Source organism: Papio anubis, chromosome 8 (genome assembly GCF_008728515.1).
Source record: "Papio anubis isolate 15944 chromosome 8, Panubis1.0, whole genome shotgun sequence".
NCBI classification, from domain to species: Eukaryota; Metazoa; Chordata; class Mammalia; order Primates; family Cercopithecidae; genus Papio; species Papio anubis.
Window position 1 is genome coordinate 137,328,086 of NC_044983.1, and position 266,366 is coordinate 137,594,451.

Genomic DNA, 266,366 nt, shown 5'->3' on the forward strand with positions numbered 1-266,366 from the left:
CAGCTCTCAGAGCAGACACCAGCTCTCAGCCCACTGCACAGATGAGAACACCAGGGCTCAGCAAGGGCCAGTGATTAGAGATCTGTGTTTGCAGTAGTGATAGAGCCAAGATCTGAACCTGCTGCAGCTGGCGTTTGGCATCCACATTCACTTGGAACCATGGCTCCACCCTGCCCTGGGCACAGAGCGCCTGGGTCCTGAGCACTCCTCACTCACCCTGCACTGCCGAGAGCCTGGCAGTGCCCCCACCCCAGTGCTGTCCTCAGCTGTGCACTGGACAGGGGCATACGGATCCCGGGGAGACTTGGTTCATCTTCCTGGGGCTATCTGAATATACGAGACTGGGAAAGGAGGTAATTTACATGGTAAGTGATTGAGAACATTATGTTTAGATTGGAACAAACATAGCTATATTAAGAATGCAGAATGAATTTTTAAGATGTAACAAAAGATGGCTAAGAAACAGCAAGCCACAATGTTGCACCTCTTCTGACTCTCCTGGGGAAGAAGTGACCTTCTAGGGGCCCCATGATGCAGTCCTAACTATACCTAATTAATAAGAGAAACAATGGAGAATCAGAGAGGTTGAGCTACCAGCCCACGGCCACCCAGCAGTGCCTCTGGACCAGAGGCACCCTGACAATGGCTTGGGCCCAGGCACTGACCCAGAGTCAGGTGGATGAATTAATGCCACAGTTACAGACTGACACACCCCACTCCAGTTGGCTGCTGGCACCCAGCAGTTTTGCTTCCTGCCTTATGCTCCCTGCTCTCTCCTCCAACCCCAAGTGCAAGTACAGAGAAGGTGAAAGCTATGGGGCCAACCTTGGCCAAAGGGACGAATTATTCTCCTTCCCCCTTCCTCTCACCTTGATAGCTGTGCAGTGCTGTCTACACAGTTGCTCTCTTGGTCACACGTGAAGGGTAGTGAATGGACTCTCTGTGTGAGGTGTGGAAAATGGGTAAATGGACAGAGGATGGATGGATGGATAAATGGATCAATGGATAATAGATGAATGTTGGATGAGTGAGTGGGTGGATGGATAGATGGATGGATGGACGATGGAGCAATGAAAGAGAGATGGAGATGGAGGATGGAGGATGGATGGACAGAGGATAGACGGGTGGATGGATAGATGAACAGAGGATCGATGGGTGAAAGAGATGAAGATGGGGGATGGAGGATGGACGGACAGAGGATGGATGGGTGGATGGATGGATGGGTAGATGGATGGATGGATGGAGGATGAGTGAATGAAAGATAAAATAATTAAAAGATAGATAAAATCAGCGATTAAGTAATCGTCGATGTAAATCGCGTCGATCAATCGTCGAAATCGAAAGATCGATCGGCGTCATCAATCCGATCGACTCGATCGCGTCGATCGATCATCATCGCGGAATCGCGTCGATCGTCGCGTCGGTCGATCGTCTTTTCATCGTCAGCGTCGAAATCGCGTCGAATCCGATCGATCGGCTCATCACGACCATCGATGTCGTCGAAAAATCGATCGCCGATCCGTCGGCTCGGTCGACAAATGAAATCGATGCTCGTCGATCGCGATCGATAAAACAAAATCGAAAATCGGCGCGAATCGATCAGTCGATAAGTATTGATAAACAAATGGAATAAACAAATTGATCGGTCGCTCCGTCGATCGCGTCGTCGTCGAAATCATCGAAGTCGAATCGATCGGCTCGAATCTCTCAATGCGTCGATCGTCGTCGCGTCGAAATAAAAATCGAAAATCGTTTACGATATCCGAATCGATCATTTCAAAGCTTCGATGCTTTCGTCGATCGAAAAGATCATCCGTCTGCGTAAAATAAAGAGATAAATTCGTCAAATCAGATGTCGCCGTCGTCCGTCCGTCGAAAGATAAAGAATATCGAAGAATAGAATCCGTCGCTCGTCGATCGATGTCGATAGATCGACCAGTAGATACGTTATGAATAAATGCGTCTGATCGGTAAAAATCATCGCGTCGAAGAATCGTCGATAAATGAATAAACAACTCGTCGATAGAAGAATCTAGATCGTCGATTAATGGAAGAAAGAATCGTCCAAAATCGAAATCGAAGATAGTCGGCTCATCGTCGATAATCGATATAGATCCGAAGAAAAGATCGATAAAGAATAAAGCAGAAGATAAGATAGATCATCGAATACGTCGATACAAATGCATTCCGATGCGATCGTCGATAAGATAGATAGATAAAGAGAATGAAGATAAAAGAGATAAAAGAATAGAGATAGAATAGAGGTCGATGAATAAAACAAATGCGATAAATTAACAAATCATTAGAAGAATAAATCGTCGCGTCGAGAATAAGATAAATCGATAGACTAGATAGAACCGTCGTCCGAAGTAAAGATAAAATCGTTAGAAGATATATAAGATAAATGCGGTAATATCCTCCCGCAAAGAGATAATAAAGAGAGAAGAAATTTCATACCTGCATGAAAAACAATTCAAAACCCTATAAGTATTCATCAAACCCTTGCCCTAAAGCCACCTCTGTGGTGTTCCAGAGTCTCTCAGGTCGTGGAAGGGGAGCGCACCCCACAAGGTGAACACAGGGTAGCTGCTGAACTCCCGCTGCAGCTGTGTCGCCACAGAGAATCTCCAGTTTCCAACTAGGGTGACCCAAAGGAGCTCCCACCAGCCCTAGCACTCAGCCAGAACTTGCACCCAGTAGGTGTCACTGGGGGCAAATTGCCTTATGGACAGAGGCATCCTCCTGGGTGCCCAGAGGAGCCGATGGGAAAACCCTTTGGGAGCAGCCAGGCCTGTGATCCATGAATTCGACTTTTCCCCAGAACTGTTTTTGCAGAGGCCGCCTCGGATGGACAGAGCAGGGCAGAGCACTGGGGAGGGTGCAGGGGCTGCAAATGAGGGAAAACAGTCCTTGCCACTGCCTGTCCCCTCCCTAATCAGGAAGAGGCATGCAGGGGCAGCCAGGACCTGTGGACACAGATGCAGGCCCGTCCTGGCCCTACCAGCTGGACGAGCCACAGCCACACCTGGCGCTCAGCTCCACCCACTCCTGGCTGTGAGAGCTGGGGGTGCCCAGTCCCCCACGTAGGAGCTAACAGCGCCCACCGGTTGAGAGCCATGAATGTAGCCACCCCAGCCAGGCTCCACACACGGCCCTGGCTCCATCAGTGCCCACACTGTCAGCAGCTGTCATTAGCATGAAGAAAAGCCAGGTCCCCTCAGACACAGGTGCCCATGCCCCTAGCCCCTGCTGACCCACCCCTATCCAGGACTCCCTAACCTAAGCAGGGCGACTCCCAGCAGGATGTGGCCAAGCTGCGATAAAGGCACCTGTGCCAGCTCAGCCCAGGGCCTTGGAGGCAGATACTCTGGGGTGCGGCTTTCTCACTGGCTGATCTTGGGCAAATCCCTTAAGCTTCCGGAGCACCACGGGAGGGTTGAGGATTGAGTGGGATAAAGTCTGCAGGACGCTAGGCCAGTACATCCTTACTACATGGTCAGAGAGTGAGGAACTGGGAAAAGCAGCCTCGGATTCCAGCCCAGCCCCAGGCTGGCCCCGCCGGATTCGCCCTGCACCCCACACACCACCCACAGGCCTAGTCATAGTAAGCACTCAGTGCAAGTGCGTGGAACTCAACTGAGGGGAAAAATTGACTTTCTTCTGCCGAGTGCAGCCCAGAGCCCTCGGAGCCCTCTGATCGATAGCAGCCATTGCTCCCTCATGCTTCATTAAGTGGCCACACTGCTTGTGTTGGTAGCTGCGGCAGAAATGAAGAGGGCGCCTTCGATTCTGGCAGAATTGTGATGTCACGCCGTGGCGGCAATGGAGCCCCCAGATGGAGCCCAACTCGCAGCAGGGTGTGGAGCAGACAGGGCCCCCACTGTGTGACGGAGGGATGGCCAGAGCCCCGGCCACAGGCTCTGCTGGATCCAATCACTCCACAGCTGGAGGGAGCTGACCTTCTCCTCAGGGCTTGACTTACATCTGAGGAAGAAGATACAAACAGGACACACCTCTGGCCCCGCTTGCCGGAAGCCCACAACTGGAGAGGCGGACACACATTTTCTGAAGTTGTAAATGCATGTGGTGGGGGCTGGGGATGCAAGATCTGCCCATCGATGGGGACCAGGAGGGCTCTGCTGGCCCCTGCCCTCTCCAGTGCCCTGGCAGGTGGCGGGGACCTGCACAGCTTCTCTCTGGTGGCTTCCCCTGTACCCCATCTGCAGGAATGGCCACAGCTTCCCCATGCCATTGCCCCAGGACCCTACCTGGACATCCTGACTGCCAAGACCTGTGGGTTCTTGGCCAGGTGTGGGGAATCCCGCCTGTAATCCCAATCCTTTGGGAGGCTGAGATGGGAGAATCGCTTGAGCTCAAGAGTTCAAGACCAGCCTGGGCAACATAGTGAGACTCCTTCTCTACATAAAATAAAAAATAAAAATTAGCTGGATATGGTGGCATGCACCTGTAGTCCCAGCTGCTCAGGAGGCTGAGGTCGGGGGATTGCTTGAGCCCAAGAGTTTGAGGCTGTAGTGATTCATGAATGCAGCACTGCGCTCCAGCCTGAGAGACAGAGTGAGGCCCTATCTCCAAAACCAAAAAAGACCTGGGGGTCCTCACAGACTCAGCGGACTGCAGGGGACCTCTGGGCTCCCCCGACCTTGCATTCTCCATCATCCCAAGGGGTGCTCTTCATCTCTGAGCTCTGCCTGTCTCCCCAAGATGTGCATTTGTAACAGCCATGTGCCAGGAGCTGGGGCAGAGTGAGGAGCAGACTGGGCACCTACCCTCACTTACTAGGGGCCACAGATGCCAATGGGTTGCTTACATTAAGGAATGGATGGGGTCGAATGAAGAGATCCTGCCCAGGAAAGGAGACAGTGTGGGGTGGGGTGAGGGCTTCACCAAGGCAGGCCATAGGGAAGCAGGTGGTGGGAGCCGAGATGCCAGGCAGGCGGTGGGAGCGGGCAGGAGGCAAGAGAGAGGCTGGCGGCGAGCAGTGCCCACCACTCGCCCCAGGCGCCCCTGCTCTGCCTTGTGCCCAGAGCCCCACGGTGGCCCAGCCCTGTGCTGCGGTCGGTGTGGGGGCATCCCCATTTTCAAGCGCACCTACAGGACACAGGTCTGCCTTCCCCATCAGACTGTGGGTTCTGAGGGCGGAGGCACCTTCCTGGCCTCCATGCCCAGGGGGGCCTGTCAAACTGTTGGGCCCCAAGGCAAACAGAGACAGACAGGGTCCCAGCCCTGGCTTCCACCCCGTGGGCGACTCCTTTCCCCAGCGGAGACCCTGCCCGGAACCAACTGTGCTATTTCTAGATGGCCTGGCCTCAGGCCAGCAGCAGCCTCTCCACCTTGGCCACCACCGGTGAGAAGGGTGAGTGAGTGGGACCAGGGCCTCAGAGGCTGGGCTCCTGCCCGGGAGCAGCTGTCCCCTCTCCCAGAGTTCCCTTCTGATGTTTAAGTCCCAGCCCCCAGCCCCTCAGAGATTTATGCAAATCCCAGCAGCCAGATGGTTTCTTAATGTCAAACACAGGTGGGAAGGATGTCAGCCTTGGTCTCAGCCTCAGTCAGTAGTCACACTTGATGGATAGTCTATAATTTCCTCTGAAGCTAGAGGAGTCAGCTTGTCCAGCCTATTGCTCAATAAATCCATCCTCCCTCTGCCCTGCCCAGCTTGTCCCCGTCCCCCTGACTAGATCACAGCTGCAGGGCCCTTAATCCTCCCACAACACATGCAAAGCTTCCATGGGGCCAGGGAACAGGTGGACACACTTGGATCAATGGCAGACCCCTCGCTGTCACCTCGTCACCTCATCACCGTCCCCACCATCCTCATTATCAGTGCCGCCACCTGAGTCGCCCCTCCCCCCACTCTTACCACGGCCACAGTGTCATCCTCCCCACCATCACCCCGGCCTACCACAACCACTGCCACCACGTGGGCAGGGCCCCTGGGCCCACCCCTGCACCCCAGCTCACCTTAAAGAGAAAGACCAAAGGGAACCTGGCAGACAGCCCAACAGGGAAACGACAGACACAGTTTAGAAAGAGACAAAGGACTTGACTAGACCTTTCTCCAGAGAGATGCACACGTGGCCAGTGTGCAGGTGGGAAGACACCCGACATCACTAAGCACAGGGAAATGCAGATCGAACCACAGTGAGACGCCACTCACACCCACGGGGACGGCTACCAACAAAAAACAGACAGTAGCAAGTGTCGGCGAGGATGTGGAGAAATCAGAAGGCTTGTGCACTGCCGGTTGGAATGAAAAATGGTGCAGCCACTGTAGAAAACAGCATGGCAGCTCCTCAAAAACATTCAACACAGAACTGCCACAGGCCCCAGCAGTCCCACTTCTGGATAAACGCCCAAAAGCATGGGAAGCAGAGACTCAGACAACGTTCACGGCACACGATTTGCAACCGCCAAAGCGGGAAGCAACCCGGGTCTCCATCCACACACAAAGGGATCAGCAAAATGTGGAAACGCGGACGGCGAGCGTCGCTCGGCCTTCGGAAAGGGGAAGTCTGACCCTGTGCTGACTTGCACGAACCAGGAGGACACTGTGCTGAGTGACATAAGCCAGACACACAGACAAATGCAGTGTGATTACCGTCAACGAGGCCTCCTAGAGTTGTCAAAGTCAATAGAGACAGAGGAGCACGGGGGGACCCGGGCTGGCGGTGGGGGAACAGGGAGTTGGTGTTGAGCGGGACAAAGTCTCAGTTTTACAAGATGAGAAGCGTCTGGACGGTGGAGGCGGTGGCGCAGTGATGATGGTGTGCTGGGCACTACCTACCACTCTGTACACGTAAAAAGGCTTAAGGTGGTAACTTAAGATACGTACTTCGCACAATTTAAAGAGAGAATCCGCCCACTGTGACTTTAGCACGCGAATGTACTCATGCAAATTACAAGTAAAACCTAAATGAACTTCCAGGGTCAGCGGCGAAGGGAAGCACCGGGGGTCCGTGGGAAAGAGGCTTGGGTGCCTGCTCCTTAGCCAGCCCAAGGCCCCCCAGAGCAGGCAGGTGGGAAGGGAGACACAGCCCCACTGCCCCCCGCTGCTGGCGGATTTGCTGAGCCTTAGAAAGTCCATTGCGGGGAAGCTGGGGGCCCATGGGGAGCCCACAGCGCCTGCCCACATGTGAGCTGGCAGGTAGCCAGAGGCCTCTGGGGTTCTTAGCGGCCCTGCGTGGTACCTTCCAGCCGCAGGGCTGAATCAGGTCAGATAGTGGTGGCACGGACAGGCCCCAGGAGAGAACACACCCAGACAGACACAGTGATCCCGACGGATGGTGCTTTGCCCACGTAGCCCAAGGCCCCTGTCCTCGGCGGGCCCTTCCTCAAGGTCCCCACCCTCCCTGGAGAGGAGACCGGCACTGCTGCCCCGTTCTGCCAGTGAGATGCCCTCTCCAGACACCCTCAACATAGAGGGAGAGGGGAGCCAATTCATCCCCGGGGGCCTGAGCAGCTGCTGGGTTCCTGCTGCCGCAGTTCAGGGGCGCTCTGCCCTTTCTAGGGTCTCTCCTTCAGGCTCCCCTCAATTCCTCAAGCTAATCAGAGCTGCCATCTCCTTCCCTTTCTACACAGAGAAGGGTTTTCTGTTGTTTGCACTCAAGAGCCCAGACCCATGAAGCATCTGGAGGACATGAATGGAGAGGGTGTGGCCAGTCTCACTAGGTGTCCACATGCCAATGCCCTGTAACCAGCACCCAGGCCAGGCCTGAGAGCTATGGGAGATCCAGGAGAAAGGGATGTGTGCCAGCATGGCCGGGATGGCTTCCTGGAGGAGGAGAGCCCTCTGCTATGCCCTGCTGGCCACGCAGCAGGCTCCCTGGTGACAAGCCACACCTTGTTTAGCTCAGTGCCCCTGGCATGTGATCAGCACCTGGCAACCCTTCTCCAGTGGACAGGGCTCCCTTGGGGGGAAAGGGCTCTGAGGGCCACCCGTGTCTCCCCACAGAAGTCTCCATCGAGCCCCTTGGCAGCCCCCCGAGAGAGGGGGACATCAAAAACTGTTGTAGGTCCTCAATGGAGGGCTGTCCCCTCCCTCCAGGACCACCATGGCTGGCTACAGGTAAGCCCACAAGTGACTCGCTTGGGCCGTGCACCCCAGGAAAGACAGTGCCATATGCGGGCCCAGGTGTCCCCTCTCCATCCTGCAGGCCCTCTGTCCAGGGAGGGCAGGGACCCTGATGAAGGGCCGCAGATGAGAGGGGCCTGGGCCTGGGCAGGCAAAGCACCATCGTCCACTGGGAGCCCCGCATCAGTCTGGATGTGGTCTCTCCCTGGACATGTCCACACCTCCGCTGTCTGCCAACCCCTCATGTCCAACCCTGCGGCCTGGGTCCAGACACAGCTCTCCAATCCCAACAAAGGATGCCTCTTCCAGGAAGCCCTCACCGGTGCTGTGTCCCTGCATCTGCGAGGACGAGGCTGTCTGGCACTGTCCACTCTCCAGAGCTGCCACTGGCCCTAGTCCCATGCCAGCTGGGAGGTCCACCTGAGACCTCCCCTATAAAATGGGGGTAGTAGCATCTGTGCCTGAGGGTCCGGGGGGATGGGTTCAGCAGACATGAATCCCATTCAGCATCTGAGGTAGAGGTGCCATGGGGCAGAGGAGCCTGGGCGACAGGCCCTGGGGTGCTGACCAGGGAGTGCAAATGGCCTGGTGGCAATGGAGAGTCATGGAGGGCACTGGAGCTGGGGAGAGACACAGCGGCCTCTTCTCCAAACCCTCCTGTGGCTGCAGCCCCCGTACCCTTTCTCACCTGACAGCGCCAGGCCTGAGCCGCATGCAGTCCCTTTCTGGGGTAGGGATGAGCACCCCTGATTTAGCCCTCTCTGGAGCACACAGTGAGGGTTATGGGCACAATCCCCATGGCCAGAGCCTGGGGTAAGCTGGTTGCCGGGCTTCCCTAAGCCTGGGTTTTCTCGCCAGTGTCTCGGGAAGCACTAGCCACCCTCCCCACTGTCCTGGCCACTCTTCTTCACAGCCTTCCTCCCCATCTGGAGCCGGGGAAGCTTCCAGAACAGGCATATGGCCTGCTGGGGTAGCAGATGCCCACCATCAGGGGGACGCCCGGGTGTCGCCCTCTGCAATCGAATCCCTCCACGTTTCCAGGGCCATCAAAGGCTGGCAAGCTCCCAGCACCCACAGAGGGCACCCACAGAGGGCACACCAGAGGGCACACCACTCAGCGAGGGAGGAGGAGCAGAGATAGAAGCAGAGAGAGAGATATCAGGGCCACTTGATAACGAGGAATTAGAGGAGGCGGAGGGGCTGGACGCTCGCTGGGGACGCCAGGGGGGACCTTGGCGGGGATTCTTCAGTTAGAGGCTGAGCTGGGTGCATATCATTGTGATTCAAAACGTGGCTCCGGAACAATCAAGGTTCATCAGGAACAATACATGCAAATTCATCAGGTGACTCAGGAGGGCGAGGGTGGAGGCTCTGTGGGGGAGGAGAGGCCTGCCCAGATCCTCCCCGGGAAGGCCAGCTGACCTGCGGCCACCGCACAGCGTACCCAGCTGGGGCACCCACAGGCTGGACGGGCCACGCTTTTCACAGGACGCCCCTGCATTCCCGGGGTGAGTCCTCGCCTTGGGCCCAGAGCAGCCGGCAGCACTCCACCTTCCTCCCACAAAGAAAGGCCTGAGTTCCAGACACTCTGCTCTGGTCCCCACAGAGGACGCCTCCTCCAGGAAGCCATCTCCCATGCTGTGTCCCTGTGTCTGTGAGGACAAGGCTGTCTGGCACTGTCCACTCTCCTGAGCCGCTGTTGACCCATTTGCCGCATCTGCTGGTCAGTAAACCCAAAAGGGCTGGAGCCCTCCCTGCCCACCCCAGGGGTCCCTGGGCCCAGGGCAATGCCTGCACATCAGTGGAGGGCTCCACACACACTAAGGGAGTGAGCGAGGGAGCGGAGGAGAATACCTTTGAGAAACTGAGTGAATCACTCATCGAATCCCAAAGCTGGCAGGGGAAAGAGGGAATAATGTGCCCTTGTTGTAGGTGACGAAACTGAGGCCTAGAGCATGGGGTCTGGGTTCACTGGAAACTGCACCTGCATCCAGTTACTGCCTCCTAACTCACCAGCCCTGGTCACTTCTCTTCCTGAGACCACCCTCCACCCGTAACGGGCAGCATGACTGCTGGGGGCAGCTGCGCCCACAATGCTCAACAAACTCTGAGGCTGCAGCCTCCTCCCCAGTCCCTCAGGATGGGACCACATTTGGAGCTGGGGTCTTCGCAGAGGTGCTTAGGTTAAAATGAGGTCATACAGGGGTTAGGGGGGCCTAACCCAATCCGACCAAGGTCCTCACAAGGACAGGAGACGAGGACACACACGCACACAGAGACGACCGTGTGAGGACTCATGGAGAAGACACAGTCCACACGCCAAGGAGAGAGGCCCCAGGAGGAACCAGCCCTGCCAGTGCCGTGATCCTGGACTTGCCGGCTCCAGGGCCCTGAGAAGCATGTTGCTGCCGCGTAAGCCGTCCGGGCGGCGTTACTCTGTACACAGCCCAATAGCGGCGACTCACACAAGGCCTCACCTCACGGGGCCGCAGCTGGTATTGAAGAAAATGACAAAAGACAAGCCCCCGGGCCGGACCAGGCTCTCGAGGAGAAAGATGGCACCGGGTACAAACCCAGCTTCCCAGCCGTCTCCTCTGTTAGTGAATTTAAAATGGATTAGTTTCCATTTCAGCTGACGTGTTCACATGTGCTAGTGGCCAGCTCCCTGGACCGGTTTCCTGGTAGCTCTTTGGAGGATGGCTCGGGGGAAGGAGGTGGTGCTAGGCGACCAGCTGCGACCCACTCACGATGGTGATGGGCGAGGCTCCCCCCAACAGGGCTGTAAAGGAGACTCACACACCAACCTGGAGGCTGGGCCTCCACGGACACAGACAGCTGTCCTCACAGCAAGAGCTCAGTCCAGCTTCACCCACCTGCGTCTGCTATCTTGCATGGCAGGAATTTCAGGGTTGTGAGCCCCGGGCCAGCCCTGGACAGCAGAGAGAGACCCTCATGACACCGTCAGTTAGGAGACCCTCTATTTGCTGCACAAGGTTAGCTGGCTGGCTGCTGCTTGGGAACCCCCAAAACCGGGCAAGGAACTATGGGAAGGACAGAGGAGAAAGGACTTCAGGGCTGGAATCACCTTGATCCCAGACAGAAGAGACCACCTCTGACTGCAGCCGACAGCCCTGCCAGCAGCTGTAATTAACATGGAGCCGACGACATCTAAATAATATAACAGTTATCATAAATAATACGCGGCCATGATGAAGATCGAGTTATTTATAAAAGAATTAATAATCGTGACGCTGGTGAGTATTCAGCGTTGGGACACTGTCCAAATCCCTGCTCTGAATTTCGATGGGGAATAACGAGTGTCCTTAAGAAGACAAAGACCTTGAAGTTTCCTCCGCTGTTTACAAACTAATTCCTGGTAATGAGGAAATTAACGTGGAAAGTCAGACTTGGAGCTCTGGCAAGGAAGGCAGGAGAAGCGTCCGGCCCTGGCGTCCCGGCTAGCGCCACAGAGAACTTGTCAGGCCTTCTGCAGCGGTGATTGATTAAATGAGCTGTTAAACTGAAAGGTCGAACTCCATCTTGAGAATACAAATGCACAAATAACTCGGAGACAAGGGATCGATGGGCCCTTTGCTGCGGGGGCCTGGGCACTCCCAAAATAGAGAGACAGAGCTGACCAGGCTGAGAAGCACGCCGCTGCTATAAAAGCCCTGGCCCGTGTTACTCTGCAGGCAGCCCAGGCTGCAACTCACACCGGGACTCACCAGGATCCTTTGTCGGGGGTCACGTGTGCCCTAAGGGAGGAGCCCGAGTGCTCGGAAGTCTGGACTCTGTGGGTGCTGCCCCCTCCCTCGCCCCAGAGGCCAACAGTGCAGCCTGGGTTGGCCCCTCTGCTGCCTGCTTCTCAGCGCTGGCCCCAAGCCAGGGGTACCCAGACCAAAACCCTTCCTGCAGGAAGTGCCTGCTTCCCCACGCCCCTGCTGGGAAACTGTCTCTCAGTCCCTGCTTCCCCACGCCCCTGCTGGGAAGCTGTCCCTCGGTCCCTGCTTTCCCACGCCCCTGCTGGGAAACTGTCCCTCGGTCCCTGCTTCCCCACCCCCCTGCTGGGAAGCTGTCCCTCGGTGTCTGCCCACTGGGACCCCGGGGCCTGCACACCTAGCTGCCTTCGTCTCCTGGGGCCGCTGTAACAAAGTGGCCCACAATGGGAGGCTCAGGCAAGAAAGCTGATTAAAGCCCTGGGGCTGGAAGTCCGAGAACGAGGCTTAAGCAGGGGTTAGCCGCTTCCTTTGGGGCCGTGAGGGACACTGTCCCAGGCCCCCGCTCTGGCTTCTGGGCCTTGCAGGCCATCTTTGTCACTCGGTAGCTTGTGGAAGCCTCACCCCTACCTCTGCCTCCATCTCCCCTTGGCATCTCTCTATGGACATGCCTGTCCCCAGATTGCCCTTTTTTATACGAACACAGTCACACTAGGTTAGAGCCCGCCCTAGTGACCTCATCCGAACTCATTACATCTGCAATGACCCTATTTCCAAATAACATCACATTCTGAGTTAGGGGGAGCTGGGATTTCAACATGTGAACTTGGGGAACACAATTTAGTCCATGACATCCCCCACGGCCATCATCCCCTGAGCTCACAGGCCCAGCTGGAAAAGAACAGAAATAGCCCCAGCCTGGTGCCGGGGCCCTGGGGTGTCAGAGAGACCTCCGTGGCTGGGGGGAGCTGGGGTGGCTGCAGGTGGAGAAGCCATCGGCAGCGGTCAGGGTGGAGGGTGCATCTTGTTTGTTTGTATTTTTGCATCTTGCCTGGAGAAGCCGAGTCTCAGAAGAGAGAGGGATTCTTGACACGACCTGGCCCAGAGTGCCACCCGGGCAGTGCTTCTGTCCCCTCCAACAGCAGAGTGTCACCTAGCACCTGCAGGGACTCCTGGACACAGGGAGCTCACTCTGCAGGGCAAAGCTATGGGCACATTCCCGCACCTGCTCTGGCTCTGGTGCTACCAGGGACCCCGAGCTACTCCCATGTTACAGGCCCAGGCCCAGAGAGGCCAGGGGAGGTCCCCAGGATCTCACAGCCAGCTGGATAGAGTGGAATATGTGTGGCCCCCGATTCCCGGCAGGCACTCGTCCTCCAGCCAGACCCACTGTCCGGCACTCACAGGATGCTCTTTCTCACCGAGGACCAACTCTCCCTCCCTGAAGGGTGCCCTGAGCCTGCCATCTGTGAAATGGGAGAGCAGGACCTGCGTCTCTGGTACTCACGGGACCTTCCGTCCTTCGAGATTTAAGAGATGTGGTCACTGTCACCCCACACAGTTCCTGGAACGTGGTTGAGAGCCAGGGACTACCTGCTCCCGCACCCTTAGAACAGCCTTTCCGAAATCCCAAACCTTCCCTGAGAGCCGCCAAGAATACCCTACCCACGTCCCTGCGGGGAGCATTCAGCACTCCAGGAGCGTTTATGCAGCACCGACTGAATCCCGGAGTCTTCGCAGGCTGCAGGCCCAGCCCTTCCTGCACTGCGGCTCAGGAATTTGCAGAGTGTCAGGCAAGACGCCCCCGTTCCCAATCACTTCTCTTATTGTGGGGCTTCGTCTCTGTTCCCTTTGGTTGGGGCTGCCTGCTCAGCTCTGAGCGTTCTATTTCGGCTCACAACATTTATAAAAATGCATCCGAAAACCCTGGCGCTGCAATCTGGAACTAACCTGCTTCAAGTCCTCAGACAAAAGCTCCTGAATACTAATTGAAAAGTGATTAATTACATTCACGGAGCCCCATCTCCTCGCTGGCGGACCCCTGCTCTCTCACTCTCCCTAACGGGGCTGGAGACCGCTCAGGGGCAGGGTGGGGGTGGGGTGTTGTTTTTGCTTTTTTAAGGCTGAGTTGGTTTAAATCTCATTTAATTTTCACAAGGGAGAGCCTTGAGCCTCAACTCAGATCGTAACTCAGGTCAGATCTGTCCCTAATTGGACAAATCCCGGCCCTTCTCGAACTCTGCGTTTCCTCTTTTGGAAGGTGGGGCCGCTGCACCTGGGGGATTTTGGAATGCGACCATCCAGAATTCCAATCCCGGCTGCTCGTAATTGCTGCGGTGGAGCCCCGGTCAGGTCCCAACATGGGCTCTCTGCCGCCTTCCTTTTCCCCACTCCCTGCGACACCCATAAACATTCCACCCACAGTCCCCGTGGCCTTCCAGGACTGCTCAGAGCTCACCTCCTCCAGGCAGCCTGCCGGGCCCTCTTTTTCACTCCACGAACACCCTAGAACCCTGGGCTCCTCCCTGACAGCGAGGCCCACAGGGTGTTGTGGCAGCCAGTCATCCACTCTAGACCATGAGCCCCTTGAGACTGAGGCTAGCATCCAGCCCCCTCAAAACCACAAAACTCACCGCAGCCCCTGCAAGCACTGGAGGAAGATAGCAAGCTCCATGCCCGAGCTCCGGGACAGAGCCAGACTCCAACGAGGAACCAGAGCAGAAGAACCTCGCACACAGAGGCACTTAATCAGTGACCTTCCACCCTGCCCAGCCTCCCGAGTGTCCTTGGACCAGTACCGGAAGCCTCTCTGGGTCTCCGTTTTCTCCCCTGTAAGATGGGTGACTGGGACCAGTACCGGAAGCCTCTCTGGGTCTCCGTTTTCTCCTCTGTAACGTGGGTGACTGGGACCAGTACCGGAAGCCTCTCTGGGCCCCCGTTTTCTCCCCTGTAAGATGGGTGACTGGGACCAGTACCGCAAGCCTCTCCGGGTCTCCATTTTCTCCCCTGTAAGATGGGTGACTGGGACCAGTACTGGAAGACTCTCTGGGCCCCCGTTGTCTCCCCTGTAAGATAGGTGACTAGGAGCCATGCCCAGGACTGGAGGTTAATGAAACCATGCACACCAAGCACAGGGCAGCATGCAGTAAGCGCCAAACAGATGTCCACATCCCCTTTCCTGCCTGCCCCTTCCCATTCCTGGCCCCCGGGGTTTCCGGAGCTGGGTCTCCATGCCCCTCTGAGGCAGCCCCTGGGCCTGGGGGGAACAGGCCGCTGCAGGTAAGGGGCCTGACCCTCCGACCCCGAAGAGACAGCCACTGTCACTGGAGGGCCAGGGGCCCGGGCGCGGATGATGGCTCCAGAGCAGGTGGGAGGGGCTCCAGAGTTCAGGTCGGCCAAGCAAAGGCCGTGGCCAATGCTGCGCACAGGCGGCCCCCACTAGCAGGGCTGCCTAAAGAGACCTCGACGGGGGTCTGGAGGGGTCAGGGAGGGGCGAGCGATGGGCAGGGTCTGAGTGGACTGCGTGTCCAGCCCCCTCCATCAGACCCCCACTTCCGCTCCAGAGCTCAGAGGGGCAGCTTGGCCACAGACCGGAGGCTGGGGTCCCGGTGGCACTGGGAGGAAGCAGAGGCAGCGGAGGGCAGCCCGGGCCCGCACCCCAGCACCGCCCTGCCCGCCGGCGCCAGCCCTGCCTTCGCTGTGAGGATGGTCCTTGCTCGCTGCACCCCTAATTACAAGTGTCCTGAAATCCTGCCAGAACACGCTGTCTGAGGCGGTTTCCCTCATTTAAATTCTTCCTAGCGTTTGTACGGTAGACAAGAAAGAAACTCCTGGGAGGAGGCACAGCCTGCGCTGCAGAGTCTTCCTGTGGGAGGAGGAGGAGGAGGAAGGCAGGACCCAGGGCCCGGCCTCCAGAGAGGAGGTGCATGCAGAGAAGGCAGTGCAGGCAGCCACCACTGCTCCGGGTCAGGTGCCTGCGTCCTTCCCAGCAGCCCGTTTTGGGGAGGGAAACTGGGGCTGAGAAAGGGGGAAGTGAGCGTGTTGGGGAATTACTCTGCGATTTGTTCGGATAAGCGTTCCCTACGCCCAGGGTCCAAGATGCTACAGGAGCACTGCGGCTGGATTCCACACCGGGGAATTCCCCACCCGCGGTCAGGGAACAGCCCGCTCCCCAGAGTGCCGGAAGGCCTGGGCGGCTGGCCCATCCAGAGCCCTGAGCTGGTTGGGCCAGTGCATCCCATCACCTGAGTCCCCCCATCAGTGCATCCCCTCACCTGAGTCCCCCCATGGTGGCCCTCACCTGAGTACCCCCCAGGCCCGACCAGTGCATCCCCTCACCTGGGCACCCCCACCAGCCAGCGCATCCCCTCACCTGAGTCCCCCCATCCAGTGCATCCCTCATCTAGGTACCCCCAGGCGCCCGGCCAGTGCCCGCTCACCCTAGGCATCCCCTCACCTGAGTCCTTAATCCCCTGGTCAGTGCCTCCCCTCACCTGAGTGCCCCCCCACCAGCCAGTGCCTCCCCTCACCTGGGCCCTCCCACCTGCCAGTGCAGCCCCTTATCTGTGTCCCCGCCGGCCCCGTGGCCAGTGCATCCAGCCTCCACTTCTGTGCAGACAGCAGTTGACACCACGCCCCTTTGCAGAGGAAGGAACCAGACTTCATGTCCGAGGGTGGGGTCCCACCCCAGCTCTGTCACCTTCCAGCCATGAGGCCTTAGGGCAATTCTCACTCCCAAGCCTCAGTTTCCCCACTTGTTAAAGGAGGATGAGCAGCTCTGAGGTGCTGAGGTGCTATGGAAGCAACTCCACTGGGCCTGCACAGGCCTCCTGCAGGAGGGAGGCCGCCCTGGTCTGTTTGGGACCCACATCCCATGGGGCCTTCAGGAACTGTCTTACTGTCTTCTCACCAAGAGGTGTGTCTGAGGGTGAAGCTTCGGGCGCTGAAGCAGACCCCTGTGAGGCCTTGGCCAGCAGCACACAGCTGGTGCCAGCCATGCCTCCTGCCTCAACCCACCACAACCCACCGTGGCAATGAGCTTGTGTCTCTCATGAGCATCTCTGGATTTGGGGTTCTGTGTAAGACAAGGCAACAAGTGTCCCCAGAAGCAGGAGCATTCCCCGGGATCAGCAACCCAGGGAAGGAACGAGACCTGGCCAGACACCAGGGGAGGGGAGGGAGGGGTCTCTGCCTTTGCGTCCTGCTAGGGGGCCAGGCCTGGGTCTTGAGGAGGAGACAGAAGCCTGGGGAGGCTCCTCTGTGGGTCCACACTCCACTTGGGGCAGTCCTGAGGGTTGGCCACATCTCACCAGCCAGGACACAGTCCCACAGCCCCCAGCCTGAGCTGCACTGGAAAAACACAAGGTGACCCCTGAGCCTCTGGCATCCGACTCACTCCCAGAGGGGCTGCCTCTGTGGCTCAGGGGTGACGCTGGGCCCTGGGTCTCATCAAAGCTGCGGGAACCAGAACCCACCGCTGGAATCAGGAGCACTCACCTCAGCTCCCAAGAATCCCAGGGTCCCGCATTGTGAGCCGGGTCCCCGCGCTTTGTCCTGGGCACGGAAGTTTTGGAGTGGGCCCGGAGGACGGGCATTCAACACATGCCCCTAGGTCCCTGGGAACGCTGGCACTGGCAACCCAAGGGCCTCGCTGGGAGACACAGACCCAGCCCTGGTCCTTGTTCAGTGTGGACATTTCCCTGCTGTTGCCCCTGAGACCCCCACACTCAGCCTGGATTGACTGGTGCTTTGAGTAGTAACAGAAGGTTCCAGACCCTCTCTGAAGCCAGCAGGCACCTGGTGACACATCCTCAGAGCCCAGTCAGGGACTGCTGAATGACTGAGTGCCAGGGCCATGGCGCTCAGGTGAGAGGCTGGGAAAGGGGCATCTCAGTGCCAAATGTGGGCAGTCTTTCACCAAGAAAGGAGGCAGTGCCTCCGCCCCAGCGTGCCCTCGGCCCTGCTCCTGTGAAAAGGTATGGGCCTCCCCAGAGCAGGCCCCCCACTCAGAGACCAGGACTTCCTGGACCTCAACCTCCCAGAGTGCACCTGACTCCAAGAGCAAATCTCTCCCAGCCTGGGCCAGGTGGCCCCAGGGGCAGCTTGTAGGACTTCAGTGGGAAGGCGGACGGAAGGTCTGAGATGTGCACATGGCAGACCTGGGGCTGCTCTGGGCCACAAGGAGCTGGGGAGCTGGGGGAGATGAGAGCCTGGAACGGGCCTGGGGCTCGCGCAGCAGGTCAGCAGTGGTCTTAGGACATCCCCATGGATGAAACACCTGGCCAGGTGGGTTCAGGGGTGAGAGGGAGGAGGGGTAGGACAGACGGGAGGGGACAGCTTGGTGGGGAACAGGACCCGTGCAGTGACAGAGGAGCCCAGGCCTCCTGTCACGGGTGGTCCAGAGCAGGCCAAGTGGTAACCACCCTGCTGGGGCTGGGGACTGCAGAGCCTCCGGAGCTCAGAGCTGACTCCAAGCCTCGTGCTCCCTGGGGCCCTGGGCAGGCGGTGGGCAGGGCGAGGGCCAGCAAGTCCGAGGGACCAGTGGTTGCGGCTCTCCCTAAAACTTCCTCTGCAAAGCTTATTCCCGGACCCGTATAGCGCCCTGAGCGTCTACTTGTTTTTCTCCCCTTCCTTCAATACAATTATAGATTAATTAATTCTCACTGAGCAATATCTGACCTACATCAGCGCCTCTGTAAGACGGCAGAGCCAGAAGAAAGAATCATTGGGCTATATAAAGACAAGCAATCTATTTTAAAAGAAGGGCTGTGTGCGGGCGCCAGCTGCTCCAGCATCCCTGTTACATAAGGCTCATTTAGAGGCAGCACACACCCGCTCACCGAGATTCACGGCTCGGTAGCGCTGAACACGGGTTAATCGTCCCATTGCAGCTGGGCTCACTGGAGGGGTCTGATGGGAGGATGCCCACCCGGGGGCCCCCGGGCACATGCGATGCTGCTCACAGCTGCGGGACACCTCCCCTTTGCCTCCCCCACATCAAAGCACCTGCCACGCCCCATTTTAAATGCGGGATTCTCCAGGTCAGGGGCCACATCTCATTCATCTGGGTGTCCCTCGACACCAGAGAGAGCCTGGGATACGGGAGGCATCGACATTGAGGAATTAAGCCGTGATGTAGCAGGAGGAGGAGCACGCTTCCTCGGAGATGGCTCTCACACTCGCTGAGCCGCGAGCGCTGGGAGGCTGGGTACCGAGCTGCAGATTCTCAGTTCTCAAGGCCGCTCTGCCCAGTAGGTGCTGCTGCCACCACAGTGGGTACCTCAGGGGTGGCCCCCCATGCTCATACCCAGCACAGTCCCCTGTCCCTGATGTGGACTGGACTGCGTGACTCGGGACTGGATTCTAGGGATGGAGGGAGCAGAGAAGATGTGATGTGGCTCCTGAGATCCAGTTGCAAAGCCTGTGGTTCTGTCGTGGCCATGATCTCTGGCTGTCTCTTGAATCCTGGGTGGTGCCAGCTGCTGCACTGGGGGGTAGCCCTGTGGACAAGCCCAGGTGGCAAGGGGCTAAGTCGACAGCCATGCGAGTGAGTTTGGGAGCAAATCCCCTGAGCTGAGTCTTCAGATAAGCCCGAGGTCCCAGTCCCACGGCTCTGCATAGCCCACGAGAGACAGTGATCCAGAGCCGCCTCAGAGCTGGACTCCCGGCCCACGCTTGCTGGCGGTTTCAAACCATGAGCTTTGGGATAACCGGCAACACAGTGATAGAGAACGGATGTTCTGCCTCATTTTAGAGTTGGGAAAACTGAGGCTCTGAGGAGCTGAGTGACTCGGCTCCGGTCACCCAGCACCGATGGAAGCCCAGGCCCACCTGACTGCACACAGCACACAGATCTACAGGGGGCAGGCCAAGCCCTGGCCGAACTGGCTGCAGCCTCCACAGACCATAGCAGATGAGAGGCCCATCCCTCCCATCCCAGCGCTCTCGGAGAGCCCGTGGCCGCCCCTCCACCGTGGTCCCCACGCTCCTCTCCCTGGCTGTGCCATCCTGCCTCTATCCAGGACCGCCCAGCTCTCAGGGGCAGCATCTGCCACCAGGAGCCCTCACACACTTCGTCGAGGAGGCGGGCCCGGAATACAGGGCACCCAGGGTGAGGGGCCTGCCACGACCCCAGAGACCTGGAATCCTCCTGCGGAAAGCCATGTCTGACCTTGACATTGAGAGCTGTGGCCAGGCGGTTGGGTACCACCGTCAGCCCTCATCTCTGCTTCCCATCTTCTATGGACCCCTGCTCTCAGGACCCCAGCCATGCCCTCAGCCCACCCCGCTCCAGTGTGGAACATGAGATGAGCCATTTCTTCACCTCCCTTGGCCTCAGTCTCCACCTCTGGAAAGTGGGAAGACAATGCAGCTGGGCCTGGCGTTTGCTTCAGCGAACTCATGAGATCCCAAACCACAGCCTGAAAGGGCAGGGCCTGGGCCTGGGGGTGGCAAGGGTGTGGATGCCCTGCAGAGAGAAAGCAGGGGAATGCACACCAGCTGGGCGCAGCAGCTGCCACCTGGAGCCCGGTGGCCACGCTGTGGCTGTGGACGGTGAGAGGGAGGAACCTGAGAGCAACATGCCTCCCCCTCTCCACCGCTGGCCATGGCTAAGGGCTGGCCCTGGGTCCCCTGCAGGGCAGGCAGGGGCAGGTGCCTTCCTGTTTCTCCCCCACCTGCCCTGCAGTCTGGGCCTGAACTCACCTCTGGGGCCCCAGAGTTCACCACGGGCCCCTGTCTTCTGCTTTAGAGGCTGCCGTGGGGAGGGCACCAGGAAAGGCCTGGTGGGAGTCACAGCAGGGGAGTGTGGGGCAGGGGCGGGGGGTACCGAGGCACCCTCAGCTGGCAGGGCCAGGCCTTCCTTTTCTGAACCTGGCAAGAGTGGACGAAGGCTTTCCACCAGGTGGGTGGGACCCCGCCGGGTCCTGGAGTAACCTTAATGACAGCTCAGCCTCATCCAAGAGGGGGTTCCCTTTCTGGGCTTCTCCCCTCCAGCTGGGAGGCTTCAAAGGCCAAAGTCCCAGGCCAGAATGAAATAAGCTGGTTTGTTTTCACAGGGTTTCGTTTTACTGTTTCCTTGTATTTTTGGAAAAAGTAAATAAATAAGAAATAGGAGGCTTTTCATTTGCAGTCAGGATGCAGGCACTCAAAGGGGAATCAAACCCTGTTAGGGACAATGTGACATTGTCATGTCTGCAATGACAGTGGGGCACTGGCGAGGGCAAAGGGCCTGGGGGAGGGCAGAGGGGGTTTTCCTTCGAGCTGATGGAACCCTAGAGTGAACTGCAGATGGGCCCCCTTCTCCAGGCTCCCTCCTGAGCCCACCTCAGGCAGCTCCTGGCTGGAAGCTCCCCAGGGACCCCTGATTGCCATGCCACGGGGGGCCAGTGACTGAGGGGGTGGCCTGCCACCCTCCCAGACCTGTCCAGGCACCGAGGCAGACCCTGCCAGACCCTCAGGACAGAGGCCCACTCCCCTGGGAGCCCTCCTAAGGCAGCCCTTAAGAACCAGCTCTCATCTCCCTGCCTCGAGGTTACATCCCCAAGGACTTTCTGTCATGCATTTCGTTATTCTCCTCCCACCCCCTGTGGCTTAGGCATCACTGTGACTCTGCTTAGGTATTACTATACTATAGAATTAGGTAATATTATACGTCAGTATTACATACGCCATGCAGATGAGAAAAAGATGGTTCAGGCAGGTTCATTAACTTGCCCTGGGACACACAGCAAGAAAAAGATAGCCAAGCCTGGGCGCGGTGGCTCAAGCCCATAATCCCAGCACTTTAGGAAGCCAAGATGGGTGGATCACGAGGTCAGGAGATCGAGACCATCCTGGCTAACATGGTGAAACCCCGTCTCTACTAAAAAAAAAAAAAAAAAATACAAAAAAACTACCTGGGCGAGGTGGCGGGCACCTGTAGTCCCAACTACTCGAGAGGCTGAGGCAGGAGAATGGCATAAACCCGGGAGGCGGAGCTTGCAGTGAGCTGAGATCCGGCCACTGCACTCCAGCCTGGGCAACAGAGCGAGACTCCATCTCAAAAAAAAAAAAAAAGAAAAAAAAAAAAGGAAAAGATAGCCAAATTCTGAACCCAGAGCTCTACTGCCCCAGACCCCACTCTCCTTCCATGCCACCTCCAAGACAAATCCAGCCTCAGGTTCCCAGAACCTCCAGATTGCACATCTTAGCAGCTTGACACCAATGGCTTTAGAAACGACAAGCTCTCCTGTATAAAGTGGCAAAGAATCCAGAAAAAATGTGTTAGTCGGTGGGTCCCTCATCTGACTCCACTCAGAGTGTAGGCTGAGGACCAGCAGAGACAGCATCACCTGGGCGGCCATTAGATTGCAGCGTCCTAGGCCTGCCTGCACTGCTGAGTGAGAAGCTGCCCATTTACAAGACCCTCAAATGCTTCTGAACGCCGAGGTTAGGAGGCAGCTGTGCAGGGCCATGCTGAATACCCTGCCGTCCACAGCCCTGCCCCCAAATCTAGGAATGGTGAAGTGTCGGGCCCTGGCAAGAAAGAGGTTTGAGCATTCAGTGGGGGCTGCCAGTGTCAGCTGGTGTCACGCCCCACCGCTGGCTGCCTGCCTCTACTCACCTGTAATGCTGGCCTCTGGGAGGCCAGAGCCTCAGGCCAGATGTGCTCTGCCCAGACCTGGATTCTCTGGAAACCTGGCCCCAAGACCAAGCCAAGCTGTTTATAGATTCTGGGCTTCTGGCCAGATATCATTTCTGGCTTTGATGCCATTTAATGTTCCTTCAATGTATTATTCATTCCCGTGAATTGCAGCGCTAACTCCTCAAAGCTCCTGAGCACACGTGCCCTCCTCCTCATCCTGCACTCAGCCCAGGCTGCTCTCCAGCCTCTCCCACTCCCCACCACGCCTGACCCCCGCCCACCTGCCACACTTCTCCCCAGCTCCTCTTCCCTGTACTCAGCCAGAATGAGCCAGGACGGACTTTATGAGCCTGGACCCCATGGCGTTGCTGTGGCCAGAGTCTTTCTTCTCTGGACCAGACCCTAAAACTCCAGAACCCTAAAAGCTCAAAGCTAGATAGCACCTCGGGCATCTCTCAGGTCACCAACCATAGCACCTCGTCCAGGAGACCACCGTGGGACGCCGGAATACCTCCAGGGAGGGCCTACTCCCTGCACAAAACCAGAGCCCAGGCTCCAGTAGCCAGGCTCCAGTAACCAGGCTGCAATAACCAAGCACCAATAACCAGGCTCTAGCAACCAGGCTCCCAGCTACAGCACTTGTGCTTCTGTGGTTCTCTCCCTCCTCCCCTAGGTCTCGTCCTACAGCAATATTCCAGCCTTGGTGCAGTGCCAAAATACCAAATAAAATCAGTGTGATAGGTAAGGGATAAGAGAATTGTTGATTGGATTTCTTATCCTTTTTTTTCTGACACTTCAATTATTTCAGTTATGACTTTTTCATATAACAGTTCATAGATTGCAGGGGAACAAGTAACCTTTAAATCTCCCATTTAGCACATTACAATAATTTCCTTGGAAATCACAGGTGCTCATGCTATATGACCTACTGCGGGCGCTTCATCAGCAAATTAATGTCGAGGTTAATTCAAACTTTGGGGAAAGTGCAAACTTGACAAAGATGAATCCAGCCATTTGCAGTAATGATCAGGGCAGCACAGGCAGGATAGCAGAAGGGGCGTCTCAGGAGGGCACCCTAAAGGCCCTAGCGTGATGCGGCCTCCCCTCGGCTTCAAGTTATTCTGACTCCAACATTAATAGCCACATGGACTTGGGCAAGTGACTGCCCCCCCTTCCCCCGTCCTCCGTCTCCACCTTCTGTCATTGTGTTATTCCACCCATTTAACTTCCTGCCATTTATTCCTTCCTTCACCATCCTTCACTGCATTTGCCATTATCCCCACTATCACCACGACCATTATCATCATCATCACCATAATCTTTACCATCATCACCATCACCATCATCACACCATCACCATCAACGTCAACATCATGCCTATCATTACCATCATCACCATCAACATCACTACCATTGGCATCATCACTGCCATCACCAACACCATCAACACCATCATCACCGCCATCACCAACACCATCAACACCATCATCACCTTCACTACCATCACCATCATCATCTTTCACCATCACCACTATTATCAACACCACCATCACCACCATCAACATCACCATCACTATCACCATCATCACCATCGCTACCACCATCATCACCACCATCTTATCCTGATCATCCACCACCACTCCATCCATATCCACCATCCATCCACCACCATTACTATCCACCATCCATATCCACCATCCACTATCCACCATCCATCCACCATCCACCATCCACCATCCATCCACTATCCACCACTATCCACCATCCACCACTCACCATCCACCATCCACTATCCACCATCATCATCCATCCGTCACCATCCACCATCACCATCCATATCCTGTCCATATCACATCACCATCACTATCCACCATCCATCCACCATCGCTATCACCATCATATCACCATCATACCACCATCATCACCACCGCCATCATCACCATCACCATCACTATCACCATCATCACCCATGCCATCATCCACCACCGCACTATCACCATCCATATCACCATCATCACCACCATCATATCACCATCATCACCATTACTATCACCATCACCATTGCTATCACCATCATATCACCATCACTATCACCATCACATCATCATCATCACCATCACTATCACCATCATCACTATCACTATCACCATATCACCATCCATCACCACCACCATCATCCTGTCCACTATCCACCATCCATCCATCCATCCACCATCACCACCATCCACTATCCACCATCCACCATCCTTCCTTCCACCATCCTTATCCATCCACCACCATCATCACCACCACTATCATTATTCACCATCATCACCATCACTATCCACCACATCACATCACCATCATCACCACCACTATCACCATCATATCACCATCATCACCACCATCCTTATTCACCATCATCACCATCACTATCACCATCACCACCATTGCTATCACCATCATATCACCATCACTATCACCATCACATCATCATCATCTGCATCACTATCACCATCATCCCTATCACTATCACCATATCACCATCATCACCACCACTCTCACCATCATCACCATCCATATCACCATCCGCGTCATCGTAATCCGTCACCGTCATCACGCCATCGCCATCCTTATCACCGTCACTGTCATCTGCATCACTATCCGCCATCCATCCACCATCCATATCCTGTCCACCATCCTTCATCCACCACTATCATTATTCCATCCACCATCCACCATCCACCATCCACCATCCATCCACCACTATCCATCATCCACCATCCATCCACCATCCACTATCCACCATCCACTATCCATCCATCCACTATCCATTATCCACCATTCCTTCCATCCACCATCCACTATACCATCACTATCCCCATCATCACTATCACCATCATCCACCATCCGTCACATCCACCATCCACTATCCTTTGTCATCCATCATTACTCTCACCATCACTATCCACAACACCATCACATCACCATCACTATCACATCACATCACCATCATCACCATCACATCACCATCACTATCACCATCATCACTATCACTATCACCATCATCACCACCCTCACCACCATCATCACTATCAACACCACCATTCCCACCAGCACTATCATCACTATTATCATCACCATTAACGTCATCACCACCACCATAATATCACCACCATCAATACCACCTCATCACCATCATTACCATGACCATCACACTATCATCATCTTCGCCATTATTACCACCACTATCATTACCATCAACACCTCCACTATCACCAGCACCATCATCATGACCCCCACAGTGTTCCCAGAGCCCCCGCCTCATTGCAGCTTTCTGGCCCACCAGATCCTCATGTGCCTGGACTCAGGACTCAACCTAAATGTCTCCTCCTCCGAGAGGCTTCCTCTGACCTCCAATGACACCAGCCAACCTCTAACCTTTCCAGCATATTCAGAGGACTCTGATGGCCTATGCGTTGCCCATCTTCTTTCTTTTCTCTCCCAGTTGAGGGAGAATTCTCAAGATCTAGAACACTGTGCCACATATAGAAAATTCTCAATAAACCTTAATGAATGATTGAAAGATCAAATGAGGATACAAACAAGAAATCCCATTGCCACTACCAGGCTGAAGTTCTGTTCTTTCCTACCTGAATGGGGGACTAACCATGCCCCTAGCAGGAGCATGGGGGCCCCAGACACAGGCACCTTCTGCTGCCCATGCAGGCCCTCCCTGCTTTGCTCTGGCTGCACAGCAGTCCGGGGAGCTGTTGTCAACATTAGCCCACGTTAGAGATGAGGAGAGTGGGGCTTCCGAGGGTGCCAGGGCTCAGGTCCCGTCAGGGCCAGGCCTCTGCTCTTGTCCACCCATCCCAGACCTTGCCTGGCGTCTCTGAATGTTCCCCCGGGCTTTCACGAGCCCACCCCCTCCTCCATGACCTCTGCCAAAAGAAAGGGCTCCTCTGTGACCCCACTTCCTCCCTGGGCCTGCCCCACTTCGGCTGTTCCCAGGAGGGAGTGGGAAGGGGTAAGAGTGTGATTCTGCCCACCTGGGGTTAGGCATTGGTCCACCTCCTGCCATCTGGCTCCCTACCCACCTCCTGCGCCTCCAGCCCTGCGACCTTCCACCTGTGTAGGCTCTGGGAGGAAGAGCTGCACTGTGGGTTGTCACCCAGCATAGGGTTTGCACCCAGTAGGTACACACAATTGAAGCTCGGAGGGGCTCTCTGAATTCCCCTCAGGGCAGGCGAGGTGGAGGATGGACATCAGGGGGAATCCCAGGGCGAGGGCCGCGCGGAGGCACAGGTGGAGGCACAGGTCATGGTCTGTTTCTGTTCTTGTACTTGCCCTGGGCCAGGGTGTGGCCGGGCTGTCAGGGAGTGGGCCCGGGTGCTGACACCCAGGATCCTGGCAGTGGGAGGGAACCTGATCCAGGAGAAGTATCAGGAAGACCTGGGAGAGACCCGCAGGAAGGGAGCCCACTCCAGCCAGGCCTACAGAGTTCAAGAGCCCACCTGGGCTCCCCACTGACAAGGGACTCAGCCCAAGCAGCGTTTGCCTCCCATCAGGCCATGCGGAGCCCATTGCCACGACATTCCCCAGAGGCAAGAGTGGGAAGTCTCCACTGGGGACACAGGGCAAGGGGCTTCTGGGGCTCCCTGCACCCTGAGATTATGACCATCTGTTTCCCTGACAGTTGCCAACCAGGCTGTAAGGGGCAAGGGCCCCCCCCAGACATTAAGGTGCCCTTGGGTCCTGGATACCCCGTCACAGACAGTGCGGGCTGGGATGCAGTGGGTCTGGGCAGGCCCAGGTTCCCAAGGGTGCTACTGCTGCTGGGCCCTGGACTGCACAGGGTGGCACAGCCTGCTTCTCTGGGGGCCGGGGCACCTGGGCCGTAGCACACTGCGGCACTCGGCAGAGCAAACTGCATAGGATTGGGATTCAGCTTAGGGGCCACCTGGAGAACAGAGCTGGGCTCCCCTTAGGGACTGCTTGTCTGGAGGGGCTCCTGGGACTCTGCAGTCCCCGCGAGGGCATCATCCTTATGGGCCAGGATTAGCAGCACAGGCTGCCTGCCTGGGTGGTTCTGAGAGTTAGTCCCCATCATGAGGAGGTTTCAACAACATCCTGCTGTGATTTGGGGGGATTGGAACGTGGATAGGAGGTTGGGCTGGCACACGTGCACCACTGGCGCTCTGACCACAACTGGCTGTGGAGGCCAGGTGAGCCTGCCTAAGTCCCAGAGTGTTGGGGCCTCCTCACAGCCCTGACTGCCTGACCTCCCAGCTGTGCTTTCCACCAAGGCCACAGCATCTCCCCAGGGTGGCTGTGGGTTTGAGCTCTGCTGGGAGGTGGGGGCAGCTTGTTCACCAGAGCATCCTCAGGGGCCTGCAGGAGGAAGAGCTCTTAGCAGGCAAACCATATAATTTATGGGAAACAATATGAAGCTTGTGATGGAGATCCAGGAACCAGAAGTATCCAGACTTAGTGCCCAGAAAGGCAGCCAGACCCCCAGAGCAGCTGCGTCCAGCTTCTCCAAGGAAGCATCTTCAGACAGGTGGTGAGGCCTGGAGCTCAGCTACAGGCCCAGGACAGGGCCTGGCTGGGTGGGAACAAGGCAGGCAGGAGCATCCTGTACATGGCACACACCTGCACAACACACACCTGCACATGGCACACACCTGCACAACACACACCTGTACATGGCACACACCTGAACATGGCACACACCTGTACATGGCACACACCTGTACATGGCACACACCTGCACATGACACACACCTGCACATGGCACACACCTGCACATGACACACACCTGCACATGGCACACACCTGCACATACACACGTCTGCAGGGCACACGCCTACCTGATGCACGCCTGCACATGGCTTCCCATAGTCACCTGCTCATTCTTTCACCAAAGTCATCCTGCAGTGGATTAATTCAGTGAAACAATCATTTCCTCAGTCATTCATTCAACAACTATTTGATGACTATTTACTGTTGGGAAACTTGGTAGGACAGGCCGCTCTTAGCCAGTGGACAGCAAAGGACCCAGGAATGCTCAGACCCCAGACCTCCCCCATGAAGGCCCATGAGGGAGACACACACCATGAGAGGAAGGACCATGCATCCTCGGCTGGGCTTGGGCCTGGGCCTCCAGCTCAGGCCGTGCAGCTGCTCACTGGGTCCCAGCTGGAGATCTAGAGGCCGTCCCTAAATCCCAACCAAAAATATGGAGTCTTGACAAATGCCATCTGCCTCAAGAGAGGTCAGGCACCTGACGGACTCCGAGAAGAGCAGCCCCTCCCACGCAGCAACTCTGTCCACCAGCAACTGAGGCTCCTCGTGGTCCTGGAACCAGAACAAGTCAAGCTCGAATTCCTCTTTGGATTGGAGGCTGGAGGAGGGGTGAGATGGGGACACCTGAGAACTTGCCCCTCCACCCAGAGACCTGCAGTGACCGTGAGTTCTAAGCCCGGTGAGAAGCCGCAGCACCCACCTGCAGGATCCAGCCCCTCCGTTTGAAAGGGACGCTCAAAGTTCTTGCGAAGTTCAGGTGTGCGAGAGCAGAGGAAGGAAGAGTTTCGTCAGGAGCCATGAGCAGAGAGTGGCCATCTCAAATGAGGGCGTTAGGGCCGGCTGCCTGGAACAGGAGGGCTTCAGCTGGGCTTTAAGGATGACCAGGGTCTGTGCAGATCTGTGGGAGCCGAAACCTGCTCCAGGAAGAGGGCCTGCCGCACGTGGAAGACCGGCCCGGGAGGCGCCCGGCAGACCAGCCGCTGGGACACACAGGCTCCGCAGGGAGGCAGCAGCGCCAGCAGGAGCTAGGTTGTCAAGTCCTGCGTGGGAGGCGGCAGAATGGCTACTTGTCCCCTTGATTTCTGTTCTCTCCTCTTTCTACAGAAGCACAGTTTCCTCTGAGCAATGTCTGTCCAACCAAAGACCACATTTCCCAGCCTCCTTTACAGCCACATGTGACCATGGGGGATGTCCAGGCAGGGCAAAAACAGCCTCGTCCTAGACAGGGCTCCTGGGTGCAAGGGATGGAAACTCGAACCAACCTATGCGAGGCCCAAAGGGGAACTGATGGGCTCATCAGGCAACCAGAGCAGGACGAGGCAGCTTCAGGCACCGGCTGGGCCCTGCAGGCCCCGCGGTCGTCTCTCTCCATCCTGTCTCCTCACCTGAGGCTGCTGAGTGCTGACTTCCTGCTCCTGATGGAGTCTGTCCACCAGGTGGGTGCACACACATTCACACCGTGCAGGTGCCCCACATGCACACACATGCACACACAAGCACCTGAATGGTCCCATGCTCCCCCACACATATGTGCACATGCATGCACACCCACACTCTCATTCATGCCCACACGTATGTATATGCTCACTCACACATGTGCACAAAGGTGTGACAAACATGCACACACACATCAATGAACCTAGGTAGACATATGCAGGCCCACATATGTGTACACCTGTGCACACAGGCAGTACGTGCATGCATAGATATGTGTGCACACACATGCATTATCAAAGGGGGCAGTAAAGAGTTCAAAGCACAGACTCTGAGGCCATGCAGACCCCATGCATGCTCTTCCTGAGCTAGGGCCAGTCGCCACACCTCCATCCTCACACCTAGAGAATGGTGACTACAGCACCCACCTCCTGGGGTTCCAATAACAGTCGAAGAAACAATGCATGGAAACCACTCCCAAAACCTGGTGCCTAAATGGTTAACAAGACCACCCTGCTCTCTCCCCACACTCTCTGCTCTGGTCTCCCCTGCTCTGGCTCTCTCTGTGTTTGTTACTCTGTCTCTGTCTCTCCCTGTCTCTATCTCTCCCTGTCTCTGACTCTCCCTGGCCCTGTCTCTCCCTGTCTCTGGCTCTCTGTGGCTCTCCCTGTCTCTGTCTCTCCCTAGCTCTGTCTCTCTCTGTCTCTGGCTCTCCCTGCTCTCTCTGTCTCTGGCTCTCTCTGTCTCTGTCTCTGTTGATCTCTCTGTCACTGTTTCTCCCTGTCTCTGTCTCTCTCTGCTCTCTCTGTCTCTGTCTCTCCCTGTCTCTGTCTCTCCCTGTCTCTGGCTCTCTCTGTCTCTGGCTCTCCCTATCTCTGTCTCTGGCTCTCCCTGTATCTATCTCTCTCTGGTTATGTCTCTCCCTCTCTCTGGCTCTTTCTGTCTCTCTCTGGCTCTGGCTCTTTCTGAATCTGTCTCTCCCTATCTCTGGCTCTCCCTGCCTCTGTCTCTCTCTGGCTCTGGCTCTCCCTGTCTCATGTCTCTCTCTGGCTCTGGCTCTCCCTGCCTCTGTCTCTCTCTATCTCTGGCTCTCCCTGTCTCTGTCTCTCTCTGGCTCTGGCTCTCCCTGCCTCTGTCTCTCCCTATCTCTGGCTCTCCCTGCCTCTGTCTCTCTGGCTCTGACTCTCTCTGACTCTCCCTATCTCTGTCTGTCTGGCTCTGTGTCTCCCTCTCTCTGGCTCTCTCTGGCTCCATCTCTTCCTGTCTCTGTCTCTAGCTGTCCCTGTCTCTCCCTGTCTCTCCCTCTCACATCCCTGGACTGTCCAGGGCCCTGTGATGACAGCCATTGGGACAAACACTCAGCCTCATTCATCTCAGGCCTTTGTTGGTCCAGCCTCCTGCTTTCTTCCCTTTTGCATCTTTCAGGAGTCACACCTGTCAGGAGACGCCCAACAAAGCCTCAGAGATTAAGTGGAAGATCAGCTAGGGATGGGATTTAAAGAGAATGCCTTTCTTGAGCAGCTACTGAGTGCCCAGGCCTGCGATGGACTCTGTCATGCTAGAGACAGGGAAGGGGGACCCTGGAGGGCCTGGGTGTCTCCTGGAGAGGGCAGTGCACAGTGCTGGCCGGTCGGGGGTGATCCACACACGGGATGATCCGGTGACGCCTGTGGCTCTGCCGCACACAGCACGTATGTTAAACGTGAACTCTGGGCCCAGGTCTGCACTGGAGGTGGTGAACGTAGAGATGAGTAAGTCACAGCCCCTCACTTCAGGATGAAGCTGGCTGGGAGAGAAAGAAGGCCAAAGAATGAAACAGCAGCCATGTGCAAGGTAGCAAGCGGCAGAGGCGGGGAGCCAAGTCCTCTAACCAGGTTCCTGAACGAGGTGGCATTGCAGCAGGGTTTTGAAGGGTGAATAGGAGTCCTTCGAAAGAGTGTCTTGTGGGATGAAGCCTCTGTGTACACAGAGGGTGAAGATTCAGTTCTCATGGAGGCTGAGTAGTTGCCCAGGCTTACACAGCTCTTCGATGGCAGAGCCAGCACTCCAACCCAGGTCTTTCTGGTTGAGACATCCACACTCTGAACGTGCCTCTAGCTAGGACATCCCTTTGCAACTTCCACAAACCTGTCCTTGTATAAGGGATCCCAGCGACACCCCTCCCCCTCTAGAGCCACTTTCCTTGGGGGAAGGGGGCTGCCGTCTGTGGAGAACCTCCAGGTTTACAGTCAGGGGTTGTGGCCGCTGCTGTCTCTTCCCACCAGCCCTCTTCCCTGGGTGGACCTAGCTCCCAACCTGGCTCCCAGCAGCCCCCTGCTCTCCAGTTCCCAGGTCTGGAGAGAACCCTTCCCCACACCTGGCTCGTGCTGGGCCCTCTCCCTGAGCGAGGTCTGCAAGGGACATACTCGGGGCAAACCACGGGGGTCCCCATGAAGGCAGCCTCAGCACGGGCACCATCTGTTTCACAGTGAGGACTCGGCCCAGGGATGGAACTGGCAGCCAAAGCCATGAAAGGAAGATGACGAGCAGGAGGGAGGGAAGGAGGAGGGAGAGGGAGGAGTGAGAGGGAGAGAGGAGCAGGGAGGAGGGAGGAGCAGAGAACTGTGAGGAGTAGGAGGGAAGGAGGAGCAGGGAGGAGAAATGAGCAGGAGGGAGGGAAGGAGGAGGAGAGGGAGGAGTGAGAGGGAGGGAGGAGCAGAGAGGAGGGAGGACCAGAGAACTGGGAGGAGCAGGAGGGAAGGAGGAGCAGGGAGGAGAAACGAGCAGGAGGGAGGGGAGAGCGGAGATGAAGGGGGAGTGGGAGGGAGGAGCAGGGAGTGGGGAGGAGCAGAAGGGAGGAGAGAGCAGGGAGGAAAAAGGAGCATGAGGGAGGGGAGAACAGGGAGGAGGAAAGAACAGGAGAGCGGAGAGAGCAGGGAGGGGGGAGGAGCGGGAGGGAAGAGAGAGCAGAGAGGGAGGAGTGGGGGACTGGGCTCACTGGTGCAAAACTGAGCCACTCTGTCAGAGCTGGTAAAGTAAGCACAAGCAGAGAGCTGGGCACCCCACCTTTCCCTCCTGCCCTGAGCCACCCCCCACTGCCATGCACCCTGCCCCAGTCAGGAGCCTGCTGGGGAGGTACCTTTGTCATCAGGAGCCCAGCCCAGTCCACAGCAGCAGACAACAGAGGCCTCCTGACCCACAGTTAACCCCACCTGGGCCTCGGGGGTCCAATCTGACTCCGTGCCAGCTTCAGGCCCACCTGGCCTCCAGCTCCAGACACTGCCTCTGTCAAAATGCCCACCATTAGCAAAAGTGTCTCCCCCACTCAGAGGTCAAAGAGACAACGGACGCCCCAGACTCATGCATCGCACGGGCCGCACCGGCTCACGCCTTCGTTTTACAGAAACCAAGAAACACACGTCCAGATGGCGGCCCGCCTCCCGCCAGCCTGGATCCTGGATCACCGCCTACACACGGGACCAGCTGCCCCACTACTCCGCAACGCAACACCACAGTCCCGGCCACTCCATGACCTCAGGCTCTACGAGGCCCGTCTCCTGCTCTAGGTCACACAGCCGGCCAGGGCAGCCAGGATCTGAACAGGAACCACACACTCTCCCCAAAGGGCAGCCGGATAAGGAGGGTGTTGGCCACGGTCACGCCCCAGCCTCCTGGTATTGGTCCCGGTCCCTTCCTCACCAATGTCCTGAGCCCGGGACCCAAGGAGGGCCTTTAGGGGGAGGTAGGCAGGTCCGCATCAGGGCCTGCGAGGGTCTCCAGGCCACAGTCACTTTGGGACCATGGACAGGACCTGCTAAGTGTAACGGGATGCCCTCTGTGGTCTGGATTTTGCTGACTGTGCCAGGCTCCAGCCCTGCCAGGACACTCCAGCCCCAAAGCAGGGCACCTCCCAAAAGCAGGTGCGGCCCCTCCCTCTGTGTCCGCTCACCCTGACCCACCGGCGGAATCCCACGTTCCTCCCCACTCCCTTGGCCCCTCCTCCCAGCTCTGAGCTCCTGCCCGTCTGGCAGTACAAGGTGCCCTTTGGCTTTGAGGAAGGACACACATAAAGTGTGCTCAGTAATAGCACTTTGTCAACTCACTGATGGGAGATTTCACAGAGGAGGGGGCCTTCAAGTTGGGTTTTGAAGAATGTGTAGGAGTTCACCAGGGGGTCCAGAGGGCAGGTGAGGGGCATTTTGAGTAGAAACAAAGAGGCATGAAATATTCAAGGAAGGGAAAGGAATCAGCCAGGCTTGTGCAGAGGGCCTGGCATGGGGGTGTGGAAGGTGACAGCCTCTTCGGCCTCCGAGTGCCAGACCAAGGACTCACCAGTGTGCACGTCAGAGGGGCCTTGGAAGGTCAGAGGAGGTCGGTGGTGGAGGGTCAGGCTCGCCATTCCAAGGGTGACCGGGCCACTGCTGTGTGACGGGGCTTGGGCTGGGTCCATCTGGAGTTGCAGCCAGGGCCATGAAGGGGAGGATGATGGACAGGAGGGCTGTTCAGGGGGCAAAAAATAAGTGGAATGCTTTTTTCTGTGCCTTTGATAGATCCAAAGTCACTTTGTTAGCATAAGAACATAAAAATGTATAATGCATGGCTTGATTTGTACATAAAATTACCATGTTTGGTCTATTTGGAGGAAGAAGGCCTGCTCGGGGCAGGAGCTGCGTGGGAGGGGCACTGCTTTTCTCAAAGGTTTCTTTAGCTTTTTTCAGGTTTCTGCCGCACAGGCGTCTTGTTCATGTGGGTGCCCCAGCCCATCAAGGGTCAGAGGTTGGTCAGCCCAGCCGCCAGGCGAGAGGCCCCCTTCCCTGCGGGGTGCCCTTCCTTGCTCATGGCCTGGCCAGTGTGGGGAAGGAGAGGGGGCCCCTCAGAAGCAGGGCTGGGGTAGATGGATGACGGCTTTATCCGCACTCGATGCTGGGGTCGCTCCACCCTCTCCCCTGCTGTCCCCAGGGGCAGGGGCCTTAGCGCCTGGTCAGGTATTCCCTTGGCCTCCCCACTCTCCAGGGCTCCCTGACCCCCACCCCACCCCCTGTTTTGGGTCCATCCCGGCACCAGCCCCCTAAGGTTTTCGTCTGATCCCAATTCAGAAGCACGGGGTCACTGCATTCCCGGTGCCCTGTGCCCTGCCTGGAGCGAAGGTGCCAGCTGCACACACCGGGCCCTGCCAGCGCCCGCACGAAACAGCTCGGCTCCTCCTCGGCAGAGCTTGAGAGACAGAGGCGACTCTTAGGCCCCCTCAAAAGACAAGGCACCCAGAGGCGAGGCCGCTCCCATGAGGGCACCCTGCTAACGAGGGTAGGGCTGGGGCTCCGTCCCAGGCTGCCCGCCCCACAGAGCTACGCTGACCCGGTCCCACCTGCCAGGGCGTCTGGGGTTCAGGGTTGGGCTCTGTCCCTGCTCCTCTAGTTCGTCCTCACCCTGCCCCGCTGGCACAGCACCTGCGGGGTGGAAACTCATGCTCCTGGGCGCCACAGGATGCAGCCCAAGCCCAGCCTGGCCAGGACACCTTTGAGGTGTTTGGGGTCGGCCATGTGAAATTGCTGGCTCTGTAGGTCAAAATTGTGAAATGCTGGTGAGTTCATGTGATTCATCCTGAAGCCCGTTGGGGGACCCGAGAGCCTCTGCCTCTCCCTGCACTGTCCCCACTAGCTCCTGACCCCCCGCAGGGCTGGCCACTCTCCGGGAGTTACATCTCTGTGCTCTGGAGCCAGCAGTGACCCTCCGGGAGTGCCATCCCTCAGTGCAAAGACATCACCCCGACATCCAGAGCTCCCCCAGGTCCCCTCCCACGGCCGTGCTGCCCTCAGCTCCCAGACCTGGGTCCACCCCCCACTGCATGCCCTCTGCTCCCCAGCGCCCTCTGAGAGCCCCAGCACATGGTGGGAGCTCCAGGAGCCCCTGAGGGGCAATGGAAGGCCTCCTAACCCAGGCTGCTGACCCAGTGAGGGTCCAAGGCCAACCCCAAGGATGAAGGCCTCAGAGAGCTGGCAGCCAGGAGCAGGTGGAAAGGCCAGGGTGGCAGAGTCCGAGAGACAGAGGGAGATGGGGCTGCTGGGCTCATGGAACAGGCTCAGCCCCTGAGTAGCAAGTGAACCCAGAGAAAGATGTTGAAAGTCAGCCTGTACCAGGCAGGGCCAGGGGCTGGGAGGACGGGGGCCGGACCCCTGCCTAGGTGGGACCTCTTCCCAGAGCCAACGGCACTGCTGCCCCTTGGTGTGGCCTCTGAGCCCCACTGTAAAGCAAGTGGCACCCACCTGGTAAGGACTGGTCAGCGCTGAGCAGCGTGACTCGGAAGCTCATGGTGCACATCCACGCAGCCATCACATCCCACCCTGTCCCGGGAAGTCACAGTTATTTCCCATTCTGTGGACGGGAGCCGAGGCTGGAGGAGACACCCAGCAGGTTCCAGGCCCTGCCTGCCAAGCGCCATGTGAGCCTGGGGCCAGTGTCCCTGTGTGCAGCAGCTGCAGGAGACCTGTGGAAGCCCCAGGAAGAGGCTTCAGGGTGTGCCTGGCTGGGACTTATCAATCTGTCCAAGGCCATTGCATCTTGCATGAAGGTTCCTTGGGAACCCCGGGGAGACCTGGGAAGTTCACTGGGAGCTCTGGATGCTGAAGGCCAGGAGCTTGGACCTGGTGGGGAGGGCGGTACAGGGTCTCCTAGCACAAGCCACCCAGCTCCTAGCAGGTGGAGTCAAATAAATGTGGTTCCTCCACCGCCTCCACCCTCCTAGCCGAGGGCCCGGACCCCACATCGGCTCTGCCAGGGCCTCGGCCTTCTCTTGCTCTCCCAGGAAAGGCCCTGAAGAGGGAATTCTCATGGCTCCCTGGCTCTCCTCAGCGACATCCCCCAACCCCCGCCCGCTAGCAAGCGGGCCTGGAGCACCAGCACCTGACCCTCGGGGAAGCAAGCAGGTGGGAGCAGGGCGGGCGAGGCTGGGGCTGAGCAATTGCTCCCAGCCACCCTGCTGCTGGTGGAAAGCCTGGGTCTGAACCCACACCTTCCACAGCATGAGGGAGGCTCAGTGACCAATTCCGGAAGCGGCCAGACTTCTTCCAGAAATTCCAGCCCCAGATCCTGCCTCTTGCCTCCTCCCCAGAGCCTTGTTTCACAACATGATTGAACCACCCCATTATTTAATAAAACTGTCAGAACAACTGATTTGTGCGATGTACATGATTCCCTTTTGTTGCTCTTCTTTCTTTCCAGATTCAATAAACCCTGAAGTTGTTCCAAGAAGACGGGAGAGTGATGGGAAGCATCAATTTCATGAGGAGACAATGGGGCTCATCCAGCCACGCTACACAGGACAAGCCGCACTGAACCCAGTGGGGAGCCACCCCTAGAAAGGCCAGGGCAGATGCTTATAGGGAGGCAACAACCATCCCTGCATGTGGAGGGTGGGAGAGGAAGTGGCAGAGAGTGAGTGCAACCAGGGAAAGCTTCCTGGAGGAGGAGTCATCAGGATTCTGTCCTGATGCACTAACAGGAGTTTGCCGATGGAATAGAGGTGCAAGCGAATTGCATACGGAAGGAAAATTGAGTTTGCAAGGACATCTGCAGGACAGCAGGGGCTGTGGGAGGATTCTTACGGGTGACAGTGCGTGGCCTCTCGTGGGAAGAGTGGTCAGACTTTGAAGCCAGAGCTCGTACCAGGCCTGGGTGCCAAGGTAAGGTCCTTGATCTCCAGGCTGGGGTCACTCAAGGGCTGCAGGATTCTCAGGGGGAACTCTAGGTCCCACAGGCACTGGGCTCGGGAAGGGGCAGTGCCCCCAACCCCACAACAGAGCCGGTGTAGCCGGGAGCCCCGCCCCTTCCCAGTGCGGGGAGAAGGCAGCCCACAGCCTCCATCACCCAAAGGAGCTGACTTTCGCCCCTGCAGGGCTGTCAGGGTGACTGTGCACCCCAGACCAACGCGGCCTCATTACTGCCGGGTCCTGTTGATGGTCAGGCTCCGGGACTCAGCTGCTTCAGCTCCTAAACCCGGCACCTCTGTCTCACGCTCACTCCCTTGTTGGGAGAAAGGCTCCGCCCCTCTCCAGACCCCGCCCCCAGGGAGGAGGGGCAAGACCTCTGATTGGAGGGCTCTGTGGGAAGGCGGGCTCTGAGCACCAGCTCTGCCCCCAGCAGCTGCTGGGCTGGGGCAGGAATGGGGAGAGTCCCCGTGGCCCCCGCAGCAAGCCCTTGCCTCTCTCTGTCCCGCTGCCCCCTTGAGGCCCAGGTTTTCTCCCAAGAGCGAGTGCACTGGGGAAGTCAGCACCAGGGACCAGCCCTCAGGTTCCCCAGCTCCCAGGTGAGTGCAGAGAGTGGGGCGGCAGCTGCAGTCCACTTAGCTCAGGCCACCTGGTCCCAGCGCCACGAGGCCGGAAGCTGCCTTCTCCCGAGGGCCCTCAGCCCCCTCCACCCCCTGCCCAGCCCATCCCCCAGCTGCCCACTGCCCTCAACCCTCACACTCTCCCTCACTTCACAGGCAGCAGCCGTGGGCTGGAGTTCCAGCCATGTGGCTGGGGTGAGCAGAGGGAGGGTTTTCTCTGAAACGTGGGTGAGGCTGCTCCCTCCATAGACTGTGAGAATCGGAGGACGTCCCTCCGGTACCTGGAAACTCCCAGATACCCTAGGACGCTCTCTGAAGTGTCCTTGGAAGGGCTTGACAAGGAGAGGGGGTGCACTCTGCCAGACACTCTGTCAGAGAACATTCTAGCCCCACCTCCCAGCTGCCCCCTCACTAACAGCATGCCCTCTTGACCCATCCTGGGCGCCTCCTTCACTAACAACAGCTGAATGTAGCAGAGCCTGCGATTTGTTCCCCAGTTTTGGAGGGCTTCTGGCTGTCTGGCCAAAGACTGTTTTCCAGCCACTCTTCAGCAGTGGTAGTCCTGGGACCGAGTTATGGCCAGTGGGATGGAGGGATGGGATGCGGGAAGCCTCTGGGCTAAGTTGCTAACAGGAAGGAGCAAGCCACCCTGGTCCATTCTCCCCTTCCTGCTGGCTGGAGGATAGATGTGATGGCCGGAGCAAGAGCAGCCACCTTGGCCACAGATGGAAACTGTGTGTTGAGGATGGCAAAGGAGCAGGAGGGAAGGAATCTGGGCTTCATGTGTGGTGTTGCCACGACCCCCCTGGGCTGCCATGACCCCCCTGGGCTGCCCACACTCCCATGGGGTCCCCCGCCCTGTGTTCATTGCTCTTATTTCTGGCAGTGGCCTGAGCCCACAGCCCAACTCACCCCCACGGTGTTTCTCATCCTGCTGGGCCTGTGGCTCTGGGCAGGTCCCTGCCTGGGGATCCCTGGCATCTGCCCTCTCATGGGTCTTTCAGTCTAACTGGCAAAGCATTTGAAGAGCTTCTGTGCTCACAGGGTGAAACCCCAGGAAACGGAGCCCACAAGGGATGCCAAGCTCTCCTAATAACACCACCTTTGTTTATTGTGGGATGTAGGCTGCTGTCGTGATGCAGGATCCAGACCTCAAGTAACCCTGTACAATGGCAAGCCTTCACCCTGGGACTGGCCAAGGTCCTTAGCCCCTTCATCAAAGGTCAAGAGGGCATCCCCAGTCCCACCTGCCTCCCACAGGGCTCCAGCCTGAGCCCACTCAAGACATCTCGTCAGGCCTATTTTCTTGACTCCAAGTCACCCATGACTCCCCGATCCTCATCCATTTCTGCACATTACCCGCCATGTCCATCTCCCTCCTGCCCATCCCGGAGCCTCTGGATTACACAGCCAGCATCAGCACAGCCTGTCCTACTGAGTGGGACTGCCTCCAGTCTACGGCACGAGATAGAGGCAGGACCTGGAGGCAGGCCGAGGTCGCTGCTACACCTGGCCACTTCCAGACCACCCTGCCACCATCCTCCCTTCAGTCCACGGTCCCGACTTCCTGGACGGCACCTTGCAGCCCTCGTTTGTTGAATTGTGAGATGTGTTTGCCCGCTGGCCTCCTCCCGCTGAGCGTTCCTGGTGTCTGACCCACCTCTGTTTCCTTCTGTCTGCACAGGTGTTTGTTGCATGACTGAACGACCTTGAGGAGGGGACACGGCTTAGTAGAAACTTCCCTTAAGATGCACATGAGCTGCAGCAAAGCAAAGCGTGTTTACAAGGAGCTCTCCCACCGGCCGGGCAGGGGCACCGGCTGCTCTTACTGGGGGAAGACGGTAGCAATGAAAACACGAGAGGCAGGGTTGGCAGCCGCACCCCTTGCAGCTACGAGGGCAGCCTTGGGGCTTTCACAGGCATGGTGAGGATGTGCTCTGGCATGTTTCCATTTCACCATGTTACCATGGAAACACACCATGCATGGACCTTACCCTGTGCTTATGCCCCACACGTGGCAAAAGGGATGTGCAGATGCGAGGGACCAGGAGATGTGTGACAATCCTGGGTGACCCAGGTGGGTCCTAAATGTCACCTCAAGGGTCCTTTTAAGAGGAAGGCAGGTTGCCAGGTTTATGCCTATAATCGCAGCACTTTGGGAGACCAAGGTGACAGGGTCACTTGAGGCCAAGACCAGCCTGGGCAAAATAACAAGACTTCGTCTCTACAAAAAATATTTAAAAATTAGCCGGGCATAGTGGCGTGCCCCTCTAGTCTCAGTTACCTGGGAGGCTGAGGCAGGAGGATCACCTGAGCCCAGGAGAGGGGGGCTGCAGTGAAGCATGAGGGCACCACTGCACTCCAGCCCTGCATTCCACACGGGTGACAAAGCGAGACCCAATCTCAAAAAAGAAAAAGAGAGGGAGGCAGGAGACAGGTGTGAGGAGGGGAAGGGCCTCAAGACAGAGGCTTCAAGGAGAGCAGGTCTCCAGAAGCCTGCAGAGGCCAGGAGGGAGCCTCCCACAGGACCTCTGGGCAGGGCCAGCTCTGCCGACGCCTAGATGGAGTCCATAACTCTCCTCCTGGATTTCTGACTATGGAGCTGTAAGAAACGAATTTCTGTTGGTTGAAGTCACGGGTTGTGGTTAGTTGTTACAACAGAAACAGGAAACTGGTGAGTCGGATCACTCCCAGCCTCAAGCCCCAGCTCTATTTTCCCATAAAACCTAAGTTCTCACCATGAGGTGCTCCAGCCACCAGGGTGGAGGAGCGGCTGTCACCCCCACTGATTTGTGGGCCCAGGGGTGAGGACGCCTCACCTGCCACCCAGAACCAGGCCCGCGGCTCCCGGCGAGGTCTCCGTGGCTGCATTGCCGGCAATGACTAGCTATTTTATGCTGAACATTAAAGATATTTTACACTGGAGATTTAATACAGAACATTAAGAACCATTGAAATCACTCATATCAATTGGAGATACAATAATTGAACCCCATAAAGATTACTGAGAAGCTGGTGGAGCTATAAGGAGAGGCATAAATAGAGATAAATTGGGCCCCCTCCAGCCCCCAGCCTCGCCCTGGAAGGAGCTCATTAGAGATGCTCACGGGGCCTCTCAGTGACGTAGACCCACAGCAGGGAGAGGGGCCAGGAAGGTTTCCACAGCAGAGGGGCCTGAGCAGATCCAGAAGCTTCTGTGCATCCACCGATGGTCTTGGTCGGGTCCTTGGAGAGAGGGTGGAGCGAAGGGATCCAGGGGATGAGAGCTCTGTCCTCCGGTGGCCCAGGCAGCTCCTTTCCTCTAAGGGCTGCACCCTGAGCCCTCATCTGGGCCGCACACGGAGCCCCAATCATAGCCATACACTGAGTCCTAACCCAGGTCATACTCCAAGCCTTATCCTAGGCAAAGTCTAAGCCATGATTCTGGCCCCAAACTGAGCCCTGCTCTGGTCACAGTCTGAGCTCTGACCAAGGTCACGTACTGAACCCACTGTGACTGGAGGCTGAGTCCTGAGCCCTGGTGTCTCATCTTAGGCGGGTCCAAGCCCCAGGACTGTGGGTGCTCCTGGATGTCCACCACATCCGCTCACACTGCCCTCTCTCTGAGCTTCTCACAGGCTGGGCCCTGGCTGGGCTCTGTATATGAAAAGAAAGGCCCCCTCTGCTCAGGGCATTTGACTCCGCGTGGGGAGGCAACACCTGAACAGTGATATCAGCCAAGTACAGTGGGTGACGGGAGTGCCCGGCCAGGCTCTCCCTGCCGGCCCACGCCCAGGCCGCCTGCTCTGACCCTGAGAGCCCTCCAGCCTCCGCCTCCGCCCTCTGCCAGGCAGACCACAGCACTGCTCCCACCTCTGAGCAGGGCCCCTGTCCTGGTCTGCTGTGTGTAGAGGCTGAGGTCACACAGGTTGAGCGCCAGAGTCCTGGGGTGCACTGCCTGAGTGTGGCAGGGTAGGGCCCCCTCCATGGGGCCTCACTCCTGCTTGTCCTGGTTCAGAAGAGCTGAGCAGGGAAGCGAAAGGCACAAAGTCAGTCTGGCTTTGCAATCTTGGCCTCCCCTCAGCTGCGTGGCACAGAGAGATTTCTTGCCATCTCTGAGCTTAGCCTGCCTAGCTGCAAGGGGATGATGATAGCATCTGACTCCTGGGCTGTGAGTGTCGTCGGAGGGGACCTAGATAATCGCTGACAGGTTCCCGGGACAGGAAGCCCTCATGAAAGGGACCACAGGCATGATCAGGTCCTAGGAGCGCCACGCTGCCCTGGACTCCAGACCTGTGATCCTCCCGCGCTACTCCCGGGACGCCACCCTGGACAGACCCGTGATCCTCCCACGCTGCTCCCGGGACGCCGCCCTGGACTCCAGACCCGTGATCCTCCCGCGCTGCTCCCGGGGTCTCTTGAGGACCCACAGCCTCCCTGCCCTGCTCTGTGCCCCATTCCTGGGCCCTCCCACGGGTGGACCCTTCTCTGTGCTGTTCCCTCCTCCTCTCCCAGATCACCTCTCTATTTCCCGGCTCCCCGGACACAGGTATGAGGCTAGCAGCTGTGACTGTGCAGGGTGAACGGCTGATGCCCCGGCCACCCTCCCAGGCTCGTAAATCTGCCCTATTCCCCTCAAGCCGATACTCGAGCAGGCCGCCTGCACAATCCAATATATTTCACTTACAAGCTGGTCTATTACCTGATTCATAACCGATCTGTCACCCTGAGAGATCAATGCATCCGTGGGATGCCACATACATAACACCTGGTCTGTAATTGAATTCAGGCTCCCTGGCATCTCAATGCATGGCAGGCACCGCTGGGAACCTCAGCTCCCTCCCCTGGGACAGGGGCAGGGGCAGGGAGAATGTGCCTCCTGGCTGCAGCATGGGGGGCACAGCTCCAGAAGGACGTCTGCACTTCTAGGCAGGACTGGATGATTTGGATCCTGGATGTCCTTGCCATTCTGTCTCAACTCCATTTGAGGAGACCTCAGAGCCTTTTCACCCAGTCTCCCACACCTGAGCAGTGGGCCCCCTCTCTGCCTGCACACTCACTGCCTCTGAGCGGCCCAGCCCATTGCAGACAGTACAGACCCAAAGAGCCAAAAGTGCTGCATTTACCAGGTGCCTAACATATCAAAATGCCAGCTACTCAGAACCTTCAGGGGAAGGTATTATTGGCTCATTGTACAAATAAGGAGTCTGAAGTCAAGGAAACGACCTTCCTAAGTTTGAACCACCAAGCTTGATTTGAAACCAGAGTCAGAACCCAGACCCAGGACCGCTCGTGCATCTGAGCTGAAGCTGAAGGGGCTGCCCCAGGGTGGTCAGCAGGGGTGGGGCCAAGGGCAGGGACGCCACAAACAGGAGTGTTTGGGGTCTATCAGGGTCTGCATGCACAGGGGCGCCGTCTCCCTCTGGCTGGTGTATTTGTGGGCAGAAACTCAAGTGATTGGGCAAGACCCTGCCCATGTTCAGCTGCTGTGTGGCCTTGGGAGGTCTCCTGTCCCCTCCAGTTCACAGAGTCATCTGAGCTCCTGGTTCCTGTGGCTCACACCCTCGCTGACCTCACCTCTGGCGGCTTCAGAGAGGCCAGGAGGCACAGGCTGGGTGCCTTCGGCAGCTGAACCTTTCTGAAAGCCTGGGGGCTGACTCTGGCGCCAGACACAGCCAGGGCTCCCCTCACCCATCCCGCCTTGCACTCTGTCATTGATTCTCCTTTTCTTGATGGTGGCACCCATGATGGAAACAGCATCTCAGCTCCTGTGAGGATATATACCCCAAAATAGCAAAATAATTCCCATCGTGCGAGAATTTTTCAGGCAGAGGCATGCAGGCTGGAGTTATTGGGGCCGTGTTTCCACACGCACCTAATGTATGGACACATCTATTCCTGGGGCCGCCAAATCAATCCATGTGGAAGCCTGGGGAGCTCTGCGTCTCCCACGTGTCAAGGCATGGAGGGAGCGCTGGAGGTGGGGGCAGGGGCAGAGGCCTAGTTGCTTGCTCCACCATGGAGGCTGCCAGGCGCTGAGGAGGGTAATTAAATACACCCCCCACACCCCTCACTTGTGTGAAGGTCAGAGGACAAAGGACGGATGAAGACATCTGGTCACCTCTAAAGGGCCACAGAGACGCCTCTCACCCTCACCCCACATCACAAATGAGAAACTGAGGCCCAGTCAGGAAGGCATTGGGTGGGCAGGAACCAGGATCCCATTGCTTCAGTCTCTGTGAGTGGCTCCCTTGTGCCCACACATGCACACATATGCACAGAGACACACACGGACACACACATGAGCACACACATATGCACACACATACAAACACGCACATACACAGACACACACGGAGACACACATGGGCACAACAGAGGCACACACAGATACCACAATGCAGATATATGCACATGTGCCAGGAACACATGCATGCACACACACATGCTCACACGCATGCATACACACATATGCACACACAAACATGCACACACACATGCTCACACATGCACACACAAACATGCACACCTGCTCACATATATGCACACACATGTAGACGCATGCTCACACATATGCACACACATGTAGAACACATGCTCACACACATGCACATACATGCTCACACACATGCACACACATGCTCACACATGCACACACAAACATACACACACACACGTTCATACACATGCTCACACACATGTGCACACACAGAAGCAAGACACACACAAACACGGACACAAACACAGATACACAGGCACGACAAATCCGGGCTGCTATGAGGGGTCGTGGCATCTCTGGTGGCCTCTCCTGCAGGGGTCTCCACCTGGAGGTGTTGGGGGCCCCACCTGAGCCCTCGCCTGAGACCTCGCCTCCCCTCTCCCCACTACAGGATATGCCAGGGCAGGGTGTGGCTTGTTCACGGAAGTGAGCCCCAGGGTGGATGCAGGGCTCCTAGAAGTCTCTCCCAAGGGAGCGCAGGCAAGCGCCCTCGGCCGGGCACAGCTGGAGCAGCACCTCCATGGCCACATGGCTCTGGGGTGAAGCCTGGCTCTTGGGTTGAAGGCCCCTGGTGCCTGAGGGCCTCCCGTGTTCCCATCTGGAAAGCAGGGTTGGCAATGATGCCCACCTGCACAGCCAAGCCGGTCCAACACCTAGTGCCAAGCTGGCCCCAGGCACACGGACACACAGACCCCAGAGTGGACGATGGGATGTGAGGGGAAGGGGGAAGGACAAGTGACAGCAGAGGTGGGGTCTGAGCCAGAGTCATGCAGGATGCACTGCCCAGCCCTCCTTTCCCTGAGCCCTAAACAGATTCACAGAAGGTCTCAGCCAAAGGGGCTCTAGAGACTGGGAGGTCCATCTCACAGATGGGGAAACCGAGGCCCAGAGAGAAGGGTTCATTCAGGATACACAGCAGATCACAGATCCTCAGAGCTCAACGGGCCTCCAGCCTGCTTCCCTGCCATATGGGAACTTGCAGAGCAGTCACCAGGCAGGAGAAGGGGCAGGGGCAGGGTCTGCCCTCTTCTCTGGGACTCGCCCCATCTTGAGCCCAACAGATGAAACCATTGACAGTGGAACCTCCCCTGGGAGGACTTCAGCTCACAGCGCAAGGGCTGGCCTGAAAGGGATGACCCAGGGAAGGGGTGCTGGGAGGGCTGGGGACCCGGCAGCTCCTGGCCGTCGTCCTCTGTGAACTACAGCAATTCATTATCCTTCCTCCAGCTGATGAGGGTGATCGGGAGGACAATTAGTCTTGGAATTACCGCTGAGGAGACCGTTAAGAGAAAAATAAATTAAAAAGAAATCCATTCGAGCTGTAATTGTAATACAGTGTATCATAGTCAATTGAATCGCAAATACAAGCTGGTCCCTTGTCGATTGATTTCAGCGAGTAAACAATTTGGGTATTTAAATTGGAAACTCGCTGGGAAAAGGAGCAATGATTTGGTTAAAGGGAGAACTGAAAACTTCAGTCCAAAAATTGGTTCTAGGAGTCTGGCTGCTACAGGACTGTGCGGGTGACCCTCGATGGGAGGGAGGTCACCAGCTCCTCCCTGCCTGCAGGTCAAGGTCACCCTGTCTGGAAGCTACCTAGACCCCAGCAGCGTTACCTGACCCGTGACACCTTTGTTCCTGTGTTCTTCCTCCTCTGTGCCACCCACGGTGAATGTGGCTTCTCTGTCTACATGGATGCACTTCCACCACACTGGGAGCTTCTGGGGCACAGGAGTCCTGCTTTACTTCCTGTGTTGAAGGCAGGTAGGTGGGGATGGGGTGTAGAGGCGAAGCTCAGAGAACCGTGAGATGAAGATGGGTGAATGTGTGGGGGACAGATGGGGAATGAATGAATGCATAGATGGATGGATGAGTGGGTTGGCGGATGGGTGGATAGATGGGTGGGTAGATGGGTGGGAGCTGGATAGGAAATGGATGGGTGGATGGTAGATGAATGGGAGATTGGATGAATAAATGGATGGGTGAATGGAGGAAAGATGGGCAAATGGCTGGGGAATGGATGGGTGAATGGATGGATGGGTGAGTAGGGGATGGATAGATGGATGCATAGATGGGGGATGGATGGGGATGGATGAGAGTGGATAGATAGATGGGGGTTGGAGAGATAAATGGATAGGCAGATGGGTGGGTGGGTGGATGGTCGTCGTCGGTCGTCGTCAGAAACCGACAGATCATCGAAGATAAACCGATAGATCGATCATCAAAACGTCGATCAATGGAATAATCGAAGTGCGGCGAATCATCAATAAATCGGCTGTCGTCGATAATCGATCGGCATCGTAAAATCAGCGTCGATCGGCTCAGGCTCGAAAATGCGTCGATCGAATTAAAGATCCTCCGATACATCGTCGATAAATGCGATCGTCATCGTCGATGAAACAGCAAATCATCGAATCAGCGTCAGTAATATCGATCGATCGAAATCGATCACGTCAATCGTCGATCGTAAATGAATCGTCGAAATTAAAGATCATCGATACAAACCCGTGGTCGGCGTAAATCGTCAAAATCGACCATCAATAAAGATCAGCGTCAATCGTGAATGGATGGGAGGAATAGATGGATAGGTGGATGGATGGATGGGGGTTGAAGAGGGATAAATGGCTGCGTGGATGGATGGGAAATGGGAGGATGGATGGGGGATAGAGAGATGCTTAAACAGATTTAAAAGACTAAGCTATTGACAACAGGTAGCCATTTCTCCCCTCTGCAAGAACTTTGGGCCTGAGACTCTAGAGCCTTTTCTTAATCTTCCAACAAGGAAATCATTCATGTAAAAAAACAGAGTCACCTGATGCCTCCAGGATTCCCTGGCTTCCTCATCACCCTGAAGCAACTGGCCTACTGTGCAATGAAGAGGGTGCCTGAAGACCTGCATTTAAGAAACAATGCCCCATGCGGAGGGATACTGTCCTACAGGATGGGGTGTGTGCTGAGAACAAGGGACTTATATCTGGAGCTCCTTCTCCCCCAGGCAGAACCTATGGGGTGGTCTCTCATGGTCACATTCTCCACCAGTTCACATTCCCCTCCTAGGGACTGCTCAAGATAATGCCCAATGCCAGAATGTTTCCACCAGGGGTCACAGGAATGGCTCTGCTGCCCTGGGGGCTGAGTTGGCCACCTGTCTGGTGGCACCAAACTAACAAACAAAGCAGCATGAAGGCAGTGGCTGGGGAATCAACCCTGATTATCAAGGACAAGAGGCCTGAAGAACCACATGAAGAGAGTGCCCACAACCCAGAGGATCTCCTGGATACAGCTGTGTTACCATGATGTCCAGTGGAAGACACCACGACCCCATTCAGGAGGGACCTCCAAGCCTGACAGCCTCAGAGTGACGGTTTGACTCACACCACCAGTACAATAACTTCCAACAAGCTGAGCATGAAAAAAAGGGGAACTGTGGCAAACTGCATTTTCCGAAAACGGTCACCTTACCACTCTCCCATCAGGAGGTGGTGCTGTGGTTTGAATGTGTCCCCCAAGGTTCATGTGCTGAAAACATAAACGCTAATGCAGTAGTGTTGAGTGGTGGGGCCTTTCAACACTATTGCAAGGGTGATTAGGTGATGATGGCCCCACCCTCACGATGGATTAACGTCATTGTTGAGGGAGTGGGTTCCTGATGAGAAAATGGGTACAACCCTTTCCCTCTGTCTCACATGTGCTCTTGTCCTTCTGCCATGAGATCATGGAGCAAGAAGGCTCTTGAAAGATGCTGGCCCCTGGACCTTGGACTTCCCAGCCTCCAGAACTGTAAGAAATAAATCTCTGTTCGATACGAAGTATTCAGTCTTGGGTATTTGGTTATCGTAGCACAAACAGACTAAGACAGGTGGAGTCTTCTTCCCCTTCTCTGGAACCTAGGGGGCTTGTGACAGCTCCAACCAAAAGAATGTGATGGAGGTGATGCCACGTGACTTCTGAGAAGTCATAAAAAGGATGCAGTTTCTGCCTTGCTCACTCTCTTGAAATACTCCCCCAGGAGCCAGCTGCCATCCTGTAAGGAAGCCCAATCCACATGGAGAGGACACACGTGGGTGTTGGAACCCTCAGCCCCAGCTTAGGTCCCAGCAGACAGCCAGCATCAACCAGGAAGCATGTGACTGAGGCTTCAGGTGATTCCAGCCCCAAGCCTTTGAGCCAAACCTGGGGGGCAGAAGGCTGGTGGGGTGAATAAGACTAGGGATATGTAGGGCCCAAGGGAAGGGACCCATGGGAAGGGACCCATGTTCCTGCCCTCGTCCAGGCCCTGCATTTTCATTTTGCACTGGGACACCCGAATCCTGTGGCTGCTGCCGAGCTGAAGGGACCTCTCCAGGGAGCTCCCTCGGCAGATCCATGGCTCGGAGCTCTCTCCAGGGAGCTCCCTCGGCAGATCCATGGCTCGGAGCTCAAGGGGCCCAGCAGTGTTCTGGGGTCCTAAGGCCAGCAGCAGAGAAGTTCCTGGGCAGTGGGTTCCCCCAAGGCAGGGTCCCCACAGCTCCTGCATGAGGAGGGTGCCAGGCCCAACCCTCCCACAGCAGCCTGAGCCTCCACGCCCCGAAAGCTTGTCCATATCACCCTCCCAGGCAGGATTTGAGGCAGGGCTGTGTGATCCACACTGTCTCCATCGTACCAGAGTGCCAGCAAGGAGGGCAAGAGAGAGAGGGCCACAGACTCCTGACCCTGCCCCGGTACATGATGCCCACTGGACAGACACCTCTGGTCCACCTACTGTGCACCAACGTCGTGTTCTCTCCATCACCTGTCAGCGGGAACTTTCCCTGGAAGTTCAACAGTTCTGACCTTTGGGTTCCCATAAATTGTGTCCAGCCTGAGAACCAGAAGACTGATTTTCATTCGAGCTCTGCCATGGAGGTGCTGTACAACTTGGGGGAAGCCCAGTCTCTCTCTAGGCCTTCGCCTCTCAAGAAGGAGAGGGCTGGTGAGGGTGCCGAGACGCCCTCCCTCACTGGCCTGCTGCCTCCGGAGGTGCTACTGTGGCTACTGCCTTCCCGTCCACCCCTTCTCCTATCCTGTCCTGTCCTGGCACCAGATGGACACCCGCCAGGTGGGCCTCTCTGGCTGGGGCCGCTCAGCTGGGACAGCGGGCAGGGCTCTCAGCCTCCTGCTGCTCCAGACAGGGGGACCTGAAGGTGACTCTGACACTTCAGTCCTGAGTGGGGAGGCCACGTCTGGCTGGGTGGTAGCAGCTGCTGCCAAGGCAGCACTGTCCTGGCATCCCCTCCTGCTGGCTCGGCCTGAACTCCTCACCCCAGAACACCTGCTCCCACCCAGGGCCCACCCCGGGGAAGTGCTGATGGGGCAGGGGCTCGGGGCAGCCAGTCACAGCAGTGCATTCCACAATGGGCTGACCTCCCCCATGGCCTCCAAGGTCACGCAGCTCACAGAGAACGAAGGCAGAGCCCACAGCCTGGTCCCCGCTCCCTGGCAGCCTGGCTCAGGCCCCTCCCTGTAGACAAGCCCCTCCTCTCCAGGCTCCATTTCCTCATCTGTAAACTGTGCACGTGACCCCAGCCCAGGGGCTGTCTGCACCCCCAAGCTGGGTTCCCAGCTGCGTAGGAGAGAATTGGGCGGTGAGCACCTGGCCCTTCCACCATCCATTCTCAGCCTGCCCTGCCCCCAGAGCCTCCTCCCTCGGCCTCATCATGGGCCTCCCAGCAGCTGCGGCCCTGCCTGGACTGAGTCTGGCCTCCTCAGCCTCTGGAGCCCTCACACCTGCAGCCAGGAGGTGCCAAATCCAATTTGCTCCCTGACACCTCCTCGGACATCCCGGAGCCAGCCTGTGCAGTGGCAAATCTGAGAAGATGACAGCAGCTCTGGGGGGGCCGTCTGCCCAGCTCCCCGCCTGTCACTGAGCCCAGCAGTGCTGCCTCAGTGTTGTGTTCCTCAGGCCCCTGGGAAGAAAATTGCTGAGAAATCGCTTCATGGAATCTCTAAAACCCTGAAGCACTGTGTGGTGCTGGCTTTGTGGCGGTTTCAGGCCTTGGCGGAGGGCATGGGGCGGGGAGAGGCTGGGGCCATCTCCTCCCTCTGCCTGAGCAGGAACCAGCGTCTGCAGACCTGGCTAGAATGCGCATGGAGGGGGGCGCACTCTCTCCTGGGGAGTCACAGACTCCGCCTGCCCTGCAGGGTCTGCTGTGCGCCCCCCACCCCCAGTCCTTGGCTGAGGAGGGTGCTGGGGACCCCTCAGTGCTGGCCGCTGTGCTGACGCAGCCTGGGGCGGCTGGGGAGACGCTTTGCCCTCAGTGCACTGCCTTCCTGGTGCCCTCTGGGCCACGGTGGGCGGAGCGGCCACTCTGCATGGACCCTTCTGTTCTTGGGGGTCCTACCCCCTACTCCTGGGGGAACAGGTGCAGAGAAGAGGAGCCTGGGATTGCCACAGAGCAGGCTCTACCCTGCCAGGGACCCCCTTCACGCCCCCAACGTGGAGCTGGGCAGCAGGCAGCAGAGAGGCCACAGCCTGGGAGCAGCCAGGGCCAAAGCCAACCCTTAGCTTTCAGAGTGGGAAACTGAGGTCCCAGGAGGGGCAAGGGCTTGTCCTAGGCCCTCAGGGAGGAACGCAAGGACCTCCACCCATCAAGGGCTCGGTGTGGCATTCCAGGCCGCTCAGGCAGCCTCCTCCTCGATGAAGCCCCTCTTGGTGGGGGCTGAGACAGCCCCAGGCAGGGAACAGTGCCCTGGCTCCACACAGAACCAAGGCAGCTTCCCACCCACCACCACAGCAAGGCTCACAGCACGCCCCTCCCCAGCTGTGAGCACAGGTTCATGTTCATACACAAGCTCACACACAGCCACACTCACTCCCCGGCAAGCCCCAGCCTGCCTCCCGCAGTCCCGTTGGCCTCCATTCCCACCCAGATCCCACCCAGGCTTCATCTCAGGGGTCCCTGACAGATGAAGACAGGTGCGTGGCTGGATAAGTTGCAGTGGTTTATTCGGGGGCTCCGCTGGGGCCGACACAGGGGTGAGTGGGGTCCACGCAGGGGGGGACAGCAGGCAGCTGTGAAGCTCTCGCTCCGCTGGGGCCGACACAGGGGTGAGTGGGGTCCGCGCAGGGGAGGACAGCAGGCAGCTGTGAAGCTCTCAGGACCAGTGCAGGCCAGGTGATGGCATCAGCTGGCAATGCAGTGGACTCCATCAGCTCCCAGCTCCGGACCAGGATGGGTGCTCGGGGCTGGAGAGCCCACATCACAGCCAGCTGAGGGTTCAGCGGCCCATGCTGCAGATGAGAAAGTAGAGGCTCAGATGGGGCCCTGACCAGGTGACAGGGAGAGCCCAAGGTGCCAGAGGGTGGGTGAGAAGTACCTGGGCCTGGTCTGGGGCTGACAGTGGAGGTAGGGCCCTGAGAGGGGAGTGGCCACCTGCAGCTGCAGGGGCCAGCCCAGACTCTCCCGGCCCTGGTCAGGCTCCACGCAGGCCTCGGTCACCTGTCCCCATGCTCAGCACCATCCCCTGCCCTGCACTCCATCCCTGCCCAATCCATCCTTCCCGGCCGCATCCATGTGCCCAGGCTGGGGACGCCTGTGGCTAGAGCCTTCCCGAGTCCACTGGAGCTCCCCAGGCCCAATTCAGCAGGCTCTGCCTGGCGCACCCACCAGCTCTCCCTCTCCTGGGCACGCCCTCCATCTGACTTCAAAGCCAGAGGCCCACGAGACGACCCTCGCTCTTCCCCGGCCCCTTCCTCTCCCCTCCTCCTCCCTCTCTCCAATCCTTCCCCCTCTCCCTCCCTCTCCTGTCCCCTCTCCTTCTCTTCCCTCCCTCCCTGCCTTTCTCCAATCCTTCTTCCTCCCCTTCCCTCTCTCCCTCCCTCTCTAATCCTTCCCTGCCAGGGAAATCCTGGGTGGACTCCGGGGCTGGGGAGAACGTCCCTCCTCCAGCTCCTCTCCTGGGGAGCAGGCCACTTGCTTCTGAGGCCCCATCACGTGCCCCTCTAGCCTTGGGCAGACAGCAAGGGGGCAGCTGCTACTTCTCCGTACTTTTCCATGATGACTTTTTTTGCAGTGAGCATGTATCATTTTTGCACGACCAATAAATCTATTTTCAAAAGAAAAACTGAAAACCCCTATAAAAGTCCAATAAGGACAAAATGCCATTTGCCTGGCCGTGGGCAGAGGCAGCTGGAGACAGGGCTGTGGGCAAAGTCCCTGGGGCCAGGAGCTGGGCCTTCTGGAGGAGCAGAGGGAGAAGGCAGCCAGGGAGGGGGCCCCTCAGGACTTGGTGGCAAACTCACTGCTGGCTCCCCGAAATCCGATTACCACAGGAAGCAGGGAGGCGAGGGGAGGGCGAGGCCGTGGGCCTAGGCCAGTGAGGGGCCTCTTGGGTGCTGAGCCAGGTGCCCAGCAGGTGGCCCAGTGATGTGCAGGCAGCTCCTGCAGGGCCGAGCTGGGCCAAGGCACCTGGTGCTGTGGGGCTCCCCATCAGAGCCCAGCCCCCCGGGAAGCCCTGGCCTTTCCAGGATTCTCCCCAAAGTGCCAGTCCCTGGAGACACTTGTCCTGCCCTCAAAGCTCTCCATAGTGAGTATGGAGAGGGGGTCCTCAGGGCTGGCAAGAGGCATGGCCAGGGTCTGAGGGCATCAGGGCTCAGGGACCGGCCATCTCAGACATAGCCAAGGTCCAGGGAGCAGGTGATGACACTGGGTGTGGCCTGCCTGGCCCTGGGAACCCAGAAGGGAGGACTGGCGGCCACTGCAGGGCTGCAGCTGGAGTCAGAGCAGACCCCGCTCCCCGCCCACAGCCCAAGCCTGGCCCCATCCACACCGCAGTGTCTCCCTGGACCCTTCACTCCAGCCTGGGGCTCGGCCTTGGCACATCCAGAATCCCCTTGAGGCTGCCCCACCCCCTACCACCTCCTCTCCCCGCCACCCCGGATTCGGGATGGTCCCTGTCTGTGCCCCACTGCACCCAGTCCCTGGATGCCTCAGGGTATTTCTCCATCATCCTTAAAACATGGCCCCTCACTTCCTGCCCAGAACCCTCTGGGCTCTGCCAGGCCCAAGGTCTACCTCGCGCTGGGCCCGGGCTGTTCCCTCTGCTGGAATGATTTTCCCTGCACCTCGCTCTCGGTGAGGCCCGTTTAAAATCACAACCAGCCTCACTCCAGCCCCTGCTACGGTCTGAGTGTTTGTGTTCCTCCAAAACTCAAATGTGAAAATAACCCCCAGGGTGATGGTGTGAGAGGTAGGGCCTCTGGGAGGTGCTGTGGTCCTGAGGGTACAGCCTCCTCGTGGGATCCAGGCCCCAAGAGCTCCTGCCCTCCCTCTGCCACGTGAGGATGTAGGAGAGGTCGCCCTCAGCAGCCCGGAAGGGCCCCATCAGAACCCAACCCTGACAGCACCCTGATCTGGGACTTCCAGCCTCCAGGGCAAAGGGCAGTTTCTTCTGTGGTTGAAGCCACCTGTGGTGCTTGGTTACGGCAGCTGAGCTGATGAGGACCTCCCATTGATAAGGGCTCCCTCCCCCAGCACTTCCCACCTCAGGGGCTTCACCTGTGGCCTCATCACACTCTCTGTCCATGCTCCTAGCCAGATGGTTGCGCCTGCAGGCAGAGACCTGTCCTGTCCACGGAGGTGTCCACGGAGGTGTCCCTGGGCCCAGGCCAGGGCCTGCACAGACACCATGAATGTGTATCTATCGAGTGAACAAATCTGTAATGTGCACGGCTGTTTCCAACTCCCAGGCACTGCACTGCTCTGGCAGAGTGACTGCCGCACCAGGATCCAGCTGTGTTCGGAGGGACCCCCCACTTCCTTACTGCCTGGGGATGAGGGTGGGGGCGCCCCAAGGATGGTGGTGCTCAGCGTGCCCCTCAACACAATGCAGAGTCCTGGTGTCAGTGGACAGGGTCTAATGAGAGGTGGCAGCAATGGTGGTCAGGGGCAGCCTTGCAATGCCTGACGCCCCCATCTTCTGGCCAGAACTGCCCCTCCCATCCCCATGTGTGTCCCCCAAGATTGGGAACTGGGTCTCGTCCATTGCCCTTGTCCACCACCACCCCTCGGCCTCCCCACACACACTCTGTCTAAGCCAGGGCAGCAGGGCCCAGCTGTGAACCTAAGAACACCCAGGAGAGCTGTTCCCCATGACCTACCAGGGAGTTCTCCCTGCCCTCACACCTGGAAGGCAGACTGAGCTGAGAGAGGGGAAGGGCAGGCCAAGGGAGCAGCAGCCTGGGAGGGAAGTCCCCGCCCCACCCAGCACACACCGGCGAGAGGCCAGCTGGCAGTGGCAGCCCCACGTGGGCACCTTTGCTGAGGCTGCCAGCTCAGCCCCACCCAGCTGGGCCTGGACACGCCCTTCAGCATCTAGTGCGGGCCACGTTCCCTGAGCTCTGGAGCCTCGGTGGTCAATGGGCCAACCCTCCGCCTGCACCCCAGGCTGGCTTCATGGTGCTGTGGAATTCCGGGAGAGGCCTGGCTGGGGACCCAGAGATGGATGGCCCTCGGGCCCTCTGCAAAGCCAGCCCAGCCTCTGCCTGCCTCAGCAGATGGCATGTGGCACCTGCTGGCTGAGTGGCCCCGTGACGGGGCAGATCTGAAGGGGAGAGCTTCCCGTGGCATCCTCTAGGCCCAGGCCGTGAGCCTTCCCCTCTCCCTGTTGCCCCTCAGCCCCAGTTCCTCCAGACCCCTAGCTGGGTCTCTTCACCCTCAGGGCCCAGCGTAGAAGCAGCTCCCACCTCCGCCATGGTGCCCCTGCCCCTCCTCTGAGGGCTGAGCCTCGGCCATATGGCACTGGAATGAATGCCGCTGGGGAGACCTTTGGATTGGAACAGATGGGCGGACGCTGGCGCAGTGCAGAAAGGCAGGGGCCGGGCCAGGGGCTGGGGGTGTGGGGCTGGGAAGGATGAGGTTCGGGCTCTCCCTGATCGGCTGAGCAACACAGGTATAGTCACTGGGACCTGAGGAGCTGCCTGGGCTCTGGCGTCCTCTGGCCGTAGGCTTGGGGGCCCAAGAGGGGTCTCTAGGAAGATGCTACTGCAGGGTTTTGGAAATTGACTCTCAGGGAGATGGGGCTGGAGGGTGTCGGCCTCCCGGCCTGGCACAGCAGCATAAAACCCCCTGTCCCACCCCGCCCCTCCCTGCACTGGTCAGCAGCCTGGGCATAGGGCACAGGGCACTGCCTCGCTCCATACTCTCCCTCCTGCCTGAGAGGAGCAAAGCCTGGGGTGGGAGATGAGCAGAGGCACAGACTCAGGTCGGCCTGAAGTCCTTGGCAAGGATCAACCCCTCTGACCTGCCCCCATATCTGTAAAATGGGCAGATACTTGGCACTGACCCTGCCTGGTTGTTTATCCTCCTCTCAGTCAACAAATCTGCCTCAGGTGTCCCTGGGCCCCACACTGGTCTGGACACCAGACAACAGGGAACCAGGGTTTAGGCCCCCATCAGAGGGGAGATAAAACAGGGAGAGGAGATGGTAGGTGAACGGTCATGGAGAAACTGCCTAAGGGCCAGGCGTGGTGTCTCATGCCTGTAATCCCAGCATTTTGGGAGGCCAAGGAGGGCAGATCACAAGGTCAGGAGATCAAGACCATCCTGATCTGTCCCACCAGATCAGGATGAAACCTTGTCTCTACTAAAAATACAAAAAATTAGCCAGGCATGGTGGCACACACCTGTAATCCCAACTACTCAAGAGGCTGAGGCAGGAGAATCACTTAAACCCTGGGAGGTGGAGGCTGCAGTGAGTCGAGATTGTGCCACTGCACCAGCCTCGGGCAACAGAGCAAGATCCATGTCCTCAAAAAAAAGAGAAAGAAACAAAAGAAGGAAGGAAGGGAAGGAAGGAAGGAAGGGAAGGAAGGAAGGAAGGAAGGAAGAGGGAGGAGGGAGGAGGGGAGGGAGGGAGTGGAGGGAGGGAGGGGAAGGGAAGGAAGGAAGGAAGGAAGGAAGGAAGGAAGGAAGGAAGGAAGGAAGGAAGGAAAAAGAAGAAAGAGAAAGAGAGAGAGAAAAAGAGAAAGAGAAAGAAAGAGAAAGAGAGAAAGAGAAAGAGAAAGAAAGAAAGAAGAAAGAAAAAGAAAGAAAGAAAGAAAGAAAGAAAGAAAGAAAGAAAGAAAGAAAGAAAGAAAGAAAGAAAGAAAGAAAGAAAGAAAGAAAGAAAGAAAGAAAGAAAGAAAGAAAGAAAGAAAGAAAGAGAGAGAGAGAAAGAAACTGCTTAAGGAATGGCTGACCCCAGAAAGGGCTCTGGCCCCTCTGCTGCTGTCCATGGTGCTGAGAGCTTGAATGTTGGCCAGAGGCGAGAGCCAGCAGGCCAACGGCAGGCAGGCAAGGGCAGGCGGTCATGGGCAGGGGTGAGCAGGGGCATCAGGAACACTGGAGGAGGGGCAAACAGGCCGCTGCCAGGCCCAGCCACAACGATGGTGGAACCCTTGAACCATGCAGCCAGACCCCCAGACGCTGGCCTCACACTTCCCATGGTGCAGCCCAGGAAGCCCTCATGCGCCCTCCCTAGTGGCTGCTCCAGCAAGGATGGGGGGAGCCCAGAGCAGGCCCATTCCTCTTGCACAAGGAATGCTCAAACCAGTGATTACAGAATGAATGAATGGATGAGTGATTGACTGGGGTCTGGATGACCCCAGGACGGGAGAGGAGGAGGGCAGGGGAGGCCACAAACCACAGCAGGATCAGAGTTTGGTGTGTGACCTGGATGACCCAGGCTCCAGTCATTCATTTATTCACTCATTCATTCATTCATTCATTCGTTCGTTTGTTCTATAACCCCCATTCTCCCTGAGCTAGCCAGACTCAGAGAGGTGCAGAGGCTTGCCTGAGGGTGCCCAGCAGGGTGGGGGCATAGCTCAGGTGACAGGCCTCATCCTCTGAGGGAGTGGCTGAGTCTCCCCTGGCTCTTTCCCAAACCCCCACCTCAGCTGGGGGGCATCTCTGGGGTAGCCTCCAGCTATGACTTGTCGGCCTTCCCTGGCTCCTGTGGGTCTTCAGTCCCAGGAAAAGGAGCCCTAGGGTGTAAGGAAGGCTCCAGGGGCACCAGTTGCCAGGGGAGCCTGGCATGGATGGGCCCCACAGGTTGCTGGGTTAATATAAGACTTCAGTCTGAATTTCAGATAGACAAGGAATTACTGTCTTACTGTAAAAATATCCCAATTATTACACAGGAATTAATTATATTGGAAGATAATTTGTCCTTTACCTGAAATTCATATTGAATGGGACATGGGTTTCTTTTTGCTTTTGCTAAGACTGGCAATCTGGCAGGGGTGTGCATGGTCGGGCTCTACCCAGCACCTCCCAGTGCCCCTCTGCTCTGGCCCTGCCCCACCTGCAGGATCTGGGCTCCTACACTGAACACCGGGCCTGAGTCCGAGGGAGGAGCCACCCAGGTCACGAGATGCAGGCGAGATGGCCGAGTGACTCTGAGCCTGTGCCAGGTGCCCAAAAGCCTCCAGGCCTGGCTGAGGATCCAGAGCCCAGATTCCAGCAACGGCTGCTCCAGCCTCAGGGGAGGCTGTCATGCAAGGGTCCCTGCTTTCTGTGCCTGCACCTTCCATCTTCCCCAGCTCGCCTGCCAGGGGCAGATGGCACCTCCTCTGCCTACTCCAGCCCCTGCCTTCCTGAATCCCAGTCACTGCCTCAAGGGCATCACCCCAGGGCCAGCCCTCCCACTCCACCCACCCCTGACCATGGCAATTCCCAGCTCCAAACACCCTCAATGTCTCTCTGATGATGGATTGAGTCTGAGCCCTTGAACGGGGCTCATCACCTAAAAGGTGGCTCTGACCTGCCCACCTTAGCTATGTCAGCATCAACTTTTTGTTCCAGGCAAACACAGTGTGCATGCACCATGCTTTCTGGCCTCGTCAATGAAGTGTCAGGGCTAGTCCATAGCCAGGCTTAGGTTCAGCCTGTGACCAAGGTCAGGGCTCAAAATGTAACTAGAATTAGGGTCAGTGTGTGACCAGGATCAGAGCTTAGTTTGTGACCAGGATCAGGGCTCAGGGTGTGACCAGGATCAGGGTTCAGAATGTGACCAGGATCAGGGCTCAGGGTGTGAGCAGGATCAGGGTTCAGGGTGTGGCCAGGGCCAGGGCTCAGGGTGTCACCAGAATCAGGGTTCAGAGTGTGAACAGGATCAGGGCTCAGGGTGTGAGCAGGATCAGGGTTCAGGGTGTGACCAGGATCAGGGTTCAGTATGACCAGGATCAGGGCTCAGGATGCGAGCAGGATCAGGGTTCAGATTGTGGCCAGGGTCAGGACTCAGTGTATGACCAGGATCAGGGCTCCATGTGACCAGGCTCAGGCTCTGGGTATGAGCAGAATCAGGTTCAGTGTGTGAGCAGGATCAGGGCTCACTCAGTGTGTGATCAGGATCAGACTCAGTGTATGACCAGGATCAGGCTCAATGTGTGACCAGGATCAGAGCTTAGTGTGTGACCTCATCAGGGCTCAGGGTGTAAGCAGGATCAGGGCTCAGAGTGACCAGGATCAGGACTCAGAGTGTGACCAGAGTCAGGGCTCAACGTATGACCAGGATCTGGGCTCAGTGTGACCGGGATCAGGCTCAGGGTGTGAGCAGGATCAGGGTTCAGTGTGTGGCCAGGGTCAAGGCTCAGTGTGTGACCAGGGTCAGGGCTCAGCCTGTGACCAGGTCATATCCAGTGTCCACCCTGGAGAGCTGCCTGTTGAGGGCCGGACCACTTCGTGGGCTCCCTAGAGCTTCACTGTGTGGGTTTCTAGGCCCTCTTGGAGCACAGACCACTCAGAGCCTGGTCTGGCTGGGAATGTTGCCCATCCTTCAGCTCACTGCCAATGTCCCTCAGACATGTCCCACTCTCATCCCACTCACCACTCTGCCAAATAGCATGGGCCACCTCTCGATAAAGAGCCTCAGCTGCCAGGGAGCTGTGAGCCCAGCATGAGCAGGCATCTGCCCCTGTTGACTGTCTGATGCCAGACCCACAGGCCGCCACCCAACACACTCAGGGTCCGAACGCCTGGGTGCCAGCTCCCTGTGAGAGGCTGGACATGTGTGGCCCTGAGCCCTCCCCGCCCCACCCTGGGTGCAGGAGGGCCCTGGGGCCTTGAGGCCCTGCTCTGCTTGGGCAACTGGAGCACCCAGTGCATTCACATTCCACTGCTGACACTTTCCAAATATCTTATTAGAAATTAATATTTAATTCTCTTCTGTGGATTTAACTTAATTATTCAATTTATTATTGCAATTACTGAGAAGCACCCGGAAGCAAAATTGCTTGCTTTGGGCAGAGGAGACAGTCAAGGAGGCAGGAGTCTTGCCAAGCACATCCCAATTTCAGAATGAGCTTTGCAGCCTTCACCCCGGGGATGCCTCCTTGTGTCCCACTGAAGTCTCTTGCTGCGGTTAGGAAACAAAACTTATTTTCCCTGTCATGGTTGGCTGAAGATGCTTCCTGTTCCCTGAGTGTCACCTCCTGGGTGGGACTTCCCTGGGGTGGAGCCAGAATCCCTGTTTCTGCTAAGAGGGGGACCCTGAAGGCAGCACCCCCATTTCTTCCTTCCATATCATGCTGGGGTTCACTGCCCAGACAGGCAGGAGGAAAAGGAGGGAGAGATGAGGAAGGAGGAGGAAGGCTGGGGAGAGAAGGATGGCAAGAGATGGAGGGGAGGGAGGGGAGGAGGAGGGGAGAGGAGTGGGGGCCTTGTTTTTGCTACCACCCCCAGGCACAGCTTCTAATCCGGCCCTGCAGGTCGGGTCCCGTATCTACAACCTTGCCCTCAGGGAGAGGCTGTTTCCCTTTACAGATTCCGGTACCAAAGCTCCAGGAAATGCGGTGATTTGTCCCTGGGTGCCCAGGTGGACCTGGCCAGGTCTCAAACCCAAGGCCATGGGCCACAGGGACGAGGTCTCCTGGCCAACACAGCCCTGCTACTGGAGAGGTTGCAGCTGCCCACAGTTAAGCCCCAGGGCCCCCTCCCCTCACCCGCCTTCCTGCCTGTCCATTTCCTGGGAGAAGAGCAGAGGTCCTGGGGGGACGGGGATGCAGGACTGGATGCCAGGGATGACCCTGAGTCCTACCTATGAGGACAGCTCTGCCCTTCCCCCCTGTCCCTCCAGGCCTCAGCCGTCCTTCTGGCTCCCAGTCTCCTTCACCCCGAGGGCCCGCTGCCCAGGACAACCCATGGGCTGCTGTGTGTTTGCTCCGGCCCACTGTGGATGGGCGCCAGCCCAGGCTGGGAGTCACATGCCAGCTGGGAACAGCAGGGGGTGGTGAAGAGACAGAGGGGAAAGGTGGGATCTGGGGTCCATTGGGGCCAGTCACTCTGTCCTGGTGTCTTGCTGGCCCGAAGGCCACGTGGGAGCACCAGAAAGAAACCACCGCTGTGTCCCGCCGTGGGCCTCAGGGCCACAGAGCAGAGTGCCTGCAGCGTAACAGCAACGTAGCCCACGAGGGTAGCAGAGATGGGCAGTGAGCTCCACGGCCATGACTGAATGAGGCTAGACGCCGGGCGGGCTGCAGGACCTCATCCGTAATGCTCAGTGGCCCTGCAAGGTAGCACGCATGCCCCATTTCACAGATGAGGAAACGGAGGCTCAGAGAGGGGAAGCCCCATGCTGAGGCCCCACAGTGAGGAGGCCTCTGCTCCACAGCGCCCTCTGCGGCCCGGCTCTGCCTCCAGCCCACTTGCCAGACTCTGCCCTCAGAGGTGGTACTCAGGGCAAACTCCATCTGCCCCAAGTCTGGAACTCTGGGAGGCTGGGTCTGGGTCCCGGGGAGAGATCTGGATGGGGAAGCCTCTGGAGAGTCACAGGAGACCTCAGGGAGCCTCTCACACCCCGAGGGCAGGGTCAGGCCCTGGTGGCTTCCAGGTTAGGCCAGGGAGGGCGGGGCCCCAGATCCAGACCCGGGACCAGGGAACCAGGCCCCCTTGGGCTTCTGATCTGCTCATCACAGAGGGGCATCTACGTTATCTCCCAGGCTTCTGAGTGAAAGGTGCCACCATGGTCACGCCCCAAATATGGCATGCACTGAACTGTCCTGGGCCACCAAAAGGCAAACAGACCCTAGCACAAAGCCCCAACTGGCAGGCAGTGCAGCCCACCAGGCCTCAGGGTCACCAGACCCAAGCTAAAAACCTGGCCTGGCACCTGCTAGCTGTGCGACCTCGGGCTGAATACTGTACCTCCTGGCAGTGGAATGTGGGAACTGGCAGTCCCATAGAAGATTCTGTGAGATGAAGGATTGACGGAGAGAATCTGTGTAAAGTACTCACTCTTTGCTGGCATACAGCAAGCACTCAATAAATGGCAGCTGTGAGTGTGGTGCATTGTCACATCCCATAAATGCCTCGTGTGTGAACGCTCCTCCACTTAACCCCTTAAATGTTTTGTGCTTATGAAAAATATTTGATTGATCGTTGCCTGGATACTGTAATTTTCTATTTACTGGGGCCCAGGCTTGTGGCTCCAGGAGCCAGGGGCCCTCGGACAGGGATTTGCTCCCTGGGGCCCTCACTCACTCATTCACTCACTCATTCACTCACTCATTCACTCACTCACTCATCCACTCATTCACTCACTCATCCACTCATTCACTCATCCACTCATCCACTCACTCATCCACTCATCCACTCACTCATTCACTCACTCACTCATCCACTCATTCACTCACTCATTCACTCACTCATCCACTCATTCACTCACTCATTCACTCACTCACTCATCCACTCATTCACTGATGAGTTTATTGATGACGATGATGATGACGATGATGATGATCGATACGATGACGATGACGATGATGATGATGATTGATGATGATGATGACGATGATGATGACGACGACGATGATGACGATGATGATGATGACGATGATGACGCATTTATTTTACGATGACGACGATGATGATTTACTTTATCGACGATGCATGATGACGATGATGATGACGATGATGATGGATGATGATGATGACGATGACGATGATTATTTATTTATTCATTTATTTATTTATCGATGATGACGATGATGATGATGATGATGACGATGATGATGACGATGATGACGGATGAGCGATGACGAGCGATGATGATGATGATGACGATGATGACGATGAAAGCATTGATGAAGATGATGATTTACGACGATGATGACGATGATGACGATTTATCGACGCATTTATTTACTTACGACGATGACGATGATGACGATGATGACGACATTTATTTTATTTACTTACTTATCGATGACGATGATGACGTGACGACGATGATGATGATTTCCATTGACGATGACGATGACGATGACGATTACGACGATGACGATTTCGATTTATTTACTTATTTATTACGACGATGATGATGATATTTATTTCATTTATTTATTTACTTATTTACTTTATTTATTTTATTTATTTATTCATTTATTTATTTTATTGAGCCGCATGACGACGATTTACGACGATTTATCGATGACGCATTTATTTCATTTATTTTACTAATTTTACTTATTCCATTACGACATTTACTTATCTACGGTTTTACTTTATTTTTTATTTTACTTTACGATCTACGCATTTCTTACTTATTCGACGCATTTTACTTTACTTTATCTAATTTATTTACTTACTTATTTTACTTTACTTATCTATTTATTTATTTACTTCACTTATTTTACTTCATTTCTCCACTTTTATTCGTTTTCACTTTATCTACTTCACTTCATTTCATTTCTCGATGACGATGATGATTTTATTTACGATGATGATGACGATGACGATTTATTTTGATGACGGTTATCGACAAGTCGATGATGATGAGCATTTATTTACTTATCGATGATTTACTTTTACTTATTTTACTTATTCCATTTATCTATTTACTTATTTCATTTTATTTACTTATCTACTTATTTTACTTCTTACTTTCGGTCGACGCATTTTATTTTGTATGATTATTCGTTATTCACTCATTCACTCACTCATTCATCCACTCATTCACTCACTCATCCACTCATTCACTCACTCATCCACTCATTCACTCACTCACTCATTCACTCATCCACTCATTCACTCATCCACTCATCCACTCACTCACTCATTCACTCACCCACTCATTCACTCAGTTACTCATTCACTCACTCACTCACTCATTCGCTCACTCACTCATTCACTCATCCACTCACTCACTCATCACTGACTCACTCATTCACTCATTCACTCACTCATTCACTCTCACTCACTTATTCACTCACTCATTCCATCCTTTCCTGCAGAGAGATCACACCCCCAGGAGTTCACAGACAAGTCAACAGCTACCAAAGACCAATGTGGAAGGTGCTTCTGCGGGTGCAGGGGCTTGGGTCCTGGGAGCCAGAGTGGGGAGATCATGGATAAGCAGAGAGGAGGCGCCCAAAACCCAGATCCCAAGGGCTCACCTCGCTTCTACAAGGTTCCACCAGCTCATTTCTGCAACAACCACATCTGAGAAACCTGAACGATACCACGTCCTGGCCACCCAGGGCACCAGCCCCGACTTGTAGCCCAACCGCCGAGGGAGCCCAGGCAAGGCTTTCTGAAGAGCCTGCTTGGGGCCATTTCGTCCTCTGAGAGCCATCAGTGCAGTCCTGAGGGATGCACCACCACCACAGCGCCCTCCTCACCCTGGCGTGTAGGGTCTGTGTCCCCATTACCCTGAGCCCAGCCCAGATCCTTCATCTACAGCAAGAGGCCTCCTCACCAAGCAATGGGGCCTGGAGAGGCTTCTGGAAACCCCAGCACAGGCCGGGGTGGGGTGGCTGGTGGGAAAAGGGGAGTCTCCAATACAGAGACGAAGGCTGGGACTCAGAATGGCTCCATCGAGTGCGGCAGGCAGGCTTTGCCCTAATGCCTGTCATGACTAAAGATGCCCCAAGCCTGACTATGGACCCTGGCCACATACTGACCTCTGACCCTGGCCACATATGGAGCCTTGACCCTCACCATATGCTGACCTCTGACCCTAGCCACATGCTGACCTCTGACCCTTACCACATGCTGGGCCCTGCCCCTGATCCCAGACAAGCCTTCGCATTAGTTGTGAATTGGGTCCTGGGACCTGCAGATGAATAAGCCTGGCTGGGTGCAGTCCCTCCTCACTGTGGAGACTCACAGCACTTGCCAGGCCTACTTGGTGGCAGCCACTGTTCCCTTGTCAAAGGAGGGCCCTGTCTCGACTTCTTCCAGCTCCTGTGAGGGCCAGGCAGAAGGTGGACTTCCAAGACCTGGTAGAGCTGAGCCCGAGCTGGGTTGTGGCTGTCAGAGCCAGGCAGGGGTTCTCTGGGGGCCTCTTGGAGCTCCCTGGCTGGCATGGCCTCGCCCGCCACTCTGAATGGGGTGTGTCCAGACCGGGTACCTGTGATTTCATTCACCACAATCTTGGGTGAGTCTGGGCAGAGCAGTCAGGATGCTGATGAGGCTGACTCCACTGGGAGTGGGGCAGAGGGTGGGGCTGGGTGGCCCTGATTGACCCTAGCAGGGGAGTGAAGGTGGGGCCAGCAAACCCCTTCCCCACATGGGCCTGCAGACTGGGAGCTGCTCCCACCCCAGCAACAGAGCCAAGGGAGGCGTGGCTGCAGGCCTGTTCACCTCCCTTCAGCCTACATCCAAACTGCCAGGAGTCTCCCTGCTCGGCCCTGAGGCCCACTGTGTCTCTCCAACTTCTCCCTGCTGTCAGCCCCTGATGGTCGCCAAGCCTCCCCGCTCCCCCCAGACCCTCCTCACCCATGCATATGTGGACATGGCTTGCCCTCGCTCCCACCCTCCCTGGCTTCGCCTGCCCTTGGAATACTCCACACTCTGAATCTCCAGCGAGACACCAGGGCTCTCCTGGTCTGGCCTCTGCTGCTGCCTCACCACCTTCTCTGTTCCTTGGCCCTGACCCTGCTGGGACCTCTCCACTGACAGGGCACCAGGGTTGCAGTGCTCCCTGCCCCTGGCTCAGCCACCTTCCCCGCCTCCCATAACCACCCCCAACCCTCCCCTGCCAGGTGCTCACGTGCATGGCTATGCTGTAACTGTCTGTGTCCATCTGTCTCTTATACTGGGAGGCCGGACACTCCTGGGCCCTCTGCAGTCCTGCTGCTGGCTCCTGCCCTCTGCCTTCTGACCACAGGACATGGGTGCAGCTGGGCCACCAGGCCTCAGAGCAGTTCCACACCTCTTTGCAAGTGACTACAGGCAAACCATGTGCTGCCGGGCCCATCTCCTCTGCAGGCTGGGACAGTGGTACCAGTGAAGCCCGCCCCACTGCCCATGACGAGGCCAGCATAGGTAACATTTGCAAACCACAACCTGTCACTCAGATGTGGTGGCTTCCTGCGGCTGCTGCAACCAAGTACCATACGCGGGGGGCTCTAAACAGCAGCCATGTGTTCTCTCATCGCCCAGGAGGTGGAGTCTGGGGTGGAGGAGTTGGCAGGGCCGTGCGTGCCCGGGTGGGTTCTTCCTTGCCCCGTCCAGCTTCGGGTGGTGCCAGGTGTTTCTGGGCTGGTGGCTGCGTCACCTCATCCCTGCTCCCTCTCCACGTGCCCTTCTCCTCTGGGTGTTTCTGTGTCCTCTCTTCCTCTCAGAACACCAGCTATCAGATTTAGGGCCCACCATAACCCAGTAAGACCTTATCTTAACTCATTACATCTGCAGAGAACCTGTTCCCAAATAAGGCCATGTTCACAGGTGTTGGGGTGGAGACCCTGATTTGGAGGGACTAAGTCAGCTCTGTACAGGGGTCGTCACCATCGCCACAGTAACTATTACTATGGCCAGGGCTGGTTTCTGGCTGGCTTGGGGCCGCACCAGTGTGGGCGAGAGCGGAGGGGCACTGCTCGGAGTGTGGCCGGGCATACACACGGGCTTGCGCATACACGCAGCACGCATCGCGGAGGCGGCACCGGCTGCAGGCAGGGGTCCTCTCTGCAGCCCGGCTCCTGCACTTGAGCTACGATTGGCGCCTCCCACCCATCTCTGAGCCCACGCTGTCCTGCTTGCGTCTGCCCCTATTGCTTGTTCTTCTGTGGATCCTCTCCCAGAGAACCTTTACTTCGAGGACTCAGAGCTGGGAAGGGGACCCTGATGGCCCCCAGAGACAGGATTCTGTCCAGACCCCACACTCAGAGCCCCCTCAGGCCACCCACTCTGCTCAGCCTCACTCCTCTGGCTAAAGAGCATGGGCTCTGGAGTCCTGGGGGGCTGAAGGAATGGGGTCACTGCCCCAAGCCCAGGACTAATAGAGGCAGAAGCCTGGGCTCCTCAAGGAGGTTCTCCCCAAGAACCTCCAGAGAGAGCCTGGCAGGACCACAGCAGTTCCCGGCATAAGGAAGCAGCAGGGGTCAAGAAGGGCTCCCCATGGCAGGGCCCTACCTAGGGCTCAAAGGCCCATTCCCTTCCTGGGGGTCCTGCAGCACCTCACTTGCTCCCTGGGCAAGCTGCTGAGCCTCATCCGGAAAACAGACACGATAACAGGTCCCTCACTGCACCCACACCCCAGTGACAGTCAGGACCACCACTGCACCCATATGACAGTGATAGCCAGGCCCCCCACTGCACCCACACAGCAGTGACAGCCAGAACCCCCATTGCACCCACAACCCCAGTGACAGCCAGGTCCCCCACTGCACCCACACCCCAGTGACAGCCAGGTCCCCCACTGCACCCACACAATAGTGACAGCCAGGATCCCCCACTGCACCCACACCCCAGTGACAACCAGGACCCCCCACTGTACCCACAACCCCAGTGACAGCCAAGACCCACATCCTGCCCACAATCTCAGTGACAGCAAAGAACCCCAATGCACCCACACCCCAGTGACAGCCAGGACCCCTTTCCTGCCCACAACTCCAGTGACAGCCAGGACCCCCATCTTGCCCATAGCCCCAGTGACAGCCAGGACCTCCACTGCACCCACACAACAGTGACAGCCAGGACCCACACTACACCCACAACCACAATGACAGCCAGGCCCCCATTTCTGCCCATAACCCCAGTGACAGCCAGGCCCCCCATTCTGCCCACAGCCCCAACACCAGCAGCTCCGCACACCAGGAGTTCTCTTTGCCATCCAGGATTTTAGTAGCAAAACCTCAGCTGACCCAAATGAGGCAAGGCCACTTGGGGTCTTCACGTGCCCTGCCTAATGTGAACACACAGAAGCCCTGCTGTGAGGGGATGAGCTGACTGGGGAGACCCCAGGGATGCGACACAATATCTGGAAGGTTCACAGTGTGTCTTCACACAAATCCAAGACCTACTGAGTCCATGCTCTCCTGGCCATGCTGGCCCCGATGCCTGGACTCTGCTTCCGCACTCCTCAGGAGGCTACAGGATTTAGATAATGGATGTACAACGCGTGGCCTGGCACACAGTAGACCAACCATGGGAGTCTCCAGTGCTCAGTAAGACTCGAGTAGGGCAGCCTTAAGTGAGCAGCTGAGTACTGCAGAACTGAGCAAGGGTGGCATCCACCCTGCTCCCTTGCCAGCCTTCCCGGAGTTTATGGAGAGCAACTGAGCCTCCAGCCCACCAGCAGCCAGCACCAGTGTCAACCACATGCAGATCCAGCTTTGAATGGATCCTTCAACCCCATCTGAGTCTTCAGATGAGGATGCAGCCCTGGCCAACATCTACCTGCAGCCTCACAAGAGACCTGGAGCCAGAGCCACCCAACTAAGCCACTTCTAAATCTCGACTCACAGAAACTGTGAGATAACAAACATTGATTAGGTTTCAGCCACTAAGCTTTAAGCTAATTTGGCATGCAGTATCAGTAATGGATATACATGCTTCACATACTTCAAAGGCTCCACTGACACTAAAGGCCTTCCCATGTTCTGTCCCAGCCCTGACCAGCTGCAGCCCAGGGCCCTGTGTCCTGGGGACAGCCATGCTCCAGTGCCAGCCATGTGTCTCAGTACCCACTCCTCCCTGCCTACAGGAGCTGGTGAAGCTTCCTGGTGAGCTCTCCTCACTGGTGCCTCATTCCCCTCTTCTGGGCTCTCAATGCACACTTACCACATGGTCCAGCATGCTCTGTGCACTGACTGCTAGCCCCAGAGGAATTGCCAGTCATAAACTTCTGGAGGTCAGTGCCTAGGAAAAGGGAGGCTTCAGGGTGGCCTTGCCCCAGTGGCTCTGAGTTGCAAGAACACAGGGCATCCCTCTGGCATGTGCACCACTGGGACCCTAGAGCCCAGCCGGTGCCTAACACACAGGAGGTGCTCAACAAACACACAGAGGATGATGAAGGAAGGAAGAATGAATGGAGGCCAGCGAAGCTGCCGATGACAGTGATGGCGACACGCACGTTTGAAACTACCACCGCGACGGCCAGATGACACCACCGCGCCAGCGCAACGAATAGGTCGGGTGAAGCTGGGTGGGATGGATGAACAGCGACAACATCGACTTTCGCAGCGTTCACATGGGTGGATGGTTTGCGCCGTACCGTTGTCCGATGATACGGTTTTATCTTGAGATTTATTTACGCGATGACGGCTCGCCCACGGTAAGTGATCCGGAACCATCTGGCCTGACGGCGGATTGTGACGGCGGATGAGCCGACGGACAGACGGGCACGAGCGGACAGACGGGCAAACGGTGGATTTGGATAAACGGATTTGCGGACGGACAGACACGGACAGTGAAGGGGCGGAGAGACGGGGCGACGGCGGACTTGACGAACGGAGGGCGGATGGACGGACGGACAGATGGTGGACGCAAGTGATTGCATGACGGGACTGCGGGCGGACTGACGGATGGACGGCGGACGGACGAAAGGATTTGATGGTGGCGGGTGGATGGATGGATGGGTGACAGATGGATAGATGGATGGATGGTGGATGGGTGGATGGATGGGCAGAGGGATGGTAGATGGGTGGATAAATGGGTAGATGGATAGATGGATGGAGGTGGATGGTTAGATGGATGGTGGATAGGTGAATGAATAGATGGTGGATGTGCAGATGAATGGATGGTGTAGGTGCAGGTAGGGCACTCACCACGGGTGGCATCACTTTCGAACAGAGGTGACGATGACGATGATGGTGACAAGCAGGGCAGTGACTCCAGCTGATAGGAAGTAGCACTTGATCTTGTGTCTCTGGAACTGGGAGAGAGAGAGAGGTTGTTTCCATGTCCTGGTCCTCCAACCTCCCATCCTCAGGGGGCATTTGGCTTGTGCATACTTTGGGCTGTGGCATGCAGGGGCTGAGCCCACCCTGGGGCAGGGTCCAGACAGAACCTGTGTCTTGCAAGGGGCTCTGCCCTGAGCTGGCATGCCTGTTTATTGAAGGACTGCTCTGGGCTGGCTCTGGAACCAGGTTCAAAGGGAGGGAGGCAGGAGACTCAGCTTAAGCTTAAGCTCCAGAGTCAGCCAGGCATGGGTGATTCATGCTTTGTCCATCTTGAGCTGAGGGATCTCAGCTGTTTCCCTTCTTGGTACCTTAAATTATTTTGTAAGGATAGGATGATGCCATGGACTTCATGGAGACATTTGAAAGCCTTAAAATTAAGGTGATGCCTGGAAACTACATAGCCTGGGGCCTGGCGAATGCCAGACACATAGTCCTCACCAGATAGTCTTACTTGTATATTCTTGTGACTATTACTGATTTAACAAATTCTGGACCCACCATCAAAGGTCTCATGGAGGAGAAAGACATTGATCTGTGCTAGGGGACTGATTAAAGAGGAATTGGGGGGCTTCCTGAAGAAGGATATGCTTCATTCAGGTCCTGAATGTGGGGTTGGAAACCCCTAGGCAGACCGGGGGCTGAAAGGCAAGGGATTAAGGGAGAACCCAGAGAAAACTTGGAGCTTAAATAAAATGGTAAGTACCAAGTATCCAAATCAGGGAGCAGGGGACAGGGAATGGGAAGGGAGACAGGTTGGGATGAGACAGTCCTGCAAATTGTGAAGGAGTTTAGACACCACCCCTAGATAGCAGGGAAGACAGGAATTTAGAGCAGAAGAGTGACATATTTAGCAGTGTGTTATTGGAGAGGGCACTCAGGGAGCCAGACAAGAGGTTAGGTAGAAAAGAGATCTGAGACAAGGATGCCAGACAGGAGGAAGACTGGCGTGTCCGTGAAAGATGGGCAGGGGCCTAGAGGAGGGCAGAGAAGGGAGGGTAAGATGGAACAGAGTCAAAACCAGAAGGTGGAATCCTCATAATCTAGGGTTGACTGGATAGGCGAGAGGAGTGAAGTATAGAGGACAAGCCAAGGACTAGTATCCCCGGTTACCCCTCTGGGTCATCAGTTAAATGTTGGGATGAAAATCCATTAATGCATCTATCCACTCATCCATCCATCCATCCATCTACCCACCCATCCATCCACTCATCTACCCATCAGTTCATCTATCCATCCATCCATCTATCTACCCACCTATCCATCTACCCATCTACCCATCAATTCATCTATCCATCCATCCATCCATCCATCCATCCATCCATCCATCCATCTACCCACCTCTCCATCCATCCATCCATCCAAACATACACCCATTCATCTACCCACCCATCTATCCACCCATCCTTCTATTCAGCTATCCGTCAAGATGACCAGCCCCCAGCTCAGCTCTCTCAACTGCCTCAATTAAGGTGCAACTGTCATTCCACCTTAAGAGGGACCCACATACTGACCTGAAAATGAGCAATTGCTGAAACAGCACCGCTTCCCAGCCTTGGGAAACATGTTGCTACCTGTGTTCTTGGTCAGGACACTGAAGCTCAAAAAGGTAGAGACCTGCCCAGGCTTCACAGTGTGTGGCAGATCTGAGGTTCAGGTCTCTCTCCTTGTAGCTGTTGTCACAAAGTCATGCTGCTGCCTGGACATCCTAAGATGTGGGCAGGGTGATGAGGGGTGGAGGGAGTGGAAGGAAGGGGACAGGAGTCCAACAGTGAATCAGACAAACCCCTCAGCTTACCGGTGGGGGTGGGGAGGGCAGTCAACCCTCCTGGCAGGGACAGGGCTCTGCATCAGTGCACAGGACAAGGTGCTCTGAATTAAGGACAACTTCAGGACCCATGACAGTGCCCATGGCTTGGGGTACTGGGGTTTGTAGGTGGCCAGTGTCTGTAGGGTCCATGGTCCCCTCACCAGCATCATCCCAGTCAGCAATACAGCAGCCCTTTCCTGAGCATCATCCCCCACCACAGCACAGAGGTGGTCCCACCAACACCCCCGGTCTGCAGAAGAGGAGATGGCTCAGAGAGGTAATGTGGCCTGCCCAAAGCCACCAGCCTGAGATCTGCAGAGCCAGGGTTGGAGCTGGGCACCCAACAACAGAGCCTGCTGCTGACTCCACACCCTGCCCCATAAAGCCCATGCACTTGGAGCTACCTGTGCCCTGTATGGGCCATAAGAGTGCAAGCTGAATTCTCCCGTGCCAGCCCTACTCCCACACTTGGGTCACCCACGCTGAGAGGGAGCCTGACGAACCATGGTGTGGGGGTCTCCTGGGTACCCGAGGGGAGCAAAGGGCATGGAGAGGAAACAGGAGCTGAGGTCAAGCAGTTCTGCTTGCAGGCCCGTCCTCACATCACTGCCTGACCGTGGCCTTGAGCACAGTGCTGGGCCTCTCGGCAGCTGCAGTTCCCAGCCTCTGATCTGGGGTGCCAGCTGGAGGAGCTGGTGCATGGGAAGAACTTGGTAGCCTTTGCTGGAAGCACTGCCCTGGGCCTCCATCCACACACCCAGCTACAGCCCCCAGGCAGCTGACAGGCCCAGCCTAGCCTCACACTCCTCTTCCGTTGGGTGTTGTGCCCCTGTGCCCTGCCCAGACTGGGCCCTGGGCCACTTCCTATGGCCCTAAAGTTGGCCAACCGAGAGCCTCCTTACATGGTCCCAGGTCAAGCCTGTCTCCCCGTGCTACATCTCTCTGTGTCTACCCTCCATTCCCCAACACGCTGGGTTCAACAGAGTGGGGGAGGGAGGCTGCAGGGAGGCAAGGAAGCTGGAACCACAGGAACGGCCAGGCCAAAGGGGCGGACTCAGGTGTAGCAAAGGATGTGCCCCAGAGGAGCCCAAGGGAGCATCTGGGGAAGAAGGGAAGGGAAAGGACCCCCGGGGACCCTCTTCACCTCCGGTCAGCTGCTGCCAAGCCTGGCCCCTCCACAGCCTCCTCTCTACCCATCGCCAAGCCACCGCTCCATCTCTGGTCACAGAGGCAGAGTCAGGCCTTTGATGAGGGCTCTGCAGCCCCAGACTTGTCCAGCTCCCCTCCCTGACCCCAGCCTCCACGCCAGCTGCTGCAGCCCAGCAACGTCCCTGGAAGGGAGGAGCTGCCCAGTAGGAGGGACTAAGCTCCTGCTGTGGCCAACCTTGACCTGGGGCTCACTGCAGCCCCCTGGGCCCTCCTCACTCCAGCAGGCACCCAAGCAGCCGCCCTGCAAAGGAGAAGCCACCCTCCCCAAGCTGGGGGAGGGGACAGCTGGCCATGCACACAGCGCCCACTCATAGGGCTGACCTTTCTGGCCCCCTGATGAAACTGTTTTGACCACATCCATGACCTAAGTAGAGTGCAGAGGGACCTTCCTTAACCAGGCGAGATGAGTTTTCCTGTTAAGTATCACCGTGTCTGGGGGACAGGCAGGACAGGCCCATGAGGCAAGTTTTCCTGTTAAGTATCACCGTGTCTGGGGGACAGGCAGGACAGGCCCCTGAGGCAAGAAGAGCCAGCACAGCTTTCCTGGTGCAGATGGGAGGGCCTAGGACCCAAGCAGGGCTTTCTAGAAGGGTGACAGTCAAGGCTGAGGAGCCCACCAGGAGCCCCCACTCTTCATGCTGGGGAAGCCTGGCCTCATCCACATCAAGCCTGTGCTTGGGGCACAGTTCTGCCCTGCCTCATTGTCAGAGGGGAAAGGGGGCTGGGGGATGCCAGGATGCCAACCTGGGAGACCTCCCTGCGTCATGGGATCACAGCTGACACCATCTCAGCAACAGGGCCAGGAGGGGCCGGTGTGCTCGTGTTTAATTAACTCATTGTGTGGGCAGGGCTGGCGATGAGGCCCAGGGACACAAGCTCGCCTCCTCAAGAGGCTGAGCCCCTCCCCTGTCTGCTGTGCCTCCTGCCCCCAGCGGGAACCAGTGCCTCGGTTACAGTTTGGGAAGGCAGCTTACTCCCTGCGGGCCTAGGCAAGGGCTCCTCCCTCCGCCTGCTGGCTCTTCATCACCATCGTCAGCCCCACCACCTCCAGGATGCCCTCCCAGATGCCCCAAGTCATGCTGAGTTTCTGGGGTCCAGAGCCCTGGCTTCCCTCTGCACAGAACCGACTGCTGCACCCTCCCAGCTCAAGCCTCACCTCCTTCCCCACTGGAGCTGTGGGAGGCGGATAAGGTGTGGCCACCCTCGCCATCTGAATGTGGCAGGTGCTCAGTGGAAACATGATAACCAAGAAGAGAGAGGAGAAAACAAGTGACCCCAATCATGGGGTCTGGGGAAGGCTCCAAGATGACACCATGACCCCAGCCACGGGTCCAGGGAAGGCTCCAAGATGGCTCCATGACCCCAGCCACGGGTTCAGGGAAGGCTCCAAGATGGCGCCATGACCCCAACCACGGGTCCAGGGAAGGCTCCATGAGGTCTCTGTAGATGTTGCCCAGAGGGCAGCCCAGCCCTGCTGTGTGACCAGGGCAGCCCCTCGGGCCTCTGCAGCTCCCTGTCCAGGTGAGGAAGGAGGGCTGTCAGTGAGGTGGGGCACACAGACAGGCACCCCATCCACCTGCTCCCTCATCCCATTAGCATGAGGATCCACCGTGCACCCCCAGGCACGGAATGGGGAGACCAAGCCTAGAGAGGGTTTCACATCTGGGGAGGCTTACCCTGCCTCCACCTCCTGAAGTCCCCTCATCCCCCTACAACATCCTCACCCAAACTCCACCTCCTGAAGTCCTTTTGTCCCACACAACACATTCCCACCAGCGCATGAGTGTCCCAGTCTAAATACAAGCAGAAAACCAGCGACCCCAGATGGCTGAGGAGTGACCCCAGATGGCTGAGCAGTGACCCCAGCAAAAAGAATGGAAGCAGAACAAACAGAAAGAAATTCAAAGACACGGATCAGGAGAAAACGGCCGCCAGCACGGTCCTCAGGGAGGGCAGGCATTTGGGCACATACTTGGGGCTGTGGGGACCAAGGGGAACCTGACTGCACCCAGCGCCCTGCGTTCTGGTGCCCATGGTCCAGGGCAGCACAAGCCCCAGAGAAGGATGTGACTCACCCAGGATACCCAGAGGTGGGGTCCAGCAGGTACCTGGATGCTGGACATGTAACGCAGGCCCCAGCGCCCTCCTGGGGCCGTGAGGCCTCCTCATCCCCACCTGGTTTGCTCCTCCCTCTGCCCTTCCACCCCCACCCCTACCCCCAGCCCCTTCCTCCTGACCCCCCGCACCCTGGCCCCCCATTCCTCAGGATCCGCTTCCCATGCAAATGCATTCAAAACACATGACATTTCAGAAACATCTATTTGTATATATTTAGACTCCATTTCAAAAGAATTATTCAAAATCGGAGCCATTTGGATAGATGGGTGTGGAACGGATTGTTTCTTAAATGTTCACGTCAAAAATACCATGTTTTCTAAGTGGATTACAAATGCTGTAATTATTGAAATGGGCGCATTCTGCCGGGGAAAATTACAGAATTATGACTTGGATCTCAGGAATGCTGTGTCCTTGGGCACTCACTTGAGGCCAAGGGCGGCAGCGGGTGAGAGCACGTGGCGTTGGCTCCCACTGTCCCAAAGGGGAAGATGCCCTGAGCGCTTCCTCTGTGCCAGGGCCGGCCAGGGTCTGGCATGGGACACGGGAGTCCTGCCTCTCAGGGGGGGCTTCATGCAGGGTGGGGGACGGACAAGTCGAGGAGCACGGGGGGCAGGAGGAAGTGGGCATGCAGGAGGGGCTTTACCTGGCGAGATGGGGGCATGGAGTGCTGCAAGACCCCCAGGGGAGACAAGCTGGTCTCTTCTGATTAGCCCCAGGCTGTGCGGGATGCTGGAGCTTCAGGGCAAGGACTCGGCAGCCAGGCTCCAGCCGCAGCCTCACTGTGTGGCCATGTGGCTCTGCCCACTCGAGGCTTCAGTTTCCCTGGTCAGTTTCCTCTGGAGGTGGAATCCTGGAATGCTTTCTTTTTATTTATTTATTTATTTTTTTGAGGCGAGGTCTGGCTCTGTCGCCCAGGCTGGAGTGCAGTGGCGCGATCTCGGCTCACTGCAAGCTCCCACCTCCCGGGTTCACGCCATTCTCCGCCTCAGCCTCCAAGTAGCTGGGACTACAGGCAGCCGCCACCCACGCCCGGCTAGTTTTTGTATTTTTAGTAGAAGCGGGGTTTCACCATGTTAGCCAGGATGGTCTCGATCTCCTGACCTGTTGATCCACCACTTTCGGCCTCCCAAAGAGATGCTGGGATTGAGGCAGGCCACGGCCCGGCGGAATGCTTCGTTTGATTTTGTTACAATGAGCTGCTTGTGGAGACAAAATGCAAAGAGGATGCCTTTAAGAGGCTTCTGGAGGCCAGGCAGTGGCTCAAGCCTGTAATCCCAGCACTTTGGGAGGCCGGGCAGGCAGGATCTGGTCCAGGAGATGGGCCTACATCCTAACCAGTGAAACCCGTCTCTACTAAAATGTCTGGAACAGCCCGGCTTGAGGTGGCTGAGCCTGTGATCCCAGCTACTCGGAGGCTGAGGCAGGGAAAATGGCGGCGTAAACCAGGAGGAAGACTTACAGTGAGCTGAGATCCGGCCACTGCCTCCAGCCTAGGCGACAAAATGAACTCGATCTCAAAAAAAAGAGTAGTCTGCTCCTCGGGGACCCGCCCGTGGGAACACAGGCCATGGGCTCAGGGCAGGGCAGGCTCAGAGACAGGCAGAGAGAGGCAGGAGGGTGGGGGGGAGCCTGGCAGGGGCAGGTGGGGCAGGAAGAGCCTGGCCAGGGCTGAGCCCAGGGCTGGGACTCTCACCCGAGGTGATGTGACCGTCCCCACCCTTCTTTCTGCACCAAGTCTCCGCTGGGCACCTTCCCTATGCCAAGAAACCTCCCGGGCTGGTCAGGCGTGAGGAACCCCCCCAAGGTGGCCCCCTCTCCTGTTTCTGTGACTGAAGTCCCAGGCTGATCCCCAGGCCTTCTCACTCTGGAGGCTGAATGAATGAATGAATGAATGAATGAAAAAATTAAGAAATCCTCAAAGACACCAGGATCCCCTAGACCCCGCCTCCACACAGGTGAGCTCATTCCTGTCTTCCAGACCGCCACCTCTTCCCACCCTCCCTGAGCCGAGCTGACACCCACACCTGTCTGCCCCAGTCCCTCTCCTCATGTTCCGTATCAATTAGTTAATCAGCGCATATTAATTTCCTGTGTGCAGGGGTTGTCCTAGGTGCTGGGGATGTCAGGGAAGGAAACAAAGACCCCGCCCCTGTGCAGACACAGGAAGGAGTCACAGAGGAAATGCACCCCATGGCGGTGATGACGAGGAAAATGGGCAGGGGCTGGTCAGCAAAGGCGCCACTGCCAAGGTGGCTTCTGAGTCCAGACCTGAAGGCAGGGAGGGAAGAGCCCACGGTTATCAGGGGAAGCTTTTTAGGCAATCGAAAGCTGGGAGCCCGGGGCCTGAGGTTCCCAGAACAACGGGTGAGCGTGTAGCCTGGGCTTGCTGTTCCCTCTGCCCAGTTCTTCCCCAGAGCCCACCTCCTGCTCAGCCTCCCCTCCTGCCACCCGACTCACCTGCCGCCTGCCGGCACACGCCCGCCACCCCTCCTGCTTCTCCCTGCAAGGACCTCTCTCCCTGGAGGGGCTGAGGTTTTCTCCTCCTGCTGTTCCTTGCCTGCTCCGCCCACCAGTGGGTGGCTCCATGAAGGCAGGGGGTCTTGGTCTGCACAGGCCTGCGTCCCTAGCCCTAAGCTGGGGTCAATGACTGGCACACGGGCGGCTTGTGGTTTTGTGGACCTCCCTGCTGAATATCCCCACCAAGTGAAGCCATGGGGCCTTTCATGGCCTCTCCACCCAAAGGGCCTGGCACAAAAGGGGCCCCCGTGAGTGGACAGGCCCTGGCTGTCTCCGCTGTGTGCCAGCGGAACCACTCGGGCCCTCCCCTGAGCCTCCGTTTCCTTATCAATCAAACATTTTGACAAGCAAGTCCTCCTGAGGATGGCGGAGGTGACTGCATGTTTGGTGGCTGTCCGCATGCTGTGAGTGCACAGGCACACTCTCCTTCCTGCAGACAGCCCCCTCCCAGAGCTTGGAGGGGCCGTGCCTGGACACTGTCACTCGAAGGATGGAGTCATGCGGTCCTATCAGCAGGCCCCAGGTGGACATGGAGGGAGGACCCGTGAGCCGGATCTCTTCTGGACCTGTCTCTCCTGAGCCATGCTTGCGGTGGCTGCTCGTGAGTCCTGTGCACCAGCCCCCAGGGCGGCTTACAGCTTTTTAATGCAACTGACTTAGAGAAGTGTTGGGTTGGGGGAAGGCAAGTCTACCAGAGACAAGGATCTCCTGTGCCTCCCGTTCCCCTGCTGGCCCACGCCACCAGCCTGCCCACGCCACCCGCCCGGGTCTCCATGCATCTGACTTAGGGAGGCAGTCGCCTCCCTCACCCGACCCAGGAAGCATGTCTGCTTCACCTAATGCTGTGATTGTCAGACATCCTGGTGATTGCATTACCTGCCCTCCACCCCGCACCCCTGTCAGCCTCTTCCTGGGGAGAAGGAGTGCCATCTGTCTCTCTGAGTCCCCAGGACCCTGGCCTATGTCCCCACCCTCCCAGGCTGCGTAGAATGTGCTGGGCCTCGACTGGGCCTGGCCCCTCTGTGGGCAGCAACCCAGGGCTCCTGGCGGCTCACATCCTCCTGTCTCCTGGGCCACCACCTGTCACCTCCATACCTGACAATCCTGTTCCCCCTCCCTTCCTGCCTCCTTTCCGCTCCATTAACTGAACTGTTGCCACAAGTCAGGAGCTAGGGACATGGAAGGAAGAAAACCGTGCCGCTGAGCCCAGTCAGCAGGGAGACACATTTGACAGACAGATGCTGGGAGCCAGAGGCAAGCGCCGGAATCCGAGGAGATGGAGCCCCCACATCTGCTCCACCCCACACCGTGGTACCTCTCCTGCCACCATCTGCCAGCTGCTCCCCGGAGCCCTGTTTCTCCCCTCCACACCATTCCCCAGCCAGAACCATCAAACCTGACCACAGTCCTCCCCTGCTCAAGGCTCCAAGCCAAACTCCTCCTGCCTCACCTCCCCAGCCCCTCCTCTGCACACTCCTGGTGCTCACCTGTACATGCATACCTGCCCCTATACACCCAGCCCTGTACACCCACCCCTGCACATCCGCCCCTGTACACCCACCCTTGCACACCCGCCCTTGCACACCCGCCCCACACACCCACCCCTGCACACCCGCCCCTGTACACCCGCCCCTGCACACACCTGCCTCTGCCGAACACCTCTCTACCCTTCCTCACCTGGCTCATGCCTACTCCGCCTCCCAAACTCAGCTCAGGTGGCATCTCCTCCAGGAAGCCCACCAGGCTCCTGCTCACCAGCCAGGGGGGTAGTTGCTGGCACGGCTTCCACAGAATCCCACCGGGGCAGGGGGCATGTCTGGCTCATCCCTGGCACTGCAGACCCCAGGACACTTGGTAAGTAAATGTGCAGATGCACCAGCTGGGCCTACGGATGGGACGAGAGGCAAGGGATTAGGAAAAGGCCGCCCAGAAGAGAGGTGGGGCCAGAGGGCAGGCAGGAAAGGCCCCCAGGAAGGGGGACTGGTTTGGGTGAAGGCCTATGGGAGAGAAAGTTCTGGGGCTCAGGGAAAGCTTGGCACAGCCAGAAAACTGAACTCCAGGTCCCACTGAGCCTCCGCTGCCATCAGCAGCCGAACCTCAGCCAGGTGGGCTTCCCAGAGCCAACACCCCTCCTTTCTGCAGAAGAAGGTGGCCGGGGGCAGCCACGTCCTTTCCACAGGGAGCCTTAGAGCCCCTTGGGTAAGAGCCAAGACAGGCCTGGAGAGCGTGAACTAAAAATAACGGGTAACAATAGCATGGAAGATGCAAGGGAGTAATCCGAGCTGAAGCGTTTAAAAGCCCATGCATTATTCAGGAAGGGGCTAGGATGATGTCTAACCTGAGACTTCATTTCAGTAGAATGACCTGGCAACATTTCAAGGGAAACAATTACTAGATTGAAATAAAGTGTAGAAGAAGACTTTTAAAAATAGAGCAAGAAAAAAATGAACTAACTTTTAAAAACTCCATTGATTCAAGAGACATGAAAAGTAAATGCACCAGATGCAATGAATTCGATCCTGGACTTAACAGGAAGCGTTAGTGGAGTAATCAGGAAAACTCGAGTGGGGCCTGTGATTAGCGAGTCATGTTAAATACGTGGTTAGCGCCAACTCACCACTTCTGAGGGTGTGCGGGAGAATCTCGGCTCTTCCTGATGCTACTCAAGGGCTGCAGATTGGAGCATCCTGATGAGGAAGAATTAACAATGGCGGATAGGACCCAAAGAGGCCGGGCTCGGTGTCCTATTCCTGCAACTGTTATGTACATTTGAAATATTTTCAAAGCAAAAAGTTTAAAACTCTAGCAATAAAAAATAAAGAAGCTTTCAGACATCAAGATAAATACAGATCAAAAAGTATGAAGGGAGAAACAAGTCCCAATATATCAATAATGGATTAAACTCACCAGTGAAAAGACAGGGATTGTCACATGGGATTTTTTTAAATCCGGCTATCTGCTATTTACAAGAGGCATATCAAAAGCACAGAGGCATAGAAATACCGAAAATGAAAAAGTACAGGAAACTATATCACGAAAACATTAATCAAAAGAAAGCTGGGATAGTCCTGTTAAGAGCAGACAAAATGGATTTAAGATAAAAAGCATTATGTGGAATCAGAAAGGTCACTTTATAATGCTGAAATGTTCACTTCACCAAGATGATACATTCTAAACTTGTATACAACCTTAACAAAATAGCCATGGAATACATAAAGCAAACAGTTATAGAGCTACTGGGAGAAATTTCCAAATCCACCAGTGGGGTAGGAGATGTCAACATATTCCTCTCAATTTATGATAGGTCACACAGACAAAAAGAGGTAAAAATACAGAAGATCTGAACTACAAAGTTAACAAGCTTGATTTGAGGGACACCAAGAGAACTTTCCGTGCACTAATTAAAGAATGCACATTCTTCTCAGATACACATGGAACATTTACAGAGATGGAAAGTTCTAGGCTATAAAGCAAGTCTTGGCAAATTTCAAAGAAGCAGTGTTGGACATAAAAGAAATTATCTGAGCAAAATGCAATTGTTAGAAGGTAATAAAAAAAACAGTAATTAAAAATCCCCATGCATTTAGAAATTTTATAATCTCCTTAAGTAATGGTCAAAGAAAAATGATAATAGACATATACAGTTTCTAAACTGAACAATAATGGAAATATTATGTATCAAAACACAGGATGCAGTATAAGCAGACCTTTACAGGAAGATGTATAGGCTCTAGATGCTTACGTTAGAAAATAAGAAAGGCTGAAAACTCGTGGGCCAAGCATCCAACTTTAGAGGAAAGAACTTTTCTTCCAAGATCAGGAACAAGACAAGGTTGCCCGCTCTCATCACTTCTCCTCAACACAGCACTGAAAGTCCTCACCAGTGTAATTAGGCAAGACGAAGAAGTAAAAGGCATCCAAATTGGAAAGGAAGAAGTTAAATTGTCTCTCTGTTTGCAGACGACATGGTCTTACCAATAGAAAACCCTAAGGACTCTGCACAAAAACTATCAGAAGTAAGAAACGAATTCAGAAAAGTTGCAGGATACAAAATCAACATGCAAAAATCAGTAACATTTCTATACACTAACAATGAACTATCCACAAAAGAAGTCAAGAAAACCACCCCATTTACAACAGTATAAAAAGTTACTTAGGAATACATTTAAGGAAGGGGTGAAAGATATATACAATGAAAATTATAAAACCTTAATGAAGAAATCGAAGAAGACACAAATAAATGGAAAGATATACTGTGTTCACGGATTGGGAGAATTTATACTGTTACAATGTCTATACTATGCAAGGCAATATGCAAATCAAACATAATCCTATCAAAATTCCAACATTTTTCACAGAAATAGAAAAAAAATCTAAAATTTGTATGGAACCACAAAAGAACTCAAATAGCCAAAGCAATCCTAAACAAACAGATGAAAGCTGGAGAAGTCACATTAAATAATCTCAAAATCCACAAAGCTATGGTAACCAAAAGAGCAGTGTACTGGCACAAAAACAGACATACACACCAATGAAACAGAAGAGAAAGCCCAGAAATAAATGCATGCATTTGCGGTTAACTAATCTTTGGCAAAGTTGTCACCAATACATCACAGGGATATAACAGTCTCTGCAGTAAATGGTGCTGGGAAAACCGGGTATGTACACATAAAAGAATAAAAATGGATCTGCATCTCATGCCATATACAACAATCAACTCAAAATGGATGAAAGACTTAGATGTGAGACCTAACACTGTAGAACTACTAGAAGAAAACATAGGGAGACTTCTTCATTTTCTTAACACTGGTCTTGGCGAACATTTGTTAGATATGACCCCAACACCATGAGCTACAAAATCAAAAATAAACAAAAGGGATTGCATTAGACTAAAAAGCTTCTGTCCAGCAAGAGGAATAGTCAGCAGAGTGAAGAGACAACCTGCAGGACGGGAGGAAATATGTCCAAACCATATACCTGATAAGTGGCTAAAATTTAAAATCTATGAGGAACCCAGATAACTCAATAGCAAGAAAACAAATAACCTGATTTTTAAAGTGGGCAGAGGACCTGAATAGACATTTCTCAAAAGAGATATACAAAAAGCTAACAGGGCCGGACGCGGTGGCTCACGCCTGTAATCCCAGCACTTTGGGAAGCCAAGGTGGGTGGATCACCTGAGGTCAGGAGTTCGAGACCAGCCTGGCCAACATGGTGAAACCCCGTCTCTACTAAAAATACTAAAATTAGCCGGGCGTGGTGGAGGGCACCTGTAATCCCAGCTACTCAGGAGGCTGAGGCAGGAGAATTGCTTGAACCTGGGAGATGGAGGATGCAGTGAACTGAAATCTTGCCACTGCACTCCAGCCTGGGCAACAAGAGTGAAACTCTGTCTCAAAAAAAAAAAAAAAAAAAAAAAAAGCTAACAGATATATGACAAGGTGCTTAACAGCACTATTCATCGGGAAAGTGCAAATTAAAACCAAAATGAAGTATCGCCTCACGCCTGTTAGAATGGCTTTTCTGTACACATACACATATATGTATAAGATCAATGTCGGTGACAGCGTGGAGAAAATGGAACCCTTACGCAGTTGGTGGGAATGTAAATTAGTGCAGCCATCATGGAAAACAGTACGGAGGTTCCTCAAAATATTAAAACTAGAACTACCATATGTTCCAGCAATCCCACTACTAGGTATATATTCAAAGGAAATAAAACCAGTATGTCAAAGGGGACATTGGCACACCCATGTTTATCGCTGCACTATTCACAATAGCCGGGACATGGAATCAGTCTAAGTGTCCATCCAAAGTCGGATAAAGAAAGTGTGGTACATATACACCAGGAAATACGATTCAGCTTTTTAAAGAAGGAAATCCTGTCATTTGTGACAACGTGGAGGCACCTGGAAGACATCGTGCTTAAGTGAAGTAAGCCAGGCACAGAGAGACAAATGCTGCATTATCTCACTTATACGTAAAATCTAAAAAAAAAAGAAAAAACCTGACTCACAGAAGCAGAGATGGGGATGGTGGTTAGCAGGGGCTGGGGGAGCAGCGGAGGAGGTGGGGAGATCTGGGTTAAACGGTACAAAGTTCCAATCAGACAAGAGTCATACATTCTGGAGCTCTACCGTACAGCATGGTAACTAGAGTGAATAATAATGTATAGTGTACTTAAACATTGCTAAGAGAATGTATTTTAAATGTTCTCATCACAAAATAAGTATGTGAAGGGATAGGTACGTGAATTCGCTTGATTTAATTTTTCCACAATAATACTTATATCAAAACATCATAGTGAATACCATAAATATATGCAATTTGGCATTTGTCTATTTAAAAATATAAAAATAAGAAAAGGAGAGAGTAATCCCTAATGCAGTGTCTGAGACGGATATAACACTGATATCGAAATCAGACAAGGTCAGAACTGGGGAAACACAGAGAACAAAAGAGATGCAAGAATCCTAAATGAAGTGTTTTCACACTGGATTCATCCATCAGGGAACGCGGATGGTCGTTGCCCTTATTCTTACAGATGCTGGTCAAGTTGAGTTTACCCTAGAAATGAAAGGGTGGTTATGTTAGAAATCTGTACCTGTCGGCCAGGCGCGGTGGCTCACACCTGTAATCCCAGCACTTTGGGAGGCTGAGGTGGGCGGATCGCGTGAACCCGGGAGACGGAGCTTGCAGTGAGCTGAGATGGGGCCACGGCACTCCAGCCTGGGCGACACAGCGAGACTCCATCTCAAAAAAAAAAGAAAGAAAAAGAAAAGAAAAAGAAATCTGTACGTGTCATCCACCAGATTAAAGGAGAGAAACTAAGTAATTATCTCAATAGATGCAATAAAAGAAAAAGAATTTGATGAAACTGAACACCCAATCCAACCAGGATTAACAACAACAGAAACCTCTTAGCAAACCCTTAGCAGACTTCCGGTAACCTACAGATTACCAGAAGATTAAGATAAAGAGTATCTACAATAAACTTGAGATTAATATTCTTAATGGGGAAATGTTGGAAGCATTTATTTTAAAATTAGGAGCACAAGACGGGCGGCCACCCCCACGCCTAGTCTGCACTGAACTAGGGCTCCAGGCCACAAGGCAACAAGAAAGAGATTTTAAAGGGATCAGGATCTGGAGGGAAGACATTACACTGTCATGATTGGTAATAAGAGAATTATCATCACAGGAAACCTAAAAAATTCTTAGGCAAATTATTAGAGATAATGAGAAATTAACACTTGGCTGACTATACACTCAATTTACAAAAATCACAGACATTTCTATGTATCAGTCACATCCAATTAGAAAATGTGGTTTTAAAATGAGACATCATTTATAGAAACAAACAAAATATATGTTTAGGAATAAGTCAAAAAAAGAAAGATACATAAAGAAAATCATCACTTAAATGTATTTTAAAACATTAAAGAGGGCGTCAGTAAACAGTGATATACTATGTTCGCAGACAAGAAGACTCACCATCATGAAGATAAGATTGACCACATTGATCCACAGATTCCATGCAATGCCAATAAAAATGCTAACAGGGTTATCTATGGAACTCGACAAGGTGATTCCAAATATTGCATGGAAGAGCGAGGGCCAACGTCCCCAAGACACTCCTAGAACAAATCCGGGAGGTGGAGGCCAGCCCAACCAGGTCTCACTGTTTCATACAGAAGAGTAGCAACTAAGTCAGTGAGCGGGACGCAGGGAGAGAGACGCTCACGGCAGCCCACAGAGCAGAAGGGAGCCTGGCACAGAACCTGCCACCCGCAGGGGAGCAGGGGGAGCAGGGCAGACCTGCAGGGGGCCTTCCGGCACCCGCAGGGGGAGGCATCAGCCAGAGAGGAAATTTGCAACACGTGTAGACTCAGAGAGTGTTGGCATCGACGTCGGAGCCCACGCACGTGTGCGCAGACGCTCCACCATCATTACCACAGAAAAAAACCAACAATCCAATTTTGAAAATGGGCAAGAGGCATGAACAGACTTTTCGCAGTGAACAAAACACAAATATAAACACATGAAAAATTCCAGCCTCGTTAGTAATCAGGGAAATGCAAATTGAGACCACAATTAGTTACTATTTTATACCCAGCAGACTGGCAAAAATTGAGGAGTCTGACAATATCCGATACAAGACAGCCAGTGAGCGGATTGAGAGGAGCTCGTCTACTGCTGGTGAAAATGCGGTAACCACGTGGCTGGAAAGCAATTCAGTCTCAGCTGGCAGAGGGGAAGCACCCACATCCCTGAGACCCAGGGATCACACTCACTAGAGAGCCGGAGACACCCTTGTTGGAGCAGCAGCTGACACAAGTGTGCTCAGAGCAGTGCTGGTTTTTCACCAAAAACGCATCCACTGAGAGGAGAACGGATATAAATCATGATACAGTCACGCAATGTCATCTTCTGCATCAGTGAAAATTACGAACCGTAGCTATGCATAAGCACATGGATGAGTCTTCAAAACAAAGCTGGATGACAAAAGGCCAGTCTCGGAAGAATACTAATAGTGTGGCTCAATTTTTATGAGCTAAAAAATAAGCAAAACCAAACAATACATTGTTTAGTAGTGAATACATCTTACCAACGTTTCCTGCATAAAATAAGACAAAACCATTTAAAACTACGTAAAAGGAATGGAATGACAGACACGCCATTTGGGGACAAGATTAGGTTGGGGTGAGGGCAGAGGGTGCAATGGGGCAGAGCTGCTCCCTTGAGCAAGCAGTGGTCCTGTCGGTTCTGGGTTAGGAGGTGGTTCACAGACACTCATTACATCACTATCCTTTATATCCTGAATACACGCTACACACAACCTTGTGTGGCTGTTGAATAACAGATCAGGAAAAGCTCACACAACAATACTGAGACAAGCTAGGAGTTTGTACAGACCACCTCTAACCCTCTCCACAATTCCGAAATTCCACTGCTCTAAGATCCGAACATGCTAATTCCACAATTCCAATTATCTGAAGACATGGCACAGCAGGGCACGGAGCTAAGGCCCTGACTTCCCAGCAGGAGAGTCCCTCACTCTTCGGTTCCACAGCCCCCGTCCCATAAGGGTCCCAAAGGGGGTGTCCACTTGCCAAGGGCACTCGCGGCCCGTCCTCAGTGGCCAGCCCTGGGAGGGCAGAGCAGCACCTTGTAGCCACCCCTACCCCCGTGAAGGCAGGGCTGGGGGACCCCCAGGAGATGGCAGGGCTGGGCTGAGGGTCCTCTCAAGGGCTCCACACTGTGCTGGTGGGCCAGGTCCCCTCTTCCAAGTTACACTAGGGCCCATTTCTTGGGCAGAACCACGGTGCTCCTGCTGCTGGCTCTCCCTGCCCCCACCAGCCTGCTCCCATCTGAGGACCCAGGAGTCAGCCTCCACACCTCTGCCCACCCCGTCCCTGGCATGCCCTCTCCTCCCCTGGGCACAATCCCAGCTTCATTCACTCATTCATCCCTGGAGAAGGAGGCAGCCTGGACTGCTTAAAAAGTTGGGTCTTGGACTTAGGGTCAAGCAGGCGGGGTGCAAACCTGGCGTTGCCACCTGCAAGCGTAGCTTTGGGGAAGCCTCTTGGCTTCCCTGAGCCCTGGACCCCTCCTCTTCCCCACGGAGGCTGGGAAAATGGAGGGCTGACCGAGGACTTGGGAAGTAAGATGCACAGACACAGGAGAGCTGTCCAGGGCCGCACAGGCTGGGCCTGAGCCCAAACGCCTGCTGTGCCTCTGCCTTCTGGGTGGCCAGACACACTCCTCCTTCCAGTCATCCCCACCAACCTGTGTTAGACCTGCTACGCATCAGCACCCTGAGAATGTGTGAGGCAGCGATGAGCAAAGACCGTCACGAAGGCTGCCTTCTGAAGTGGCCGCAGCAAGCACTCAGTCATTCCTTTGTCTCTCCAATCCTTCCCCTTCTCCATGAACACACGTTTGTGCCCACCAGGTACTGCGACCAGCTGTGGCCAGACGATGCCCTGTACATGTAGCTCTCTCCTACTGGAGAAACCCCAGTGCTAGTCCTGAACCAAATGTGACAGCAGAGCCCTGAGCCCGCGCCGGTGTGGGCTGCAGGGAGGAGCGGCAGACAGGTGCCCGCGCAGGTGTGGGCTGCAGGGAGAGAGCGGCAGACAGGTGCCCGCGCGGGTGTGGGCTGCAGGGAGGAGCGGCAGACAGGTGCCCGCCCCGAGACTCCAGACCTATAGAGCCAGTGCGGGAGAGCTGTGGGCATGAAACTTCAGCCCATGAGAAAGGCTGCCTGGGCTGAGCCCAGCAAAGCTGTGGGGGCCATGCTGCCCGAGGTTCAGGGCCCAGCCCCCGCCCTGGTGTGTCTAGAAGGTGGGACATGGAGTCAAAGAGATTATTCTCAAGGCTTCAGATGTAGTATTGTCTGCCTGTTGGGTTTCGGACTCTTCCTCGGGACCAGTGACCCCTTTCTTCTTTCCTGTTTCTCTCATTCGAAGTAGAAATGTCTGTCCTGTGCCTGTCTCACCCTTGTATTTGGAAGTGAATAACTTGTTTGATTTCACAGCTCACAGTGGGGGGTGGGGGAATTGGCCTCAGCACAAATCATACCTTGAGTCTCGCCCACGTGGTATTTTAAGAGCTGGGATCTCACCGTGTTGCCCAGGCTGGAGTGTGGTGGCTGTTCACAGGCGTGATCCCACGACTGATCAACACGAGAGTTCTGACCTGCTCTGTTTCCCACCTAGACCGGTTCACCCCTCCTCAGGCAACCTGGTGGTCCCCCGCTCCCAGGAGATCACCATATAGATGCTGAACTTAATGTGGACACCTGAAGGGCTCAGACTTCCTGCACTCAAGTGATCCTCCTGCCTCAGCCTCCCGAGTAGCTGGGATTATAGGCCCGGCACCCCTATGGTGTTTGGATGGGACTTTAGACTTAAGACTTTAAGGTTGGTGCTGGAACGAGCTGATGTGGGGGCTACTGGGATGGAATGATGCTGTTTTGCACGTGACAAGGACATGAATTTTGGGGACCAGGGACAGAATGCGAAGGTATGAATGGCCCCCTCCAAAATCCAGGTGTTACCACCATGATCGTATCCAGAGGTGATGAGGCCTGGGGGCTGCTCCCTCTTGACAGGGACCAAGGCCCTTACGAGGCTTCACGCAGCCTCCTCCACCTCACCCTCTGCCTTCTGCCACCTGAGGGTGCAGCCGGGAGACCCTGCCCGGACAACACGTGGCACCCGGACCCTGGACTCCCAGCCTCCAGTGCTGCGAGAAGTAAATCTCTGCTCCTTAGAAATTACAGTCTCAGGTATTCTGTTGAGCAGCATAAATGGATGAAGACACCCCAGTTCAGAAGAGGGCTCTGAGGGCACCCACATGGCAGCTCCAGGACAGCTCCCCACGGGAGGCAAAGGCACTGAGAAACGGGGCAAAGAGCCCCAGCCAGAAACTCAGCACCCACGGGGCTCCTGGTGTTCTCTCTCTCAGACTCATAAAGATTGCTCTTGCATCACTGATCTCTGTCTGGCTCCCAGGCGGAAAACACAGCCACCAGACGCCAGGAAGTGCTTCCCAAATGCTGCCTTGTGGGACCAGCTCTGGACAGAGCAGGTTGCTGGCGCTGCAGATGGTCTCGAACCCGGGGACTCGTGGCGCTGAGAATGGGCTCCCTAGGAGCAGGCCTGGGCTGGGATCTGGGTCTGGTTTACGGAGGTAGAGCTCCTGGGAAGCCTGGAGGGAGGGGAAGCAGGGCATCCTGGGCTCCAACAGTGTCTGCCCTGAGCCTGACCCACCGGGGCTCCATGTGGTAGGGGCTGCACAAACTGCACCAGTCATCCCCCACCTGGAGGCACAGAGGCCAGCCTCCCGCAGCCCCGTATCACTCGGTTGCAGGCTCCTGCCAGCCACGGATGGTTCCCGGGAGCAGGGGCAGCTGAGGGCCTCGCTCACAGGGCTGGGTGCTCAGCAGGGAGGGCACTGCTGTGCCCACTACCCACGCCTCCTCCACCTCTAGAAGGGCCATGCCTTTGGAGGGAGCCAGCCTTGTGGCCTTGGGCAAGACATCCACCTCTCAAAGCCTGAATCCCCATTCGTAATGCTACCTCCCCCACAGGAACTAAACCAAGGCAGACACCGGGCCCCCACCAGGCCACACATAGTCGCCCAACGCCCCTTCCTCACGGGGCCACACTATGACTCTGCCATTGTCTTGACCCCAATTTATAACATGAGGAAGGGGCTGAAGACCAGACACCTAGATGTGCTCAGCAAACCCCAGGGACATCATCTGGATGGGGTGAGGACGGTGGACCCAGGCCCCAGGGACGTCATCCGGATGGGGCACGGGCAGTGGACCCAGGCCTATGCCAGGCAGCTTCTCTCCCTGGAGGAGCGCTGTGTGCAGAGGGTGGGCTGGGCAGCCGGCGAGGAACAGGAAGGGCCACCGGGAAATCTGCTGAGGTCAGCATGTATGTGAGGTGGGCCTGGGGCCCAGCCCTGACCCAGGAGGAGGCAACAACTAGGAAGGGGGACAGCCGACCTGGAAAGTGGGGGTTGGATGGTGATTCCCAAGATCCCCGAGGAGGGCAGGTCCTGGGCAGAGGCCAAAGGAAGCAGGGAGGATGGGAGCCGAAACAGAGAGGACCGGACCGAGGCAGAAGCAGCCGTTTCAAGGACACGGTGGGTTGGATAATTGTTCACAAGCCTGTGCTGCCTTCTCAGGGCGCCTCTCCCTCCTCCAGGCAGGGTGCTGCACAGCAGGCCGCCGGCGTCAGGACCGGCTCGTGAGAAATGCTCTGGTCAGTGCGGTGGAGCAGCAGTGACATGTGCTGTTTCCAAGCAGATCCCTTCAGGCCAACCGTGGGGCTCCTCCTCCCTCTTCCTCTTGACCTAGAGCCCGTGATGTCTTCAAGAGAGCCGCCCTGTCAGCCGGGGTCCCAGAGTGGGGGCCAGGGGACTGCTGAGCTCTGCCGCAAACCTGCTGGGGGGTCCTGGGCAGCTCCAGAGACCTCTCTGGGCCTCCCACACCCTTCTTCAGAGTGCACCGCATGAGGCCTGCAGGAGCGAGGCTGGCAGCACGGCAGTGGGCTGGAGTCATTAATGCAGGCAGGCCCTGAGCTAACGAAATCCACACGGCAGCCACTCACACTTCCAGCCATGTGCTCCTCTCGGATTTTTACAGCCATTCTCCTGCCAGCGGCAAGAGCATTTTGAGGGAAAAATGCAAATTTGGGGGACATGGGGGAGCTCTTCACCAGGCTAAAAATGGCGCTCTAATGAGGCCTCCCCTGGAGTAGGAGCGAGTTAGAGCTGCTCAGGGTGCGAGGTTGGAGCAGTGGGTGCCAAGGCATAATCCCTGCTTATGCGTAATCCCAGATTCCTTTCCAAGCAGTGGCGTGGGGGCGAGCCAGGGGAGAAGGAAAACAGCCGCAGCGCCCTGGGCTCCTCGGTGAGGCGGACGCTCGCCCGCCAGTGAAGGCATCTGGAGCAGGTTCCAGGCCCGATCGCAGATGCCCGCTGCTGATTTGTTTTCCTTCGGAGTGTTCTCATCTGTCTTGTTGATGGCAGCGTTAATGAACCCTCACTGGATGCACCGGAAGCAGCAGCTAGGGCCCAGGCGCTGGGGAGCGTGGAGCTGCGGCCCCAGGCACTTGGAGACGTTGGGGAGGCAACACCGAGGGCACGGCAGCACAGGCAGCTGACCCCGAGGCTGGCCAGCCCCGCTTCCCAGACCTGCAGTCAAAGCCGCCTGCTCCAGGAGCTGCCGTGGTGATGGACGCAGTCCACATGCAGAATGCCTCGAACACAGGAGCCAACCAACAAGGGGCTAGCCTTTCCCTGCCTGTGCCTCTCGGAGAGGGATGAGCGTGAATCACCACTGCCCCAGGCCCAAGGTCTGACCCAGTAAAGGCCAAGGAGACCCCGTGAGGGCGGCTCAGCCTCCCGAGAGCAGCTGGCTGTCATGGGAGCTACCCGTGGTGCTGGAGCTCAGAGCTGGGGTGCAGCCCACCGGCTGGAGGGCTTTGCTGGAGATCATGTGCCCATTTAAAAGATGAGAATGCTGAGGCCCAGGGTTACCCGGCAGGCAAGTGAGGAGTTTCAGCCCAGGGCATTTGGGATCAGATCCAGACTCTCCCTACAGGCCCCCGTCGCCTTCCACCAGATTACCAGTCTCCAGAACCCCAGCCCCCCTGCAAGCCGCAGCCTGCCCCCCATGCCACACACCACTGGCTCAGGCCATGTCAGAGCTTGAGATTCCCGTCAGCTAGGGCTGAGAAGGGAGAAACTAAACCCTGCCCCCCTCCCCCCGCAAAAGCCACAGTCAAGAAAGGAGACTTGGTTCCTCCTGCTTCTGAGGGAAGTTGACAGAAAGGGCTGCAAAGTGTGGCCCTGCCGCTCACGCCCCTCCTGCGGGTCTCGACGCCTCCCATAAGCAGTGGGCCCATGAGCAGCTCAGGGCAGGGGCTGTCCTCCCGGTTAAGGTGGGGCAGGCACCTGTCCGTCCGAGCGGCACTGCCCTGGCACCCTCTGTCTTCTGAGAGCACTCATCAGGCCCTCGTCGTGTTCCTGCCTGGAGACAGGGCCCGGCTCACGAGAGGAGCCTTCGACCCCCTTCACTGAGTGCCTCCTGCCAGGGCCCGGGCACCGTGTACCCACCGCCCGCGCTCTCTATCTGCAGAGCACGCACGTTGAGGGAGCTTGTTTGATGTCTGGGCGGTTTGTTTGGTTTAATTTTGTTGTTTTCCCTTTCTGCTGTCAAGAGGTAAACAGACGGCTGCTTCATCTTCCTAAGCAGGCCTGCATTCGTAATGCACGGGTTGCGGGTGGGAGGAGGAAGGGCCGGGCCCCGGTACCAGGGCACCAGCTCTGTCCTGGCTCTGCCGCCTACTGGCTGTGTGTCTCAGGCCAAACCTTGGAACCTCTCTGAGCCTCTCTTTCCTGCATCTGTAAATGAGACTGGAGACCCCATCCTGCCCTGAGGTTTGAGGTGGTGCTGCCAGTGACAGTGCTCAGGGGAAGAAGCGGCAGCCACCTGTGCCCAGCACCCCGGCAGGAGCTACCCGCGTGGTGTCGCTTAATCTTCCTAAAGCTCCAGGTGAGGAAGAAACAGCTCAGAGACAACACGATTTGTCACAAGTCACACAGCAAGCAAGTAACACAGCCAGGAGCCAGGCCAGGGCACTTCCAAGCATTGCTCCTTCCCCAGCGGTGCCAACAGCACCTTGAGGGCCGCTGTTTAATTCCCACCATGCCTGCTGTCTCTGTTCCCATGTGCGGCGGTTTGGAAGCAGGCTGCCGCAGTGACCTCCGCCCCGAGCCCCCATCCTGGCTCCCCTGCGGACCTGGCAGGTCCTCCCCTCCCCACCCCTCAACCATTTACTCTGCATAATGGGACGCTGCTTCCTGGCCACTGCCCTAGTGGGGCAGATATGAGGCTCGGCTGAGTCACAGCACGGACATGCCTGCTCTCCGTCCGCTCTGGCCCAAGTGTGGGGATGCTCAGAGCAGGGCACAAGGTCCAGCCTCCGCCCTGCCCTGCCCACATCCCCTCCCCAGGCCTGCAGGAGGGCATCTGCCTGTTCACAGATTGGATGTGCTCACTCCCAGGTGCAGTATCTGGGGTAGAAACCGAACGGGCAGCCTGGCAAGGAGACTGGGCTCTGCCGCGGGTGGGAGTGCGGAGGTGGACAGGCTGGCGACAGCCCAGGCCGGCACTAGGGGTACGGGAAGAGGGCCGGTAGCAGTGGATTCACAGCAGTGGTGACGGCAGTGCCTGCAGAAGCAGGGCCGCTGGGGCCACCTCCTGAGCACAGGCAACAAGCGGGGCACAGACCAGTGCACGTGCCACGTCTGCACCGGGTCACAGGGCCCAGTCCAGGAGAGGCACGGACAAGGTTCCAGGCATGAGGCCTTCCTGATCATCACCCTGAGGGTGCAGTCACCCGCCCCCACCCCGAGTCATCAGCCCCAGCAGCCGTTCTGGGCAGGGACCCATTGCAAGTAGGACTGTCACCCGCTGGTCACCAGCCCCAGCGGCTGTTCTGGGCAGGGACCCATTGCAAGTAGGACGGTCACCCGCTGGTCACCAGCCCCAGTGGTCATTCTGGGCAGGGACCCACTGCAGTAGGGCGGTCACCCCCTTGTCACCAGCTGGGCTCTGTGTTTGCCGCTGTCTCGAGGTCACTCTGCCCTGACATCACCAACTTCCTCGCAATGCCTCAGGCAGGATGGGTGACCTCGCTGAATCTCCATCGCTCCATCCCCACGTGGCAATGACGCCTCCCACAGGCCCCTGAGGCAGGTCAGTGGGAATGTGTGGCCAGCCTTTTCCCGGGGCCTGGTACGTGGCCCCTGCTGTGAGTCGCCACCCTCACGGACTCCCGAGCCCAGAACAGGACAGTGGGTGAGGGAGGTGGGAGGTGGAGCCCTCCGGTCCCCCCAATCCAGGGCTGCCCACTGATCCCTCCAAACCCCATCAGATCCAAGACTGGACTAGGACGGCGGCAGGGCTGAAAGAAGACGCCAAGCCTTTTCCAGAAGACAGAAATCAATTCCACGCAGAGGTATTCTTGGCTTTCGTTTAGAGAGCAATAAAACGCCCTGTGCCTCCCTTCCACCTTCTTCTTGGCAGAAGGCACCAGAGAGCCGTGGGCTCTGGCCCCGGGAGCCCGGCCGGCTGGAAGCCTGGCAGTGTGTTAAGGCTTTTTAATGAAACTGATCTGTATCTGTTTGCGGGAGGCAGCGTACAGCCAGCTGAGTTCTGCTGTGGCTTCCAGGAGTCAGAGGCTGCAGCTGGCTTCCCCAGTGCCCCGTGGGACCACACTTCCTGGCATGGAAGCCCTCGCTGTGCCCTGGCCTCGCCCTGCTGCCTGCTGCTGCCTGCAGAAGACGTCCCATCCACCAGCCCAGAGGAAGGGTCCAAGCCCACCTGGCCAACGCTCCAAACCACCTGGAGCCCGCAGACGGACAGAAATGCTTCCTGAGTTCCCAGAAAGCGATGCACCTTTAAGCAGCCCCTCTGTGCACAGCAGCGGCGGGGGCTCCCTGTGGGACCCGTCTTGCTTCACCTCTCATGTTCTTCCCAGAGCAGCCCCTTCTCTGGCTCCTCCCCCTCCCTCCAGCCCCCCTGGCAGAGAACATGCTTCCTCCCCTGCCATGCTGGCTGCGGGAGAGGTGTTCCGGGGTATGGGGAAGGGGGGACATCAGAGAGGCCTGGACTCAAACCCTGGCCTCACCACCTGCCAGCTGTATGGGGGCAAGTCCCAGCCCCCGCCCCAGTTTCGGTCTCACATCTACAGAATGAGGACAACACAAGACAGTGCCGCGGGCGGTTGCTGGGCTGAGAACAGCCGAGGGGAGGAGAGTCTCTCACAGGGGTGGTGCTGCACCCAGGGCTCATACCCCATGCCCTCCCCTGCCTGCCACTCCCTGGGCTGGTCCTGGACACTCACTCGCAGCCCAGCCTTGTGCTGACTGCCTGGGTGGTTTGAGGGGACAGACTTGCGCCACTCTTGAGGATCTTGAGGCCAGGTGGGGAAGGGAGATCCCTGTTGCATGACTGAGAACAGCGGGGGCAAGAGGGGCGGTCTCGGAGACAGAGACTCCCAGCGGTTGAAGGGGAGTAAGGCAGGTGGGGCCTCTGTCCCCAGCCCCATGAGCCTGTCAGTAGGAACTCAGCACTCAAAGACAGAGGTCACTTTCTTTATCCCATTCTGCCAGTGCCCTATGCAGTGCCTAGTATGGAGAACTCAACACCATCACCCTAACACCTACCACCACCAAGAGCCACCACCAGCACCATCCCTACCAGACCAGCCACCACCATTATCACCACCATCACCACCATCATCATGTCTATCACCACCACCATTACCATAACAACCACCACCATCACCACCACCATCGCCATCACTGTAACCATCACCACCACTACAACCATCACCACCGTCACCACCATCACCACCACCATCGTTACCATCACTATCATCACCGTCACCACCACAATCAGCAGAAGTAACTATGCCACATGATTTTGCAGGCAATCCTGAGGCATTCCTGGTATTATATTTTAGAGGACAGCGCAATGAGGGGCAGAGATTAAGCAATTTGCTCGAAGTTGCACACAACTGGTCACTGGCAGAGCTGGGATTAGAACTGGGTTCTGCCTGACTCCAGGGACAATCTTCATTTGTTAAGCAAACAGTGGCAGCCACTGCTACTCAGCACAATTTCTGAAGTAGGGGCTTTTCTTGGTGAATGAGGACCAGGGTCAGGGGCTGCCTCAGGGGTCCTGGGGAACATTGTTGCTCTGAGCCACAGGTACTGGAAGGAAAACAGGCTCATTTGCATTCCATTTGCATACAGCTGCTGAAAAGAAGCCACAATTCCCCACCACTTTGAAACTGCTTTGTTCTGCCTTGAAAGGGACCTTCCCACGCACACATACCCATCCCCCAATCCCCATAGACACAGACACCCTGACGTGGGCGGTGTCCCTCATCACCTTTCTCCAAGGGAGGCAAGTCTCCACTTTTAGCACGGTGCCCACTTCAGGGGTGACCTTAGACAGGGAACCTCCTCTCCCTGACTGCAGCCCACCCAACTGAAGCAGCCCGGGGTTCCCAGACCCTCCCAACTGAGCATGCAAAGATGGAGGGGGCAGACTGGACAGGACAAGGTCCCCTGCAGGGCCGGTACTCAGGAGGGGCCCTCAGAGGGCAGGAGGCCCTGGGCCTTCTGCCTTCCTTCAGTTGGGACCCAGTCAACAGCAGAACTTGTGCTTTTGTGTTTTTTTTGAGACAGAGTCTCACTCTCTTGCCCAGGCTGGAGTGCAGTGGCGTGATCTTGGCTCACTACAACCTCAAGTCATTCTCATGCCTCAGCCACCCAAGTAGCTGGGATCACGGGCATGTACCACCACACCCGGCTAATTTTTTTGTAGGTTTATTAGAGACAGGGTTTTGCTTTTTTTTTTTCATATTTTTCGTAGAGACAGAGTTTTGCCATGTTGGGCCATCACTGTATCAGTTGATCTCAAACTCCTGACCTCAAGTGATCCACCTACCTTGACCTCCCAAAGTGTTGGATTCCAAGAATGAACCACCACGCCCGGCCGGAACGCATGCCTTTCTGTTTCTCATCTCAGAGACCCCAGAACCCACCCAGCTCAGAGTCTGGAAGAGCCCCAGACGCAGGGCATGGCACCGGGACAGAGGGAGCCACAGGTGTGCGTGGGTCCAGCATCCCCGGGGCCCTGCTCCCACCGCCAGCCCGAGAGGCCTCTGAGCCACCGCCTTGCACCGTCCGGGGAGCTCAGGCGAGACATCCGGCCACCGTCATGCTGCAGCTGAGGCGTAGCCCGCCTTGAACCCAGGCCTGTCTGACTCTGAAGTTGCTCCTGAGTCACCAAGGACACTCCCAGGTGAGGTGAGGAGGACGGGCACGTGGTCTGAGGACGGGCACGTGGTCTGAGGACGGGCACGTGGTCTGAGGACGGGCACGTGGTCTGAGGATGGGCACGTGGTCTGAGGACGGGCACGTGGTCTGAGGATGGGCACGTGTTGTCTGAGGACGGGCACGCGGTCTGAACACAGGCACGTGGTCTGAGGACAGGCCCACAGGGCGGCAGGGCGACAGCACCCCACCTCCCATGGCTGCTCTCTCTACCCTTCCCTCAGCTGTGAGCCTGGTATTTATTAAACGCGGCAGATTGATTTAAATCTTTGCCTAGGGTTATTTTTCTGCTCAGCATTCTCCCAGAGAAGGACTGGTCAAGTGGGCACAGCCAGAGCCTCTGTAGACAGGAAAGGGCACGGCCTCTGGGGCCCCAGGCCTGAGAGGGCCGAGTTCAGACCAGGTCACCCTCCCTGCCCCCCATCCCCTACAGGCTACCCTTTACAGCACCTGGAAACACAATTCACATTTACATTTCTCAGCAGACTGGGGAAAGAATCTATAACAATCTGATCATGAAAATGAGATTCTCCAGTGTTCTCTGTACCCAGGGACACTGCAGGCAGCTCAGGCCTCAGCAAAATCCAATTGCTGTTTATTTAACCCACATGGCCTCCAAATTAAAAGGCAGCCTCCTTCGCCCCCGACACGGGCCCATCTCCCCCACAAGCAGCCGCTCACAGGGCTGCCAGCCCAGGACCGGCACAGGCCCCTTCCCCTACCGTTCTGCGACTTCCCGCCGGCAAGGTGGCCGCTCCTGGCTCTCAGCATTAAAATACCGAGTTGCTAAGAATGCAACTAAGGGGTTCTGGAAGGAGACTTGGTGGCACACCTTCCCTCGGGGGCACCTGGAGGATGCCTCGCAGCAAACCCTGAAGGCCGTTGTGGCAAAGGAAACTTGGCCTTCAGGAACAGGACCGTGGTTCAGGGCCTGGTGCACCTTCCCAACCCAGCCCCGCCCTGCCCAGGTGCCCTCCGGCTGCAGAGACCCAGGACTCACCCTCTGCACTCCCCCCACCCGTCTCTGCTTGGGCCTGGCTTCCAGGCACAGTTAAGTGCCTCTTCCTCCAGGAAGCCTTCCTTGATTCCCCAGAGCCAATGGCTAACTCCTTCCTCAGGTCTCCACAGCCCCGAACCCAGAGCCTGCCACCTGGAAGACACCTCAAAAAAGTGTGCAACATCTTACCCTGGTGCAAGCCCCTAATTTTACAGGGAAGAAAGTAGAAAAAGTCAAATCGTGATCTCAGGACAGCTAGCCACAGAAACACATCTGTTTAGAGATGGAAAGAGAGAAAGGAAGGAGGGAGGAAAAGTGAGTCGGAAAGTTGAGGGCCAGATGAGCAAGCAGGTGCACTGGGGCCGGGACTGGCAGCCCACCCTCAAGGGACTCAGCCCTCCCTGTCCAGGTTCCCTCTGTCCTCCCTTAGGGCACACACTGGCCGGGGCCCACGGTGGGTTATCAGCTAACCTTGCCCTTTGCTGGCCTTGGATTAACTCAGAAGCCCAAACTCTTTAGCCACCATCTGACCCAGTCTCACTTCTCGGAACCTTGAGCCCCGTTCTCCTGGAAAGCTTCAGTGTGGCCAGAGACCTCTCTACATGTCTTCATCTCACCCCAACAGTTGGCTGAGTCCCCCGGGAAAGACCCTGACACTCCAGCCTCACCAGCTCCTGAGGGAAGCACAGAGGGCACGTGCACTCTGTGATCTGCCTTTACTGAGCACCTGTTGCATGCAGAGCTCTGCCTCAGGCACCAAAGCCCTGCCCATGGAGCTGATGTTCCGCAGGGATGGAGACCACAGGGCAGAGCCTCCGCAGCTGGGTCAGGGAGGGAAAGGAAGGTGAGGGTAGATCCTCTGATAAGCACATATCTGAGACGTAAGGGGAACCAGCAAGGCAGGATGCAGAGAGGACAAGGCAGGCAGGGAGGGAGGGAGGAGAGAGGGAGGAGAGAGGGAAGGGGGAGGGAGGAGAGAGAGAGGAGGGAGGAAGGAAGGAGGGAAGCAGGAGGGAAGGAGAAAAGAGGGAGGAGGAGGGAGGGTGAGGGAGGGGAGAGGGAGGGAGGGAGAAAGGAAGGAAGGAGAGAGGAGGAGGGAGGGAGGAGAGAGAGAGGGAGGGAGGAGGGAAGGAGAAAAGAGGGAGGAGGGAGGAGAGAAGGAGGACAACATGATGATGATGGCGAACAAGTGATGATGATGATGATGATGATGATGATGATGACCATGATACACGATGATGCAACGCACGATGTTCATGATGATGATGATGAATGGAAAGATGGAAATATGTGATGATGATAAATGATGATGCAGATGATGATGATATGCAACACCCGATATTTAAATGATGCACGATGATGATGATGATGACATAATGATATGATGATGATGGTCGACATGAATGACATGACAGATGATGATGCACGATGATGCTATGATGATGATGAGATAAACGACGATGATGCAAATGATGCACGATGATGATGATGCATACAATGAGATGATGATGATGAGCCGAGATGATGATGATGAAACATGATGGAATGATATTTTTAAAATGATGACTGGTGATGATGGCGGACGATGATGATGATGATGAATGAGATGATTGAAAGAGGGAGGAGGGATGGAGGGAGAGTGGTGAACACCTACTGAGAACTCAGCACATGCCGATGCTGGCACTCCCTGCTTTCTGTAGTTACTCGAAGATTGTAGCAGCTCCCACTGCACAGGTGCTGTGACACCTCAATGCACCGACCAAGGTGAGCCCCAGGATGTTCCTGGCGGAGGAAGGATCTGTGAAGGCCACAATTCTCCTCGCCCCTCATCCTGGCCACAGCCCCGGGGTTATCATTATTCTCCTTTAATGATTGTGTTTTCCTGGCCTTCCTGCCAAACTATGAGCTCCGACAAGACAGCTCATGGGTACAGAGGAATCTGAGGCTGCCTTCATTGTACCCAGCAGAGCCTCCTCCAACATGCTGTGAATCTGTCCTTCAGACCTGCCCTTGGGGCACAGGTCACGGTGCCAGATTCTAGCCAAGTCCAACCTGGGCAGCAGGGCTGATGCCCAGGAGAGTCCTGCCGGCCACAGGTGCCCAGGGCATCTCCCCCATAGCCACTCCTTCCATCCCACGGCGGGGCCAGCCTGCTCCCAGCCCCATCAACTCTTGCCTGGCGTCCCTCTCACAGGCTCATGAAGCCGCTCACGCCCACCTGCTCATAGTAAATAACGAGACAAGGCCCAGCCCTCCAGCCAGGCACTCAAGTCCCCTTCAGGCCTGCGGTGACTCCATGGTGGGACAGCAGTCTCTCTACCTCGTCCTTCTCGTTCCAGGTGGCATGGCCATTTTTGGGCCTTCATTTGCTCACAAACTATAATCAGCCAAACTCCTTGAAAAACACGATCAGAATTTTGATTGGAATTGCATTGGGCCTAGAGATTTGGGAATTGGCAGTTTTACAAGACCAACTCTTCTTATCCATGAACATGGTGTGTGTGTCCATTTATTTAGAATTTTTTAAATGTCTTGTGATTAAGCTTTATAACTTTCTCCACAAATATTGCCCTCAGGTTTTGTTATTTTACACATGGTATTTTTGTTGGTATTGTAAATGGTATGATTTTAAATGCAGCTTACTTATTACTATGGTTTGGATGTGTGTGCCTGCCCAAATCCCATGTCAAACTGTCATCTCCAGTGTTGGACGCCTGGTGGGAGGTGCCTGGATCATGGGGGCGGTTTCTCATGGTTTAATGCCATCTGCCTAGTGCTGTCATGGCGATAGTGAGTTCTCACAAGACGTGGTTGTTTAAAAGTGTGTGGCACCTCCCCCTCCTCTTGCTCCTGCTCCAGGCATGTAAGACATGCTTCCTTCCCCTTTGTCTTCCACCATCACTATAAGTTTCCTGGGGCCTCCCCAGAAACAGAAGCCGCTATGCTTCCTGTTCAGCCTGCAGAACCGTGAGCCAATCATACCTCTTTGCTTTATAAATTACCCAGTCTCAGGTATTTCTTTACAGCAAAGCAAGAATGGACTAACACACTTATTGACTATGTATGGAAACGCATTTGATTGTAATAATATGTGGACTTTAGACAAGCCACCTCACAAACTCTCTTATAAATTCTGCTAATTTGTCCAGGAGTTCTCTTTATGAATAAAGACAGTCGTGTTTCCTCTTTTCCAGTCTTTATATATGATTGCATTTCCTTTCTAACGGAGGCAGCTAGCACCTCGACTTTCTCTGTTTTTAAAGGAGGGCACCTCATGTTTCACCATGAATGTTTGCTGTTGAGGTTTTTGTAGATAATCCTGGTCAGTTAAGAAAATTCTTGCCTTTTTATTTTGATAAGTTTTTAAAATATGAATGGGTATTCAAGTGTAACAAATACTTTCTCAGGATGTCTAGAAATGGCAATCACATGCTTTTTCTTATTTCTTCTCTTCCAGTGGGGTGAATTCTATTTATAGGTTTTCTATTGATTAAATGAATAAATAAGCAGTGTTAAATCCACTTGCAGCATAAATCCAACCCGGCGAGGATGGCGTATCTCTAAACACTTCTGGTTGCAGTTTGCTAGTGTTTTCTTTGGAATCACCATGGTTTAGTTCAAGGGGTGGACTGGACTCTAACATCCCCTTCTCACATGCTTGTTCCTCATAGTATGCATTTAGGAATTTCCCCTCTTTGTCTTTTTCCTTGAAAGGTTTGTATAAGACTGGATTTCTTCCTTGAAAATTCAGTAGAACACGCTTTAAAAATCATCTGGGTTTAGTGTCTTCACCATGGAAAGAATTTTTCCTTCTGATTCAATTTCTTTAAAGAATGACTGAGGCTATTTAGTCTTGAGTTGATGTTGGCAAATTGGACTTTTCTAGGAATCTGTCTATTTTTTAGCTGAGTTTCCCCATGTGTTGGCATAAGATGATTCATGGACTCCTCTTGTTATTTTGAAATGTCTGCTCTTTCTCTTCTGGACTGCTGTTGCTAGTAGTTCATCTATTTGAATGGTTTTTCCTAAGAACTGGCTTTGGACTTTGTAGAGTCTTCCATTAAAACTTTAACAAAAGTTAAAGTTAACTCTGCTCCTGTCTTTACAAGGTTCTTCCTTCTATTTCTTTGGGTTCATTCTGTTGTTCCTTTACTTTAAAAAAAGTCTTTTTAATGTCTATTTTAATTTTCAGCTTTCTTTGATAGTATAAGCATTGAAGTCTACTAAGTTTCACTTAAGTATCCCACAAATTTTGATATGCAGTATTTTCATTATTATCCAATCATGTCTTTGTACCTAGCTATTAATTTACATACCCCTTAATGATTTCTTCTTTGGCCTCTGAGTTATGTAGAACTGTTTTAAAATTTCCAAACATACAATGACCTTTTTATTTTTTGCCACCAATATCTAATGACTGCATTTTTCTAACCACATTTTCTAATGATTGAAGTGTTCTATGCATTACTGATCCTTTGAAATGTTTCGACTCTTACTTTATGACCCAGTCCATGGTCAAAATCTGGAAATATTCTGGTTGTACCTGAGAAAATGAGCGCCCTCTATCTGTGTAGAAGAGGGTTCTGTAAGTATCTGTGCAGCTCAGCGTTGGTGGTCAAATTTTTAGGTTTCCTGCTGACGCTCCCCATCAATCTCTAAAACGATGTGCTGAAACCTTCCAGTGTCCTGACAGATTCATTGATTTCCTTCTGTAATTCTACCCACTTTTGCTTTATGTGTTTTACTAAGTGTATAAGGGTTTAGGATTTTTCATCCTCCTGATGAGCTGAACCTATTCTGGAGTGACTCCAGTATATCCTTAATAAATACTTTTTGTCTTAAAGTCCATTTGTCTAAAATTAACATTACTACTTAAGCTCTCTTTTGCATTGCTTTTGATTGGCAAATCTTCACACCTTTCCTTCCAATGCCCCATGGCCTTGTGTTGGAGTGTCTCTCTTGTCAATAGCAGAGGTGTTATTTTTTCCTCCAACTTGACAGTCCTTAACTCTGATGAGCCCTTTTCATCTGTCTGCATTTATTTTGCTCACTGGACAATTCCAAATGTTTATTTGTGTTCTCACCCTGTCCTGCATTTTTCTTCTGTATTATCTGCTTCTCCTTTTCTTTTTGTTGCTTTTTTCCCCTTCTCCTTTCTATTCAACTTAGGTTTTTCTTTAACTGTATTCTTATTCCATTTTTACTGATTTGGAAGTTATATACTCTAATACTCTTCTTTTAGGTTACCTTAGCCTTAAGTTTCTTATTTACTTTCTACTCGGTTTTTGTGTGTGTATAGTTCTATGAAATTTTATCATGTATGTAGATTCATGTCACCAGCACCATGTTCAAAATACAAAACTGTCCCATCACCACAAGGCTCTCCTGCAGCCTTTTACAGCTGCACCCCACCCCATTCCACTTCCCTAACCCTTGACAACCAGCCACCGCTCTGCCCTCCATCCCTATAATCTCACCCTTTCGAGAATGTTACAGAAATGGAGTCACAAAGCATGGCCTTTTCGAGACTGGCTTTTTCACTAAGCACAATGCCCTTAAGAACCATCTGAGTTGCTGGCATTTCCGAGTGGGTTCCTTTTGTTCCTGGGTAGAGCTCCACTGTGTGGCTGTGGCAGTCTGTTCACCTGCTCACCTACTGAGAGGCACAGCAGGGCTTTTCCACTCTGGGGCTACTGCAGATAAAGACACGATGAACATTTGTGTGCAAGTGTTTGTGTGAACATGAGTTTTTATTTCTCTAGGATAAGTGACCAGGAGTGAAACTGTTGGGTTGTATAGTGTTATGTTTATGTTTTTAAGAAACTACAAAACTGTTTTTCAGAGTGGCTGTAACATTGGACATCCCCATCAGCAGTGCATGAGTGAGCCATTTCTCTGTATCCCCGTACCTCTTAGTCACTTTAGCAGCAGGCAGTGGCATCGCGGTGTGGGCTTAATGTGCGTCTCCCTCATGGCTACTGCTGTGGGGCATCTTTTCATGAGCTTACTTGCTACCCATATATCTACTTTGGTGAGTGTTGGATCAAATTGTTGTGCACTTTCTGATTGAATTGTTTTCTTTCTGTTGAAATTAGACAGCTTTTTATATATTCTGGATACATCCTTCATCAGATATGTGATTTGCAAATATATTCTACTAGTCAGTGGTTTCTCCTTTCATTCCCTTAACAGGATCTCTTGCAGAGCAGAAGTTTTCAATTTTGATGAAGGAACCCTTGAGCTTTTTCATGATGTACAGTTATTAGCACAGGCTAAAATTAATCAGTATTTAACTTCCCTGCAAATAATACAGGGAGCTCAGAATATTTGAACAATTCTTCACATTTAAGATACTATCATTGTCCAGTAGTTCCATCCTTTATAAAAATTCAATTCCACAAATTAGACATTCTAGTAATTATGGACTTTTTAAAACCTTAATGAGTATTTGGATTTACTTACATATTTATCAATTTCTTGGTTCACTATTCTTCTTGCATTACAGATGCTCTTTCTGGGATTCCAGTCCTTCACCTTGAAGTCCTCGCAGTTTTTATTTGGATAGAATGTCTGTATTTTGCCTTTGTTCTCTTAAAGGTAGCCTTGTGGCCTTGTCAGTTGCAGAATTCTAAGTTGACACTGACTTTCTCTCAATACTTTGTAGATACTACCATTTTCTGGCTTCTTCTGTTGCCAAGGTAACATGAAACGTCAGCAAAATTGTCATCACTTCTCTCTCCTTTCAAATTGCTCGAGGCTTTCCCTTTCTTTGTGCTGTTCCACAGTTCATCCACGTTGTGTCCAGAAAGGTCTTTTTTTTTTTTTTTTTTGAGACGGAGCCTCGCTCTGTCACCGAGGCTGGAGTGCAGTGGCGCGATCTCGGCTCACTGCAAGCTCCGCCTCCCGGGTTCACGCCATTCCCCTGCCTCAGCCTCCCGAGTAGCTGGGACCACAGGCACCCGCCACCACGCCCGGCTAATTTTTTGTATCTTTAGTAGAGAATGGGGTTTCACCGTGTTAGCCGGGATGGTCTCGAGCTCCTGACCTCATGATCCGCCCGCCTCGGCCTCCCAAAGTGCTGGGATCACAGGCGTGAGCCACCGCGCCCGGCCCAGGAAGGTATTTCATTTATGTATTCCGTATACATACGGAATACATGGTGCTTCCTGTGTCCATGGAATCACAGGTCACATCAACAACCTCTTCACACATTGCTTTCCTCCATTTCACTGATCCTCCTCTTCTGGGACTCCCAGATGACGTATGCTGCATCTCTGGTTCCACTATCCCCATCTCTTCATCTGTCATAGTTTCTATTATCTTACCTCTCTTTGCAATATTATTATTTCTTTAGAAATCTTCAAGTTTGCTATTATTAACTTCATCTATGTTGACTATGCTGCTTAACCCATCTGCAAAGTTCTTCATTTCTAAAAGCTATACTGATCTTTCACAGATTGGCCTAACCCCTTTTTAGAATCTTATTGCTCATTTTTGTGATTTCATCTTTTTATTTTAAAAACCATTTCACAGAAATCATATTCTGATTAATTCCAACAGCTGAAGTCTTTTGGGGTCTAAACTTGGTATTTTTGCTCTTGTTGGTTCTTCCTCCTGCTTTTTTCCCTCAACGGCTTGCCCCATTACAGACTAAGTGATTTCCAGCTGGAGGCCCAAATGATTCTTCTCCTTATGTGGGTATCCCAAAGGCCTGACTAGGGGATCTTTTCTCCAGAACCTTCTGCTTGGATCCAGGATCCACAGGTAGACCTGGTGCTTATTTGGGCTCAGGGCGAGCCTGCCTTTCCTTAGCTTCCCATGCTGGCATGTTAGGCTGGGGAGGAGAGACGGAGTGAGGGGCAAGACCTTGGCTATCGGCTCATCCCTTGAGCCAGCAAAACATCTAAGACCATGGCTTTTTCCAAGTTAAGTTGTTGTATCATGGAACAGCCCTTCCATTGTCCAATCCACCATTCCTCAGGAGCAGATCTGCAGAAACTTCGTTTCCTGAGATCCTCCAGGGCAGGCAAGCTGGCCATGCTCGTTTGAGCCAGATGGATGAGGCACCTGAAAACCATCCTCACTCACCTGGAACGCAGCACCGCACAGGGAAGGGACATGAACTTGGAATCCAGACACCTGGTTCAAGGCCTGCCTCTAGCACTCTCTGTGAACCTGGACATGACCCTGCAGCTTCACCACCACCTCTCCCCCACCACCACGGGCTCTCAGTCTGTCTGTAAAATGGGGGACCTAGTGAGGGGACCCGGGCTCTCTAGCTCCGACGGGAACCATCCCTGCCACTCCTCCAGCCTCTTTTCGAAAACATGCCTCAGAAGACCCTGCAGGCAAGCTCTGCCACAGAATGCCACATCCCGTTTCTCATCACAGACTCACCATCCTCCCAGTCTCTCCTGGTAAACATTTGGGCTGCCTGGGGGATGGAATGCAAGAAGCACAGCCCCCGAGGTGAGCAGTGTGGGTGTGAATCCCGCTGAAATCCCATCCGGGACAGGTCGAGGTCCTCCTGGCTGCCTCTGTCTCACTTGTCTCACACGCTTGCTAAGAGCATTCCTTCCTCAAAAGCTCTGATCCTGACGGGCTCCCGTTGAAGCCAAGACCACAGTCTCCTTCCTGGCAAACCTCAGGGCCCCCCCGGCCCACATCCAAGAGAAGGGGTTTTCAGGCCCAGGTCTGAGGGTGACACTCCTGGACCCTCCTGGTTCTCCTTTCATCCAGAAACACGCTGCCCTCAAGACCAGGCATGGCCTCTGCCCTCCCTGCGTGCCGCCTGCCATTCCGTACCCTGGCTGGATGACGGAGCCTTATGGACAGCCATCTGCTGTCCTGGCCATGCTCCTGCCTGGCCTCTCGGCATCTGAGCGGCTCTTAGGAAACTGTCCTAGAGTGCAAAGGGCACGCGTGCACTGTGGAGACACATGGACCAGGACTCGCCCATTCTGCCCCTAAGTTCTCGAGTCTCTGCTCCTCAGCCACAAAGCAGAGGTGGAGCCGGCTCTCCCTGCCCCTCACTGGCTGCAGTGATTACTGCCAAATCACCTTGGAGGCCTCTGCTGTCCATCCTGCAGGGAAGCTCCTGACACTCTAGACTGTGCAATCCCAGCTCTTTCAGTGCCCCAGCCTGGCAGATTGCACGCCAAGCATCCGGTCTCACACTGCTCACCTCGGGGGCTGTGCTTCTTGCATTCCATTCCCCAGCATCCAGTCCCTTCCGTTTTAGTAACAAAATCCCCATTTGGGGCTGAAGCTGTGTTTCCCAGCTTCTAAGGCAACGAAATGTGGGCATCTAACTCCCAGTCAGTGGGCTGAGATGCAGGCAGAGATCTCCTTCAAGGGAGTATGTGTGACCTTCCTCCATTCCTTCCCTACACCCTGCTACCTGGAACACGAGTGTGACGGGGGGGGGAGTTCTGCAGCCATCCTGGGCCATGAGGGCCATGGCAGAGAAGGGAGCAGAAAGAGACAGCTAGAGGCCGGGCTGCGGCTCAAGCCTGCAACCCAGCACTTTTGGGAGGCCGAAAAGGGTGGGATCACGCAGGCCAGAGACCATCCACACATGGTGAAACCCCGCCTCTACTAAAAATACAAAAACTAGCCGGGCGTGGTGGCTGGCCTGTAGTCTCAGCTACTTCTGGGAGGCTGAGCGGCAGAATGGCGTGAACCCGGGAGGCGGAGCTTGCAGTGAACCGAGATCACGCACTGCACTCCAGCCTGGGAGCACAGCTGTGACTCCTGCCTCAAAAGCAGTGACAGCTAGACCTCTGAGGACTGTGGCCCTGCCTTGCCAGCTCCAGGTCACCGATGTCTGTGACACAGGAGCCATGACGCCTGTCCACTCTAAGACACACTATTCTCTGTTTCCTACCAAATGCAGTTATATCGATTTTTAACTGATACACAAAATAACTTTCATCAAATATGTATTGACTTGCTTAGTGTATGTTTTCTGTAGCACATGCTAAGCTCGGGAAGGAGAGGCCCCAAGTCTGACTTGGTTGCTTCTGTATCCTCAGCACTTAGTAAGGGCTCAGCCCAGAGGATACTCCCAGAAGATGCCTGGACTGACCAGGGTTAGGGCTGGGGCCAGAGCTTAGTGTGTAATTAGGATCAGGCTCAGTGTGTGATCAGAATCAGGGCCAGGTCTGTCACCAGGATCAGGGCTAAGTCAGTGACCAGCACCAATGCTCCATGTGTAACTGGGGTCAGGACATAGTTCAGGACCAGGATCAGGGCTCAGTGTGTGACCAGGTTCAAGGCTCAACATGCAACTGCAGGCAGGACACAGTGTGGGGTGAAGGTTGGGGCTCAGCTAGGACCAGAGTAGAGGCTGTATCCAGGTTAAGACTGTAACGCAAGACAGAAAATACACACGACCATACGAGGCCACCGTTAGCCGTGCTGGGTATCTTTATTGATTGAACTTTATTTTTTGTAGAAGCAAGGTTTTGCTGTTGCCCAGGCTGGTCTCGGACTCCTAGCCTCAAGCGATCTCCCTGCCTCAGCCTCCCGAAGTGCTGTGATTACAGGCATAGCCGCTGTGCCCAGCCCATGGTGGGCATTTTTAGTGGACAAGAACCCAGAATGAAGATCTAGAGCGGCTTCTTGGAGGTGGAGGGACTGAGGTCAGCTGGTTTTGCAGGATAAAGCCAGCTTTCCCGAGTGGAACCATCAGAGTGGAGGCCCCGCCTAGAACCAACAGCAGAACCATGTGCACCTACAGAGGGGGTAGCCTGGAGGGAGGTCAGGTGTGCGCGGAAGGCAGCTGGACATGTGGCTACACCTCAGGTTCTTTCACAGACAAGAGTTACTGACACACTGCTGGCGCCACGGAAAAATGCGAAATGAGGAAAAGGCCCCTCTCCCTGCTCTCAGGGACGCTACAGTCTTGACTCCTGGCTGTGCCAGAGCTTCCCCAGAAGCTGCTGGGACCAGCATGCTTCCCACTCAGGCCAGTCAGCCAGCATCTTGCTCCTGGGACAGGCTTTGGGCCCTGGGAGCCAGGCAGGGGCCGCAGAGGGCGCGGCTGGAGGCCCCAGACCAGTCAAGGCCCAGGCTGGTCCCGCCTCCTGCTCCTGCTCGCTCCCAACAGCTGCCCAGGCTGGGGGGGCTGCAGACTGTGCCCTGCTGTGCAGGGACTGGAGATGGGGCAGCCCCGCCGAGGGATCTCCCAAGAGTCAAAGGAAGTAATGGAGGAAGAGGATCTGAAGATGCAGGGACGTGCCCAGACCCCCGCAGGGAGGCTGAAAGCAGCGGGGCCCGCCAGGCCCGAGGAGCAGGCTCCAACTCATGTACTCCTCGGCAGCCGCACTGCTGCTGCTTTGTTATTTCATGCTTATGTAAAAAAATACTTTTTGCAAGAAAAATCTACAAGTACAAAACATCATCCCAGCCCCATACAGTACCAAGTAATATATGGGTATAGATATATATAGAGCTTTATGTATTTATAATAACATAGAAAATCGGAGAGAAATTATTCCAGGCTCATGGGATGCGGTTCCCCTGGGCCAGAATCAGGTAAGACACAGGAGCCCTGGCCTCCGAGTGTACACGCCCATGAAGGGGACAGGGGCTTTCAGGAGTCACGCCAGATCACAGTCGGGACCTTTTTAGGGCCTGGCCAAGCCATCCTTTCCAGAGCTCCAGTGAGCCGGGGGCCCGGAAGTGCATCTTCCCCACCTCCCCTGCCTCCAGCTGCCTGCTGGGGCGCTGGCTGCAGACTTCACAGCCACTGCCACACGGGGTTGGAGCCTCCAACAGCATCATCCCTGAGTAGACCTGGTCCACTGGGCCCCACAGGTCGGCTCTCTGCAGACTTTCCCTGCAGGTCACCACACTCCACAGGCAATGGCAAGGACGCAGCACCACAGGTACACAGCCCACGTCCTCTCATCCTTCCGGTCTCCTGGACTCGAGCTGTCCCGGCGCCCTGGAGACCCAGTCACTGCACCTCTCCCCTGCCTGGACTCAGCAGGGGAAAGACCGGAGGCCCTGCTCCTGCCCTCTGGCTCTGCTAGCACCCCCGACTGGCCCTATATCTCCTCCTCCACCTTCAAGATCATCCCTGAGAAGACCTCGAGCCCCGAGTGGGCACCCTGGGGGCTGTCCTGGGAGCCTCCAGCAGGCCCCTGGGCCACTCCACCGGCACGACCAGTGTCCCGGAGTGAGGGTGAGGCTTCCCTGGCGGGGCGTGCTTCCACCAGCCTCTCGAGGGTCCGGTTGAGGGCCTCCACACCATCGGCCAGACGCTGGCTCTGCTCAGCCAGCTGCTGCAGCAGCAGGTTCTGCTGGGCCATGAGTGTGCTCTGCTGTTGGGCCCAGGAGGAGAGCAGGGCACCCTGCCGCCGGTGGGAGTCCAGCAGTCGCTGCTCAAACACGGACGTTTCAGAGGCTGCCACTGGGGTCCTCCTGGAGGGCAAGGGAGGTGCTGGCGCTGAAGAGGGCAGGGAAGGCTGGAAGGACCCCATGAGTGTGGTTGCTGGTGGGGTGGAGGCTGGGGAAGCAGGTGGGGAGGGTGAGGAGGTGGGTGCATGGAAGACTCCTTGTAAGTCCAGGCGGTCAGGTTCAGGCGGGCTGGGCCCTTCCAGGGTCCGCAGGGGCAGCCACAAGCAGCTGGGGGTCTCGTCCTCCTCATCGGCTAACAGAGGGAGACAGGGAAATGTCAGCCTGCATGTCCAAAACCCAGTGATCTGGGGGGTGAGCACGGCGCAGGGACAGTGCCCATGTGAGGCCTCTGCACTCGGAGCTGTTTGGGTCTCACGATGCTCCATCTGCAGTGGGAGTTGCACCCGTTGTTTGAGAGATGAGGAAACAGACCCAGAGACGTGGGCACATTTACTCTAGTAGTGCTGGGACTGAAGCCACAGCCTGTCCAAGTGCAAAGCCTACGTGCCCACCCACCACAGCACCACTTGTATGCATCCGCCCACTGACTCCCTTGTGCTCCGTCCGCTCGTCCGCCTGCCCTCTGGTCTACCCGCCATCCTGCTACCCAGTGTCTATTCCTCCACACGGACGGGCCTGCCTTGTCCACTCATCCATCTGTCCACCTATCTGTTCATCACTGTCCAGCCATCCCCTTCCAACCTCCTCTTCCTTCTATTCATCCATCCATCCGTCTACTCACCCATGCATCTTACGTCTGTCCATCCACCCAGCTTACCTGTCGACGAAATTTTCCTCCTTCTATCCACTTCATATCCACTTCTCCCGCCGACGAGACTCTTCTTCTAATGATCCACTTGCCTGTTTGTTAATTTTCCTTCCATCGACAATGAGCTGATGCCGAGATGCCGCTGATCGATGAGGATTTTGCTGATCGAGATGCAAAGATCGATGATTTGCTGATGAGGGACGCGCTGACGATTGGTTCATTTCTGATGATGCTGATCGACATTTAGTGATGAAGCGAGCGAGGATTGCGCTGATCGACGATGATTGGATGACGCGCTGACGATTGATGATCGATTTTTCTGATTTCGAGATTGCCTGACGATTTCCGGACATTGGACGTTTGATGATTTTTCTTCGCCGGACATCGATTTGTTGACGACGCGCCGACTGAAGATGATTGATGAGGATGCCGCCGATCGATTGGTGATATTAGCCGAGATCGATTGATTGTTGATCGATTGATCGATGATTGATTGATCGATTGCCGCTGATTGGTGATTGATTGCCGCTGATCGATTATGCTGAATGATTTCGCGTTGATCGATGAGCGAGCGCTGATTGATGAGCCGAGGAGATGCCGATCGATGATTTCTGACGACGCGCTGATCGATTTCGATCGACGATGCGCCCGATTGACGCCGACGACGACGAGCGACGCTGATTTATGACGCCGACGATTTACCGACGATGATGATCATTTTATCTTTTCTTCGCCGCTGACGATTTGCTGATCGATGCCGATCGATTTATGGATGAGATTTCGCTGATCGATTGATTTCTATGTCTACACCTCTCCTCCCTTCCATCCACCCGCCCATCTACACCTTCCTCCTTCCATCCACCCGCCCATCTACACCTTCCTCCTTCCATCCACCCGCCCATCTACACCTTCCTCCTTCCATCCATCCACACATGCATCCATTCTTCCAATCATCCGTCTGGCCATGCCCTTGTCCATCAGGTACCCATCCACCGAAGTGAATGTCCCCAGGAAGACAAGAGGGTCAAGCTTCCCTAGGGCAACATGAAGAGGCCTGAACGTGAGACACAGCAGAGGTGGGCTCCAAGGCCAGCTCGGCTTGGTCTCAGTAGCTGTGCGACCCTAGAAAACACCGTCTCTTCTGCAGGCCTCAAATTCGCAGTCTGCAAATTAAAGGCCTGGCTTCACAGTCTCTCGGTTTGGGATCTCTGACCCTCCCAGTTCCCTGGGTGTGGAGAATGGGTGAACAAACGTCCCTCCCTGACAAACCGTGGGGAGGGCCCCTTGCAGGTGGGAGCAGGACACTCTATGCAGAGGCGACTTCACAGACACCTCGTCCCTCCCTGACACTCCCTGGTGAGTCCCCCTGGGGGCAGGAGCAGGACAGTCTACACAGGGGTGACTTCATGGCCGCCTCCTGGGCCTAAGCCCTGCCCACCTCCTCTGCAGTGTGGAGGGTGCCTGCTCTGCCAGGACCAAGCCCACAGGCTCACTGGGAATGCAGCAGGGCGTCCACGGCACAGGTGGCTGGTCCAGTTGCCACCGCCCTCCTTTCCTCCTCCTCCTTCTCCTCCTCCTCTTCCTCACTGTCCCATCGTCCTCCTGCTGTCCCAGGCATCAGCGCTGCTTCTGACCAGGTGGTCCCAGGGTGCTCAGGAGGGGTCATCTTGCTGGCTGGCTGCTTTCCTCTTGAAACGAGGCCCTCTGCGTGGTGTGGCCCTGAGTTTCTGGCGAGTCCGCCTAGCCCATCACCAGAGCCTCCACCTTCTGCCTCCTGGAGGCCCCTGGGCCTAGCTGCCCTCAACGGCTAGAGGTGGCGGGCCAAGGGCCAAGGTCAAACAGCCCAGAGCTGGCGCCAGGAGACCCAGCCCCAGCCCTGCCTCTGACACCATCCTGCAGATGACCTTGGCACAGCTTCTCCAGGTCTTGTCTCCCGGCCTGGCGTTCACCAGCTGTCACCAGGGGCCAACCCTTAGTGACCCCGACCTGAGTCTGATGGCCCCCGACAGAAACAGGGAGGCCCAAAGTAGGCCCAGCCTCGCCGTTACCACACACTCCCCTGGCGGCGGTGCCCGGACTGGGCCCCGTTAGGGAAGCTCAAGGCGGCCTTAGCCTTTCCCCTCATTCTCCACCCAGTCAGGCCCTTGCGTGGTTCCAGTCAGGACCTCTTTCCCTCCTGCACCCCGAGGCAACTGAGGACCCTCTGCGGGCACAGCCGTGATATCCCAGCGTCCTGGGGATGTGGCTCCTCTCTCATCACACCTGCCTGTGATGTCCTGGGCTCGTCAGACTCTCCCGGACCCCGGCCTCACACACTCCACCATCCCGTCTGCCAGTACTGCCCCTGCTTCGCCGTCAAGAGTATGTGCTCTCCTGGCCCCAGCTGGCCCAGGGCCTTCTGCGCTCCCACAGTGGCCCATGCCACCCTCACCTTGCTGGACTTAATGTCCAGCCTGCCTGGCCCCTGGGACTCCTTGAGGAACAGGTTCTGGTCATCTCTGCCTGTCAGGGCCAGTGGGGAGCACCAGGCCACAATGGGGACAGAGACGGTGAGGGGAAGACAGTGGCTGGGCCTCCATCTCAGCTGGGCCACAGTCGCCAGCCAGCCTGATCTCTCAGGTCCTCCTGTGGTGACCACAAGTCAGCAACAAGGCCCAGTGAGTGGCTGGTCCTCAAGGCAGCTCCAAGTCCCACTTCAAGAAAATAAAGGCCTGAGCTTTCTTGTTCTCTCTGAGCCACTGACATGCCCCAACCACAAAGTCCCCTCCACAGTCCCCAGCCCCAGGATGGACACTGAGCCGCATGCCAGCATCAGCACAGGAGGTGGAGCGGGAAGGCCCCAAAGGCCCTCCCACCGGCTGCACTCGGGATTCATGGGAGAGGGCGGCGTGGTGCACACAAGAGAGGAGACGGTGCCGACTGCTGTGGGCACCACGCAGACCACTGCTGCTGCAACCCCGCCACTCCCAGAGCCCCCAGGGCACGGGTAGTGGACTGGTTCAGAGGAGGCCTGTAGGCAGGCCTCTCCCAGGCACAGGGCAGGGCCTGGGCCCCTCCAGACAGACAGAGGGAGGGTTGGAGGACAGGGGACGGAGGCCGGGCCGGCCGGGCACTGTGGCCCTCACACGGACTTACTTGGTGCCGGCTGGCTCCAGCCAGGAGCTGGCGGGCTGCCTCCGCATGCGAGGACGCAGCCTCAAGGCTGGCTTCAATACTATCTGCAAATCAAGACAACAGAAGGCAATTACAGATGGAAGCCCAGCCGCCCCTGCCCTGAGGGCACCCCAGAAAGGCGAGCCCAGGGGAGCCTGAGCCCAGGGCCTCCAGAGGAGCGGAGGCTGCAGGGATGGGTGCTGGGCTGCCAGACATGCCCTGAGGGCTCTGCGTGGTATGGGCAGTGAGTAGCAATGACATTAGAACGGAAACCTGGAGGTGGCCCAGGGAAGGGGACTCCTCAGTGCCCACACCGGGTGGGGCAGGAAGAGCCCACCCCGGAAAGGGTGGGAGTGGCAAGGGGAGGTCAGGGCTGGGGTCAAGTCCTGCTCTGTCATGACCCTGACTGGGCAGGCCCCTCCACTGTGGCCACGGCCCTCTCTGAAGGGGCAGAGCCCCTGCCTTAATGTCTGTGGAGCTGTGACTGGGCCGATGGAGACTGGGTCTGCAAGCACAGGGCTCTGGTTGGCCACACACACTGGCCCTTGACTCAGCTCAGGAAGCTGATCAGAAAGTTGTGCCACCGTGCGGGGCTCACAGGAGCCGGCGCAAAGCCGAGCTAGGGCTGCAGCAGTGCCGCCCGGGGCAGCCACATTAGCAGGGCTCACAGGAGACACCAGACCAGGACTGGGGCAGCCCCAGGGATCCGGAAGATTCCACACCACCCCGCCAGCAGCAAAATGGCAGTACCAGGTGCTACACGCACCTAAGCCGTCCTTGGCCCACAAGGAATGCAGGGCTGGCTGTGGGCTCGCGGCAGTGAGCGGCGAAGGCATCGCCCCCCACAGGAGCAGGGCCTGAACACAGGTGCTCAACCTGGGCAGCCCCTGGTGCTCAGCATTCTCTTCCACCCAAGGGAAGGACACGTGCCACCTGGGCACCAGGACTGCGGGTGCAGCCTGGGTCTGCAACAGAGCCAGATGCAAACACAAGCACGGGCAAGCCTTCTTCCCGGAGGGAGGTTCCCTGCAAGGCCTGCCTCCAATGAGGCAACTGGAGAAGAGCCTGGGAGGCAGGACACCTAAAGAAACTGTGCACCTGCAATGCCCACCTGGGCACGGGCCTGAGCTGACTGAGCCTTAGGAGTCTTAAGGCCTGGGATAGAGGAGCCGTTACAACCACAGGGACTGCTGCCAGGCACAGCATCGCCTCCGGCCTGGCAGGACTGGTTCTGAGGGAGGAGGGTCCTCAGAAAGACAAGGCCACTGCCCACCGTCCCTGCTTTCATCACGGAACTGTGGCTCCATCTCTGCAAGCCCCCCGGGCAGGAGGTAGAAGCCACGAGCCCTGCCTTCAGAAGCCCCCACCCAGGCCTCACAGGGATCCTTGATCCCTTGGTCACCAGCTCCACCCCACCCTGGCCCCCAGCCCAGGACCCTAGTGGAGCCGCAAGCACTCACAGACATGCCCTGATCGCCGCATCTGGGGGCTCCTGCCCCAGCCAGGGAGGGGAGAGCCAGGCTTCTGCACAGGAGCCAAAGCCAGGAGAGGGCGGGTATGGGTGATGCCCTCAGCCACTCCTGGAGCAGAGCACCCCTTTGCTCACATGCAAACAGCCCCCAAATGAAATCGGCTCTCTATGTCCTGCCACATTAGGGTCACGACCCTCTCGGCCAATGGAGGAGGAGAGGGAAGGAAGATGGGGCCAGAGGTGGGACAGATCCCCCTACAACTGCCACCCAGGAGGGACCAGCCTGCCAGGGAGGAGGCGCTAGCCTGGGCCCGGGCAATGCCCTGCTCACATGCAAAGGATCCACTTTACACCTGCAGGGGCAACAGCCTGGCCTCGCTTCTGTCGCTGAGAGGTGAATGTGGACACTGGAGAGCATTTGCCAGCAGAGACAGGCAGGCCATGGTGGTCTGGGCTAACACAGCTGGTGCTGGACAGGCCACGTGCCCTGGCTGGACACTTTCTCTGCCCCGTGACCACAGGCAGCCTCAGCCAAGCCCTGGACCCCATCCTTGGACTCAGTCGGTGCCCAATCCTGCTCTACACCAAGCCCTGGCCCTGGGGACTCTGATCGTAGTATGTGACCTGGAGACCCACCCTCAGAACGCGGCTGAAGTCCTGCTGCTCCAGAGCTGCATGTGCGGGCCACAGACCCAGGGCGGTCCAGGGAGCATTAGCCAGCGTGGCACTGCCCACATTCAAGACACATCACACAACCACTGCCCAGCTCCGCAGCCAGCAAACATCTCCCTTAGCGCCCAGGCTGCCAGGTGGGCACGCCATGTCCCGCCCCAGGGTGGTGTGCAGAGATGCACAAGGGGAGGGAGGCTGCTCCTGTGCTCCTGGCGCTGTGCAGCCCCGTGTTGCTTGTGGGGTGAGGACAGGTTCGGTGCGTGGGCCCTGTGGTACTGAGCGACACTCCAATACTTCATCGGCCATCAGCCCTGGGCCCGGTGGCTTTGCCAGGTCTTGGGAGACTCCCGGTCTGTGCGGTCAGCCCTGCAGAGCCACAGGCCCTGGGCACCTGCCCCTCCCAACACAGGGGGTGCTCCACGGGGGCCCCTTGCAGATCCCCGAGATCCAAAAGTCCAAGGGATACCCAAGCACTAGATCAGGCCTCCAGGGGCCAAAGAGAGCAGCCTTTGGTGCCGCCCTTCCCAGACGCTCGCAGAGCAGGACACACACCTCAAAGGAAACTGCCTGCCCAGCGGCCTCAGGGCACAGGGACCCCTGTGGAAGACCCCCATGCACTGTGTCAAATCACTGCCCCCAGCCCCACAGCCGTGATCAGCCCTGCAGGCCTGGCCCTGCCCAAGCCCCGGGCAGTGCTGCTGCAGAGCGGAAAGCATGGCCAGCTCAGGACACCTGGGCCTGCAGCTGGGATGCCCCTATCCTGCCATCAGGCTTGGCAGCCACTTCCCTCTCCCTGCCTCGGTGCCCACAAGGGGAAGTCCAGCCCTGTCCCAAGCACTCTCTCGCTCAGGAATTCAACACATGTCAGTTGCTGTCAGCAGCAGGGCAGGTCACTCAGAGTAGCCCACAGGCACCAAAGACTCCCCTGATGGAGGTGAGCCCAGCGTCCAGCGGACCTGGAGTGGCTGATCCATCAGGGGTCACAGAAGTTGAGGCTGGGCCTCAGTCTAGGGCAGGGAACCACAGGGTGAGCAAACCTGAGTTCCTGCAGCCTCCAGGGCTGGGGACTTGCAGAAAAGAACTAAGCACTCGGGCCACACCAGTGCTACCCCTGCTAGGCCCTTCCTTCTCAGTCCCATACCACATGTCCACCCTTGCTGTGAAGCACCCCCAAACCAGGTCTGCCTCTGCCCATAGAATCCTGGGCTGCAAGAACCTGCCCTGCAGGACACAATGTGGCCTCCCTGGGGGTGGATGCAGCCACCCTTGGCCTGCACAGGCCTGAGAGGAGGACCCAGGTCCTCCTCCAGCCCCACCCCATCATGAGGCCCACTGACCAGGCCCATCCCCCAAGCCCCATCACAAGGCCCACAGCCCAGGCCCCTTGTCCAAGGCCGGCCACAGGGTTGGTGGCACCCTGGGTCTACATGCATCTCTCAACCAGCCCGGCCCACTCTGCCCATGGGTGTCCCAACCTCAGGCACCGCTGTGAGCAGGAGCAGCTGAGATGCCCCAGAACTCCAAGTTCTACCATGGCTGCCAGTGGGGGCATTTGAGGCCAGCCCCTGCCTGTCCAGTGAGGCTGAGTCCTTCTGTCTACTCTGTGGCCCTCAAGAAGGAGCTGGTCCTGCTTCCAGGGCTTCATCCCCCAAGTCCTTCCAGCAGCTCCCAGGAAGGGGAGAGTCCAGCGCGGCTCTGCTTTGAAGGCTGGGCCACCATATGCGGAGGACAGCGAAGGAACTCCTGGCGCGGTGTCTTGAGGAGGAGAGGAGGTGCGGCGGGAGGAGGCACGGAGGCGGCAGGAGGAGGCACAGAGCCAGCATCACCCTCGGAGCCAGCGTCACCCTCAGAGCCGGGGGCAGCTGGGGGCTGCAGACAAGGCCCAGCCAGACAGAAATGCCTGGCTTCCGGTGGTCCCTGGAGTGGGCCCGTGGGCTCAGAAGGGGGCACAGCGTGTCCTGAGAGGCTGAGAGTCACTGGATAGCACCGCACGTGGGGCTTCCATGTGGGCCCAGAGGTAAGGGCCTGCAGAAGGAGGGGGAGACCACTGCAGGCCAGAGCGAGGCACAGCATGGGGGAGAGGGTGGGGGAGAGTCAAGCTGGGGCCCAGGCTCCTCCCTGGCTCTGCCCAAACTCCTCAACAGTGACCACTGAATGGACAGGTCACCTCCTGCTCCCCGGGGGTTGTGGCAAGGGCCAATCGGCTGGAGGTGCATACGGGCAAACGATCCTCCTGCCTGCTGACTGACCTTGCCTTCTCATGGCAGCCATACCCTGGGGCTCCGGGGCTGGGGGAGAGTGGAGGGAAGCCCTTCTTCCCAGACACCCCTGTCTTCAGACCCTGGGGCCAGCCGGGCCCTGCTGCCCTGCACGGGAAAGTGGGGCCTTTCACCTGCTGGGACCCACTGGTTTGGAAGACCTGGCTGCCTAAGGACAGCTGTGCCCACTGCTGGACTGCATTCGGGAGGGGAGGGCTGCCTGTGGAGAAGAAGGCCAGGCTGGGACCCAGGGCCAAACAGGCCTCCTGGCCACACAACATCAGGCAGGAATGGCAGAGGCCAAGATGGGGGCCTTGGAAGGCACCAGGGCACCCAGGGCTGCACCCGCTGCTGCTGCTCATCGGGGAGCTCTGCCCTCGTCTCTGTCCCCACCAGGCACTGGTCCCAGCGGCCACCTTGTGACCCCTCCCCATGGTAGTGCTCACCACTCAACAGTGACGTGGAACTAGGCCCCAGCATCCCATCTGGACACCCGGTGGGCGTGGCTCGAGGTGGCACCTATGGTTGAGCCCCTTGGCAGCACATGCTTGGCAATGCCGGGAGGACCCTGAGCTGGGACCCCAGGCGTGAGCCGCAGCCCTTCCACTCCAGAGACAGGCAGAACCCCCCCGACCCCAGCCCTTGGTTTCCCCACCTAAAAGAAGAGAGGCCAGGAGGGTGGTGGGCCATCTCCATGGGCCTCCAGGTCTCCCTCAGAGGGTCTCCCTCTTGGGAGCTGGTGCAGAGAGCTCACAGCCCACTTGCCGGCCCTGCTTGCCCCAGGGCAGGGTGGTCCCAGGGAGGCGGGCTGTAGGGAGGGCCCACTTACTTGGCAGGGGCTCCGTGGCTTGGCCCTCACCCTGGGGACCGTGGGCAGAAAACGTCTCGGCCACCATGTGCTCCACCGGCGTGAGGATGAGGCCGGGGGTGGGGCCCCCCTCTGCCAGCTTCTTGCGCACAGCGCCTCGCAGGTCCCGCCACTTGTGCTTGAGGTCACCCAGGTCGCGACGGCAGTAGCCCAGCGCGTTCACTGCCTGCAGGATGCGGCTCCACACGCGGTGCTTTCGGGCAGGCGTGCCCCGCAGTGCCCCAAACAGCAGCGGGTAGTGGCGCCTCACCCTCTGCACCAGCACCTCCGTCTCTTGGGGGCTGAAGTTGGGCTTGCGTGTCTTGGTGCGGGAGTGGGGGCCTGGCTGCAGGGGCGTGGAGCCCGGCCCGGCACCTGGCAGCAGGGCCACCGTGGCCGGCTCGGGGCTGCAGCTCTGCCGGCACATAGCTTTGCTGCTGCTGGACCCTGGAAAGGCACCAGAGGCTGAGCAGGGGGCAGAGACCTTGGGGAGAGCAGCCAGGTTCGGGGTCACAGGTCACCACAGGCCTTGCATCTGTGCACAGCGGCCAGGCCTTGCGTCGGCACCCAGCATAGGCAGCCTGCATCCACTGTACTGGGCCCCTTGTGTCTCAGCCACTCTCTAGGCCTCCCGCCTGTCCACCCGGCAGGTGCCCTCTGGCCTCCCTGGGGCCCTGACCACGTGTGGCGGGTCAGCCCTGGTTTGTCCCTCTCCCCACGACTGCTCCCTTCCCTGAACTGCTGGCATGAGTGCCCCCTCAATGAACCCGTCACTGGGACTGGGTGGGCACCTGGAGTGGACAAAGCACTCCACACGCTCAGCATATCCCAGCCTGCGACAGCTGGCCAGGGGCAGAAGCGGCTACAGCCACCTCGGGAAGCTGACAGTGGGGAGAAGGCAGGAGGGCAGGGAGACAGGAGGGTCCTGGGGAGAGGAAGCAGTAAGGGACTGATAGGGCAGCCCAGCAGGCGCCATATGGGGCCACGGAGCAGCTGGAAGCCCAGGATCCGAGGGGATGGAGGGGCGAGCCTGGCCCAGCCCCATCCCAGGGAGCAGCAGGGTGCTTGAGCCTCAGTCCCTCTTTTCTTGGGGACACAGCACAGCACCCGGGAAGAGGACGCCAGCTGCATGAGGGTCTCCGGACACAGTGCCAGTTGTCAGAGCAGGAGGGACCGGGAGGCTGGTCTCGGCACAGGCCCCAAGGTGAGGCCACAGCTTGGCCAGGGCACAGAGGGAGAGTAGGTGGGTGGGGCAGAGCCCGAGAGTCCTGGTGGGCAGCCAAATGCTTTAACCAAAGGCCTGTGGGCACCAGGGGCGGCCTATGGGCACCAGGGATAGCCTGGCTCTTCCTCAACTGAGGAAGAGAGATACTCAGCCAGAGCCGGGGGCCCCTGCCCTGCCAGCCTGGGAGCCAGGGCTCCTGGCAGCAGCAGGTCTGGACAGGGCGGGATCAATGGGTCAGAGCCCTCGAGTGGGAGGGGGAAGACACCAAAACACAGCAGGGATGGGGTCCCTATGGGAGGGGGGCAAGGTCAGCATCCCCTCAAAGGCCCCTGCAAACCTCGAGCCCCACCATGGTTGGGGGCTGCACAGGCAGGCCAGGGCCACTGTGTGACTACAGCAGGAAGAGGACATGAGGGACCCTGGCTGTCCACAAGCAGAGGAGGCTAGAGCACACGGAGTCAGAACCAGATGCGGCCATCCCGGGGTTAGGGTCAGGGTTAGGGGGACCCAGAGCTTTTCGACCTCATGGTGAGGATCTCTCTAGGGAGGTCCATGGGCAACCCATGGAGACAGAGGGCAACCAAGGCAGGTGGGGGCGCTAGGGAGCTGGCGGCCGGGGCGGGGTCACTGGGCACTGTGACCTCTGTCCCTTCTGTCTGGGTGAGGGTTCCTGAATGGAGGCTCCAGCCTCCCTGGCTCCACGCTCAGCCCCTTCATCCCGACCTCTTGCCTGTCAGGTCCTCGGCTGGCGGCCTCCAGCGGCAAACGGGTGGGGCTTCTCCGGGGACTCAGAGGCAAGGGACAAGGCTGTGGGCCTCCCACTTCATGCCCCACATAGAGCCCGGCGCTAAGGTAGGGCCTGACCCTGGGCACCCGGGAGGCCCTGCTGCTTCACTTCCTTTTCCAGAGGACGCAGGGCTGAGGGCCCACGGTTCTGGCCGGGAGGTGTCCTGGCTTGTGGTGCATCCCATCTTCTCGTAGATGCAGGGAGTTCAGGACACCGTGCCCTGGCCGGGCCTGCACGTTCCCACGCCGCTCTCCCCACACCCTTCCCAGCACGGGCACATCCACAGCAGAACCAGAGCTCTGGCCTCCACATCTCTGCAATCTCACAACCCTACCCACCCCAGAACAGCCTCACTGTGGGGAGTCTCTGGGCAGAGGCCCAGGACGAAGGCGTGGAGGCCAGTATCTGTTAATGAGCGGAGCAGGGGCCAGCGTCTGTCAATGATCACGATGGGGCCAGTGTCTGTCAATGAGCAAGGGGAGAGCTAGTGTCTATGAATGAGCGGAGCAGGGACCAGTGTCTGTCAATGAGCAGAGGCGGGACCAGTGTCTGTCAATGAGAAGAGGCGGGGTCAGTGTCTGTCAATGAGAAGAGGTGGGGTCAGTGTCTGTCAATGAGAAGAGGTGGGGCCAGTGTCTGTCAATAAGCAAAGCGGGGGCCAGTGTCTGTCAATGAGCGGGGTGGGGGCCAGTGTCTGTCAGTGAGCAGAGATGGGGCCAGTGTCTGTCAATGAGCAGAGATCGGCCAGTGTCTGTCAATAAGAGAGGAGGCCAGTGTCTGTCAATAAGCAGAGGCGGGACCAGTGTCTGTCAATGAGCAGAGGGGAGGCCACTGTCTGTCAATAAGCAGAGGCGGGACCAGTGCCTGTCAACGAGCAGAGGCGGAGCCAATGTCTGTTAACGAGCAAAGGTGGGACTAGCGTCTGTCAATGAGCAGAGCCAGGGCTAGTGTCTGTCAACGAGCAGAGGCGGGGACAGTGTCAATGAGCAGAGGTGGGGCCAGTGTCTGTCAGTGAGGGGAGCAGGGACCAGTGTCTGTCAATGAGCCGGGCGGTGGGGGTGCAGTGTCTGTCAATAAGCAGAGTATGGAGCCAGTGTCTGTCGATGAGCAGGGTGAAGGCGAGTGTCTGTCAATGAGTGGAGACCAGTGTCTGCCAATGAGCAGAGGCGGGGTCAGTGTCTGTCAATGAGCAGAGCAGGGCCAGTGTCTGTCAATCAGCAGAGGTGAGGCCAATGTCTGTCAATGAGCAGAGCAGGGCCAGTGTCTGTCAATGAGCAGAGCAGGGCCACCCTGTGTGGGCCTCCCCCTGCCCTTAGCCTTCCTGAGGGGCTGGAGGAGACAGGGCGGTTGGGGAGGGAGCAGAACCTCCGACCTGGACTCCAACCTGGGCCTGGCTCCTCTTAGAGGCTGCTCCACCCACCCTTAGGTAAAGGGGTGAGGACTGGGGGCTGGCAGGCAGGCCCTCGGGGCAGCAGGTGGCCCGAGGCTGGGGCGGGTACCCACCGACAGCTTCTCCTTGCTCTGACACCATGGAGGCCAAGTCCTTGATGATCTGATTCACATCCAGCAAGTTGCTCTGTGGAAACAAGACAGCCACATCAGGAGCAGGGCTGTGGGGCAGACACCAAGGGCACCTGAAAGTTCCCACGGAGCCTGGGGCGGACCCGGGCGGCACCTGCAGAACAAGGAACCAGAGAACAGCCGGGGACCAGCTGGTCTGTCCAATTCCTGTGAGAGAAGGCATGACTGGGCCCAGAAAGGGCAGGGGCAAGCCCAGGGTCACCCCAAAAGCCAGAGACAGGGCAGGGATCTGAGTGCTCCATCTCCTGACTCTTGAGGCCAAACCCCAAGCTCTCCAGGTGCCCCAGGGGCTGTGAGTTGCTTCCCTGGGTCTCAGGGCCTGTCTCCAGGATGTGCAGTCTAGCGAAGGATGGCATCCCAGCACCATAAAGGACTGACCGCAGGAGAGCAGAGAATGTCTAGGGCAGATACGCCATCCCCACTTGCCTGAGGGCTCCTGGACAGAAGGTCTGCCTTTCCCTCTCTGTGTAGCAGCACTGAGCATGGGCCAGCACATAGGCACTGCTCAGCAAATCCTAAAGAAGTGGGATAGATGGACGAACAGGTTCAGAGAAGTGGACAAATGGGTGGATAGGTAGATGGAAGGATGACAGACAGATGGGTGAATAGGAGGGTGGACAAATGGAATGGTGGATGGGTGGGTGGATGAATAGATGGGTGGGTAGATGGATGGGTGGGTGGGTGGATGGATGGATGGGTAGATGGATGGATGGGTGGGTGGGTGGGTGGATGGATGGGTAGGTAGGTGGATAGGTGGTTGGACAGATGGGTGGGTGGGTGGGTGGGGGTGTGTGTGTATGGATGGATGGATGGATGGGTGGATGGATGGATGGGTAGATGGATGGATGGGTGGGTGGGTGGGTGGACAGATGGGTGGATGGGTGCATGGGTGGGTAGATGGGTGGATAGGCGGGTGGGTGGGTAGATGATGGATGGATGGATGAGGGATAGATGGATGATGGTGGATAGATGAGTGGGCGAATGGATGGAAGAGTGAATGCACAATATGTGGACGGACGATGGACAGGTGGGTGGGTGGCTGAGTAGGTCAATGAGCTGCTAGGTGGATGGTTGCTCCACTGCTATCCAAGGACTGAGTGGCTCCACGAAACTAGTGAACAGAGTAAGGAACAGAAACTTGGGCCAGGAGGACTCTGGGGTATCCCTCCATCCCGGCATACTGTGCTGGCCTCTTCCATCTTCCATACTGTCTACCTTCACCCTAACTCCTTTTGCCCAGTAAAGTGGCCCTGATGATCCTAAGGGATGTGGTCACGCCACTCTCAGAGCACACACTGGGGTTGTGCTTCAGGCAGGGCACATACCATCCCTTCACACCTGGCACCCACCCAGGGGCATCCTAGCATCCATCTAACAGAGCAGGGAGTGGGGGCTCAAGTGGTCCCATGGCCTCCAGGGCCTCTCAGAAAGGGGAAGAGTTGGGACTCAGACCCCTGCTCACTGACCAGATGCCCACTCCTTCCCTGACTGCCACGCTGCACCTAGGATGGCTCCTCAGTTGGCTCGATGCATGGCCCTGGGAAAGCCTGGTCACCTCAAGCCAGGTTTGCTCACTTAACACCTGAACAAAACCAACCCTCCTCACACAGTGCCTGGCACATGGCTGGATTCCAGCCAAGTCCCGGGGAAGCTCCTTCAGGCCTGCTGTGACCCCTGCCCTGGCACACCCATCCAGTCAGCAGCTCATTCCAGAGCTGGGATTGATTTCCATGAGGGTCATTTCACCCCACTGCAAAATGTTACAAGGGAATTCATTTTCTCTTTAGGAGTATTCTGGGAAATGAAACCATTAGCATGATCTTAGTACTGACACATGGTATCAACCGCAATTCAATTTTGGGGCTTAAATGTGCTACAGAGGCAGGCGGTCACTCTGCAGGGACTGGGCAGTGGCTGCGAAGGTAGCGAGAAGGTGGGCCCAGGGGTCATGGCTTCGGTGTGCATCTGCGGCGGCAATGGGGGCAACAGCAAATGGAAGGATGGGCGTGGGTTGGCCCAAGCCGGTTTCTGTTCTCATCACCACCACCTTCTGCTGCAGTGAGGCCACCGGCTCTGGAGACCAAGCCTAGGCTCCGTCCTACGACAGGGACAGCAAGGTCATGAAGCATGGCTCAGCCAGGCGGGTCCCCATCTCCACAAGCTTCCCAGTTACAGACCTGACCCCGTCAGAAGCCAGGCATGACCCCACCACCACCAACTTCAACCCTGGCCACTGAGCATACCCAGGCCTGGTGCACCCTGAGTCTGGTCTTGGTGCCTCATGGCCTTAGGGACTTGCAGGGGTCTTCCCAAGGGCTTCACAGGCAGAAGCATCTCCCCACACGGCGTGTGACTCACTTGTTATTGCCCCATTTGACAGGGAAGACGGAAACTGAGTCACTGAGAGGGTCAGTGACTGCCCAATGACACGCAGCTGGAAAATGCTAGAATCCGCATCCAACCCACATTGAGACAGCCTCCAACCCAAGTCACTACCACCACCAACACGGGGCGGCAACCAAGGCCGCCCTCCCGGACGTGGAACCCAGGACCCCGGCCAGATCTCAGGGACGGTGGGCCGCCCTCCAGGACGTGGAACCCAGGACCCCGGCCAGATCTCAGGGACGGTGCGCTTCCCTTGAGGACCTCCCATGCTGCAGCCACCAGCATGGGATGGGCCTCAAATGTGTGCACCAATGAATCAGCTTCCCATGAGCAGGAGCAGAGAAGGGCCGCACTGGCACGATACTGTGTCCCTGGGGGGAAGCACGGTTCCAAGCCCCTGCCCTGGCCTGTGGGGAGGCAGCTTTGGTAAGAGATACCAGGCAGGGGTGTGGCTGAGCAAGGCCGAGTCCAGTGCCTTTCAGGGGCCTGGGACACCCAGCTGCTGGGGCAGGGTGGAAGACAGGCAGCTGTGAGTCCCTGAGGCTCCGCCTCATCGTTCCAGGCACGCCTCTGTGCGTACATGGCCACTGCACTGGGCGTTCCCTGATGACATCAGAGTCAACTTCCATAACCCCGAAAGCACGGGCTGGGACATGGTGTTCCCAAGATAGGCAGAGACGCTGTGGCACCCACAGGGCACAGATGGCCTGCGTTCTAGATTTTGGGGGCGGCGCCCAGAGACGCAGTGGCCGAAGTGATTTTCTGTCCCGTTGCCGACACTCACTGCCGCTGCCTGGCTTCACAGGGGGCTTTTGCTCCTCCAGGGCCCCAGGTCCTCCTGGGCAGAAGCGTTTTGTAGTCAGTGCTGGGGCTGAGGGTGGCTGACAGGAGCCGGCACTGGCAGGGCCACCTGCGATCCCCACCAACCTTACCAGAGACATGTCAGGCGCACAGACAGAGGAGACGGTGGGGGGCGTGTTCTCTGGGCTGGGGCTGCTGCCGGGGCTCCCGCCCACTCGTTGCTGGACTCAGGAGAGAAGCAGCAGGAACAGTGATAACTGTCCATTGGGATGAGCTAAGACACAGAATGTTAATCTGCACCACAGCCAGCTCGCGGGACACACAGACTCCAAGCCTTCAGTGTGGTGGCTGTGCCTCCTGTGAGAGGGGACCATGGCTGCTGGCACCACGGGCTCATGCAGCCCAGCTTTAAGAGGCTCGGCCGGCAGGGCTGGCAGGGCCTCAGGGCCGCATGCCGAAAGGTTCCCACTCCCTGACCTCTTAGGAGCAAACGCAGCATTTGTGTGAAGTCTGCTCTTTCTCATTTTACACGCCCCTCTCTTTAAGATGCCTGGCACTCAAACATCGACCCGGTCCCACTTCCCAGCAGACGGGTGAGGTGCCAGCCGGCCCAGCCCACTCGGAGGCACCCCGTGCCGAGGCGCTCAGTGATGAGTGAATGTCGTTCACCTCGAACAAAGCGGGAAGCAAAGCCTGAACATAAGCTCGGGCTCCAGGCACGCAGCCACAGTTAAGAAACCCCTGACCCTTGTTTCTGGAAAATGGCTCACCACAAAGAACCACTGCCCACAGGCCCTGGGAAGGGCCAGCCGGACCCAGTCCTTCACTGTATAGAAGGGAAAGGATGCTGAAGTCGGGTAGCGAGCCTGGGGCCCCTCCCTGCTCCCCAGCCTGAGGCTGGAGACCACAGCTCCGATATCCCTCCTGGCAACTGGGCCGGGATCTCACAGAACCCGAGAGAGCTGCTCAGGGCCCAGGCAGCCCCAGAAACCCAGGTCCTGCCACATCAGCCACATGGGCTTCGGGCTACGCACACACACTGTGCTGTTTCAGGATGGGGCAGGGTGCATCCTGGCCCTGAGGCCTGCCCTACAGGCCCTGGATGTGAAGGGATGGGCCACTGCCAGCACTTCCACCAGGCAGCCCCAAGCCCTCTGCATAGGAGCTTCCTGAAGGAAGCAGGAAGCCTGAGGCACTGCCTGCCTTTGTGTCTCTTCCTCCGTCACCATCACCAGAGCAGCCGGGACTTACTGGGGATTCTCCTTCGTCCTGGCCCAGTGCTGGTCTCAGAACGAACAGAGGAATAAAGAGCTGAACACGCCCTGTGGCTGTGAGAGAGCCAGGCAGGCACAGTGGGGCTGGGACCTGCAGCTGGGCCTGTCGCTGACAGTGCAGACAGATCCCAAGGATGGGCCCAGAGAGGGCCCACCGTAAGAGCCAGAGGAGGGCCTCTCAGGCAGGCAGCTAGCATGGGTGGGACCCCCCAGGCACTGTGGGCCCTGGGCAGGCCCCAGCTGCTGAGAAGGAAGCTTGGGGCAGGCGCAGCTCCACTCCCAGGCACACCTGGGGGACTTGCCAGAGATCTGGGCTCCCCCATGGGCCTAGGTGGGAGCCAAGTTCCAGGCAGAAGCCCAGTCCTCAGTCCTGGGGTGACAGAGAGGCCAAGGCCAGGCCTGAGGAGGGTGGGGCCGGCACGAGGGGCTGGGGCTGCCCGGGATGCAACCCTCCAGGGCAGCGGCAGTCCTGGTGCTATTCTCTGGGGACAGGCAAGCTATGCCCTGGCACGGCAGCCAGAGAGCGGGAGAGCGGGGAAGAGACCCAGAACTTAGTAGATGGTTAAATCATGCAATTATTTTTCAGACTGCTTCTAAAACTAGAACTCATTAAAAGCTCTCATGGAATTTTCTTTCTCTTCTTTCACTGGCACAGTGGAAAAAGTCCCTTGCACGAGACATAATAAAACCTTGGTGTGTGTATGCCTGTGTGTTCCCTTCACTTTCCAGAACGAGAAGTCAAAACATCACTGCATTTTTCTCTATCACACCATCTCTTCTTATAATCAGGATCTTGGCAACCATCCACCTACAAAGACGACTATTCCAGTTAATGGAGTCACCAAACCGTATGCATCTATTTGTCCACTCTCTCATTTACAGCTAGAGATCAGCTAGGTCAGTCACCTTCAGGCTGTGCAATGCCAACCGCAGGGCAGGTCTGCTGGGCTCTGCCTGGAGCCTTGGAGCCCCGCCTGGGCCATCTCCGCATCCCATCCTCCGCCCTCCTAGGCCTGCCAGGTAGCCATGGCAACAGAGCAGCTGGCGTATTCTGAGCTCTGTACCTGGGTCAGGTGATGCCCGCTCGGGAGCTCCAGCAGGTGAGATGGGCTTGGCGAGGGAAGCCCAGTGCAGACACGGAGGGGCAGGTAGGCAGAGCTGGCGGGAAGCAGACGCCAGCTCTGGACCAGTGCCCCGGTGAGCCTGCTGTACGCTGGCAGTGGACTGAAGGGCACGCGCCTGTTCCCTCCGACCTCTCCAGTCCAGGGAGACAAATCACTGCCCACCGCCCACTGCTCAGGACTGGTGTCCTCAACTGGGGATTAAGTCACTGGCTCCTGGGGTGCTGGCTCTTTCCATGCCTGGCTCTGGACCAGCGGGTGGCCTCGGAGACAAATCCCACCATCCTCATCTCAGAAAGGCCAAGCCAGAGTCGGCTCTCGAGCATCGCGGTGAAGACAGCCTCGTGCTGGACTTGGGCACCTGGGCTCGAACCCCAGCTCCGTGGCGTGTGAGCTGCGTGACCCTGGGCAAGCGACGGGCCTGCTCCAAGCCACCGTCATCTCTGACAGAATCAGAACGTAGGAGTGTTCACTCTCACAGAGCTCTGGTGTGGGCTGAGACGTATATAAATAATGGCAGCAGGACCCTGTCGTTAAACACGGAGCCTCCACGGAGTCCCAGGAAAGAAACACACTCACCCAGCCCCCGACCCAGCCCTCCTCCACCCACCCCACCCAGCACCGCCACCCACCCATTTGTTCATTCAGCAGCCACTGGGTGCCAGGCAGCGTCAGGCCGGTGAGCTGCTGCAAACACAGACATGACCAGAACAGGATCTGCCTCCACGGGCTTACGTTCGAGTGGCAAGAGATGAATCCTAACAAGAGAACCCCACAGTGTGTGGGGCGAGCGCAGGAGCAGCGGAGGTTAGAGGGCGCCCCTGGAGTCAGGGCCTGCAAGTGAAAGGGAGCCAGCGGCTCAGGCGTTGGGCGTCGGGTTCTCTGGGTCTTGGGCAACAGGAACCAGGAACAGGGGTGGCTGGGCCTGCCCAGGGAACTGTGAGACGTGCGGTGAGGAGAGAGGGAAAGGACAGTCCGTTGGGAGTACAGGGTCAGCTGCCTTTCCTTCGGACGGTCACAGCAATGCACGTCCCCTCCTCCCGCCCCCTCACCCCCTTCAAGCAGAACATGACAGAAGGGACACTAGAGGGTTTCTGAGGCTCGGCTTCCTTCTGGCTCTGCCGGGGTCCTGGCAGCATCCTCCAGGGCCCAGCCTCCATGCCGGGAGGAAACCAGGCCATGGAAAAGGCCAAGCGTGGAGCTCCGGCCCAGAGCCCAGCCCGCGTCCCAGCCAATAGCCAGACCACCAACACGAGACGGGCACATGAGCCTTCCCGAGAGACTCCACCCTCAGCTATCCAGGCTAGTGGACAGGGAAAGCGTCTCAGCTCTGCCCCGCTGGAAGTTCTGACCCACAGAACCCCCAGCTTCCCCGTGGAAGTGACGCGAGGGGCGGAGAGGAACGGAGGAGTGTGAGAACCAGTGGCGGGCGGGCAGTTGTGGCCCCCTTTTTCATGGGAGCTTTTGAAGATGGGCATGACTGCAACGTGCTTGCTGATGGTCTGTGTCAGAATCGGAAGAGGGAGACGTGAGGGCCCAAGATGGGCATGTGGAGGCGGCGGCGGGGGGAGGGCACAGCCAGGGCGGGAGCCACAGGCTAGCTGTGGAGCAAGCAGCTCACCCACCGCCCTGGAGAGGAGGCAGCCAGGCCCCAGGAGGCTGTCGACGTGCTCTTCTAAGGGCTTGTTTCTCCGTGGAATGAGAAGCAAGGTCAAGGTCATCAGTGGGGTGAGGACAGGGAAAGAGAGCAGACGTGAAACAAACCACGGGAAGACTGTTCCAGGCCCCCAGGATGCCACCTAAGCCCCAAAGCACATTGAGCATGGAGCCCTACTCCCGGCTGCACCAGACCCACCGAGGGCCCTTCAGAGCCCCAAAAGAGCCAGTTCCCAGCCCTATCCCAGACCAACGTGGGCAGAACACATTTCACCGGGTGCCCCGCCACAGTGGATCCACAGCCCCACACCACCACAGAAACACAGCCCTGTCGGTCGGGCTCTTCACGGGGTGCAAGCTCCACCTCCCCCACGCTCAGCACACAGCATGTGGGGGGCCACGGCTCGTCTTTCCTGCCCCAGAAAGTCCCAGGACCCCACATGAAGAAATCCCAGGACTCCAGCACTTCCTAGGCTTGAGTGCTTTCCGTCCTCAGAAGTCCCCAAGAAAATGCAGACCCCTCCCTTGAGCAGCCGCGCTGCAGGCCATCAGCAGCATCTGCTGCTGTTCTCAGTGGCACCAACACCCCGGCTGGCAGCAATGTGAGGCTAACCCCTCAGTGGACAGTGAGCTGCTGAGCCAACAGCAAAGCCCAAGGTTCACCTGCTCACCCTAGAGCTCGGCTGCATTCCTGAGGGAGAGGGCTGGGATGCTTGAAGGAGGGAGGTGCAGGTGAAGACCCCAGCACGGCAGGAGGGTGGGTGTGAGGCACATGGACAGCCACGGCCACACCTCCCGGCCCAGGTTCTTCCCAGGCCTGAGTTCTCACCAGGCAGTTCCACTCCACCGTGGCACTTTCACCCTGAGGCCAGCAAAGGCTGGTGTCATTGTGTCCATTTTACAGATAGGTAAACCGAGGCTCCAGGAGAGACCCGCCCAGAGTCATGTGGCCCAGTGGTATGGCTGTGCCTGAGCCTGGGATCCTGGACCACCTTGTATTTCTCCTTGGCTAGAAGACGCCTCAGGCCTGCCGGCTCCCCTCCCCAGGGGACAAGGAAGCTTCCTGGAGACCTGGCTGTCATCCCTGCCACCAGTCTGCCAGTCACACAGCTCTGGCCACCTCGGATCGAGGGTCATCTCCTGCTAACTGGGTGCTATTGGTGTTCAGACGCCACCTGTTGGCTCTGCCCTGGAGCATCTGCCCACACACTGCAGGGATGCATTTCAGCCCCACGGGGTCCTCAGCAAGCAGGAAGTGGGGCTGCAGTGGGGGCAGCAAGCAGGAAGTGGGGCTGCAGTGGGGGCAGCAAGCAGGAAGTGGGGCTGCAGTGGGGGTAGGAGAGCAGGGGCCACACTGGATTAGCCTTAGCACTAAGCTTCCCCTGGCCACTGTGGCCACCCTATTCTCCATCTTGGCCAAATAAAAAAGGCCTAGGCCCCACCTGGAGGGGCAGGGACAGGGGTAGTGGAAGGGGCAGCCCACCCAGGGCGCAATGAGGAGAGGGAATAAGGGAGGCTGGGGCGAGGAGGAAAGAGCGAACTGTTTCAGGGTCTGCAGAGGGCCAGGACCCTGGGGACCTCAGAGGATACAGAGTGGCCAGAGGGAAGGTGGAGGGCGGTGTGAGGAAGGGCACTGGAGGTGAGAAACAGCGAAGGCCAACAGGGTGCCCAGGGCCCCTGGGAGAATCGAAGGGCCCCAGTTTGCAGGGACAAGGAAGAATCAACCACCTCGCTAACACCTGGGGCAACAGCAAGGGCCCAAATACCACGCTGAGGGCTGCCCTTGGTCCTTCACACCCTCACTCACAGGGTCACATGGACTCCTGGTTTGCAAAGCACCTTGTAGCCACTACCTCAAAAGCCTTCTCATTCCCAACCATCTGGCAGGAGTCGGAGACCAGGGCTCAGAGAGTGACCTGGGAGGCACCGGGCATGGTTCTGGCCTGGGCTCCTGGCGGCAGCTGGCAGTCTTGCTGTGTGGACGTGGACACCCTGCCTCCTCTGGGAGTCCCACAGCTCAGTGCAGAGGGTGGAGGCAGCTGTCCTGGAAGCCAGCTCTCTCCCAGCCAAGGCCAAGAGGAGGTGGGGTTGGTCAGCAGGGTCCATACAGGGTGGGCACAGCTGCAGGCACTCAGAGGGCCTGGCTGGACAGGCAGACAGCTGAGGGCCAGCAGACAGCCCTACGGAGGAGCTGCTGCTGTGGGAACAGGCAATGGCTCCTGGACACGACCTAACTGGATGCCCAGACACCTCCTCGCCCACGCCTGGGCTCGCACTGCTGCTCAGACACAATTAAAGCTCACACTCCCAGTGATGAGATGGGAATGGCCTCTCCATCTTCTCCCCCATCCAGACAGGGTCGCTGGCCAGGAGGCTGCCAGCCGCCAGCACTCGCCTCCGCGGCACGTGGATACCCAACACCCAGAGTCCTGGGAGGCTTTGGGGCTCCAGGCTGGGACCAGCACCAGGGCTGCCCAAGGCTGGAAGGCCAGAGCCGGGCTTCCTCAGCTCAGGCAGGGAGGGGAGCCCCAGGGAAGGGAGTACACAGTGGAGACAGGCAATGCTCCGGGACCCCTTGAGCCTTCTCCCATCCGAGCAACCCATATGCAGACTCAGCTCCCACATGTGACTGGCACGACCCCTCCTCACTACGACCCTCAGCTGGGAGATGGTGGGCAGCCCCAGGTGAAAGGTTCAAATGCCAGGGCTGCCAGGCCCTGCACCCTCCAGAGACAGATGGCACTTGGGTCAGAGTCAGACTGCCTGGGTTCCAGCCATGTGGCCTCCCCCAGTGGGAAGTGGGCATAGCGTCCTCCCTGGAGGGAGCTTGTGCACTGAGCTGGCCCCAGGTCCTGCTCACTCTCGGGTGGCCGCTCTGCCCCTCTAACACCCCTGTGTATGCAGTTGGAGCAGGGCCTGTCTGGCGGAGACTCCCGGCACCATGGAGAGGGCCAGGGTCCCATGGAGGCCAAGGACGGCTGCACTGCAGCCAGTGAACAGGCCATGGAACACATAGGGGACAGGCCCCCTCACTGGCAACCCTCAGCCTCCACCGGCCCCTGGGGGGCTCCACTTCTGCTTTCGGATGAACTTCACTGCATTTATCAACTCCATTCTCACACAGGAGAGAAAAAGGAAGATGCCCAACATAAACCAGCAAAGAGAAACATGGCCTGGTGTGCTTCTGGCTGGGCCATCCATCGCCCAGACTCGGGCTGGGAATGTTCTGGGGCTGGCCTAGCCTCTCCCTGCACCTCCAACCCCCTGAACTCACCACACAGCCCTGAAGCATGGCTCTGCAGGACACCCTGTGTGCAGGGCTGAGATGCTACCTGTGAGACCTGAGTCCATCCTGGAGGCCAGCAGTGAGGGCTCAGGACAGGCCTAGCACTGGGGGCTGGCATGCTATCATCAGGGAGGGTCCGGCCACTGTCGTGGGAGGGGGGAGGTCACTCATGGGAGAGAGGTGGTGACTGCCATGGGGGAGGGGTGGTCACTGTGGGGGGGGGGGGGGGGACTGCCAGGGGGGGGGGGTGGTCACTGTGGGGGAGGGGGTGGTGACTGTCATGGGGTGGGAGGTGAGTCATGGGGGAGGGGGATGGTCATTGTGGGGGAGGAGGTGGTGACTCTCATGGGAGAAGGGGGTGGTCATCGGGGAGGGGGTGGTCACTGTCGTAGGGGAGGAGTGGTGACGCATGGAGGAGGGGTGGTGACTGTCATGGGGGAGGGGTGGTGACTGTCGTGGGGGAGGGGTGGTCACTGTCATGGGGGAGGGATGTGGTCACTGTCATGGGGTAGGGGGTGGTCATGGGGGAGGGAGGTGGTCATTGTCATGGGGGAGGGAGGTGGTCATTGTCGTGGGGGAGGGGGTGGTCACTGTTGTGGAGGAGGGGTGGTGACTCATGGGGGAGGGATGGTCACTGTCATGGGGGAGGGATGTGGTCACTGTCATAGGGGAGGGAGGTGGTCACTGTCACGGGGGAGGGACATGGTCACTGTCATGGAGGAGGGAGGTGGTCACTATGGGGGAAGGGCAGTCACTGTGGTTGCAGGCACTGACCAGTTTGACACGTTGGTTCCACAAGTACCGGCAAGTTGCTGTGGAGCCCACTACTCCAGGCTCTGGGTACGGGGCTGACCCCAGGCAGGCAAGGGCCGCTCACCGTCTGTCGGGGCAGGGACCAGCCAGAGACTCCCCGTGGGAGGCGGACAGGGAGCTAGGGCAGTCGAGGGCAGTGCGGAGGGTCTCCCTGAGGAGGGCACGCCATGGAAGTGGCAATGCTCAGATCGGGGCAGGGTGCTCAGGGGCACATGGAAGCCAGCAGGGGTCCTCAGGGTGGGTCCCGGCGGTCCCGACAGGCTCCCCAGGACGGGGCAGGACACCCTAACTCAGAATCCGATGGCACCAGGCCTGGGGGGGGCCACAGTGCCAAGGTCTCTGCCCACAACTGAGGCTGGCCCACTCTCCACTGTCTCCTGCCCAGTCACTGTTGGGCCTCCCAAGCCAGCCACACAGCACCCCGCGGGTCCTCTGACGGGCTGTCACCTCCACAGGGCCTGCAGATGCCCCACAGGGCCTGCTACACTCTGCCTACGCCATCCCAGCTGGCTACACTCTGCCTACGGCCACACGGGCTGTCCCAGCTGGCAAGTCCCTGAGGACAGAGAGCGTCCTTCCACCTGCCCACTTCACAGACGAAACGACCAAGGCCAATAGGAGTTCAAGGTCACCCAGCCAGTGAGTGGACACGGGCCTAAAGCCCGGACAGCATATCCCCAGCCTGGCCCTTTGTTTTGTCCCAAGGACGATGCTGGGAGGAGGACAAAGGAAACGGATGCTGGGCGGGGCCATCTGTCCCAGTGGACAGGAGCCCCCAACACGATCTCGATCCGCACCCTGCCTGACAGGAGCCGCGGACACTCAAGGAAACCAGGAGCAAGGCGGAGGGTGGGCACCAGGAATGGCGCAACACTGGCCCACCGCTGTGACACTGCTTCCCCTCCCTGGGCTTCAGCTGCCCCACATGTTCACAACCCCACTAGCCACCTAGTCATTGAGGGCTGGCCACGAAGGGGGCTCTCTCTCAGACCCCAAGTCTGCCCTAGGGGACTTCTGAACCTATAATATCTTGCAAATCCCAAAGCCCCCAGTGAATGTGGCAGGAGAGTTGAGGGGACGAGGGTGCCAGCTTCCGCAGGAAAGGGCTGCAGCCAGCCGAGGTGCGTAACACGGTTCCACAAAACGCTGCCGCCCACCCCCCGAGCCCTGTGCAGGCTGCAAAGATGGCCCCAAAGCAATCGGCCTGCAGGGCCTGGCACGTGGGACCTCCGCTGCGTCACAGCCTCTCACGCCTCACGCTGGAGCTCCTGTCACCGGGACCTGCTGCAGACCTGGGGGAGGGCTTCCTAAAGGCTAATGACAATTTGCGTTTTGTTTTTCCCGTTTTCAGAGACCAAAGGGGGGAGTGATGCAGTGAGATGTGCGGATGCCTTCCAAGAACGACTCCCACCCCGTCACCCTCTGTCCTGCGCCTGCTGTTTGCTGGCACAAGGATCCACATCCGCTGTGTCACCCCCATGCTGCAGACAAAAAAACTGAGGCTGGGAGGGCCAGGCTGGCCATGGGGCCTTCCCACTCCGCACCGCTCCTAGTCCCCCCTGCTACCCGCCCTCCACACAGTGCTGAGCTGTGAGGGGCCCCGAGGGCCACAGGCAAAGCCCGGGCCACCTGGGTCCTCTGCTCTAGACACAAGCCCAGGCTCTTGAGTGAATTCAGTTCAGCCCAGAGCACCAGCTTTTCTCCCGCCCTGACCCAGGCCTCTCCATCTCTGAGCTGGACGACTGCAGTGGCCTCCACGTGGGGCGCCCTTGCCCCAGGAAAGGCCGCTGCTCGGCCCACACTCACCACACAGAGTGCCAGAGGGAACCTGGGGCCAGGACTGCTGGATGGACAGGCCCTCACACAGAGGATAGCAGGAGGGGCAGCCAGCCCCAGCCTCCACTCCTCTGAACCCCATCCTGGGGTGGCTGCACCAGCACGAGCCCTCACCAGGCCCTGGGAGCAGGACTCCCAGGCCAGGACAGGGAGAAGCCAGCCCCTTGGGTAAAGGCGCCACACGGGAACCCCGAGACCCGTTCCATAGATGCTGTGGAGTGAGTGCCAGGAGGCTGGAGGTGGGCCAGTTCCACTGTGCAGGAGCCACGCCTCTCTCGGGATGCTGCCTTCTAATGGCCTCCTCACGCCCGCAGCCCTATGTAGGAGTTTGGGCTCTCTGGCAGAATGAGCTTCTGTGAACGGCCTCCACTCCTTGGACTTAATCAACAAGCAGCGTCTCCTCTCTCCTCACGCCACTCTATGCCCCACAGGGAGGGCTGAGACTGGACCTTCCCAGGAGGATCTGATTCCAGTGCAAAGGGGAAGCAGGTCCATCTGCCTCTCTGGATGTGAAGCCTCGGGGTAGTGCTTCTGGAAGAGCTCCTGAGCGCCCGTTTCTCTGCTTCTCTGGGAGCAGTGGGCCTCGCTGCACCCGCAGAGAGGGATGGAAACCATCTCTGTGCTTCCGGTGGTTCTCTGGAGCGTCTCAGCAGCAGCAAAGGGCTCGTTCAGCCCCAGAGAGAAGCCCCCAAAGCAGCCACAGGCCCAGAGCTGGCGCCTTCCTCTCTGGGGAGCCCGAGGACAGGAAAGGGTGAAGGGGAGGACACTCACAGAGGTGGCGGGGGCCCCGAACACAGGTCTTGAGAAATGGGCGCTCCTCCATCAGGCCAAAGTAGGGGGTTGCCACAGCAGAGGCAGGGAGGTGGGGGGGCCACAGAAGGGGCAAAGGGAGAAGGGGACTGAGCCCCAGCACTGTGGGGTATTCCCTTCCCTTGAGACTGGATGGCCTACTTCCTGGGAGAGCAGAACTAGCCACAGGTCCTAACCCAGTGACTTAGCTGACTTACTGCCAGGCCTCCGCTTTTCTAGAAGAGTCAGCTCTTAGGCAGACATTTGCTCCAGAAACCCAGCCCCTGGGAGCTTCAGAGTGGGCAGGCCCTAGCACCTTCTGCAGATGAGGAGGCCAGAAGAAGGGAAGGATGTTCAAGGTCACACACAGAGGCTCGGATCCCAACAGAGCGTGTCCCCACCAAGCTGCCTGACTGATGTGTTCTATGTACACTCAGGCATCAAGGGAGAAGAGGCTCACTCACACATGCACACGCACACACACACACATGCATGCATGCACGCACACACATGCATGCACAATACATGCATGCACACATGCATGCACTCATACATGCATGCATTCTCACACACATGTACACACGCATGCATACATGCATGCACACACACATGCATGTACTCATACATGCACACACATTCACACATGCATGCACACACGCATGCACACACATGCACTCACGTGCATCACACACACATGCATGCACTCACGCACACACTCACATGCATGAACACACGTGCACACACACACGTGCACACATGCAGACCCAGACTCAGGTGCCTCTTGGGATACTCTGTTTTAGCAACTGTCTCAAGGAGATTAACCATGGGCTAGTGACACATTTGGCAGCAGGTATTATACATGTGTAAACTTCAAAGAAATGAAGAATAAGCAGCATCCAATGTCCACACCCTACAGTTGCACCCCGACAGCACACCCCACCACCTGCTGGTAGTACCACCAAATTGCAGGTTCAGTTCTGAGCAATCTATTCAACCTTTCAAAAAAAAGTTACTGGGAACTGCATTAAGCACCAAATCATTTTCATTAGCGCTAAACAGCCTCCTGGAAGTCTAACCACACAGCAAAGGAAATGACCATGGTGATTGAGAGGCTACCCCAGCATATACCCCGGCTCCTGGCCAGAGGGCTGTGCCCTATTAGGGAAACCCAGGAAGGAGGGAATGGGGATGGGGTTCCCAGACTCCCATCTCTCCCTTATTGGACCAGATGGCCAGAGAGAGGTGGTTAGAATGGGCAAGGCCATGGAGGCCTAGTTCCAGGGCCACCAGGCCGAGGGTAAGCAATGGTGCAGCAAGGCTGGCACCTGGGCTCCCCTGGTCCCTGGCCTCCACATGTGGAGCGTGGAGAGTGAGCACGCTTGCCCAAGCCAGCCTCACCTCCATCTGCAGGATGGCCTCCTCTCGCAGTCGGATGGCCTCCAGGTCCTCCTCGGTGGTGTCCGGGAGCAGCGCTGGCTCCTGGCCCTGCCACATGTTGTCACTCCCATTAAAGATCTTCTCATCATCAGCCAGCTCGGCAAACGGGGCCTGGGGACTCTGCTGATGACAGACAGACCTTGTTAGCACTGACCCCTCCCATTACTACCACGCCCCAGGCCCAGATCTTGTCAGTACTGACCTCCCCACCCCATTACCAGCACGCCCCAGGCCCAGACCTTGTTAGCACTGACACCCCCCATTATCACCACGCCCCAAGGCCAAGTCTCCCATGGCTCCAAGCAGGCCACTCAGCTCTGTCTCAAGAGGAGATGAATCACAGATGCTGGGCCCTGGCCTCCCACGCCTCTGGGAGTTGCGGGCCCCCAGAGCTCTGGGCAGCACCATGCACACTGTGGGGGCAAGAGAGGAGCTGGGGCTACTGTGAGCAGTGGGCCAGGGTCACAGGCGAGTGGACACTGGTTGCCACCTTTTGGCACATGCCCCCCACTCTGACCATCCCAGGCCTGTCTGCAAGGAGAGCTCATGAGCCCTATGACCCCCATGCCAAGCCAGGGCTACCCTGTCCTTGGCCAGATAGAGGACACGAGAGCAAAACGTGGCCCTGACCCCAGAGAGAACACAGTCTACCTCGTGTTCCCAGCTTTTGGGGGTCACAGGCCCCTTTGTAGACCCCCAGAAAAGTGCCCCTATGCACATAAACACAAATTCTACCTCTTCATTTTGGGGGCTGTGAGCCCAACGCAGGCCCCATCAAGGAGCCAGTTCCCGAGCCAGGGACAGAGGCTGCAGCGTGGGGCTCAGAGATGAGGTGGGACTGCAGGTAGGGCACAGATGCACCCGGAGGAACCCACAGGAACCTGCCCTGCCGTGACAGCCTTGGGGAGCAAGCCTGAGAGGTTTTTGGAATTTGTTTTCATTCCTTGTTCATTTATTTGCCTCATTTTGAAATTCAACAAAATGGTGCTCTCTGAGGGCACAATCTAGGTCTGAGGTGGGGGCCTTCTATGGCCATGAGCCAGCCTGTCACTGGGTATCAATCTGGGCCTCCCTGGCACCGGTCACCTGGGAAAGACTGCAGACGTCAGTCCCTGGTGTCATCAGTCCCCTGCGCCAGGTCCCAAGTGGAGGTGTAGGGGCCTGGGAGCACCTGGCAGAGGGGAGGGTGGGCGGGAGGCAGGAAGGGTCCATGCTGCAGCCGCCACCTCCTGGTGCACACGATCATACTGAACTGAAAACGCGACAATAGTGGCAATCCCACCCCGCAGCCCTTCCTTCCCCTCCCGTCAGGAGGCCGCAGTGCCCCCCACCTGCCCTGCCCATGCCAGCGGGGCTGCCTTCACCTTAGGAAGGTGTGTGTGTGACTGTGAGTGCCTGTGTGATTGTGGGATGTGTGACCATGTGACATTGTGTGTGTGAGAGGGAAAAACGGAGATGGGAAAAGGCACCAAGAATGAGCAGAGCAGAAAACCGAGGCGGTGGCCTGGTCAGGCCCAGCCTCACCACGAACACCTGCTCCACTCAGCCACGCCCCCGATCTTCCTGGAAACCCTGCAGGGAGGAGGCGGGGCCTTCACAACAGCCGAGTACACCCAGGCAGAGCGAGGCGGGGAGCTGGCGCCGTGCTCAATCAGGGCAAGCCCGTGGGGCTCTGCAGCAGCACCTGCTCTCAGACACACATCAAGGTTCGGAACGCAAGGACAAGGCAACAGCGGTGGGGACAGCCGACAACGAACAGGGCCACGCTACCTTTACTTGCTCCTCATGCTCCTGAGGCACCATAATGACCCTCCCACTTACCATCCGGGAGACTCAGGGAGTTCACAGCCACCTAAGCCACTCTGCAGCGAAGGGGCAATTCAGCAAACCTGGCCAGGCTGCTGCCTCCTGAAGCCCTCAGGAGCAGACCCATGGCAGCCTTGGTCTCGCCCCCAGATCCAGCTCCCCTCAGCTTCACACATGCTGTGCCCACACACACTCCCCGGCACAAATTCCGGGACCACCCTCCCTGCCCAGGCAGGCGCTCTCCCAGCTGACTTGCCCGGCCGCTGGTCTTCGCCCAGTGGGCGTCACCACGTGTTTGGAGAGGAGGATCTGACAGAGGTGGGGACTATGCCTGTCCTGATGCCTCTGGGCCTTCTGTGGCGGTGAGGCAGGGGGCATAGTGGCTGGGCCTGGATTGGAGCCCCTGCAGGGACAGGACTCTCAGGATGGGGCCACCCAGCTCACACCAGAGCCTGGGACTCAGTCACAGGCCCCCTCCCTTGCCTGTCCCCACCCATGTCTCCCCAGCCCTCTGTGGGGGACACAATCAAGGTCCCCTCCCAGGTCTGGGAAAGGCCCCCGCTAAGTATGGGGTCCCAGCCAGACTGCACTTCTGCTCATCAGGGCCCTCAGGCAGTGTGGACAGCTTTGCCAGTTCCTAGCCTCTGAGGGCACAGGGCCCTGCCTAGGTGTCATCCTAGGCATGAGATCTGGGTACAATGTGTGGAACTGACTGGGAATGGGAATCCAGGCTAGACCTGTGGGGTGCAGGCAGCCTCTCTGCTTCATCTCTCCCCACTGGACCCTGCTGGCCTTCACCGTGCCTAGGGACAGCACCGTCCACCAAGAGCAGCTGGCCATGCAGGCCAGTAGGCAAGGCATGGTGAAGGATCCTCTGGCAGCGCTAGGCATGGAGGGCAGCAGGGGTACAGCTGCCACCCCAACCCATCCCACTCACGTCCAGAGCTCTTGCCGTGCCTCTCCCGCGTGTGTGTGCATCTGGGGACATGGGCTGCAGGGCAGCCTAGCTCACGGGACCAGCTCTGTCGGCTCCCCGTGCTCAGGGACTATAACCTCAGTCGCCCTGCAAGGAAGCTGCAGAGGCTGAGACTTGCTCATCTTCTGCCCTTTCCCAAACTGAAAGCCACCTCACCACGCCGTGCAGCTCAGGGTGGGCACGTGCAGAGACCCCCAGCCAGAGGAAGTGCCGTGGGCACTCCTGGGGAGGTTTCTCGCAGAGGAGAGGGGGTGCTCACCTCCTCTGGCGCAGTCACTGGCCCTGCCTGGCTTCCCAGCAGGTGCTGCTCCCAAAAACCGCCCAGGCTGGGTCACATTTATGTCCAGGGCCCAGTGAAGCGTCCCCACCTCCTGAGGCCCGAGAACCGTCAGGACTGGGGCTGGAGCAGATGCACCGGTGACAACCAAGTACAGAGAGATGGACCCCGCCTGGGCACCGAACCAGTGGATCCACAAACAAGCACTTCATTGCGTTTCTGGCAGAAGCCACCCCAGGTGGGCGCGAGGCTAGGAGGGCTATGCTGGTGCGACTGCATCCAGGACGGGACGGCGGGGCTCCTCACTAGTCCCCACAGTTCTGCCTGACACGACTGACAATAGGAACAACAGCCACAGCACCGGCCACCTCTGGAGGGATGCGGCATGAGGTCAGGTGCTACTTCCTTTCTCCCATTTCCTCAGGCCCCTCCAGGGTGGGCATGGCCACCCTCGTCTAAAGGGGCAGCTTGTCCACATCCTGCAGGTGGGACGATGAGGCTGCCCTAGGCAGGTTCTCCTTCGCAAGCCAGCTTCATCCCACACACCACCCTGACACGGGTAAAAGCTAGCACAGGCCTTTAAATAAATAAATACGTGGATAGATGAATATAAAATAAAAGATCTAAAAAATCTGTTGACAAGCGCAACTCGTCCAAGGTGGTAATTATCACCTCCCCTTCCTGGAGTGGGCGGGAGGAAGTGAGCAGCGCCTGGCGGTGGGAGCCCAGGGAGGCGCTGGCCTCGCGCCAAGCCCAGCAACCCCAACGCCTCCTTCCTAAGGCTCCAGCCCCTAGGCTTCCGGGGTGCTTGCATAAAGAGCCTGGGCTTAGGTTCCAGCCCCAGCACTGGTGCCGGCTGTGAGGCCCCAGGCGTGCCGCGCACTTCTCTGGGCCTCACTGTCCTCATCTGTAGAATGGCAACAGTGGCACTCACAGCCCCGTGGTCTATGCCCCTCAAGCTCCACCCACACGGTCTGACCCCTCACGTCTGCAGAGCACAGCAGGCACGCACCTCACTCCACCAGGAGCCCCCGAGCACGAGGCTCTCCTGAGGCGTGAGGGCTCAGGAACACTACCCCTCACTTCCTGGGGGCCTGGGGAGGGTCCTCAGCTTCCCTGAGCCTCCAGCTTCACTTCCAGGGAATGGAGCTGACCTCACCACATGCTAGTGTCGCCCAGAGAGCTCCAGGTGAAGCACGTGAGGCCGCAGCGTACAGCAGAGATGCCGCAAGATGCCGTACTCTGACTCAGGTGGGAAACCAGGTTGAGCTGTGCTTTTCCCAAGTGCTATAAGCTACAGGGCAGAGATGCTCCCCCAAGGGGAACACGGCCATACACGCCCCCGGAGAGCGGCATGAGGGTTGAGCACAGCCTCCCGCTTGCCAACAGTGACAGGCTCTACAACAGCCCCACTGACTAGGATCCCATGGCCTGGGTAAAGTCAAAGGCCCCAGGTAAACATAGTAAACTGTTGAGGTAAGAGGTCCCTGGGGCAGCCCAGCTGCTGTGTCCGGGAATGGAGATGCAGGGACATGCCCTCGGCCCTGACAGCAAACAGCCACAGGCGAGGGGGCCGGAGGAAATGTGGTCCCTCCTACAATGAAATCCTCTAGGCCAGCTAATGCGGGCCAGTGAGACGCCTGGGTGGAGAAGGCACCACGGGACGTTCTGTGCGACGTTCCCTGGACTTGGGGGTTTCAATGACAGCTCCCCAGGAGCTGCGGGCAGAGGGTGCTGGGCACCCATGGAGACCTGCCTCGGATCTGTGCCTTGGGATTGCTGCCACCTCCCGCATGTGGAGAAGGGGGAAGCTCGGAAGGATGGGGAGGGTGCAGGGGTGGGAGGGGGGTGCAAACGGGGCTCCATGTGGACGCCCAGGAAGGCAGCCAGGCTGGGATGCGAGCCCCGTGGACGCCCAGGAAGGCGGCAGGGCTACGGTGTGAGCCTCATGGATGCCCAGGAAGATGGCCCGGCTGGGGTGCAAGCCGTGTAGATGCCCAGGAATGTGGTAGGGCTGGGGTGCGAGCCATGTGACGCCCAGGAAGGCGGCAGGGTTGGGGTGAGAGCCGTGTGGACGCCCAGGAAGGTGGCAGGGCTGGGGTGCAGGCCAGAGGAGACCCCACAGGTGCTCGGTCTCCCTCACCTCTGCAGCGGGAGGATCGGGGGCCTGGTGCTGCTCTCCCCAGCAGTGCAGGACAAAAGCCAGGGGAGGAAGAGATGGCTTAGATGCCCGGGTGCCTCTGCGGCCTCCTCCTGAAAGGCTCACAAAGCGCTCCTTTATTCTCCGCACAAAGGCCCAATTTGGGTCTTGAGCTCCGAGGCTGGGATTAGGGATTTGCTGGCAAGGTGCTGGGGCCAGCGCAGAGGGGACGGCCCTGTGATAGTTTTCCAGCTCAAGAGGCAGACACACAAAGGAGGCTTTCTCCTCCCCACAGGGCTCAGGGCCTGGGTCCCTGTTCCGACAAGCAGGGAAGACACGCTCTAACGTGAGTGCTGGAGACAGGGCTAACGCGGTTTCCCGTGGGAAGAGACTCCGCTCTGCTGGCATTCAGAGAGCAGGGACCTGAGGCCGGCGCCCAGGGCTCTCGGAGGCTCTGGGAAGTAGACCACTTTCTCATGCACTCCGAACCAAGGGCGGGCAGGGTCCAGGGCGACAGGCGCCCACACCGGGAGCAGCAGTGTCTTCTCAGGAACCCCCGGTAGTTCACTGTTTCCTCCAAGCAGCAACAGACTCTATGTTTATAACGTCAAATTTATCGATGTTTATAAAGTCCCTACGCTTTTCTTTTTTTAACATGTAGCTGGTGGAGTCTCTGGAGGCAAAGCCCAGAATGTCAGGACGGACATGGCTGTGGCAATGCTCCCCCGAGTCCCACATTAAATCAAAGGGAACTGGACCCAGAGACAAGGGGTGACCCCCAGCCCTTTACCCCAGACAGGGAGGCGTGTCTAGGGAATTTCCAGCCAGCCAGTGAGAGTGAAGTGCATCTTCACTTCTGCAGCCTGGCTGGGGACACACAAAGTCCTGGTGGAAATTTAGGCTGAGGTGGCCGGTGACGGCACAGAGACAGAGCGTGATCTGCCACTGGGGCCGTTCCCGACGCTGCCCCAGGGACTGGGGTGCTGCTCACTGGTTGAGCCCAAGCTGGGTTTGAGGCTGACCCTCGACCCAGCTGGAAACTACTGACCACAGCCAGGATCTCCAACTCCAGACAGGCTGAGCTGCCCACCGCACAACCAGGGAAGACAGGCAGGGGACAGGGAAGGCAGCCAGTGCCCCTCGCCCCTGCCAGGGCTGCCCAGCCTGTGAGCAGCAGCCCCCAAGTCCCCCCACGTCAGCCCAGCATCAACTTGGCAACAGGCCTTTTGCTGAACAGGGTTGCATATCATCTCATCATTTATAGTTTGCAAATTCCTAGAAATAATCTAACCTTCCGTGATTTCTCACAAGCACTACTGGCCACTCCCCATCTTTTTAAAAGAAAATTCTTCCGAAAGGCAATACGTCTATGTTTCAATGCCAGGTGCAAAGAGTATAGCTCTATGACTGCTTACAAAGGAAACACGTCCCAGCCAAGACACAGGACACTGGCCAGGACCCCCGAGGCCTCCCTCCAGCACCTGTCATCCCACGCCCCCAACAGAGGAGAACCCAGCTCCGACTTCTAACACTGTCCACTGGGGGGTGGTTCTGAGCACTACAGAAATGGTATCCCACAATCTATCCCCTTGGGTCTCAGGCTTCTTGGACTCAGCATTATGTCCAAGGCATCACCAGTGGGCGTGGTGGCCACAGTTCACTCTTTTGGTTGCTCTGCAGTCCCCGGTGGCATGAATTCAGCAGGTGCCGCTTCCCTGTGCTGGTGAAGACTGGGCGGGGTTCCAGGTTGCACCACTGTATGGGGTGCTGCTATGAGCATTCTCCCACATGACTTCTGTCAACACACACCGTTGTCCTGTCTCCACGGAGTGGCCGAGGACTCCCACAGACACCAGAATCTGTGGGTGCGCAAGTCCCTGATATAAAATGACTTGGTATTTTCATACAACCTACGTACATCCTCCCATATATTTAAATCACCTCTAGGTTGCCTATAATATTTAATATGATGTAAATGCTGTGTAGTAAATAGCATAGTTGCTCTACTGTATTGTTTCGGAAACGACAAGAAGAGAAGAGGCTGTACATGTTCAGAACAGCTGCCATTCTTTAAAAAATATTTTCAGTCTGTGATTGGTGGAATCCACGGATGTGAAACTCATGGATATGAAGGGCCCGCAGATATGCATGTCTGTTGGGCAGAACTGCAAGACCCTAGGTAAGAAAATGCTGGACTTGACAGATATTTTCCAACAGTGTTCAAAGTGGTGATGCAGAGGCACACCCCACCGGTAAGGGATGAGAGTGCAACGACCTGCACGCAGGCCCACACCCGGCTTTTGCAGGGGTTCTCACTCGTGTTTGCTCTAGTTATTTGTGTGGGTGTGGTGTGTGGTGATACACCACCACGGGTTTCTCTGCCATTTTCCTGATAACTCATGTTGCCAAGTACACGTTCACAGGCTTATAAGCCACCTGGAATCCTCTTCTGAGGTGCCAGTGGAAGGCTGCTGCCCTTTTATTGCTTTTCGATAGAGCTGTCTGCCCTTTCCTTATTGATCTGTAAGATATCTTTATATATTAAGGATGTAAGTCCTTTTCACACGTGTTGTGCACACACCCTCCCCTGTGCTGTGGGCTGCACTCTCTTACTGGGGTATAATTTTAACAAAGTGTATCGACCTTCTCCTTTGTGGGTGGCACTTGTGCGTCTGTGTAAGAAATACTTGCCCACCATGAAGGCATCAACGGAGCCTCCCATGGTGCCTTCTGGATGTGCTACTGCCTTATCTTTCACACGTGGGTCTGTGGTCTGGCTGGAAGTGCTTTCTGCACAGGGTGAGTTGTTTGTGAAGGGTCCTTTTTTCCAGTTCAAACATCCGAGTGATCCGTGTCAAGCCCTGAACGAATCACCCACCTCCCGTGGCAGGGCAGTCCGCCTCGGCCGCAAACCCAGCCGCCACGTATCTGTGGTCTGCGTCCGGTCTTCACTCTGTCCCACGGGCTGATGTGTCCACAGGCTGGTGTGTCTAGCCTCGCACAAACACCACTGTTTTTATTTCTGTGCTTTATAGTGTGTTCCAATACCTGATAGTATAAATCTCTTTCGTTGTTCTTCAAAATTGTCTTCACTATTTTGGGTCTTTCCTATTTCCATATACATTTTGGAATCAGCTTGACAGTTCACACACACACACACACACACACACACTGAAAACCTGCTGGAACTTTACTGGGATTATATTGAGCCTACAGATCCACTGGGGTGAGAGCTGACATCTCCGCAAACACAGTATCCCCTGCATGGTTCAGGTCATCTGTCATTTCTCTCAGTAATGTGGCATAGTTTTTAATGTAGAGGCCTTAACCGCTCTTCGTAGAATTTTTTGAAGAAATTTATTGTAATAAATTATGATACCAGTTTTTAAATTTCCTCTCCAAACTGTCTTTTGCCAGCACACACAATGTCTTCTCGTCTACCGACCTGTCCTGCCGCATTCACCGATGAATTCTAACAGCACGCTGCAGATGCGTTCGGATTTTCCACGGACATAATCGTGCTGTCTATGAAACAGTTCCTTCTCAATCCTACTTTTTTTTCATGCCATACTGCGTTGGATACGACTTCTGGCACAATGGGGAACAGAAACAATAGTACTAGATGCCCTCGTTTTATCCTCTATCTTAGGAGAAAAGATTTTAACATCTCCTCAGTAAGTATAACGTTAACTGTAGGGTTTTTGAAGATACCTTTTGGCAGATTAAAGGCATTCTTATCTATTCCTAGTTTGCCAGGATTTTTTTTAGCCTCCTTGAGTGTTGAATTTTATCAAGTGCTTTTCCTATCTGTTGAAATAACCTGTACAGATTTCCTCACTTCTTCTGTATTCCGTGGTGAATCATACCCAGACTCTGAATGCAAATCAGCCCTGCATCCCTACAATCAACCTCACTTTATAATGATGTATCATCCTTTTACACGTTGATTGATTGAAGTTACTAATATTTAGGATTTTTGTCTCTATGTTCGTAAGAGAGACTAGCATGTTATTTTCCTTCCTGGGATCCTCGTAAGAATCTGGAATCAAGCTACTGGGGCCTCGTGAGGCAGACAAGGTGTGTTCCTCCCCGCCGTATTCTCTGTGTGTGTGTGTAAACTGCTGCTAGCTACTGCTCAAATATGGGACCGAATTCACCCATACAGCTATTGAGGTCTAGAGTTTTCTTTGCAGGATATTTTTAAATTATGGATTTAATTTTTTAATAAATATTCAACATCCCAGATAAGTTTTCTTATGCCCTGCCTTCTAATTCACTAATCCTTTTTTCTGCTTTGTCTATGTGGAGAGTTAGCTAACCCACTAAATTCTTAATTTTAGTTACGGTATTGTTCAATACTAGAACTCCCTTTTTAAAATAAAATGTAAGTTCTCTGGTAAAAGTCTATACCATTTCCTATTTCCTTTCACATGTTAATAAAACGGATTGAGTGTCACTCATCCGGAACGCTTGGGACCAGAAGTGTTTCAGATTTTGAACTTGTTTTCAGATTTTTGATTTTTTTTTTTTCAGATTTTGGAATATCTGCATTGTACTTATTGGATGAACATTCCTCATCAAATATCCAAAAACCTAAATGTTCCAAAGAGCATTTCCTTTGTGCATCATGTTGGCACTCAAAAAGTTTCCAATTTTGGAGTTTTAACTTAGGGATGCTCAACCTGTAGGTGTTTTAAGCTGAGTGTCCGACCAACCATTTGATTATCTGCATCACCTGTTGGTCAGTTTCTACTTCCTGTTTTTCCTTGGCTTTAGTCATTGGATCCTGGTCCCTGTGATGCCTAATGACTTTGGCTTAAATCCCAAACACTGTATGAAAAATTGCAGAGATTCTAGATGATGGAATTGTCCGTCTTTGGAGAGACCACATAGACATGATTCCTGGCTATGCTTTAGGTTTGGTTGGTCAGGGCTAGTCTGCTTCTGGTTTACCGTCATCTCTCATTGTCTCAAGCGGAACTTGTGTTTACAAGAGTCCCTCCTCCTGGGTGGGCCTTAAAATCCAACTTTTGTCTTCTTAGCACTCTGAGGGCACTCCGACTTCTGTTCAGCTTTTCCTGTGAAGTACTTGTTGCTTGGCGTCTTAGACTCTCACGTCACGCACACACCAGCGAGTGTGGATCAGCAAAAGCCTGCCTCCCGGGGAAAACCTGAGGGCTGCAATCCCCTCCAGGGTTTTATTCCTAAGGGTCCCGGGCTCTAATTTGTGACTCTCCAGCCCAGTAAGACCACTAAAGCTATACGCCACCATGGCTGTTCAGTCTCGATAAGCTGAGACACTAGCTGCCAAATGTCCTGGGGGTGAGAAGGAAGTGATGATGAGCCTGAGTGATCTGGGAACACGTGCCTCCCTGGGCCTGGTTCCCGGCTGCTCTGACGCTTCCCCCATGTTGGATCCATGTGTCTCTGCATGTCTGTGTCTATCTGCGCGTCTCTGTGTGTGTCTGCATGTCTGTGTCTATCTGCATGTGTCTCTGCACATCTGTGTTTGTCTGTTTATCTGTGTCTCTGTGTCTGCATGTCTGCGTTTATCTGTGTGTCTGTGGGTCTATGTTTATCTGTCTCTGCATGTCTGTGTTTATCTGTGTCTCTTCGTGTCTGCGCGTTTATCTCTGTCTGTGCGTGTCTGTTTATCTGTCTCTTCGTGTCTGCGTGTTTATCTGTGTGACTGCGTGTCTATGTTTGTCTCAGTTTGTCTGTTTATCTGTGTCTCTTCGCGTCTGTGTGTCTGTTTATCTGTGTCTCTGCATGTCTGTGTTTATCTGCATATGTGTCTGCATGTCTGTGTGTCCGTGTTTATCTGTCTCTGCATGTCTATGCTTATCTGCATGTGTGTCTGTGTTTATCTGTGTCTCTGTTTATCTGCATGTTTGTCTGCGTGTCCGTGTTTATCTATGTGTCTGCGTGTCTATGTTTATCTGTGTCTCTAGGTGTTTATCTGCATGTGTCTGCGTGTCTGTGTTTATTGGTCTCTGCGTGTTTACCTGCATGTGTCTGCATGTCTGTGTTTATCTGCGTCTCTGTGTTTATCTGCATCTCTGCACGTCTGTGTTTATCTGCATGTGTCTCTGCAGGTATTTGTGTGTCTGTGTGTCTGTATTTCTCTGTCTCTGCATGTCTCTGCATGTCTGTGTCTCTGTTTATCTCTGTGAATCTGTGTTTATCTGTGTGTCTACGTGTCTGTGTGCATCTATGTGTGCATTTTTCTGTGTGCATGTGCCTGTGGTTTTTCTGTTTTTGTTTTTGAGACAGAATCTCACTCTGTCACCCAGGCTGGAGTGCAGTGGCGTGATCTCCGCTCACTGGAACCTCGGCCCTGCCTCCTGGGTTCACGCAATTCTCCTGCCTCGACCTCCCATGTAGCTGGGATTACAGGTGCTCGCCACCATGCCTGGCTAATTTTTGTATTTTTAGCAGAGATGGGGTTTCTCCATGTTGGCCAGGCTGGTCTTGAACTCCTAACCTCAGATAATCTGCCCACCTCAGCCTCCCAAAGTACTGGGATTACAGGCGTGAGCCACTGCACCCGACCACGTGTGCGTGTGTTTTAACGCAGGTTTTACAGCGGCTCTCAGCAAGAGGGCTGGTCTGACCAGTGAGTCCTGCCCAGCACATGGGACCATCCACAGTCATTCTTTGGGAGCTGAGCCCTTGTCAGGCACTGTGCCAGGGCCCAAAGGTCAAAATGCTCATGTTTTCAAGGCTGTGCCTCACGGCACCCCTCAGAGGAAACCCCTGCCCTTGGCCCTCCCCGCCCTTCCATGGAGCACAGATGGCAGTGGATTCTGGGTTGTCCCCTAACAGTCACTGACCCACGGTCACTACTTGGCACCCACCTGTTTACTGCCCCTCTGTGCCATGGGAAGCAGCGCTCTGGACTTTTCTGCAATTTTCTGTTGGAAAAAGGACAAGAGAAGAAACACAGGAAGAGCAAAAAAGGTGGGGAAGAGAGAAGAAATGGTCAGCTGAGCGCAGGGTTCTAGACGATGGTGCAGCAAAATATGCCTGCCACTCCCAGAAGAGGCTGCCGGGGCCGGGGCTGAGCTCTGCCAGCGAGACGCTGGATGGCCTCTGTTCACGCATGGGAGCTCTCTGGGCCCCCGTTTCCTCACCTGTCAGAGTCGGGTGAGACCTGTTCTTCCTGCTTCCCCAGAGCTGCTGTGGGTCAGCTCTTGAGGGTAAATGTCCTCTAGGACACAAGCCCTGAGGCACAGTCTGGATCCTGGCTGCCTAGAAACTGTGTGCAAGGATGACCCCCTTCTCTGCCTTTGGGGATGGGTTTGTACCAGGCCCACAGGGACAAGACAGCCATGAGGGTGCTCTGGGAACCAAGGCCCAGCCTGCCTGGCCTGCAGGCCCCGCCGCCCCCTTCACCTCACCTTCTGCAGCACTCCGTAGCGCTGAATGGCATCCGAGAGCTGGGTGTTCAGCCGGTCCAGCTGAGGACGCTCGTGCTGCAGAAAGAGGGCACAGCTGGCACGACATGGGAGGTTTGACCCTGCCCCAGCGGCCCCACCACTCTCACCTCCTCCCGCACTGATGTCCCACCTTCCCACACTCAGAATGGGGCTCGCCATCAACTACATCCCCCTGGTGTCACCGCTGTCTCCACAGGCACACCCAGGGTCCCCAGGGACACCATCACCACAAAATCCAGCTCAGGGGTCAACACCACCTGCTGGAGCCAGGAGCTACTCAAGGCACATAAACCTGGCCCCGCACCACCTCCGCGAGAAGCACTGTGACTCCCCTTCCACAGCGCAGGGGACTGTGGCCCTGAGTCCCAAGTGGCTTGTCTGTGACTCTCCTTCCTCTTCCACAGCACAGGACACCGTGGCCCTGAGCCCGGGGCGGCTTGTCTGTGACTCCTTCCTCTTCCACCACAGCACAGGACACCACGGCCCTGAGTCCCGAGTGGCTTGTCTGTGACTCCCCTTCCATGGCGCCCAGGACACATGAAGCCCTGAGTCCCAGTGCTTGTCTGACTCCTTCCTCTTCCTGGCGCGCCCAGGACACGGCGGCCCTGAGTCAGTGGCTTGTCTGTGATCCTTCCCCTCTTCCACAGGCGCCCAGGACACGTGACCCTGGAGGAGTCCCGGTGGCTTGTCTGTAACTCCCTTCCACAGCTGGGACACCGTGGCCCTGAGTCCCGAGTTGTCTGTGACTCCTTCCTTCCACAGGCGCCCGGGACACGCTGACCCTGAGTCTCAGTGGCTTGTCTTGACTCATTCCTCTTCCATGGCCTTGGGACGCCCAGCATTTCAGAGTCCCAGTGGCTTGTCTGTAACTCCCCTTCCACAGCACAGGACACCGTGGCCCTGAGTCCCGAGTTGTCTGTGACTCCTTCCTCTTCCACAGCATAGGATACGGCGGCCCTGAGTCCCGAGTGGCTTGTCTGTGGTCACATAGGTGGTGGAGTCACTGCCAGAACCATCCCCCTCCCCAGCATCTCACCTGTACCTGGGCTCCCCGTGGCCTACAGGGTCCACCAACCCCAGTTCCTTCCTGCTGGGCCGTTTGCCACCACACCTCAGCGCCCACCAGGCACCTGCTCCAGAGCTGGAGCTGGAGAAACACTGAGCCAGGGTGGGGCTGGACAAGCAGCCCTGGGGTCAGCCCCATTGCTCTGGCTCACCGTGGGCGCCGCCCACCAGCAGGAGCACCAAGGAACCCACAGCTTTCTTCCAGCACCCACCCCATGGCTATCAGAAGATTGGAGAGAGCTAAGGCTCAGGCAGGCTGGTCTGGGGTAAACCTCTGATGACCAAGGGGCACTGGGAGCAGCCGATCACAGCCTTGACCTCTTCCCACGATCGAAGGTACCACATCTCATCAAAGCGTCCATGGCCCATAAAGTCAAAGATGTGGTAGGCACCGACTGCGCCCACCAAGCCGTGTGAAGGAGCCATTCACTTCACGAGGAAACGACCTGCGCGGACCACCCGAGCCTGCTCTCACCCCACAGAAACACCTCTCAGAATCGCAACCCTCCACCATGTGGGGCCTTTCTCAGCACCTCCCATAAGAGGGCCCAGTGTGTATTCTCGGATGAATGAGTAAATGAGAAAGTGACTCAGGCACACCTGAGTCAGAGAATGAAGAACAAAGCTACAGAGGAAGAGGTCAGACACAGGCGTCAGTGCTGGCCATGATGTTGCTGACATCACCACCCGAGGGCACAGGCCAGGGCAGCACCCAGTCCCCACAGAGTGGTCCCCGCAGGGCAGCCATGGCTATGAGGAGTGGCCCGTGCACAGAGACGCTCCAGGCCGCTCAGCTCAAAGCTCCCAGCGCTCCTGTCATCTGCCTTTAGGGAGACTCTGGCCACCCCATCACTGGACAGGGGGCTGCTGCCTCTGTCACACGCTTTTTTAGTGTAACTAACTTTTGAACTAGCTCTACTTTTTTAAGTACAAGTTTTATTACTGTATAATTGAGATCTGATAAAATTCACCTGCTTTTAAGTGTCAAGTTCAGTAACTCTTAGTTGTACAGCCATCCCCACAACCCAGTTTTAGAACTTCCCCATCACGCCAGAAAGGGCCCTGCGCCTGCCTGCAGGCACCCCAAAACCAACTCCTGCTCCCAACCCCGACAACCGCTCGTCCACTTTTGGTCTCCAGAGATTGCATTTTCTGGATGTTTCACACAAACAGAACCACACACTGTGTGTTTTCTTGCATGGGGGCATGCGGTCTTTGAGCCCCACCACATTGTGGCCTGCCTAACTCTCCGCTCCTTCTCACTGTTGACCACACCCAACGCAGCACTGTCCACGTCACGTGTATTTTCCACAGGGAAGGCGGCATGTGTTTCCCCTGCAGGACTGCTAATCCATGCTGCTGGCTCTGCAGCAGGTTGAACCTGCAACCCCAGCCCTCCTAAGGCAGTGAGAGCAGCTATGGGCAGCACCTACGGCAGGGGCAGGTTGGCGTCTCACTCACACTGTGCACATGAAGCAGGTACAGCCAGAAGCTCACACCGTATGCATGAAGCAGGCGCAGCCAGCGGCTCACACCGTGCACATGAAGCAGGTACAGCCAGCGGCTCACACGGTACGCATGAAGCAGGTACGGCCAGCGGCTCACACTGTACACATGAAGCAGGTGCAGCATGAAGCGGGTGCGGCCAGCGGCTCACACCGTACGCATGAAGTGGGTGCAGCATGAAGCAGGCATGGCCAGCAGCTCACACCGAACGCATGAAGCAGGTGCAGCATGAAGTAGGTGAGGCCAGTGGCTCATACCACGTGCATGAAGCAGGTATGGCCAGTGGCTCACACCGTATGTATGAAGCAGGTGCGGGTCAGCGGGCTTCAGCTTGCTCACTCCTGCCCCGTAAAATCTTAGGGTTCGGCAGCATTTAATCTTTTGTGACAAGTACCCTCCAATCTTCAGCGACTGGGCACTGACCTGGTGTGGTGGAGCGGAGGGTGTCGGGATGGTTAGAAGTGGGGACAGGGCCAGGAGTGGTGGCTCACGCCTGTAATCCCAGCACTTTGGGAGGCCAAGGTGGGCGGATCACTTGAGGCCAGGAATTCAAGACTAGCCTGAGCAACATGGTGAAACCCCACCTCTACTAAAAACACAAAAATTCGCTGGGCATGGTGACGGGCGCCTGTAATTTCAGGTACTCAGGAGGCTGAGGCATGAGAATCACTTGAACCTAGGGGGCAGAAGTTGCAGTGAGCCAAGATCATGCCACTGTACTACTCCAGCCTGGGAGACAGAACAAGACTCCGTCTCAAAAAAAAAAAAGAAGTGGGGACAGGGTGGAGATGAGGGAGGAAGCGGCCCTGGAGCAGCTGAGCCGGGACAGTGGTGATGGCTGTGGCAGTGGGTATGGTGATGGCCACTGCCACAGCCATATGTCTGGCCTGAGGCCCATGTGTCTGGTAAGGCACCAGGGGAGGTGAGGGGATAGGGAGGGTGTGCGTGAAGGTGGTCTTGGGTGGCGGATGCGGCAGAGGGGCAGGGGATGCAGGGCGGGGGAGAGGATGGTGAAACAAACAATGGCGGGCCATCAGCTTCCAGTAAGGCCTGGCCAGGAAGACCCAGGGTACTCTTGTCCCCACTACTGCATAAGCCAAGGAGAGCAAGAGTGCGGGCAGCCACACCAGCTCCCGGCACATGGTCAGCACACGGCTGCTACCTGAATGACTGAACACAGGTTCTGAGCCACGGAGCCACGTGAAGCTGGGTGCCAGGTCAGTCTGTGCCCATTCACACGTATCAGCCTCCCTGTATCCTGCCTCGTGCGACGTCCCCGCTCCCATCACAGGCACAAGGGTCCGTTCCTCTCCTCCCTCCCAGCCCAAGCCCCCAGGAACATACCGGGCAGGAGCTGCGCAGCAGCTCGGCCATCTGCTTCACGGTGGTGGCGCTGGCTGCGATGGTCTTGTTGGTCTCCTGCTGTGCTGTCTGCCTGGGGGCCGAGAAGGAGCCAGGAGCGAAGGCAGGGGAGGAAGGCAGCAGAGAGCAAGGGCCCAGAAGGGCGCAGCGAGCAGGGATGCACGGGCAGAATGGGGGAGACAGAGACGGACGGACGGACAGGTGGAGAGAGGAACGAGAGACACACAGAGACAGAGAAAACAGCAGAGAGGAAAACAAGTAGGGAAAGGGTAGCAAACAGAAAGAAGCAAAGGCTCAGAGAAAGAGAGAAGGGAACAGAGACAAGAGCAGCAGTGACTCCCACAGAGAAAGAGGAGGGGGCCCAAGAGCCAGGACAGGGAGGGACAGGCAGACACACAGCACGAGACGGGGCAGATGGGCAGATACCCAGCAAGAGATGGGGGAGATGGGCAGACACCCAGCAAGAGAGAGGGGAGACGGGCAGACACACAGCAAGAGGCCAGCGGGGAGGGGAGGCGGGCAGAAAGGCAGGCAGAGAGAGATGGCGCAGGTAAGCTCTGGCTGGGGTGGGTGGCAGCCGGGCCCCACCAATCAGCCACTGTGAGGACCACCTTCCTCCCCGGCTGCAACCACCCCCAAATACCCCACAGACAGGAGGCCCAGCCACGAGCCCTCCCTGCAGAAAGGCCCCTCTCGCAGTCAGCTCTCCTCGGAAAGCCAGCAGGAGAATCAAGGCAACAGCGCCATGGCCCAGGGAGGCCAGCGATCCTCACCCCCTGCACACTTCTGAGGGGCCCCGGGTGAGACGGTTCTCACACCTAGGCCCAGTGAGACACAAGGAGGCCAAGACAGTCCCAGGTTACAGTTCCAAGCATGACCTCGAAAGCATCTGGGAAGACCAGCCCATCTCCCACTAGGGGTTCATCACCCCCATCCCTGGAGAGAGAAGCACCAAGGCAACCGTACCCCAGCCTGGCCGCAGGCACACACAGTAAGTGCAGGGAGGACCCTGGCCTGGTGGACACTGGGGAGCCACAGTGACCCTTTCAAGTACAGCCCACATGGCCCCTGCAGGCCCCTCAGGCACCACCTACGGCCTGGACCAAGCAGGCCTCGGGGCCGACACGTGGGAGCAAGCCTGGCACCACTGCCCCAGACCAAGCCTACAGGAGCAGGGCCCATCTCCTGATATCCACCCTGGGTGGGCAGAGCCTGTGGCACACAGAGGAGTAAGAGTGCCCCCCAGAACAGGCACCCAGCAGGCTAGAGAGGGTGTGGGCAAAGGAGGGCAAGGAGCCATAAAGTTACCGCAGACTGGGGGGAACCGCAGGGACAGGAGCTTTCTTCCCCGGGGCCTTGGTCAGCGCTGCCTCCTGCAGCTGGCCTCTCAGACTCTGAAGAGCCTCCAGTGCCTCTAGCTCGCAAACATGCCTCTTCGGCCAACCACTGGCTTAACACTGTGAGAAGGATGCGGAAGCAGTGTGCCCCTCACCCCCGCTCCCACCAGTCCTCTCCACCCTGGGTTGCCACGCAGCCTCCTGTCCCTCTCCCTGGGCTGCCACTCTGCCTCCTGTCCCCGGCCCACTCACCACTGCATCCCATCACATTTTGTACACAGCAGGCTCGAGCGATCCTGCTAAAGACACTTCAGATCTTGCCAGTCCAAACTCCTCAGGAGCTCACTGGGCGTGGTTCCATCTCATTCGTCAAAGCCGGTCCCTCCCGACTTCAGCCGATTGATCGGTTTTCCATTGCCGCTTCGGACTCCAGAACTTCACCTCGACGCGACCTGACCTTTACCGCCGCTTCCAGACTCCAGGGGAACCACTTTACCTCCGATTTCACTGACCGCCATTTCTCCTTGTAATCTGACTTTCACCTCCCTATCGGCCAGCCTTCTCCCTAGACTCTCCGACTTCACCTCCCCACGCCACCCCTGGGCTCTAGGCCCACATGGGCAGCCTCCTGCACCTCCGACTTCACCTCCCCACACCGCCCCGGGTTAACTTCACTCCTGGCCCACAGGTCTCTGCTGCTCCTGAATGAGCCGGACAAAACCCTGCCTTAACGCTTTCCTAGGCCAGATGCAGACAAGCAAGCCCTGGTTCCTGACCCAGGAGCAGCTGTCTGGTCACGCTGCCGCCATGGGCAACAGCCCCAGCACCAACACCTGCCCAGGTAACTCCCCTGGGAGGGCCAGGCAGGTCACGGCCCACACTGTTCTCTGCTCTGAGCTGACCTCTCCACTCCTCTAGACTCCCATGTGTCAGGGGCTCTCACTCACGCCCCCGCTGAACCATCCTCGTGGAGCCATTAGTGCTGGAATGAAGGCAGCCCGTTTCCTGTATGCAGTGGGTCAGGCTCTTCTCTTTCCAGGCAGGATCTCGTCTCATTTGCGCCTCCCTCACAAACTGTTAGCACCATGCAGGATCAAAGCGAACAAGGCCTCCTTACCCAACCTGGCAACCCCCCAGGCATCAGATCCCCCTGCCAAGTCCATCGTGGGAACAGGAGGTTGCCAGCCAGAAAACCCAAGACGTGATGAAGGGAGTGGGGAACGAGAGCCACCAATCAAGGAAGAGCAGCCAGGCGGAAGGGCACTGCAGAGGGGCCACCTTCCACGATGCTCGTCCCAGTAAAAGGCCCGGAGGAGACCTCTACTTACAGCCATGGTACCAGGTAGTACCTCCTACCTCAAACAAGCAGAAAACACATTTAAACAAACACACACACAAAACTAAGGGATGCAGCTAAAACAGTACTTACAAGGAAATTATTGCTTTAAATTCTTATATTAGAAAAGAGAAAACAACAAAATCAATGTCTAGAAAGTCCACCTAAAGAAGCCAGTAAATTAAACACAAAGGAAGTATAAAGGTTAAGATCAACAATTAATAAAATAGCAAACAGACCAATAATAGAAACAATAAAATTTTAAAAGCATTCAAAACATTACACAACTCTGCCTAGACAGGTCAAGAGGAAGAAAAACCACACTAGCAAAATACCAAGGTCAAGAACGAAAGACTGAACCTGACTGCAGATCCAGCATTAAAAGAACGCTAAGGAAATACAAAATCCTATCAGGCCCATAAATTTGACAACTAAGATGAAATAGAAAAATTCCTTAAAAGACATGAATTATATCAAAACTGACTCAAAAAGAAATAGAAAACCTAAATAGCTCTATAAGTATGGCAAGAATTCAATTTGTGCTTAAAAACATTGCTGCAAATACACAGGCGCAACAGGCTTCAAGATCAGTATCACGCAATCCCCTAGAAAACAGACAGGAGACACACATTGCACGAGGCTCGCACTACTCTGACAACAAAACCCAAACAGATCATCTAAAGGAAGGAAGCCCACATATCACTCACAAACCCAGCAGCAAAAATCTTCAATACAATTTTAGAAAAATGAATTCAACTATATATGAAAGAGATAGTACACCATGACCAAGAGGCACTTACCCAGGGGATACAAGGTTGGTTCAATATTCAAACATCAGTGAGTGTAATTCTCGTATCAACAGAGCAAATTTAACAAGGAGAAAAACATCTTAATAAATTCTGCAGAAAAAGCATGTGACAAAATTCAACACTCATTCTAGACTAAAACTTCCTTGAGTTTAGTTCCTAGTTTCCTTAACTAGAAAAAAGAAGGGGACTCCCTCAACCTGATACAGAGAGTCTGTTAAATAAAAAACAAAACAAACATCTAGGATACTTACAGCAAAAGATGGAATGCTTCCCCGTAAGATGGGGAACGAGGCAGGTATGTGTGCTTTCACTACTTTTACTCCTCATATTATAAGTTTACCTAGGAATAAGGGGGAAAGACCTAAGAAGCATAAAGATTGAAAATGAAGAGTAAACCTGTCTTCAGTCACAGAGACGTGTACATCTATATAGAAAATCCCGGCTATGCGCAGTGGCTCACACCTGTAATCCCAGCACTTCAGGAGGCTGAGGTGGGTGGATCATGAGGGCAGGAGATCGAGACCATCCTGGCTAACACGGTGAAACCCCGTCTCTACTAAAAATACAAAAAAAAAAAAAAAATTAGCCGGGCATGATGGCGGCGCCTGTAGTCCCAGTTACTTGGGAGGCTGAGGCAGGAGAATGGCATGAACCCAGGAGAAGGAGCTTGCAGTGAGCCGAGATCGCACCACTGCACTCCAGCCTGGGCGACAGAGCGAGACTCCATCTCAAAAAAAAAAAAGAAAAGAAAATCCCAAGGAATCTACAAAGCAGCTCCAGAAGCTAATCAGCGAGTGAATCTACGCAGGTCACAGGATACAAGGAAGTACACAGAAGTCACATATTTCTATGGAGTTGCAGCCAACAAGAGGAGAAGAACACAAACAAGAGAAAGGCCGGCCTGGCCGCGTCCGTGGGCTGGACGACGACGTTGTTATGGAAGTCCAGCCTGGCCGTGCCTGTGGGTTGGGCGATGATATTGTTTTGAAAGGCCGGCCTTACCGTGTCCGTGGGTTGGACGACAATACTGCTATGAAAGGCCAGCCTGGCCATGTCCATGGGCTGGATGACAATGTTGTTATGAAAGGCCGGCCTGGACGTGTCTGTGGGCTGGACGATAGTATTGTTATGAAAGGCCGGCCTGGACGTGTCCATGGGCTGGATGACAATACTCTTATGAAAGGCCGGCCTGGCTGTGTCCATGGGCCGGATGACAATATTGTTAAGATACCAGTTCTTTAATTTACCCACAGATTCAAGGTAATCCCAAAAAATTGCAGAAAGCTTTTTTTAAAAGAAATAATAATTGACAAGCTGATTCTAAAATGTATATGGAGTTAGAAAGGGGCATGAGAGGAGGAGCAGCACAGGGGGCAGCACCGGGGCGGGCAGCTGAACGCCGTGGCATGGGGTGGGCGAGGGGAGGGACAGCTCATGGCCACCTCCTGGGTCTCCAGAGTGGACAGTGAGTCATCAGGGACTCTCTGGAACTTCTGCCTCTCGCCGAAGTATGAGAGGCATCCTAAGGCACTTTCAGACAGACTCCTGCTGGCACGAGGAGGTCTCGTGGGGGGCAATGGGGCAGCAAGGCTGAGTGTGAGTCCCACCGGAGGGGGCTCCTCCGGGAAATGGCGACTCCAATCTGAGGCTGGACACTGCTCCAAAGGCCGAGGTGCCTCAGCAAGGGCAACAGAGCAACGCAGGACCAGCAGGGCACTTGGCCCAAGGACACGGGAGCTCACACTGTCAGAGCCAGGGAGTCGCCATCCTCACTAGAGAATGGACTGATGATGTCAGCACTCCCCCTCGCCATCACCGGGCAGTTGCCACAACAGCAAATAGAGGGCACCTCCCGCTTGTGTCTCACTTCCCCATCCATCCTCACAGCCACCGAGGGAGGGGTCCCACTCCGTCACCGCGGCACGCATGGCTTGGGGAATAGCAGTGGATCGAGTGCAGGGACAGGGATGAGACTGCACCTGTCTTACGACCCCAACACCACAGTGAGGCCCATGCCAGTGAACCTGTGACCCTCACCTGCCCTGGACTGCTTCAGCCAGGAGCCAAGTGAGGCAGAGAAAGCTGGAAACGCTAGCTGTATGTTGAGAGAGAGGACCCATCACTCCACGTTCAATGTGGAGTACAGATGCAATGCCCGGAACCATAACACCCATTTGTCACCTCAAGAGAAGCTGGCCTGAGGTTGAATCTGATGCATCAGCAGAGCCAAAAGAAACCAAGTGAACTAGAGCCTTCATCAAACTGCACCTGAAGCCCCGTGACCGCTTTACAAAACCCACGTATCCCCACAAAGCCAGCTCTGCACGGTTCTGCTGAGAGGCGAGGCAGGCGGCTACAGGGTGCAGGAAACCTGACCCAAGCATGCCCCTCCCAGCACTCCGGTGCGAGGCCTGCACAGCTGCCAGCTCGGCGGCTCCTGCATCACCAGCCAGGTGGTGCCGTTGCTGCCAGCAGTCAGGTGACTGAGGAATCTGCGAGGCCTGCCTGGGGGGTGTGTCACCTGAGGCCCATTTGCCCTAGCGCCCTGCCCTAGTCTGCCGGGGCCAGAACTGACCTGAGCACAGAGGCTCTCCCATTTGCTTGTCATTATTTACGATGTCATTTAGAAGCATCTCATGTCCTGCCTATCTCATACCTGCTCGTTTACTCCCATGACCACCCGTGTTTTACAGACGAGGACACAAGGCCCTGAGTCACAGCACCTACAGGCCAGAGCTGGTGAGCTGGAGTGGGCAGAGGTAGGGTCAGGACCAGCCCAGGTTCCCTGATAGCGGGCCCTGAGCTCTCCCAGCTGCCATGCCAGCTCCCAGATGACACACTTGCCCTGGAAGGCACCCTGCCACCTGCTCCAGACCCAAGTGGTTAATCCGCGCTCCTGCCCCTCTGCCCGTGTTCCTAGTGACTGCAGTGCCCCTGCTGGTCCCTTGGCTGAGGGGGCTCGTGGGAAGAGCCTGTGGTTGGGCTGCTTTGATTTCCCAGTTCCTGCCCTCTCCCAGTAGGTGGACTGCCCCATCCTAGACCTGGCAACGCCCCAGAAGTGACTCCAATGTGGACCACGGCTCAGCTTCATGAGCAGGTGACGCCCAAGTCAACACAATGCAGTGGTGTTGATGCACAGACCCAGGGACCGCCCACGGTGGAGGAGGTGACCACCAGGGCAAGCGGGCCAGCAAGACCTGGCATGAAAGCGCCTGGAAGTGAGGCGGGCAGAGCGGGCAGAAGTCTGAGGCCATGTGGCTGGAGCAGGTGGTGTGGCCATGAGACAGGTCTACAGTCGTGAGGGTCATGCTGGGCAGACCTGAAAGGCCACAGCCCAGACTCTGGGTTTTACTTTACTGGGAGGCAGGCCACTGGAGCCTCCTGAGCAGGAACCGATGTGATCAGATCCACACTTTTAAAGATCACTTTGAGCTCTACATATAGAATCCACTGTCAGGGGCAAGACCAGGGGTGGGGAGGCCAAGAGGAGAAAGTGCAGGAGCCCAGAGGCCAAGGCTGGGCCTGGACCAGGAGGTGGAGAGGAAGGTGAGAAGCACATGGACACGGGACAGTTCAAGAGGAGTGGACAGGCCAGCCCATGACCAGTGAGGGCAGGGGTAGGGTGGGGTCCTGGAGGTCCCTTCCTTGGCCTGGGACTGACAGGGAGACTCCAGGTCAGTCCAGAAGGACCCTAAGTTAGCAGGCGAGAAGGTGGCAGGGCTGGAGGGACACCTAGGGTTCCAACGCTCCACTGAGGAGGGATTCTGAGCTGTGGGATATGCAATACCACCAAGGGAGGGGAGGAGATCAGAGAGGAAAAGAGGCTGGAGCAGATGGATGAAGAACCAGCACCAATGAAGGCCAGGGCCCCAGAGGGCATGAGACAGATGAGGAACCAGCACCAGTGAAGGCGAGGACCCCGGAGAGCATGAGACAGATGAGGAACCTGCAGCAGCGAACGCCAGGGCCCAGGAGAGCATGAGATGGATGAGGAACCAGCACCAGTGAAGGCCAGGGCACCGGAGAGCATGAGACAGATAAGGAACCTGCAGCAGCAAAGGCCAGGGCCCCGGAGAGCATGAGACGGATGAGGAACCTGCAGCAGCAAAGGCCAGGGCCCCGGAGAGCATGAGATGGATGAGGAACCTGCAGCAGCAAAGGCCAGGGCCCCGGAGAGCATGAGACGGATGAGGAACCTGCCAGGGCCCCGGAGAGCATGAGACGGATGAGGAAACAGCACCAGTGACAGCCCTGGAGAGCATGGGCTGCACAGGAGGAGAAAAATTCTAGAAGGAATCAACTCAATAGTAAAAACAAAAATACCCAATCAGGACATAGGCAAAGGATCTGAAAAGACATTTATTCCAAGAAGATATGCAAATCAAAAGATGCTTGAAGCTATCAATTATCAGGAAAATGCAAATGAGATCACCACAAGACCCCACTTCGCACCCACGAGGATAGCCACATCCAAAAGACATATAACAACAAGTGCTGGCAGTGAGGTGGGGAGATGGGAACCCTCCAGCACTGCTGGTGGGGGTGTAAAATGGGGCAGCTGTTTTGGAAAGTCCGGCAGTTCCTCAAAGGGTCAGACAAAGAGCCACCGTATAACCCAGCAAGTCCAGTCCTGGGGATCTATCCAAGATAGGTGAAAACCTACACCCACGCAAACACCTACACACCTACATTCACCACAGCTTTATTCATCGTGGTCAAAATGACGTCACCCAAATGCCCACCAGCTGGTGAATGGGTCTGTCCTTCCAGTGGGACAGACGGGTGCAGTTCTGCACCAGCTGGTGAATGGGTCTGTCCTCACAGTGGGACAGACGGGTGCAGTTCTGCACAAGCTGGTGAATGGGTCTGTCCTCACAGTGGGACAGAGAGGGGGCAGTTCTGTACCAGCTGGCAAATGGGTCCATCCTTACAGCAGGAGAGGAGCACGGTTCTGTACCAGCTGGCGAATGGGTGCGTTCTCAGTGGGACTGAGGGGCACAGTTCTGCACAGGCTGGTGAACGGGTCCATCCTTACAGAGGGACAGAGGGGTGCAATTCTTCACCAGCTGGCAAATGGGTCTGTCTTTACATATGGAGGGCACTGTGAGCCCTCTCTGGCCCCCTCACAGAGCCCTCCATTGGGCACTGCAGGAGGTCAGCTCTTCACACCCTGCTGGCCACCCCTCTGCCACAGGGACTTGCCTTCAATCCAGTGGGATGGGATGAACTACATACATGGATCATGGCCCTGCCCTGCTTAAGCTCTCACTGCAGGAGGCGGGCTGTTAGGACTAAGCCCCTGAAAGAGCTGCCAAGCACGAGCCTGCGGTGCTGAATGAACGTCCAAGGCTCCTTGAGCCCTTCTGGTGCTGATTCTGACATAAAAATCCCGGGCCGGGAAGAAGAGCACACCTCACATGGAGCAGTAGCCCAGCTCACCCAGACCTGGCTCCCTATCGCTGACAAGCTAGCAGCGGCCAGACCCTCAGCAGCCACCTCTAATGCACCCCCACTAGGGCCACTCAACCTACACCTTCACTACAACCAGGGAGGTGAGAGGGAGTATCACTGCCCCAGGCATCAGAGAACACGCTGCGGCCCCAGGCAGACTGGGGCTTAACCCCACGCGGCCCTGGCAGGCAGATCAGAGAACACGCCGCCCCAGGCAGACAGGAGAACACTGCACCCCAGGCAAGAGGTCATCAGAGAACACGCGTGCCCCAGGCAGATCAGCGAACCCCCACGTGCCCCAGGCAGATCAGAGAACACGTGTGCCCCAGGCAGATCAGAGAACACGCATGCCCCAGGCAGATCAGCGAACCCCTGCATGCCCCAGGCAGATCAGAGAACACGCGTGCCCCAGGCAGATCAGAGAACACGCGTGCCCCAGGCAGATCAGAGAACACGGCCCACAGGAACAAGTCCAAAAGCTCCAAGGGGAGCGGGTCCTCTGTGCCACTGTGGAAAGTAAAAAATGTCCCCTTCAAAGTTTCCCTTCTTACTAAAGAATAAATCGTGTTAGGTGCCACACAAAACCAACTTCCTTCCGCTTCCTCCTTGCTTTTATACTAATAACTCTTTGCCAAGTCCTATTCTATGTAGCTGTTAGATATAAGGGAATAAGTACATCCTATGTCCTTGTACTTTAACCAAGATACTTGTTCTAAACATGCTCAAACACGTCCCGGCTCACAGCCTACACGCCGTCCTTATTTGGAAATGTGACTACTTTTCTAAGTTCTTTCACAAGCAACTTCCTCTTTTCCTTTTGTTCTCCTTTGCCTTTACCTATTCAGGAAAGTTTTAAGCTGTTAGCCAATCAGGTCTAAAGGACCCAATGCATAAGGGATAAATATTCTTGCCTTTCTTTGTTCAACTGTGCTCTCGTGGCAGGACTGCTAACAGGCAGTACTCCTTCTACAGAAAGTAAAATTGCCTTGCTGAGAAAATTCTTTGTCTGAACACTAGTTCTTCTTTTCGGCACCAAGGAACGAGTATTTCTGACAGCCACACACCATGGGGTGAGCCAGCCCACACACCATCTCCACATGGTGACGGCCCCCAGGGTGGAAGGGAATAGAGCCCAGACAGGAGTGTGTGAGCCGAGCTGCCACTGAGCCCCGCCCACGGGATTGCAATGTGGCCACTGGACTCCAGTGTGGGGGTCTGTGACAGGGAGGCCTGGGGTGGGGTCTGCACGCAGGTGACAGAAATGACCTGGCCACATCAGCCTTGCATGGGATGAGGGAAATGGGCCCCACCTGGCGAGGTTTTTCTGAAGCTGAATGTATTCAGGTGGAAGGACCACCCTCCCTCCTGAGACTGGGTCCCTCCTACACTGCAGGGCTGGAAAGCCTCTTCCCTGATGAAATGATGGCGGCCATGGATGAAGGTATATCCTTTAAATGTCCTTAGTTGGCAAGTTCGTCAATGTGGAGGAAATACAGAACTGGCAATCATGTTGGTCTCAAAAGTTATTTTTAAACGTTAACAGTCCATGATATGGGAGCATCCGAGGGGCCACAGAAGGCTCTAGATAAGCCATGACACGCAGGCTAGGACCACAGCCGGCCACACAGGGAGGACCAGAAAAGTACTAAGGCAAGAGTGTCCAGACCTGACAGCTGAGGCTGGCCCAGGGGAGGGCCACGGTGCTGGGATACTCGGTCCTCAGACCAGGACAGTCTCCTCCCCCACGCTGGGGCCCTCTCTCCTCTCCAAGGCCCACAGCGGGTGGTGTCGGTCTTCGGCTAACCAGGCCGGGCGGCCCAGGATGCGCACATGAGGGCCAGGGTCCTGAAGTGCCCGTCCCACTTGGCCCTTGTGACCTAACCCAGGAACACAACAGCTTCACTGGGAACTCGGCTCACCACACTGAAGAGATGGGCGAGCCACAGACCTGGCCCAGAGTTACATGAGTTACGTGCATCAACACGGCCCTTTGAGAGGCTATGCGTTTCCTGAGCCCGAGTACCCCAGAGCCCGGGTGTGACCAGCAGGTCCAGAGTCCCTCGCTGAGCTCTGACTCTGCGAATATGCACGGGTGTGAGGAAGGCTGGCAGGGAACACTGACATGCTAACAGTGGTTCCCAGGCGTCCTGTGTCCAAATTCCTCATCACAAGCCTACGTCACTGTCACATCAGAAAACAGTAAGTTTCAGTTTCATAAAAGGGCTTAAAAAAAAAAAGGCTAAGAATAGAATTGCCCTGAACATCTGCAAAGGGTGCTCTGCAGCTGGAGCGTGAGGCTGTGTGGCAGGGTGCCTGTGGATATTGAATGGAGCCACTGTGAGGAGGAGCAGAGACTCCAGCACCCTCCACCCTTGTGGGAGCCGTGGCCCTCCCAGCCTCCTCAGTTCTGGCCCTTTCAGGGCGCGAGGCTGGTGTGGCCACCAGCTCTACACAGGGGAGCCTGAGGACAACATTCCAATGCAGTGGCCTGGGGCTGGCTGGGGTCCTTGGGGCTGCGGGCATCCTGCTCACTGCAGGGCGAGACACAGGCAAGCATGGGAGGTCACAGTAGCAAGTGCAGCGGGGACCAGATGGAGGGCAAAGGTATAGACTGCTAGTGTCCCCTCGGACCCCAGAGTGCCACTCTCACCACACCTGGGACAGATGCTCCCTTCCCTCCCCTCCCCAGCCCAGCCAGGGCTCAGGCTTAGCAGACAGCACCCAAGGCACCTCTCCCCATCCCAGACCAGCCCAACCCAGGGCAGGCTGCTAGGCACCCCTCAAGGAAAGTCCAGTGGGAGCCCGCCAAGGCTCAGCTCCCCGAAAGGGCAGAAGCAAGACAGGACGCCCCACTCCAACCTAGCCCATGGCTGTGCAAATGGCACATTGGTCTCACCTCCTGTGTCCACAGCTGAGCAGGCCCCAACAGGGAGCCTTCAGACGTGAAAGACACATTTGGAGCACGTTGGCAGGGAAAAGCGTGTGCCAGCAGGCATGCATCCCCAACCTTAGCACACGCATGCGTGTGACTGGGGCATGCACAGGTGCACTGAGGCTTCCATGTCGGGGTGGGGTGCACCTGCGTGCCCTGGGCGCCTGCAGGCTGAGAGCCCAGTCTCAGGTTCACAGCGCTGACTAGGCTTATCCGTAGGTGTGTGTGCATATATGCGCACACGTGTGCCCAGGCAGCTGTGGGCAGGCAGCTGTGTGGACAAAGCCTGTGTGCACAGGACTACACTCCTGCCCCTGCCCCCTAATGTGCACCACACCCAGGCATGGAGATGCCGTGGCCCACACACTCACAGGCTGTCCCGAAGCTCCTGCGTGTCACTCGGTGTCCCTAAGGACTGAAGGCTCCGCTCCAAGGAGGTCACTGCCCGAGAGAAGAGGGACAGGGTGAGGGCAGAAGGAGCTTCCCTGCCCCTGCTACTCCACATGGGTGGCCCACTGCAGCCCGGGCAGGGTGAGCAGAGCCCAAGGACCAGTGCCTGAGCCAGGGCAGACCACCTAAGTGGCCTGGAGACCAGGGCACACACTGACCTCAGCATAAGGTCACACCAGACAGGACCCCCCCCCAGGCTGGTCTGCGACAGGCGCTCAGGCCCACGTGCAGCTCAGGGGCTCTGAGGAGCTGCCTCCAGCAGCCTTGCCCTGGCTCTGGGGACAGCTTCTCTCCACCCTGCTCCCTTCACCCCACCCCTTCCCCTTCCCTTGGCCATCTGACACGTGGCTCTCGTCCCTGCTCTCAAAGATCTAAATGCAACAGCTTCGCTGGGAATTGTGCTCACCACACTGAAGAGATGGGAGAGTCACAGACCCAGGCCAGAGTTACACAAGTTATGTGCACCAACAGGGCCCTCTGAGAGGCTAAGGTGTCCCTAAGGACTGAAGGCTCTGCTCACTCCTGCAGTGACCTCTGGTCTGTAAGTCTGAGAGGCCCTGGGATGCTCCTTCCTCCACTGGGCTCCATCCAGATCACACAAAAGGTGTCAAGCAGGAGCAGCGTGGGGTCAGGGAGAGGAGCCAGCAGCGGGCAGGAGCAGCCGGCGGAAGCGGCACCCGGCCCTGACCCAGCACTTACTCCTTCCCACCCAAGAAACCCGGGACTGCACCACAAGACAGCCTGAGCGGGGGACGCCATGCACCAGCACCCTCGACTCCCAACGTCGTGTCGGGGTCCAAGGGACCTGGATGGAGGGGCAGGCCCGGGCCAGACGCAGACTCACCACTGGAGTTGATTCGGAAGACGTTGGCCAACATCTCCTGGAACAGCTCCTGGAGGTCACGCGGATCGACCTGGGTGGCTGGGAGAAGACAGGGAGGAGAGAACACAGGCTGAGGGTGAAGCCTGCAGGCCCAGCTCTGCTAACCGCTCTGGGCAGTCCCCAGGGGCAGGGACCTGAGAGGCGGCAAAGTGGCCCTGAACCCCTCTCAGGGGTTCTTTGCGGCTTGGCCACCTTGGGGTCAGGGCTGGACACCCATGCCTGCCTTCAAAGTACCCACGAGCTGGAAGGAAGGAGAGAGGAAGGCAGGGGGTGGTCCCTCAGAAAGGCTGCACCCTGAGCTCCCGTACACCGCAGCAGCTGGCGTGTGTGCCCGGCAGCTACGAGCACCTGCTCGTGGAGGCTCAGAGCAGCATCACTAAGAGTCAAAGCACAGCACCGCTGACGAAGTAACAGACATGAGGTCCAGCTCTGCACCGCCAGCTCAGCATCGGAGACAGAAACACTGGTTTCCACACAATGCAGGTGAGCCCTGAGCGCAGCACACACGGAGATGAAAGCCAGCGGGAAAAGGCCACATGCTGCATGGTTCCACACATCTACCACGTCAGAACAAACCAATCCTCGGACAGAGCCGGGGCAGGGGCAGTGAGAGGGAGGAATGGGCATGACTGCTAATAGGTACTGGGGTCCTTTTGGGGGTGATGAAAACGTTTCAGAATTAGAAAGTGGTGATTATAGAATGCTGAATATTCTAACAGACACTGAACTGTATGCTTTAAGATGGTTAAGATGGTGAATTCTGAGTGACTGGGTTTTATCTCAGTTTTTAAAAACCTACAGAACATTGTGAGGACAGCAAGTCTTCATGAGGACATGGTGGATGGAACGCTCGTCCGCCGCACGGTGAGGATAAACGGCACGGCCACCACGGGAAAGGTCTGCACGCTGCAAACACTCGCATGAGGCCACGGTGGATGCAACGCTCCCCCGCTGCACGGTGAGGATAAACGGCACGGCCACCACGGGAAGGGTCTGCACGCTGCAAACACTCGCATGAGGACATGGTGGATGGAACGCTCGCCCGCCATGCAGTGAGGATAAACGGCACGGCCACCACGGGAAGGGTCTGCACGCGGCAAACACTCGCCCTCTGCCCGTCCCCCGGGCAGCATCTTGGGCATTTACACAGAGGGGCAGAGCGTACATCGAAGCACATCAAAACACTCGTGGCCTGCCCACCCTCCAGCCAGCAGCCCCGGGGTTCACAGAGGAGCAGAGCACACATCCAGAGAAGCTCCTGAAGAGCACTCCCAGCTCCCGGCAGCTTGACTGCTACCAGCCCCCACCCGAAGAGAGGGCTGGGGCCCAGGACACACCAGGGAAGGGACGGCCACATGGGCCTGCATGCAAGGAAACTCCAGGCACGCAACACGGTGAATCTCAGAAACACTGCTCAGATGACAGCACAAATGGGTCGCAGGTCCAGAACGACCAAGGCAATCCCCGGGTCCTCTGGGCTAGGCTGGGGAACGGGGGCAGGGCCGGAGGGACCCTCCTGGGTGAGGACCTGCCCTGGGCCTGGACAGAGCTGTGGGTTACACACTTCTGTCACAAACTGTCACAATGCCCAGGATGGCACATTTAGGAGCTGTGCGGTTCACTGTACATAAATGAAAGAGAAGTGAATGGCAAGTAAACCAGCGTTCGGAAGGAAACGCACTGAGGGCCATGTTCACTCTGAAATGCACGCAGGTGGAGGCACTAAAGGCGTGACTAAACCAGGTAGAGACTCCAGGCTGACATCCAGGTGGCAGCTATGTGGGTGTCTGTACAGTTCTTTCAACTTTCTCTGCAAGTTTACAATTTTCCATATTAAAATTTAGCAATAAAAGAACGTGGTTTGAGGTCTACAAACAGGTGTGAGGGCTAGAAGACACTAGGGGTGCTACGGGGACCCTCCCAACACCAACCCTGTGTGGACTGGCCTCAGGTGGCGCGGCCTGAAGGTACACAGCACCCCTTGCTGGACATCTGGGTTTCCACCAGGACAAGGCCCAAGTCCGGCTCTGCTCGGGGTCACTGAGCTGCCCTGGTCAGGGCAGGGCTGATCCTAGCACTCTATCTGGGAGTGCGCACGGCAAACACTCGCCCTCTGCCCGTCCCCCGGATGCTCTGTCCACGGATGCTCTGTGCACCTCTGGCTCCCGGGCAAGTCCTGGCCCCCTGCATACTTTCCGTCCGGCTACCTCCACCCTGCTCCAGCCCCAGGCCTCCGGGTCCAGCAGCCGCACTCAAGGCAAGGACTGGAGAAAGGAGGAACTGCCAGGCGGCCTCCAGGAGGGCGAGGCCTGAGGAACGGCCCCCCCATCACCCAGCACCCACCACCCTTCGATGTCACCATGGCCCAGCCTACCAAGGTCAAGTCAGGGCCTCAGTTGCATTCGTGGAACAACGAGAGTGATGATGAGTTAAATCAAGTTTAGCCTAAAGGTGCCTCCTTACATATTTTCAGTGTGGCCTACAGGTTGATTTGTACATCTTGAATGATAACAACAGGCAGTGTAAACGGACCGTGCCCTACACTTGTGCCAGTCACTGAATTTTGGCCAAACGTAGCCAACGGTTCGAACCATGTTCAAATAAGGCAAACGCCAAGCTGTAACCGGTCTGTTTCCATGCCTCACTTCCGTTTTCTGTATGTCACTTCCTTTTTCTGTCCAAAATCTTTTACCCCATGGCTGTGCTGGAGTCTCTGAGCATACTCTGGCTCGGGAGGCTGCTCAATTCATGAATTGTTCATTGCTCAACTAAACTCCTTTAAATTTAGTTCAGCTCAAGTTTTTCTTTTACCATGGAACAAGCTCTGGCAAGAGGAGCACGAGAACCCATCCTAGGGACCAGGATCACCCTCCCCATTCACAGATGGGCAGGTGACCTGCTCAAGGTCACAGGCCAGTAAGGGGCACACACAGGGAAGGGGGCAGCAGGGGGGAGGGGACACAAAACAAACAAAAAGAATTGCCAGAAATAATGACCAAAAGTACTCAAATTTTATGAAACTATAAACTCGGAGATTCAAGAATTTCACCAATCCACAAGCCGAACAAATATATATTTTTTAAATCCAAGGTATATTATAGGCAAACTGCAGAAAACCAGTGATAAAGAAACCTGAAAAGTGGCCCAGAGAAAAAACTGCACATTTCATGAGGAAGACAAAACATAAGAAAAGATTTGACCCTTTCGTCAGAAACTGTGGAAGCCGAAAGACAATGGAAGGATGTCTTCAAAGTGCTGGGAGGAAAAACTTGCAACTAGAATTCTACCCCCACTGAAAATAGATTTCTAACACAGGGGCAGATTTTGACAAGCCAAAGTGAAAAGAATCAGTTCCAACAGATGTGAAGTACAGGAAACGTTAGAAGCAGCTAGTTAGGGTGAAAGTAGCAGCAAGAAATCTGGATCTCCATGAAGAATTAAAGAACGCCAGAGGGTAAATAGAAAAAAGATACGTTCATTTATTTAAAACACTATTGATTGTGAAAGCAAAATCGACACCTACGCACCGGGGTCATCATGTGTCGGAAACGACACGTGGTCCCAAACGTACCGAAGCCACGCGAACGAGGCAGGTCATCACGTGTTGGAAACGACATGCAGTCCCAAACGTACCAAAGCCACGCAAACGAGGTGGGGTCATGTGTCGGAAACGACACGTGGTCCCAAACGTTCCAAAGCCACGCGAACAAGGCAGGGTCATGCGTTGGAAACGACACGTGGTCCCATAACGTGACCGAAACGACACGCGGTCCCAAACATACTGAAGCCACGCGAATGAGGCGGGGTCGTCATGCGTCGAAAACAACACGTGCTCCCAAATGTACCGAAGCCACGCGAACACGGCGGGGTCATGCGTCAGAAACGACACGCAGTCCCAAACGTACCGAAGCCACGCGAACGAGGTGGGGCCATCATGTGTCGGAAATGACACACGGTCCCGAACGTACCGAAGCCACGCGAACGAGGCAGGGCCATCATGTGTCAGAAACGACACGCGGTCCCGAATGTACCGAAGCCACGCAAACGAGGCGGGTTGTGTCGGAAACGACACGTGGTCCCGAATGTACTGAAGCCATGCGAACGAGGCAGGGCCGTGTGTCGGAAACGACACGCACTCCCGAATGTACCGAAGCCACGCGAACGAGGCGGGGTCATGTGGCGGAAACGACATGCGGTCCCGAATGTACCGAAGCCACGCGAACGAGGTAGGGTTGTGTTGGAAACGACACGTGGTCCCGAATGTACCGAAGCCATGTGAACGAGGCGGGGTCATCATGTGTCGGAAACGACACGCGGTCCCGAATGTACTGAAGCCACGCGAACGAGGCGGGGTCACATGTCGGAAACGACACGTGCTCCCAAATGTACTGAAGCCACGCGAACGAGGCGGAGTCATGTGTCGGAAACGACACGCGGTCCCGAATATACCGAAGCCACGCGAACGAGGCGGGGTCACGTGTCGGAAACGACACGCAGTCCCGAATGTACCGAAGCCACATCAACAAGGTGGGCGCAGGACACAGCAGTGCATTCCCGTGCGGCCGATCCACCACACAGGACACGATACAGTGCTATCTGAAGGCGGGCTGCGGAAAGTTAAAGATCTATGTTGTAAACTCTAAAGCACCCACTAAAAAAAGAAACAAACAGGAATCGCTCATAAGCCCACGGTGGAGATAGCACGGAACCACGGTGGAGATAGCACGGAACCACGGTGGAGATAGCACGGAACCACGGTGGAGATAGCACGGAACCACGGTGGAGATAGCACGGAACCACGGTGGAGATAGCACGGAACCACGGTGGAGATAGCACGGAACCACGGTGGAGATAACACGGAATGCTAAATAGCACTCAATTCTACTCCAGAAAAAAGGAAGGGAGAGAAAGAAAAGAAAAAGGGGGGAATAAAAGGAAATGTAGAAAGCAACATCAAGACAGTAGAGTTAAAGCCAAACATGAAGGCCTTACACTAATGATGCATGATTCAAACAAGGCTCATCCACTCCAATAGCCATCAACATCTTGCAGCAATTTAAATGTAGATCTAATTAATTAAAATTAAATAAAATGGTAAACTCAGTTGCTTCCTGCCCTAGCCACATTTCAAGTGCTCAGGAGCCCCATGTGGCAAATGGCTGTCACACGAAAGAATGCAGATTACAGGGCCTTTTCATCATTACCGAAAATCCTACTGGACAGAGGCACTGCTTTAACCATTCTGACCAGAAGGCAGAGATTCTCCGATGAGAGTAAAAGCAAGATTCTGGCCAGGCCTGGTGGCTCATGCCTGTAATCCCAACACTTTCAAGGCTAAGATAGGAGGATCACTTGAGGCTAGAAGTTCAAGATCAGCCTGGACCACACAGTGGGATCTCTTTCTACAAAAAGAATAAAAATTGGCCAGCTGTGGTGGTGCACACCCGCAGTCTCAGCTACTTGAAATGCTGAGGTGGGAGGACTGCTTGAACCTGGGAGATCGAGGCTGCAGTGAGCCTTGATCACGCCACTACATTTTGGCATGGAAACAGGGCAAGAGACCCTGTCAAAAAAAAAAAAAAAAAAAAGGCAAGATCTTGCTATACAGTGTATACAAGAAGCCTACTTCATATATAAAATCAGATGAAATTATAAGTAAAAATTAGAAAAATACATCATGTAAACAGTAATCACAAGAAAGCTGGAATGGCTACACTAATATCAGAGTAAAATTCAGAACCACAAATATAACAGAAATAAAAGGACACTTTAAAAACAAACGGTCAACTGACTAAGATAAAACAATTCTAAGTATGTATGCACCTACTATCACAGCTTGAAAATACATGAAGCAAAAACTGACAGAACTGGAAAGAAACACAGAAGTCCACAATCACAGGCAGCGCGGTCGGCAGAGCAAGCAGACAGAAGAGCACAGAGGCCACAGGAACTCCACCACCACCACCAACCAGCCTAACCCACACAACAGAGGAATACACATTCCTGCCAAACGCACGTGGAACATTCACTAAGATAGACTCTATTGTAGGCCATAAAGCAAGTCTTGACATAGTTATAATTGCTGAAATCATATAAAATACATTCTCTGAAGAGAGCAGAACTAGAAATCAGTAACAGAAAGGTATCTGTGAATGAACATAATCATCTGAAATTAAACAACACACTTCTAAATCATCATGTGTAACAGAAGAAATCAAAGAGAAGTTAGAAAATAACTGAATGAAATAAAAACACAAGGTATTAAAATGTGTATCTGTAAAGCAATGCATAGAGGGAAGTGTATAGCAATAGATACTTAGAAAAAAAGAGAAAGATCTCAAGTCAACAATCCAACAAAAGCATTAACTCAAAGTAAGCAGGAGAAAGAAATAATAAAGGTGAGCAGAAACCAATTCAATCAACATCAAATCAATAGAGAAACCTAAAGATAAAAAAATCTGGATCTTTCAAATGATTAATAAAATCAATCGATTTACATGTGAATAATACTGAGATGATAAAATTATTCAGACTAATCAAGAACAAAAGATTGAATATAAATCAGCAACATTAGAAATGAAGGAGGAGATATCACCATAGATCCTACAGACATCGAAAGGATATTAAGGGTATATTATGAGTAGCTTACTGCTAATTAATTTCTCAACTTAGAGGATGAGTTCCTTGAAAAATACAAAACAATCAAAGCTCACTTGAGAAGAAATAGACAGCGTGGATAGAACTGCAGCATTAAAGGAAGTGAATTTGTAGCTGAAAATCTTCCCACAACAAAAACTCCAAGCTCAGACAGGGTCACTGGCGAATTCTATCCCATATTTGCAGGAAGAGTAAGACCAACTCTACACAAATTCTTTCAGAAGACAGTAGAGGAGGGACTCTTCCCAGCTCACTTCAGGATGTATTTTACAGTGATAGTAATCAAGACAGTGTGGTATTGGCATGAGCAGAGACATACAGATCCACTGCTGTGGTATTAGCATGAGCAGAGACATACAGATCCACTGCTGTGGTATTAGCATGAGCAGAGACATACAGATCCACTGCTGTGGCATGAAAATATGAGAGACATACAGATCCACTGCTGTGGTATTAGCATGAGCAGAGACATACAGATCCACTGCTGTGGTATTAGCATGAGCAGAGACATACAGATCCACTGCTGTGGTATTAGCATGAGCAGAGACATACAGATCCACTGCTGTGGTATTAGCATGAGCAGAGACATATAGATCCAGCTCTCCCCTGCTGCTCGGGGGAATTAAAACAGCACAGCCCCCTTGGAAAACAGCTTGGGTATATCTTTAAAAGTCACACCAGCCCTACGGTCAGCAATTCAACTTGTGCATAATAATCCCCCCACAACACAATGCAAACATTTGTCCATATAAAGATCCCACAGAAATGCTCACAGCCCCTTTCACTTTACAGTCAAAAGCCGGAGAACACAAAAGCATCCACCGATAGGTGGAAACACAGGTTGTGGTATGTCCAAAGGCATGCCTGCCGCCCAGCAATAAAGAGGGGTGCACCACCCATTCCCGCAGCACACACTGGGCTGAGGAAGGCGGAAGAGTACATGCTACCTGGCCCCGCAACTGTGAGTCAGAGATACCTGATCTTTGAGGGCAAAGCAAGCCATAGGGAGTAGGGTTGGGTAGGGGCTGGGGCTGGACTAGGGCTGGGCTGGGCTGAGCCGGGGCTGGGGGCTGAGGCTGGAGGTGGGGGTGGGGGTGGGGGTGGGGATAGGGCTGAGGCTGGGGCTGGGGCTGGGGCTGGGGCTGGAGCTGGCTCTGGGGTTGGGGCTGGGGTTGGAGCTGGGCCTGGGGCTGCAGCTAGGGCTAGGGCTGGGGCTGGTCTGGAGCTGGGGCTGGGCTGGAGCTGGGGCTGGTTGACCAGAAAGGGGCAGAGGGAACCCTCTGAGGTCACAGGAATGTTCTTTACCTCCCTGGGGTGGGAGTCAGGTGGGTGTGTTTTGTCCAAACGTGCAGTGAACTGTGCCTTTAAATGGACATGTCACATTGTGTGTGAATTAAACTTTAAAGAAGCCATGTCCAGGTTCCAAATGGGGGTAAGACAGAAGCACACAGCCAGAGCACCCTTCCTCCGCCTCCACCTCCGCCCAGCACCTCCCAGTCCGACCTCCCCAGCCTGGCCAGGTAACCTAGCTTTGACCATCACCCTCCTGGCCAGAGGTCAGGCATGGCACTCAGGGCCTGCCAGACGAGCTTCCGCCCTCTGCACCGCACACCCAGGCCAGGGAGCTTTCCTCGGCACGCAGGCCGGGCTGCCCACTGTGAGCTCTGCATTTCTAGGCCAGGACTCAGCGCAATCGTGCTTTCTGGAGACGCCTGTTGAGTCACAGCGTAACCTCAAGACTGACAGAGCCGCGGGGAGTGCTGTCCTGTCACCAGGCAGGCTGCGGGGCCTCCCCCAAGCACTGCCTCTGCTACTGCTGGGGGTCCACGGTCACGAGGCAGGGGCTGCCTCCTCCCACACCACCACTGCGCTCCTGTGACACCGTGTCCCGCCAACCACAGCACAGGCATCCTGCCGCTTCCAGCCCCCACTGGGCCAGCTCGTCACTACAGGCAGGACGTCACCTCCCGGTCTCAGGAAGTGCCCATTCCGACATATCCCAGGGCTGCTGCTGGAGCACAGGTTTGTTGGCTCCGGGAACCCTCAGAGGGACGGCTACCCAGCTGAAGACCCTGGCTTCACAGGCCGTTAGTAACAATCCCGTGACTCTGGCCGGGGACCTAAGGGAGGTCCAGAGAGGGCCCCCCTCATTCCTGTCCCCAAGACCCCAACAGTCCTGCCCCCAACACCCATTCCCAGGAGAAGGAGAAAAAATTCATTTCCCAGATTCCATCTTCACACCATCTGAGCAACTTCAATAACACTCCATAAAACACGACAAAACGTCAGCAGCGCTTATCAGGACCTCTCTGCCGTCCCCGTCCCCACCCTCCAGCTCTGCTGTGAACAGGGATAATGGGACACCCTAAAACCGCCAAAAGAAGGCAGGCATGCTCCCCTCCAGGGCTGCATCCCCCACATCTCACTGCAGGCCCCACTTACCTGCCCGCTGCAGACGAAGGTCTCTGATGAACACTTGGCCGTGATGGGGGATTACGAGGGTCTGGGGCCCCAGCTGCTCTTCACTGAACCAGGTCCCAAGGCAATGCAGCCCCAGCAGGAGGGGTCCCCAGGGCAGGAGCTTGAGGAGGGCACCCACACAGCCATTCCACAGTCAGCACCGAGACCCTCTGGACGCCCAACACCCACCCTGAGCCTGCCTGGCTGCCTGGACCACTGGGCAAGCTGGCGGGCTGCCAGGCTCTGCTGCCACCAGGCATGGCGCTGGCCAGGCAGTTGCCCAGTTGCTGGAGGGGGATGACCTGAAGGATGAGGACCCGGCTCAGGTTCAGGCAGGAAAAAGCCCAATCAAGACAGTGCAGCCTGACTTGGCTTGAGATGAGCTGGGTGCCCCACATGCAACGCTAACCCCGTCCCACGGCTGCAGACAGGGCATGGTGTGTGCCCGAGTCCACATGCAATGGCCCCAGGGAAGAGAAGAACAGCCCAGGGCCGGCCCTCCGTCTGCCCTCTAGGAGCCACCATACACTGACCCTGCGGTGAGATGCCTTGACCCTGCTACCCTGCACGTGAGCTGCTGCCAGATTCTGCTAGCGTGACCTGGGCAGGGCACAAGTGGCCAGCCCACCTCTACCCTGGCAGCACCCTCCTTGCCCACTCATTTGGTGATGGACAGACGTGAGGAGAGAAGTAGTGGGACAGCAGTCTGAAGCCCTGGGAGGCCATCCCCGCTCTGGGCCTCTGCACATGCATGATGGTGCTTCAAAACCCACAGAACACCGCTAGGGGTCCTCAAGGAGAAATGGAGTACCCCAAAACCTTAGTGTGTGACTGACAAGGCTGACGATCGCTTCCCCAGCTGGTCCTGGGCCAGCCCATGCCGAGGGAGAGAATCAGATGTGGCTCAAACCAAAGTCACCGTTGACTAGGCCTGGCAGCTATGTGATGTGTGACGGCTCTAGTTACACTGGCCCAGGCGACCACGGAGATGGGTCTCTGCAGGCCAGGAAGAATCACAGGCCCGTGGACCGATACCGTGGATGAGGAAGGGGAAGCCGGGGTGGGGAAGCAGCGGGTGTGGGCCAGGGCGCCACAGCCAGGAGGGGCAGCTCAAAGTGGCCAGAGCAAATGCTGTTTGGCTCCCACAGGGTGCTGAGAAACCGGAGTCAAGCACTGGTAAGGTTCACCCCAGGGAGACAGGGTCACCTCTGAGGGCCTCGTGGAGAGGACGTGTCTGAACCCCAGTTGCCAATGCCAGCAAAGCTGACAGCCAGGCTTTGTGCCAGCAGCCATGAGGCAGCCGGGGAAGCACAGGGCAGCTCCTGCCCACCTGGACAACCACTCCCGAGGGAGGTCTGTGGGAAAGGCAGGTGGCAGATGGGCACGTCAAAGGCAAGGCTCGCTCCCCACACCTGCTGAGTCTGGGCCCTCACCAGCCGAGAGCAGCGGCCCTGCCCCGCAGCGCCCTCCTCCTCCTCTGTGACCAGCCCTCCTCTGGACAGCTGTGCCGAGGGTGTCTCTAACACATACGGCAACAGTCCTGCACCACGCAGGCAACTCCGCAGAGGACTGAGAGGGCTAGAGGCGCTTCCCAACAGGGGCTGATGATGCAGCCGGAGAGCTGGGGAGTCAACCAGCTCATTCTGGGGCAGGGTGGGGGCCAGACTGGCCAGTACAGGGCTGGGTTTGTGGCCAGGGTCGGGGCTTCATGCTCCTGGAAGGCAGATGGCATCAGGAAGGAGGCTGATGGCGCAGTGGTGGTGCTCAGGCCTTGGAAGATGGAGGCAGGCGAGCACCAGTCCAGAAGGAACACAGGGTCACATAAGAGAAGTGAGGTTTGCCGGGACCTCCTATGCACCAGCCCTGGCCGAGGCATGTCCCGTATTTCCTCGTGATGGCGGGAGCCCTACTTTGTCGAGGAGGAAGCGGAGGCTCCAAGGGTTACAGAGCAGACAGAGGCACATGGGACATGGCTCCACTCACAGGAAACGTCCAGAACAGGCAAAGCCACAGGCAGACCGCAGCCTAGAGCTGCCAGGGCTGGGGGAGCTGAGGGTGGGGTGACTGCCTAGGGCTGGGGCTCCCTTTTGGGAGACGGAAACGCTCTGAAATTGAGACGGTGGCGGTGGCTGCGCGGCACCGGGAATGAACTAGCATCACCAAGTTGAAGACTTTAAAAGGGTGAAATGACAAACTTTGATATATGACTACTATGTCAATAAAGAAAGAAAATAATAAGGCTCTGGCACTCACCAAAGACCCCAGAGCTGGGAAAGACAGGGCCGGGCGGGTTTGTTCGAGCTCAGTCCCAAGGGAGCCGTCCCCTCTTGACCTCAGCCTTCCCACGACTGTCAGGATCTGCAAGGACCTCTCTAGCCCTTTGCCTCAGACCGCAGTGCTGCATGACCCAGCCCACACGCAGGCAGGGCCTGCAGGCTGCCGGACTTCACAACCCACAGACGACGCCACGTGCCTAGACACCTCCCCGGGCCCAGAGGAGAAGCCACAACCCGGCATGGGGCTGGTGTCAGAGAAGGGGCAGTGTGTGCTGGCTTCTGCTGGCTTTTTTTCTTAATACACTTTAGGGACCCTGTTTCAAAGTCAAAGATGAGGTATGCTATTAGAGAAACGCCCCTCAGAGCCACCTGGGTCAGAGAAGAGGTCTCACAAAACACTCTCACACTCCCCTAGACCCCTCCCTCCCCGCTCCAACGCCTCCCATCGTCCACACGCGGCTCCACCCTCTCAGGTGCAGAGCCCAACACGGGGGAGGGAGTTCAAGTGGCACAGTGGGGACTGACCGAGGACAAGAACACTGAGAGTGCCCTCAAGTGCCCCCTCCCCAGCCTCCCTGCACCCACCCCCCGAGGCCGGGCCGCGCAGTCTTCTGCAGGGTAACAATCCAGGCCCACATCTCCTGCCAAGGCAAGGGCAAAGGGACTCCTGTTCACAGGAAATAAAGGCTCGTCCTTGATGAGCGTGGAGAGGAGTAAAGCACAGGCAGTGGTGGAGAGGCCACTTGGGGCTGCAGGCATGTCCCAGGAGGGCCCTGGCAGGCTAGCAGGCATGCCAACATGGGGCCCTGGGGGCCTGACTCACCCTCCATCCCGAAGCAGAGCGTGTGCCTGCGGCACATCCGGGACACACAGCAGGGGCCAGAGGCCTTGGACATAGGCTGGGACAGCAGGAGGTAGAAGAGAATATGAAGCCATCCCACCACCTCCCCCGGGAGCACCTCCTCTTCTCCCACACCAGCAAGGTCACCCCCGTCGCTGTCACTGTCCATCAGCCACTCACTGCCCGGCAGGCTGCAACGAGCCCTCCTGCGGCCCAGGCCTTTTGCAGAGGAGAGGACCACGGGTTGTGCCTCTGACTTCGCCACCTCCTCCATCATCCCGTTCATTACCCACTGCCCAGCACAGCCACCAGCTCACTCAGCACCCCCAGCCCTGGCAGCACCAGGAAACTCACCCGATCCCTGTGAGGAGGGCAGGAGGCCTTCTTTATGTCAAAGCCAGGGACAAGCAGCCCACAGCCCGTGACAGCAGCGCTCTGTGTCACCCCAGTCCCAGGCTCTGCCGGCCGCCCACAATACGGGCTAACCCCACTGCGGGGGCGACTGAGCCACTGCAGCAGCTGCCAGAGAGGGGAGCACCTGTCCTCGGACACAGAGCAAGGGGGAGGCCCTGGGGCCAGCTATCCCACTGACGGCCAGAGAGGGGCTCCCCCACGGCCCCCAACTGGGCCAAGAGGAAGGCCTGTCCCGTAAAGACTCTCCTCAAGCTGAAACAGTCAAGCCCGAGCAAGCTCCTGCAGCAAGGCTGGCTGGCTCGGTGCCGGGACCGCCACTGCCTACTACCTCATCCCGGGGCTGGGCAGGAGGCTGCAGCACCCATGACCAGAGATGCCTGCTGAGGTCTGCCTGTCCAGGTGGGGCTGGGAGCACTTGCTCAGATCTCTTCCAGACACTGTCAGCTCCACCACAGCCAGCACTGCTGTCCTCGCCACACACTCGCTCGGGTGTGGGGGCGGATCCCAGTCAGTGTCTTGAGGGGAACCTTGGCCCGCTGCAGCCCCGTGCTCTCGGGACCCATCTGGTCTCAGGCAGGGCCTATCCATAACCAGGCAGCTTCCACAGCAGGATGGAGGCCTCGTCACCCACAGCTGGAATCCAGCGTGGGAACCAGGCCGCCGCCCTCCTCTTCCAGCTCTCCTGCAGCACGGCCTCATGCAGCAGTCAAGAGGCCTCAGCGCACGCCGTGCCTACGCCCAGCACCTGTCCCAGCACCTGTCTGGGCCCACCACAGGAGCTCAGCACACCGTGCCTACACCCAGCACCTGTCCCAGTACCTGTCTGGGCAACTGTCCGGGCATCTGTCCCAGCACCTGTCCAGGCCCACCACAGGAGCTCAGCACACCGTGCCTACGCCCAGCACCTGTCCCAGTACCTGTCTGGGCCCACCACAGGAGCTCAGCACGCCGTGCCTACGCCCAGCATCTGTCCCAGCACCTGTCTGGGCAACCGTCCGAGCATCTGTCCCAGCACCTGTCCAGGCCCACCATAGGAGCTCAGCACACCATGCCTACGTCCAGCACCTGTCCCAGTACCTGTCCGGGCCCACCACAGGAGCTCAGCACACCGTGCCTACGCTCAGCACCTGTCCCAGTACCTGTCTGGGCCCACCACAGCAGGAGCTCAGATGCCCTGCCTATGCCCAGCACCTGTCTGGGCCCACAACAGCAGGAGCTGAGACGCTGGGCCCACGCTGACCTCTGCGGACCTCCCTCACCCATCAGACACCAACAGAGCAATGCTCTCCCTGGGAAAAGGGACTCTGCCAGAGCCTCAGCCTCGGGGTCCACAGAAGGCCCGCCCCAGCTCTGAGCAGACACTGCCTCCCAGGTCTCAACCTGCTCACCCTGACACCACGGGGTGGCACCAGCCTGTAGGAAGGCCTCTTCTGGGTGTTAAAAACAGTAACAGAGCAGCATGTTTCAAACCACGGCGCTGAAACTCAGGTCAGAAAAACAGTTTAGTAAGTTGCAGCTAGCTTTTTCTCTCCTGAGTAGCACAGCGCGCAGCAGGAGGAACACGGGCACGCGTGGCCATGGGGAGCATCAGCACAGCTAGAAACCCCTGATTCTCAGCGTGTGTGTCTACCCCAGGCGGCAACAGCAAATGCCCTTCTCACCACAGCCGTGGTGCCAGCATGTGACTGGGCGACAGTGACAGAAGAACTCTGTCCTGCCCGTCTGCGAGCTCGGCTCCACTCTAGGATGGGGTGAGGGAGAGGCCAAGTCAACCACCAAGCAGGGAGACAAAATTTACTAATGCTCCCTTTACATGTAATATATGTTGGCTGAACGCACAGATGGGTGGGTGGATAGACGAGTGAAGAGTGCATGGGGCAAAGGATGAATGAACAAGAACACTCCAGATGAGACAGTGGTGACGGGGAGGGTAGGGGGAAGAGGAGGAGGGGAGGAGGGGAGGAAGAGGAGGAGGAGGAGGAGGAGGAGGAAGAGAGGAGGAGAGGAAGGTGCTGTGGAGGAAGATGCAGGGTGACACGGCCAAGATGGGTCCCACCTTCCTGCTGGACAGAGTGGTGCCCTAGCGAGGTGAGCTGGGCACGGAACTCACCTCTGGGCGGCTCCAGACCGAAGCCCTCAGAGGGCAGGGCCTGGCAAGAGAAGGTCTTGGCCACCACCTGCTCCACAGGCGTGAGGGCCAGGGCCTGGGGCTTGCCAGAACCGGGGCTGGGGCCATGGGCTGCCTTCCGGAGGTCGCCCAGCTTGCGCCGCACGACGGCTCGCAGATCCCGCCACTTGTGCTTCAGGTCCACGACGTCACGGCGGCAGTAGCCCAGCGCGTTCACGGCCTGCAGGATGCGGCTCCACACGCGGTACCTGCGAGTGGGCTCGGCTTTCAGCAGCCCAGTGCCGAACAGCAGCTGGTGGTGCTTGCTCACCTTGGACACCAGCACCTCGGTCTCCTGCGGGCAGAAGTTAGGCTTCCTCTTCTTGGCCCGGGTAGCGCTGGGCCCCACCATGCGGCCATGGGGCCCAGCGGCCAAGTCCTTCCTCGGGCCAGTGGTGGGTGATGTGGTGGGCGATGAGGTGGGCACCGCCATGCGGCCATGGGGCCCAGCGGCCAAGTCCTTCCTCGGGCCAGTGGTGGGTGACGAGGTGGGCGATGAGGTGGGCTCCGGCATCCGGCTGCCTTCAGGGGCAACCCCAGGCCCTGGAAAGGCACCAAAAGGTGGACGTTTAAGGCCCTGGGCCTGTGGAGGCAGCGGCTCCAGCAGCAGCTCCCTAGGGCACCTCCTCTTTGGTTTCTGCTTTGGGACATGGCTGCCTGGTCCTGGCCACCACCCCTCCCTGCTGCGTGTCCAGAGACCTGGGCCCACGATCCCCCAGCCCTGACACTGCCTCACCAGGTGCCGTCAGCAAGCACGTAGCTTCAGGGTCACAGTGCCCCATCTCCAAGACGGCACACCACTAGCCCTGCCTGCCCCTGCAGCCACCACAGGGGTGCGGGAGTTGGGCAGGCTAGGTTGTAGCCCTGGACCCTCTCCAGGGTCTCCTGCCCTCAGGCCAGGGCTGGGCTGCTCCTGGGGTCAGCCCTCGCTTGGGGACAGCCTTCCAGCTGACATTTTGGAAGGCTCCTGCCAACCTGCCCACAGCACAAGTAAGAGCCCCTGAGCACCGGCCTCAGCTTCCCCTCCTGCACTTGGGCCGAGGCTGGTGGGGACGTGGTGGCCTGGTCGGCAGCCTCACCCCCCTGCCATCCTTTGCCTCCACCCTGCAAGGGAACAGGGCTGCGCTGGCAACAGTGGGAAGTCTCTGTGCCTTTGCTCACACACGAGCCTCTTCACTAACCCGACCAGCTTCCTGAAGGCAGGGACAGGGCCCGACACCGCAGGTTCCCTGGTGCGGCACGTCTGAGCCCTCAGGGAGGAGCACTCAAGTGCAGGCCTCTCCCCAGGGTCCTGGCATCCCAGAAGCACCTGGAGGGGCCTCTCCACCAGGCGGGAAGCCCACCAGGATACCCGCAGAGGTCACCGCACCTGTTCTTCCCCAAACCACACCAAGCGCCCTGCCACCCCTCGCCAGCCCACTGCACAAGAACGGTCGGGCTTGGGGGTGAGGAGTCACATGAGCAGGTCCAAAGCCCCGGGCGGGAGCAGCCCTGCTCAGTCCTGACCCTACAGGGCTGGCCAGCTCTGGCCACCATGCAACTTCCACCCTGTGGCCTGTCTGGGCTGGCTGCACCGTTGGCCCTACTCAGGGGAAGGCCTGGTGGGGGGCAGGGCACACAAGCCCCTCACCTCCTGGTCCCAGCCTCCTCCCTGCAGCTCCTGCCTGCTGACCCCGCCCTCCTCCGCACCTGCATCTCCAAGCCGCCTTCCCAGGACCCCCCAGACCCAGCGTCTGAGTGAAGTACCTCGCTTCCTGGCCCTTGGGACAATAGGCGTGTCCGCCGGCCCCAGATCACCTTCCCCGTCCTTCCCCACACAGGGGTTCTGCAGCTTGCTCTCTGGCGACGGGCAGGGGAAATGGCGGATTCCATACTCGGTCCAACATCTAGCGCACTCTACGGACAGCAAGGGACAGTCACGATTACTGTCAGCTCAGGGCGCTCCTGGCAGTGCCAGGCGCCCACGCACGGACAGCAGACGCCCAGGACCCGAGATGCTCCACTCAGGGCTCCTCCTCCAGGAAGCCCTCCCTGCCTGCTATATCCTCTGGATCATCTCCCTTCTGCTGAATGCCAGCAAGGAGTTCAGAACTTTAGGTGTTCCGGATTTTTCTCTGAACCAGTTCTGAAATGTGACTGCAGACTAGCATACAACCCCCAGGGCCTGCAGGGGTAGCCACAGATTAAGCCCTGGACAGCTATTACCAGTCAGCAACAAAGTACAAAATGGGAAGTGCGGCTCCAGCATCGCTTAAGGCAATTCGAAACTGCTGCGACCTCTGCACTCACAATCATTCTACTGCATTTTATAAAAGTGTCATTCCGTAGCGTATGGGAGATGAAAAGCAAAGCCACACTGCTGTCCCCACTCGGCTTTGCGGAGGCAGAGACACGTGCTCCACCTCTCCCGGCTCCCAGCCCCCGCACGTGTTTGGGCCCTACACAGAACGCATCATCATTTTCTCTAATTCTTTCCATTGTTCACAAAACATTTCAGGACACATTTCACTGAAATTCATTGATCCTCAGACGCACCTTATAAAAGCATTTTAACATCTCTGGAACCACGATGTGCCTTTCGATCCACAGCACCCCAAAGACACGCGTGTGCGCCAGGCTGAGTGAGGCCTCCGAAGCCGGACCCCGCGTGCCTGTCTGCAATCTGTTCTTCCCGGGACGTGTCCCAGTAGGTAACAAGGATGCTGCTGGCTTGGAAGCGCTTTCCAGCCACGTCCGTGGCCTCCAGGGCCAGGTCGGCACAATGGATCCCAGGGCTGCATCCCTGAGCCAAGTGCCTGAAGCAGCAGCTCTTGGAAAAGACCCTTCATGCAACCCTCAGAGAAGTGACACTAGGGGCCGCCCTGGTGCACTCCCACTCGGGGTCCCTCTAGGGGGACCCTGTGGCCCAACGTGAGGGGAGGGAAGGACTTCCCCAAAGCCTCTCACCAGACCCGCGGGAGGTAGGAGAGGTCCCAAAGGCCACCTGGTCCATTCTCCTGCCCCCAGACAGCGCTGCCCAAACTACACAGGCAGAGACAGACCTATGGCCACACAGACTCAGGGAACGGCCTCCAGTGCCCAGCTCACTGCTCTGGACTGGGGCTCACTCACCCTCCAGCTCTGGGCCCAGTGGGGGGAAGAGGGAGAAGCCTGCGGAAGGACAGGAGGGCAGCTGCCTGGCTCATTTCAGGGCGGAGGTTTCCACAGGGCAGAGAAGTGCAGCAAAGTGGATCAGAGTCAGAAGCTGACAACCCTCTCGGGGGCCAGGGAGGAGCAGCCAGCCTGGAGACAGACGCTGCCCTAGGAAAACCAGGCACCCACGAGAGGCACTGGCCAAGGTCTGGAAGGGCCCCAAGTCACAGACGCCTCTCAGTGTTTGATGAGGTGAGCCTCCAGCATGCCCACCCCCCCACCGCCAAAGAGAGCAGGGCCGGTCCCTCCAGCTCCCGGCAGGCCCCTCTCCTGGCATCCACACTATCCTCTCTCTGCACAGAGACACACTCTCCAGGCTGGAAACCCCAGACAATGGCCTGTGAGGGGATCCAGGCACTTGGTAATTGAGCTCAGCCTCTGCTCAGAAAGGGGTCCCACAGGCCCCCAGAGAGACCACAGGCCCTGCTGTCACTCAAGAACACGCCATCACCTCACCACACTGAATCCCTTTACCCCAAGTCCAGGTCCTACCCACTGCACCCATGTTACTCCACACTGCTCCCCACGCCCCTCAAGACGCCAGTATGCTCCGCCCACCCGAGCCACATGAATCCAGACATGGCAGGGACAGGCCTGGGATTTTACTGTATGCTTTTGAATAGAATAATACCCACAAATTACAGAAAAAATGTAAATGCAGACAGTTATAAATAAAAAAATAAAGATCACAGCATCCAGAGATAAACACGATGAACCCTGGAGGTGGGCGGCTGTCTTCCACAAGCAAACACTGCGTGTGTGGCTTTGCTTCTTCCACGCACCACATTCTCCACAAATCACAGCACACGCACAGGTCACTCGAGGGCCTTCGACAGTGTGATGTTAATGCCCACATCGAACTCTACCCCAGCTGTAACACAATCGTTTTCCTAAAGCCAGGTACTTACAGCATTTCTGAGTCAGCACTCACACAAATCACACGTGCTGAACACCTCTGCCTGTGTGTCTATCTCCTGAGACAAAGTCCAGGAGGACGTGTGGCTGGGCTAAGAGAAGGAACACTCCTGGGTGTCCCGAAGCTGGCTGTTCCTGGCACCGCACACCCACCCTCCCCCACAACCCTGTGGCCCCTGCTTCCGCCCCAGGCTGCCCCAAAGCTGGCTGCTCCCGGCACCCCACGCCCACCCTCCCCTGCTCCCGCTCCAGGCTGCCCCAAGGGGGCTGCTCCCAGCACCCCACGCCCACCCTCCCAGCAGCCTCTGCTCCCGCCCCACGTTGCCACAAGCTGGCTGCTCCCAGCACCCCACACCCACCCTCCCCGTGGCCCATGCTCCCACCCCAGGCTGCCAAGGGCGTGTTGACATTCTCTTTTCCTGCCAGGTTACTGTGAGGCTGACCACTGCGAGTGCGCTGAGGAGACAGCTACACTTCCCAGCTGCCCACAGACCTGGCCGGTTCGCATGGCGCTCTGGGGCGCTTTCTTCTGTGTATCTGAGTTATTTATGGGTTGACAACTCACTAGCTGGCTTTTCGCTGCCTCTGTCCAGATGACGTGACGATGACGCGAGGGCCCTAAGGTGCTGCCCAGTTAGGGTGGCAGGACTGCGGCACACAGCAGGGACTGGGCACATGCAGCTGACCCTAAACCCATGGGGACTTCGTCCAGGCCCCACCGGCCTGCCTGGAAGGCCTTGCCCAGCTCTGAGGGTCCTCGAAGGCCCCACCCACACAGAAAGCCAAGAGCTGAGGGGAGCAAAGGAGGCACTGAGCCAGGCTTGCCCCCGCACCCCAGAAGCAGCCCCGGCCACGACAATTTTCAACAAACCCGGACGACACTAGTGCTTTTCTTTCAGATGTGTAAGCGGGTTTGAAATCACTTTAAAAAGACAACTGGAAAAAAGCACATTTGAAAATGATGAAGTAAACTTCTAAGCAATTCCAAAACAAAGAAATCATAATGGAAAGTTATTTAGAACTGAACAAAAATTTAAAATACTATACATTTCAAAATGTGTGACATTCAACTGAAGTAGTTTCTTGGGAAATTTCTAATTTCAAATGCTTTTGTTAGAAACGAATAGTTACCATATTCATGATGAATGTGGTAAATATTCAATCTGGGAGTCAGAAAAATAAAACAGCATCAACTTAAAGACAGGAGGGAAACGATGAAAGTACGAGCAGAAATCAATCACGATTTAAACTCGCACGCACAGAAGGCGGAAGCCAGGAGCCACGTCTCTGCAGAGACCTGCACAAACTGCCGGGTCTCTGTTGATACTGACTGTAAGAGAAAACAGAGAAAGTACAAATACAGAATATCAGGAATGAGAAAGGGGACGTGGTTGAGGCTCTGAGGCTGTGAAAGAAGCAGCAGCCACCACCAGCCCTCAGCAGCGCTGCCCGAGCTTCACGGGTGTCGATGCATCCATCCACATGACCACCGGGCCAGAGGCCTCTTCTCGCCTCCCCTTCCCCACCCTGAGCTCACAAAGCTCATGAGCAGCAGGGTGGGCAGGGCTGAGACCAAGGCAGGCAGGGTAGGTAGACAGGGCAGGGCAGACAGGGCGTGGACCAAGCAGGCAGGGCTGGCACGCTGTGACTGGCAGAGCTGGGACCAGGGCAGGCAGGGCTGGGACCAGGGCAGGCAGGGCGGGCAGGGCTGGGACCAGGGCAGGCAGGGCGGGCAGGGCTGGGACCAGGGCAGGCCAGCTTCTGCATCTGCATCTTAACCATTACATGAGGGTGCCCCAGTGCCACAACTGACAGCAAAAGGCTATTGTGTACAATTTAATTTCAGTAAGTTGAACATTTAGATAAAACAGTAGAATTTCCAGAAAAATGCAACTTAGCAAAACTGACCCAAGAAGAAATAGAGAGCTTGAATAACGTTTTACAACTAGAGGAATTAACTGGCAGTCAGAAAATCTTTCCACAAAGGAAAACACTAGATCCGCATAGTTTAACAGCAAAATCCCAGAAACGTTCAAGGAATACATAATCCTGTTCTTCCACAAACTCACCAAGAATAGAACCACCGTCTCCATTCAACACTGCAATAGAGGTTCCAGCCAGGAAAAGAAACACATAATAGGCGAAAGCACTGGAAAAGGAGTGAAAACGCTGTCATTATGCACAAACACCACCATCTACAGGGAAGGCTCAAAAGATTCCACAGACAAATCATTACAATAAAAAGGGTTTAGCAACATGGCTGGACACAAACCATACACAAAAGTCAATTACACCACACAGGAAAAGTCTGGTTTCTTCCACAAATAAACCTGGAGGGAAATAAAGAGACAGAGGGAAGCCAGAGACAAAGAGACACTCGAAGGAGGAGCACGGGTCAGCCGTAGCACGGGATCTCGGGAGGCTCCAGGTGAAACAGCATCTCTGAAACAGACACTCCCAGAGGCCGTCGGCACTTCAACTGCAGGTTGGGTACGGCGGCCAAACGAGCTGTCACAGTGGAAATCTGGTCACACATAAAAGGAGTCCTTCTCTTTGGGGACACACTGAAATATTACCAGATGAGATGATCTGCTATCTGGGATTTACTCCAGAATGACACGGCAGGGGAGCAGCTTGGGGGCACATGTACAGCCACACTGGCCACGAGCACCGAGGGGAAGCTGAGGTACACCAGGGGCTGCGACATGTCTGTGCCTACTTTGATGTGTTTGAAAATTTCCACATTTAGAAAATTAAAACATAGCCGGGCGCGGTGGCTCAAGCCTGTAATCCCAGCACTTTGGGAGGCCGAGACGGGCGGATCACGAGGTCAGGAGATCGAGACCATCCTGGCTAACACAGTGAAACCCCGTCTCTACTAAAAAATACAAAAAAGTAGCCGGGCGAGGTGGCGGGCGCCTGTAGTCCCAGCTACTCGGGAGGCTGAGGCAGGAGAATGGCGTAAATCCGGGAGGCGGAGCTTGCAGTGAGCCGAGATCCGGCCACTGCACTCCAGCCTGGGCAACAGAGCGAGACTCTGCCTCAAAAAAAAAAAAAAAAAAAGAAAATTAAAACATAAAATATTCAAATATTAAATAAAATGTCTGAACTCTGTTTCTTAGAAAAAGACAACTGCGTGCACACACCAGCAAGAAGCATTTGGAAAATGTAATATTCGGAATGGTACCACTTACGATAGCAGGAAAAAAAAATTTGTACTTTGTTGAAATGAATTTAAGAAAAGATACGTAAGATCTTTATAGAGAAAGTTATACGACTTCATTGAAAAACATTAAAGAAAACCCCATAAATATAAAGACATGTGTCTGTTCACCGACTGGATGGCTCAGAATGATAAAGAAGTCACGTCTCCCCACGCGGACGCAGGGATGCCAGGCAAACCCAGTCAAAGCTCCAGGGTGCAACAGGTGATCCTAAACCTTATGGTCAACATCGAACCGCCAAACATACCCGAGACACTTCTGTAGAAAAATGAGAAGGGCAATTTTTTCTAAAAAGTATTGAGAATTACAGTAAAGCTACAGAAATTAAGGTGGATTTTGGCACATGAAAAGCAAACTTGACCAGAGAACCCAAATGAAAACTTTATCACAGAGCTGTCAGCAGGTCTGCAGAAGAAAGGCAATTCAACAGTCCACACAATTTGTTCTTCAAACAGAGAAAAAACGACATCACAGTTTCCCCTCCACACTCATCCCACCTCAAACCATAAACAAAAATCAAAGGTCAATTAAAGTCTTAAATATGAAAAACAAATTGTTCAATCTTCAGAGGAAAGTAAAAGATGGCAGCAATATCATCTTGTGATGGAAGTTACTAAACAGAAAAGTGCAAGTCCCGAAGGGAATGATGGATCAACTCCAGGCTGCCCTGGCTGAGAGCTTCTGCTTCCCAGCAGGCCTCCCAGTGAGAAGCCGGCCCGGCCTGGGTCGGGCTGTGTAAACCCACCTGATGAGGCTTTCATCTCCAGAGCACAGGAGGAAAGCCTGCAAACCCATAAGCACAAGGCAAACCCAAGAGAAAAGCAGATAAACAGTGCTCCCTGGCAGGAAGACCCACATGCCCAATAAACACGAAAAGGGGATCCATCCCACTCATTATCAGAGAAACATCCATTCCAACCAGAGAGGACAAGCCACACCCACCAGGTTGGCAAGACGTCGCCGTCCGACACCCCGGAGTACTGACAAGGACATGGAGCAAACAGGGCTCTGGGTGGGGCCCGCGTCAGCTCAGCTGCAGGTGGCCCGGCCCAGGAATGCCACCCCACCGTGTGCCAGCAGAGGCCCTGGCCATGGGCACAGGCTGTGAGGGAGGACACGGGAGCCAGCCTCAGCATCCCTGAGATGCGGAAGTGCACAGATGCCGCGGTGTGCTCACAGAACCCAACATGATGCAGCACGAAATCGAAGGGGCCACAGCCACGCGAAACGTGGAGGCTCTCAGAACACGATGTGTAAAAGTAGCACAACACGAAGCCCCACAAATCGTCTGAGCCCAGGGAAGTTCAAAACCTGCACAGCTCAGCAACATACGGCTCAGGGATATGCACACACATAAGCAAAATTGTGAAGAACCAGCAAGATGCAGCACATACACAGTTCAGTGCAAGGACCAAGGAGTGGGGAGGGTAAAGGAGCAGGGGCCTGGGGGTCAGGCTCACCACCTCCAAACCATTAGATCTGAACCTGTATCTATACCCCATGCACACGTATGCACACGCGCACACACGCGCAGTCTTGTGTCTACTCAGTGTCCCTCGGAACACATTTTTAAACATAATATAGATCAAGCAGCTGACACCGTGCCCTGCCTAAGGCCCCGCAGGCTCCCCTGGCCCATGGAAGGAACCTCCATCCACACCGGCCTCCCAGGACACCCTCATTCAGGTCTCCCGGGGCTGCCTCCTCCAGGGTCCCCCTCTACTTTCCACTAAGCACCCCCTCCCCGAGGGCCCTCCCTCACCTCCTCAGCTCATGCAGCCCGCCCCTCTGGGCTGGCAGTCCCAGTCCCTGGGTCATTTCCTTCCTAGCACTCAAGAAAGAGGATCTCAGAACCATCCCAGTCAGAACACGGGCCCCCAAGGGCACAGGACTCACTTGTCTCTCTGCCTCCTGCCCAACTCTTGGCACACAGCAGACACTGGATCAATGGTCTGGGCGGGAAGGAGGAAAGGGAGGCAGAAGTGGGAGGAGACCAGACCAGCCCAGCACTCCCAGTGGGCAGGAAGGATGAGGTCATCCTAGAGGACCTGGCCTGAGAGGCACTAAGTGGTGATGGCAAGATGAGGAGGAGCACTCAGTGATGTCACCAATGGCCACGTGCACCCCCGTCCTCCCTGTTGCCATTCTATCCCAGCATACCCCTGTCCTCCCTGCTGCCATTCTATCCCAGCATACCCCTGTCCTCCCTGCTGCCATCCTATCCCAACACACCCATCCTCCCTGCTGCCATCCTATCCCAACACACCCATCCTCCCTGCTGTCATCCTATCCCAACGCACCCGTCCTCCCTGCTGCCATCCTATCCCAGCGCACCCTCGGGTCGTCCTCCTGCTGCCATCCTATCCCAAACACCCATCCTCCTGCTGCCATCCTGTATCCCAGCTGCGACCCGCCCTCCCCTGCTGTCATCCGCATCCCAACGCACTCCGCCCTCCTCCCTGTCATCCTATCCCAGCGCACCCGTCCTCCCTGCTGTTATCCTATCCCAACACACCTGTCCTCCCTGCTGTCATCCTATCCCAGCTACTTCCTGTCCTCCTGCTGCCATCCTATCCCAGCGCACCCGTCCTCCCTGCTGCCATCCTATCCCAGCGCACCCGTCCTCCCTGCTGCCATCCTAACCCAGTGCACCCCTGTCTGAAATACGCTCTGCAATACCTAGAAATAAACCCCAGCTCTGCCCTGCACCAGCTGCACGGCCCTGGGGTGAGGTTTATGAGCCCCAGGGTCCTCAGCTTCCTCCTCTGTACAGAGTGCAAAGTGCCGCCTGCTCCACACCGTCATTAGGAAGGCCAGGTGAGATCCTGCATCCCCTCAGCCATTCTCCAAACACCCTGAGCACCACCCACCAGCAGCTTGGTTCTCTTGAGCACCAGCTCCATGCCCAGCATGAACTGGGACACTCAGGTCTGCCCGCACGCAGGACAGCCACTCCTGATGCTTCCTTTCCAGGGGCCTGAATCGCCTGAGCTCAGCAGTCACACCCCATCTCAGGACACAGGCCACTTTCCTCAACAGAACAGAACTGGTGTATAGCCATCAGCATGACACAGTGGGGACCCTACCCACTGCCATCCCCTCCTCCCTGCCCCCACTGCCAGCTACTATCATTACCTAGGGGCTGATAGCCTTGTCTTGAAGGTCCCCCAAAAGGGCCACGGCTCCCCAGGCCACCTCCGCCAGCGATGGATCCGTACGACATCTTCTTACAGATGGCAGGGCCAGCAGCCTCCACACTGAGCTGGAGGAAACAGAAAAACCAGGGGGAAGACGGGGAAGAGATGGGGATTAAAGCTCCAACTCAGGGTGCACAGGGGCCTCCTGACCCTCCCCAGCCCCGGCACCCTGGCTCCACTGTACTCATTCCCTAGGCTACTCCAGGCTTCTCACCAGCCCCCAAACAGCAACCCCCACAGAGCCGCTTCAAGGTGGCCTCTTGGTCCACAGGTCCCTGTAGCAACACAGAAACACAGCCTGAGGAAGGCGTGCCCCATGCCCTCCCAAAAGGGACCCCCAGCAAGGTGAGCCCTCTGGCCGGCTCTTAAAGACCAACCCCCACCGCCAGCATCCCAGCTGGCTTCTGGGAGCACTGGGCCCCGGCAGGACCCCCGCCAAGCAGGCAGGACCCCCGCCATGCAGGCAGGACAGCATCCACTGCATGTGAGTCAGGCCCAGGCCAGGCTGAGAACCTGGCGCTCACACAGCCCGCCAGCATCTCCAGCTCCGTTGTCCTGAGCCACACTCCACAGTAGCGGGGCTGGGTGAGGCCCGGGGTGGCTCTGCCCTGGCTGAGTGTAATCTGTGCAGCTGGGCAAGGGCCACGGGGCCTCTCTGGGCCTCAGTTTCCTCATCTGTGAAGTAAGTGGAAGAAGAGGACCTGCGTCTTAGGGCTGCTGTGAGATGTAATCAGACTCGCATTACGGTTGGTGAACAGTAAACACTAAACACGTAACTCACGGCATTGGTGCCATCCTAGGGGCACTGGCTATCCCTGGCCTGGGGACCTGGGCATCCTGCCCAAACCACTCCTCCCATGGGCTGCAGCTCCAGGGACTCAGAGCAAACGACCAGAGGACAACGGGAGCTCTCCTGCCCAGACACTGCCAGAGCGTCCTCCCTGTATACAGGGGTCCCTGTGCGGGCAGCTTCTGACTGGCCTAGACCCTAATGCTATCACTATGGAGCCTGCCAGCCAGGCCACACTCAGTTCTAAACACCTTAGGGCAAGGGCTCCACCCTCCCACATAAACACCTGAACCGTGAAGGCAGGTTTCAGAGCAAAGTGAGCCTCACGCCAGCTGAGTACAGGCCCAAGTCCCTAGGGCTGGGGAAGGCGGTGTGACCGCCACGTTCCCTCTGAGCAAGATGCCTGCCTGTGCCATCCAGCCCCGCCCAGAGCAGGGCAGCACCAGGACACCATGGCCCCAGTGGGCCCCACTGCCCTGCTCAGAACAATCGGGACCCAAACAGCTCTGGTGGCTGCGGATCGCACCTACCAACACCCACTGCATTAGGAACTCAAACACACCCTTCTGAAACCGTAGTAATTCATTTTAAATAACAAAGCTCTTACTGTGAACACAGAGAACATCTTTATTAAAAACCACTGCATTTTCCAAAACAAAACCCTTCAGGGACAGCGGTGCCGCCCTACAGGCGTGGCACCCTCCGGCCCAGCAGGACTGCCACACTCACAGCTGCTGCTGGTGCAAGCTGCGGCTGCACCGAGCTCCGCCCGGGGCACATGAAGACGTCCAGCCCCACGCAGGGAGGCGGCAGGCAGGGCGGTGCTCAGCCCCTCTCTCCACGGGTCTCAGGCCTCGCATCCCAGGTACCTGCCCAGTCCCCTCTCTCCACACTGCCTGGAATGGGGAGGTGGGCGGGAAGTTGGGTCTCAGGGGAAGACAGGAGGCAGGAGATGTCTGCTGCCCCAGGGGAGGGTGGGCTCCGAGGGCGGGTGGGATGCCAGGAGCCCCGAGTGAGAGGCAGGTCTCAACCCAGCGAGCAGAGAGCTCCGCACACGGGTCGGGGCCTCATCGGGAAAAGCTCAGATGTGGAAGACAGCCCAAGACACACGCGGGAAACACAGCGTGGAGGAAACAGACACTATCCAGAGAGAAAACTGCAACACGGAACAGCGCGGCAGCCGGCACTTCCTTAACACTTGGCGCATGGCGACAACCACAGAGGCGCTTTACCGCTCGCACAGATCCATCCGCACAACCCTCTACGCTGGGGCCACCATTGCCTTTACCTTGCAGCTGAGGAAACTGAGGCACGGAGAGGTGAGGTAACTTGCCCAAGGTCCCCCAGCTGGTAACGGGTGGAGAAGGCTTCAGACCCGGGCAGTCTGGTTCCAACGCCTGTGTTCTCTGTACTGCCCTCAAAGGAACGAGCCCAGATAACAAAGGCTGTGTTCACAGCCCCAGCACAGGAACGGGACGCCAAGAAAGGGACTTTCAGAGAACACAGAGGAGCACCGAGAAGTCAACACTGGGAGCAGCAGCGAAGAGCTCCGGAGAAGCGGCAGGCAGAGCGCGGGCCTCCAGAAACCGGAGCACGAAGACACGGGGAGTCCCTGCACAGGCACTTCTCCATCGGAGGAAGGGGAGCTTCAGAAAGAAGGATGGGAGAGCCAGGGGAAGAGAATGGTCAGGAACAGCATTCGCACTGATCCCAGCCAGAGCTCACTCAAGCTGGGTAGGGGCCCCTCACGCCCTGGGAGACCTCGGGACACCCAGACAAGGAGACTGTCCACAGGCAACCAAGTCCCACATCCAGCACCAGAGGCCACGGTGACTGGGGAGATCCCCACAGCTCCAGTGCGGGGAGAACTAGTGTGAGGGCCATAGGAGGCCATTTCCAACGCCGGGGGTCCCCAGACCACCCCTCCACACATGCTTTCTCAGGGAGGTACTCCAGGGTGAGCTCTGCCAGAACCAGGAACCGTGAGGAGGGAAGAAGGCCTGGACCGCCTGCAACCAGAGGAAGCTGAAGGGGACCCAGGGCAAAAGCTGTGCCCAGGCAAGGAGGGCAGCCCTCTGACAGGGCCCCAGGAGAACGTTCTAGAAAGACTTCTTCAAGAAGACAAAAGCCGAACTGCTGATGTGAAGGAACGTGAGACTGAGAGCTAGAGGAGGGCTTCAGGCTAAGAAGTACAAAAAACACCAGGCAAACAAAGGCAGTTACAAACTCCAGGGAAAACCAAAGGTTGAGCAGAGAAGAAAATCATCCCGGTTTCCTATGACTGGGCTGATTCCAGCAGCACATGTGGTTCTAATTAGGAAAGCCCTGGTCTTGAGAGTGTGACAGCACTGCAGCTACACCGGAAGGAGGGGAAGCCGGAAGTGTGTGCGTACGTGTGTGCATGCATACTTGTGTGCGTGCATACGTGTGTGCGTGCCCCTGGGTGTGTGTGCATGCATGTGTGTGCCTGTGTGTACCTGTGAGACAGCAGGTACTTGTGTGTGCAGACAGACCTGAATCCTCATCTTGCAAGCTGATAATGCGTAAACATTTAAAAAATCCACTAGCAATAGAGGTCTATTATTTAGAGATCAACATCAAAAGAATCTACTAGAAGAATCAGACATAGATGAGTTTGGGAAAGGGGATGGAGGGCAACTGGGGGTGACTGTTTTTCTTCATTAACTTTGTACAACTCATTTAACTCATTTACTCTCCGAACTACATGCACGTGTAATTTTAAAGTATTAAACCTTAATTTGTAAAATTCCAATGAAACATCATCTAGAAAGACCTGTCTGGAATCAAGGGGAGGGGTGTTCGGGGGGGTATGCCTTCAGCAGACAAGAGCCAGGTGAGCATCCAGGGCTCTCCTTAAATCCCCGGGAGGTGGCCCCAGAGCACCTAGCTTTGTCCCAGGTGGCCATACAGGCCACAGGGAGGCACAGCTGATGCAGGGCATGGCCCAATCCTACAGATACACACTTTGTGCCCCAGTGCCACCACACCAGCAGAGCAGGCCTGTCCTGGCCTCAGGACATGAACGTCCATGGAGGAGCCAGCACAAGCCGTCTTGGGCGAGGGTTGCTGTAGAGGCTTTCAGAGAACTCGGGGAGGGGTGCTCAAACCCCAGGTGAGGAGGGTCCAGCAGTCCCAAGAAAGTGGCTCAAGGGGGTCCTCAGCACAGGGTACTACTTGCCATCATCTAAAATGATGGTGAGGCACTGAGGGGGGTCAGCCAGGCCTGACATGAGACTTGTGTTTGGGGAGCTCCCTCTGCTTCAGGATCGAGAGCAAGCTGCTGGGGGCACGTGAGGGGCTGGCAGGGCAGTGAGCAGGTGGCGGCAGGAACCAGGACCCAGGCAGGGAGGGAGGGTGGAGCTAGGGGCTGGCACTGAACCCAGGGAGAGTCAAGGACAAGCCCCAAGTTCTGGCCCAGAAGGCATGCGGACAGTGCTTTGACTTCCTCGTGCCAGAAAGTGAGGGGCGCCGTGTGCAGGGATGAACGCAGAGGGGCTCCCACAGGCAGGCAGACACCCAAAGCCCTGGAGGTGGGGCTAGATGCAGAAGGGGAGTCCACTGTGTAGGGACAGTTGTAAGGAAGAGAACTCCCAGGGAGAGAAGCCACCGTGGAGAGAAGAGAGGGCCCCACAGACGACATAGGAGATGGGGACAAGTTGGGGGGATGTTAACCAGAGGTCACAAAAGCCACGGCGGAGGCTCCATGAGACTGCAAAGGGCAGTGGGGTCTGCTGAGTTTCAGGACAAGGAGGAGCAGCCAGCGGCCATCACTGCAAAGCGCGGCAGGGTCTGCTGGGTTTCAGGACAAGGGGGAGCACAGGAAGCTTGAGGAGGGCTCATGAGAGGTAGGAGCACTCACGGGAGTAGGGAAGGGATTCAGTCTGAAAGAGCTCAGCTGAATCAGAGCTGGAGCCCCCAGTGGGCACTGGAAGGCTGCCCAACTCCCCTCTGCTCTGGCCAGGCACGCGGAGGGGAGTGAAGATTCGTGAGCTGCTCAGCCGCCACCAAAGAGACCACCTGACCAAATTCACAATTTCATTTCACTGCACACGGGAACATGAAACACCTCTGTGTCTGCTCAGCCAACTCAGAGACAAAGGCCAACCTGTGGGAGGGGCCACCGAGTCACCACAGGCAGAGGCAGCTGGTCTGGGAACACGTGTCTTCTGCCTACTAACGGCCCCGCCCAGCCAGCCACTTTGGACCCCTGGGGACACCTGGAACCCAGTGGGTGCAAGCCCCCCATCGCTGGGAGACCACAAGGGGCCACAGGGTACTGAGCTGTACCAACCCAAACCCTCCAGGTGCCCCACGCTTCCACTTCCCTCCAGTGTCCGACTCAACCCCCATCCTGCGCTGGTCCAGCCCTCCCCAGTACTGCCCCAGCCAGCAGTGGCCCCTGTGCCCACACCGGCACCCAAGGTCTCTGGGAGCTGGGCCCTGTCCTGCCCCAGCCTCAGCTCTTGCTGCGCCCCTGCCCCACGCCCTTGCTCTCTGGGGGTTCTGCCTGTTTCACCCAGGCTGCCTCCCACCTCCGTGCTTTTGCCCAGGCTGTGCCCTGGCTTCCCCCATGTTGCTCCTGTTCCTCCACCCCGCAGCCAGCTCATGCCCCCACCAGGCCAGCCAGGTGCTCCCGTCCTGACCTTCCTGCCCACACCTGACCTCAGAGCCCGATGCTGACCACACGTCAGGCCGAGCATCGCCACGCTCCGAAAGACGTAGACGCCCACCTGTTCCCTGCCTAGGGGAGGCTGCACACCTGCTGGAGCCGTCCTCACCCAGGGCTGGCCCGCTCCAGTGCGTCATCACCCCAGCCCTGCCCTGACCTCAGCACGTCCCAGCAGGCCAGATCAGAAACCCTGTCTCCTGCTCCCAGTCAAGGACCCCCACAGGATCGGTCCACCCTTCACTGAGGGGGAAAGAACGAGAAGCCCAGCCCTCACAGGTGCTGAGCCAGTGTCCTGAGACTCGGCACCACTCACGTCGCCGGATGCCACCCGAGTCCATGAGGAGGTGCTCTCATGCGTCCCATTCACAGGGGAGCCGGGGAAATCCCCAAGAGAGAATCTGACTGGCCCCCGGCCACCCAGAGCCTGCCTGCCTCACCTGCACCTGCTCAGCAGGCCCTGGCCAGGTGCCTCACTTTTGTGAGCAATGCTGATCCTCATGACACTGTGAGGCAGGTGTTTTAACCCCATTCAAGAAGAGGACACTAAGGCCCGGGGTCAGCCAGCTGTGAGTGCAGGGCATGAAACATGCCAGAAGGCCTCAGACCCCCTGGCCGCAGCATGCCACTCCTGTCCCAGCAGGAGCGCACTGCCAACCACAGCTGGCACAGCTGCCCTGCCAGGAGGAGGGGTCAGCGCCCAGGCATGCTGGCTCGCTCAGGTGGGACTTTACCCTGATACCACGAGAGCCTCCCAGGAGTGAGGTGGGTGCAGGGAAGGGCCGTGGCACACAAGCCGGGAAAGCAGCCGGGCACTGTGGGATGCGGCCTCGAAGGCCTGGGCACAGCAACAGAGGGAGCCAGGCCTTCCCAACCAAAGCACTCTGCTGAGTTCAGGACATGGTGGTGCCCCCGAAGCCTCCAGGAGAAGGCAGGCCAGCATAAGGGCTGCACATGGGCAGGGGACCCAGCCAGGGCCAGCGCTCAGAGGAGGGAGGGCTGGGCAGCCAGAGGCACGGCCAGGAGGGGATGTGGCAGAGAACAGGGACGAGGCTTGAGGGGGACATGGAGTCCCTTGGGGGAGTGTGGCAAGGGCAGAGCGGGCACCGGCTGAGCCAGATGTGGCTGAGGGCCTGGGCAAGGGCTGCAGAAGCCATTTGCAGCCCAGCTGGGCGGAAGCTGGCAGCAGGGCCAGGCCGGAGGGGTAGGCAGAGGCTGCCAGGCTGTTTTGCCCAAGAATGGCCCGAGCCCCAGGGCTGCCTCAATGAGGCCAGACGGGGGCCATGGACAATGCCCCACTTGCTCCCAAGAAGGCTTCCTACCGAGCTGCTTCCGTGCCCGCAAAGGCCAGCCACCAGCCCCTCCGGCCTCATGCCCCTCAGGCTGGCGCCGGCTCTTCCCAGGGCCCCCAGCCCCCGTCAGCCTGAAGGGAGCCGTCTGTCCTTGCACTGCCCAGATCCTGTTTGCAGGGCGCCGGGGGAAGTGGCAGTGCCAGGGAACACCCACTTCAGGCGTGCCACCACCCTGGCAACTCAGCCTGCCCCTGGGACAAAGCACCCAGGCCCGGGAGGAGGGGAGGCCAGGCAGCAGGCCAACCCAACTGCCCACCAGACTCCCAGCCCCGGCTGTGGGGCTGGGTCCCCAACTCCTGGGCTGTGGGGCCAGTGCGTGGGTCTTGAGCCCCTCAGTCAGACTCCCCAACAGGGCCTCTGAGGCAGGGGGCCGGGCCCCACACAGGCAGAGGATATCCAGACTGGGCCGCCCTTCCCCCAGCAGGTGGGAACAGTGTTCTCCAGGCCGGGGCTTCCAGAACAGCCCCGGCCCCTCCGCCTGGCTTGAGAGCAGGTCGCTCGCAGGGCCAGGCCCCACAGAGGTCACATCAGCTCTCCCGCCCTTGGTTTTCTCATCTGTCAAATGGCCAGCAGTCCCTCCCTCACCTTCGGGCATGCGTTCTCTGAACCTCTGACCCGGGCACCATGGCGGGGACACAGCAGCTCCAGACAGACCTGGCCTGCTCTCGAAGACTCTGCTCCAAACAGGGACAGACAGGAAAGCGGCATCATGCTTGTCCCATGGGGGAGGAAACGATGAGGGCAGCTGACTGGATGTGCCTGGTCAGTGAGGGCACCAGAGGCCCCTGACAACTCGGGCTGGAGGACATGAATGCAGGGACGGGCTCCTCGGGCGAGCCCAGGGCTGAGCCACCAGCTGGGACATGCAGCAGCAGAGGCAACGGCAGGAAGTGGCGCTGCCTCCCAGGAGCGAGGGCACAGAAAGCAGCCCAGGGCCCACACCTGGACAAGGGGCCAGGGCAAGGGCGACCTGTGGCCTCCATGGTGCCCACCTGCGGACCCAGTGTGGCGGAGGGAATCCTGGGGCAGGCTCTGGCCCCAGCTGGGCTGCTCACGCACAGGCTTTCTGCAGCCCCCAGCCTCCCCTGTCCTCTGGGAAACAACACGGTGACGGGGGTGGAGCTGAACTCGCTCCCAGGGAGCTCAGGCTCGGGCTTGCCCTTGGCCAGTGGCGGGCATGCTGCCCTCACACTCCCTCAGTGAGCCTCAGGCGAGCTCCACAGACAAGGCTGGAAAAGACAGAGGGAGCTGCCAGTTCATAGGGAGCAGACGCCTAGATCAATGGCCAGACCGCGGCCAGCGCCCGCTGCAGACCGCCGGAGCCCTCGGCCGCGCCCCACCACAGGGAGAGACCATAACAGCCAGCGCCCGCTGCAGATCGCCGGAGCCCTCGGCTGCGACCCCATTTCCACAGGGCAAAATGAGACCACAACAGTTCCAGCGCCCGAAACTGCATGATCGCCGGAGGCGCCTCGGCTGCGCCTCCACCACAGGGAGAGCTTGCTGTGCAGGGCAGCTGCCCACTGGGAACCTCCACAGGTCGCCATGCTGCAGCTCCTCTGCCCGGCACGCAGCTTTCACCACACCTGTAACACAGCCTCTCCACAGGCAGCAATCAGACAGCGGCACAGGAAGGGGCAGTCCCAGGGAAAGAGAGCGTCTTATCTGGCATCCCACTCCCAGGCGGGAAGAGACAGACCCAGGACCCCAGCGGAGCTGTGGCCTCAGGGGTTGCTGCTGGAGCTGTCCTCCCACCATGAATGAGCTGACTCCCTTGCTTGGCCTCAACAGACCCATGTTGACAGCAGTAGGTCACCTCCCTGCCCTGGATATTCTCGGCCTCTTTAGACTTCTCTGTATAATCCCTAAAAGCATTCAGTGTAAGGCAGAGAACACCGCCTGAGCCCACTTTCTGCTGCTGTAACAGAATGTCACACACAGGGGAGTCTGTAAAGAAAAGAGATGGCCTCAGCTCGCGGTTCTGGGGGCTGGGAAGTCCAAGACGCAGGGGCCTCCGGTGGAAGAGCACACAAGCACGTGAGGCCGAGAGCAAGCGGGGGCCGGCGCTTCCTCTCATCAGGAGCCCACCCCCAGATACGGCAGTGACCACGACCCAGTCACCTCTCAGGGATCCCACTCTTCATACTGTCACAATGGTGACCGGATTTCAGTGAGCTTTGGAGGGGACACTCACACCACAGCACAGTCCCAGTCCAGGAGCAGAAGACCTAGAAACGTCCCAGCTCAGCCTCTAGCTGGTTCTCTCTAGCCTGCTGTGCCCCAGCGAGTCCTGGCCCTTGAGTCTGTTTCCTCATCTGTAAAATGGGACCAAGAAGGGAGATCTCAGAGGGTGGGCATGAAGACCAGTGAGATGAAACATGTGAGACACTCTCAGGTCCCAGGCAGGAACTCAAAGCCCAACTTCCAAGTCTCTGGACACTCGGGTCCCTGGCCCCACCCTAACGCATAGACACCTAGAAGGGGTCCTGGTCCCCCAGAAGCCCACAGCCACCATGCTATGCTCAAACAGACCAGTCTCCAAGCCACCAGCAAGGAAGAGGACCTTCTGTCATCTCCCCACGTGGCTGTGTGAGGGCTGTGGCTCCCTGTGCACTGGTATCTGCCAGGGATGGCCCTACAGGGAGAGCCATCCCAAGACCACGTGGCCCAGGGGAAACAGCAGGGCGTGGTGAGGAAGCAGAGAGTCTCTGGATCCTGTTTCCTGGTTCCTCCAGCTCAGTGTGGAGGCTGCTGGCCCTGCCCTCTGTAAGAAAATGTCATACGGTTCCATCACCGGTGGAGGTGGCCTGGGGAGACGTGGTCTTTTCGGCAGGAACCAGAGAGGAGAGGGAGAAGAGATGTGGGTTAAAGCTCCAATTCAGGGTGCACAGGGGCCTCGTGCCCCTCCCCAGCCCCATGAGCCTGGCTCCACTGCACCCTTTCCCTAGGCCACCCTGAGCTTCTCACCAGCCCCTACAGAGCCCCTTCAATGTGGCCTCTTGGTCCACTGGTCCCTGTAGGAACACGAAAACACAATCTGAAGAAGGCGTTCCCAGGGAATCCTAAGCCGCCCAGCCTGCCACTCACCCTATGGGCCAGACACCACGAACTGGTCCCCACAGGAGCCTTCAAGCTGTGACTGATGTCCCCTGGACCACCCTCCCCTCTACTGCCCACTATGCACAGAATCCACCAAAATGGCACCCACCCATGAATGTGCCCTCAGGGTGCTTTGCAAGCCAACCGACCCAGAGATATCAGGGTGAAGACCACGCACGCCCTCGCATGAGACCGGGATGCCCAACAGATGGTGCCCTGCATCTGGCCACACCTGCTCGTGAGACCACAGTCTCGTGGAGATGTGTAGGACCTGTCTGGGGATCAAAGGGGACGATGAGTGATGACAGACAGCATGGTTCCAGGTGAGGAAGAAGAGTCACCTGTACCAGGAATCCTCTAAGTGAAACCTCAATTTTTAAAATGAGAAAACAAAACCTGGGGAGGGAAAATCACTTATCAAGGTCACAGGGACAAAGCAGATCTAGAATAAGGTGCCTGGCATCCCATGGCTGCAATGCTTTCTACTGCCCCACCTTCCACACTCAGGGTTCCCAGGTGCTCTCCCTGTACCAGCACTAGGGCCTGATGTCTACCCTCACGGCAGTCTCCCCGCTGGACCACGAGCTACGGAGGAAGAAGAGCGTGTCCTCATCATCCTACCCCCCACACTGAGCACTCCCGCGCTCACTCGCCAAGCAGTGGTGCTCGATTAGAACTTGGAGGAGTCAGCGTGAATTCATAGTTTTTAAGATGCACAGAGAAATACAGATATAGATGTGTGTGGGTATATATAATCACACAGGCACACTCATTTACATAGCTGAGTGTGTACATGACAGACATCTACTCCCTAGCTTTGTCCACTGAGAGGGCTGAGACACTACACACCCCCATAGCAATGGACACACCCAGCACAGAGCTCTTGCTTCCTAAATACCACTCTTCACCTACAGCAAGCAAGAGATATTAAGATGTCTTAGAGAAATGGCTGACTCCAGGGCTACAGCCAGGAAAGTATAAGTCTGGAGCATGGAGCGTGCTGTTATGCAAAAGAGTAAGGAAAAGCTCAAATAAAGGTAGGGGCATCTCAAAAGGACACAAGAACCAGCTTGAAAAGGCTGTCCCTGGCCAAATGTGGACAATCTGAGCATTAAAATAAATAAGAACTGTATAACTCATTGAATAAAATAAAAATCCATCAGTCCACACTGTTACAGATGAATAAGTAGGAAAAAAACAAGAAGAGCTTTTCCTTAGAGTAGAAAGCCAGCTAATAACTGTGGAAGGAATGATGGAACCAGCAACCATCAGGATAATCATTCACTCTGGTAAGAATGTCCAACAAATGTTAAAGCTAGTATGTGAAGGTTTGACGAATAACGGCATATTTACATCATCGCAAAGGATCTTCTCTGAGATACTTATTAATTAAAAATGTAAGAAAATAATTTTACATAAGAGAAGGCTGGTAGACATCACCTTAATCAAATGATCTAAGTCAGCATCATCAGCCATGGGACAAGCCAGCACCACGTATCCCTCTTACACGATGCACAGAAGAACATCACTTCCGTGATCTTCCTGCCCAAAGTGTGTGACTGTGAGAAACAGCAGAGACACTCAGACTGAGAAGAACTCACCAGCCATCTTCAAAATGTCAATGTCCTCAAAGACAGGCAGACTGAGGTGTTGTTTGAAATAAAAGGAGGCTAAAGAGACAATCACTAAAACCAACACAGGATCTGGGATTTCATGGTACTAGAAAGGACATTTTGCTAAAAAGAACACAATTCAAAAGGTTTTTCCTGTGAATACAAACACGACCTTTAGAATGGAGAAGCCTACTGTATCCATGTCAATGTCCTGATCTGGATCACTGTGCTGTAGCTATACACACTGTCTATTTGGGGATCAAGGAGCATCACGTCTGCAACTCACTATCAAGTAGTTCTGAGAAAAATCATACATATATATACACACACACACAAAGACAGACAGAGAGAAAGACAGAGAGACAGAGAGAGGGGAAGAAAGAATAAACCAAATGAGGGACATGTTAACATTTGGGAAATTTGGGCAAAATATATACAACAAGTTTTCCTGTTAATCTGGTAACTTTTCTTTAAAATTACGTCCAAAAGTTCTAAATTAAACCTAAAATTAAAACTCACTGGAAATTATTTTTTAATCATAGGAATAACTGTAAAAGGTGCAAGCACTGAAAAGTGCAAAACATTACTAAAAGAAAGTGAAGAACATGGAAATGAGTGAAGGGACCTACCATGTTCATGGACAGGAACACTCAAGACTGTGCAGCTACAGCAGCTGACGGTTTTGCAGAGGAATTTGGCCAAACGTTTCCAATGTGCCATAAATTGTCCCAGGGCACTGAAAATGAAGGGAAACTTTGATTGCTTTTTTTTTTTTTTAAGATGGAGTCTCGCTCTGTTACCCAGGCTGGAGTGCAGTGGCGTGATCTCAGCTCACCACAAGCTCCGCCTCCCAGGTTCACGCCACTCTCCTGCCTCAACCTCCTGAGTAGCTGGGACTACAGGTGCCCACCACCACGTCCAGCTAATTTTTTGTATTTTTAGTAGAGACGGGGTTTCACCGTGTTAGCCAGGATGGCCTCGATCTCCTGACCTCGTGATCTACCTGCCTCAGCCTCCCAATCTGATTGCTTTTATGAAGCATGTATGACCATGTCACCAAAACCTAATAAACCTAACCTAAAAACAAGAAAAAGAAAAAATTACAAATGAACATCCTATAAATATTGATGCAAAAATACTAAATAAAACACTAATAAATAAACCCAAAACCCCCTCTGCTTGTTTTTCCCAGGAATGCAAGGCTAGTTCAACAAGAGGACACTCATCAGTGCACTACACCATATTAACCTAAGGAACCTATGGGGAAAAGCTGGTGGGTTTCTCCACAGATGTTAAAAACAGCATCAACAGAGTTCAATGCTCATTCCTGATGAAAACACAGAAGCTGTCTTATAATGATAAAGAACCTTTCATCCTAAATGAGCACCTTACTTAATAAAAAACACTAGGAACAATTCCCGAATATCAAGAAGGAAACAAAGGTGCCAGCTATCTCCAGTCCTATTCCACACTGTTCCGGTGGTGTCAGCCAATGCAGGTAAAACAAGAGATCAACAAGACATTAAAAACAAAGAAAGAAATGAAACACGATTCTCTCTGCTTGTAAATGATATGACAGTATACTTGGAAAACCCTAGCAAAACAATGTTAAAATCTGAACAATGAAAGACTTTGGTAAAGTATCAGGATATAAAATTAACATACAGAAATTCACAGCCTTCACATACACAGAAACCAGTCTGAGACGGTCATGGTAGGAAAAAACCCATTTACAACAGCAACAAAGAACACAGTATATCTAGGAATAAATTTAACATGAAATGGGAAAAATCTCTTCAAGGGGACTTTAAAGTATTTTAAAGTTCAGAAAACTAGAACTGATCAAATAGAAAGCTATCCCTTGTTCTTCAATAGGATGACTGTATCACAAAGACGTCAGTTTTCCTATCGCAATAAAAATACCAACATGCGTTTTTATGGAGCTGGACGGGTTGACAGGCAGTTCATCACAGGCAGTTCATCTAGGAAAACAAAGACACAAGAATAACTGGGAAAACACTAAACAAAAAGGGCTCACACTTGCGGACTTTCAGAGTCCTAGAGAGTGAAGTCCTCACACACGTTACAACAGGAACGGATCCTGAAAGCACCGTGCGAGGCGGAAGGAGCCAGACACCAAAGACCACACATGTGTGATTCCACTGTCACGAGAGGCCGCAAGATGCAAATCCACAGAAACCGAAAGCAGACAGACGGATGCCGGGGTCGGGGAGGGGGACTAGGGAGTGACTGCTCATATATGTGGGCTTTCTTTTCAGGGTGATGGAGATATTCCGGCATTTGATAGTAATGAATGTACAACACTGTAAATAGACTAAAATTCACTGAATTACACACTTCAAAAGGGTGAACTTTAGGATATGTGAATTACATCGCTATTATTAAAATGCTAGAAAGCCTCTATAATTAAAACTGTGCATGAAAATATAAATAGACCAATGGAATAAGGAAGAAAGTCTAAAAATAAACCCACGTACATATGGAAATTTAGTATATGATAAATGCGGCATCACAAATCAAAGAAGGACTTTTTCGTAAATGGTGCTGAGACATCTGCTTAGACATTTGGAAAAAAAAATTGGTTCATACCTCACATAATAAAAAGAATACACTCCAAATGGATCATGGCTATCAATGCAGAAAAGACAAAACAATGAAAGCATGGGCAGAAGAATGAATTCTCCTTTAACCTCTATGTAGGGAAAAGTTTCCCAAGTAGGACTCAAAATGAAAATACTATAAAAGGAAAGACTGACGCAAGTCACAGCTTTTATAAAAGCAAGCAAACAAAAAAACTTCTGCATGGTTTAAAAAAAAACAAAAAAACAAACAAAAAAAAAACACCCTAAGCAACGCAGAAAGACAACAGAAGACAAGCAAAGACAAAATATTTGCAACATATGCCAGAGACAAAGGACAAATATTATCCTTAACATATAAAGAGCTCATAAAAACTTCAAGGAAACCAAAAAAAAAAAAAAAAAAAAAAAGGGGGGCAAAAGACACAAACAGGAAATTTACACACGGAGGATATAAAACTGGTGCTTAAACATATGAAAAGACTGTTCAAGCTGACTCACAACTAGAGAAATGCAATGTATACCGGTTCGGAGAGCTCCCCTTCTGCCTATGACTAGGAAGCTGGAAAGAGTGCTGCCCGGACCTAACAATACGAAAAGGCCTGGACTCATCAGACGGCTGAAGCATCAGGGCCATGGAGTAGCCTGAAACCGAAAGAAAGAGAGTCCCAGGAGAGAAGGTGGGAGCACTGGCCTCTGCAGCAGAGAAAGGACGGGAGACCCCAGGGGCCACCCAGGTAGGCAAAAAGAATGAAGCCACCTGGGCGGCCACATGCACTCACAAGCTCTTCTCCATGGGCTCAAGAGAAAGCCTAGCACAGGACAAGGCAGGACCCCTGGAGCGCAGGTGCCAGCAGACTGGCGGCCCTGCAGCTGAAAGACAGGAAGCCCCTCTCCCCTGAAGAATAAAAGCCCAAGCCTATGGGTTAAGGGCAGCAATGGCTGAGCCCTGTGGCCCCACGGCATCCGTGAACACCCACAGTGGCTAAGAAAGGGTCAAAAAGCACTTCATGTCTCTGGAAAAGGGGCAGGGCGCCTTCCTGGGCCCACCACAGGACTGCAGGAGAGGCAGAAAACACTCTCCTCTAAAGACCAGCAAAGGATTCAAGCAGAGTTTAACTGCCGCAGGGAGAGGGAAGGGTCTCTGTGAAACCCCCGCTCCTGAGACCAGGCCTGCCTGAGACTGAGGCTACAAGGAGACAACCGTCACCCGGCTGCCAGGCTCCCAACAGCCAGCAAATGAACCTCCTGCTGCAGGAGGGGAAACAATGTGGGAGAGACCACCTCTGTATCTGCAGCGTGAGCACAGGAGGAAGCCCAACGCTGTGGAGAGTAGGGCAGGAACACCCACCCACCCCAAACACCAAGTAACTCCAGGGGAGTCTGTAACCGGGTCATATACTGAGGGTAAAAACAGCTGCAGCAAAACCCGAATCCAGGCCAACCCCTGACCAGCTGGACTCAACCCCACATAAATGGCCTAGTATAAGGGGAATGCCCGTTTCTGAGCATAAATATTACTTATCTCAGTCTGAAGTCCTATATCTGAAGTCAAAATCAATCAAATCAATCGAAAAGTACAAGACGCACAAAAACATTAGAAAAAGCAAACCACTGTCAAGTAACAACACAATTAGCAGAGCTAGACTGAGGAGACCTCAGAACCATCAGGGAATTTTAAATAACTATGGCTTCCATGTGAAAGGCCCCAGTAGAGAAGATGGACAAAATGCATGAGCAGTGGGGAAGTTCAGCAGGGAAATGGAAACTAACAGAGGGTCACAGGGAAATGCCAACAATTAGAAACACCAGACAGAAATGAAGAAGGCTTCTGCAGCTCTGCCATAGACTCAACACAGCCAGGAGGGAAAAGTCAGTCAACCTGAAATTACCCAAACCAAAACATAGAGAAAAAAGTGAAAAAGGAAAACAAAAGACAAGCACCTACCAGCCATTATCAAACGTCCTAGCAAATGTTTAACTGGAATCCCGGAAGGTGAAGAGAGAGCGAGCAGTGGCAGAGAACTTTCCAGAAAGAATGAAAGGCATTCGCTCCAGACTGAATGTGTCTTCCAAGGTTGGAATCTAACTCCCAACCTGAAGGTGTTAGGAGGAGGGGCCTTTAGGAGGTGACGAGATCATAGAGGTGGAGCACTCATGAATTGGATCAGTGCTCTTATAAATCAGACCCCAGAAAGACCCCTCACCCTTCCACCACACGAGGACACAGATAGAAGGCCCCATCTAGGAACTGGGACATAGGCCATCACAGGACCCAAATCTGCTGGCACCTTGATCCTGGACTTGCAGCCTTGAGAACTGGGAGAAACACATTTCTGTTGTCTAAGGTATTCTGCTATAGCAGCCTCAACAAGCGGAGACAGTATCATCCCACAGACCCAAAAAGCCCAGAGAGGCCAGGCATGGTGGCTCATGCCTGTAATCACAGCACTTTGGAAGGCCAAGGCAGGAAGACCACTTGAGGCCAGAAGTTCAAGACCAGCCTGGCCAACAAAGTGAGACTCCATCTCTACAAAAAATAAAAAATAAATTTAAACATTTGTTGGGCACAATGATATGTGCCCAGCTACTCAGCAGGCTGAGGCGGGAGGATCATTTGTGCCCAGGAGTTTAAGATTACAGTGAGCCAAGCACCATCGCACTCCAGCCTGGGGGAAAGAGTGAGATCCTGTCTCAAAAAAAACCACCACCACAAAAAGCTCAGAGAACACTATGCAAAATAAATACTAAATAAAAAAGGTGAAAAACACGTAGAGATATCATACTCAACCTGATGAAAAACAAAGATTAAAAAATCTTGAAGCTGGCAAAGAAAGAATACAAACCGCATGCCAAGAAATGAAGAATTACAGCTGATTTTCCCTCAGAAACCATGCAAGCCGGAAGACAATGGAGTAACATCTTTAAAGCGCTGAGGGGAAAAACAACAACAACAACAACAAATCTGCAAGCCAGAATTCTATATCCAATGAAAATGTCTTCAAAAATGAAGTAGAGAAAAAAAGCTGCTGACCTAAGTACCTTTGGAAAACAGCATTCTGACTGGAAATGTCAGGCTGAAGCAAACTGTATAAAAGCTCTACACTTCAGTTGGCAAAGCTGTTTCTCACAGGCACAGGAGGACATCATTACAGATCCTACAGACATTCAAAGACTAATGAGGGAATATTACTAACAACTTTATGCCCATAAATTCAACAACCTAGATGAAATCAACAAATTCCTTGAAGGACACAACCCTGAACAGCCTTGTATCTATTAAATACACATTGAACTGGGAGTTAAAAACCTTCCATTAACAAACACTCCAGGCCTAGAGGCTTCAGAGCAAATTCTACCAAACATTTAAAGAAGTAATACTAAATACATAAACTCTTCCATGAATGGGGGGAAAAAAAAACCCTGCAGGAAGCAAAGTCAGGTGAGTGGCTGCCAAGGGCTAGGAGTGGGCATAGGGATGGACTGCAGGGGGCAGGGGAAGACATCCTGGGTGATGAAAATGTCCGGTATCTTAATGGTGGTGGTGCTGCACGACTGTATACATTCATCAAAATTCACTGCACACTTAAAAGAGTAAATTTTATTGTATATAAATTATACTTCAATAAGGCTGACATCACAAAAACAACCAGACAACACTCATTAACCATGACAGCAACTAGGATCACGGCCACCCTTGCGAGGAGGGACCGGGCTGGAAAGGAGCACAAAGGTGACTTGCGGGTGTTGGAAACACTCTGTTTCTGGATCGAGGTTGTGGTTCCAGGGATGGACACACCTGCAACAATTCGTCAGGCTGCATACTTAAGATAGGTGTCTCTTACCACACATGAGCTGAACGCCAACTCTAAAAAAATGAGTATGAACACAACATTTTTAGCCTAAGCTGAGGGTTGGCAAACAACCACCCACAGGCGCTCTGCCTCATCTGCAATAAAGCTTTGCTGGCACACAGCCACGCCCATTCATCCATGGGTTGTCTGTGGGCTGCTTTTGTACCACGGGGCAGAGCCGGATAGCTGCAACGGACACTCTGAAGCCGGAGAACACCAACACATTTACAGTCTGGTCCTTTCCAGGAAATGCATGATGACCCTGGTTTAAGCAAATGGAAGAACAGGGCTGCCATCAACCAAGGAGACGAAGGCCGTGAGAGCAGGTGGTGGATTCTGAATTCCGCTTGGCAGACACTGACCTTGAGAAGCCACTCACTGGAAACACAGTATGGGCAACTGAACACAGGATCTGATCTCAGGGGAGAGGCTCGACTGAAAGACCCGCCATGGGAGCCTGACTCTGCAGGTCCGCAGCCCGACAGACGCAGGATGGGCCCTGGGCATGTTCACTGCAGCCTCGGCTCCTGGGACCTGGCATCTGGCAGCAGAGCGGGAAGAGCCCCACAACCGCTTGCTGAAAGAATGAGAGAAAACCAACGAAGGATGAGTGGGAGGGAGAAGGGAAGGGAAGCGCTGGACAGGCTGGGACACAGAGGATAACCATGAATTCAGCCTTACAGCAGACACAGGATGGCCCCCTCTTTAAGGGCGGGCCCACTGGCTTTGGATGGATGGGAAGAGAAACTGGGCCCCAGGGACAGACAGAGGCTGCGGGGTGGAAAGAGTGTGCTGGCTTTCCTCACCCCTCACGTGAGCAGCAGGGGGCAAAGGGGCTCCTGCCTGGGTGGCCCCTGGCACGTTCCCTAGCCTCTGTGCCCCTCTTCTGTGAAATGGCCTTAGCAGCAATGCTGGAGGATGAGCTGAGCTCACATACGTAGAAGGACCCAGAACATCCCCACGGGCCCCTCCTGAGAAGACCACCCCACCAGTGCCTTTCCTTCCCTTGGCCCCCTCCTGAGAAGACCACCTCACCAGTGCCGTTTCCTTCCCTGCTGTGCCCCTCCCAGCAGACTCCCCCCGGGCCTCCTCTGCGGCCTCTTGGCCGAGGTCCTGCCCCTGACTTCTGGATGCTTTTTCTTGCTCCGCTCCCTCCCTCGGCCCCTCCATCCTACCCCTCAGCCTGTCCTACGCCTCCCCCATCACCTGTCTGCTGAGGCCCCTGAGTGGGTGCCTCTCTCTTGGACTGTGTCTGTGTCTCCCTCAGCCTCTGTCTCTGGGTGTCACGAGAAGAAAAAGAGGAAGACACGCCTCACAGGACCAGGCAGCAGGCACGTGAGCCCCGCCTGGAGCTGGGCGCAACTCCCTTAGGAAGAAACCATCTGGTCTCTGAAGGCGCTGCAGGGTGCAACCTGGGCTACGGCCATGGGAGTGGGTTCAGGCCCAGCCGTGCTGCCACCTTCAAAGGGCTGTTGGGTGGTCTCAAAGGTCCAGCTGGGCCTCACATTGGCGGCTGTGAGAGAGGAGGCTGGGAAAACTCCCACTGGGGAGGCCGGCAGCTGGATGGCAGGGCCGATCCAGACTCCCACCAATACCCCACCTGCCCCAAGAAACCAGGACACAGGCATCAAAGACAACATCAAGAGGAGTTCACTGTCGTCCTCCAGGAAGAAAACCCAGCAGGCCTACAAGCTCCACGGGTCCCTGAGACCACACCACCATCCCACAGCTGACGGATGCTGGCCCCTGCTCTCTGTGACGCCCAGGCCCCCACCCCTCCTTCTACCTCTGACACGGGGACCTGCCACAGGAGAGAGAAAGTGAGTCAGGCGAGGAGGGGCCGAGCACAGAAAACCACCAGAGACCCGCCTGCTGCCCATCGGGGCGAGATCCAGACCTCCGGGATCCAAGAAGACGGCCTTACCCACTCCAGGCAGAGGCAAGCGGGCACACACAGGAGAGGGAAGTAGGCAGGCAAGGGGGGAAGCGAGGAGAGGGACGGCCGGAGCTGCTGCCCATCGGGGCGAGAACCAGACCTACGGGATCAAAGAAGATGGCCTTACCCACTCCAGGCAGAGGCAAGCAGGCACACAGAGGAGAGGGAGGCAGGCAGGCGAGGAGGGAAGCAGGGAGAGGGACGGCTGGGGAGGAAGGGCTCAGAGCACAGCCAGCGGCACCCCCAGGGGATTAAAACATCGACAAGAAGAAATACCGCAGGCTTCAGGTAATACACTGTGTGTGTGGAGCAAAGGGGAAGTCTCCAGGAGGCGTCAGTGAGGAAAAAAATTAAAAGACTAAAGTTCAGGCCAGGCGACGTGGCTCATGCCTGTAATCTCAGCACTTTGGGAGCCCAAAGCAGCCAGATCACTTGAGGTCAGGAGTTTGAGACCAGCCTGGGCAACATGGTGAAACCCCATCTCTACTAAAAATACAAAAGTTAACCAGGCGTGGTGGCCCACACCTGTAATCCCAGCTACCGGGGAGGCTAAGGCAGGAGAATCACTAGAACCCGGAGAGGCAGAGGTTGCAGTGAGCTGAGATCGTGCCGTTGCATTCCAGCATGGGACAGAGGGAGACCCAGTCCCAAAAAACAAAAGAAAAAGAAAAAAAAAAAAAAAAAGACTAAAGTTCACTCACTGGGGACTTGGCTTCCAGGCAAATCACTTTAGAAGTGGGAAATGCAGCCGGGCGTGGTGGCTCAAGCCTGTAATCCCAGCACTTTGGGAGGCCGAGGCGGGCGGATCACGAGGTCAGGAGATCGAGACCATCCTGGCTAACTCAGTGAAACCCCGTCTCTACTAAAAAATACAAAAAATTAGCCGGGCGTGGTGGCGGGCGCCTGTAGTCCCAGCTACTCGGGAGGCTGAGGCAGGAGAATGGCGTGAACCCGGGAAGTGGGGCTTGCAGCGAGCGGAGATCGCGCCACTGCATTCTAACCTGGGCAACAGAGCGGGACTCCGTCTCAAAATAAAAAAAAAAAGGAGTGGGAAATGCATAAATTATGGCCCCTGGAGAGTTTTCTCAAACAAAGACCATCTGAAAAGGGGAGAGAGGCTCTGAGAAGGCTCTGGAAACTAGTGGGGGCAGGGAGGGGCTGGGGCGGAGGAAGGAGGGACTCAGCTTGGCCTGGGGAACAGGCGCCAGCCTCGGAGCTGCCCTGGGAAGACCTCACACACATCCGACGGCTGCTACCAAACCAATCCACATTTGACAGAACCTGCCAGGGACCCGGCACCAGGCAGGTGCCCAACCACCATTAGTTCCTGTCCCCTTTCTCCAGGGAGGAGACAGGCTTGCTGGAAAGACAATACCCAAATTTAGGGTCACCACACCTCAACCACAGTACCCAAACAGAAGTGGACCTCCCACAGGAGTGGCCCCACTGGTCACAGTGTGCTCCGAGCCTGCCACGTGCCGGTCCCGTCCTGAACACTGGGGTATAGCAAGGGACAAGCCACATATCTGCTTCTGGGTACCCATGACAATGGGGCAGTCTCCCAGCTGCTCCCGGCACCCACGGCGGACATCTGCATGTGGCCCCTTGAGAACAGGGGTGCACACCCAGGGCTTGGCCTGTGCTGGACAGACAGCAGCAGTGCAGTGGTGCCCTGGAGGAGGGCAGGTGGCAGGTGAGGAGCACCACACAAGGTGGTCAGAGCAGTGTGGGTGTGTCCCTAAGTCTGCAGGGAAAGGAAGCTGGGCTGGCAGAGGATGGGGCAGGCCCTGGCAGGACAGGCCCTGGGGCTAGGTGCCAGCTTCCTCGGCTCCAAGGGGACCCGCCAGGCAGGCCTGGCAGCAGCTGCCTGAATGCTCAGCCCACTGGGCAGCCTTCGGTGCACCTCCCGGTGAAGTCCGCCATCCAGCTCACCACAGTGCACACTGCATGCTCTCTCAAAGGTCTGACCCTTCAATTAGCAAAGCAAGTGGTTCAATGAAAACGAAAATCCTGCCTGTGATGCCACCAGCACTCAGCTGCTGGGCCAACCTTGCTGCACAGAGACCCCCAGTCATGGCAACTGAGGCCTAGAAGATGTGGCTTCCTAGCAGTAAGAGCCTGCCTGCTCCCAGGCCTGGCCGGCTCCCATGAGGCTCCGGCTTCCAGCGCAGGCCCAGGCTGGGGTTCCAGCTGACAGAGATGTGTGGACACCTGCAGGTTGCAAGGAGAGAGGAAGAGGGTGGGCAAAAGCAGGGGGCAGGGCCTCCCAGCTCTGGCTGCCCCTCCAGGTCCGTGGCTACAACAGGTCCCTGTGCTGGAGGCTTCACAGATTGGACCAGCCACTATACACACCTGGAAAACATGGTCCCAGCAGAGTTGGCAGAGACTGTGGACTGCACAGTCCACTCCTCCCTGACCTGCGTGCAACCTCTGAGTCGCTCTATCTCTCTGAGTATATCCATATAATCCAAAGTGCGGGAGCAATTTGCACCCTGCAGGGCTACTGAGGGGGTGAGAAGGGGACAAGGGTGTGTCTCACTTAGGGAGACTCCACATGTGTCTTGGTGCCCTGTTTTCCCCTGAGGGGAACTTGAGAACCACAAGGGCGACCCTGGAGCCCAGTGAACCCTGCTGTGGTCTGAATGTTCACGTCCTCTGCAAGTTCCCACTTTGAAATCCTGCCTCTAAGGTGACGGCATTAGCAGGTGAGGCATTTGGGTGGTGAACAGGTCATGAGGCAGAGCCCTCATTAGTGGGATGGGTGCCGTTGTCAAATGGACCTGAGAGCGCTCCAACCAACTCTCCACCATGTGTGGGCACAGCGAGAAGTCAGCAGCCTGCAACCCAGAAGAGGGCCCCCAGAACCACCCCCGCTGGCACTCCGATCTCAGACTTGCAGCCTTCAGAGTCATGAGAAATGAGTGTCTGTCACCAGCCAGTTCATGGCATTTGTTACACCAGCCCCAACGGACTGACAGGCTCCAATGCCTGGAGAAGGTGTCGGGCAGAGAGACTAGGCTAGCTGGAGGGCCCACCCAGACACAGGACTCCCAGGGCCCGGGCACGGGGGCTGTAAACCCGAGTGGCAGACTCGGGGCCCAGAGTGCAAGGGAAGCATGTGCTGAGCCACCAGTGGACACCCTGCAGACAGGCCAGCCCTTCCTCGCCCTTCCCCGAGGCCAACAGCTTCAGGCGGATCAGTAGAACCTGGGCAGAGCAGGGAGAGCCACACAGGACGCTGGGCTCAGGAAGAGACGGAAGCACTCCTGAGATCACAGGGGAAGCAGAGGACAGCTACTGGCAGAGCCCCACACCTCAGGCCTGCCCTCCTGTCCTAGTCTCTCTGCTGTGCCCACCCTGCCACCTCCCCGTCAATGGGGGACGTGGCAGCATCCTCAGAGTGCATCCCTCCAAGAGCACGTCCCCTCACGTCCTCCACAGACACTCCTCATCCAGTGTCCCACAAACCAGTGGGTGACCTGGGACAAAACATACTCCAGCTCTTCATCTCATAAATCACCCAAGATCTATCCCAGACAGACTAAAGGGCTGCATCACTTAGAAACAAATCAAAAGCAAAAGATTAAGACAACCCCAAAGAAAACATCTACCAAATACAAAAGCAACGTTATCCACACACACGCACGAACACAGACTTGGCAGCATACTAAAAAAAAGAAAAAAGCTTCTATAAGTTAAAATGCAAAATAGGCAAAATTAAAAGGCAAAAGATAAACTGAAAACATATTTGCAACAAATATGACAAAGGCTGCTACCCTTAATAAATAAGGCCCTCCTACACATTCATTTTTAAAACATTCAGACATCACATGAACTGAGTCAGGGCAGTGTGCAGGAAGGCAGGCGAGCGCCCTAGCCGCATGAGAAATAACCCGAGAATCCCAGGAAAGCTGATCCCAGCCAAAGGACGCCAGCACCTGCCACTGGGTTAGTGCTGGTGCATAACTGGGGGCACGGCAGGGGCTCCAGCCTCAGACACAGCTTGTAGGGGTGTGAAGTAGCACAATCCCCTGCAAAATGATGATGCAGAAGGACCCCCCTTCACTGCACCCCCAGAGCTCTGCTCCAAGGAATCCAGACAGAAACTACCAGAAGCTGGAGGCACTGTAAACAAAAATGAAGGAGCTAGAAACGTCCCAAAGACTCAGCAATAAATAAATAAACAAACTACGCTATGCATTTATATAATATGCAGCAAGTCTAAGCAGGTTCTAAACGTGTCTTCAGCGATGCGGGTAAGTGCTCAGAGATGCCGAAGTGGAAGGGCTGCATGTGTGTGCGTCACACACGGGGATCCGCGCGGCGAACGATGCGGTCCTTTCTGATAAAGACGAGGCAGTCCCCGATCCAGCCATGCCAGCCCCAAGCACTTACATGCTGGAAATGTGCGGCCCCAAGACCCCGTACGCCATGGTCAGAGCAGCCTTGTGCTGATCACCCCAACAGCCCAGGACAAGGGACAAACTCTGGTCTGTTCACACACGGGAGCAGCGCTCAGCATCCCGAGGGAGACGGCACGCACGCCACACCCACAGTTCACTAAAGCAGCCACGCCAAAGACAGTCATGTTGTGCGACGCCATATACAGGAAATTCTAGAACAGCCAAACTCACATGTGGTGACAGAACTCAGAAAGGTGTGGAAAGGGCACAAGGGACTCTCTTGGGGTGGCAGATCACCTTCGTGGCATGAGCAGAGGCAGCTGTCAAAACTCATCACACGGAACACTGGGGAGCTGTGTGTCCTACTGTGTGTTAATTATACACGCTCGAAATTCGTGCGCTTGTGCAGCAAAAAGACTAGAAGGAGATCTATTACAATGCTGAGAGTAAAGTTCTCCCAGATGTGACAGCAGGCACGAGCCTTGAATCCACCGCTCAGGGGAAGAAGCCAGTCCCAAAGCAACACATGTTGTCTGAGGACATTTACAGGAAATGCTCAGAACCCGCAAATCCACAGAGCCAGAAGACAGATTCGGGGTTGCCCAGTGGTAACAAGGAGACAACCCCAGCAGCTGCTTCTGGTGGGCCCCGGGGAGCCAGTAAGCTACTGCTCAGAGGTCCTTCAAGGCGCACGGGCGTGTCAGGTGCTCCAGCGGGTACGGGTGTGTTACCCTTGGTCCCACTGCCACCTCTGAGTGTGAGCTCCTCTGCGGCCCTGGGTGGCCCACCCTTCGCCACCCCAGGCCGGCCCAGGCAGACGCCCTTCCCACCACCAGGCTCTGTGGTCGCCAAGCTCACAGGGCACTCTGATAGCTCCCTGGATGCGGCTCTCATGCCAGCCTTGGGAGGACTAGGCTAGCAGCATCCCTTTGCAGAGGACACTCAGAGCAAGAGACCAAGCCCGCAGCAGATCAGCACAGATCGGAGCAGCTCATGCACGTCCTCCTATCCCACTTCAGCGCCTCCGCAGCAGATGTAGCCTTAAGAGCATCAGTCTCCTCATCTGTATAGTGGGCATGCCTCAGCGGGCTGCTGCCAGCAAGGACAGACCGTCCACCACGGAGGGGGCACCACACCTCTGAGTAAGCCTCCCGGGGTTGCCTCTCCTCCTAACCCCCAGACTCAAATGCCCCCAACCTCGCCCTCCCAGCGAGCAGCGGCTCTGCACTCGGGCCGCACTCACGCCAGCCAGCAGGGGGATGAGCCGCACGCGGGCTGATGAGCTACGCTTGCCCAGAGGTGCGTGTCTGGGAAAAGGAAGAGTAGTTTCACAACTTCTAAAATAAACACGGCCAACACTACTCCCGCCGGGGCACGATGGGGAACGGGGCGGGGAGGCCCACTCGTCCTTACACCTTCATTTCCTAATTAAGTTTTCAGGGTTCAACGTGCCACAGGTACTTCCACACCCTTGAAAGCCCTTCTCTGCCTGACGGGGAGGCGCCAGACCACACCAGAGAGAAGAGAGACCCCATCAGACAGACGCAGCCCCCAGTGCTCCGCCCAAGCCCCCAAGTCAGGTACAGGGCCCCAGCTCAGGGCTCCAGCTTTACAGGTGGGGCCAGAGGCTACCTCAGCCTCCAGGGCTCCAGGCTGCTGACGTAGGCCTGGCAGGGCCGGGGGATGCCCGAGTGCCACCCACCCAAATCTGGCTAGATCTACGGCCTTCAGCAGGCGCTTATCCTGAGCAGGGCTCTGTGGTCCCTGAGGGAAAGGAAGCATTCAGACCCCCTCTCCCCAGGGTCTGAAGCACCTTCCTGTGCTGCTGTCCCCAGCAGAGGAGAGAACTGACGCCGAGGGAGAGGGCAGGTGAACACGTGGGTCCCACACACTCCCCACTGCCAAATCTGCACTGGGAGTTCCAGGTCACTATAATAATAATAAGAGTGTGGAGGTGGGTGGACATCGAGGCCAAGCTTTGTCCAGGCGTACCATGTCGCCAGGCACTGTCCTAAGCACTGAACTCATTCCCATCTCTCAACAACTCCACAGGACAGAAACGGAGACACAGACGGAAGAACAAGGACAGCCTGCAGCACATCCATGGGGAGGCCGGGCCTTGCCCTCTGCAGGTGGATACAGGGCCCGGGGTCCCACCCACAGCCAACGGCCCCTTCCTCCTTCCAGGCGCCACCGGACACAGCAGCAGCAGGCCACAGAGCAGGGAGAGCAAAGCTGGGACGCTCACCTGGGGCTCTGTGGGCCCAGGACAGGCCCACAGCATCGTGGAGCCTCCTTCAGGCTGAACTGCATGGAGGGCAGAGGGGACAGACCCTGAGGCAATGTGCCCTTGTCACGAAGCATCCTGACCCCACCCCCTACTCTGCCCTCACCTAGCCCAGGACACCCCACTTCTCACGGCAGCCCCCCATGGGGCTCCCCAGCCAGACTGTGGGCTCCCTGCAGAGCCCCCTCCCTCTGTCCCCTGCCCAGAGGACAGTCCTGCCTCCCTCAGGAGGAAACAGCAAGTGTGGAAACAAGCTGTGTGGTGAGGCTGAAATTTGGTAAAATACCCGTAACAGAAAAAAGACTGCAAGGAGAAAGTGCTCTAGGAAAGTCTGAGTGGCCACCAGGGATGTCCCACAGCGGATGCCACTGACATCATCTGCTGACAGGCGTGGTCTGAGTTTTCTACAAGGAACAAGTACTACTCTTAGGAAGGTGAGATAAAGTCGTTTTAAGAAATAATAAAGGGGGACAAATGCTGCAAAATCTTCAATGCCCTTCCCTCCTCGCCCTTACCCCCCACACACATGCACCTGCACACATACCTTCACAGCTGGCCTCCCAGCGTCACCCACAGCAAGTCCCTGGCTCCAGCCTCAGTCCCAGCACTGCAGACTCGAAGCAGGCACACAGCTTCCCAGGCCTCAGCAGTCAATCAGGGCTGTGAGGGCCTTGCCCTGGCCCAACTGCTGGGCTCCAAATCATCTTCAGAGTCAGTGCCAGAAGCTGCTCCCCTGGGAATCCGCCTGCCCTTGCTCCCTGACTCCTGGAGCACCAGGGAAACTCCTGTCTCCACAGCATCCACCCAGCCCAGGCCCCCGTGGGCCGTGGCAGCCCAAGGCCACATCTCAGCCACCTCCACGCGGCCAGCACCTGCCCACTCTGTCAAGGTCCCAGGATGAAGGGTTAAACCCCAGGGCCGGGCAGCAGGTGTCCAGGGAAGTGAGCTGCCCAACGCCCTCCTGTCAGTGCCAGGGGAGCCTCTGGCCTCTCCCTTCCAGTACCCAGTGGGGCCTCCCCTTGCTAAAACCTATCAGTGCCCCCCACCAAGCACAAAGGTGGAGGTCAGGGTGGGCTCACGGACAGTGGCACAGGCAGGAGTGTGTCCTGGAGCTCAGCGCCCTTGCTGGGAGACCCCAGAAGCAGAGGCAGGCGCCCAGCAGTGCTGAGGGGTCTGGTGTGAGGCGGGAGAAGGGCAGCACCCAGGGAAGCCACACACCTAAACCAGGAGAAGCAGCGCGGGGCAAACCACAGAGTCTTCCGGTTTCCTTCAGGGGGGGTGTCGGCCCCAGGCTGTGGGCAAGTCCCCAACCCCCGATGACCTGGGCAAGCACTGTCACCTGCCCGCAGCTTGGCGTCCTGGGCCAGCCCCTAACAGAGCAAAAGACAAGCCCTGCCCGCCTCGGCATCAGGAACAGGCAGCACCCGCGGGTGCCGCAGCTCATCCTGCGTGTGGGAGACACTGAGTCACGGCCACGGCTCATGCCCGCACCCACTCTCAGACACTGCCCAGTCCTCCCCTCGGTGAGCAGGCCGCCACCTCCTTCTCTGATGGGTACCTGACACCCCCCCACACACAGGCCAGATGCTCGGTGGGGGAGGCCTGGCCATGCCCAGGCCCACGCGCCCCTGCCAGCATCAGCCCTGTGCAGCCTCCGCATGGAGTGGGGTCTCTGCGCATGTGCATCCGAGTGGCATGTGTGAGCGTGTGTGCTCGTGTGTGTGCCAGAGAGCCAGAGGAGGAGGAGGGCCCAGCTGGGGAGCTGCAGTTACATGAATCAGTGTTGTTATAGCAACTTCAACTCCATGTCAAGCAGAATGCCAGCCGGGCACCCCCAGGCACCTCGTAGACCACGCCCAGAATCAGCAGTGGAGAAGCATCAATCGCTAACGGCACAAATGGGTGGTCAGAACACTAGCAACACACATCCTTTCTCCCTCCCCCACCTGCATGGCTGCCTCCACCCCAACCTCTACCATTCCCCAGGAGGCCAGCCTCTGCCCATTGCCCAGCTGCCTACACTGCCCGCCAGTCCCTTCTCCCCAGGATGGCAGCAGCAAATAGCAAGATGCCAGTGCCTGAGTCATGTGGGCAGGGGGCAGGGAGCACCCCTGCATGCAGCCGCACGCAGCCCAGGAGTCATGCTGTGCCCTCAGGCTGGGACCTCCTGGCAGAGAGAAGGTCCAGCCATGGGGTGGCCAGGAGAAGCAGGGTCACCCACTGTCACCTTCAGGCCATAAGGAGGGGACCATGGGCCCCATCCACTCAGGCACATTTCACTCCAGAGGCTGTTCACTTCACCAGAGGCCAGCTTTCCAGGAGAGGAGGGGCCCAGCAGGCCCTGCCTAGAGCCGGTGGCCATCACTTCAGTGAGCTCCCAGGTCCGTGCGGAAGGCACTTTTCTGTCCTTTCACAGATCACAGAGTTGGAGATCAACCATGGAGTGGGCCCGGCCCTCGTCCAGGGTGGAGGCAGCAGGCAGCAGGCAGTGAGGGCCTGAGGTGCAGGCTCTTCACCACTGTGCTGGAAGCACAGCCCCAGCTGAGCAGGTTCTGGGAGGAAAGGAGGGCAGAGGAGAAGGGAAGGGGCCTCAAGAGAAGGTGGGGACCCTCTCTGGAGAAGGGCACAGGGACCCACAACAGGGCAGGGAAGGGCTGGCCCGGGCCCTACCTGGGACCAAGAAGAGTCCCATCACGCAGGTGGCTTTCCTATAGGCAGCCTCAGAAACAGGGGTGGAGTCACAGGCCACAGGACCTAAGGCAGGGGAGATAGGAGGACCAGGGGTCAGTGTGAGTGGAGAACAACCCAGGGTCAGGCTGGTCAGCAGCAGCTGAGAGAGACCTGGAGAAAGACAGGCCGGGGCAGGGCACAGAGGCTGGGTAGGACGTGTGGCCAGAGAACAGGATGCTGCCACTCCAAGGCCCAGAGACAAGGCACCACCCAGGACAGAATGCAAATGCCCGACACCCATCCTCTGTGGGAGGCCCCAAGCACAGCTGGCCAGGCACTGTCCACAGTGCTGAGAGCCACAGACCATGAGTTGCCCCCACAAGCCTAGTCCACACCCACCAAAGCCTCATGGGGTCTTCCCTCCCCCAGCCTCAAGCTCAGCCCTGCCAGGGTTGGAGGTCCTACTGTCATGGCAGAGGGCAGCGGTGTGGACGTGTCTTTGCTAAGTGCCTACTGTGTGCAGCCATCAAAAGCCTCTTGGGGTCTTCCCTCCCCCACCCTCAAGCTCAGCCCTGCCATGGCTGGAGGCCCTACTGTCATGTCAGGGCGCAGGAATGTGGATGTGCCTTTGCTAAGTGCCCACTGTGTGCAGCCACCACAAGAGGCATTGGAACACTTCCTTTTTCAATATTCACAACCCTAGGAGGTTATCAAGGTGAGAAAACTGACCTTGAGTGTAAGTATAGCTACATACATATTTTTCCTATTTCCTTCTAGAAATCACCTTAAAACAACAAGGAGAATGCCTCCACCACTGCTACCAAATTAACAAAAAGTTTGAAAATCCAAGCTTCACATTTAGAAAAAACAGGAAATAAATACAATCTGTAGGCCCGAAAGCACAAGGGAGGGCTATGACCAAGAACAGAGAGGGCAGGCAAGACCCACGCAAGAAGGAGTGAAGCAGCACTCGCGGTGGAAGGGGTGCAGTGCAGCACCTGCAGAAACACGCTCCCTGAGCATGGCCACTGACCCAGAACTTAAATGCCTTTCTTTGTCACAGCACCAGCAACAGAACCGGGTGAGAAGGGTTGGCGTCAGGAGCCTCCTGAACAGTCGACAGACCCCAAGCAGCAGAGTAGGGACCACACATGGAGTCACCAAGAGAGCCACATGTGCAGTCCGCCTCCATGGCAGGGCTGCAAGAGAAGGATAGGGCCTCTGGAAAGCTACTGCATCCCCTATATCCCCATCCCCTGCCTCTCTGAGAAGGGAAGTGTGAGGACTCTTACAAGGAGCTGGCCCAGAAAAAAACTAATGCATTCTAAAATGAAAAAAAAAACCCAATAGCCAAAATAATCTTGAAAAAGAAAAACTTGGAAGGCTACATTCTTCCTGATTTCAAAACATGCTACAAAGCTACAGTAATCAAAACAGTATGGCAGGGCATGAAATCAGATATATAGACCCACAGAATAGAAAAAAAGCCCAGAAATAATCCCTGGTGTATATATGGTCACATGATCATCAACAAGCATGCTAAGACTATTCAATGGGAAAAGGATCATCTTTTCAACAAATTGTGCTGGAAAGACTGGATAGCCCCATGCAAATGAATGAAGTTGGAACCTCACCTTAAACCACACACAAAAATTATCATGAAATGTATCAAAGGTCTAAAAGTAAAAGCTACAATTATTAAACTCTTACAAGAAAACATAATGGAAAATGTGCATGACATTGGATTTGGCTATGATTTCTTAGCTATGACTGAGTGAATATTTAAACACCAAAAGCAAAGACAAGAAAAGAAAAAAAATAGACGGGATTTTATCAAAATTAAAAACTTTTGTACATAACAGTACACTACCAACAGAGTGCAGAGGCCCCTCATAACATGGGAGAAAATATGTGCAAGTCACGTGTCTGTTAAGGGATTAACATCCACAATAAGTAAAGAATTCCTACAACTCAACAACAACAAAAAAATCTGATTTTAAAAGTATCACAAATGATAGAGACAAGAAAAGTGAATGAAATGAGGTGAAAGAGAAAGAGAGGAAGGAAGAAAGGGAGGGACGTGGGGAGGGGAGGGAGGGAGGGAGGGAAGGAGAGAGGCGGGGAGGGGAGGGAGGGAGGAAATCACTTATAAAGGGAGGGAAAACCAGCCAGGCCACAGATTCCTCTGAAACAACATTCAAGGTCAGAAGACAATGCAGCGACACCTCCAAGACGCTGGAAGGATGGAGGCCCAAACCAAGGGCTCCAGCAACATTCAAACCATCCCACAAGCCAAGAAGCCACAGCTCTGAATATGCAGCACCTAGGTGAAAATATGACCCACCACTGTGAAAAAAACAACTTTAAGACAAACCTCAGCCAATCAAAAGCTGACAGAGGAAACGCCATCAAAACGGCTGTCAATGAGCATGAACTATTAATATATTTACCAGTAGATTTAAGACTAAAACAAACGTGAGCTTGCGGTGACAGAACAGAATGCAGATATGCCCTGACTATGGAGTAATGACTCAACTGATGACACCTAGGAGGGGAATGAGAAAAGAGGGAGTGAAGTAAAACAATTAGCTCCTCACCTCATTAGCAAGAACTGGAGTCAAAGGATATCATTTAAAGCTGACATTTCAGTAACAGAAATACAAGTAGATTTAATAATATAAAGGCAAACACTGAGAAAGGTACTATTATCATCGAAAATTGGTGATGGGAGGAAGAAAATAAAATACATTCATTTTGTAATTACTCATAGAAGGTGTACTAGTTTCCAATTGCTGCCATATCAAATCACCACAAATGTAGCTGCTAAAAACAGACAAATTTGCTCTTTCACAGCTTCTATAGGTCAGAAGTTTAGCTGGGCCATGTTCTTGCTTGGAGACTGGGAAAATAACTAGGATTGCAGGAAGAATCCAGGTCCCTGTGGCTATAGGACTGAGGTCCTGTTTCCTTCCTGGCAGGGAACCACCCTTAGCCCCTAAAGTCCTTGCATCTAGGGGCCAGCAAATCCTTCTCACTCTTGGGACCTCTCTAACATCCCCCTTCATCACATAGCTCTCATTTCTTGCCAGAGAAAGCTCTCTACTTTTCAGGACTCAGATAATTCAGCCTTCCCAGGTAATCCAGGATAATCAATCTACTTTGAGATCCATACCCTTTAATCACATCTGCAAAGACCCTTTTGCCATGTAACATGACATGTTGACAGGTGTTAGGGATTAGAGCATGGCTATCAGGGGAATGGGAGAACATTATTCTGGCTATCACAGAACATACCTAATAAATGGTCCCTCTCAACATAAAGTATTAGAGGCATTTACGAATTACATGAGATACTATAATATCTCATATAAACTCTCTTCAATATAAGAACTCTTTAAAACTTTTAAAAAGGAAAGAATATGGACCACAGAGTAAAAGAGTTAACAATACACGCACACACAAAGCACAACACAACTGAGGTCAAATGTAGTTGATCTATCAATAAATGTACGTTAGTTTAACTTCACTAGGCAAGAAAAAAAAAGATTCTCTGATTGAATCACAAGGCAAAATCTAACTTCATGTGGTATAAGAGACACATTTAAAACAATGCAGTAGAGTTAAAATTTTGTAATGGGCAAAGGTATGCCAAGCAGATACAAACTCAAGAAAGCACTGGTCATGATCTTACAGTCAGACAAGTAGAAATGAGACAAAGAAGGGCACTTTGATCCTAATGCATGCATTTCAGAGTAAAAATATAATAGTTATAAATAGCTATGCAACAAATCACACAGCAGCCAACATTCACAGGAGCCACAAGGAGAAACAGACAGAAATGTATCAATGGTAGACATTAATTCACTCCTCTTGGTCCACAACAGAGCAAGAGACAAAAACTAAGCAAGCATTACACATGACCTAAATAACACAATTAAAGTGGTAAAAGTGAATGATATACACCTCAAACCTCTGTAACTCAGAACAAAAAAACAATCCTCTTTTCAAGCCCCAGTGGAACAGTGATGAAAACTGACTCCAAATTAGGAAGGTAAGAAACCTCCTGAAACCCAAAGGTTCAAGAGGGGATAGTCAATATTCTCTCACCGAAATGCAACTAAAACTGGAATACTAACAAAATCAGGAAATCAAAGACTTGCTACCTGGAAATTTTAAAACTTGCTCCTGAAAAACTCTTGAACCAAAAAGAAAATACAAACCAAAACTGCAGAACTTCTAAAGAGCAGTGATAAGGAAAATGTGTCTCATCAAAACTTGGGCATCAGCCCTTGAATACAAAATAAGTTTGAAAGAATAAAAAACGAATCAAGGCCGGGTGCGGTGGCTCAAGCCTGTAATCCCAGCACTTTGGGAGGCCGAGACGGGCGGATCACGAGGTCAGGAGATCGAGACCATCCTGGCTGACACGGTGAAACCTCGTCTCCACTAAAAAAATACAAAAAAACTTAGCCGGGCGAGGTGGCGGGCGCCTGTAGTCCCAGCTACTCGGGAGGCTGAGGCAGGAGAATGGCGTAAACCCGGGAGGCGGAGCTTGCAGTGAGCTGAGATCCGGCCACTGCACCCCAGCCGGGGCGAAAAAGGGAGACACCGTCTAAAAAAAAAAAAAAAAAAAAAAAAAAAACGAATCAAGCATTCACACCAGACATTTAGTAAAAGGATACGATAAACTGAGGAAAAGTAGAAGGGATTATTAATTATTAGCAAAAACAAGGGAGTTTAAAAAGCAGAAAAATAAGGCAATTAATTTAATTTAAAAATTCAAAAGCTGAATCTTGGAAGAAAAAATAAAACAATGGAAACTTCACTAACCTAACCAAGAAAAACAAGAGGAGCAACTGAGATGGAAATAACCTCAGAAACCAAAGATATTAAAAGAGCCACAGAAGATCATTTTACTCAAGCCTGCATGAATAAATTTAACAAACTGCATGAAATTGACAATAGTTTGGGAAAATATTTAAAAAACTGATCCCAAAAAGTTTAAACAGAATAATTTCCATAGGGAAAATAATAAAGACAAAATCATAAAAGAACTTTCTTCCTCCAAACAAAAAACAAACAAAAAAGCACCAGGTCCCAACAGTTTCACAGAGGAATCTAACCACTCTTTAGACACCAGGCAATTCAGTGCTATTAAACTATTCCAGAGAATGGCATAAGAAAGATAACTTCTACATTATGTTTATGAAGCAACTATAATATTGATATCACAACCAAAAAACTGTGCACATACAAAAGAAAACTACAGGCCAACCTTAATTATGAAGAGCAATACATAAAAATCAATTAAATACCAGCAAAAAGTGCATTCACCAGCACCTTGAAAGAATTATGTATCAGACCAAGTAAAGTATAATCAATGAATTTAATTTCATTATTAGCAACTTCATTTGTATAATTCATTATATTAATACGTCTTCAGAAAAAAATCATATGGTCACCCCATAGATGATTGTTTTTAAAAAGCAACTGACAAAATTCAATAATGATTCCTGATTTTTTAAAAAAGAAAATACGAAATAAAATAGGAAGTACAGGTTCTTCATTAGCATACCTTTCTCAATCCAAAGCCATACTCTGCTTTATGGAGTAACAGCAGAGACATTCCTAATAGATGCTACTACAATCACCATTAGCTACCATCAGGCTGAAGGATCTAGTCCATAAAAATAGATAAGAGAAAGAAACCAGACTATAAAATTGGAAAGGATAAGGTTAACCATCACTATCTGCAGTTCAACACGAATGGACGGACACCTTGAAAACCCAAGATAATGAACTAAAAAAACAACAGAAAAAATCAGTAAGTTAGCAAAAAACTTTTTTTTTTTTTTTTTTTTTTTTTGAGACGGAGTCTCACTCTGTCACCCAGACTGGAGTGCAGTGGGACAATCTCAGCTCACTGCAACCTCCACCTCCCAGGTTCAAGTCATTCTCTTGTCTCAGCCTCCTGAGTAGCTGGGATTACAGGCACACACCACCACGCCTGGCTAATTTTTGTATTTTTTTAGTAGAGACGGGGTTTGGCCATGTTGGCCAGGCTGGTCTCAAACTCCTGACCTCAGGTGATTTGCCTGCCCTGGCCTCCCAAAGCACTGGGATTACAGGCATGAGCCGCTGTGCCTGGCCCAAAATTAATATTTAGAATACAATAGTATTCACACACATATGTGATAAATATAGAAGAAAATATTCCTTGGAACAACAATAAAAAGGATAAAATGTCTGAGGATAAAGAAAATCTGACTCAAAACATACCACAAAGCTATAGTAATCAAAACAGCATGGTGATGACATAGAAATAGACATACAGACTAATGAAACAGGATAGAGAGCCCAGAAATAAATCCACTCATTTATGGTCAAATGATTTTAGACAATGGTTCCAAGAATTCACAATGAGAAAAGGACAGTCTCTCAATAAACGATGCTGGGGAAACTGCTTCTCTAGATACAGAAGAATAACAGTCGACACATCTCACACCATGTACAAGATCAACTCAAAATGGATTAAAGACAACCGTTTAGTCCTAAAACTGTATAACAACTAGAAGAAAAGGGAGGAAAACCTCCACGATGTCAGTCTGGGCAATGACTTTTTGAATATGACCCCAAAAGCAAAGGCAATAAAAGTGGAAATAAATGGGGTTACAACAAACTAAAAAGCTTCTGCACAGCAAAGGAAACAATCAACACAGTGAAGAGACAATCTATGGAGAGGGCAGAAATATTTGCAATCCATACATCTGACAGGTGTAAATATCCAAAATACAGTATATAAGGAACTCAACTCAATAGCAAGAAAACAAATAACCCCCATTAAAAAAAAGCCACAAAACTCCTGAAGAGTTATTTCACAAAAGACGATGTATGAATAGTGAGCAAGTACACAAAAAAAGGTGCTCAATGTCATTAACCATCACAGAAATACAAGTTAAAACCCAATGAGACATCACCTCACATCTGTTAGAATGGCTACCATCGAAAAGACAAAGATGGCCAGTGTTGGTGAAGATGTGGAGGAAAGGCAACCCTCGCAGCCTGCTGGTGGGAATGTCAATTAGTACAACCACGATGCAAAACAGTGTGGAGGCTCCTCCAAAAATTCAATAGAGAACTACCACCTCATTCAGCAATCCCACTGCTGGAAACATATTCAAAGGAAACAAGATCAGAATGTTGAAGAGAGACCTGCATGTCCATGTTCACTGCAGCACTATTCACAATAGCCAAGATAGGGAATCAACCTAAGTTCCATCACCAGATGAATGGATGGAGAAAATGTGGTACATTAACACAGTGGAATGTTATTCAGCCTTAAAAGAAAGAAATCCCGGCCGGGTGCGGTGGCTCACACCTGTAATCCCAGCACTTTGGGAGGCCGAGATGGGCGGGTGATGAGGTCAGGAGATCGAGACCATCCTCGCTAACACGGTGAAACCCCGTCTCTACTAAAAATCCAAAAAAAATTAGCTGGGCATGGTGGCGGGCACCTGTAGTCCCAGCTACTGGGGAGGCTGAGGCAGGAGAATGGCCTGAACCTGGGAGGTGGAGCTTGCAGTGAGCAGAGATTGTGCCACTGCACTCCAGCCTTCCAGCCTGAGCGACGAGCGAGATTCCATCTCAAAAAAAAAAAAAAGAAAAGAAAGAAATCCTGTAAGCCACGATGTGAAGCAAACACGCCAGGCACAGAGATGCGAACACTGCATGTTCTCACTCACGTGGGGAGGCTAACAAAGTTGATCTCATGGCAGTAAAAGTAGAAGGAGGTTACCAGAGATGGAGGGAGGAGGAGATGCTGGCCAGTTAATACAAAATGTCAGCTACACAGGAGGATTCAGTTCAAGGGGCCTACTGTACAACACGGGGTCTAGAGTCAGTAACGTTCACGGACGTATGCACTGGCACACTCTGCAGGCTAATCTGGCGGTCTACGTCAAAATTACAAAAGTGTGTACCCTTTTGACCCAGTGCTTGTTCTGAGCATTTATCCTGCACACATATCACACTTAAACATGTGCAAAGCAGCATATGAACTGGGCCATCCATTTTGTTACAGGAAAAGATCCAAAGTCACCTAAATGTCCATCCACAGAGGCCTACGAAATCAGTCCGAGCATATCCACACCACGGAATCCTCTGTGACTGTCACAGACAAGAAAGGAACCCTGGACTGATTCCAAAAGATCTCCACATCACTTACCACACTAACACTTCGCCAAGGGACAGAGGGATCCGAGGTGCAGGAACGTGTCATATCATCATGACTTGTGAAAGGAAAAGCAAACAAGAAATGTTTATGTTTGCTTGGAATGTATAATGAAGCCATGGAAGGACAAACAGTCATTCTTCGCTTAACCATGGGGATACAATCTGAGGAACGTATCACGAGGCGATTTCCTCACTGTGCAAACATCACAGAGCGTATCTACACACACCCAATGCTGGAGCCCAGTACACACCCAGGCCATGTGGTAAAGCCTGCTGCTCCAGACTATAAACCTGGACGGCAGGCAAATGGACTAAATGCAGTAGGCAACTGTAATACAACAGTAAGAATTTGTGTGTCTATAACAGACGCCGTACACTGTGGGGGACTTTATGACAGATGCCGTACACTGCTGGGGACTTTATCACAGACGCTGTACACTGCTGGGGACTTTATGACAGATGCTGTACACTGTGGGGACTTTATGACAGACACCGTACACTGCTGGGGACTTTGTGACAGATGCTGTACACTGCTGGGGACTTTGTGACAGATGTCGTACACTGCTGGGGACTTTGTGACAGATGCTGTACACTGCTGGGGACTTTGTGACAGACGTCGTACACTACTGGGGACTTTGTGACAGACGCCGTACACTGCTGGGGACTGTGACAGATGCTGTACACTGCTGGGGACTTCATAACAGACGCTGTACACTGCTGGGGACTTCATGACAGACACTGTACACTGCTGGGGACTTCATGACACACGCTGTACACTGTGGGGACTTTATAACAGACGCTGTACACCGTGGGGACTTTATAACAGACGCTGTACACTGCTGGGGACTTTATGACAGACGCTGTACACTGTGGGGACTTTGTGACAGATGCTGTACACTGCTGGGGACTTTATGACAGACGCTGTACACTGTGGGGACTTTGTGACAGACGCCGTACACTGCTGGGGACTTTGTGACAGACGCCGTACACTGCTGGGGACTTTATAACAGACGCCGTACACTGCTGGGGACTTTGTGACAGATGCTGTACACTGCTGGGGACTTTATAGGAGACACTGCACACCACGGGGGATTTTATAGTAGACGCTGTACACTGCGGGGGACCTTATAACAGACACTGTACACTTAGGCGACACTATTTTTTTTTACGTTTTGGTGGCTCACGCCCGTAATTCCAACATCCTGAGAGGGTTTCAAAGCAGGAGGACTGCTTGACGCCAGGAGTTCAAGACCAGCCTTGGCAACAAAGCAAGATCCCATCTCTGCAATCAATCAATCAATAAGCCGGGCATGGTAGCATGCACCTGTAGTCCCAGCTACTTGGGAGGTGGAGGCAGGAGAATCACTTGAGTCCAGAAAGTCAAGGCTGCAGTCAGCTATGACTGCACCACAGTGCTGCAGCCTGGGTGACAGAATGAAACTCTGTCTCTTAAAAAAAAGTTTTTCTTTCTTCAATAATAAATTAACTTCAGCTTACTGTAACTTTTTTACTTTATAAGTGTTTAAACTTTTGCCTCTTTTGTAACAACACTTAGCTTAAGACACACAGATGTTATATAGCTGTACAAAAGTATTTTCCATCTTTGTATCTTTATCCTATAAGCTTTCTCCTGTTTTTAACTGTTTAAACTTGTTACAAAGACACACACACACACACACACACACACACACACACACACTAGCCTAGGCCTACAAAGGGTCAGGATGGTAATATCACTGTCCTCCCTCTCTACCTCTTGTCCCACAGGAAGGTCTGCAGGGGCAGTAACACACACGGAACCGTCATCTCCTAGGATAACAATGTCTTCTGGATACTGATGGTGGCGGTGGCCTGCCTGGAGCAGCCGCTGTGGTGATGCGGGCTGCAGCGGGGAAGGTGTGGCAGGGGCTGTGCACTCAATGGAGCCAGTGAGAGCCAGAAACAGAGGGGAGTCCACCCAATTCTGAGTTGGTGGCGCGGAAGCCCCACACTCCTGGACACAGCTCCACCCTACCAGCCACGGCTGCAGACCCGGGCACCCCTGCACTCTTGGGGGCCTGGGAAGCCTCCCCGCCCCTGCAGGCTCAGAAGTGCCTGCTCCTACTGCGTGGTCTCTCCCGGTTCTCAGTGCCTGCTCCAACTCTGGAGCAAAGCTGAAGCCCAGCCTGAGCTCTGTAGCAACATGGCTGGTATGTGTGCACTCAGAGAAGGGCTGACATGCCAGCCCCCTGCCAACTCTGCCCCCTCTGGACTTTGGCCACCAACAAGCATGAGAGGGAGGCTGAGGGGGAGCTGAAGGTGGCTCGGCACAGGCCTGCAAGTGCCCTCAGCACAAACAGCCTGGGCACCATGGATGACATGACCGACGGTGGCTGGAGGCAAACAGGCTTCTGGGCAGAAAGCAGAAGGTCCCCAGTGAAGCCCCGCCTTCCAGCCAGGGACCGCGTGAAACCTGGGAGCCAGGGACCGCGTGAAACCTGGGAGCCAGGCACCGCGTGAAACCTGGGAGCCAGGCTGTCGGTCCCAGGCGAAGTCTGCAGCCTGGAGAAAGAACTCCTGGTGCTCACCCTGGGTCCACCAATGGCCACCCTGGACCAATCAGCATGCACTTCCTCCCTTCTGAGCCCACACAAACTCCAGACCCAGCCAGGCTCACACACAGGTCACCACTACCAGCTGTGGGAAGGAGCTGCCACTGCAGGTCTCCTCTCCACTGAGAGCGGGACACTCATCAGGGTGACCTGCCTGCAGAAAGGACCAACCCACTGTGGCTCTCCTGAGAGCTGATCTGTCACTCAGTGAACCTCCTCTCCACCTTGTTCACCCTCCAGTTGTCTGTGTGTCTCATTTGTCCTGGATGCAGGACAAGAACTTGGGACCCACCTAGTGGCATGACTAAAAGAGCTATAACACAAACGGGACAGAAACACACCTCCCCACTCGCAACATTGCAGGCAACAAAGAGGAGGGAAGAGCTGCAGCTCTTCAGGAAGCCCAGACCTAGAAATTCCTTGAGCCGTGGCACCCTCTTTGGGGCTCTGCAGTTCCTGGCGTCTCCAAGCTTCCAGCGCCACCACGTTCCCCTCATTCAGACGCGGGTGCTCACAGGGGAAGCCACTGCAGAACATCTGGTCCAGGCGCAGCCTTGCAAGGAGCCAGCACCTGTGCCAGCACCTGGGGTTGCATGCCCGGCTGCGCACAGTGGCCAGACCCATGCTTGCTCACCCACACACCCCTCACTAATCCACGCCTGGTTCACCCTTGGCAGGTGTAGGATCTGAGCTGGTAGCACGAGCTGAGCACAGCCTGCTGGGCTGAATGAGCGGAACAAGCCCAGCAGGTGTGAGCACTACTCAGGCAGAGGCACCGCCGTCCAAAGAGGTGTCCAGCTGTCTAAGTGACACCCCAAGGATCCCATGACAATACCTCCTGAAGGCCCTGCCTGAGGCTGTTTTGAATTTTTTTTTTTTTTTTTTTTTTTTTTTTTTGAGACAGAGTTTCACTCTTGTTGCCCAAGCTGGAGTGCAATAGTGCAATCCCGGCTTAGTGCAACCTCCGCCTCCCAGGTTCAAGTGATTATTCTGCTTCAGCCTCCCAAGTAACTGGGATTACAGACGCGCACCACCATGACCGGCTCATTTTTGCATTTGTAGTAGACAGGATTTCGCCATGTTGGCCAGGCTGGTCTCAAACTCCTGACCTTAGGGGATCCGCCCACCTCAGCCTCCCGAAGTGCTGGGATTACAGGCGTAAGCCACCATACCCAGCCAACTTTTTTTTTAATAAGTAGAAGGAGTACACTCTAAAATAATGATTAAAAGTATAATAAATACACAAAACAATAACGTGAGTGTTTATTATCAAGTATTATGTAGCATATGTGCTGAACTTTTAGATGACAGGCAGGGTAGCAGGTCTGCTCACACCAGCATCACCACACACGTAAGTAATGCATTACACTACAACATCATGACCATTAGGACATCACTAGGGGACAGGAATTTTTCGGCGCCAGTATAATCTTACAGGTCCACCCTTGTCTATACCATCCATCACTGACCAAAACGCCCTTATGCTTCACGTGACTGTGTAAGAAACTCACAAGAGGCCAGGCATGGTGGCTCACACCTGTAATCCCAGCACTTTAGGAGGCCGAGGCAGGCAGATCACCTGAGGTCGGGAGTTGAGTTTGAGACCACCCTAGCCAACATGGTGAAACCTTGTCTCTACTAAAGATACAAAATTAGCTGGGCGTGGTGACACATGCCTGTAATCCCAGCTACTCAAGAGGCTGAAGCAGGAGAATTGCTTGAACCGGGGAGGCGGAGGTTGCGGTGAGCCGACATCGCACCATTGCACTCCAGCCTGGGCAACAGCAGCGAAACTCCGTCTCAAAAAAAAAAGAAAAAGAAAAAAAAAAAAAGAAGAAACTCACAAAAGTGGCTGCTGTGGAGATGAAGGCTTGGCCAGCCAGGGATAGGGACACTTTCTACTGGATGCTTCCTGCCATGTTTTAATTGTCAAACTACTTAAACTATTCAAAACAGTAAAGTAGAAGGTCATTAGAATAACTTGTGGGCCACCCACACTGTGGAACAGGTCTCAGCAACAGGAAGAAACCACTCCCGGCCCCCACAGCAGCCCTGAGAACCGTCCGGGGAACGATGGCGAATGGGAAAAGCCAATCCCTGGCCACACACTGCAGGATTCCACTTCTACAACTCGCTTCAAATGACAACATTACGGAGACGGACAGAGAACTGGTGGCTCCCAGGAGTTAAGGAAGGGTTCGAGGCAGAAGCGAGGTAGGCTTCACTGGAAACGGGCTCCGACACAGGGCTCCTCTGAGTGATGATGGAAACCTCAGGCATGGCAGCCGCGTTGGCCAATCTGCTGGCTGCGCTGTTGTCCTCTTTCTGCACAAAGTTACCACTGGGGAAACTGGGTGAGCAGTGCACAGGATCTGTGTATTATTTCTTATAACTGTATGGGAATTTACAATGGTCACAACAAAAAGTTTAATTTACAAAAAGACCGAGACGTCAAACACCACGCCTGAAGGTGCGAAGTGAAAGAGCAGAGGCCACATTCTCCCTGGTCTGGCTCCCCCGAGCACCTGCCCCGTCCACTCCACCACCTCCTGGAGTGGAGGACCAGAGGGAGGCGAAGCATCACACAGTCCACCCTCTCCTAATGCAGACAGGGAATCCCAGGAGGAAAATCGGAGGAAAGCCCAGGCAGCAAAGGCAGCCATGGCGTTCAAAGCACAAGCTGCTTGGCTACATGGTCAGTGTGGCATTGCTCGTGCTGGTCACCTGAGACTTCCAGTTCTCCTCCCTCGGGAGTGTGGGGCACTTCCTGGCCTCTTGTGGTTGCAGCCGTGTGGTTCCTTCTGGCCAATGAACTGTTGAGTCCCCAACGGACATACACCTTTGTTGCTTCAGGCTACTAAAACCTAAGCTGAGGGATGTTCATTACAAAAGCAAAACCTTGCCTATATGGTTACATTCTCCACCCATCCAATCACAGCTCTGCCCACGCCGGCTGCCCGTCTTCGCTCCTTGCTGGGCTGGGAGCCCTCCCGCCCCGGCTAAGGCAGAAGGCTGCAGGCTGCCCATGGGCCCCACGCTTATGCCTGTGCCTCCAGTGGCCTCCATACCCTCTTGCACAGGTTAAGGTGTCAAAATAACAGCTTTGGGGGCAGATAAGCAGAAAGGCGGGAGGTACTCTACCAGTCGGACCACCCTGCTGGACCGAAGGAACCAGGGTGTGGGCACCCCACAGCAGCAGGGCGGGTGGACCAGACAGCTCAGACCTCTGACTCCCCATCTGTAAACTGGGGAGTGAAAGCAGCTCTAGAACTATTCTCAACTACAGAATCTTTTCTCCAAACACAACCGTACTCAGAAGATACCAAGTACAACAGGTCACATCAGAGCTGCTCTGGGTAAAGGGAGGGACGGTGATGGCAGCAGGGAAGACTAGAACCCCTGGGGTTCCAAGGAGCAAATCAGCTCACCTGAAAGTGCCCCACAGTCCTGGGCCCATTTCCTGTGGGGCAGTGTCTACGGCCAGGCCCCACGGGATTCCTCCCACAGCTCTGCTCTGCACTTGCTTCTTGGCCTTGGGTCCTGGGCCCATTTCCCGTGGGGCAGTGTGGGAAGGACAGGCCACAGTGTCTACGGCCAGGCCCCACGGGATTCCTCCCACAGCTCTGCTCCGCACTTGCTTCTTGGTCTTGGGAAACCACATCACCTCTTGGGTTGGACAGAAAACGACTCCCACCTCCCTGCTCCAACCAGGGGCACCAGGGGCACCAGGCCACTGAGCTCTGAGCTGTGCGACAGTCCGCAGGGTCACCGCAGCACTCCTCACACCCCAGCCGCCGGCGCGCCCGTCCACGTCCCCGCGTGCCCTGTCAAGGCTCCTCAGCTGGCAGCATCCCAGGCTGCACCTGCGCCGTGGGGACAGTGAAGCGCACTAAGAGTGCAGGGCCCTAGAAGCCAAGTCTCCATGAGGAGAGACACGGGCAGGTGACCCGGCCTCCCTTCCGTAAGATAGGGTGATGGTGTCACCTTGGAGGCTGCTCTGGGAAGTCAGGACCTGCCCGCCTGCAGGAAGCATCGCTGCTCCTGTCTCCCACCACTTCCTGCTCCTGGCAGGGGAGGGGGCGGCCCCATGCATCAGAGGCCGAGCAGCCTAAAGGTGAGGCTCAGCTCCTCCCATGGTTATCTTGTGCCCACTGTGCACATTTCCCTGTGCTAAGACCACAGAGACAGAAAAGACAAGGTCCCGGCCCTTGCGGAGGAAAGCTAACAACCGCAATGCAACAAGGCCGAGCCACACGGAGCCGCTTCCCAAAATCTGCAGCCCTCTCTCTCCTTGCCCTCCCTGGGAGGCACCAGGCCCTCAGGATGAGCGGATGGGGCTGACTCCTGACGGCGTCCCCGAGCAGAGACTTCAACAGCCCAGGAGGTCACCAGTCGGGGCCACTCCAGGCAGAGTGGCAGCCCCAGCAAAGACACCGGGGGCAGGCTGGGGGCAGCCTGAGAAGTCAGCGCAGCAGGTTTCCCAGGGGCTGGAAAGCCCAGGGAGCACCGCAAATGCCAAGTGAGAGTGAGGCTGGAGCTGCCAGGAAGATCTGTCACCAGAGGGGGGCACGGCCAGAGCCACCCCTCAGCCAGATGCACCATTAAGGGGCCCAGGCTAGAGGCTGTGACCAGCGAAAACGCCCAGGTACCTGGAAGCAGCAGAAGCAACGGTCCTCCCCACTCGCAATTCCCGCCTCCCGCGCCCACTCCCAGCACGCCACGCTCATCAGCACCTCCCCACAAGTGAGCAGCAGGGGGGAAGGAGGTCAGACTCCCAGCAATGAGTCCAGCTCCTCATTAGCACGGAGCGCAGCCAGCCCAGGAAGGAGACTGCTGTGCTGTGTTGTTTCTTTCTAATGCGGGGAGAGACTGATTCTGGGCTTCTGGTTTAAAAATATGTCCCCTTCCAAATACTTGGCTAGAATGGATCATGGGTCCGGATGGAGGACGGCCCAGGTGGCCCGCTCCGTCCAGGGCAGACACCTGTGGCTCTCTTTGTCCACGGCTCTCTGACAGGAGCCTTGATGATCCATGCCCTCAGAACACTGGCCCTCATCTTCCCCAGACCACACTACACTCAATTCCTTCACCATCACCCCTCCAAGGCCCAGCTTCCCACTGGTACAGATTCAGTCTGCACCCCTCAGATGACACCCAGGGTCAGGCTCAGGCGATAAACACACACACGCGTGCACGCACCTGGCCCCAAAGCCCTGGAAACACTTGACTCAACTAGACACCATCCACAGGCAACCACAGCCTCCAGGGGGCTCACGCCACCCCAACCTCCTAGCCTCAAGCCTTATAGGAACAAGAATCGTGAGCACTGCCCACCTTCCTTCTCCATCAGAAATCTCAACCTCCGTACCTGGATTCCTTCAAGCCTGCGAACCCTTGCCACACTCTGCTCTGGAACATCTCAACACGGAACGGAGGGACAGGATTAGGTCTTTATTGGTGCAGTAATTGCCATTACTAATAACATCCTCTAACTCAAACAGGGAAATTTTGTTTGTAAAGCTGCTTCCAGCCTGGTCCTCCAGGAGAGCAGCAGAGCAGGATCGCCAGACGGGCAGGACAGCAGAACGGTGAGCAGTGCCTCTGATTTCCGCCTCTGATCAGAATCCTGGTCAGATCACCAGGGCTCAATTCATGGCTGGTGATTTACCACCCCCATGACTTCAGGTAAGTTTCCCAAGGCTGGGAGGTCACCTGATCTGAGGAGTAGGAAGAGCCTAGCAGGTGCCTGACAGATGCCCTGTGGTCAAAAGCAGGTGTCATTATAATCAGGATCGAAGACAGCCTGACGCTCAGTTCTACTGTGCAAGCTGGCTGTGCTGTGGCTGGCCGGGTAGAGCAAGCTCTCTGATGCGTGGGGCAGTGGCGAGGCAGCCCAAGGGTCTCACAGAAGAGAGGCAGCTCCACCTGCCCTGCAGCTGCCCTCCCTGACCCTCCACAGCCCCTCTGTGCACCTTGGGAATTCTTCCCTACACCCCTCAGGTGATGTCCGCAAGACGCCCGGAGATTCCAAGCCTCTGGGACAGATGTGATGTCGCCCACCTCCCAGAAGGCTGCGGGATCAGACTAACGACACGGAAAGGCAGGGCTTCTGGAGGAGCCGAGTGACATGGGCGGGGCCCTACGGCTAAGATGCGGCAATGCTGTGTCCCCACCCGGATGCTATATAGGTCAGGGCTGGGTTGTAGCCCTCCCCTGGCAGCAAATTAGAGGCAGAAAACAAGGCAATCTTCCACTGTGGAAGAAAACAACAGTTGATCTGGCCAGAGCACTGGGCCAGGGGCTCCCAGGCCAGCGTGAGTGCCTGGCTCTGCCCACTCGCTTCCAAGCTGGGGAGGGCTCCCGCCTGCAGCCTGGAGCCCAGGGTTGCCAGGATAATGAGCAGCAGCTGCCGCCAGTCCACCCAGCTGCGTGGCTAGCCTGCCAATCCATCAAGGGGGCCCACAGCGTGGCCACCACAAGGCACTCAGCCACACAGCGCCAAGGCATGGGGCTTGGCCCCTGCAGGCTCCAGTCACAGGCCCTAGGTGTGGCCTGGACCAGACCCCAAAGCACTGCTCCACCCAGCCCTGTCTCCAGACTTCTTCAGCAAACCTCAGCCTGGGCCCCAGGTTTCCTGCTCAGCACCAACAGCCACCAGAAAAGTCCAGGCCTCACCCTGCCTCTCAAGCCCCTCACAGGCTGACCCGAGTCAGACCTGCCCACTAGGAGTCTGGCACTGTCACCAGAGACAGCACCGGCCATGCGCTCTCCAACTCTCCCGCTCATTCCTTCTTGCCTTTGGTCTTTCGGTCGCCACTCCTCCACACACAGATGCCGCAAATGTTTAGACAGGGCTGAGCATCCCAGAAGAAAGCAGAGGAATCTGAGAGGAGGGCTGCTCAGGAGTCCACTACTATTGACAATGCACAAACCAGACTTAAAAGAACATAATGAATTATAGCTGGACTGGGTCACAAGGTCAAAATCTACTTGTAGCAAATCACACCATCCAAACAAACCCAGTAGCCACAGAAACGCCCGTGTGCATTAAAAAAGAAAGCTTGCAGCCAGACACCGTGACTCATGTTGGGAATCCCAGCACTTTGGGAGGCCGAGGTGGGAGGATGGCTTAAGGCCAGGAGTTCAAGACCAGCCTGGGCAACTGGGCAACATAGTGAGACACCCCTATCTTAAAAAAAGGGGAGCTGGGCACGGTGGTTCATGCCTGTAATCCCAGCACTTTGGGAGGCTGAGGCAGGTTGATCACCTGAAGGTCAGGAGTTTTGAGTCCAGCCTGGCCAACGTGGTGAAACCTGTCTCTACTAAAAATACAAAATATTAGCCAGGCATGGTGGCGGGCACCTGTAGTCCCAGCTATTTGGGAGGCTGAGGCAGGAGAATCACTTGAACCCGGGAGCTGGAGGTTGCAGTGAGCCGAGACTGCGCCACTGCACTCCAGCCTGGCGACAGAGTGAGACTCCATCTCAAGAAAGAAATAAAAAGAAAAAGAAAAAGAAGAAGAAGATGATAGCCTAACCCCACCTGTTCATACGGTCAAACACCACTCAGAGGGATAAAACGCCCAACAACCTCGGAAGAAATGTGTCTGTCTGGGTTGAATGAACGGCGTCCTAGAACCCGACAGTTGAGGGACTCACAGCAAGATGACCATTCTGCGCCTCAGTCTCTCCATCTGGGAAATGGGGATAACACACCCTCCTCCCAGGGTGACTGTGAGAATAAACTGAGTAATGAGCACAGGTCACTGGTCACCTGGCACCAGGAAGTGCTATGACTAGTACCATTCATGTCATGACCTGCAGACACTCACCAACCCTTTCCAGGACTGTGGAAGGCGCATCCACGCCGTGTCGTAAATGCCTTGGTACAGCCATGGTTGAGGCGTGTGTGTCTTTCCTCCCCACCTGGAAGGTGACTCCCCAACTCCTCCCACCTGGAAGGTGACTCCCTGATTCTGTCTCAAGCTCCAGCATCATGACCTTCCACAGCTGCACTTTTCACCACATTCTGCTCGAAGCCTTACATGTCCAGTTTATTTATTCATTAAAACCTGCTGGGTGCCCATCCTACTCTCAGTGCTGGGCTGGGCACTCAGGACACAAGGGTGACATGGCAGAGGTCTAGGCCACAGGGGCTCACAGGCACACAGGAAAGACAAACACAGGAGTGCCAGGGCATTCCAAGCACAAGGCTCTGCATTGACAGGCACACCGGGGAGAAACGCCACAGACTGTGCAGGAGAAAGTACTGCACTGTCAGGGACGTGAAGCAGGGACTGAAGATGTGGCTGGAGCTGCTGGCAGAAGCCAAACCCAGGACCTCCCTCTGCAGGCCATGAGGAGCTGTGGAAGGGACTCAGGGACACCTGGCTGCCCACAAGCCCATGAGCCCCTAGACCAAGTGCCTAGGTCTAGGCTCTCGACCCATCATCTGCAGAGGGCCAGACTCAGGGGACATGTCCAGGGAAGGTTCCTAGATGGAGTCAGAGCAGCCACAGGCTGCCAGATGTTCATGGGGCCAGGCCAGCAGAGGAGGAGAGAAACAGAGGTGACCCAGCCAAAACTCAACCTCCTCCGGGAACTCTTCTTGGATCTGCCAGCCTCCCACAGCCACCTGCATTCACGGCCTGCGCTGCTGCATCCAAACATTTGTTCCACGACTTCTGCTGAGATCCTGTGATGTATAAGCTCGAACTGTATGAAAGCAGCGGTCCAGTCGGCTGAAGCACTTCAGTACTAACAAACTTCAGCTTTCTTTCAACTTAATACTATGTCCACACTGGGGGTATCCTAAGCAACAATCCCCATCCCAGTCTCACAGACACTAAAGATTAAACAGAAAACAAGCAGATGAGCGACAGTGACAAACAGGAAATACTGTAGGAAGGAGAGTGGTCAGAAAGGTGAGCTCAGACATGCCGGAAGCGGAGCTGCCACCAAGCCAGGAGCGAGCCAGGAACTAAAAGAGCAGGCAAGTGTGCAGCAGAGGAAGGAAAGGGCGCCAGGTGTGGCTGGAAAGGCACCTGGCAGGATGAGGGGCAGAGAAGCATGGATGGAGCATGGGTGGAGAAGCACGGGCGAGGCCCATTTTGAGCAGCACCCCGGCTCACAGAACTTCCTGTGATAAGCAGTGTTCCCTACCCGCGCTGTCCAACACAGCCGCCACCAGACACGCGTGGCTACTGAGTGTCTGACATGTGACCACAGGCACGGAGGACCTGAATCCTTCATGTTAAGGTCAATATAAACAGCCACACATGCCTAGGGGCTACCACACTGGACATCACAGATAGAGCTTCCAGAGCAGGAGGACTGCGCCATGAGGCAACAAACACGAGGTCCCTGGAGAGTTTCTGCGGGGGCAGCACAGATCAGCATCACCTGAAAGTCCCTGGTGGGGATGTCGCCGGCCCCAGTACCCAGGAAGCACCTTCTTACAACTTGGAGAAGGGACAGAAAAGCGTGGAGAGGCAAGCACACAGGGGCGGGGTCCCCAGCTCAGTCTCGAAGGCGGGCTCCGCCAGTTGAGTGGAAGGGCACCATCCCTTGCACCCAGCACGCAGGCACCGGGGCGCTCCCCGGGACGGCACTGACCTCCAGATGCAGGCACCGGCTGCCCGGGCCAGAGCCCACTGACCTGGGGTCTGGACAGCGCGCAAGGACCCGCCGAGGAGCGCACGTGCCCGCGGGCCGGTCCCCGAAACGCGTCGCTCTCGGGGGACCGCGGCTCCGGGTCCCTGGCGCCCCTCGGGTCCACCCCCGGCGCGGCCCCGCGCCGGCCCCCGGCCGCCTCGCCCTCGCCGCCCCACGTCCGGCCCCGACCAGGCCCCGGCCCCACCGCTGCCGCCTCACCTGGGCCTCGGTGGCTCGCGGGCCGCTCCGTGCGCTCAAGGCGGGCGGGGCGGGCACCCAAACATCACGTGACGGCCCCTCCCGCCGCCGGCGTGCGCGGCCCCTCCCACACCAGCCAATGGCCGCCGGGCCCGGACGCGCGCGGGGACTACCTGCCCCAGAGGCCCTCGCGCGGAGCCGGAAGCGGCGCGGACGGCGGACGGCTGGGCCAATAGGCCTCTGCGGGTGCGCGCGCGAGTTGGCTGTCCCCGCCTGCCTCGTGGTGGGCCTCCGTTTCCCCGTTGTGCACATGGGGATGACGGCGAAGGTGGAGGTCACGCGGAGGGCGGTGGCCCGGCGTTGAGGCGCTTCGGGAGCGGGCTCCGCCCTGCCCAGGCCGAGCCCGGACCTCACACTGGCTCCTAGAAGCTCGAGCTCCTGCGGGGCTGCAGGGGCGGCAGGTCTCGGCCAGGGGAGGGCCGAGCACCTGCGCTTCTGGGGCTGCGGGGACGGGCGTCGGGCCCCAGGTCAGGCTGCACGGTCTCCGCGTGGGGCAGTGCTCGGACGGGGACTGGCAGGTCCCGCGGGGACTCCAGACGCCCAGTGTCACCAGCGGGGAAACTGAGTCTCAAGACATCTGAGGGACCTTTCCCCGAGGTCGCAGCCCCTCCCGGGAGGAGCTGACGCGCAGAGTGAGGACCCTCTTGCGGAGACCCTCTTGGGACCTCTTTCCGCAGGGACCTGGGGCGCCTCCCTCTCCCTGCTCTGCCTGCGGGCACTGAGCTTCCGAACGACTCCCTCTCCCCGTGACCCACTGGAGAAGAGACCTGGGAGGAACCTGGGGACAATGGGTGTGTGTCCTTGGGCCGCCAGGGTCACCTTTCAGCCTGTTTCCCCGCAGGTGAACCAAGAGCCACACCCAAGGCAGGAGAGCAAGAGTGATGAGTCCGCTGCCCCTCACCGGCCAGGGGAGGGTCTTCCGCCGCCCTCACTTCATGATGCTTGCGCTGCTGGCGAGGCCCACGCCACAGCCCTGCGGGCAGCCCTGGGCTCCAGCGAAGAGCCTTACTGAGTTCCTGGGAAGGAGGCGTGCCCTCCCCATCCCCCACTACCTCACTGACTGGGGTTCTCTGCAGCCCGGGATTGCGCACGTGTGCGCACACGGGTTCTGTGCACATTAACACAAAAGTGTGCTTGTGGACACTGCGTGGTACTGTGTGTGCACACAGCGCACGTCTGTGAGCTGAGGGAGTGTCCCTGGACACCAGGTGCAAGTGCACAGGTGTGTGTATGCTGGCACAAGTGTGTGCCCCGGCGCGAGCATGGGAACAGTAGTATATGGCACAAATGTGTGTGTGCACACATGGGTGGGAGGGCAGAAGGGTACATGTCCACCAGCGTGCCTGTGCTCAGGCTGGCCTGTCCTGGGCCCACCCAGGCTCCTTGCCCTGGTGTGTTTGAGCTTCACCTGGCCCCCAGAAGGCAGTGGTGTGTGCCTATCTTGCAGCCCAGCCAGGATATGGACAGGGCTTCACTATTCTGCTAGGACAGCTAGAGTGCAGGGAAGCCGGCTCCTATCCAGGGAGGATGCCCGTGACTGCTGACCCCCAGCTTCCACTTGAAGGGGAAGGTTCGCCAGGACCGATGCCTGTCAGAGCCGGCAGTCCAGACTGAGGATGCCGGGTGCCGTACGGCGTCCACCTCCCCCTGCATGGCTGGCACTGTCTGTCTGGCCACCACCTCACTCAGCCTCCTCTGACAGCTCCGTGTTCAGGGGTGGAAAGGAGGAAAAAGTGAAGCCCTCTTCCCCCCAGGGCAGACCACCTCCAGGAGCCACTTCCTTGACCATACAAGGCTTATATGGGGATGTTTCTGTACTTGGACACTGCAGGGGAATAGTCTAGCGTGGGCAGGAACCACCAGAGGAGGGGCCCCATCCCTGTTGGTTCCCCAAAATCTGGGCTGAGCCCGCCTGAGTGCCCCACAGCAAGTCAGGGAAGGCAAACCTCTCCGTGGAAGAGCCAGGAGCCCGCTCCCTCGGGCTGAGCCAATGGGTAGGGCAAGGAGGATGCTAAGGGATCCCCGGGAAGGGACGAGGGAAATAGCCAATAGCTGCCTGGGCCTAGGGCCGGGGCTTCCCTCCCTTGCGTCATCTCTGCCCCTCCCTAGAAGAGTTCATCGCATGACCCTGGGCAGCTCTGGGCTCTCTCCTTCCTCCAGAGAAGCAGGACCCCGGTGAAGAGCTCTGGTCCCAGCCCTTGGCCAACTGGCGAGACCAGCAGGGTGAATAAGTGGAGTTGGTCCCTATACGCTGAGTTCTGTTACCTAAGGGGGTGGGGGTTGCCTGGTTCTCAGCTGGCACCCCCCAAATTGGATCTACCATTCCAGGTCCCAGAGGGAATGTGGGCTACAAGGTTGGGGAGTGGTTCCAAGGCCTTCAGAAGGAACGTTGAGGCAGCACCCACGAAAGCCAACCCCAGAAACACTCCCGCTTTGAATAGCAGCATGGACTTCTTGGGGTTTAAGCCGAATTTCCAGGTCATTGTCAACCTGTGGATTTGTTGTGCGTTTCTCTGCCCTCCCACCCTTCCTCTCTACCCTCTGCAGCCTAGCTCCAATGTCACCTGCTCAGGAGACCACCCCTTGCTCCCCTGCAGCCCCTGCCTGGACAGAAAAAGGCCTTTGCACCTCCTGCTCTGCTCCCAACACAGCTTCTGCTCCAGCAAAGCCCACAGGCACTCAGTCCTTGATTCCTGCACCCATCAACCCCGCCGAGCCGCCCTCACTGTCACCAAGGCTTCCTTTGTCCCTTAGCAACAGAACCCCGGTTTTGTTCAAGGCATCAATGTACCCAGCCTCACCAGCAGCTGGGGCCAGCTGTGAAACTTTGCCCAGGGGATGACCGCAGGAGGCACAATCGAGCCTCCTGGTCCTTTGGAAGGAGCAGCTGTGGCTGCCCACCTCACTGACAAGAGTCTTCCTTTCTCCTTGCTCCAGCCTGAAGTGTGGGCATGGCATCCCGAGGACAGCAGCCTTGTGGCCAGCAAGGGGCAGGGTCCCAAGCTGAGGATGGGAGCAGCTGCCTTGGTGCCCCGATGGCCGCCATCAGACTCATGACCATCGGGAGAACAAGCCTCTGCTCCCTTTATGGGGCTGCCTCATTGGATTTCGTTAGGTTTTCTGTACCTCAAGCCAGTGCCACTTTTGTTGTGGCTGATTTGGGCTCCTAAGCTCACGGGGTGGGACATCGTTCTATTAGTTGTGTCCTGCCCCCCAACAATGATGGTTCCTTGCAGGCAGGCCCCAAGGGCGCGTTGTGGCCCCACACACAGCAAGTGCCTCACACCTGGAACAGCCCGGAGGAGCTTGTGAGGAGTGAGGTCGCGGGAGCCACACCCCCAGGTGCCTATTTTCCACATGTCCCCATGCAGCCCAGGCTTCCAACCACATCTTAAAAAATAAAAAGATGGGGAGGAGAAGAAACTTTGGTCCTAACACCAAACCAAACCCTGTCTTGCTGTGTGATGTTCACCATGAGGCACACCTTCTCTGGGCTTGTTTACCAAAGCCGCAATGCAGGGGCTGAGCACTCATGAGGCCTGCCCAAGAGCGAGGTTGGTAAAGGGCTGAGCAGAACCAAGGGCATGGGGTGTGTGGGAGGATGGTGGTTCATTCCCTCGTCACCCACGCAGGGGCAGTGTCATGAGGGAACACGTGGGAGTCTCTGGGAAGGGCCTGACACAGCCGCAGTGCATGGCAGGGGTCTGACCATTCAAGACTCAGTCTGTGTCATCAGAGACCAGGCTCTTAGAAACCAACTCCAGCCTGATACACATAACAGCCTCCCAAGGTGTTTAACACAGAGCAGGAGTGACGAAAAGAAAAATGAAGTAAAAGAATGGAAAATCCATCAACAAGCATGTGGAGTGCTGTTCTTGCTAATGCATCGTCCAAGAAAGAACACTTGGCACCCTTCTTGGGAATGCTCCCCACCCCGCAGCCCCCACCTGGCATCCCTGAGCCTGAGATCAGCAGGTGGGGACGAGGGGACCGGAGGAGTCTCCTCCCTGCAAGGGCACAGTCCGCCCAGATTCCACAGCCACAGCGAGGCCTGCTGCTGGGGGCAGCTGCCTTTTCCTTCCCTGCCACAGTTCATCTCATCGGCAAAGCCCGTCTCCTCTTTCACTCATTCAACAAGCTTTACTTCCACGCCAGGCAACATGCTAGGATGTTGCATGTTGCATGGGGACACCGTCCAGTTTGATTTGGTGGCTGATGACAGAACAACCCAAATAACAGCGGCTTAACGATTGATGGTTGCTTTTAATGTTATACCTTTATGTCCAGGTAGGCAGTGGGACTGGGAAGGTGGCCTCACAATCATCAGGACCCCAGACCCCTTAGTCGGGTTACCCCATCAATCCCAAATAGGCGTTCTGCCTCAGGGCGCAAGGCGGCTGCTGAAGCTCCAGCCGCCATGTCTGCTTTCAGCCAGCAGGGAGGAAACGACGGCATACTCTTCCCAGCCTCGCAAACCATGCTTTTACGGATGCTTCCTGGATTTTACACACCCCACCTCTGCTTACAGCCCCCCTTGGCCACAGCTGGGTCTCTTGGGTACTTCGAGCTGCAAGGGAGCTAGGACATGTCTCCACCCCAGGGATTGTGTTCTCAGCTAAGAGCTGGGCTCTTGCACTGAGTAAGAAGGGAAGGATGGGGTTGCCCGGCAGTCTCTGCAGCAGGACACAGCCCTGTGCACCACCTGGCAGGCAGGCCAGTGTCGACAACCTGCAAATCACACACGTGTGTCCTGGGAACCTGTGCTGAGGCCGTGCAGGAGCGATCAGGGGCGTGGGGGCGCCCGGAGGGATGGGGATCAGGGAAGGCCCCTCAGTGGGGAGACCAAAATGGGCAAGTCTTGAGGGGTAGTGTTTCTGGGGGGTGAGCTGTGAGTACCATGGCGAGAGAGGAGCCAGCAACGTCCACATCCCACTGTCCTCTGTGGACACATCCTGACCCCTCCAGCTGCTTAGGGTCGGGAGAAGTCAGACAGCCCATCTCCTGGCTCTTCCTCATTCCACAGGTGAGAAACCTGGTAGAGGAGAGGCAGGCACAGGGTCCCGACCAGCACCTGGCCACTCTGGGCCCAGCCCGTGTTCTCTGAGGCCCGGTCTCTGCCTCCTTGTTGTGGCACCTCCCCTCTCAACACGTTCAGCCTGTGATGGCCACAAAGTCATAGCCCTGTGGAGTCACTGGTGAGCCGAGGGGACTTGATTTTGTTCTTCTCCTTTTTGTATTTTTGTATTTGAGACAGGGTTTCGCCATGTTGCCCAAGCTGGTCTCAAACTCCTGGACTCAAGCAATTCACCTGCCTCAACCTTCCAAAGTGCTGGGATTATAGGCAGGAGCCACTGCGCCCAGCCTCTGAAGGGACTTTGAAAATGGTGTCATTCACCACTTCTTTTCACAGTCAACAGCACCCGATTTGGTTCTGAATGTGTGGTTCTTTTGTGTCCACTGTTTGGATTTAGACCTGGTACCCGAATGAGACCAGGACGCTTTAGGGGCAGTGAGCATCCTAGACATGCACGCTGGCTCCTGGCTTATTGGTGGACGACTTAGAAACCATCAGGATTCGCTGGTGAGCGGCACTGAGGGCACACACCCACGTGTGAGTGCCCGCCATGAGAGATGTGAGCATGAACACCATGGTGGCTGTGGCGATGGCTGCTCCCTGAACGCGCCCCTCTTCTCCTCCTGACGCAGCCACACTTCCGGCCCCTCTTGCCATCTAAGGCCCACGTGGCTGGCCCCGCACGATGCTGGGTGCAGCACGCCCTGCCATCCTTCCCTGCACATCTGCCTGTGGCCAGGAGGTAGAGTCGCCCAGCAGCAGTGGAGCCACAGGAGGGAAGAAGCAGGTCCCAAAACTCTCGTTCTTGTCCTGGGGGTCACTGAGTCTAGTGGACAAGGGTTGAGTGAGAGGAAAAGGACAGAGGCGAAGGCACTGCCTACTGCAGGCCCTCAGCCTCCCCTTCCTGCATTCTAGACGTCCACCTGGGGTGTTTGAGGAAGGGGCATTGTCCCAGGAGAGAGGCCTCATCCCATTGTGGAGCGGGGGATGGATGCGGAGCTTGTGCATGGATGAGGAAGACGAGCAAATGACGGGATCATTTGAGTGTTGGGGAGGGAGAAGGCAGCCACCTCTACTGCCTTGAGAGGGCAGCCCTGGGCCTGTGGAGGGACAGGACATGCCCTCATCCCTCAGGCTGGGGGCAGGCAGAAAGAGCAGAAGACTGCGCCCTGAACTTTAGGTTCCCCTGGGGGAGATCTGGTGAGCGCTCAGGGCAGGGCCAAGGGCAAACGCTCTCCCTTCTGGCCCTGCCTCTGCAGCTTCTCCAAGGAGCTGAGCCAAGCCATCCCTCGAGGGGCAGCAGCTGAAGAAGTCCCATGCCGGGACGCATTTCGCTAACGCAACCCACCTGTTATCCTATGAGCTGCTCTGCAAAGGCACATCTTATTCTCTCGGTAATGAGGGTCTGCTTAGGGACAGATGTGCTTCGTCTCCCTCCTCCCTGCTCTGTGCTCCCTCCAGCTGAGCCACCAGAAGCTCCAGCCTCCCAGCCAACCCCTGGAGCCCCTTCAGCCTGGAGGCAGGGAGTGTGGTTTGACCCCTGGCTCCGCCGTGTGCCTGCTGGGTGGCCCAGCCCATCAAACACCTGTCCAGAGCCTCAGCCTCCTCGTCAGTGCCATGCACACCAAAGAGTTCCCTGCTCCATGGAGCCAGCCTCCAAGTTGAGCCAACTCAACAAGGCTTGAGTGAGTCACTGCCAGGGAAACCTGGAACAGCCCCGAGCACAGGGCCTGGCCCTCTGGAAGCCCCGGAACATGTGGGCTCATGGGTTGTGTGTGGGTGAGCATTTGCCATTGACATATTGCATGGATGCCAAGCACCAGTGCCAGACATGGGAGCTAACAACACAGGATGATGCCCTCAGGGTATCTCGGAAGTTGAAGAGGTGGCAGACCAGCCAAAGGGGTCACCATTGGGCCATGAGACTGTTGTTAGAAGGTGATAAGAGGAAACACTACATTCTGTCTGGGGTGTTGGAGAGGTTTCCCAGAGAGGGAGCATTTGGGCTGGGTGCTGAAGGATGAGTAGGAGTTTGCCAGGCAGGAGCAATGTGGCTCTAACATGGCTGCTGGAGGAGGTTGCCACATCCACTTCCTGCATCACTTTCTACCCCAACTCCTATTCCAGACATGGCATGTGGGGACTTGCCTACGCCTCCTCCCTCCCTTGTCCCCCACCTCTCTTCACATCTGCACACAAATGCAGTCCCAGATATACTCACATACAGTCACAAACATTATTATACTCACAGAAGCTGGTGTTGACTCCGCTGTGCTGAAATCAGCCTCCATCCCCACCCAGAAACCCAAAATACCCCAACTTCTGCACACAGGGAGACACGGTAATGAGATGCTAACAAGCTAAGGTAAAAATCAGAGAGAACACTGTTTTGCAAAATCACAACAGTTTGTACTTCCAGGGGCTCCCTCCCCAGCAAGCGTGCTGCCAAAGCTCACGACAGTGCTGTGTGTGGGCTGAAAGCAACTGTGGGGGGTGGGGGGCACCTCCTGGGTTGTTGGTGGAAGCAGAAATGGTCCTAGAGGTTGCCAGGCTGTGCCCGGCCCCAGGTCCTGCCCCGCGGTGCCCCTTTCTGCTTGGCTTGCACACCTGGTCTCCCTGGGAAACTGCCTGCTTGAGGCCTTCTGGGGCCATGCATCACGCCAGGCTTACATCTGAGCGCCTGCCCAGTGTCCCAGGCCTCTGACCACAGCAGCCGGTGCCCCTGGTTCTCCAGGCGCCCGCCTCCAGCTCCTGCGTTGGCACAGCCTGGGCCTCTGCCTGGAGGTAACCCGCTCATCCTTTAAGGTTGCGCCTTTGCACACCCTCTACCACCAGCTCCAAGAAGCCTTCCTAACCCTTCGGCCCAGCTCCGGGGCCTCCTCTGAGCTCTGCAGGCCCAACCTTCCTGCCTGCCTGGTGCTGATGGTGTTGTCCTCCCACCCCCGAACGGAGGAACTCCTCCTTGCTGGCACCTGGCCGTGACTGCTCTTCATTGTATGTTTGTTGGATGAATGAATTAGATAGAAGGTGAATGAATAAATGATAGATTTAGAGCGACTGAGCTGGAAGGGGTCTTGGGGATCATCTGGAGTATTCTGGAGGAAACTGAGGCCCAGAGCAGGGAAGTGGCCCCCAAAGCCACCCAGCAGTGGGGGCAGAACTGAGTTCCTGGCTCCCCAGTCAGTGTGTTTCCCTCCCCACTGGATTGCAGGAAAATCCCCAGGGGCCAGAGCCCTGCCCTCATCGGGATGGCATCTCCCCTGCCCTTGGGGTCCCCACCACTCTGTGCAGTGCCATGATCCTTTTCTGAACCAGAGACCCCAGTTTCCCCGTGGCTGAGAAATGGGCTCTGAAGAGCAGATGAGGTGCTGAGAGCAGGGCCAGGCATTCTCCCCTGTGACCCGGGGCCTGTGCTCCATCACTCTCCCCAGCTCCGTAGGACCTGGGTGCAGGGCTGGGAGGGGCCCAGCACCAGGACAGACAAGTACATCTGGTCCTTGGGAGGTCATGGAAGTCAAGAGGAAAGTCATCGAGGCTGGATCTCGTCGGGGTGCTCCCTTGGGCTCGTGCCAGGAGCTCCCAGAGCCTCGGGGGCCATGGGATGGTGGCCTCCAGTCCACAGGCAGCCCACGTTCCTGGGTGGAATCTTCCTGACCGCCCAGGCCCCTCCCTGTATTTTCATCAAGGTTGTAGGGAGAGAACTCGCCGGTATCATGAAGACAGATCAGCGATACGGACCCAACGCAGCTCCCCTGTGCCACGTGTGGAAGGGCCCAGGAAGGAGCGGTCACCACCCTGGACAAGCATCCAGCCCCTGGCAGGGCGGCCGTGCCCAGGTGATGCTCTGTGGTGACAGCAGGAGGCCAAGGGAGAGGGAGCCCGGCGGGCCCGGCCTGAGCAACATTGGGATTTTGCTGTTTTTCCCTTGTCCCATCTGGAAAATGAGTGCCATGTCTTCAGCTCTGATTCCCAGTGTGGGGCACGTTCCCTGCGGGAGGACGGAGCTGAGTTTTCTGGCGGGGGGCAAACCAGGTGGCCCCCCGCCCACCCCACGTGGCCGCTCAGAGAAGCAACGCCAGCGCAGGAGGACTTGTGCCTGCCCGCCCGGGAGTCCAGGGCCCTGCCGCTCGTCCCTGCTGGGGCCTGGCTCCAGACTCGCAGACCGAACCCACGGCACTGTCCCCATGAAGCCTGGGGTGGCCCTGGGGCATTACTGCCGCCTCCCTGGACCTCAGTTTCCCTGTAGGGGAAGCAGGGTGGCTGCGAGAGGCCCTTGAACCTGTCTTGCATTCACCAGGCTCCTGTACCGCCAGGTGCGGGGTGGGGGGTGCACCTGCTGCTTGGTGGGCCCTGGCCTGGAGCAGGGAGAAGCTCGGGGCCAAGCTCCCGGAAAGGGCAGCCAGGACAGTGCCAGGCATGACTCCAGTGGGGCAAGGGCTCCTGGCCTGGCCTGCGAGGGCTGCAGGGGGAGGGCGGGGCTGGGGGGACCTGTGGCTTCCTCCCAGGCTCCATCTCGCCATTGAGGCACAGGACACCTCCCCTTCCCCATGGCCATCTCCTGCCTTTCCTCCTCTATCCTGCCCCTCCTACCAAGCTCAGAGCATGCCCCCAAAACCTGAAGGTGTGATGGCCTCCTGGGGTGTTGGCAAAGCTGTAGAGTGAGATTCCTACCCTGCTGAGGTCCTCCCCTAAACGCATCCACCCTGCCCCACATGCACACACACCATACATTGACGCACACTCCTGCAATGCACACACGCAGACACACACACACACAAAACACACATTCACACACTCCTGCAATGCACACACGCAGACACACACACACTCACACCCCACACATTCACACACTCCTACAATGCACACACGCAGACACACACACCCCACACACATTCACACATGCAGACACACACACACCCCACACACATTCACACACACCCCTGCAATGCACATGCAGATACACACACTCACACATTCACACACACTCCTGCAATGCATATGCAGACACACACACACACAGCATACATTCACACACCCCTGCAATGCACACACACAAGCAGACACACACACGGGCACGCACACCACACATTCACACACACCCCTGCAATGCACACACACAGACACACACACATATGCACACACACCACACATTCACACACTCCTGAAATGCACACACATGCAGACACACACACATGCACACACCACTCGTTCACACTCCCTCATACACATGCACAGACATACAAAACATGCACATGCGTTCTCACACATACACGCACAGACATGTACACAGCACATGCAACACAGACACACGTTCTCACACACATGCACATGCTCCGTGCATGGCACTCCTGGGGTGTTGGCAAAGCTGTAGAGTGAGATTCCTCACATCCATGCTGAGGTCACTCCCCTAAACGCATCCACACCTGCCCCACATGCACAGCACATCCATACATGTGACGCACACTCCTGCACATGCACACACGCACGACACATGCACATTCACACACAAACACACATTCACACACTCCTGCATATGCACACACGCAGACACACACACACTCACACTCCCACAGTGCATGCACATACACTCCCTTACATGCAGACATGCATGTTTGCACATGCACACCCTCACACACATTCACACATGCATGTACACACACACACCCCACACTACATTCACACACACCCCTGCAATGCACATGCAGATACACACACTCACACATTCACACACACTCCTGCAATGCATATGCAGACACACACACACACAGCATACAGATGTTCACACACCCCTGCAATGCACACTACACTAAGCATGACACACACACGGGCACGCATCACCACACATTCACACACACTCCCTGCAAATGCACACACACAAGTACACACACACATATGCACACACTACCACACATTCACACACTCCTGAAATGCACACACATGCAGACACCCACACACATGCACACACCACTGCATGTTCACACATGCCCTCATACACATGCACAGACATACATAAACACTGCACATGCGTACTCTCACACATACACAGCACATGACATGTTTACACATGCACACACTCTCACACACAGACATGCATGTTCTCACACACATGCACACACTTTCTCACGTGGACAGAGGAGAGGAAGGGGCCTGCCTGCAGCCCCCTTTTCAATCAAGGAAGAACCAACTTCCAGCTGGACCTGTTAAGAAGGCTGAGGTGGGGGTGTTTCTGGGCCCTGGCGTGCTCAGAGAGGGGCCCTCCTGGAGCTGTGGGCGGTAGGACTGCCTTCAGGAGAGGAGGCGCCTCTGCAGTTCCATGTGACCCCACGATTCTCTGGCATGGAGGACTACCCCTCCCTTCCTCCCCGTAGTGTGTGTGGAGCTCACGGTGACAGAGGGGGCCTGGGGCAGGACTTCAGGTTGTGGGGACCCAGTGGGCAGGGGCTAATGGGGGGCACCCTCAGTGGCAGTGGCGGGGGACAGCAGCCGAGAGCCCTGAGCCTATCTGAGCAGCTGGGTGGTGGCCTGCCCCCCGGCCTGGCCTCACCCAGGCGAGACTCAGCTTCTAAAGGCACTGGGAGCTTCATCTCTGAGCATGGATGAAAATCTCCGCAAGCGTGAGTTCAAACCTCAGCTCTCCCTTGCTGTGTGACCTTGAACAAGTCACTCTACCTCTCTGGGCCTGACTTTCTCGTCCAAGAAACGGGCACTTGAGACTAACCATGTGGAAATAAGTCTGTGAAGCTTGGCACAGATGGGGGGCCATGTGTGTGGAATTTTGGGTTTCCAAGCCCCAACCTCAACCTGGGTGCCTCCTGTCCACCCTGCAAGGTTGGCCTCCAGGCCCCATTTTCCATCCATGCCTTGACAGAGGTGAGGAGGCCTTCCCATCTGTGATGGGGACAGGGACCTTTCCTGTCTCATCCAGTGGCTGCTGGGAGGCGAGGGGCAGCAGGTGCTCTGATGAGCACTGTGGCATCATCCCCACCTATCCCCTCATTCTGGGCATGCAAAGCTGTGGTCTCAGACCATCCATGCACTCGCTTAGTCCTTCACTCACCCCAAAAACGTTTATCAAGGACCTTGACCCAGGCGCTTGGGGGCAGCAGCATCCAAAACCAGCAAATCCCCTGCCCACCCCACCACCCGGAGCAGACACTGGGAGCCGACCGCACACAACCCACCCTGATTCTCACTCCCACCTCAGACAGGAAAACGGACAGCAGGGTCCCCAGCAGAGGAAAATATGCTATTCGTGCTTGGCACCGGAACTGAAAAGAAAGAAGGGGGATCCCAGACCATCCAGGCAAGGGGATGCAGGTCTATCCTGGGGGAAGCCGGGGACCCGCCGCCCCTCCGTTCGGTGCCCCTGCTGTGTGGATGGGCTGCTCACTGGCCTCCCCCTGGTGACGGTGGGCCAGCGCCGGGGGCGGGAGGTGCTGGGAATATTGACTGTATTTGGTGATCATTGCTGTATTTATAGGGCTCGATGGAGATAAAAATAAAGTGAGGAGGAGCCGCGTGAGTCACTGCAGTGCTTTGCAGCGTGGTCTCTGCCTCCCAGCTGGGTACAGAGCCTGGGGTGGGATGGGTAAGGGGGCAGGGGCCAGGGACCCAGATGGGGCTGGGCCCAGGACAGGCGGACAGCTGGGTGTCAGTGGAGCCCTGTGCTCACTCCTGCGCCAGCAACCAGCACCCCACCGAGCTTGGAGCCGGGTCTTCCCCAGTGCGGCCTGTCTGCCTCCCATCCCCAGGCCACTTGCGAGGCCGGAGTCAGGTTCAGCAGGGTCCCGGACCACCTGTGAAACCAGAGTCAGGTTCAGCAGGGCCCCGAGGTAGGAGGAGCTTCCAGGATCCTGAAACCCCAGGCAGAAATCCTGCCTCCAGCCCTCCTCTGGAACTTCCCTGGCTTTAACTGGCCCTTTCCGGCATCCCACGGCACGGGTCCCCTCCACGTCACAGGGCTATTGCGAGGGTTTTGCACGCTGCCGAGGGCTGTGCCGATGTTGGGACGTGTGTGATCCTCCTTGTGTGGGCTCCCCCGTCCCATGTCCTCCTGAGAGCCTGGCTCTTCCCCCGGCTGTGTTCCGTCCTCTACTTCTGCTTTGAGTTCAGCTGTTGTAAGTCAAGCCCACATGAGCCTCAGGCTTCAGGTGGGCAAGGGAGCCAGGAACAGCCAATTGGACCCCCGCAGAGAGCTGCCCCGGCTAGCAGAAGCCTCAGGAGTGCTTGCTTTCCTGCTCTAAGCCTGTCCCCTGCCTGGCCTTGGACTTGGAGTAGCCTCCATGGAGACCCTGTTCCCACTGCTGAGAGTCACCCACTGCCAGCTGCTAGCTGGGTCCCTCTCAGGGAATGGCCTTTGACTGGAAGGAACTTCCTTGCTGCCCCCACCCAAGGGCAGGCTACACCCCGGGACTGGCTGACCTTTTCCTGGACCTCTTGCCCCAGGTTGGCACAGCTCTGCAGGGGCATCTCAGCTCCAGGCGCCGCTATGGGGCTGGCCGAGGCCCCAGGACCACAGCGCCCAGTCCATTCTCCTGCTCGACCTCCTGACAGGAACTACCCCTACCAGCTTTCCCCAATAAATGTCCACCAGGCAAACGCCCACCTCAGAATCTGCTCCAGACATAAGCCTGCTTTCCCATGGGGACCCCATTCTGTCTGAATTTGGTGGACCCTTCCTGATGCTCCTGAGACTGGGGCCTCCCAGCCTTTTCTGACACTTTCGGCAGGGGCCATTGCATCAGTGGGCATGGGTCTTGAAGGCCTTGTGCCACTAGCTTGCCTGCCAGCAGCGGGGAGCTTGTTGCAGAGCTGGGGAGCAAGATGGGACCCCATGCCCCGTCCGCACAATCTGCTGGATCCACCCAGACCTGCAGCAGTCGTTTCAGGGAGCGTACGGGGTCCTAGTTCCTTTTTTGTTTGAACAGGCTTGAGTTGGGCTCTGTTCCCCTCTGAGTGGAGATCTGCATCTAGCCCGGCTGTGGTGAGCTCTGGGAAGTAGGGCCTGCTTGGAAACTAAAGGGCTTCCTGGGCTCTGGGAAGCTGAACACTGCTCAGGGTGTGCAAGCCACAGCGAGGTTGGAGAGTAGCTGCCAAGTGCTGTGCTTCTAGCCATCACAGCCCACCTCCCCTAGCTCCAGGAAGCAGTGCTGGGGTCTCTGGACATCCGCCAACCAGAGTCCCATGGTGAGGCTCTGTAGGAGGCCCCGAAGGAGGGATGAAGCCTGTAGGAGGGGACATGGCCATTGTCAGAGCTGCCTCGGCTCCCCTGGGTGGAGCAGGAGCCCCAGGAGGCCAGATCTGCGCAGGGCAGAGGGGGGCAGAAGGACAGTGCCAAGGCACAGACAGCAGGCTGGGCTTGGCTAGTGCTACACGTTGGCTGCATCGTGGCGGGCCCCCTGTCTCATTTACTCCTGTGGCGGGCCCTTCATCTGACACTGTGCCTGGCATGCAGGAGGAGTGTGACTCTACTCCTACTTTGTTGAGTGACTGAATGAGAGAAATGGCACAGCCCAGGAGAGAAGCCACAGCCAGCTGTCCCTGGGGCTTCCCTGCTCCCCCGCAGGCACGTGAATGCACTCCCAGTCAGGGTCAGCCCCTGAAGTTATGGATGGGAGCACAGTGTCACTTCGTTAGCATAAACCAGGGGAGGTCCCAGCTCCTCTCAAGCCCTGCAGCCAGACCTGCTCACCCCTCAGCCCCAGGGTACCCCCTGCCCCAGTGAACCTCTTTCCGCCATGAGGCCCTGGGTGTCCTGCCCTGCCCGCTCAGGCAAAGTGACCGTGGCATTGAGGTGGGAGTTGGGTGACACCGTACTGCAGCAATGGGCAGAGTCCTCGGAAACTTGCAGTCCATGCAGTGGTGCTGGTTCCCCTCATCTTATGGAGGGGGAGATTGAGGCTGGAAAGGGCAAAGTGACCGAGCCCCACCATAGACAGCCCAGGCCTCCTCAGAGGCCTCGAGACCCCCCAGGTTAGGCTGCTCAGAGCCCAGGTCCTGGCTTTTCTGGGCCACAGCCTCTGCCAGCCCTCATGCTCTTCCTGGAGGGTTGGGGTGGGACGTCCTAGGGCAGGGGTATGGATAGCACAAAATGCCAAGTCTAGGCAGAGGCATGGCCGCACCTGTGAGATGAGAGTGCAAGGCTGGGCAGAGGCGTGGCCACACCTGGGAGGTGAGAGTGGGGCTGTGAAGCAGAGAAAGGTGAGCCACATTGGGATGGAGTCAAGGAGACCTGGAAATTGGGCTCTAGGAGGTCAGGAGGGCGTGGGGCAGGTCCAGGCGCAGCAGCGGATGCAGCAGATATAGCAGGTGCAGCAGGGGCCTTGGGGCTAGAGGGGGGCGCTGCGGGAGGAGAAGTGCAGAGCTCTGGTGTGCAGAGCAGGTGCAGAGCAGGTGGAAAAGGCTCTTCAGGCCGGGGAAGCCGTAGGACAGACACCTTGTTGGCTCCTGGGCCTGAGTCCCAGAGCTAGGCCTAGAGGCAGAGATGTGCTCAGTGTCACCAGGACTCTTTGCTGTCCCTGCCCTTTGGTCCATCCCCCTCCATGAAGGCCTATTCTCACTTCACCTTCCCTGGTAGCCTCACCATAGCTCTTGGGGTCTGGAAGCCTCTCTGAATCTCTGTCTTGTAGAGGGTGGGAGCCCCCACTGGGGCACATCTGGGCCCTGCCCTCACCACCATCCCAGCCAAAGGGTTTTCTGCTGGTGGAGCTTGCAGAGGAGAATCCGGCCAAAGGGTTTGTTTATAGTGGTCTAGAGGCAAGAGAAGTCCCAGGAGAAACAGAGCCCTTGTGTCCAGTTCCTGCCTGAACTGGAATCCTGGCGAGGTTGGCAGGCACTGCCAACCCTGCAGCCTCAAACTATCCACAGGTGGAGAATCTGTGACTTTTCACTGTTTGGAAGATGGAAAAGGGATGGAGGGGACGAACTCTGCCCCCTTTTTCCTTTGCCTCCTGTTTGGGAACAGGTGGGAGCCCCTGGGCAGTGGAGGCAGTGGGGAGGAAGAGTCTGTGTAAAAGTACCCTGGGCTCTGGTTCTGGGTAAGATGGAGCACACACACGCCAGCTTCCTCCCCCACAGAATGAGGCTATAAACCTGGACAGGCAGCAGCTGCCTTTTGACTTTTGACTTTTGAGGACTCTCAAAAGTCAATGCTAGTGGGTGAACTGGGGAGGAAAATTTACATCTGAAGCAGTCCCAAGCCCATGGTAAGTCTCCTACATTCTCCCCACTGGTGTCCTCCAGCCTGGACTCAAGGCGACCTGAGTCTGGAAGTGGGCATCAGCACCAGCAGAGGGAGATGGAGGAAGCTCCTTCCGGCTCTGGCTCCTAACTCGGAAAGAGCGTGGGAGAGATTTCCATTTCTATTGTCGCTTTCTGTTATCTCACACCCCAGCTCCAGGCAACCCAGGTGCAGTGTCCTGCAGGCAGGGCAGCAGGGGGCCCCCAGGCATTTACAGACCCCAGGAGGGAAGCTTCCTCTCTAATCAGAGGAGCTGAGCTCTCAGGAAGATGGGGTGAACCTGATTTTTTTCTTTTTCCCTCTATCCTTGTCCCACTTGGCCCACACATGGGGAGTGCATGAAACAGTGTCTTAATGGAAACCTTCCTTCTGGCCAGAAGACCACAGGAGGAAATCCCAGTGAACAGAGGTATAAGGGAGGGCACTGAGGAAGCTTGGGAAGGGGACACCATCAAGTTGTTTATGATTGTCTAGGACCAGTGCCAAGCTGAGCACGCATGGACCCTAAACAGTCTACCACACACTTGGAGAAACCATGTGGGGTAGACACTGCCCAAGTTGCAGAATGGCCACAGTACAGATCTGAATAGCCCTGAAAGGCCTTAAACGCTGACCTGGCATAGAAATCACAGCCCATGAAAGACTGATCGGAACTTGCAGCTAGGGCCAGGTGTGCTGGCTCATGCCATAATCCTAACACTTTGGGAGGCCAAGACAGGAGAATCACTTGAAGTGAGGAGTTTGAGACCAGCCTGGGTCTCAAACCCAGAGTGAGATTTGATTTCCATAAGAATTTTTGAAAATTAGCCAGGCATGGTGATGCATACCTGTAGTCTTAGCTAGTTGGGAGGCAGAGGTGAGATTGTTTGAGCCCAGGAGATCAAGGTTACAGTAAGCTATGATCAGAACACTGCACTCCAGACTGGGCTGGGCCACAGAGCAAGACACTGTCTCAAGAAGGAGGAGGAGGAGGAGGAAGAGGAGGAGGAGGAGAAGGAGGAGGAGAAAGAGGAGGAGAAGGAGGGGGAGAAAAAGAAGGAGAAGGAGGAGACAGAGACGGAGAAGGAAAAGAACTACTTGCAGCCAGGAAGCTGGGGAGATTGCTTGCTAAAACAGGAGTTATCTCCATCTCCACAGGATTTAGACCAGTTCCAAGGCCTTATACAATAATATTCAAATTTTCCAGGATATGATCCAAAGTGACTTGGCATATGAAGGACAGGAAAATGACAACTTGTGTTTTGCATAAAACAAAACAATAAACAGAAGCCAATTCAAGATGGCACAGTTGTTAGGATTCAAACAAAGACTTAAAAGCAGCTATTATAAAAATGATCCAACAAGTAAAGGCAAACACTCTTGAAATAAATGGAAACATAGTAAAGCTCAGCAAGAGGGGGAGGGAGACAAAGAAGACCCAAATAAAAACATTGGAACTGAAAAGTGCCTAACCAAAACAAAAATGCTTGTGGTACGAGCTCAATAGCAGAATGGCGATGACAGAAGAAATTAGTGAATGTGAACATGGGTCAATAGAAAGTACCCAATATAAACAACAGGAGATAAAAAGAGTGAAAGACCTGTGGGACCTGTGGAAGGATATCAAAGTCTAACATTCATGCAATCAGGGCCCACAGGGAGAGGAGAAAAGATTATAATACAGAAACAAATATTTGAAGAAATAATGGTTGCAAACTTCTCAAATTTAGTAAAAACAAGCCTACAGATACAAAAGATCAGTGAACCCCAAGCAGTATAAATCCAAAGAGATTTATTTCCAGACACATCAAATCAATCTGCTAAAATCTAAAGACAAAGAAAAAATCTTGAAAGCAGAAAAAAGTAATGAATTATTTATAAAGGGAAAAATTCTCCAAATGACTTTGGATGTCTCATCAGAAACCACAGAGGCTAGATGGAAGCAGAGGAAAATTTTCATGCTGAAAGGGAAGAACTGCAGCCTGGAATTCTATACCCAGTGAAAACAGCCTTCAGGAGTGAAGGCAAAATACAGACATTCTCAGACGAAGTGAAACTAAGTGAACTCTCTTTCTGTACTATTTTTGCAACTTCCTGTGAGTCTATCATTATTTTGAAATAAAAAGTTAAGGGGGAAGAAAGGGCAAAGGACCTCAACAAAGTTCAAGAAAGGGGATATTTGGATGGTAAATAAGCACACGGAAACATATTCTACATCATTCATCATTAAGGAAATACAAATTCAAACCACAAGGAGATACTATTCCACACCTATTGGAATGGTTAAAATACGGGAGTGGTGGCTCACGCCTGTAATCCCAGCACTTTGAGAGGCCTAGGTGGGCAAATCACCTGAGGTCAGGAGTTCGAGACCAGCCTGGCCAACATGGAGAAACCCTGTCTGTACTAAAAATACAAAAATTAGCTGGTGGTGTGTACCTGTAGTCCTAGCTACTCAGGAGGCTGGGGCAGGAGAAAAGTTTGAATACAGGAGACGTAGGTGGCAGTGAGCCGAGATCACACCGCTGCACTCCAGCCTGGGTGACAGAGCAAGACTCCACCTCAAACAAACAAACAAACAAACAAACAAATAAATAAATGGCTAAAAAAAAAATACTGACCCTACTAAGTGTTAGCAAGAACTCAAGGCAACTGGAACTGAGTCACATTACAATGGAAATGCAAAATGGCTCAGCCACTCTGGAGGACGGGCTGGCAGTTTCTTAGCAAGTTAGACATGCGTTTGCCACAGGGACCAGAAATCCCACTTGGGGTACTCACCTAAGTGAAGCAAAACATAGTCACAAAAACTTATATTCACACAAATGTTCATAGCACCTTTATTTGTAATAGCCCTAAATCAGAAAGTACCCAAATCTTTCAACAAGTGAGTGACTTAACAAGTTGTGATCCATCCAGACTGTGAAATAGAGCTCAGTGGTGAACAGAAACAGAAACGAACTTCTGGATATGCAACAACACGGTGGTTGCCAATGGTGTTATGCTGAGGGAGAGAAGCCAGTGTCCACAGGACACGTACGTGCCACTCCATGCACATGACATTCACAGGAAGGCAGATCTACAGCAATGGAGTTGCAGGAGGCAGGGACTGGGGGAGGTGCAACTGCAAGCAGAAGGCACAGGGCAGGGGAAGAAACTGTTCTGTATCCTCAAGGTGGTGATGGTTACACATAAACACAGGCCGGACACGGGGCGCACACATGCGATCACAGCACTATGGGAGGCCAAGGCAGGAGGATCACTTGAAGCCAGAAGTTTGAGACCAGCCTGAGCAATATAGCAAGACCCCATCTCTACAAAAAAAAAATGTAATTATAAACTCATAGAACACCTGTGAATTAAATGTTTTTAATTGTCTTAGATGAAGGCCTCAGAGCCAGAGAAGGACGGGAACCCAGGGATGGCCAAGCTTCAGGAACATTCCTCAGGGGAGCATTTGGGGCAGGGGCTCTGATGTCATTATATGACATCATTGACAGTGACATGGGCCCAGTGGACTCAGCAGCCAGCCCTGAGCACCCCTGACAGCAGCATTTCTCCTGGCCTCTGCTTTCTCACTCTGCTCTGTCTTCCCTGTTGGGTTCTCTGAGAGCAGGGCCACCCTCCCCTTAGACTGGAAGCTCTCCAAAGTAAATGAGGCATGGGATCTGGGGTTTACTGAGCACCTACTCTCCACTGGCCCCTGCCAGGTCCTGGAATGGCACTCGTTTATCTGCACAAGCTCAGGATGGGGATGTTGGCCCCCGCTTTACAGATGAATGATTAGAGGCTGAGCCAGAGGGCAGGGGTGGGTCCAGGAGGGGCTGGGTTTGGATACAGGGCCATCTGAAGCCAGTGGTCACCCTCCCAGTGTACAGCTCTGCCCTCAGACCAGTTCTTTACCAACACTGTCCAACATCCGCCTGCATCCGCGTCGCCTGAGACGAGGACAGCCAGGGTGCCGGGCGGGAGCCTGAAACCAACGCAGGAGCTCCTCAGGTTCTCTGCAGGCCCCTGCATGGGAGGTGACTAGGGAGGGAACTGGCTTTGTACCCACAGGCACTCTGGGGCGGGAGGCCAGGACTCAGGTGCCTGCCTGCCAAGTGCTCCGGTGTAGCAGTCAAACTGGGTTGTGCTAAAAACTCGCTCCCTGCTGCCGCAGAGGACCTGTTAATTAATTAAATGACACTTCGGCTCCCTGCATGGCCGGTGAGTGAGAATGAGCACCCGTGGCTCTTAGGATCTGGGGCGAGGCAATGAGGGCAGGACTCAGCAGCGTGGGTGGGGTCAGGCTGCTGGGGGCTGGCTGGGCAGGGAAGGTGGGTGGGTGTGGAGACGGGACACCAGCCTGTGGGCACCAGGCAGGCGCTGGCCTCAGGACCCTGGGCCTTCCTGCCCACTTTGTTCTCCCTCCTGTGTCCACAGCAGGCCACCCACTCTTTCACCTGGACAGCCCACGTTGGGCTGCTGCCACAGTGACACCGTCGGGTGGTCTGCAGAGCACAGGCCCCATGCCCACCAGGAGGTCTTTGCTGTCCTGGCCTGCCCTGCCTCCTTCCTACCTGGAGCATCTGAAGAAGGAATCCCACAGCTCCCTCTGCATTTGTCCATCTCTGTGGCCACCCCTGCCCTGGGTCCAAGGTTTGTCTCCCCTGGCCAGACGGTGGGTTGACTGTAAGTAGGACAGTGTGCGAGTCATCTCAGAGTCCACGGCCTCAGGAGGCACCCATGGGCTGAATACTGACCACCAAGGGCAGGTCCTGTGCTGGGTAGTCTGGCCTCTAATAGTCCAAACGTTCCTAGGGGGTGGCATCTGCAGCATGAGCTGCCAGTGGCCCCTGGGGAATAGAATCCTGGGTCTTTAGCTGGGTTAGTAGTTGCCAGAATAAAGACTTCACTTCCCAGCCTGCCTAATTTGTGATCAATGGGATGCGTAGGAAGTGATGTGTGCAACCTCCAGAAAGTGCCCTTAAGGAGCTGTGTAGGCTGCTCTTCTCCTGTGCTTCTTCCTGATGGACAGAAGGTGGGTGTGACAGCTTGAGCTCCAGCAGTCACCTTGGACCATGAGGTATAAGACACAGATGAGGAGGAACGGTGTGGGATGCAGTTGAGGGCCAGAGATGCTGACACCATCCTGCCCCGTGGAGTGAGCCATCGTGAAGACCAAGTCAACACGTCGGGAAGAGGCAAAGTATGGAGAATCCGAGGAGCAGAGCTGCAGCCTCATCATACTTCACCCGAAACGCACAACAGCATCAGGTTTTCCATTTGCTTGGGCTAATCCACTCCCTTTGTGGTTTCAGCCGTCTTGAGTTGGGTTTTGTGTTATGGGTTTTCTGTTACAGGCCACTGAAAACTTCCCAACACACACAGCGGGAAAGCCACGTGTTTCAGCCAGCCTATGAGCCCAGGGCACCCCGGCAGACTTCCTAGAGGAGGAGCCCCACTGGGAGAAAGGAGGAAAGGGTGCTCCATACCGTGGGCGAGGGCTTGGGGGACACTTCCTCAGACCAGGAGGAGAGCTGGTGTCCCCTGGACTAATAATCTAGCAGCCCCTTGGTCCCAATCCCAGGGCACTTTGCCAGGCTCCATTTGGCCCAATTTAAAATTCTCAAGCAGCACCTCACACCTTCCCTGGAACTGTGGAAGGCACAGCATGGCCTCTACGTACCCTTCAGATTTAGTTACTGCACCTCCCAGCTTTCCCAGGGCTGCCCTCCTCTGACCACATGCACATACATGTGTGCACAAACACGTGTGCACTTGCACATAGACACACGGGCTCTGTGTGTACCTCTGTGGTTACATGCCAGTGCACATGTCTGCACCCCATGTGTGTATTCACATGCACTGTGCACCCACGTGTACACTGTGTGCGTGTAGTGTACATGTGCACATGCGCTTATCCTCATAGCATGTCCATGCACACACACACGGTGTGCACTTGCATATGCATTCTGTATATATAAGTGGTTGCACACATGTACACAGAGTGTCTGCATGCTCTATGCTCCTACACACATGAGGAGCATGCGCAGAGCTGCACTTCAAGTGTACACACGAACACGTATGTACACGCATGTATAAGTCCATGTATACACGTGGTGCACACACATATACACATGAGAATGTACATACAGGCACACGCCAATATGCCCTACTCTCCATACAACTTAGTGGAGACAGAAGTGCAAGGGGCGTGGGGTGAGCCAGGGTCCAGCCAGACCTGAGGGAGACCAGCTGACACCACAAGAGAGGGCCGTGCCCTCCTCAGCCATCTGTGGCAGAGCTTGCGAGGCCCCCACCAGCCTTGAGTTTAGCTATGGCTGGGGGCAGAGGTCGGGAATCCAGCTCTGGGCCCCCATGCCCCAGGCTGTGCAGGACTTAAACCAGTCCCCAGGCCAACCCAGCACCACGCCCTTCCCCCTCTGCAGGATGGGCCTCCCCATTTCACTCCTACCTTGAATCCCCACCAAAGACTGAAGCTCCATTGCTCCAGGCCAGGGACAGGGATAGGGGCAGGAGACAGCCTTGTGTCTTTTACTCCTTTTATTTTTGGGAAACAACCTTCTCCACGTCTTCAGGATTTGGGGAGCTGCTGTTCTTCACGCCCTCTGAATCTGGGGCCAGCAGGTCGCCAACAGCTTCTGGTACGAAGGAGGTCAGCCCAGGGGGGATGAGTTACAATGAGTTACACAAGCCATGGCCCCGTTCATGACCCACATCGCCTGCCTGA

The 266,366-nt window shown here is 55.8% G+C and overlaps 1 protein-coding gene across 14 annotated transcripts; it reads right to left on the reverse strand.

The window, feature by feature from the left end:
* Window positions 1–108,040: 108,040 nt before the first annotated feature.
* Window positions 108,041–243,478, reverse strand: TSNARE1 (t-SNARE domain containing 1). 14 transcript variants are annotated; one of them, XR_004185963.1, is made up of 15 exons: window positions 205,484–205,684; window positions 193,252–193,378; window positions 184,532–184,681; window positions 182,729–183,328; window positions 167,932–168,009; window positions 167,009–167,078; window positions 154,755–154,845; window positions 150,801–150,875; window positions 150,258–150,314; window positions 138,163–138,324; window positions 122,726–122,798; window positions 119,193–119,657; window positions 113,945–114,027; window positions 112,248–113,502; window positions 110,181–110,293 (listed from the first exon to the last, which is right to left on the reverse strand). XR_004185963.1 is itself a non-coding variant. In XM_031669788.1 (14 exons), exons 2-14 carry the CDS (start codon window positions 193,337–193,339, stop codon window positions 109,715–109,717), a joined length of 2,571 nt encoding a protein of 856 aa, XP_031525648.1. In that variant the 5' UTR covers window positions 193,340–193,378; window positions 243,300–243,478; the 3' UTR covers window positions 108,041–109,714. The 14 variants fall into 14 exon arrangements, 12 of the variants coding, with proteins under 12 accessions (XP_031525648.1, XP_031525649.1, XP_021798389.2 ...); XR_004185964.1 differs by having other exon boundaries at window positions 110,182–110,293; window positions 112,303–113,502; XM_031669788.1 differs by lacking the exons at window positions 112,248–113,502; window positions 205,484–205,684 and adding an exon at window positions 243,300–243,478 and having other exon boundaries at window positions 108,041–110,293.
* Window positions 243,479–266,366: the final 22,888 nt, after the last annotated feature.

Coding starts and splice junctions, on each gene's coding strand:
- TSNARE1 (XM_017962380.3), bottom strand. Junction 150,315..150,800: donor GCTACGGAGTGCTGCAGAAG/GTGAGGTGAAGG, acceptor TTTTTCCAACAG/AAAATTGCAGAAAAGTCCAG. Junction 119,658..122,725: donor AGAGCAAGGAGAAGCTGTCG/GTGGGTACCCGC, acceptor GTGCCTTTCCAG/GGTCCAGCAGCAGCAAAGCT.